Source organism: Lissotriton helveticus, chromosome 5_1 (genome assembly GCF_964261635.1).
Source record: "Lissotriton helveticus chromosome 5_1, aLisHel1.1, whole genome shotgun sequence".
Lineage (NCBI taxonomy): Eukaryota > Metazoa > Chordata > Amphibia > Caudata > Salamandridae > Lissotriton > Lissotriton helveticus.
The window spans coordinates 100901244-101189601 of record NC_136065.1 but is presented as its reverse complement, the minus strand read 5'-3'; the positions used below and the strand labels follow the sequence as shown (position 1 = coordinate 101189601).

The window sequence follows — 288358 nt, the reverse complement described above, 5'->3', positions numbered from 1 at the left end:
TCCTGTAATAGATAAAATGATTGAGCAAGGTATCTTGAGAGAGATAGAGAGTAGTCCTTGTAACTCTCCGATTATGGGATTGAAAAAGCCAAATGGAACCTTTAGAATTGTGCAAGACCTTAGAAAAGTTAACAAAATTGTTGTCCCATGTTGTCCAATTGTACCAAATCCAGCAGTGATTCTGTACCAGATTCCTCATGACGCGGAATGGTATACTGTAATTGATCTGTGTAATGCGTTCTTTACTGTTCCATTACACCCAGAAAGTCAACCAATTTTTGCTTTCCGATTCCAAAATCGTATTTTAGCATGGTGTCGTATTCCTCAAGGGTATACTGAAAGTCCATCGATCTTTAATCAGCTGCTAAAGAAATCATTGGAAAGTTTGAGCATGCCTGGGGAATCTGTGTTGGTGCAATACATTGATGATCTTTTGGTTGCGTCAAAAACAAAGGATGCATGTGTAAAAGACACTGTTGCATTACTGAATCATTTGGCAGAAGAGGGACATAAAGTGTCTCCATCAAAATTGCAATTTTGTCAGAAAGAAGTACAATATTTAGGTCACAAGATTGCCAAAGGAATCAGACAAGTCACTGCAGAAATAATTAAAATGATACAGGGAATGCAGCCACCCAAGACTCAAAGACAGGTGAGAATGTTTCTGGGAATGGTAGGTTACTGTAGACAATGGATTAGCGGATTTTCATTGATAGCGAAACTATTGCAGAGATTGACAAAAGCAGACATCAGAGACCCTATACTTTTGACTAAAACCGAGATGGAAGCGTTTGAACAGCTGAAAATGAGTCTGTGTGAAGCACCGGCATTGGGAATGCCTGATTATGAGAAAGAATCTGAACTGTATTGCAGTGAGCGAGAGGAATGTGCTATGTCAGTATTGATTCAGAGACATGGAAAACTGAAAAAAACAATTGCGTATTTCTCAGCTGTTTTGGACTCTGTTGCAAAAGCATTGCCAGGTTGTCTGAAAGCAGTAGCTGCTACAAGTGTAAGTCTGGAACAAAGTGAAGGAATAGTGATGGGATTTCCTGTGAGGGTGTATGTACCTCATTCTGTGGAGATTCTCCTCACTAGAGCCAAGACTCAGTATATGACTAATAATAGAATGACCCGATATGAGAAAGTGATTTTGGGAGCTGAAAATGTGACAGTTACCAGATGTGTAAATGTTAACCCTTCCACATTGTTGCCTGAGACCATAGAAGCAGAAGTAAAAGGGGAGCTTGATCACAAATTTTTAGATGTTCTTGAATACTGTACCAAGCCAAGACCAGACATCCGAGATGAACCTTTGCCTGAGTCAGATTTTATAATGTTCGTGGACGGATCATGCCTGAGAACAGAAGAGGGTGTCCTGAGTGCTGCTTATGCTGTTTGCATTGTGGCAGCTGTGTTGGAAGCATCTTGTCTGAAGGGTGTCCGTTCTGCTCAAGTAGCGGAGCTGATTGCTTTGATTCGAGCATGCGAACTGGGAAGAGAGGTGAAGGTAACCATAGTGACTGATAGTCAGTACGGTTTCGGAGTGGTTCATGATTATGGACAACTTTGGTCTCAAAGAGGTTATTTGACTTCTGCAGGATCACCTATCCGGAATGCAGAGTTTGTGAGAATGCTGATTGACACAATTCAGCTGCCTGATAAAATTGCTGTTGTAAAATGTGCTCCCATAAGAGGGGTGAGGATTACATCACCCGTGGAAATAATTATGCGGTTTCCATTGCAAAGTATTGTGCGAAAAATTTGGCTTCAATTAACAGAGATAAACATAAGGAGCATGTTTCGAGTTCTTTAATGCTAACAACAGTAGTCGAGACGTGGCAGGAAGTGAAATAAATGCAGGAAGAGGCAGATGTAGAGGAAAAGGATATTTGGATAAAAGCAGGATGCAGACAAAGAGAGGAAGATGAAATTTGGGTTTACAAAGATGATAGACCAGTAATGCCCGATAGTATGATTTCAAACATGGCCCGAATGTACCATGGTCAAGCTCATGTCGGAAGAGATGCCATGATTCGTCTTTTTAGACAGACATGGTACCATCCAAGGTTCAGGATGATAGCCGAGAGTTTGTGCCAAAGATGTTTAGTGTGTCAGCAATTCAATGCAAACAGGAGAACCATTGTGCATTTGGGAACCATAGGACGGGAGGGAGGTCCATTTACAAGAGTGCAGATGGATTTTATCGAATTGCCACCATGTAATAGGCTCAAATATGTGCTAGTGATTATCTGTTTGTTCTCTCGAGGGGTAGAGGCTTTCCCCACGAGAAAGAACGATGGGCTAACTGTTGCAAAATTGCTTATACGCGAGATCATACCAAGGTTTGGATTTCCAGTGATGATCGAGACAGATCATGGGCCTCATTTTCAAAATGAACTAATGCAGTTAATTTGTGAAGCACTGGACATTCGCCAAAAGTTACATTGTGCTTACAGACCAGAGGCTTCAGGAGTAGTTGAGCACGTAAAGGGAACAATTAAAAACAGAATTGCAAAAATGTGTTTGGCAACAGGACTCAAGTGGCCAGATGCTTTGCCACTGGTTCTAATGACATTGAGAAGTATTCCTGACAGAAAAACTGGACTGAGTCCACATGAGATTTTGATGGGCAGGGTGATGAGGCAGGCCTATGTACCTGTTGATAAGTTATTAAAAATTAATGATGACATCATACTGGATTTCTGCAAAAACCTGTCTGATGTGGTAACTTCTGTGCTCCAGTACATACACAAGGGGGGTGGAGAGCACAAAACAAAGAACAAAACGTATGCCAAAACAGACAAACTCATTAATTTGAGAAAACTGCCCTCACTCACATACCGAAGTATGTGACATGCTTCATCATAGGGCCTGCTTACACAATACGCCCTGGTGTAGCCACACACAGGGTGGAGCATAAGGGAGGGGAAAAAATAATAAATTCCACGCAACACAACGTACAACAGTGGAACTCAACAAATAAAACACGTAACATATAATGGGTAAAGACAGTGCCAATCGCCAAGTGGCTTCAAACAATAGTGCGACAGAAGGGTGCAGTTTGTTAAGAGTGGTTTAAAACTGGTTTGAGGGTACCAAACATACCATTTTTATTATTCTCAGGTTCCCCCCACCAGGATTAAAAGGAAAAAGGATGGGTAATGTCTTCGTGAGAAAATGAGGGTTCTCAAGACTTCCCTCCTGTTACTGCTGTGTTCAACATGTTTCAACCGACTTACTGTGCCTCAAAAGGTCACCCCAGTCTTCCTCAGGACTGTTGTCGCTTCCTGTACCACCTATGGCCCCACCGTATTTCGGTTATTGTGCCATGAAGTATGAGCCGGTCTGCCTAGATCCTAGCTCTTCTTGTCACGTGTAGAGAATGGTCCCAATAGTCAGGAAGAACATTCACTAATAAGGAAAAAGAGAAATGGTATAGACATGCTATACTCATAAATAGTCTCTTCTTAGCCCCTTATTACAAAAACATCACAAATCATTCGTTAAAGTTCCCTGTATTTCCAGGAGCGAGTACACCCCTTTTCATCCTTATCCTGGGTCTCTCAATAATCCCTCGGGTTTCAAAATGCCACGTACTCTATACGTAGTATTGTTGTTATTTCCATAAGAAACGCTATATGCATCCACATCCACCGTAGATCACCCTGTTTTTCCCAACACACATACATCTCCCACTCATATAGTTTCAAGAATAGAACGTGGCAGCCTGTCCCCGTCTCCGTACTCACCGAGTTTATGTTGTAGATAAACCTGAAATGGTGTCCGGCAGGAGGGTATCCCAGGAACACAACCTATATATATCACATTAATAGAAAAAGAAAAAAGAAGGATATGGCAATGAATCCCTGTTTCCAGAAAATCGGACTTGTCCTCTAGTCCGTAGTGATAGCCACACACCTGCATATTCCCATTGTTTGTGGCCCTTAAAGTTTTGTGTCGATGTCCATAGTCTCCCTTCCCCTCCCTCTTCTTTCTCTCTCTCACTTCCTCCCCCACCCTCTTTCCAGCCTCCTTACTGTTCCGTAGGTCTGCCCTGCCGAATCGGCCTGCTTTCCGAACCACCGTGAAGGTAGCGTTTGCGCGGTGTTCGAAAGCTTAAATGGCCTCATCACTTCCTCCATTGCGTTCCCTGACGTCCCACGTGAGCGCCAGCCCAACGTGTCATGACGTACTCGACGGAACGGAAATGGGAATGATGGTAAGTGTAGTTTTCCCGTGTGGCCACTCGAGGGAAAGTGAGTTTGTCAATAAAAATTATAGGTTTAATTAAAAAACAAAACAACAAAGGAACACTGTTCGCTCAATGGCCAAAGCTGTAAAACGATCTTAAGTGTTGTTATTTGATGCCACTTTAGAAAAATTATAATAAGATCACTAGATAGAAAATGAAGGGCTTTACATACCGCTGTTGCTGAATGCGGAAAGCGCTGAGAGTGAAATTGTATAAAGGAGAAGTATTGTAGGGCCAGTACCGCTTTTGGGAGGTGTAAGATGGTATGAAAGTGAGTTCTGGGAGAAGAGGACAGTGGGGGTCAAGTCGTGAGCGTGAACAAAGGAGGCAGCAAGGGTCACTCCTGTGGATATTCAGTAGGAATAATGGAAAAGTACCTAATTATGCTAGGTGGCGGAGGGTGGACATCCCCATCCACAGACATAAGAGGTAGAAGGGAATACTGGGCCAATAATGTATTCAGTTTAAGGCACAGTGTAGTTCTAGTGTATCAGACTTCAACATGGGTATATTTTAACTTCCTAATGACTGCCATGGGATGTCATCATTTAACCCCACTAGGTGGCTGCTAAGTCGATAGACCCACTTCTGCTCGCGAAGTAGTAGAGTTCTATGTTTATCTGCCTGATGTCCCCCTAGCGGGACTTTTTCAATGATAGTCCATTTAAGGTCCTCTATATTATGTCTCTGTTGTAGGAAGTGTGCGGTAAGTTTGGTATTACTTTTGCCGCATCTAATGGTGCTGCGATGTTCCGTAATCCTTGTCCGCACCTTCCTACTCGTCATCCCTACATACATTTTATTACAGGGACAGGAGATCAAGTAAATTACACCCTGGGAATTACAGTTGGTATGGGATCTTTGTTCCCAGGGTGTTTGGAGTCCAAGGTCAATAGATTGGGTGCTGCACGTTAGGTGGCAAATGCTGCATGAGCCACACCGCGTATGTCCCGTCAAACGAGCCAAGCCTGCCGCAGTCGTGATGTTCCTCATGACAGTCAGGTCCCTAGGTCTCGTGTGTATAAGGAGATCTTTCAGATTCTGACTACACTTGAAAGAAAAAAGTGGTTTCTCTATGTTCAGGCCCCCTGAATTCAATATTTTCCAATTTCTAAGTAACAGTCGTCTGACTTGTTGTAATGCTGTGTTAAAAGTAGACACAATCACTGGTTTATTAGATTGGGGTCTAATGGTCTTAGACAGTAGGCAGTCGCGGTTGGAATTAAAAGCCCTTTTCCTGGCTTTTTTAATGATCCTGGAGGGATACCCACTCTGTTGTAGTTTCTGCGTTAGGGTTTTGGATTCCACAATAAAATCAGTTCTATCCGAACTTCTGTGCTCCACTAGGTGGAGCACAGAAGTTCAAATTCCATAGAGAAAAATCCAGCTCATGATCTAGTTCCTGGAGACTAGGTTCGAATAAAGGTACATCGCAGAAGAAACTGTTTGGTGCCTCGGTGGCAGAGACCCATGCAAGTTATTCTAGTCAGCACTACTGCAGTCAAGTGTGTCGGACTGAAGAGGTGGGTGCACGCAAGCCAAACCATTCGTGTGCCTGCACCTGAAAATCCAGACGAAGGTTAAAGTAAAACTGACTCTGATTCTGAAGGTGAACCTGAAAGAAATCCAGATGTTGAAGATCGACAGGAGTGTCGACATCTGGAAGTGTCAGAAGCCAGTTCTGCGTCTGAAGGTGAAAGTGAAAGGGAGGTTGTCGAGATACCGAATTCTGAAGATCAATCTGAAGATCGAGAATTGGTAGAGACAGACACCAGTAAAGACGCTGAAGAAGGTGAAGATAAAGTTGGTGAAGAGAAGAAAATTGAAGAACAGTCTGAAAGCGCTGAAAGCAGGAACGGGAATCCTGAAACTGGGGAAGAGGAAATAACTCACAATAAGGATGAGATTCCAAGTACCAGTTATGAAAGTGTTCCTAACAGAGTGACTGAACTAACAGAAAAGAAAACTGATCTTGACTAAGGAAAAAATGTTGTGAAAATCATTATTAATGAAACTGGTGACGAAGCTGAAAGTGATTCTAATGACAGTACCGATGAAACTGCATTGAGAAGGAGTCCAAGAAAAAGGGCCTGGAGAGGGGAACATAACACTGTAGAGCCCAAGACAAAGAAATTCTGTAAAGGAGATAATTGGCCTAAAGAAACTGATGGACTGAAATTTAAACTGGTGAATAAAGCAAGAGAATTGGATGAACAAGTGAATGAGATCACCAGTCAAAAGGAATCTTTGGGAAAGAAGATAGAAGTTGTTCAAATGCCAAAGAGAGTCCAGGCCCTTTTTCTTGGACTCCTTCTCAATGCAGTTTCATCTGTACTGTCGTCAGAAGACTAAATCAGAAATATAAATCACAAGAGTGGACATATATTGTCCTGCCGCCCATTACTGAAGTAAATAGTAGTCAAGAGAATTTGTACTGCCCAAAGCTGATTGGGAAAAGTGAGTAAGAAAGTCAGCTTACGAAGAAAAAGTGATAGGTACTCGAAATATATGATAAAAAGTGAAAACCTGAAATCCTGAAAGGGAGAATATTGTAAATATAGGGGAGGTTGGAGTTGACATAAGGTCGAAGAAAATCTGTTAGAAAACTATTTACTGTTAGGTGACATAAGGTCGAAGAGATCTTGTTAGGTATTAATTTGTGTGAAATCTATAGGTGACACAAAAAAAATTAAAAAATAAAATGGCTAACAATAACCATAAGACCAAGTGTTCTATTTTTAGAAAATGGTGTAGATGTTGTTTAGTGTGTACTGGATTATTTATACTAATATGGATAATTTTAGCTATTGTTGTTCCTTTTCAAGACAATTTAAGAAAGTTAAAGCCAAATGTGAGTTTAAGTAAACAGAGTGAGGAGTTGGAGAATCATGATAAACATGTATATACGCCAGAGATGCATCAGGATAAGTCGTTTAGCGACTTTACTAAAAATACTTTTTCTAAGCTATTATTTGAATTTGTTAAAACCATGAATGTAGACGATTGCTATGTGTGTGTGAAACTACCTTCATCTGTGTCAGAGGGTGTAACATACCATCACCTTCCACTCACATATGGAGTGACATGTAGTGTAATTGCAAGTTTGTTTTATCGAACAGGGAAATTGGAATACCATTATTCCAATGTGAATTAAATATTTGCTAAGTTAAAGATGGATAGTGCATTGAACAAAATGAAACCTGCAAGAGTGATGAGAGAATATTTTTTAGAAATAGATGAGTTGACACATGATTACGCTTTTAATAACAATTTGACATGTAAGATGAGAATCGAGGAGAAAACCTTCTTGAATATGGTTGAAGAGAGAAGGGTCGCATAAAAACGTAGTGAGAAAGTTAAGCATGAGAAAACAAAATATTGGACATTTGAAGATGAAAATATTGATGACAGAAATGTGAATGTAGCCATAAATATAGATACTCCAATGCAAGAAAAATTGTGTATACGAAGAGACAATACTATGTATGATAATTATTTTGTGGGAGCGAGCCAATGCAAAGATACCTATAGAATTATAGGGGGTTGGGGATTTAAAGGCAGAAATGATCCTGTTTTTCCTGGAATATACTTCATATGTGGTAACAGAGCTTACTATAGGTTACCTAACCTCTGGTACGGGACCTGTTATGTGGGTTTGGTCTTTCCTAAAATTTTCCATGTAGATAGAGGTACTTATGGAAAGCATGAGATAGGTAAAACTTTAAGTCGCAGAAAAAGAGAGAGTGTGATGGAGATAATAGGTGATGTCTTCGGAGCACTAATACCAGCAGTGGGAATTTCGTTTAATGCTAATCGAATCCGAAAATTGTCCACAATAGTAGATCGTCTGTCAACTGACACAGCAGGTGGATTTTTAATGGTAGATACTGAAATGGATGCTATGAGAGCTATGGTAATGCAAAATTGACTTGCCCTTGATATAATTTTAGCAAAAGAGGGAGGAGTCTGTGGAATTTTGAGAGTGCAACATTGTTGTACTTACATTCCAGATAAAAACCAAAATCTGGAGAAGTATATTACAAACATTACAGAGTTACATAAAGTAATTGAACCACTGGAGGTTGAAGGTGTTCTTGAACGACTTGGTAAAAGTTTTTCAGCAGTTAAACATTGGTTTCAAGAAATAGGTAGTTCAATTATAGGTAAGATACTAATTCCAATAACAATCTTAGTGTTAGTGATTTTTATGATAAGATTATGTTGTATATGTAAAAGCAGAAGAGATTTTAGAAAGGCAATAAAGAAGACAATGCAAGAAAGACATGCAAGAGAAAGAGAAAAATGTGATATAGAAATGGAAGAATTTAGAGATAAGGTTTTCAAAGAGACAAAAGAAAAAGATACTAGAGTATAGATCGTACTAATATGAAGAAGTCGAAACATGTTTTAGAAATGTAAAAAAATTTTGGGAGATATTTGGTGATAGAATCACCAGATGAGGGAATTGATGGAGCAAGGTGGCAAAACAAAATTTTGTATACCCCTTGTGAAATCAATGTTCCATAACATCTAATGTTTACTAATTGAGTGCTGTGATGAATTAATCAACAGTAGCATAGAATGCACACACATATACACGTGGGAAAACTAATTCGCCTGCATGAAGCAATATAACCAACTAATTGGTGTTAGTATTGGGATGTGAATTAATGCACTGCTTAAATATAAACAAATGAAGCATGGATGTGTTTATTGTACACGTATTTGTGCAGAGAATCATCGTATATGTAAGTATAAAACGCATTTATGTGGCTCATCTGCTAGGTAATAACTAATGGGGAAACCGTAGCAAGGTGGGAGGTAAACAGAAGGGCTTTAGTTCTATATTTAACATGATTTTGTGTTTGTTTCTATGATAGTTCCCATTGAGGCCTCTGAGGCCTAGTGAAAAAATGGCTGCTCTGGTAAACTGCGAGCAAGTGCTGAAATGAGCATGCGCGTCAGTGGCTCGAAATGAATGTGAGCTGCCTGTGCTCGGATGGGAGTTCAAGGCCGCTGTGCCCTGGAAGTCATGATGACTGCCAAGAGAGGGACATTTGGGTTTCTGAACGTGAGAAAATCTACCGACGTATCAAATGAAGGATGTGCCTAGGCTAAAGACTGTTGGAACAATGGGTTACTTGAAAAACGCTGATTCACTCTGAATATGAATATTAAAATGATGAAAATGATGAGGTGATGTTCACCCATCCTAAATTGTCCAATCAGAACCCGAATTTGTGTTGTTAGATACTTTTTAGACAGATTAAGTCAGAGAATTAGTGTATAAAAACCCCGGATTTTATTTCAAATAGTCGCTTCTTTCGATTTCCTCTGGAGATGCTGCCAGATTGCTGATCGATTTTGGGATGTAAGACTCTTTGAATATTTTCTTATGTTTCTTTGCAGCACTTAAGGATTAGATGAGGGTGTTAGTTAGGGATGCTAGGAGAAAATGAATTTGGGACTATCTGTTCTTTGCTAAACTCTTGAACTGAACTTTAAATAAAATGTCTATCTTTCCGAGCTTTTAAATAAAATTATCATTTTGAAATACAGTTTTCCTTAAAAGGTTACTATGAATAGAGAAATTAATAAACGTATAAATGTCAGACATACTAAACGTTTGCTTTAAATAAAGTTAGAGATATGGAAAATTAAAGCTGGTCTTGTGTTTTCCTACGCCTATTTTCTTACTGGTAGATCCAATGCCACAATGGTGGTGTGTCTGAATAAAATGTTTTGTTAAGACTATTATGGTAAACTCGTTTAAACTGCAGGTGTAAATAAATAAATAATATAGTTAGTTTTGTTTTAGACACTCCGCCAAGCTACAGCAATGCTCCTTTGAATTTCACCGATCCATGGAGTAAAGTGTAAGTGAATTGTGAGGAACTCGCAGTGTTATGGGCCCCACTGATGAGTAAATGTAAGATTTGATACTCCAGGGAAAGGTGATAAGGTTTTAGGAAATATTTCTGGAGCTGCGCTGCAGCAGAAGCATGCACTGACGGCTGGTGGTGTGTGTGCTTGGTGGAAGCGCGCACCGACTGCTGGTGGTGTGTGTGCCCGGTGGAAGCGTGCACTGACGGCTGGTGGTGTGTAACTGGTGGAAGAGTGCACTGATGGCTGGTGGGTGATCCTCTCTAATAAAGACTTCAAAATGCCTCAACCTACCTTTGCTTTTAAACGCACCAGCAATCTAAAAGACAGATTGGTCCACACTCGTGTACAAACAACAAAAGCGAATAGCAAAACACATCTGACGGGGCATCATCCCTGTGGCACTTGCTCTGTTTGCCACCTGACTGAAAAAACAACGCAGGTCACCCTACAGTCAGGCAGAGAATGGGAGCTCAGGCAATTTAGTAATTGCAATACCACATGCGTGGTGTACAAACTAAGTTGCGAATGCGGCCTTCAATACATAGGCCTTACGACACGGAAAATAAAAACTCGCATTCAAGAACACCTAAGCACCATTAAATCTGGAAAGCTGACAACGAAACTTGTACAACACTGCCACACAAAGAAACATACATTCAAGTGGGTAGTTCTCGAGAAGGTGACAGGGGACACATACACAGTAGAACGTCTGTTAGCTAGAAAGGAAGCTAAATGGATTTTCCAGGAGAAATCAGAGAAGATGGGGTTGAATGATTTATTGGAGTGGAATAAGATACATTAAGTTTCGCTTTGGCATCTGTATGAGGTTGCTGATACACTCCTATTGCTGTAAGACAGGTCCCGGGTGCACTTATGCATACAAACTAGAGCACCCCCAATGTGCTCTCACTATGGACTTGAATATGCATTCTGTCTAAGATATGAAAGTACGTTTAATAGATTCACAAAAATATAAATTGGGTCTATGAGAAAATAACTGTAATTGTTCCCATTCAATGTCAACATTTGTGGCTGGTTCTTAAGGTCCTTTGACTTGAATGAGTGGTAAAAGATCCCAGTTTAATTTAATATATTTAAGCAATGCACATACTGCATATATGCATATATTTGCCAGTTGCATATAATATGTGATTGTTTTCAGACATTTGTATAAAGTTTTTAAAATGCTGTAAAAAGCGAGATCGAGATCACGCGCCGAAATCTCGCGTTAGTTTCCACCTTGACGCGTGTTTTTTGCTTTGTTGAGTATGAAAGTGCCCAATCTAAAATGGCCGACGCGGTTTCCCGCGAGATCACGGGCGGCATTACAAGTACTGCCCTAAGACTTAGGCAAACACGGCACGGGCTGAGATACAGCAGCCGCTTCTCCACTGATCGGTAAGGCAACTGGGGGTCCCAAACGGAGGGTGACAGGAAGCGATGTTATGTGCATAATGCGCAGAGGGTACAGGCGATGGCCGGTAGACATGCTGTGTCCACGGGTGAAACCGATCTCCGTGTATGCTGCAATGTGATGCAGGCATCAGAGGGGATCCGTTTTTCCTAACCCGTTTTTTAGCTAACGCGATGTGTGGAATGTGCAAGGCGTTTTCGGGGTAATTTGAGCATTGCACAGTTGTGCTTTTTGCCTATTGCTTGTGACTCAGTGTAGTTTTGGTAACTGGGAAGGAAAATAGAGTGGGTCATGTCATATTCCCTCTCTGCCTTTTATCCACACACCGTGTACAACGTAGTTACAAGTGAATAATGGCTTGAATGATTAACATATGTTTATATACGAACTAAGTAAGGTGCTTTGTCTCTCCCACCTCCATAGCATTCGTAAAGGGAGAAGTGAACAGTCGACTAGTCGCGATTTGTTCTATTATCGTGTTTTTAAAATACAACCTCATTCCGTCTGGCTGGTAGGAGCACCTATGGCCTGCTGAGGGTAATTATCAGAGAGTCAACTGTGTGTGAGAGTAAGACTCGGACTAGATGTTGTATGTTAACCACATTGGTGCGGATTTTATGTATTTACAGTTGCGAAGACATGTGGGTCCACCTGCAGTGGCTTTAATATATATGACGCCCTGATGAAATTGCCTACAAGTTCACTAGGCAATGAAACATGTCGGCAAGTACAAGTATGAATGGTTGAATAGGTGATAACCATCTCTACTTGTTTTCCTTTTATTATTCCATACACAACACAAGAAATTGAATAAAAGTAGTGTGTCTGTGTTGTGTCATGAGAGTTTTAAGGTGTTGATTGACACTATTTTGGTTCTTTTCTCTGTTCACTGCACTTTGTTTTGCACAAATCTTTGTGCAATTGGACACTATTTTCTGTTCTAGCTTGATGGTACCGATGATGACAACAGGGCAGTCCTGACGAGTACCAGTCAGGTCCCCGCTTGGTGGTGCGCCCGTGAGGTGCCATCTCGCTTTCACCCACTTTTTTCGGTTTATCACTATATTATTTTTTGACACGAGAGTAAGTGTGGTATGATTGGTCTCGCAACTGTATTTTACTACTATATGAGAATCAGGCAATTGTTTGAATTAAGCACAAACCCCAGATATTTTGGCTACCCCAATTAACGATGTAACAAGGGGAGTTATGTTTGCTAAGGAATAAGCAACAAACAAAATATTTCAAAAAGAAGGTTGAATTTTGTACATGTGCTTCCACAGTCTAGGTCTTTGTGTTTTTGCTGCATACTGAGTGGAGGGCGACCTATTGACTGGCTTTTCCCTCTAAAGCTCCTCCTTTTCTTGAACTGCATTGAACGGCGGCTCAGCCGTGAGAGTTATCTAGCCTTGTGATTCTCTTGTGGGTTCTTTTAAAAATGTTTAATCCGCACCTTTGTGCCGTCTAGCCCTTTTCCTGCGAGTCGTGAGCTTCAGGAATTGCCTTGTACACTTTGACTCTTCTGATTGACTAGAATATGGATAAAAACTGTTTGGCCTTTTCTGAGGATCAGATTGCCGCAATTTTAGCGGCCCCTTCACTTCTGTCAGACACACCATTACTTGGGAAATCATCTGTGAGAGAAGAGTGGGAGAAACTAAGTAATTTAAAGAAAAAACAGGTTCGAATAGCTTTACATGGGGCGTTGATGTCAGAATATTACACATCTGGAGCATCCCCTGCAAGCCTGTTGGTTAGAATAGAACCAAGGATATTCCTTGATGACAAAAAGTTCAGACTCGACTGGAGTTACATCGCTAATAAGTGCACCAGGGACTGGTTGATCCTTATAATCAGTACAGCCCAAAGACTAAGTGAGGATTTGCTAAAAGAGATCTTAGATCTCGAAGAGAGCATTAAGCGAGACGACACTCTTACAAATGCCAAAGACCATCTGAGCAAAATACAAGACGATATCTCAGAATATAAAACTTATATGATAAACCAGAAAATCAAGGGTTTACAAAGAAATCTACAGAGATATACGCACGAGTGGGCTTTCCCTTACGTAACTGATACTTATTACCAGTCGGACACTGAACAGATCCATCAAACAGGACCACGTAGAGGTGGCGGTGGGGCAGGCCAGCAACAACCGCGTCCCCAAAAACATAAACGGACTCCGGCCAACTGGTCCTTCGATAATACGTCAAGTGAGGACGAGCAAGATAGACCCCAGGGGAACCGAGTAAGGTTTAACGAACAACCACAAAACAACGCCGATTTGGGGGTCCTACTGCGATCTTTTTTAGAGCAAGGCCAGGGGACCAACAAGGGAACAGGTCAACCAGGAAGGGGAAGAGGACGAGGCAATCGACCACCCCAATGGCAGACATACTCCCCAAGATTAACTCGCAGCAGAGGCAGACAACCCCAATAAACAATATTGTGGTCAATCTTTCAGACTACCAGCTCACGGAAAGTGAAGAACGTGTCCTTAATAAAGGGCTGGGTTTTGTCCCGACCCCTACTCATGACCCCTTTCAGTGCAGGGTGGAGTTTTTTGAGACGATCCGAAAAATTAAACTCAAAAAGTTTTTTGCTACTCACCCCCAAGAAAAACAAGGGGGCTATAATACAGATCTTAAAAGACCATCGGGATTTACTCCCTCGAGTGCAGTAGTGGGACCAGAAATTGCTGTGTTTGAAGCAAAAGTCCTAGAGTATATTGAAAAGTTGGAATCCCTTAATCAGAATACTGGTTACAAAAACATGTCCAGATCTGATTGGGAAGCAGTTAAGACCCTGCAAAACAACACTAATATCACTATCAAGAGTGCGGACAAGGGGGGAGCGGTGGTGATTCTTAATACCCAAGACTATGAGGCAGAAGTCTTACGACTATTAAATGTCAGGGCCAATTACCAACCACTAATGCGTGACCCCACGCAAGACTTACAGAAACAGATCAAGAAACTGGTAGCAGATGCCAAAGAGAAAAAATGGATCACGAGCAGGGAAGCAGAATTCCTGGTGAATATGAATCCCAGGATGCCTGCATTCTATGTTCTACCGAAAATACATAAGCCTGCCCGGCCACCGCCTGGCAGGCCGATTGTATCCGGAATCCAGTCGATCCTTGGGCCTTTGTCGCAGTTTGCCGACTACTTTTTACGGGAATCTGTAATTACACAAAAATCTTTTGTAAAAGATACTATGGATATCCTGAATGTGATTGGGGAAATTTCTTTTGACCCCACATGTGAGATATTGGTTACCATCGATATTGAATCTCTCTACTCTTGTATCCCTCAGGACGCCACGCTGGTGGCAGCAGCAAGGGCCCTGAGGGACCAGGAGTGGTTTTATGATGCCCCACAGACATTTGTACTCCAATGCATCGAAATAGCACTCACTCGCAATTTCTTTTGCTATAAGGACAAGATGTATTTGCAAACCACGGGCACCTCGATGGGGGCCACAATGGCACCGAGCCTGGCATGTATATATGTAGGCCAATTCGAAGAGCACATCATCTACCCTACCAGCAATCCCTTCAGAGACCATGTGCGTCTCTGGAGGAGATATATAGATGATGTGCTCTGCATCTGGACCGGAGATGAGACTACCCTGTTGGAGTTTCTCAATTGGCTCAACTGTCAAGATCAAAGCCTGAGATTCACCTGGTCTTACAGCAGGGATTCCGCTGTGTATCTAGATCTGGACATCACTGTCAAAGATAAAACCCTGACCACAAGCGTGCACCAGAAACCCACAGATAAGAATTCCTTATTATCGTACCAATCTTACCACCCGCGGGCACTCAGGGACAACCTGCCGGTAGGCCAGTTCCTCCGGTACAGGAGGAATTGCTCTAGCACCGAGACCTTCGTGGAACAATCACGGGTGCTGGGGGAGAAACTTTTACAAAGAGAATACCCTGCAAGAACTATTAAAACTGCGAAGAAAAGAGCCCTCAATACACCACGCAGTGCTTTGTTAGAAGTACATAAAAAAGAGAAAAACGACTGCTTACCGGTAGTTATGACTTTTAACCCACTAGCCTCCAAAATCCGGCAGTCAATACGAAAACATTGGGTGATCCTCTCTAATAAAGACTTCAAAATGCCTCAACCTACCTTTGCTTTTAAACGCACCAGCAATCTAAAAGACAGATTGGTCCACACTCGTGTACAAACAACAAAAGCGAATAGCAAAACACATCTGACGGGACATCATCCCTGTGGCACTTGCTCTGTTTGCCACCTGACTGAAAAAACAACGCAGGTCACCCTACAGTCAGGCAGAGAATGGGAGCTCAGGCAATTTAGTAATTGCAATACCACATGCGTGGTGTACAAACTAAGTTGCGAATGCGGCCTTCAATACATAGGCCTTACGACACGGAAAATAAAAACTCGCATTCAAGAACACCTAAGCACCATTAAATCTGGAAAGCTGACAACGAAACTTGTACAACACTGCCACACAAAGAAACATACATTCAAGTGGGTAGTTCTCGAGAAGGTGACAGGGGACACATACACAGTAGAACGTCTGTTAGCTAGAAAGGAAGCTAAATGGATTTTCCAGGAGAAATCAGAGAAGATGGGGTTGAATGATTTATTGGAGTGGAATAAGATACATTAAGTTTCGCTTTGGCATCTGTATGAGGTTGCTGATACACTCCTATTGCTGTAAGACAGGTCCCGGGTGCACTTATGCATACAAACTAGAGCACCCCCAATGTGCTCTCACTATGGACTTGAATATGCATTCTGTCTAAGATATGAAAGTACGTTTAATAGATTCACAAAAATATAAATTGGGTCTATGAGAAAATAACTGTAATTGTTCCCATTCAATGTCAACATTTGTGGCTGGTTCTTAAGGTCCTTTGACTTGAATGAGTGGTAAAAGATCCCAGTTTAATTTAATATATTTAAGCAATGCACATACTGCATATATGCATATATTTGCCAGTTGCATATAATATGTGATTGTTTTCAGACATTTGTATAAAGTTTTTAAAATGCTGTAAAAAGCGAGATCGAGATCACGCGCCGAAATCTCGCGTTAGTTTCCACCTTGACGCGTGTTTTTTGCTTTGTTGAGTATGAAAGTGCCCAATCTAAAATGGCCGACGCGGTTTCCCGCGAGATCACGGGCGGCATTACAAGTACTGCCCTAAGACTTAGGCAAACACGGCACGGGCTGAGATACAGCAGCCGCTTCTCCACTGATCGGTAAGGCAACTGGGGGTCCCAAACGGAGGGTGACAGGAAGCGATGTTATGCGCATAATGCGCAGAGGGTACAGGCGATGGCCGGTAGACATGCTGTGTCCACGGGTGAAACCGATCTCCGTGTATGCTGCAATGTGATGCAGGCATCAGAGGGGATCCGTTTTTCCTAACCCGTTTTTTAGCTAACGCGATGTGTGGAATGTGCAAGGCGTTTTCGGGGTAATTTGAGCATTGCACAGTTGTGCTTTTTGCCTATTGCTTGTGACTCAGTGTAGTTTTGGTAACTGGGAAGGAAAATAGAGTGGGTCATGTCATATTCCCTCTCTGCCTTTTATCCACACACCGTGTACAACGTAGTTACAAGTGAATAATGGCTTGAATGATTAACATATGTTTATATACGAACTAAGTAAGGTGCTTTGTCTCTCCCACCTCCATAGCATTCGTAAAGGGAGAAGTGAACAGTCGACTAGTCGCGATTTGTTCTATTATCGTGTTTTTAAAATACAACCTCATTCCGTCTGGCTGGTAGGAGCACCTATGGCCTGCTGAGGGTAATTATCAGAGAGTCAACTGTGTGTGAGAGTAAGACTCGGACTAGATGTTGTATGTTAACCACATTGGTGCGGATTTTATGTATTTACAGTTGCGAAGACATGTGGGTCCACCTGCAGTGGCTTTAATATATATGACGCCCTGATGAAATTGCCTACAAGTTCACTAGGCAATGAAACATGTCGGCAAGTACAAGTATGAATGGTTGAATAGGTGATAACCATCTCTACTTGTTTTCCTTTTATTATTCCATACACAACACAAGAAATTGAATAAAAGTAGTGTGTCTGTGTTGTGTCATGAGAGTTTTAAGGTGTTGATTGACACTATTTTGGTTCTTTTCTCTGTTCACTGCACTTTGTTTTGCACAAATCTTTGTGCAATTGGACACTATTTTCTGTTCTAGCTTGATGGCACCGATGATGACAACAGGGCAGTCCTGACGAGTACCAGTCAGGTCCCCGCTTGGTGGTGCGCCCGTGAGGTGCCATCTCGCTTTCACCCACTTTTTTCGGTTTATCACTATATTATTTTTTGACACGAGAGTAAGTGTGGTATGATTGGTCTCGCAACTGTATTTTACTACTATATGAGAATCAGGCAATTGTTTGAATTAAGCACAAACCCCAGATATTTTGGCTACCCCAATTAACGATGTAACAAGGGGAGTTATGTTTGCTAAGGAATAAGCAACAAACGAAATATTTCAAAAAGAAGGTTGAATTTTGTACATGTGCTTCCACAGTCTAGGTCTTTGTGTTTTTGCTGGTGGTGTGTGTGCCTGGTAGAAGCGTGCACTGACGGCTGGTGGTGTGTGCCTGGTGGAAGCGTACACTGACGGCTGGTGGTGTGTGTGCCTGGTGGAAGCGTGCATTGACGGCTGGTGATGTGTGTGCCTGGTCGAAGCGTGCACTGACGGCTGGTGGTGTGTGTGCCTGGTGGAAGCGTGCACTGACTGCTGGTGGTGTGTGTGCATGGCAAAAGCGTGCACTGACGACTGATGGTGTGTGTGCCTGGTGGAAGCAGGAGCATTCACAGGGATAGAAGACACAAATGAAACTGACGAAGAGGAAGGGGGAGAAGGGAGGGGGGAGTGTGAGCAGATGAGCATTCACAGCTATAGAAGACACAAATGAAACTGACGAAGAGGGAGAGGGAGAAGGGAGGGGAGAGTGCAAGCAGAGGAGCATGATTCACAGCTGATAGAAGACACAAATGAAGCTGACCAGGAGGGAGGGGGAAAAGGGAGGGTTAAGTGCAAGCAGAGGAGCCTGATTACAGCAATAAAAACACAGATGGCAGCTGTGCACTTGCACAAGCTCGTGAACGCAAGCTGGAGGCCAGCAAAAGCCTCTGGTGGCACTTTTAAAAGCCACTTACTAAATGTCTCGAAGAGACAGCTGCGCTGTCTCAAGCGAGACCTGAAAAGTATCCTCAATTTGTTTTTTTAATAAAAAGTACCTGCAGGGGCTTACAGCTATGTCAGGACACTAGCTGCAGACAGGAAACTGAACTATGTCCCAGATCCATAGCAAGGACAAACATTGGATCCACCTGGAGGCACTGACCAGTCAGAAGAAAGGAAATGAATAGACGTGTAAGCCAACTAATGGAGATAGGTAGTGAACAAGTTACAGCCTGTTTTAAGCTATTTTTTATTTTCAAACAATAGATTTCACCAATAGTGCGTGTGCATGGTGGTTTCTGGGGAGGTCAATAAACAAAGTTAGTCAGTTAGTGGCAATACGCTGAATTAATCTCAAGTACCACATCAATAAGGTCGGCATTTATGCAACATGCAAAACAGCCTTCCTGGATGACGCTTAGCTACTATACTGAATTGAGCTTCATGCCTGCTGCCGCTGGATCCATTTGAGCTTTGAGTGGTTCACAATTCTGTGTTTTTTTTGTCAAGTTCTGATTGCCGTTGTGCCTGCTAACCAGGTGTCTCTGGTAAGAGTTAGTGATAGATTGTATTGAGTATAGCGCCATAGCCTTATCTATAGCTCCAAGCGACCTCCTTATACAGTTCAGGACAAGGCTCGTCAGAACGCAGATTATAAGTTTCTCTAAAAGGTGACGATAATCAACTGACATGGCGTTGACATTTGTCAGAACTAAAGAATCAGGTTCCCTGAAATGTGGAAAATATTTGACACATCGGGTCATGGCTGATGCAGCTAGGTTCTACAATTAAGTTGGGCCCAGGCTCTAAGTGCACCCTGTAAGGTGCAGAGGACATTCAGTTTCATTAGGACCACCAGTAATCCATCGAGTGTTCAAAAAAGAGTTTAGGTGAAAATGACTTGCACAAGTCATTCTGCTAATCTAGCATTATGTTGAATGGGATCGTGGACCATGGGACAAGTTTGGATTAAAGACTTTCCCAAAAATACAAGCTCTCTTTATCAGTTCTGGCTGCAGAAGATAAGCGATTTAGAGTGTTGGCATGTCTTCACAAATGGACACACTAGCACCCACCCACCCCAACATCAGGATTATCTAGAAATATGAACCGACTACTTCACTCACAGAAAATCAAGTTGCCACATTCTTGCAAACGGCCACCACTGGGAAGGAGCCAGTGGAGAGTGTGTGTGTCTTTTTGGAGTTGATGATAAACCAGGTAATTATCTTTTTTGGGGGGGTCATTTAATTTGGACCCCCCCAAAAAAGATATACATTTAAAAAATATATATTTAAAAACAGGAAAAGTTGCCCCTCGATGAGATGCACAGAGGTAGGTATATTGCAGAAAAAAAGCTGCTGCCATGGACATAAACCTTATTAAAATTCTCCCCTGCCGACGTGTTTCGGGCCTCGTGTCCTTCTTGAAAACAGAGTGTCACAGCCGAGGTGTGGGGTACTCCAACATCTCAGAACTATTAAAGTGCAAGAAAATCTTAAATAAGCGTTTTATTAAACGATCTTTGGGTATTTCAACGGTATCTGTTTTCAAACCTTTGGATGCTGTACATCTGTTTACTTACAAAGCCAAGATCACTCCTATACTGGATCAGATCTGGTGGAGACAGGAGGTACGCTTCTACGGGAAATTGATCATTTGGTTAGTTTATGCATGTCCAGTTCCTGAATATGAATTTACATCTGCCACCACGTCCCCACCAGCTTATTACCAGAGGCACAGCATATGAAGTTGAGTGGGCATACAAAGCAGGGCTCCAGGTGATGCTGCTCTGAGATGCAACCTAAGGGAGGTCTGACTAATGTTTTCCTAAGCCTTAAATGTTTATCTGAACAGGAGCCCTCCTTGGATGAGGTGGAGCCAGCGTTGGTAGGTCATGGTTAGGTGCGGTATTTTAGCACTGAAATATTTTACTTACTAATGTGCCAGAAAATGAATTGCTAGTTGTTTGAACTGGGTTGGAAGGTTAACAATTACCGTTTATTTGTCCGATGCATTAATTCTCAAGGGCAAAATTGCTTGAGCAACTGATGAGGGTTGGCCATTCCGACGGTGAAGTGTGCAAGGTATAGCACCGCACCCCCCCCCCCCCCCCAAAAAAATAAGCAAATACATGAACACAAAACTCAAAAAAGACTTCTACTACGTTAGAAATGCATCTAAAGTTAAGTGGCATCAACAGCTACACAAGTCATGCGTATAGCCGCGCTACCAAACGGAGTGCTTTAAAAACACGTTTTTCGATATACACCCAGTAGTAAACACTGTCTTGGTAAAAAAAAAGCTCCATCATCACATGGGCACATTTTACTGTACAGTTTGTTTCTGCTTTGGGCATTCTAAAACAGGAATCTGAAAACTAACAATTTCAAAATCTGCAGCGCCAGAAGATGACTGACCATTCCATTGTTGGCTTTGTTGCTCTAAATATACTTAGCTCTTTCTGTATGTGCATCTTTCAGGAACCAACAGTGGAGTGCCAGATAATAATGTTTCACAGGACATTTAACTAGTCAAAAACCTTCGATTGATAAAATCGTTCGGAGAAAGATGGATTGTCAAGCTGAGCAAAGTGTGCACCCGTTTGTTAAAAGAAAAATATATAAAATGGCCTTAGCATATTTAGGGGGATACTAATCCTTGTTGCACCTGCAATTTGCAGGCGCTAGCTGTCCTACTTTGTGCTTATCACACATTCACTTCGGACTTTGCACACTATACGAAAACTCACAAATCTTTCTGCTGGGAAATCCAATGCCTTGCTGGATTTGTTGCTAGCGAATAGCGCAATGCAATATATCGTTGTAAGGCTCATGTATAATGACTATTTTCCCGAAAGCGCACAGATAGGCAGCCTACAAAAAACGGCACCAGATTAATAGCAGATGCGGTCCGTTTAAAGTGGAGACAAAGATATACTTTTGTACCAATTAACACAAACTCAGTCAATACACTCCCCTCGAGAAGGCCCAATACCTTATTTACAATCACCAAAGAAATAAAGGCAGATGCCACCATCATATTAAACACTCCTGATGCATAAAACTGCCATCTTAACCAATCAGAGCATTTAATTACCCTGCACTACAACCCACATTACTAACATTGAGCATCAATTATAAGAATGCTGCTTCGGTGCATTTGTAGCAAACAAAACAAGCATTGGCCAACCAGACAAAAAAGTAAAGCCGCGTGGCCGCGAAAGTCATCGCGATCGCGATGAAAGCAAAAGTGATCGCGATGACGCGCTCTGTGCTCGCAAAAATGAAAAGAAAAAAAAACGCGAGTGGTGCGCTCGCGCGATGGGAGAAAGTACTGTGCACGTCGCATGCGCTTGTGCGCGTAATAGCAAGCTGGTGGCCGGCAAGGTAGCACTTTTGAAGCAGCTACTAAATGTCTCACCAGAACAGCGCAAGCGCTGGCTCAGGCAAGACCTAAGAAGGGAGAAGGTCCAGCTGGTACTGCCCCTTTGGCCTAAGCATTCAATGGGAGGCAGGATTATTTTCCTTTGTGGTGCAGCTGTTTTCTTGGACCCAGTTAGGCTCAACGGCGCACTTTTTTTCATTGCAGTACTCGGTTGCCTTGGTGTCTCAGTCTGACTCTGAGTATGACTCTTACTGCGGTGCCACTGAGATGTTGCTGAGGATGTGGGCGGTACCACTACACTGCTGGGGACAGGGCTAGAAATGTCTCCCTCTTGTTCACCTTCCACCGCAATCATATCTTCCCCTAATTCTTCATCCCCAACAACAGCAATGGGATCAGTTTTACTTTTTTCTAAGCGAAGTAGGTGAGCCTCCCACTGGATACTGTGGTGTATTTTGAGATGACTTGTTTGACCTCCGGTACCATAGTTTGTACCAAGCTTACCCCGCCTAACAACCTGTCGACAAATTGAGCATATAGCAATGTTCTCCTCCTTACTGCTAACCGAAAAGAAGTCCCAAACTGGGGAGGAGAACTTTCTGGCGCTGCTTGATGTGCCACTTTCTAGCGCTGCTTGATGTGCCACTTTCTATACCAGATGAACTGGAGGGTGAGCCTGGAATTTGAATCTGTGCAGTTACACTACCACTACCTACTGAGGTGGTGGTTGAGCTGGATGTAGGTTCCTACCGGGCCTTTGCAAATGCAAATATGGAAGCTGGAGGTCGTGTTGGTGTTACCTGTGTTGGTGGTATCTGTGCTACATTCCTCGCAGCGATTTTGGATAGGGTAATATTGTTGGTCTCCATCTCCTTTGGGCCGGGAGTGATGTTCGTGATGACTGGCTCGTCATCATACCCCTCTTGTACATCTACCTCCATAACTCTAAGGCTTTCTGGAACCTTCCTTTTCACTAGCCTTGTCTTGTGGCGTGCATCACTCAGACTGAGCTGGTGGCTTCCAAGTAGCATCTCGATCATCAGAAGCGGGGCTTGAAGAAGAAGATGATGGACTAACCCTCCTTTTCCTTGCTAGGGGTCTGGAAGACAATGGATCTTCTAAAACAATGGCTTGCTCCTCTTTGTCTGTAGGAAGCTCGATTTCCTGAAATGCCCCTACTTCAGGAGGAACAACTACTATTGTGGGCTGTTTATGTGGCTGTTGTTGTGGCTGCGGCTGGTCTTTCAGCTGCTGCTGTGGCTGCGCCTGCTGCTGCCCACTTATCTGCTGAGTTTCCGCCTGCGTTGATTGTGTACTACTTTGAGATAATGACATTTCAGCATCACTGCTCGTTAATAGACTGGCTATCTCTACGACACTCATGGGCTTGGGCCTAGGTTTGTGGAGCTGGCCCCCTGATGCAGAGGTGCTGCCTCCAGCTTGGTCCCCGGACAATGCTGCTGAAGGCGTAATTTTTTGTTTCCCCAAAATAACATCTGGGCACACCAGTCTTGGTATGTGCCACTTCCTTTTTCTGTTCCTTCTTCTCACTGACAACTTTCTTGGTACTGGAGGACCTGTTACCTTTCTTTGGGTCCATCTTCTTCAGATGTCAACAGGATACAGGTGGCAGGATGCAGGTGCACAAGTTGCAGAGATGTCTGTGGTCACACGTGGACGTGACGTGGTACGCAGAAGGACTTCTGTCTGGTAGTACAACGGGTGATGATGACACCTCCTCCTCTGTCTTTTTGTGCACCTAAAAGCAAAGAAGCCAGGAGAAGAACATCAGTGAAATGTTTCATTTGTTGTTGTGGTTCAATTACTACTAGTACAAACACACAAATAAAAGATATAACTTTGTGTAGCTATTTGTGAGACTTTGTCAACAAGGACTTTCATGGTATACTGTGGACACTCTCAGGAAGGATAAGAAAGAAGAAGAACAACAACAAAAATACAAATGTAATGGAAGTGGACCCTGTTTGGCATTAAATGATTTGCTCATCACATCATTCAGGGAGCTGCTGCTGGCAAAGTGGATGGATAGAAGCAGTAAACCAAGACGAAAATCATGCAGGCCTATATGGCAAAAGCAGCACACTTATATAACTCCCTCCAGAAGTGGCCACCAGCCACATGGACACACACAAATCACAAGCAACAAGCAGGAGGCCTGGAAAACAATGTACTGACAAAAGGCCTGTAATAGCCAGGCAAAGGATGCATGCTAAACCACACTGATTTGCCGTTAATGCAATAAAATGCAAAAGCACACCACACACAACAACAGCTTTTATTTAATACACACCCAAAAAAAGAACAGAAATACTCCCAAAAATACACATTTTGCAATTCAATCCAATGCCATCCATGCCATAAATGATGTTTAAATTCAACTGAACACACAGAAATAGTTGTTTCATGCACCCGTGACTACCTCTGAGCCTACTGGATGAAAGGCCTGTTGGCAGACTAGGCCACAAGCTTGCAGGCCTGTGGCAAAAGCACACTACTGGGCTTCAAAATGGCCACCAGCCACATGGCCAGGCCCACACAACTACAAGAAACTGAAGACAGACTACTATTGAGCTTGCTTATTGCAGTATATTGGAATGTTATTGGTTGGGGCAAACGAGGAAAACATAGAGGACACTCCTCATATTTTTCAGTTGTTATTAGGCTCTACGGCAGAGAACTTTCTTTAAGATCCTCGAGCCCAGTTACTATAAAAAAAAAACACTTTAAGTTGCTTCAGGCCGCCCATAAGGCCTGGCTTCAGATCAGGCGTCATCTGAAGATCGGCAGGATTAACTATTATACCCCTACGGATGTCATAGCTCTATTGCCAGTTATTTTCTTACTAAAGGCATTTTGACCGTAGAAAACCTAGTAGATAGTAGTGGTATTAGGACATATACTTCATTAAACGCTAATTATGATCTTCCCAAAACAGATTTTTTCAAATACCTTCAGATTCGGGACTATCTGAGTAAAAGAGGGGATCCCTCATGCTTAGCACAGAAAAATAATTTATTAGAAGTTGTGAAGGGCCGGGGAAAAATTGGTAATGTATATCAAACACTTACGGAAATACAAAAGGATAACGTGGAGGCACAACATGCTAAATGGAATGCCAGGCTGTTTGTAGAGGGTAATATTTTACAAGAATCTATCATATTAGCCGACACACTTCTAAAACCCTCCAATTTAAAAACACAGCAGTATAAAACCATGTTTATTTTATATAATTGACGGCAAAAATTGCATGCTGGGGTGGGATAAATGAGGATAAATGCACCCGGTGTGGGAAGGATCAGGCAGATATAGTTCACAGGTTCACCACATGCCCAGATCTAAAATCATTGATCAATAGGATGCAGCCCTTTTTAACACAAGCCACAGGGGTGCAGATTGAGATAACCCCAACAGTCATGCTGCTGGGGGTGTTAGAGGATGGTATGTCTGCACAGGGAATGTATATATTCTAATATTTAATATATATATTGCTGTCCCCGTGGCAAGATTATGTATAGCTTCACTGTGGCGCCAGAAAGAACCCCCTACTTTTGAGATGTGGAGAGAAAGGTTATTTGCCACATGCAAACTGGAAACTAACCTATATGTTATCAAAGGGCTACAGAAGCGAAGACTAGGCGCTAAAGTCTGGGGGGCTCTGACTGAATTTATGACAACTTCAATATAAGAAATTCATATTTAGACCCTGTTGTTTCGGAAGGATCAAAGTCTGCCTTGTTGTATAAATCTTATGCTTCCTCTGTAAATGTAGGTGCAGGCTCCTCGTAAACCACTATTTATTTTCCTTATTCTATCCCCTCGTTACATGTCGGTACCTAGTATTTAATTAATATGCTTGGGGCTCAAATTGCCAGGTGGGGTCTTATATATGTTTGTTATCTCAGATTGTACAAATGCTATTTTCCTAGCATATTCTCCCAGCCTTGCTTTCTTTTTTTTATCTCTCTTATGTTTGTTATATTTTGATGCTTTCTGTAATTGTCTACTGGCTTAATTAAAAAAAAAAAAAGAAACTGAAGACAGACAATGCAGGCCTATTGCAAAAAGCAGATGGCCTGGCTTCAAAATGGCCGCCAGCCTCATGGCCAGGCCTACAACAACAAGAAGCCTAGGCCACAAAGGAAACACATGCAGGCCTATATGTCAAAAGCAGCACACTTATAACTCCCACCGGAAATGGCTATCAGCAGGAGGCCTGTAAAACAATGTACTGACAAAAGGCCTATAATTGCCAGGCAAAGGATGCATGCTAAACCACAATGTTTTGCCTTTAATGCAATAAAATACAAAAACGAAAATACACAGGGTTAAACAAGGTCTGCAAGGTTCACAACACACCACACACAACAAAGGCATTTATTTAACACACACCCAAAAAGAACAGAAATACCCCCCAAAAATACACATTTTGCAATTCAATCCAATGCCATCCATGCCCTAAATGATGTTTGAAATACATTCAACACACACCAAAGGAACAGTTGCTTCATCATGCACCCACCCGTGACTAGCTCTGGGCCTACTGGCTACGCACAACAATTAAAAAAAATTATAAGTACTAACATTTTTGTTGCAGCAACTGCAATGCCCCCAGTCAAACAAACAATAACAGCAACTTACTTGTAAAATCTCAAATCCAAAAGTCCTCAAAGCCAATGATAATGATGCAGCAGACACAAAGAGTGAAATGGAGATGGACAAAGCACTGGGAGTAGCCTGCTGGACAGGAACAGAAAGTTGGAGACTCTGTGGCACTTCCTTCCTCTCCCCAAAAAGGTTTTTTTTTTTTTAAAGGGACTCCTTGCACAAACAAGCATTTTCAATGCAATAGGTCTCGCATTAGGAAAGTTTGAGCTATTGGTATTGTAAATGTCAATTTTTTTATTTATGTGTTGGTTTTGAAAATAGCTAAATTAATAGCTTTGTCATTTACAATGCCAATAGTTTTAACTTTCGCAAATGTGACACCTATAGCATTTGTAATGCAATATGTGTTGTATTTACGTGACTTAGATGTATTGATATTACAAATACCAATGGCTTTTATTTATTTTTTAAATAATTAATACTTAAAAGTTATTGTAATTTATAATGGCAATAGCTTAAACTTTTGTAAATAACTTTTGCGAAGATTATGTTCAGTGTATTTTATTGTGACGAAAATACAAGAACAGAAGTGAAATATTAACATCTTTTTGTGACATTTGTAATAAAGCTTGAAACATTGAGAGAACATATTTGAACCAGTTGTTGTTGAATGGTTGTACAGATAGATGCTGTGGTGGCACTGAGTGATGTTGTGGTGGCGACGAGAGATGCCGTGGCATTCAGTGATGCTGCAGTAGAGCATAGTGATGGTGTGGTGCCCCTGAGTGATGCTGTGGTGGTGCTGAGTGATGCTGTGGTGATGCGATAGATAGAGTGAGGGCGATAGATAGATAGAGAGAGGGCGATGGATAGATAGATGGAGGGCGATAGATAGATAGATAGATAGATAGATAGATAGATAGATAGATAGATAGATAGATAGATAGATAGATAGATAGATAGATAGATAGATAGATAGATACACAGAGTGAGGGCGAAAGTTAGACAGATAAATAGAGTGAGGGCGATAGATAGAGTGAGGGCGATAGATAGATAGATAGATAGATAGATAGATAGATAGATAGATAGATAGATAGATAGATAGATAGATAGATAGATAGATAGATAGATAGATAGATAGATAGATAGATAGATAGATAGATAGATAGATAGATAGATAGAGTGAGGGCAATAGATAGATAGATAGAGTGAGGGCGATAGTTAGATAGAGTGAGGGCGATAGATAGAGTGAGTGAGGGTGATAGAGTGAGTGCGATAGATAGAGTGAGGGCGATAGATAGATAGATGGATAGATAGATAGATAGATAGATAGATAGATAGATAGATAGATAGATAGATAGATAGATAGATAGATAGATAGATAGATAGATAGATAGATAGATAGATAGATAGATAGATAGATAGAGTGAGGGTGATAGAGTGAGGTCGATAGATAGAGTGAGGGCGACAGATAGATAGATAGATAGAGTGAGGGCGATAGATAGATAGATAGATAGATAGATAGATAGATAGATAGATAGATAGATAGATAGATAGATAGATAGATAGATAGATAGATTGAGTGAAGGAGATAGAGTGAGTGAGGGAGATAGATAGAGTGAGGGAGATAGATAGATAGAGTGAGGGCATGCACTGACAACTGGTGGTATGTGTCTGGTGAAAGTGTGTATTGATGGCTCATGGTGTGTGTACCTTTTGAAAGCGTGCACTGATGGCTGGTGGTTTTTGCCTGGTGAAAGCATGCACTGACGTTTGGTGGTGTGTTTGTGGCTGGTGAAAGTGTGCACTGACGTCTGGTGGTGTGTGTGTGAATGGTGAAATTGTGCACTGACGGCTGGTGGTGTGTGTATGCCTGGTGAAAGCGTGCAGTGACAGCTGGTGTTGTGTGCGTGCCTGGTGAAAGTGTGTACTATGTCTGTTGGTGTGTGCCTGGTGGAAGCGTGCACTGACGGCTGGTGGTGTCTGTGTCCGGTGAAAGCGTGCACTGATGGCTGGTGGTGTTTGTGTGTGGAGAAAGCGTGTACTGATGAGTGATGGTGTCTGTGCGTGGTGAAAGTGTGCACTGACGGTTTGGTTTTCAGTGTAGTTGTGTGTGTGTTGTTGTGTGCGTGTTTGTATGTGTGGTTGTGTGTGTGGTTATATGTGGTTGTGAGTGTGTGGTTGTGTATGTGTGTTGTATGTGTGGTTGTGTGCATGCTTGTGTTTGTGTGGTTGTGTGTGTGTGGTGTTGTGTGTGTATGGTGTTGTGTGTGTGGTTGCACTGTAAGGCATTCTCAAGCGTGGCATGGCAGTGCTAGAGTTCACACCTTTCAGTGAGAGGCTTTGGGGTAGAGGTGTGCCAGAAAAAAACTCATTAACGCCAGATTGCAGCATAATGTGTTCTAAAATAGATCAGCCTAACAAAAGTGTCTAAAAGACAATACATAAAAAAATAGTTGTCTAACAATTAGGCGGGGCGGATGGTCGTGTCTCTGCCTGCTAGAAGCGTGCACTGATGGCTGGTGGTGTGTATGTCTGGTGGAAGCGCGCACTGACAAACGGTGGTGTGCCTGGTGGAAGCATGCAAATATAGCTGGGGTTGTGTATGCCTGGTGAAAGTGTGCACTGACAGCTGGAGGAGTGTGCCTGTTAAAACGTGTACTGGCAGCTGGCGGTGTGTGTCTGCCTGGTGAAAGCGTGCACTGGCGGCTGGTGGTGTGTGTCTGATGGAAGCGTGCACAGACAGCTAGTAGTGTGTGTGCATGATGGAAGCATGCATTGACTGGTGATGAGGGCTGGTGGTGTGTGTGTCTAGAGGAAGCATGCACTAATGGCTAGTGGTGTGTGTGCCTGGTGGACACGTGCACTGATGGCTGGTGATGTGTGTGTGCCTATTGGAATCGTGCACTGATGGCTGGTGGTGTGTATGCCTGGTGGAAGCATGCACTGACGGTTGGTGGTGTGTGCCTGGTGAAAGTGTGCACTGATGGCTGGTGGTGTGTGTGAATGTTGGAAGTGTGCACTGATGGCTGTTGGTGGGTATGCCTGCGGTGGAAACGTGCACTAACAGTGCACACTTTCAACAGGCACACACCACCAACCAACGGCCGGTGGTGTGTGCCTGGTGAAAGTGTGCACTGACGGCTGGTGGTATGTGTACCTGGTGGAAGCGTGCACTGATGGCTGGTGGTGTCTGTGTCCGGTGAAAGCGTGCACTGATGGCTGGTGGTGTTTGTGTGTGGTGAAAGCGTGTACTGATGAGTGATGGTGTCTGTGCGTGGTGAAAGTGTGCACTGACGGTTTGGTTTTCAGTGTAGTTGTGTGTGTGTTTGTTGTGTGCGTGTTTGTATGTGTGGTTATGTGTGTGGTTGTATGTGGTTGTGAGTGTGTGTGTGGTTGTGTTTGTGTGTTGTATGTGTGGTTGTGTGCATGCTTGTGTTTGTGTGGTTGTGTGTGTGTGGTGTTGTGTGTGTATGGTGTTGTGTGTGTGGTTGCACTGTAAGGCATTCTCAAGCGTGGCATGGCAGTGCTAGAGTTCACACCTTTCAGTGAGAGGCTTTGGGGTAGAGGTGTGCCAGAAAAAAACTCATTAACGCCAGATTGCAGCATAATGTGTACTAAAATAGATCAGCCTAACAAAAGTGTGTAAAAGACAATACATAAAAAAATAGTTGTCTAACAATTAGGCGGGTCGGATGGTCGTGTCTCTGCCTGCTAGAAGCGTGCACTGATGGCTGGTGGTGTGTATGTCTGGTGGAAGCGCGCACTGACAAACGGTGGTGTGCCTGGTGGAAGCATGCAAATATAGCTGGGGTTGTGTATGCCTGGTGAAAGTGTGCACTGACAGCTGGAGGAGTGTGCCTGTTAAAACGTGTACTGGCAGCTGGCGGTGTGTGTCTGCCTGGTGAAAGCGTGCACTGGCGGCTGGTGGTGTGTGTCTGATGGAAGCGTGCACAGACAGCTAGTAGTGTGTGTGCATGATGGAAGCATGCACTGACTGGTGATGAGGGCTGGTAGTGTGTGTGTCTAGAGGAAGCATGCACTAATGGCTAGTGTTGTGTGTGCCTGGTGGAAACGTGCACTGATGGCTGGTGATGTGTGTGTGCCTATTGGAATCGTGCACTGATGGCTGGTGGTGTGTATGCCTGGTGGAAGCATGCACTGACGGTTGGTGGTGTGTGCCTGGTGAAAGTGTGCACTGATGGCTGGTGGTGTGTGTGTATGTTGGAAGTGTGCACTGATGGCTGTTGGTGGGTATGCCTGCGGTGGAAACGTGCACCAACAGTGCACACTTTCAACAGGCACACACCACCAACCAACGGCCGGTGGTGTGTGCCTGGTGAAAGTGTGCACTGACGGCTGGTGGTATGTGTACCTGGTGGAAGCGTGCACTGATGGCTGGTGGTGTGTGTTTGGTGAAAGTGTGCACTGATGGCTGGTAATGTGTGTGCCAAAGAGAAAGTTTGAAAGTGTGCAACGAAAAAAATAAAAGTGATTAATGATAGGGAAACTCTGGATGAGAATGCTATATTTCATCGAGGATCTATTAAAGAAGGCAGGACTGGGGTGAAGGAACCATGCCCCGAAAATACACTGCACATTCTGCTTCACGTTGTGCAAAAAGACCAAAACATTACATTTTCCGTAAAGAATAAAAATTATAAAAATCTACGCCCACTTTTACTTTTCATAACACAAAGAGTTTATTTCCATTCGTTTGTAATGTGTGATGTTTGTACGAAACGTCTTGTTTAAATACATGTCTCACCATGCGCAAGAGTGGGAGCTGGGTGCAAAAAGAAACCGAATACAAATAAAAAATAACGGAGGGAGAAATGAAGGGAAAAGGTATAAAAGGCCATTGGAAATTAAGGCTATACATTAAAAAGCGTGGTATCCATTTGAAATCGGAAGAAAGGTTTAGTGTCGGATAAATATTGGTCTTCCGGCGGACAGAGAAAGACCAAACGAATATTAATATAAATGCCACATACATTGAATCTGTGGAGATAAACAAACTGGTTGTCAGCATTGAGCGTGCCCGACAGCGCCTTAAGACCCTTTAAAATATATCTGGGCGCAGTGCATCGATCCATTAATCTGCTCAACCCCGGCACGTGCTGAAAGGGGCTGTCCAGTCTATGAAGCGTTTCCAGGAACCACGTCATGATCACATAGGTGACGCGATTGGCCAATAGACATAGTTTATAATGTGCCCATAGCATGCTAGGAGCATCCATGCTAAAAATGTAAACCTGTAGTCTATGGAAACGTGAAGTGAATGTACACATATGTGTGGGAATTTTGGGATGGTAGGTTTAGGGGGAGAGTGAGAAATAGCGCTCGAGGGAGGTGGGAGAGGGACAGAAGGGTAGAAACGAGGTGGGAACACAAGACGCAGAGAGAGAGAGGGAATGGGCTTGCCAGGAAACCAGGGCTAATGGCGGGAACAAGAGAATGGGCACTCTCTGAAATCAGTCTCTTATGGTCCAGGATTCACGTCAGGTGTGTCATAGTTGCAGGAGCGTGTACACCCTGCCCAACAGAAACAGATGCATGGCCTGGCCACCCAGCTTTTAACAAACAGCTATTAACAAAACAAAGCAGCGCTGGGAGGGGGGGCTGGGCAGAAATGCGAAGAAGTGGGCGGGGAGGCAGGAGCAAATGGTAAGGGGAGCCTTTGAAGAGCAAGGCAGGGTGCTTTTGACGCAACATGCATACATTTTGATTAATCAGAGAGAACGCCTCTAAAGTTCAGGGACATGGGGGTGCCCATAGTGTGTCGTTATGTTCTAAATGTGTGCAGATATCATTAAGCCATATACAAGTCGTACCACTAGTATATGTAGTAGAACTTTGTACTTACTACCATTCTTATGGGATTTTAGAGTGTATCTGTTTGTATCTCTTCCTTGAGTGACTTTACAACTTGTACATTTGCAAATTTCCCCTCCTTTCACTCCACTTGTATATTTGCATTTTTTTTCTGTTTCCATCTCATATGTAACTCATGTAATCCAAAGTCCTTATGTAACGCAACTGGTTCTTTTGTAAAGCGCTCTGACGCCTTCGGGTAATGTTCGCGCTATATAAAATCACAATAAATAACTAAATAAAATCAAAGAAGCGCGTGCCTTCAATGCATTTCCGGTATAGTGGACAAACCTTATTAATCAATGTCACCGCATTGCCGATCGCATGAAAGACATCTCTGTTGCCTCGTTCGGGGAGGTAAACCTGGGTAGAGAGTTCTGGTGCCTTTAAAGGCATGGGTCGCAGTTCAACAAAACACCGCATGTTAGAAATATGGGGGTGTGATCCCTTCATGTCTGGTCTTCAAGAGAGGGGAGAGAATGCCTCTGTGCAGAGAATGGAGCATGAACTGCAGGTTACACGTTCCAGTGCTGGCGGGGCTGATTATGCTTTCATCCTGCTGAAGTCGCTGCAGTGAGCTCCAGTGTGTGGATAATATCGACACCCTTTATTTCAGATGCGAACTCATTTAGTTTGAGCTGTGTGCCACATTAATAACCAGTATATCAATTTATTAATTAATATACAAGCAATAACATTTGCCCTTCTATGATATTATTCAAAATTCGAACTATAAAATACTGAAAAAAGTGAGCAGGTGTTCAGACCACAGAAGGATATTGGGGGCGCCTTTAATCAGGCAGCCGTTCGAACAAGCAAAGATCCTATAACCGCGCTCAACCCAGACGGGATTCGTCGCTTTCAGTATCCGGGTGGGAAAGGCTCAGAAATAGTCGAAGCTAGAAGAAAGGACATGTGGTAAATCAAGTGTGCCCGCTCATGTCCTTGATATTATTTGCACAGTTAAGCTCATGATTTATAATTCAATGAGAACATGCTGCACTTTAAAATGCATTTTAATTTTGTAATCTAAATGAACGAGAATTTATAATGCATTTGATTTTAGTAACTCAGTATATTTGTACATTTATCACTGTACTTCCACAATGTTGTTATTGTCCCGATGTATTGATGGTGCCGTGTAACGTTTTTTAATTAACTTTGCACATTAGAAATAGAGTGCATTGGGTGGAGGGGGAGAAAATACTGGGTAAGTTGAGAGCGAGAGAGGAAGAGCGAGTCACGGCCGCCAGGCCGTGAAGTGTGAAGCAGTGGGCGGGGAAGCAGATCCCTTTGAAGCTGCTGGGCAGAAATGCGAGTCACGGCCTGGCGGCCGTGAAGTGTGAACCAGTGGAGCAAATGGTAAGGGGAGCCTTTGAAGAGCAAGGCAGGGGGATAGAAGCGCGGTCACGAGCACGTGCACTTCTACAAATCCGCATCGTGAAGTCAGCTTTGTGGTTTGACTGTAATAGGTCTCTCTGCGAGACCTAAAAAGGACAGCCACATGTCAATCTGAGGAGTTTTTTTCATCCAAATCATCATTTACAGAAGGTTTTATGCTGCTTGAGATATTATCCTTCTCCAGATTGAAACTTTTGCGTGTTCGGGATCGTGAGCTTCACCAAACTTCCACCGGATGTCCGATGGTGCATCCAAATAACATGTTCGCGATCGCAGGCTCTCTCTCACGGTCTCGATGGTGCTGCAAATGACTTGTTTGTGATCGCACACTCTCGCGGGATAGCGTGACCATCTACCAACATCTGGAGGTGCATGCAAGCGGATAGGAAAACTCGCTGGCGAACGCAGGGATCCCGGTAAGTCACTACCCCGTGCGCAAGTACACATTTTTAAAGCAGGAACATGAAAATAATTCCGTTACGCAGCGGATCGCGGAAGTTTTGACTGTTCTGCGTTCTCTGAGGAACGCAAAAATGTCAAAATTTCACAAATTCCGCGAGCGGAAGAAAATGTACTGCCCACGCTTACAGATAACCCCAACCGAGTTATCACGATGTCGAAGTAAAAAAAATCCCAAAGTACGGCGCCGACCGCAAGGTGCGCGGCGTCGGGCCAAGAATCAATACAGACCCACAAAGACCAGTACCTTGGAAAAGTGAAAACAAAGGCAGCTCACGGCCTCGGGGAGAAGCGGCATTGTTGGCGCTGTGCGGCGTCGGTTCCTTGCTTCGGGGGAGGCAATACGCCTGGTCCTCGATGCTTGCGCAAAGCAGAGGATGTGTCTGTTCCTTACCGGAGAGGAGGTGATATCACGATGGCGCTGAAATCCCGGTTCCGTACGATGTCACGATGTCAATGAATTCTTGACCACCCACGTCGAGAATCGGCTCCGCGATGATGTCGGCTACAGAGTCGATGCGGCACAGCAGCAGGCGTCGGGCCTACGTCGCAAGTCGGAGCAGCGCTCACGACTTCTGGCAGGTTACGATGTCGCTCGCTGGCATCGATGTGACACAGTGGCCGGCGTCGGGTCTACGTTGTAAGTCGGAGCAGCGCTCACGGCTTCGATGCAGATTACGGCATCGCTCGCCGTATTCGGTGCTGCAAATTTCATCTGTAGTAGCTACAACAGCAAGTTCCAGATGCAGGCAAACAGAAGGGGTGAAGCCTTTTGTATCCCTGAGACTTCAGACATAGGCAAGCTCAAATTCAAGCCCTTGGAGAAATATTCTGCAAGATGATGAAAGTTCCTTAAAAGCTCCTTCTTTCCTTGGCAATGAAGCAACCACTGCAGGACAACCCGGCAAACAGCACACTGGCAGAGGGGCAGTCCAAACTCCTGCAGCTTCCTTGGTTCTTCTCCTTGGCAAAGGTTTGTCTTGATTTCCCAGAGGTGATCTGAAGTCTTGGGGTCTGGGTCCCCACATTTATAATATTATTCTCTTTGTTCTCTGAGGGCAGAGGGTCCTGTACCTAGTCCAAACCAGTTCTGGGTGCATTCTGCCAGTGCACACCTTCTTCCTTTGTCAGTGAGGACCAGGGTCATCAGACGCACCCCAGGCGGTGGAACCAGCATTCTGGAAGGCACAGCCCTATTCAGGCCCAGGTGATATTCCTCCCACCATTCCTCGTGCAGATAGGCCTATTCAGCCTAGTGCTGACTCAACCTGTCTCCTGGAGCCCCCCAGCCCCTGTCAGTCACAAAACCAGACATACAATACACAAGCTAGCAGAGGCAGGCTGGATGGTTAGGCAAGAAAATACCTACTTTCTAAAAGTGTTTTTTTCAAACACAATGTTAAAACCAACTTCACTAAAAGATGTATTTGATCATTCTGAGTTCTACCAAGTTCCCTGTGTCCGTTAGGATTATAAGATATTATAATCAAACTGCCCATTCTGGCCTATGGGGACAGGTAGCCGTGCAAGAGTGAAAAACGAAATAGGCTGTAATTCACTATAAGGTCATGCCACACACATCAGGGCATGACCTACCTTTTACATACAATGCACCCTGCCCTAGGGCCTACCTTAGGGGTGTATGATATGTAGAAAAGGGAAGGTTTAGGGACCTGCAAGTGGGTGCACTTGCCAAGTCGACATGGCAGTCCCAGACTGCACACAGGCTCTGCAATGGCAGGCCTGAGTTACTTCTGTGCGTGGCACAATCAGTGCTGCAAGCCCTCCAGCAGCATTTGATTTACAGTCCCTGGGCACCCATTGTGAGAACTAATTAAAGTGGGCACCTTGCACCAGTCCAAACAACCCTTATTGATGATTAGGTTAAAGACAACTTATTGAAAGCTATCCTATTTATTTATTTATTTTATTTATTTAAAAGGTTTTATATAGCGCTACTGGACCCAAGTGTATCACATCGAGACAAAATTACATAGTGAATTAAACTAACATAGGATAAGGCATTTCAGTTAGAGGGAAATGAGGAAAGAAAGCAACTCAGAGATAAATAAGGGAGACGGGGAAGGTTGAAAAATAGGAGAGAGAAGGTAAGAAGGAGAGGGGGAGCGAAAATAGGAAATGGAAGAAAGAGGGGGTGTGTTGAGGAGAGTACAAAATAAGGAAAGTGTCATTACAGCGACGTTAGGTACCCCTATATTTGTTGAGAAGAAGCACCTTGAGTCTTTTTTTGAAGAGAGGGTAGGAGGGGTTGCAGCGAAGATCTTTGGGGAGAGAGTTCCAAATCGTAGGGGCATTACCAGAGAATGCACGAGATTGGGTCTTTTTACATTTGAGTCTCGGGGGGATGAGGACAAGGGCGTTAGTGCTTCTCAAGGACCTGGAGCAACCAGCTTTTTGTAAATTGTCAGAGAGGTAGGAGGGGGTGTTTTGGTGAAGGGCTTTGTGAGTGATACATGCCATCTTGAAGGTGGATCTATGTTCAATTGGGAGCCAGTTGAAGTTTTTGAGGGCAGGAGAGATGTGATCGAATCGCTTACAGTCAGAGATAAGCCTGGCAGCCAGGTTGAGAACAGATTTAATCGAGGCAAGGTGGACTTTAGGGGTGCCTACAAGGGTGGCGTTACCATAGTCAATTCTGGAAAGTACAAGAGATTGGACAACGATTTTGAAGTCATCAGCAAGAATGAAAGGTTTGATTTCTTTAAGGTGGAGAAGGGTGAAGAGAGCACCTTTGGCCGCATTTTTAATGTGAGGGATGAGAGTAAGATTCTGATCAATGCTGATGCCTAGGGATTTGACAGAGTTAGAGGTGGAGAGGGAACAGTTGAGTGCTTTGATATCATTGATCCAGAGTTGAATAGGCAAAGAACTTTTTTTGGGAGTGAAAAGGATGATTTCAGTTTTTTGGGGATTCAGTTTGCGATGATTAAGATGGAACCAGGCTTGGACTTTATTCAAGGTGTCATTGAGGTGAAGGATGTCATGGTGGGACTTGATCTTGTAATATAGTTGCATGTCGTCGGCGTAGATGTGATAACTGATATTAGCTTGTTTGAGAATGAGGGTGAGTGGTTCCATGAATAGATTGAATACGGTTGGGAAAGGATAGAACCTTGTGGGACACCCAGTGAGACAGGTTGGGGTTTGGAGAGGCAGTGACTGAGTTTAATTTGTTAGGATCTATTTTGAAGATATGAGGTGAACCATTGGTGGACAATGCCCTCAACCCCAAAGCGGTCTTTGAGAGTATTAAGAAGGGTGCGATGGTGGACAGTATCAAAGGCAGCAGAGAGGTCAAGGAGGATAAGGAGGGAGGATTCGCCTTTGTCAAGAGAGCGATGAATATCATCAGTAATACTGAGCATAGCAGATTCAGTGCTGCATCCTTTTCTAAAACCAGATTGGAACACGTCAAGGAGATTGAAAGAGATGATATGGTTGTCTAATTGGGACAGGACACATTTTTCAAGGGCTTTGGAGAGGAAGGGAAGGTTAGAGATAGGGCGTAGATTGTTAAAGTCATTAGGGTCAGCGGTGGGGTTTTTGAGGATGGGGGAGATTTGACCTAGTTGAAGGGATGCTAGGACATAACTAGTGGTAGCAATGGAGAGCAGCCATCAGGCTATGTTTCGAAGGAATGTAAAGCAGCTTGTTTTACCAGTATATAACCTCCTGAATGACCAAATGAAAGGAGAACGTTATGTTCAAGTAAGGTGCTGGTGCAAGAGTCTTATATTTGTTAATCACCATCCAGGCATGCGACCTTGACCTGAAGATATTTTTGTCAAACAGTAATGAATGGATTTTTGATGATTTGTTTATTGCTTGTTTGAAGGTCTGATATGGCAAGTTTTTATTCCATAACTTGGTCGTGCAGGTTGTTAAGAAGGATTTATATAGATATTGGTTGTATGGTGATTTTTTATCCTCACCCACTTCTGTCCAAAGGGCTTTATTAATTGGTGAGGTAGCCGCGTTCTGTTTCAACCGATACCAAAACTTCATTGTGGTATACATTCTCCCTATGGTTTCGTTTAGGAGACCGAATTCAAGTCGAACCTGGGCCAGTGAAGTCGACCGATGTAAATGGAAAACATTTTTATAAGTAGAAGCTATTAGTCAGTTTAAAAGGTCTGAGTCTTTGTCATGAAGTGCGGTACTGGCATACGTTATCGTTGGCAGCATTTTGGCTGCCATCACCGCGAGCAAAGGTTTGTATGATGGTCCATCCAATTTTTTTGCCAGTATTCTGAAGGCAAATGTTAGTGCATTGGTTCTGTGTGATATGTACGTTGTTTGCTCTAGATGGTTTTGTCTATTGTCTATGTAGAACCCCAGATATTTGTAGCTTTTTACTACCTCTATCTGGTTACCATTGAGCCAGATGTTCTGCTTGCTTCTCCGGTGATTGCCAATCAACATTGTTTTGGTTTTTGATGTATTTATTTCTAGTTTGTTAAATGAAATATATTCTGACATTTCATTTAAAGCTCTTTGAAGATCGATCTTAGTTAAACTCATTAACACCACATCATCGGCGTACGAGATGTGTGTAAGTAATAGTTTACCTATTTGCAGAGGATGGGAATTAATGCTATCAAGCCTTTGTGCAAGATCAGACATAAACAAATTGAAAAGGTGTGGCGCCAATACGCAACCTTGTTTAAGGCCTTTAATTGTAGGCAGCTTTCTGGATAGTCTAGAGCCATCTCCTATCTTGATTCTTATCCATGTTTTGGAATAGAATTGCAGTATTCCTTGTAACAACCTCTCTGGGATATTCCAGGCTCGCAGTTTTTTCCATAGGCGGTGACGGTCTCCACTATCAAATGCAGCCTTTAGATCTATAAAACAGAGGTGAAGTAGCTGTTTCCTCCGCTTGCATTTGTTTGCTATTAGTGATAGAGCTAAGATGTTCGTGATCGTCCCTATGCCTTGCCTGAAACCTGTTTGATTGACTGGAATTAGATTAAGGTTCTTTGACCATTCCTTCAGGTCTTTCAAAATAAGTGAGGCATGATATTTGGCTTCGACATCTAAAAGGGTGATTGACCTGTAGTTCAATGGATTTGTTCAATCTCCTCCTTTAAAAATAGGTGTCATTGTCGAGCCTTGCCAATTAGGTGGAATACAATTTAGTCACTCTACTTCTTAAAACAACATGAAAAGATGCTCTCCCCAGCAGGATGGATCATTCTTAAAGATGGCTTGAGTAATGCCATTAGGACCTGGAGCACCGTCTCCTCTGCCTTTCTGTATTGTGCGTATTATACCATCAGTCGATATGAAGGACCGATCTGTCTCTGCCTTGAGGCCACTGGTACCGTATTTGCCATGCAGTTCAGTATTTTCCACCATTGGGTTAGCACCAGAATCCTTCTTTGCTGTTAGATTGCTCATGCTGCCCACACCTAGCTTGCTTGTGTCACCGACTCCTTGGATAATGTTTTCCAAAATATTGTTTACCTCCATTAATTCTTGGTTCTTCAATGCTGGCTTATCAGGAGTTGTGGTTTCTGTAAACTTTGTAGTTAGGAAATGAGCCCACTCGTGTTCTTGTATGTTTGACGATAGTATGTTCACCAGCCTGTGTAATTTATTTATTATTTCCCAGAATGTTTTAGAGTTGGTTTTCTTTGCACTACAGAGTAGTTCAGCCCAAAATGTGTCATTGTTATTTTTCTTCTCTTCCCATAACTTTTTGTTGTACATTTTCAGCTGTCGTACATTGTCTCAAGCTGCTTCATCGAGGTTTGTTATTTTTAGCCTCCTGATAGCTTTTTTGGGTTTGCGTTTCAAGTCACGCACCCCTTCTGTTCAGTTTTGTGCTGGTTTTGTTTCCTGGGAATTAATGTTGTAAGATCTGAAGTGAATTTTGCCCATGCTTGAATTTTATTTGGGGCCTCGATTTCACAATCCATTATCAGCCTCTTTAGTTTAATTTAAAGTGCTTCTATCGTTTCATTGGACCATTTTAAACGTTTTAGATCAATTGTGTAGATGCTTCTATCTATTGTTGAATTAGCCTGGTGTTTGGCTAATTTTAAGCTGAAATGTATATACTGATAGGAATGATCACTCCTAGTTGTATACTCTATGGTAAAATGAGAGAGTAATGGCATCAAAGATAATGAGATGGCTGTATAATCTAGTCTAGATCATGTCTTTCCTCCATGGAATGTATATTTTGGTGGAAAGTCGTCCGTTGTTTTACCATTTATTACTCTCAATCCAAGAAACTCTAAAGCTTTTACCAGGTGTTGGCCTAGGGGGTCCGGAGGTATTCTCTTTAGTTGACATTGTAGTGGGACGTTCCAGTATATGTTGTCAGCTACTAGCTTCTCATCTTCATCCAAGGTATATATTAAATTGGAGTTATAGTCCCCTGTTAGGATCATATCCCATAAAGGATATGTGCTCCTTATATCTGTAATTGTGGCAATTAACTGGGCGTTATGGGCGTTTTTTCCCCTTAATATCGGATGTGCGTACGTATTGATCAGCAGGACAGTTTTTGTGCTGCCGACGATGCATGAGGTGAGTTTAATCAGTTGTCTATTTGGTCCCGGAGAGACTATCTGTTCCGATTTGAGGTTTAATGCTGTAGATATGTAGACTATCAGCCCCCCTTTCGGTCGTCCATGGGTCTTTATTTTTACTGTAGGCAGGGTATAATGTATGTACCCTGCCAGGGGTAAATCATCAAGTGCCTATGCCGCCTGAAGCGCTATAATGTCGCATGTTTCCCAGTTTTGAGGGTGGCAGCCCTTTTCAAGCCATTTTTTTGCTCCAGTGATGTTCCATGAGAGCAGATGTATATTTCCCGTGTCAAGCTTGTCGGCTAGATTTTCCGTTGGTCAGTAGCCCTTGTCTACTCTTAGCGCTCCTGGCACCCAGCTCCATCTGTCTTGATCTGGTTCCATCACTGCCACCTGTTCTTTCTGCACTTCTCTCCTCTGTACCATCGTTAGGCTGCTGCCTTTTGCGCCCTTCAGAACTTTAAGCACCTGTTGGTTGTTTTTTCTTTGTCCTGATCCGTGACACACATTATAGTTCGAGTTCACAGTCAGAGGGCCAGGATAACGTGGTATAATCGGTCTTGACAGCTTAATTCCCCAAGCTTCTAATTGCAGAATAGAGTTCATAATGAGCTGGACTTCTTCTGACTGCCATGTAATCAATGTTTGTTCAATTTTATTTTTATTTTTTCTTTCAGATTAAGCACACTCACAACCATCTTTATTTTCCTGAGGCACACATTTCAGTGTCATTTAAGACCAAAGTCTTGTGCACAGACTTGGGTACTTAGTATGATCTGTTTCCGGCTATTCCCTTCACACGTTCACCCCTCTGTTCTCTGATTTAGGCAGCCCTTATTAATTCTTTATGACTCTTGGTCCTTTAGTCAAGTCCACTCCTCAGACATGAAGTACTATCTCTCCAAGGTCCTTTTTCGTCTTTTCCATGAAGCAGCCTTTTGAACACATTCACTTCCTCATATATATAAATCATCCATGCCATTGATCTGTGATTCTTGAATATGTATTTGCTGTTGAATAAACCCAGTTTAAAATGATTTGCCATAGTATATTTACGATTGCACATTATGGGTAATGAGTTAATCGTGGTGTTCAGTTGCCTCCTCAAATTCATTTAAATATTCATGAAAAATGACCTACACAACCACAAATTAGTAACAGAATGCCCACACAAGGTATCCAAGGTATTAACATATTCATATCCTTGAATGGGGAGTTCCATGCAGAGATTGTGTTTCTCCAAGTTTCTCAGACATTTAAAAGTGTTTAATTTCGGGCTCACCCTGAAAGGCACATCCACTAAAGAGCACTCGCTCTTCTTATTCCTGCCTACAGTGTGTTACCACAGAACTCATTTTGGAGAGGATAATTCCTTCTAGCAGAATTCAGTCATTGTCCTGCGAAACTGCAGCCTAGTCGGGTGTGTTCCACTGTGGAGGTCGTCCGCTGACCTGCCTCAATCACCTACCTGGCGCTAGGCGAAGGGGACTGAATACCACCCTCTGCAGGGTGCTGGAAGGTGGTGTGTAGGCATGCCTAGACAGCTGCAAACCAGAGCTGTGTGCTGTGGAGTGTGGCTGGGGCAGGCCCACGACAACCGTTTGGGGCACCGGAGCGCCTGCAGGCTACAAGCCTACTTCCTGGGACTGATTAGGCCTAGCAGCAGTGAGATCTTGGGCGTCTGTCATGGGGGGTGGAGTGGCACAGCAAGGTGAGAGGCTACCCATCCTGGTTTTGGTACTGCTGTGGCTACCGCAGTCTTGTGGCCACAGCTGGGGTACATAGGGGCTGCTGAGGCATGCTGACTAGCTGCAACGTGTGGGGACCACTGTGTGATTAGGGACAGACACCTACCTCAACACAGGGGACTTGGATCGAGTCAACTGTCCCGCGGCACTACGGACTGTACCCGCGCTTACAGGCGAGTCATCCCTGTGCCACTACAGTAACACTAGCACTGTGGAACGTACTGTGACCCAGAGTTTATACCTTAATATCACTCTATAGATTGCTTGGATTATCCATCATCATTTTCAACTGTGATTTAATGCAGTATGCCCCTTGGGGTCTGGGTTTGCTCCCCCCATTATTCTTCTGGCAAATCTTGGACAGCAGGACTTGCTCCGGCACTCTGACTTCTGGCACATCCGCATATTCATTTTCTTACCAGCCCGCAGCAAACCAAATGGATACAACTGATTATCAGCAGTCCATGACCAGTTTTTGAAGAGAAAAACAAAACAGCAGCAAACAGTGATGATAAGGATGGCACCTTGCTCCCTAAGGGAGAGGGGGACACCAACATAGGCTCCCAGGATATCTGTACATTGCTCCTAAATATGCAAAATAGCCTACAGGCAACAGATACATAATCTATACACTTATATTGTGAGCTGTCTTCATGCAGCACCACATGGACAGAGTTAGTGAACATATAAATGGTGCAGAACTTGACATATCTGAATTGGGGGATGGCCCTGCTGCATACTCCAAAATGTACCAATACCTTGAAAAATGTCTTGATGGAAGTACTAATCATTAAACATAACACGCACCAAACATAAAGATCTCGAGCCTTGTTTGCTCCACAATGAGTTGCACATTCTTGGGGTCCCGGATTCCATGACTTTTGGACTGATGAAACTGTTCTTAGGGAAGATGCTCCTCATTCTTGTTTGGCACAGGCAGCCTATTATCTATGTCCTATCATAGCACATGTGCTAAATTCTAGGGTCCTGCATGCTCTTTTTCAGCTGTCAATTGCTGTTCAAAAGTCACAGCAGGCCTTCCTTACATCCTTATATGCCAACGACATAATCCTGTAAAAGGTATATCCTGTGGTTAACCAAAACCCTGAACTAAGAGAGATAATTTTATTTTTACTTTTTTAAAAGCTGCTCCCTGCTCATGACTTTAGCGGCATCCGTCACCAGGGCCCTATAATCGAGTTGTTTGAGGCTGAGGGCATGAAGCTTATCCCAAGTCACACCTAGTTCCAGACCCCTTTCTAGCTCAGTTATTTCGGTCTCTAAACGAAGCACCTCCTCATTTTTACTTTTCTTGCGATTAATGATAATGCCTGTCCACGGATAACCGTCTTAAACGCCTCCCACAGTGATACAGAAGAGGACACGGACCACTCATTTTCAGCAAAGTACTGATCCAGGGACTTAATCAACTCAGCACGGGTTTTGGGGTTGCGAAGATACCAGGGATTGATCGGGGCAACCCGTCCCTCGACACCCATACTAGTGTCCACCTGGAGCCATATTGGGGAGTGATCTGATATACCCCGGGCCAGATGTCTAATCTCCCTGACAGAGGGGACCTGTGCTGCCGGCATCAAAACATAGTCAAGTCTAGAGAGACTGCCGTAGGCCCCAGAGTGGAAAGTGTATTGTACCTGTCCCGGATGCATCAACCTCCAACAATCTACCAAACCCAGTGTCTCTAAAAACCCACTCAACCAAGACTGAGACCTAGTGAGATCTCTGGGGGGGGTAGCGATCTATACTACCGGAGACAACCGAGTTGAAGTCTCCGCCCATCACCAGGATACCATGTGGAAGCCCCAGTACCACACGCCAAAGATCAGCAAAAGTCGAGGTCTGTAGACCAGGCGGGACATATACAGAAATCAGCGAGACAGCCCTCATTTCCCACCTCCCAGTGAGAGCAGCGTAGCGCCCCCTGTCATCAAGGATCATATCATCTATTTCCAAGGGGAGAGAGTTCTTGACCAGGATGCCCACGCCCCTAGAACCAGTAGTGAACCCAGAGTGTACAGCAAGACGATATCCTCGCTGGTTCATGGCGTGACAAGTGTTTCCAATAAAGTACGTCTCCTGTAACAACACAACATCAGGGGAAAGGCGTCTCAACAGTTGCAACACAACTCCCCGCTTTATCCTATCTCCCAATCCATTGACATTCCAACACAGTAGTTTCAACCCACTACCCCCCATCCCAGAAATGAGTGCAGAATCCACCCCATAGCGAACACAGTACCCAGATCCAAGAATAAAATAATACGTTGCCTTGAGGAAAAACAAAACACACCCAAACTCCCCCCTCCACCCCCCAACATGGACCCGTTACAATGCCCCCCACCCTGCACCCCTGCGTTAGACTCAAAAGCCACCCCAACTTGCAGTGTGCCTGTCGCCCTAACATTAAACTAGTCTACAAAAAGAAACCCGGAGGAGGAAAGAGTCCCACTCCCCCCGCTACCCTCGGGTATGCCACCTTAAATCACGTGTATGAAGTCCTCAAACCGAGCTGAGTGGTAAGTTAATTGTTCGGAAATCGGGAACCCCATTGTCATTCTTGCTCCGGCACGCCACCCGTTGCTCCACTCGAGTTGGTAATGTATCTAGCCAGTCACTCACTCTCTCGGGACGATCAAAGAAAAACGTGCGGTCCTCATATTCGACGCGGAGCCTGGTTGGAAATAACATTGCATATTTCAAGTCCATGTCTCTCAACCGTCGCTTCACCCCCTGAAACCCCATCCTTTGCCTCTGAACGAACTGGGTGAAGTCCGGGTAAAAGCTCACCTTTGTGTTTTCAAACTTCACAGGGCCGTCCACCAGCGACGCCTGCAGGATAGCGTCTCTGTCTCTAAAGTTGAAAATTCTGGCGATGATCGGCCTCGGAGGGGCACCCGGCTTCGGCTTCCCACCCGGTACTCGGTGCGCACGCTCCACAGCAAAGAATTTACTTAGGCCTTTGGGGGCGAGGTGATTTAGGATGAGGTCCTCCACAAGGAGATCTGCAGCGGGATTTTCCGATTTTTCCGGGACCCCGATAATACGTACATTATTGCGTCTGGCCCTATTTTCAAAATCCTCCAGTCGACGAGCCATGAGATCATTGGAGGATCGTAGGTTGCCGACCTCCGTCTGTAAGTCGGACACATCGGTCGTGAGGCTGGAGGTCTTCAGATCTAGGGATTTGACCTTCTCATTAGTCTTCGATAAGTCCGCTCTAATCAAAGTGACGTCAATGGCTACGGTGTCAAGCTTAAGGGCGAGAGCCTCATATTGCTGGCCAATGGAAGTCTTCATACTAGCAATGGCGCCCATGACATCCTGTAGAGTCAATTCGGCTGACGCGGCCGAGCCTTCCTTTGCCTCTTCCAGAGTACTATTCGTGCCACCGGGGGACACCTTGGGAGGAGTATAGCGATCCATGACATTCGTTTGAATAGTTCCCCCCCGAAGAGGCGTCTTGGTTTTTCGCTTCTCATTGTTGGGCCTGCCCACCATGTTGGGCAATGTGCCCCCGAGGGGCCTGTGAGACCTGGTGAAGATGGCCCTTTGTGGTCAACCCACCAGAGTCTTAAAAAACGGGCCCCATCAGCTGTAGCTCTGCACACAGACACTCGCGACTGTTGGCACACAGTGGATTCACAGAGTTCGGCGAGACCTCGGGCAACCAGATCGATCTTGAGATAGGAGAAGGCCGAAGACCCAAAAACGAAACCGAAAGTTAACTCCAAGGCTGTGAGCAGAGCCCCGTGGGCCGTTGTTGTTCAACTACTTCCTGGGCGTCTCAACGACTCGAGTCCCAGGCGTCGCCAGGGGACGGGCCGCAAAAGTTCAGATGTCGTAGTAGCGGTTCCCGAAGTCCAAATCAATTTTTGAAAGCAGCTAAGATATCAGCTGAGTGTCATCTCCAATAACCAGTCTTCGTAATCAGAATATCTTTCAGGATATATGCGGAGGGCGGCGAGGGTCTCGGGAGCCCTGTGCTCACACGGCCATCACGGATGTGCGCGAAGCTCCTCCGTTTGTTCAATTTTTGTATGATTTTCTTTTGAAATAAATTCTACGGACAATAAGTTCAAATGATTTCAAGTGTTTTAAGGCAGGAATTTCAGCCGTTAATTTCAGTATATTTCCTCTGTTTAATATGTCATGCCGCCCTTTCGACTCGTATTCCGGTGTTAAAAGTATTTTCTGCTTCGGTAGTTGATGCCCTTGCTCTATCAGCGATGTAGAATCTTCGTTCTTATCATCAGCTATAATTTGCTTCTTTTCGTTGTTTATTTGGACTCTTAGGTTTCCGGATTGAGTCATGCTTCCATGTCTGATATTATGAGCTGGGATTTCTGTTAATGTCAAATTCTCCAGGTTAGCCTCCTTTTTGTTTTTAGATGTTGTTTCCTGCCCAGGGTGACCTTGATTGCTCTCTCGTCTGTATACCCATAAAGGTTTCAATTGCATGCCCTCATTTAGGCTTGCTCCTTTTTCACTTAGAACTTGGGGTATAAGATTCTCCTGTGGCGGACCTACCCTAGTACTTTTACCAGGTTTATGAGACTGTGCCTTTATGTTCTCATTTGTTTTGCGTATTATATTAGGATCTCGATTTCCAGGCTAATAGGCTTCTGTAGTACCATAAACTTTTTTGGGCCTCCTTGTCTTGTTGAGTCCTTATTATCCGCGCCCTTTGGAGCTAGGGCGACGAAGCCTTGTGATTTCCTCACTTTTTTTTGGGCTGATCGTTGTTCTTCCAGTCTTCTTCGGCGGTGCCAGTGCCTTGCGTAATTGTATTCAGTGGCTGTGACCTACTTAGGTCAATTTACTGTGTCAGTTGCTTGATTCCCATTTTATGCCTTGCTCAGTATGTTTTTCCTCAGGATCATATGATTTTTCTCCATTTCTATTAGTTGTCACCTGGGTTCCCACACGTTCTACGCCCGTTACTGGGATTGTGTCCACTCCTCTATCTTTGATCCGATTAACTTCAGCTAGGTTTTCATAATCCGTCTCTTCAACCTTATGATGGCTACTCGAGTCGTTATCTGTACTTGCTGTACAACTAGTCAGGTCCGTGGCTGCCTTATTCTCCCTGGTTGAGGTAAATATTGGAAATACCTTGGTAGTCTGCTGTTTTATTTGTAATGCCAATTTGTTTCTTGCTTTCCTTTCACGCTTTTTTTGTTTTCGGGTCCGCTTCAATGCTTTGTTTCCCTCCAAGTTTGTTTGACCTACATATACTAATTTCGGCTCTTGAATTTTGGCCTTTAGGTGAACCGGGCTTATTTGAACTAGCTTGTCTTGTGGTTTAGATGGTATTTTGGTTGGCTTATGTTCCACTTTTGGTAGAGACTTGCAAGGTTGCAAAGTGTCAGCTATATGCTTATCTTGCTCTTCTGCATTATGTTCTGTGGCTACCAAATTTAGTTTATTTAACGTTATTATCAGTTCTAATAACGTTAGTAGGAGGCTCAGTTTTTCGATAATCGGGCTACAAGTGCACTGGACTGAATATATGGATTGTACTCTTGTGATTAGATTGTTCATATTGTCCAGTTTTCTATTTATTCCTGCAATTTGAAGTGCTATAATATTCATTAATTCTATTTGAATGTCCATTTTGTCTGATTGCATATTGAGAGCCTTTGTTGTGTCTGTAATGTTTGTAGTAAAGATTTTAAAAGCTCCAAAAAGCTACTTTGGTCACTCTGTATCTCCCCTTGTATTAACTGTGATTTTGAATCTTGTTTGATGAATTGACTTTGGTTAAATAAATAGCTAGTGTCATGAGAGGACCGGGAGGAATTATTGTTATTTTGTGAAATGTTTGAGCCTTGTATGGCCGTATTATTTTGTGTATGAACATTGTGCATTGCTCCAGTCGGCGTTCTTGGTTTGGTGACAGACATTTGTAAGGAGTCTTTGTTTGATAAAAGCCTGGAAATGTTCTGCCATGAATCATTCAGTCCCTCTGGGTCGTCTTGATCGTGCTGGTGGACCTGTGCTCCTATTTTTAACCTTGATGTTGTCTCGTTGTTTGTTACGAATTTAGGGGTGGAAGACTTCGGGATTACTTGAAGCATTTTAAACGTTATTGTCTGTGAACCTGTTTTTTTTTTCCTCTTTTAGCCCATACTGTAATGGACCAACCGATTTGGTTTTGTTGTCTGGTATTATTCCTTCCCTTTCTTCTGTTATGTTATCTGCGTTGTTTATCTTTGCATCTAAGAACTGCTCCTTAATTAAGCACGTTTTCCCATTGTTTCTCCTGTCAATGCTGTCTTCCTTAAACGCCTCCTCTAGGACAGCTGAATTTGTTCCTGCCTGGTCCGGGTCCTGATGCAGGTTTAGTGGACTCTTTAGGCTGTTTGAATCCATTAAGGCTTGTGTTGGGTCCTTTTGTATATCTTTTTTGGTAATAAATGAAGCTGACTTCTGAGGAGCTAAACATTGTTAATATTGAAGAAATTATTGGTCTCTTTTGAGTAAAATCCGGGCATTCTGATTTAGTTGTTTGTTTTATATTCTTTTTTTTATGGTTTGCTTGGCGCTTTTTCTGGGCAGGAGTCTGCCTAGTTCTGCCTGATCTCATTTTTCTCCGCTCAGTCTTCTCCTCTCTGTTGAACCTGCTAGTTTTATGTTGAATATTAGCTGTCTGAAGGCTCTTGGCTGCTCACGAAGGCTGACTTCCAGTATATTTCTATTGTTTCCTCGGTGAGCATATATATGTATATGAGCTAGGCTATTCTGTTATCGTGGAACCTGTTAACCAGTTCTCAGACTCCGCTTAAATGAGTTAATTGTTGTTTAGCTGGAAGCTGGTTGAACTACCTGTGGCAAGGTCAGGGTAATATGGCCAATACCGCCAGCCCAAATGGAACTAGGCTCTAAGACAGTGCCCAGCGAGGCTGCCTGGGTAGTGTGCAGCTAGAGATGCCCGGGCCACACTCCAACTGCCCCACGCTTTAATGCTCTCAGCCTCAGCTCTAGTCAGCTTTAGTAAGGTTTATCAGTCTGCTACTGCTACTACTCCAGGCCCCCGGCCTCTCCTCTCAGTATTGGCTGCGTTGGACGATGGTCGATGGCGATGGACGGCGATTAACGGCGTGCTTCACTGTTCAGCCCTTCAGTCTTCTTCTCCCTGCTGCACTGCGTTACGCCGCGGTGCCACCTTTCTCCTTTTCTAAGCTGTTTCTAGCACCCCCCCATGGGCACTCAATTCTTTCTCATCACTTGCCGGTGAGGACAGCAGTCAGCAATAGTCGCTCAGAGGCGCCAATGCATCTGAATCATGGGGCTGACTGGCAAATGCTCTCTGTTGGCAATTCGCAGCTGTTCACGAAGGCTCCATCCGCCCTGTCAGCGTCCTGTCAGCGTCCTTTCCCACCTCCAGCTTCTGATCCAGTCCGGCGACCACACCGGAAAGCAACCAAGGGAAGTCGCGGCACCTTCCTTGCTGGCAAGGAAACCTCGAGGCCAGTGGACACGAGCACCAGGAGGGGGGTAAATCCTGCGCATTCTGTGCACTGGGCGCGGTATGCCGAACCCCTCACAAAGAAACTAAAGCTGGCCGGGTGGCGGGTGCCGAAGGCTGGGTGCTGGGTGCCGGGGTCCGTGAAACGGTGTCCTCCTGCTCTCCTGCTTACACGCTATACACCCGCCACTCAGTGAACAGAGCGAGAGTGAAAATCAGCACTGGAATTCACCCAAGGTAGTGACACAGGGGACCCACAGAGGACGTGTGCAGTGTGAGAACACAGATGCAAGGTCTGTACAATTCTATGGGAAAGTCGTGGTTGGAATTTTAAAGATTTTGGACACTAAGGAGAGGACTTCAAGCAAACCATTTGGAACATAGAAGGTTCTAATGCCAGCACCCTTGAGAGTACCGAGGTACCCGTGTTACCTATTCCAGAGGAACCGGGTGCATAGTGGTCAAGTGGTGTCGGAAACGCTTGTTGATTTCAATGGCGTGATGCGAAGAAGTGCTGCTGCCGGGAAGATTAAAAGTGTCCGGTGTGATCCAAGCCTGGATCGGAGCTGAGAAGAACCTGAAAGCAGAGGGGACAGAGTCTGGGTCACTTGCCAGTGACCCGGGGCACGATAAATGAATGCCCACTGATGTCGGTGCTTCAGGTGAGAATAGGTTGGGCTTGACTCTGCAGCCACAAGGAGGAGGAGACGTTAACAATGACCAGGATCCAGATTCGAGCTATCCCACAAAGGATGTCGAGTGCTGGGGGGTCAGTGTCTGAATTGAACACCAGCAAGTCTTGGCAACTGCAACCCACGCAGTCAGAGGAAAGATGCTTCGGTGAGGACTAGCAAGGTCCTGGGAACTCTCCAAGCTATGGAGAGTCAGGGCACGTCTGGAGCAACCAGGGAAGCCCAGTGAAAGTTAAAGTTGCATTCACAGGGACCCACAGGTCAATGGACCAGGGATCGCGAAGGTACCTGGAGAGGAATCACACAAAGGGCCAGCTCACGGAACACTCGTGGAGTGTAGGCCGGCAATCTTCGGTGGAATTACTGCTCGGGGTCAGGGCTACAAGTATCCCAAACCTCAGCCTCAGAGGTCGCCTCAAAGATGATGCTTCTGCAAATGTACACGGTGTCCAGGGGTTCAGGTGCACAGTCTTCACGAGAGATACAGGCCTTAGAATTGCTGAGTGCACAGATCAACCTAGAGACCTCAGGAACCCACCTCCTGTGTTGCAATATTCTTCGGAGTCCTCAGGAGCTTCGGAGATGCAAACCAGTCAGATGCGTCTTAGGTGCCTGGCTTGCAGGTGAGTAACTCATTTACTCCAAGGGGGATTCTTCAGTCATCCAGCGTTGTGCAGATAGGCAAAGTACTTGGTTTCTGTAGCAGAGTTTCGTCCAGGTAAATCCAAAGTCCTGTAGTCAGGGGTTATTACTTTATACCCAAAGAAAGTCTGGGACAAACTCTGGGGACTCGCCTATGGGAGGGTTTGGACAGAGGGGTAGCTACACCAATGCCCTTTGTCCAGTTTCGCACCAGAGCAGGGGCTGATAGCCTCTGCAACCGGTTTGAGCTGGACTATGCACAGGGACAACAAATGTGCCCCCATTGCAGACATCAAAGCACTCTCAGAGTGCACCCACACAGCCCCAATACACTAAAGCCTGTCTGGGAGGTGGTCACACCTCCCTGTGACAGGAAACGTATTGTCAGGCCTTCCCCTGCCGGAGTTTCATCCAGCAGCAGGAGGGCAGACTCATGTCTGTGGCTGGCAGCATTCATTTAATGATGCCCAGTTTCAGAAAAGATGGTACCGGTGTTGCCAGGTTTCTCCCTCTAGTAGGGTGGGATCATACCTCCCATGCCAGTTACTGGCGGGGAGGTATGATTCCAAGGTGTTTGACACCAAACACGACATGTTTCTGTGCAGCCGTTTTAAAGTTAGCATTTACCCCGAGGTTATAATGCACTTAAGAGTATATGGTATGGCTGCATCACAGACAACCCCGGAGAATAGATTCCGAAGGCTGCAGGGGGGCTCTGCTCATGCATGGGCACCCTCTCACATAAAGCCCAGCACCTTGCCTTCAGAATTGTTAACGTTCAACACTCAGTCCATCTTCCCCTTTGGTTTTCTTTGTTCGCCCTAAGTTGACAGGGTATGCCCAGCCGTGGGCCCCTTGCTCACTTTGCCACTGGATTCAAGCTAGCCTGGCTGATGACGGCTGATTAGCCAGAAACTGGTCCCAGAATGCTTGTTTCCAGTCCAGGGAAGACATGGCTTGGCAGTTCGGGCTGGACTGTTCTCATGAGGCACAAGGTCAGACTGATTTGCATATGGCCATGTCTGAACTAGGGTGGTGGAGTGAGCTAAAGAATGATGATGGATTAAACCCAGATCAATTGATTGGGGGTGAGTGCTTGCAATGTTCAAGACTCCATCCAGCATCCCCTATGGTTTTGCTTTGTTCGCCCTAAGTTGGCAGGGTATGCCCAGACGTGGGTCCCTTGCTCACTTTGCCACTGGATTCAAGGTAGCCTGTCTGATGACAGCTGATTAGCCAGAAACCGGTTACATTGGATGTGGGTGTGCCCATGGAGTCTTGTGCACGGCAGTGCTCTTGCGGGTGTGTGAACGGCACAAGTGAGATAAAGAGAGATAGCTTAACTTGGCCCACGATCATTTGCTTCAACTCATTGTTCCTACAACCAATGTCTTCTCATGTGATGCTGCCCTTCTTTACCGCATTGTGTGTCCCCTTTCGTAGCCCATTATATTCATGCCTATCGAATTACTCTCCTTGACTCTCTGGTTTGGGAAACAAACGAGTATTCCTACTTAGGGGTCGATTCCGATTCGGGAAAAACCGCTCCGAATAGCCGTTCGGAGCGTTTTTCCCGTACGAATCGTATCCTGCAATGTCCCCCGTACGTACGACGAAGTACGATTCGTACCAGGAGCCGTACTCCATACGAGTCGTACAAGACACCGTACGACTCTAATCTCCGTACGATTCTCCCTCGGAACCCGCTGTACGCGACATCTGTATGGTTCGCGGCTGGTTTTTACGACCCAGCAAGTACGATACGTGTCGGGTACGCACCGTATGACCCTTTTTCTACGGGAGCTGAAAACAGCCGTAAAAGCAGAGTTCGCGCCGAAACAGGTATGGAACGCCCCCCCCTGGGTACGTACGACTCGTACATATACGGTACGACTCGTACACATGCTGTATGACCCGACGAGTACGATCCGGACTGAGGTATGAGGACGCGATTCGTACGGTCCACGTCAGGTAAGGGCGAGTCGTACGGAAAAGCACACAAACACATACACACCGTACGGTCCGTACACCCCATGATCGCAGGGGTACGCACCGTACCCCTGCGATCATGGGGTGTACGAGCCGTACCCCCCTTGTACGATCGGTGTACGAGCCATACCTCCATTGTACGACCGGTGTACGAGCTGTACCCCATGTCCGATGGGGGTACGGCTCGTACACTGATCGTACAATGGGGGTACGGCTCGGGGTACGGCTCGTACACCGATCGTACATGGGGTACAGCTCATACACCGATCGTACATGGGGGTATGGCTTGTACACCCCATGATCGCAGGGGTACGGTGCGTACCCCTGCGATCATGGGGTGTACGGACGGTACGGTGTGTATGTGTTTGTGTGCTTTTCCGTACGACTCGCTCTTACCTGACGTGGACCGTACGAATCGCGTCCTCATACCCCAGTCCGGATCGTACTCGTCGGGTCATACGGCATGTGTACGAGTCGTACGGTATATGTACGAGTCGTACGGTTCACGGTTTCAGCCTTGCAATACGTATGGATCGCGACGATTCGGACGGATTCACGGAATACGGATCGTACTTCGCGACTCGGACGGACGGGTACGATTCGTACGGAGAGGGCTCCGGATACAAATCGTACGGACAGTTTTTTTCCCGAATCGGAATCGACCCCATAATGTCAATATTGGATCTATGCTCTTCTTTTCCGCAGTGTGTACCCCATCCGTAGTCTGTTACATTCCCCTTTAGATTCATCTGTTTGGGATTTTTTGATTATTTGTCTGTACTTATGCATGTATTCCTGTTGTGTAATCTTTTCCAGTTGGTGATATTGGATTAATGTCCTTCCTTTCTTTGTAAAGTGCTCTGATATCCTTCGGGATCATGTTCGTGCTATATAAAACTTTATAAAGAAAAAAGAAAGAAAGAAAGCAGATAGACTGGGTCATGAATAGCAGGATCCAAGTCAAACTAAGTCGAAAACCATCAAAACACCAGGAAAAAAACAGGGGTAACCATGCAGTCAGATTCCACCTTCCTACACCCATGGTGCAATATACTAAGGTCTGATAAGTAAATCAAATAATCCAATCATGGGGTCACTAAATAATACATGAATTTACAATAGGGAGCACTTGCACTGTGGCACTGAATAGCAGTGGCACAGTGCCCAAAGCATCTAAACCAGCAAAACATATCAAAAACAGAATAGGCAATGAGTACAAAATGGAAGAAAGACACGCCAATGGTACCAGGTCTAACAGAGCGCTTGGGCAAGGGTCGCTGCCCTTTAGGGGGTGAGTATTGTGGCAGTTTCTGTCAACCTTGTGCTTTTAGGCCCACCTGCCCCAAGGGGGGCAGAAGCCACTAGGCACCATGAATGTAAAGTTGCATATATTATTGTTGTTGTTGGGGAGCGCCCCATTGGGCAAGGGTCGCCTCCCTAAAGGGGCTGAATATTATGGGTATGTCAGCCCACCTTGGGGGCAGATCGCCCTTACGCTTTTTGGCCCTTCTGCTCCCAAGGGGGGCAGAAGCCACTGGACACCAGGGATTCTTTTTGGGCACTAATTTTGTTGTTGGGGTGTGGCCCCTTGGGCAAGGGTCGCTGCCCTTTAGGGGGTGAATATTGTGGCCATTTCTGCCCCCTTTGGGGCAGTTCGGCCTTGTGCTTTAAGGCCCATCTGCTCCCAAGGGGGGGCAGAATCCACTGGACACCAGGAATTTTATTTTTGGGCAATATTTTTGTAGTGGGGGGCGGACCCTTGGGCAAGGGTTGCTCCTCTTTAGGGGGTGAATATTTTTGTAATTCCTGACCCCCTTGGGGGCAGATCAGCCTTATGCTTTTAGGCCCATGTGACCCCAAGGGGGGCAGAAGCCACTAGACACCAGGGATGTAAGGTTGCAATAATATTGTTGTTCTTGGGGAGCAGAACTTCTATAATAATGCTACCACAAACATGATTAGAGATGTATTGAAATCCATGGGACACCATTTACATAAACTGCATACGCGTTTAAAGAAGGAAATATCCGTGGTAATGGGTGGGGACTTTAATTCATTTTTATGTAAAATAAATGATAATGATGTATGTGGTCTGACACTTGAAAAAGATGAAAATCTTGCACATTTTCCACGCACAATGTACGGCGACGCACTAAATGAAATTATGTTCATGTTTGATTTGGGGTTTGCTAATAACCAGTGCTCACCGACGGTGCCGTTTAGTCCTACCTTTAATGGCCAAGGCATTTTTTCTACTATTGACTATATACTATTTTCTAATAGATATTCGTCTTGTGTTAGTAATTTCAAGACACATGGAATTGCTCTAAGTGACCACTTCCCCCTAAGTATGAATGTAAAGATGCATAGCCGGTGCATTAATGCTAGAACGGATTCCGTTGAGATTGTAGAGACTATTGCTTTGACCAGGCAAAATGGATTTGTACTTAAATGGGCCATGGTGGACCCTGAGGAATTTATTACTAAAGTTGTGTCAAACTGTAAAAGCATGTTCTTAAAGTGTCTAGACGATAAGTCCCCCAGAGATGAAATTATTGAAAACTTTGTGGCTATCTCTAATTATGTGAAAAAAGCACTCACTGTCGAAATAAAAAGGAGGCATGTCAAGAAACAAGGATGGTTCGACACAGTGTGCACAAAGGCTTACACTAAACTAAAACATTCCCTCCACATAAAAGTGAAAAATAGGGAAGATATAAGAGAGGCAAGAAGAAACTATAGAAAAGTTTTAAAACTCAGAAATACCGCATTACAGGAGGAGGCATGGCGGCTTTGCGCTATGCCTCTGAGTTACGGGATTCATCTGCCTTCTGGAAGGCGGTGAACACTCCTTTCTTAGCTGAGCAAGATAGGGCCTCCATAGAAATTGCTATTTCTGAGCCTGAGTGGATACAGCATTTTATGACCCTGTAGAGTAATTCTGTAACAGACCAATATGAGATTGTATCTAATATAGAGACCTGGGAACAAGTACCCCCAATGGTCTTCACACTAAATAAAGTTACAACGGCAATTAACTCAAGCCTGGGTGGTAAGGCTCCAGGGCCTGATGGCATACCTGTAGACCTTTTCTAATCAAATGCAGTTTTATGGGGACCAATATTAACACAGGTTTTAAATGCTTGTAGTGCATGTGGCTTTTTACCTACATGGTACGAATCCATTATTGTGTCAATTTTTAAAAAGGGAGATAGGACAAATCCAGCCTGCTATCGCCCGATCTCACTGTTGGATTCAACAGTTAAGATCATTGGGCGGATTTTACTAGATAGAATGCAGATCTGGGCAGAGGAAAAGAAAGTGATAAGTGACCTTCAATACGGGTTCAGAAAGGGCTCGGGCACTGTTTAACAGGGTCTCAACTTACATATTATAATGGACAAATATACTAGGGTTAAAAAGGAAAGCTTATTTATGATTTTTGTTGACCTGACGGCAGCTTTTGACTGCGTCATACATGATAAACTGTGGTCGATTCTAGAAAGCTTGGGGGTTGATGTTCTAATAATAACTTTTTTAAAGCAGCTCTATGTAGGGGCAAAGGCTAAAATCCGCTATGGGCTTGGCGGAGAATTCACTAGTCACTTTAATGTAAGGAAAGGTGTGAAGCAAGGCTGTGTCCTTGCCCCTTTCCTTTTTACACTGGATATAAATAGCCTGGAAACTATTTTAGTTAAAGAGTGCAGGGATTTACCGATGATAGCGAATCGTCCAATCCCTGCACTCTTATATGCAGACGACGCAGTTTTAATAGCCCGTACTCCTCTTGCACTCCAAAGGGTTGTGAACTCGTTTTATAATCTTATGACGCAACTTGGGCTCTCGAATAACTGCTCTAAAACATTTACTATGAATTGCGGGGCAGGGGCAAATTAGAGGTTAAAACCTATCACTATTGACTCAAGACCTATTGAATGTATAAAAACATTTTCTTATCTGGGTATTGTTTTCGAGGTAGTGAGTATTAGACACCTACTGTTTGTTAAGTCACTAACGGCATTATCAAACTTTAGCCGTAAATTAGGCAGACGCCCTACGGGGGAATTATTACATATCTATAGGGCCAAATGTGTCAATAGCCACTTATGGAGCGGCTATATGGGGCTACGCAGAGGTACATACTCTGCAAATCGTGGAAAACACATTCTTTAAATTTCTTCTCTCCCTTCCCGAAAGTACCTCTAATGACATCTGCCAGCAGGAATTGGGAATGCCATATTTGGAGGACACGATTAAAATCCAACCGGTCCTCCTTAGGCATAAAATTTGGACATCGGTTGAAACAGGTTTTAATCTAGACATATTAACAAATGAGTTGGGGGTGGATGGCGCCAAGCAAATGAGATGGCTAGAATATGTGAAAACATTCCTCTCAAAGCTAGGACATCCGGAATATTTCACTAAGCCACATTCAATGTGCAGTGTTTCAAGAAAATCTCTGAAGGAGAGTAGTATGAGTTTTCTGGGCGAACGTAGTGCAACTATTGAATTGAGGAAATCTACGGTACAAGCCCACCAGCTAACTCTGCTGTCCCCAATGACTAAGCCATATTTCTTATTAATAGGTGGTGACTTTGATCGTCTATTGCTGACACGTTTTAGGGTGAATATTTTATATAGATTCTTAAGTCTCCCTAAGGTAAATGACTGGGCAAGAGCTTTGTGCAAGTGTCCATGTGATGACATTTCTGTACAATCTACCATTCACATTTTGTTATACTGTAGGTATTATGATATACCAAGAAGGAGATGGATGTCTTAAAAAAATTAGGGCTGACACAGTGTCGCCCTGCATTTTTAGCTATACAATACCTAGAGAATGAATATGTCATTGCATCAGTTATTGCATTTAAAAAAAATGTTTTTACTTTACGGAAAATAATATTATTGTAAATTGTGTATATGAACTCATATGGCATTGAGATATTCTCATTTTATGGATCATACTGTGTTTTTCTTATTTGTAACTACTATGTACTTAAGTAGCAAAGAAATGATCTAATTTTAATTTTTGTGCTTTTATGGTTATTTGGATTATAACCGAATAAAAACATTTGAATCACTGGACACCAGGAATTTTATTTTTAGGCATTATTTGTGTAGTGGGGAGCGTCCCTTTTGGCAAGGGTTTCTCCTCTTTAGGGGTGAATATTTTTGTAATTCCTGCCTCCCTTGGGGGCAGTTCAGCCTTATGCTTTTAGGCCCATGTGACCCCATGGGGGGCATAAGCCACTAGACACCAGGGATGTAACGTTGCAATAATATTGTTGTTCTTGGGGAGCAGCCCCTTGGGCAAGGGTTGCTCCCCTTTAAGGAGTGAATATTTTGGCTGTTTCTGCCACACTTGGGGGCAGATTGGCCGTATGCTTTTGGAGCAGAAGCAACTGGACACCAGGGATTTTATTTTCGGGCAATATTGTTGTTGTAGTTACCAGCTCCTTGGGCTAATGTCACTCCACTTTAGGGGGTGAATATTTTGGCCATTTCTGCCTCCCTTTGGGACAGATCGGCCTTATGCTTTTAGGCCCACCTGGGGGCAGATCAGCCTTATGCTCTTTAGCCCTTCTGCTCCCAAGAAGAGCAGAAGCCACTGGACACCAGGTATTCTATTTTTGGGGAAATAATTTTGTTGTGGGGAGAGGTCCCTTGGGCAAGGGTCGCTCCCCTTTTGGGTGAATGTTTTGCCCATATTTTAGGGCCATCGGCCACCTAGCTTGGATAGTGGTGTGTTTGTGTGTCGACTGGTGCATTATTTGCATATGTGCTTGTAATTCTCTTTTTTGTTCTAGTTCAAAGCTTTTGATTCCTGTTTGCGGTTTCGGCAGTGGTTGATCTGCAATTTGTGTAGTTGCATGTGTTTGGTGAGAAAGCTTTTTTGTTGTGTTTACTCCAAATGAGTATTATTGTCATGCATGAATGAATTTTTTGTAAGTGGTGTCATAATAACAGTATATTTAGCTTATGTTTTGAGTGTGAAATTCTTTTTGGATTTGTGGACTTAGAGCCAGAAGTACGACCCACAAAATTTGCGACTTGCAAATTGCGTTGCATTTGCAACTCGCAAATTGGGATGCACAACAGTGTCTGAGACACTGTTTGCGATTCCCAATGGGGTCGCAAATTGCATGCCTCATGCATATTAATGAGGGTGTTGCAATTTCCGACCCTATTGGGAATGACTGGCACTTCCAGGGATGGTGGCCTGCAGGTGTCAGCAGACCACCATGTCTGGGACTGATTTTAATTAAAGCAGTTTTTTTTAATGCTGTCTTTTTTCATTAAAGGAAAATGAATGCATTTAAAAATTTTACTTTTCTGTTTCATTTTTTAAGGCCAGGCAGTGGTCCCTGGGAGAGCCACTCACAAAGGGGAAGGGGTCCCCTGGGGATCCCTTCACGTTTGTGAGTGGTTTACCACCCTTCTGTGAAGGGTGGTAAACTGAGACAGTTTTGCGACCGCAATTGCGGTCGCAAAACCGTTATAGCTAGCTTCAGGAGTCAATAAGGAAGCGACGCCCTTGGAAAGCCCCTTCCTAATGGCGAGTCTCTAATCCTATTTTGCGAGTCGCAACTTGATTTGCAACTCACAACATAGGATTAGTACATGGTCCACACGTTTTTTGCGGTCGCAAATGGGTCTAAAACACATTTGCGCCCGCAAAAAAGGTTAGTAAATCTGGCCCAATGTGTATTGTGTTGTCATGTGTAATTTTTTCTTTTTTAGGTCTTGCCTAGCGTTGCAGCGCAAATGTGCAGCCATCGCTTAGCAAGGCATGCAGTATACACTATAGTGTGGAAGCTCTGCCCACTCTCCGGCCCATCTTCTTCATTGGCTTAGGTTATAAATGCTGCCTTCCGATTGGTTTTAAGCTTTTTAGTCCCTACCCATGACAGACATGTCAGTCATTTGTATCCTTCCACGGTTACTGGCTCCTTTACAGCACAGACGACTTTCTTCCTGTGACCCCACCCCCGCAGTCCGATGCCTTCTCGCCCGCCACCGTGCCTCGTCGCCCGCACCCATTGCCATTTGCAATGCAATAGGTCTCGGGTAAATGCGAGTCCAATTGCATTCCCAATGCTTGTTTAGCACCCTGCTGCCTCTTCCCCTCTGTGTCTTCACAGCACAGCAGTTCTCGGATTCAGGTGCCCGCAGGCACAGCCACATATAGTTCGAAGGCCGGAGGCCCCCTGCGCTATGTTTGTTTCCTCTCCCAGTCCTCAGATCGCCCTTCCCCTGACAGCCCCATCGTGCCTCAGATGACACCGCGGCCACGAGAACAGCTGGGCTGAATGTTAGGTCTGCGCGTGCGTGCGCACCTGCCACCAGGGGCGTAACACAGGCCCCTGCAGCCCCCGTGGTACAGGGGGGCCCTCACCCTCCAGGGGGCCCCGTCAGCACCGCACTTCTGCTGGGGAGCTCTAAATTGAGTCCAGAGGGGGCCCCTTCACTTACCCTGCAGGGGGGCCCCCTCAAGGTTCGTTATGCCACTGCCTGCCACCTGACGTGTGGTCGTTCTCTGGCTTTGGAACGCAAGCTTCCCATTGCAAGCATGGATCGGGCTCCATGTTGCCGTTCTCAGGTAGTGATGGCTGCCGCCCTGCTCCTGCTGGACAGTTCTTGGAGAGCGGCGGTGTGCAACGCCTCAGGTGAGACCTGTAGAGCTCTTGCCCGCTCTGTGGCAAGCTGCCACTCACTTCCTGGACTGTACTCAGATCCATCGTGGTAGTGTTGTTGCGCTTAGGTCTCTTCGAGCAGCATGGGTTTTGGAACCCAAGGATTGACTTTTATAGAGGCTGACAGAGTTGAGTTTTGGTGCAGAGTTTTAACTGTATGTGGTGCCTTGTCATATTATGCTGCATTTCATTTATTTATGCCTGGTGTTTTCGCACCTTTAGACCAAAAAGACTTTCACTTTCTCTTTCTGTATGGCGAGGTTCTTCGTGCTCCCTGGGTCTTCCCAGTGTTATTTCACCTTATGCTTTGGGAGGAGGCTATATTCATCCTGCATCTTTTAGCCTTTCCTTTACCCCTCTCTGCTTGCCAATGTTTAACAATGTATGGCTCGTGCTCACCATGCGTTGTTTTACTTTGTATATTTGATTTTGCTCCGGCAAGTATGTTTCCTTTTATAATAAGCGGTTTTATGGATGCAATGCCATTACGTATTTGTATTATCTTTGGGTATTTACGTTGATAACTGACATATTATTGCAACATTTATGTTTTAGATTTTGTTTACATTATACAGCATTTATGAATTCAGTGCTTCTGTGGAATGTGGTGCCAGAGAGGGGTGGACTTCGACCCGGGTGGGAGTCTCGTCTATAGGGAGATGCTATCTGAGGGGAAGAACGTGTGCTGGAATATTCTCGAACTAAAAGTTTAGTCTTCAGACAGTGGCGGGGGGGGGGGGGGCAGGCAATTGTGGTATCCCGCTGCTTCAGGCAGGAGAGCTATTGCTCCAGTTACGCAGATGTTCCAAGTGCCATCTTTACAAGGCAATACCTTTTTTTTAGGTTACACGACTGCCTTTTATTTACTGTTTAAACAATGCTGTGCTCCCGCACAGTGCTTTAAATGGGCCGGTACTGTCCAGTATTGAGTGCCAGCTCTTTTTTTATTTTGCGAGGGAGAGTACCGGCACTTTTTATGGGACTTATTCAAATTATTGATTCCTTCTGCAGGCAGCTGTGCTTAATTTGTGCCAACCGTGAGTTCTGGCACTTACATGCAACAGTGGGTGGTGCAGTCCTATTATGCAAGCGTTGATAAGTTTTCATTAACTGTATGCACAATTGATTATTACTTAAAACAGGCCTGCTAAAAAAGGTTTTCTTTTGACTCCACGTGCACCGATCGATTTACAGCCTGTATTATGTTAAGAAACCCTCACTTCACAACCTGTGTTTATTTAGCGGATTCTTACTCTTACAAAAAATGTAAACAGGCCAATAAGCCCTCAAATATGCATTACAAAATGGTGCCGAATCCAGGCGCAGGACACTGTTACATGTATACAAGTAAACTCGTTTCTCCTCCATCTGAAAAACAAGCATTTGCAATGCAATAGGTCTAAAGTTTGAGCTATTGGCATTGCTAAATAATGCAACACCAATAGCTCAAACTTTAATAATGCGAGACCTATTGGGCGTCAGAAAGTAGAGACTTTGAAAGATTGCAGTGGGCTTAATAGATCACCTTTCGCCGCCGCAGTCTCAAAGCAGTGGCACAGCCATCAGTTGTGTAAACTGGTGCAGTGACACCCTTCTGCAGTTTACAGGCCCTGGCTTGACTAACTACACAACAAGGACTGCAATTATATTTAAAAATAGCTTATCCCTTTTTACAATCAAACATTGGAACGAAGGTGAAAAACTGAGGGGGGGGGGTGTACCTTAGTCAATGGCAGCCCAAGAGATCTGTGGAATGGATTCCCTGTAAAAGAAGCAGTTTAAATCTCAACCCATCTACTGCTGTAACATGGTTCTCTGCTCACGTCCTTGCAGCCTGCCCTGCATGGCTCTACAAGGCTACCATACTTCAAGAAGCAGGGTATATCCACAGTATCACTCCTCTGTGACCACTCCTGCCCTCATCAGGGGCCTGTGTGCCTCCAGGGGGGTGGGGGGGGGGAAGGGGTATCAACCAATGACCACTGCTCTGCACTGGCTTCCCATCCGGAAACGGATTGCCTTCAAGGCTTTGACTCTGGCCTACAAAGCTCTCCACTTGGTGGGAGCTAAATACCTTCAAAAGAGACTGGTCTTTTATCAACCGACTAGGTCCTTGAGGTCAGAATCTCTGTTTTTGGCGGTCGTCCCGCGTGTGCAGAGAGCGCGCCTGGGAGGTCGCTCCTTTGGTCTGCTGGCACCACAGTTGTGGAATTCTTTGCCGCTCGCCCTCCGGGGAGCTTCTAGTCTCTTTGCTTTTAGAAAAGGTTTGAAAACCTGGTTGTTCACTCAGTAGCCGGTTTTCTGTTTGCACTTGTTCTGTATTTCTGTTTTTTTCTTTTATTCAGTGTTATGTTATTATGTGGCAGCCTTCCTTCTCCAATAAAAGCGCCGGGACACTCTTTTTGAGTAGCCGTGCGCTATATAAAAGAATAAATAACATAACATAACATAAATAACATAACATAACTGCTCATACCCAGGCACGCTCCAAACACACGGCTCCAGACCCAAACTCAAGTCCACCTGGCACCACCTTGTTTTCTTGAGTAGTCTAGAGTGATTCCTCTCTCCAGTTGGTTTGTCCCCTGGTGCCCGGTTCTTGATGCACCCAACTAGAGTGTGGCACCCAGTTGTGCAAGTCTCATCCACGAGAAACCCAGACACCCACCCCGAACTGATTGAAAAAACATAGACAATATAAAAAGATATACAATGTAAAGCCACCTCTACCAACTGCAAAAACGCGGCCACAAAATACCAGTAACTGCTTGCAAAATGCGCTCATGAAAATTTGTAATGCTGCGATATGAACTGGTTTAAAAAGCTAGTCCTATATAATGTCTTATGCTACTACTTTCTACATGGTACTGTTATGCATCAAAACTAAGCACAGGTTAAACAGAAACACGTGCTTTGAAGAGAGGCACTGCAAAACATAGATGTATAGTTTCTTTAAAAAAAAAAAAACTCACACGTTTAATGGCCACAACATTTCTGATGAGGCGAGTGCAAGATCAAAACTGTGCGGTGCCACCGTTCGGACTCAGATGAGGCTTGCCCTTTCGTTTTAGCGCATAGACATCTATCATTGGCATAGGCGGTGGCCAACTGGGGAGCATCCTTCAGACACCGGACTCGAGCAGGTGCTGCATGGAGGAGGACACATCCAAGTAGAGAACCCTGGCCTAATGGATCCTGAAGCTAGAGCAGTGGGGACTTCTGTTGTAATGTGGGGGTATTCTTGGCAGCGCGGCTTGTAGCTCAACCCGGATGGCCATGAGATGAAGCTGCAAGTGTCCTTTCAAGGCAAGAATTTCCCAGAGACCAATTTAATCACACCATAGAAAAAACACACTATTTTGAAACAGCACTGTTCTTGGATTTTAGCAAACCCCAAACCATTTTTTAATGGTAAAACAGCAAAGACGCTTCCAACCCTCCCTCAACAGAAGGTGTTTGGTGCCGCCGCTTGAACTGCAGTTCAGGAAACCATTTAGGGTGAGCCACCAGAAAAACAAAACACAGATTGCCAGAATATGTGGTGGGCCCCCTCCCTCCTGGCAACTCGGGGCCTCTGACATCACGTGAGTCACCTGGGCCAACAGGGAACAGGGAAGGACCGATGTCAGAGAGGGCCCAACAACATTAACAGTTATCATTTATAGTCACACACGTCATGCGGTCGATCGGATCAATCCACCTATGTCACTCTAGAGAGTAACAACTTTAAACTAACACCAGCAGGAATGACTGCAGCTACCTGATGTGATTGCACGCCGCATTTATGTGTTCCACCTGGTACTTTGTGAGGGGCGTGCTGTCTGCGTGTACAAAAAGGTAACCGTCTGCTGCCGGGCGCAGGGCGAGATAGGTGGCGACAAGACTGACTGGGCAATACCTGCCGACTCCCAGGCTGTGCAGCCAAAACACCCTCCCTTCCCCACACTGATCCGTCTTTGACCTTCTTAACGTTATTTTGAGGGAATCGCCTGAGTGCGACACATCTTGTATTTTTAAAGCCACCCCAGACATGTCATTCTTGTCTCTGGCCACCAACTCACTAATCCCAAGTGCCACAAAGAAAGCCATGCTGAACTGGCTGCAAACAATGCCGCCTCAAAAGCCGAGTGAGTAGCCTTGTGCATCCAATCTAGGATCCCCTGAAGCGTCTCAAAGTCTATGGGGGAACTATTGTCCGGTGCCTTTGGTTTGCTCCTGGCTCACCCTTTTATTGCTGCTCTGATCACAAAGGATTTGGTGGGATCTGACTGGCCCCTTAGTCTAGCGTGGTGGCTGATTGCTGCCAGATGGCCTGAGATCTAAGAGTGACTCTTTCCGTTGTCTTTTGACCACAATATGAATGACTGTACTCTTATTTCTAAGGAGGACCCGCCTTCTTCCCATGCTCCCACCACTGAACAAAATTTTTGAACGCAGGCCCTATATCTCTTGTTTATCCTTGGTGCTAGGGATAGCTCACCCAGCCACCTCATTCGATTTTCCACTTCAACAGGTACCAAAGATGTGGCGGGAAAGGGGTCCCCTCCTCTCTCGCTCTAGGCCACGCCTCCCGGAGTCAGCGCCACTGAAAACGAGAGAGAGCATCAGCCGCTATGTTCTGCACGCCCTGAATATGTCGCGCCCTGCATTCAAAATAACTGTACAGACACGCCCACACCAACTCGCTCAAGAGGCACAAAACCAGCGGGCAACTCGCAGATTGAGAGTTAATGGCCTGAACTACCGCCAGGTTGTCAGACCAAAAGAGGACCCTCTTAGCTGCTCGCACTGCAGGCCACAAGTGGAATGCCACCACAATCGGGAACAACTCTAACACTATGATCTTTGCCGTGATCTTTTTCTTGTGCCAGGAGCTGGACCATTTCTCTGCACACCATTCCCTGTCTAAAATGGCCCCAAATCCTTCCCTACCTGTGTATAAAGCTAGGTCAGGGATGCCTGCCCAGGTAGCCCTCCAAATTACTGAGCTGTTAAAGTTGGCCAGGAACTCTGCCCGCATGGCCAGGTCTTGTTGCATGCCTTTACTAAGTTTCACCATGAGGTGTTTCTTAGTGACCTTGGCAGTGGCCCTGGCCAACCTTCTGGCAAACACCCTGCCCGCTGGGATGACCCTGGCTGCAAAATTAAATTTCCACAGTAGGCTTTGGATGCATTCCAAGGTGGCCCTGTCCTGCCCAGCCATGGACTGTATGTGTTGTGCTAGGTCACAAACTTTTTCTGTCTGCAATCTGCACTCCCCTGCAATGTTATCAAGCTCGATCCCCAGGAACGTTAAGACCTGCACTGGACCCACCGTTTTACATGGCACGAGAGGGACCCCTAAATGACAAGCTAATTGTTCAAAATCCGCAAGTGCCTGCTTACAGTCCTGCGTGCTGTCGCTCCCTATGAACAAGAAGTCATCTAGGTAATGTGTCACCCCCTCCACCCCGTAGGTGTCATGGAGGGTCCATTGTAGGAAGCAACTGAACGCCTCGAAATATGCACATGACACAGCGCGACCTATGGGCATGCATTTGTCATAAAAGTACCTGCCCTCCAGCTTGAAACCCAGCAGGTGATGGCTGCTTGGGTGGACTGGTAGCAACTGAAAAGCAGATCCGATGTCCGCCTTGGCTAACCGGGCCCCTTTGCCCGCCCTCCTGACTAGTTCCAATGCCACGCCCAGAGTACAATAAGACACAGAGCAGGTGCCCTCTTCCAGGCCATGGTTAACAGAAGCCCCTTCTGGATATGAGAGATGGTGAATTAATCTAAACGCACCCGGTTCTTTCTTGGGTACCACCCCCAGGGGTGAGATCACAAAGTTTTCTAGCGGTGGTTGCAAGAATGGACCCGTTACCCGGCCCAATGACCTCTCCTTCTCTACCTTTGCCCGGACTACCTCTGGTTGTTCTCTCGCGGATCGGAGGTTGCGGCCTCTCTGCTGCCCAGGGCACCCACATAGGGTATCTTAAAGCCTTTGTGAAATCCAAACAGCAGCATGCGGCTGTCTGTTTCGTTGGGATACCGTCAAAGGAGAGGCGTGATGTTGGCCTGGCTGACAGGGGAATAGCCTATGGTGGTGTGCCCGGGTGTAGGTGGACTATCTGCGGAGAAAAGGCTCTCTGATCGGACTGAGGCGCTATGAGGGACAAGATGTAGTGCAGGAGCGGGAGATGGTTGGGGAGGGGGGGGGTTGCTCGAGATACTGGTAATCTTGCAGCCTCAACATTGTTGCCCACCTTTGCCGTCTGGCTGTGTGCCCTGCTTAGTGTGGCAGGAAGTCGCTGGGTGAGGCCCACCACATTTGTGATATGCGTGCTGGAACTTGTACGTCCTACCCCAGGAGCATGAACCGTTGTTAAAAAGGCGGCATGTCCCTGGGGGACACCTCCTGAAACCTCCTCTTTTTCTCCCCCCCCGCATGCTCCGCAAAATGCTTGTTTGCCCCTTGCACCTGTTTGAAAGGATTCCCTGTGTAGAGCCTGTCCCGCCTGTGAAATTAACTGGGGGCCTGCGCTCTGCGGTGCCAGGGCACCCATATGGTCCATCCAGAGCTGGACCTCTTTTTGGTCTCAACCCATTTCCGGGCACTGGGACATCTTCCTCCTGAACTCCCTATTATAGTTCAGCCAGCCATCCCCCCCACTTCATAGCTTCCTTGTGTATTGTCCTAGAATACTGCACTAGCCCAGGGCCCTGTTACTGGAAATTTCTCCATAGTGACAGATGCTAGGATGGAAAAAGCCTCAAGTCAGTTAGCAATGTTCTTCTCTAGCCAAGGCTGGCATTTTACTTTTTTATTGTCATCCTTCACCCCTATCTTCCTGGCGTCCAGGCCCTCTTGTCCGAACATGAGCAGGGTAAAAATCTCTATAAAATCCCGCCTCCAAATCCCCTCTTTGGCTGCCTGGGGCATCTGCAAGGCCAGTGAGCGTTGCCCAGACAGGAGCAGGCGGTGGTGACTTGTTGGACCATGGGGGGTGTGGGAGCGGGTGTGATGGTGGACATTACTGAAGTGACCCCCGCACTGATGTTCACAAGGGGCGGAACCAGGCTGGATGTTTGAGGGAGGAGCAAGACAGGTGCTGTCACCGTGATTTGCCCCTGGAGGTAGTAGTTGCCAGAATACCCACAGCCGCCATGACCCCCAACTGTACCCCTGGCTCGCCTGCTGACCATACACTTGCTGCTGCAAACGTGGCCCCTTCTTTTACCCCTACGTTGTCGCCCAAATGCGCAGTGCTGGTGCCAACAGTGCCTGCTTGTAACCGTGACATGAAATTGTTCATAGTGTCCATGAGTTTAGCCAGATCATCCCTAGTGGCGTAGTTACCTTGGGCAGCGGGACTGTCCATCTGGGCGAGCGGCTCCTGAGGCGGGGGAACGACCGACAGTGCTGTGACCTCCTTGGGGGTCATCACTTTTCTGCTTCTAGGTGGTGGCAGCGGGTCTTGCGGGAAATCCCTGATCGTGGGCTTGCAGACCCGCTTGGGTCTAGAGGGGCCAGCCTCTGCGCTGGGCTCCTGTTCTGGTGGGGGTGAATCGCCGACAATCCCAGAATCTTCCTGCTCAGGGGCGTTCATAATGTTGCTCGCCCACGCCAGGCCTTTAACCTTGCCCATCTCAAAAAAACTCACCCATTGAGCATTTTGTGAAGTGCCCGGCATCGAGTCCTCCACCTGGGAGGTCTCCAGGAAAAGGGGGGGGAGATGAGGTTCCGTGACGATTTTAACCCGTGTTTGTAACATTATCGCAAATGCATAATTTTGGTATCAGTGAACCGCAAATGATCCATTTAGTATATCCTGGTGTTTTCGCTATGCTACGAGCAAGAGCACTCCTGTTACAAACACATTTCTGTTCTACCCGTGGCATCCATCTTAGAACAAGGAAGCCATTTTGTATTCCTTGCCCTCACATAGTCAATGGACACGCAATGACCTCTTTTCATTTAAGGACACGTAGGCTTTAGCCGGCAATTCACCTTGCTAGTGACACGTGCACCTTAGGCCAGCAACGCTGTGGCAGCATGACTCGGCAAGAGCTGCCTCCCCAGCCTGAGGCCAGTCCTGCTATACTGGTTCTCGTGTTCGTTGGTCTGATCATGATTAGGCGGCCGAAGCTGGTAACCGTGCCCATTTACGACCCACAAACATCTCTTATCCTACTTTTCTATCTTCTGCACCTGGCTCTGCTCCTTTCCTTCTGGGCCTTTATTAGGGGGAGGTAACGAAATTTACGATGAGGCGGTCCGGGTCTTGAATGGAAAGTTGACATGGGATTATGATGGAATAGTGGGAACCCCTCGTTCGTAATGTTTTGACATCAGATATTGTTGACGATTCCTGTGCAACGCCAAATATTTATTGTTTAAGATACAAAGGTTTTGGAATGTGCTAACATGTAAAGAAATTTGCCTGAAGCCCAATATTCAGTATATAAGGAGCAACCCTCTTTGTACAAATTGAACAGGCTCCTAGATACTGCCCATGTGTAGTTTCTGTGACTTCTGTGTCCCTGCAGTAATAAACCTTTGGTCTTTGACGCCACCATCGAGAAGCCCGTGTTTCTGTTTGTTTATGCACCGAGGCAGGTTGAACTCCGGGGTCTTCGGGTGTTATCCCTGACACCTCTGGACGGAACCAAAAAGTCCAGAACTCCAATTGGCGCCCAACGTGGGGCGACGTCATTCGGTACCGGTCCAAAAGCCTGAAGAGTTCGAGAAGCTTCGTGTGAAGATTTCAGAGGGAGGCGCCCCACTTCATCGATCCCGGCATATCGCAAAAGTGGCCCGACGTTCTCTTCCACGAGGGTTCCCGTTCAGACGGCTGCAGTGGTTCGTTGCCTTGACCGTCGCCCTGTCTTGGACCCGAGGTGCAGTCCTTAGTACGGCGAGACGTGACGGGTTTCTCCTTGGTGACGTCTTCAGTGCCTCAGTTAAGTATTAAGTGGTTGATAGTTGGTTACTTCGTAAGGGTTGCTCCTGTTTGGATAATCCTTTTAGTTTTTGGTTTGGTTCGGTTTCATAAGATTATCGCTGGTTATTCTGGTTACGATAATCATTCAGTTCAGTTCGGGTATCGATACGTTTGTCTGTTCTGGTAGGCCTAAGTTCTTGGTTCAAGTGCGCACCTTTCTTTTAATTTGTGTTTCGTTTTTTTTGTGTTCCGGGTTATAAAATGGTAAGTCGGAAAAATTGTATGTTGTCTTGTTTTAGTTGCAACAGGGATTCCCAGTTGGAGGACTCGTGTTCGGTTCCTCCGATTGGAACTCCCCTTTATGATCTATATTGCAAATTTGGTGTGGGCCCTATCTCTTATAACGAGGTATGGATCCACTACACAGAGAAAGATGGTGTCCTTAGTTGGCCACTGCATGGTAGTTTCGAACCTCAAGTTCTTGATAATTTAGAAACGAAATTATTCAAGAAGAAAGCCCGGCCGGCAATGTTTGATTCTTTCCGTTATTGGCGAAAAGAATCTAAACAGAGAGAAATTAAAAAGTTGAAGAAAGAACAGAAAGAGCAAGAGTTGACTTTAGAACAGTCTGCTAAGCAGCTACAACTCAACGAGTCTGAGAAAGCGATGGAGGTGGCCAATAGAGAGCATAATTTAGCAATAGACAAGTGCTATCCTGCTTTGCCATCAAGTACAGCTAAGATAGTAGAGGACCCTGAAAAGGATCCCCTGTTGTCTTACTTGTTACGATCACCCCCACCGTATGCACAGGGTGCTACGGCTCCACCTATACCGAATGTTCAATTACCGGTTACTGGACAACCTGGTGTTCCCGCTCCTCTGAATCAAGTTCCTGTACCTCCTGTGGTCACTATTAATGTTCCTTCGGCACCCCCTCTTTCAGGGTTGCCGGCTTCTTTACCTATACCTGTATCGCTCACACCTGCTAGTTCACAAGCTGTTTTGCCCGCTACTCCTACTGTTCCTGATCTATCTGTCCCAACTGCTACTCTATTTACTGCTTCTGCTAATATTATGACTCCACTTTCTGTTCGTCGAAGAATCACTGATTCTGTCTCTAACATTCTATCTCCCTTCTATAAAACTCTGATTAAGACTCCTACCTCTGACTCTGTGCAGAGACGTAGTCAGCTTCCCAGTACTGAAGAAAGAGGGATATTAGATTCCACTGCTCTTAGATGGATTTCGAAAGTTGGAAGATATAATGTACAAGATGTATTAGATACATTTATGCAATGGAACGAACCGACACAACGATATGTGTTTGATGAAATGTGCTTCCTTCTACGTGAGGAATTGGAAGAGGATGACCCTGAATCAAATCTAGAAGAATTAATTAATGTTCAGAAAGAGTTTGCTGCAGGTATGATAGTTGGACAAAATATAAAAGAAGCGATGGAACTGGTTTTAAGTTATAGGAATGACCCATCCCTTCGTTCTCCGAGGGAGTCAGAGAAACGTAGTACGAAACAAAATCGTCAATATCCAATGAGAGAGGTTCCACCAATTTGGCGTGAAGCTGTGCAAGCTAATGTAAACCTTGGTATTGCAGCCGCTCCGGCCCAATTCCAGAGAGCATGGATACATATTCCATGGAAACGAGCTGAAGTATTAGCAGTGAAACAGGCCTTGCCAGATCCGCGTAAAAATCCTGCAGGGTACTACAAAGAGTTGGCTCAGACAGTTGACGCTTGTGTATTAAATCTAGCTGACATAGATCTGCTATTTGGTAATGTAGTACCGCAACCAATTTGGGCTAAAATTCGTAAAGAGAATCATCCAGTTGCCCTAGGTGGTGATTGGGCAGCTATAATTGCAGCGGATGGTCAACAAATAGGTGGTTCTAAACCTGAACCCTTAATTGCTAATTTGCCTGGTAGAATAATCGATTTAATGAAAACCCTAATGCCAGCATTACGCGTTAACTGGGACAAATTGTCCGCGTGCAAACAGAAGAGAGACGAAAGCGTCTCCGACTTTTTCACAAGATTCGAAGAGACTTTTGTGGATCATAGTGGTCAGGATATGAGCACAGAAGGAGGCCAGAGATTATTTGTCGATAAATTTGTGCACAATCTGTTGCCAGAACTTAGTGGTAAATTAAAAAATTCTGAAAGTGCGTGGGCTGTCTCTACGACTGCGCAAATACTTGCTACTGCCCAGTACTATGAAAATAGGGACAAAGAGGAGAAAGAAAAATCAGATAAAAAGACGAAAGAGTTAAAAACTAAAGTTCTTTTACAGCAAGCATATCCGCCTCGCACCAATCAGACCAATACACAGCAAGGGTCATATCAAAGAACGGAGTATAATTCTCAGAGGCCACAGTACCAATGGAATCAGTGTGCTTATTGCAAAATGGAAGGCCATTATAAGACTGAGTGTCCGGTACGGGCACAAAATAATACTGCGGCAGCTCAGAGAGGTCGTGGTGGTTATATGCAGAATTCTAGAGGTCGAGGAAGAGGTGCTATGCCTCCACAGACAAGTGATCGCCCTTCTAATTATTTCGACCAACGAAATGGACAATCTGCCCAACAGAATAGGTCTCAACAATATCATGTTGAAGATTACTATGAAGCTAGTGAGGAAGTTCAGCCAAGGGAGTACTAGGACAGCCATGGACAAAGAGAGGGAGTAGTATCAGTTCCAGTAGATCAGAGTGGGCCTTATGTCGCAGTAGCAACATCAGGTATAGTCGAACCGTTTCTGTTGGATACTGGTGCAGCAAAAAGTTCTATCATACATGCGAAACTCCCTGGCGCACCTTTGTCTGGCTCAACAAACGTTTCAGTAGGTTTTTCAGGCGCCCCTGTTCACAACCCTGTTTCTGGTCCTTTGTCTATTTCTGTTGGACCCCGACAATTGAAAGCACCCCTGATTTTGACGACAGGTTGTAATGAAAATCTGCTTGGTTTAGACTTATTAAAACGCCTATATGCGACATTGTACTGTTCTCCAGAAGGAGTACAGCTTACGTTGGGTAAAAGAATCATCTCTCCAATGTACTTGTCGATGGATGCACTCCCACCAGAGCTGCGTTCACTCCCTGATACTCTTTGGGCGACTGGTCCTAATGATGTAGGTCTTTTAGAAATTCCATCATATGTAGTAACTTTGAAAGCGAATGTAAAATTTCCACGAATTCCACAATACAGAATTTCTACTGAAGGTGAGCGTGCGCTCCTACTGATAGTACAAGATCTGATCAAGAAAGGCGTTATAGAAGAAACTAGAGGTAATGTCTGTAATAGTCCTGTACTGCCCATTCTGAAACGAACTGACCCAACAAAACCTCCAGTATATAGATTTGTAATTGATCTTAGAGAGGTTAATAAAATTGTGATTCCACAGTTTCCTGTGGTTCCAGACATTACTGCATTGTTAACGTTAATTCCTGCTACAGCGGCATGGTTTTCAGTTATCGACTTGAAAAATGCCTTTTTCAGCATTCCGATAGCCGAGGAAAGCAGAGATATCTTCGGTTTCTCTCTAGGAGGACGAAGCTTCAGGTTTAAACGCGCTCCACAAGGTTATTGTGAAAGCCCATCCATTTACAGTCAAGCATTAAAAAGCCAGTTAGACTCATTTGTACTTCCTCCTGGTTCTGCTTTAATACAATATGTCGATGATCTTCTAGTGGCTGCCGATGACAAGGAAACTTGCAAAACAGCTACAATTTCTTTATTGCATCATTTGTCAAATTTGAATCACAAGGTGTCACCTTCAAAAATGCAATACTGTTGCCAAGAAGTGACCTACCTAGGTCATCTCTTGTCAAAGGAGGGAAGGAAGTTGACCCCAGAGAGAATAAAAGCAATTACACAGATGAATGTTCCTAGCACGCAGAGAGAAGTACGTGCCTTTTTAGGTATTACCTCATATTGTAGGCAATGGATCCCAAATTTTTCTCTTTTGGCAAAACCGTTGGTAGCTTTGACTGGGAAAAATGTTCCGAGTCCAGTGCCATGGTCTGCCGAATGTCAGGAGAGTTTTTCTGAGTTACGAAATGCACTGTGTTCAGCTCCTGTATTGGGTACACCCGATTACAGTAAACCATTCACGCTCTATGTCCATGAGAGAGAAGGTTGTGCGTTGAGTGTTTTGACACAGAAATTTGGTGATAAACAACGCCCTTGTGCGTATTTTTCATCAACATTAGATCCAGTAGCTAGAGCGTTGCCTAGTTGCTTGAGAGCTACAGCCGCAGCTGCAGCCTCCATTCGACAATCTGCTGGTTTGGTAATGAACAACATGCTAGTAGTTATGGTTCCTCATGCTGTGGATACACTCATGAACCGAACCAAGACGCAGCACCTTACCAGTGCTAGATTATCAGGTTACAAACTGACATTGCTAGCAAGTCATATTCAGATCAAAAGATGCAATGTATTGAATCCAGCAACATTGTTGCCGACTAGCCAAGAGTCGAGTGATTCCGAACCACACGACTGTTGTTTCAGAACTGAGGAAGAAACAAAAGGACGAATTGATTTAAAAGATACTCCATTATCAGATCCAGATGGCACGTTGTATGTTGACGGGTCTTGCTTCAAATTGGAGAATGGTGATGTAACTGCTGCCTATGCAGTAACGACTTTGAGTACGATTGTGGAGACTGCGAGAGTGAGTCAGAATTCTGCCCAGGCTGCAGAATTGATCGCGCTGACAAGAGCGTGCGTTTTAGCTAAGGGAAAGAGAGTGAATGTGTTCACAGATAGTCAGTACGCGTTCGGCGTGGCCCATAGTTTTGGCCGTTTGTGGAAAGAGAGAGGTTTCATTACGTCCCATGGGACTAAGATTCAACATGGCCAGCTAGTTAATGACTTGTTGGAATCCCTAACCTTGCCGACTGAAGTTGCGATTGTGAAATGCAGTGCTCATAAAGCAATCACGGATGATGTTGGTCGTGGGAATGCTTTTGCTGATGAGACTGCAAAACAGACAGCTAGAAATATGATGAGTAGAATGTATGTTGCAACGTCTGCAAGATGGATTTCTGAGTCTGGAATGTGTGAGGACACAGTGGAAAGCGTGAAAGAAATTCAGAAAGAGGCGACTGAGGAGGAAAAGCGTGCATGGAAAGAGAGCACGGGTAAATTGGACTCGAGTGGGTGTTGGATTGACTTGTCGGAACAACAGCGTTGGATGTTGCCTGATGCGTATGTGCTTGCAGTAGTAACGATGGCACATGGAGCAGCGCACATCAGTTCTAAAGGGATTTGTAAGATGTTGGCTCCAGTTTGGAAGAATGATGGGATTAGTAGGTGTGCAGAGAGAGTGGTGAGAAATTGTATGGTATGCTTGATGCATAATCCTGGCAAGGGAATCCCCACACCTGCAGGTCACTTCGCTCCTCCTTCCTGCCCCTTTGAAGTGATCCAGCTAGACTTCATTCACATGGATCGTTGTAATAATCTAAAGTACGTCCTAGTGGTAGTTTGTGCGTTCTCCAGATGGATCGAAGCATACCCACTGAAGGACAATACTGCTTTGTCCACTGCCAAGATCCTTCTTAAAGAATACTTCCCCAGATTCGGAATGCCACGGATTGTATGGTCAGATAACGGAAGTGAGTTCGTAGGGAAAGTTATGCAGAGTGTGTGTGCCGGCCTAGGGATTAGACAAAAGTTTCACAGTGCGAATCATCCCCAGTCCGCGGGTTTAGTTGAGGGTTACAATGGCACCCTTAAACTGAAACTTGCTAAGATACAAGCATCCACGGGTTTGCCCTGGCCAGATGCACTGCCTTTGGCTTTGTTATCAACAAGAGCAACTGTACATTCTAGAGTAGGGCTTAGTCCATATGAAATAATTTTTGGTCGTCCTGCAAATGTTTGGGGGGTACCTAGACCGAAAGAATTTAAGCAGCTGGAATACCCAATGTTAATTGATTATCTTTTCGACTTGACTGCTAAATTGAGCCTTATTCACCAACAGGTTTTCGATGCATTACCAAAGCCACCGGAGAGTCCAGGTCATCAGCTGAAACCTGGGGATCAAGTAGTCATTAGAAATTTTGCAAGAACGAAAAATCTTCAGCCCAGATTCGTTGGCCCTTTCCAAGTCCTATTGGCGACGAGAACTGCTATTCGAGTGGCCGGACGGAAGAATTGGATCCACACGACACATGTCAAACGTGTGCCTCTGCCACTCCCTTACAACAACTGGGTAAAGAAAGGAATCAGTGCCTCTGAAGCTGAACAAATACCCAGGTTCATCCCTTTCAGTGATGCAGAACTGATCACTGATACATCAAACTCTGACTCTCCTCCTGAAACTGCTCTTTTGAACCCTGAACATTTGCCATCTGCACCAAAAGAACATTTGTCATCTGCAAACGCGAACATTGCAGCGTCGGCTGAAAATATATTGTTTCCAGATCAGACAGCTCCTGCAAAACTGAGATACAACTTGCGACCTCGCAATATGGACAAATAAAGCAGGAAACTGCCTATTTTCAGATTTGAATTTTCTATACATTGCCTCCAGCCAGGAAGTTTGCTATTATTTTGTTGTTTTAAATTTTGCCTTGCCGTCTGGGTAGCCGTAGGGTCGTGGCTGTGTGCCTAGTTGAATCTGCGGGGGTCAGACATAAGGTCGATCTTTCTGTTAGTTCTGGGAACTCCCAGGGCTGATAGAGGCATTTTCATCTACGTACACATCATCAGTGGTCACGAGCGGATTGTAGAAGATGGAGCTTCCTGAGCTGCAACGAAAGAATGTAATTTATGTTCGCAGAAATAGACTGTACCGAATACTTCACAGCAAATGCTTTCTAATGCAATGTGCAGTTACATTTTTAATTGTTTTGATAACGTTGGTGGGTGGAATCATCTTTGGTGTGCATTTGATTTTTATGCCGGTAACTACAGTACCTCCCCTTGATCCTACTACTTCTACGGTTTCTTCTATGCATTCTTTCCACTCGTTTCCTGAACACGAACAAGCTCGACGCTCTGAATTTATTAACAATACATTTGTACAGCTCTTGCATCAACACCAACTGGTAGTTAATACTACAGACTGCTGGGTGTGTGGCTTGATACCTCACACTATGGATAAAGGCATTCCCTATCTAGTCTTGCCTTTTAGCTATAATGGATCATTTCAGGCCTTTCAGACCATTTTTTCCTATGCCCTTGAGACCTATCCTCCGCGTCCACCACGGTCCACTAAATACAACTCAGCCAACAAAGCTTTAGTCCAGGGAATAATTGACATGATTAAAGACGTCAATAATACTCCATCTTACCCTAGAGATGAATTACGGGTGTATTTGAGTTGGAACTCTACCGAGTATCGCCTTAGTTTGGGAGAAAGCAAGCGTAAAAGCTCCACTTCAGTCTGGGTCGTGCCTCACCGAGGTCAGGTCTGTTTGCAAGGAAATGGGAGAAATCTGAGAGCTCAGCTAGGGAGGAGTGAGTGCGTTGAGACTTACGTATTTCCGTCTAACTCCTCCCCTGCCTTCCTTACTGCTAGGGGTACTTACTTCATCTGTCAAGACAGAGCGTATACATGGCTGCCTGCTGACTTCTCAGGTTCATGTTATATTGCTCGATTGTTACCTCCGACATACACTGCTTCTTCAGATTATCACAAGACCAGAGTAGCAAGAGGTGTCTTCAGCAAGGAAGATACCGCTGGTCAGGAAGCTGGAGACTTCTTCAAAGGTTTCCTTCCGTTTTGGGGGCCTATGGCCAATAGTAGAAATATACGTCAACTAACACGGGTAGTTGAATCTACTATTACAGAAACTGCTGGTGCCCTTAGTAACTTAACAGCTGAGCTTCAGGCGGATCGTCTCATGACGTTGCAGAACCGTATGGTTCTAGACGTAATACTTGCAGATCGAGGTGGGGTATGCAGAATGATCCAATCGAGCTGCTGTGTTTTTATTCCCAATAATGCTCCAACTGTCTATGAAGCGATCTCTAAGCTACACAAGATTTCCGACTCTATACACGTAGACAAGGGAAACTGGTCCTTCATGGAGTGGTTTTGGACACTGGTATCAGCGTGGGGATGGAAGGTTCTGATGGTCATTGGTGTCATCCTAGTATTTCTGTTCTCATGCTGCCTTATTATCCAATGTGGTCCTGCTTTGTGTAGCCTCTGTGCTGCAACCTGTTTCAGAAAACCACCTGCATTAGGAGAAAAGACACGAGACAGGATGATGATGCAACAACATGTCACTGACCTAATGAGCATAGAGTTAGATTCTGACATAGACTGAGTAATTGCCTATGTAAGGGCAAAAGGAGGGTCTGAGGTTCCGTGACGATTTTAACCCGTGTTTGTAACATTATCGCAAATGCATAATTTTGGTATCAGTGAACCGCAAATGATCCATTTAGTATATCCTGGTGTTTTCGCTATGCTACGAGCAAGAGCACTCCTGTTACAAACACATTTCTGTTCTACCCGTGGCATCCATCTTAGAACAAGGAAGCCATTTTGTATTCCTTGCCCTCACATAGTCAATGGACACGCAATGACCTCTTTTCATTTAAGGACACGTAGGCTTTAGCCGGCAATTCACCTTGCTAGTGACACGTGCACCTTAGGCCAGCAACGCTGTGGCAGCATGACTCGGCAAGAGCTGCCTCCCCAGCCTGAGGCCAGTCCTGCTATACTGGTTCTCGTGTTCGTTGGTCTGATCATGATTAGGCGGCCGAAGCTGGTAACCGTGCCCATTTACGACCCACAAACATCTCTTATCCTACTTTTCTATCTTCTGCACCTGGCTCTGCTCCTTTCCTTCTGGGCCTTTATTAGGGGGAGGTAACGAAATTTACGATGAGGTGGTCCGGGTCTTGAATGGAAAGTTGACATGGGATTATGATGGAATAGTGGGAACCCCTCGTTCGTAATGTTTTGACATCAGATATTGTTGACGATTCCTGTGCAACGCCAAATATTTATTGTTTAAGATACAAAGGTTTTGGAATGTGCTAACATGTAAAGAAATTTGCCTGAAGCCCAATATTCAGTATATAAGGAGCAACCCTCTTTGTACAAATTGAACAGGCTCCTAGATACTGCCCATGTGTAGTTTCTGTGACTTCTGTGTCCCTGCAGTAATAAACCTTTGGTCTTTGACGCCACCATCGAGAAGCCCGTGTTTCTGTTTGTTTATGCACCGAGGCAGGTTGAACTCCGGGGTCTTCGGGTGTTATCCCTGACACCTCTGGACGGAACCAAAAAGTCCAGAACTCCAGAGAACTGGTTGTCCATGCTGACTTCCGCCATCACACAGAACACCAATCTGATGAGAAAATATTTGGATCAGAAAAAGGATTCACTGTGTTGTTCACCTAGGGAGGACCTCTAAGTCCTCTATTGTTGCAGACGTTCCGTGACCCCACCTTCCCTTATACTTACTTATTGCGTGGTAGCGTAAGTGGACATGGGGTGCAACATGCGCAAGAATCGGTGCGGTTAGTCCTCTGCGTGCGAGGATGGAGAGGGGCTAGGATGAGAAAACAAACATTAGCTGAAGCCATGGCGTGTGGTCCTGAACCATCAGAGTACTTCCTCATTATGCTTCTGGTATCCCAACTGTGGGCCAGATGCCATCTCCCTTGCTCCCCCCGTCTGCCGCCCCCATGACCCATACCTGCTATTAATCCCCGCTATTCATCCCTTTATTTGCAAGACCGCCTGTGTCCTTGCCTCAATAGCAATTGACTCTTCGTCTTGTAAATAGAAAGACAAGTTTTAAAGCGCTCCGGGCCGAGCCCGGTGTTACTGACCCTTTGACCACTGCTGCGTTGTCGTCATTGGCCACCGGTCCCGTTCCAGCGTGTGCGTCGCCCAATCCTTATGAGAAGTTAGCCTGGCATATGATGTCCACTAGTTCGAGTGGGCACCTTACACCAGTCTAATCGACCTTTATTGATGGTGGTTGTAAAGTCAATCTTATAGAAAGCTATCCTAGTGGTAGCATGGACCAGCAGTCAACAGGCTAATACTTCAGAGAGCATGTGAAGCAAGTTGTTTTACCATGTCTAATCCCTTGAATACCAAATGAAAGGACACCACACAAGGTATATATCAAATATATATGTATTTATTCTAAACACAACCCCTCTGCACTCTTTATGAGGTCAGAGGTAAAAGTACAATACAAGATTCTCAATTCGCATTAGATAAGTTGCACAATATACAGTAATGCCCTAGGGGCCTCACGAAGCATATACTAAAATAGTGGTATAAGAACCACGTCTGGAATGGAAAGGAGGCCTAGGTCCCGTGGAATCACTGGGGCTACGCTAAACAACCAAAGGTTAAGAAGTAGGAGGCCCACGGGAGACGCGTGCAGTGTCTAAACACAGCCGCGGGTTACCATTGACTTATAATGGGAAACAAAGAAGTCACAAAGTTACTGTTTAAGGACACTTCTGGATGGACTACAACAAAACCCCTTTAGACTAGGACACTTCGAGAGTCAAGACCCACGGGTGCACCGGAGTACTCATGTTACCTCACCCAGGGAAGCCGGGTGCATAGGTGCCTTTCGATGTCGGGTTTTGTCGTCGTTTTCAATGGGAAGCTGCAAAGAAGTGCTGCAGGCGACCAGAGGAAAAGTGTCCGGGTGGATCCAAGGATGGATCGGAGATCTGTAGAACCTGAAAGCACAGGGGACAGAGTCTGGGTCACTAGCCAGTGACCAGGAAGGTACCAGGAAGGAACCAGGCGGTGTTGGGTGCTTGAAGTTGAAGAAGGTGAGTTTGTCTAATCAGCCACGAGGTCCAGGAGGCATCGACGATGACCAGGTGCTGGATTCGAGCTGTCCCACGACGGATCTAGCCGACTGCAGTGTCGGTATCCGTATTGGACCCAACAAACCTTGGCAACCGCAACCCACGCAGGATGTCGAGATTCACTCTGTTGCAGACCAGCAAGGTCTGTGGCGCTTCTCTTTTTCAGGGAAGCTGGAGCAAACCTGGAGCAACCAGGCCAACAAGTTAAAGATGTAAGAAAGTCTTCGGGGGACTCACTAGCCAACGGGCAAGGAGCCGGGAAGACGTGTCGAGCACAAATGCAAAAGCGGGGGCCCACGGGACACTCGTGGAGTGTGGGGGGCTGTGCTTCGGTTCAAAAGGTACTCGGGCTGTGGCTTCTCTTACCCCAGTGCACAACTGTGAGGATGCCTCAGGAGTCGAGCAGGTAGCAAAATGCAGGATGTCCAAGATGTCCGGTCTCTCGTGACCACCACGTGTCTCAGCTTTACTGTGGATGTGGGTCGGGGTCAGAGAAGTCTGGAAGTCCAATTCTTGAGTCGCAGAGTCTTCGGGTTCCGACGGGAGCCTTGAAACTGCAGACCGGTGAAGTTGCTGATGGTGCCTGTTTGAACAGGGTGGTCACTCCTTGACCACAAGGGAGATGTCTTCCATCTTCCAGTTAAAATGGAACGTCGAAGGTCCTGGATATGTTTTTCAAAGATTCGTCCAGGGAAATCTAAAGTCCTCGGGACACAGCTCCTATACTTATACTAAGGTTAGGGGCTGGACTACCTGGCTAGGTCCCTCCTATGGGTGGACCTGAGAAGGGGGTGGTTACACCCCTTTCCCTTTGTCCAGTTTCGTGCCAGGGCGGGGCTGGAGTGCCCCAACAACTGGTTTGAACCGGGCTATACATGGAGCACCTTGTATGCCCCAGGCAGTGTCTGGAATTGCACTTCTTAATGCAGCCTTCCCTGCCCCAATACACTAAAGCCTGTTTGAGGAGGTGCTGGCACCTCCCTCGACAGAAAAACCCATTGTCCAAGCCTCCCCTGCCGGAGTTTGTGATGCTGGGGCTCTGGTTAACTTTAACCGGGTTTCACAGTGACAACATGTCTTCTCCCTCTAGAAGGGTGGAATGCTACCCCGCCGCCAGAACCGGCTGGTGGTGGGGGGTAGTATTCCAAAGTGTTTGACACCTTACACAACATGTTTTGACAAAGCCAAACCAAAGTTAGCATTAACCGCAAGGATTATAATTAGGACTCCCGGTTTTATGGTATTTATTTTTTGACATTTCCGTCTGTATTTATCCATATTTATTTTTGTCATTTTATCTGTATTTATCCACATTTATTTTTGTCACAAGCAAAAGAAGGCGCTGCAGCCAGTATTTTTCCACATTTATTTAAATATGCACTGCACACTTGCACTCAGTGGTAATAGGTTTAGATATATGTATATATACATCAAATTAAGTAAACACAATATATTCATCTGAAAACTTTGCCGAAATAATGTAAAGAGAACATAGGCCTAAACAGACCTTGTGTAACTTGCATGAGGAAACCTTTACTGCAGGGTTGTACAACCTAGGGAGCTTTAACTCCTGTTCTTCGATTGTCACATTTGATGTGCCTTCAAAGACAGAGGTCCAATATCAAGCTGTGTCTTTGAGGGATCAACCCATTCTTTTTTCTCATTGCAGAACAATTTCCCTGGGATTATTTAGGCCTACATAGGAATTATTTTGACAGATTTTTCTTCCATCTTTTTTAAACGGAGATAATTTTCCAGCGTACACTATGATAAATATCTATTTATAACTTGCTAAAACGCAGGGTGACTGCTTATATTTTTGAGGGGAGGAGGGTGCAAAATGCTTTGTGTCCGTATCGGAAACAGTCTTCCACCGGAGCCAACACAAAGTATAATGGAACTGGGCCCCAGTGCCAGATGTTCACACTGCCCACCCCAGTTCTTCACATTACCCTACAGTGCCACATTGTAACACTGTTCACCGGTGTAACTTTACTATTCTGAACCCCACAGCCTCTTCCTCAAAATTTTCGTTGCGGCAGCTTCTTAAGCTGACCATCACTTGCAACTACACATTTTGCCCCCACTGCCCGTTCTTCATACTGCCCACTTGGGGAGATCCTCACATGCCAATTGCCAGTCCCTCATGCTGTCTATCCGTGGCAGCATCTCACACTGCCCGACAGGGTAGGTTCGTCACATTGTTTACGTATGCCAATAGCTGACACTGCCTATCAGACTCAATGCCCATTTAGTCCTAGGGCTCTTTGCTGTAACTAGAAGCTGTAAGACCATGTTTGTGCCACCTGTGCATGAGTGAAGTGAGGGAGCGCAAGGAGAAGTGGAGTGTAAGGCTGAGAGTGGATGAAAGCCTCTGGAAGTCGGGGGGGGGGCTCTAGGGGCCCAAACATGCTCCAAATGACCAAGAGACAAGCATTCCCCCATCTGTGCGCCAGGATGTCGAAAAGGCCCCTCTCCAGAGAGGCTCTTCGACCCCTAAAAGCCGAGGGGGCGCCACATCACTGAGTATCTAATGTGCTATTGACACAAGTTCTCTGCCCCTCACCCCTCCCCGGAGCTCCGAGTCCACAGCTTGTACTGGCCTAGCAAAGGTAGCATACAGTGCTGAGTAGGGTACAGCTGAGGCACTGTAGCAAGCGGGCGGGCCATGGATTCTGCTGACTGTGCCCTCTTCATTGCCTCTGCTGGAACCAGCGCCTCCCATTTACTATCTACCCTTCCTATTACACCCTCTCTCATTTCTTCCCAGTACTCTCACCCTGTGTCTTTACCCTCAGCCGTTGTATTTTTTTTAATATTTAATACTTAAATAAAAGTTATTGTAATTTATAATGGCAATAGCTTAAACTTTTGCAAATAACTTTTTGGAAGATTATGTTTAGTGTATTTTATTGTGATGAAAATACAAGAACAGATGTGAAATATTAACTTTTTTTGTGACATTTGTAATAAAGTTTGAAACACTGAGAGAACATATTTGAATCAGTTGTTGTTGAATGGTTGCACAGATTGATGCTGTGGTGGCTCTGAATTCAAAATTACAATATATTGTGAACATAAACATAAAAAAGGACAGAAAGATACTGGTAGTGATATGCAGAATACCACCAACGTGTTTCGGCAAATGCCTTCTTCAGGATTGTTCTCTTTACCAGTGAGTACTGTATTTAATTTTCCAAACTTTTTATGTGAATGCTTCTTTCTTTTATGCAGGAGACAATATGAACTCCTACATTGCTGACTGAACTGTGCAGGCACTCATCCAAAGATACTTCCTTGAAATTGATTATAGTGTAAAAATGTATATAATTATTTGTATGGATTTTTGTGCACATCAGAAAAGTGAATATTATATATCTTGTAAAAACAAAATGTATACAGCAAAAAAACAAATATCAATAAAAATGAAATGTATTTTCTTAATCGGACAGTCACAGTGTTTATTAAGTTAGCAGGTGTATATGGTTAGCGCACATATTGTTTGTATCAATAGCACAGAGCCCGGTGCTACTTCGTCTTTCTAAGAATAACCAATCGGGGGCCACTCCTGGAGGGGTGTGGTGCCGGCAGCCAATCCCAGCGTGGCCGGCAAAGAGGTGCGGCAGAGCCAACAATGGCGGGACCACAAGGGCGGGGGCGCGGCCGATGACGCGGCTGGGCGCCCCCATCATGTGAGGGTAGTGGCAGCTTCGGGCCTGGCGCGGTCTAGTTCTTCACTAAGGCGGCCCTCTCTCAGCTCTGGCGGCCGCCGCAACGATACACCTCCCAGCGGGGACCTCCACAGCCGAGCGCCGGGCCGCAGTGGTGTCCGCGATGCCCAGACAGCGTTCGAATACCAAGGGGGCAGCACCAGCAATCCCCGGGCCGCGGCGGTGATAGCGGCAACTTCTTGGCTTGGCACCCGGGCGGCGGCTGTGTTCCCTGGCCCCAGAGGACTCCCAGACAGATCAGGTAGCCCCGGGACGCAGCAGTGAGAAAAATAGTGCTCTATGGGGCACGGCGCTCAGGGTTCACAGCAGCACTCACAGAGCTTAGGCCAGCAGCAGTTCTGGGGGATATAGCGCTTCTCAGGGGGCACGGCAGGAGAGCGCTTGGAAGGCAGTTTAGGCAGTTCAGGCAGTACAAGCAGTTGAGGATCACAACTGTGACAGGACAGCCTAGGGGGGGCACAGGCTGAGCAGGGGAGCGCGTGGTTGGTACAGCGCTAATACCTGGTTGATCCCCCAGCAGTCCTCCTTGTAAATAGGGGTTTCTCTTGGCGCTTGATGGCTTCTGCGCCCTTCTCAGGTGGTTCCTTCCGGGAATAGGGAATTAGGGGGGTTGAGTTGGTGGCTTCAGGTCAGGCTGGTTCCTGTAGGTCACTGCAGGTGGTTCCCCTGGGTCCCCCCCACGCTGGGCCAGATCAGTGGGTTTGGTAGAGTCCCTTACTCAACTTAGAAGGCAGCGCCTAGGCCCAGTCACTTCCAGTGGTATAGGTTCCTCCCCTAGGCCCTACCGCCTAAGACTCCTGCGTAGGTTCCCCCAGGTCAGTGATGCCCCAACTGACAAAAAGGTTTCCCTCCTTTCCTTAAATATCCCTAGGTCAGGTGACCACTCTCTAAGGCCGCAAAGGGAGACCCTTCCCCTATTCCGGAAGGTTCCAGGAGCTTCCACAGTCTAAGCTATGGGCAGAAAAGGTGGGAAGATGTTGCTACAGTATCTCACTGTCCCAGCCAGCTCATGGCTACTAGGGTGCTACTAAAAAGACCACTCCGCAGTAGGAGGGGCCTGTGGCAGCCATGTTGGTAGGAGAGATCACCTGCACCTTAGCACTGATTAGCAATGATAAGGCGCCCGGAGACCTAGGTTCAACGAAAAAGAGTGTGGAAAAAAACAGGGCACGGGTGAAAAAACGGGGAAAGACCACCCTAGGGCTGACAGGTCTAACAGTCGGGTTCATTGGTTATTGTGAGGTCAGCTATATCAAGGCATGATGTGCGGCCGATCTAAAATTTAGTAGGATACATTTTAGCTGGGTCTTGCTAGGAGTGGGTCTTGCTAGGAGTGGTGTTGTGGTCGTAAAAGATGGGTACTCTCTTGAGGTTATTTTCGACAATATCTCTGGGAGTGTGTCTTGTAACTATAGAGGCATTGGACTGGATGGGTTGGATTAAGGACAGTTTCTGTGTGTTATCTATGTGAGCAGGTTTAGGGGGTGGGGAAGGGAGCTCGTCGGAATGGAGTAGGGAAGTAAGATATTTCGATGATAGGGTTTTTTTTCTGATCGGATGAGATGAAGCATTGGGGTTAGGTACTGTTTTCCATCTGGGGAGCATCTGAGACGGGGAGCTAGTGCATGACCGAAGAGTGAGTCTCGCATGTGTATTTAAGTGTGTTTTAGGAGGATCTGATTTGTTGTATGGCATTATTTCAAAGTGGTAGTCACTGGAAAGGGAGGAGTAGAGAGGGGACGTGAGGGGGTATTGATGTGAGGGGGTATTGATGTGGAGATTAGTAGTGCCGGGAGAAGGAGAGGGTTGGACCACGGACTGATCGGGAGTAGGTGTGTAAGGTGAGATTGGAGCAGAATCTGCAATAGAGTTACTGGAGATGGAGAGGGAGGTGGGGAGGGGTGTGCTATATAAAGGGTGGGTGGAGGTGTGGTTGTAGAGATGGGAAATGGTGGTGGAGGGCGAGGGGGCGTATGAGAGGGCTGGGGTGAGGAGATGTGAGTGTGAGGCGAGGTAGGGTATAGTAGTAATTATGGTGGTACTGGGGGCGGAGTAGGGATTATGGAGATGTATGCCATTTAATGGGGTGTCGATTAGGCCTGGGGTGGGTGTATTTGCACTATGGGATACCAAGGAAGAATGTCTAGATGGGAGTTAGGTAGGTAGTCAGTCAGCGCTGGGAGAGTGGTTTGATGGGGAGGTGGGATAGGGTCTTGCAACCTTCGCTTTGATGATCGAGAAGATGTTATCCAGTATCTTGAGGTTATGGGCTAATGCCTGCATGATGATGATCCCATTATGATAGATATAAATTGTAGCAGTCGCTTTGTAGAACGGGGAGGGAATGATGGATAATGTAAGACTGTGTGCAGTTTTCTTAGTGGATGCAATCGAAAATAGGGTGAGAAAGGCTTTCTGCTGATTGTGCTCTTCTTTTGGTGTAGAGGATGATTTCGTTCGATATGTTCCCTTTGTTATTAGAGAAGTAGGGGGTCAGAGATTGGGGTTTCTGGGTGGGATTTTAATAGACTATGTTTGAAGCCTTTGGACGCTTTTTTGAGAGGCTAGGAGGTTATTTGATGGAATTGGTGTGCAGGCTCCATAGTGTAGGTGTAGTTTGTTAGGGTGGGGGAATAAAGGGATCAGAGAGTGAGAGAAGTAATGTGGGAGGGAATATATTTGGAGACTTTTGGGGGGGATTGGGTGTAAAGGTCAGAGAGTATGAGAAATAGTAGGCCTCCCTGTTTGTTATAGATGAAGGCTCCTTGGGGTAAGTCCTCTCACCATTACCCTTAGTGGGTCCCCTAGTGGTAGGAGGTCCTTGCTATTTTATTGTGGATGAATTAAACTTGCATCCTGTGTCTCATTCTAAATAATGTCCTGGGATCCTTTTTGTCATAAATCATAGTGGGTACTATTATTTATAATAAATAACATCAAAAAATTTGTGGGTTAGCATGTCTAGGGATGAAACCAATGGGCATGCTCTTGTATGATTGCCTAATATATCCGTCATTCCAAGATGGTTCCTTGCTTATCCAGTGGTGGAATAGATCTGGGGATTAGTTCTATCACTCCTTTCATGCATCAAACGTTCCTGGGTTCATTTCTATGGGAGCAGCTAACCCTGCTTGGTCCTTTGTTTCTGTTTGGTAGAGTGCTGTATCTATTAGTCCTTTGTCTTTGTCCACGTGGTGGTGTGAGGTGACTGGTCCTTTCTTTATTTAACCCATAATGCCTGCCATTTTGAAGGGAAATTGCTGGAAGTTAATCAGTTCAAACACAAAATGGTGAGCCTTGTACTGCTCAACCGGTCCTGCAAGGTAACAAAGTGTGAGTGTGACCACCCAAATCCCCGATGAATTAGGGAAAAATATGAGGGTCTGTTTCCCATGACTCAAACAATGTGAGATCTAAAGCTTATCTGCGTGAGAGCCTAGCACAGAGCTTGTTTGCTCAAAATTGGCAGCTCCTTCACATCTCTCTCCACGCGCAATCCTCCGTGCCCCTCAGTGTGAAAGAGCGGGGGCCAACGAGGACACATCCAGAGCATGAGCATTAAGCCCCTATCGCAGGGGGTGCCAGGGGCCCCACTGGCCACAGGCTTGGACCACTTTGAATCTCTTGTGTTAGGCGCATTGCCAGGAAGTGGGAGGGAGGGTCAGTACCTGTGTCGCCAGAATGCTATAGCGGTGATCGCACAGTGGCCTAAAAGACTGCCTTCGGCTGTGTGGGGGATTCTAGGCGGAGGATGGGTCATCGATCTCAGAGATCAGATCCCTGCCGGTGCCGCATTTCCGTGCTTCATCTGTTGCAGCGGAATTCAACTTGGGATCCTCAGCCCACCACCGGGGAAGTGGAAGAGCTTGGGTGTAGGGCGGTTCATCCCAGGAGTCTTGGTGTTAATAGTGATGACTCTGTTGAGGGGGAACAATCCTGTACTTGGGCACAGGGTGGGTCCATTTCAGGAGTACTGATATCTGCTAGCGCTGTATTTCTGCGGCTCGACCGGCTGCAACGGGGCTCACCTCGGGACCCTCAGCCCACCTCCGGGTGTGTGGCTCAGCACGGGACCCTCAGCCCACCTCCGGGGATGTGATGATCTTGGGTAGAGGGCGGGACACCTCAGACGTCCCGGTCACTGAGTTGATGCCTGAAGGGATGGGGTCGTCCTTCTCTGCTCCGGGAATATATTATACATATTTTAGTCAAATCAAAAGATTTTGGCTAAAGCCAGACCTAAAAATAGAATGCAATTCAAACCTCACATCATGATATTTTTAATGAATGACTGAAATGTCTAGATAGAAATCTTCATGCATATTTTTGCATAATTAAATAATGTATATATGTGTCAGTAAATGTACACACAGCCCTTCTTGATGCAGCTTATGTGGACAAAGTTTAGAAGGGCATAAAAAGAACAGCAGAATATGTATGTACTCTCTGGGATATCGCACACACGTCTATGGTTACTGCATAATATAGTAAATAATTACAGATTCTCTGGGGAGCCCTGTTACATGGTAGACTGTGAATAGTTCTAATCACACACAGGAGTGGTGCAAGCTGCAGATATGCTGTGGAGAAATGTCCTTTGCACACACCAAGTACAAAACTGCACTTGCCATTAGGAAAAGGGAAGTATACACCCAAGACAGGGGACTTCTGGAACTCGCGTCCAAGGGAAATGATAGTAAATCCTTCTGGGATGCGGTAAAACTGATACGGTTCAGGAATTCTCCCACCAATCCCCTTCTGCAAAATAATATCTCTGGTGCGGACTGGGTTACCCACTTTGCCTTTATCTACTGCACTGAGGAAGAGACAATTCTGTCCACTGCTCTTCATTCCACACTGCAGATTTCTCTCCCACTTTTGCTAACTTTGGAGGAAGTTGAGCTGGCCATCCAGCACAGTAAGAGAGGGAAAGCCCCAGGCCCAGATAGGGTATGGATGGTCCTGGTGAAATCCATGCCCGAAATTTGGGGCCCACTTATCGGGGCGGGGGAGTGAGAAGGCACGGACTCTCGAAGTAAAGGGGCCAGTAGCCATGGAAGGATACAAATGACGATATGGCCGTCAAAAGGTGGGACTAACAAGACTACAACAAATTGGAGGGCAGCATTTAGGAACGACAAAGACACACGCCAATGAAAAAGATGGGTGGAGAGTGGGCAGAGCTTTCACGGAGCTCCTACTCCATACTGAATACTGCACGCCTCGCAAAGCAAGCAGTGCAGGCGCGCTGCGGCTATAGGCTTGACCTAAAAAGGGAGATCGATTGTCACCCAAGTGCTACCAAACAATTTCTCACAGACAGCACGATTAAAATCATTGGCAGTCATTTATGACCACCTGGTCGAATGGGCAGCTGATAAGGACATACTCTCCCCTTTTCAATTTGGGTTCTGACCTAAACTAGGCACCAATTAACAATGCCTGAATTTGGCCCTGACAATCTCTAAATACACTAAGGCCAAGCGCTACCCTATATACTTAGCTATTACTAACTTATCCACTGCCTTTGATGCAGTGAACAGAACCAAACTTTGGTTAATGTTGCTGGATCATGGCGTGGATACCCCTGGTGAACTTTTTATATTGTCTGTATTCGGATCTCACCTCACAGATCTGTTTAACTCCACGCGGGAAGCTTTCTCCTAAATTCTCTTTAAAGACTCGGGTGAGTCAAGGTTGCATATTGGCGCCGCTATTATTTATTTTATACATCAACGGCTTAACAGCTCACCTGCCCTCTTCACACACTGATATACCCAGAATCGCAGGCTCCCCAGTTCCCGCTCTTCTATATGCGGATGATGCCATATTGTTGGCCCTTAACCCAAAAGCCTTGAGACATTTGGTGGACTGTATTGCTTCCTTCATGCATAATCTGAACCTTAACACCAATTATTCCAAGTCACACATTATGTCATGCAGCCCTGGTAAACTAAGGTTAAATAAAATCAGTATAAACAGGCATGTCTTGATGACTGTCGATACATTTTGTTACCTGGGACTAAATTTTTGTTCCTCAGGAACCTGGAATTCCCATTGCGCTAAGGCGGGTACTAAGTTAAGCAAAACCTTGGGCACAGTTATTAACTTCATCAGACCGCAAATCAGGGGGACATTGTCTCTACCTCTGAAAGTGTTTAACTCTCAATATATTAGTGTGGCTACTTATCGAGCAAGAGTTTGGGGTTTTATTAAGTGCAGCTCCATTTAGGCAGAGGAACTCCGATTTCTGCGAAGGATTTTAAGTGCACCGTCATCCACTCCTACCCTCATTACCCACTTTGAGTTAAACCAGGGTTTTATCGAGGATCTGATCCAGATGGTGCTGCATTAACTATGGGTTGGCATCTGGTTGAACCTAGCTGCCAAGCTCTGTAAGGATATCATATCCGACTGCATGACGCAGGATAAGGCTTCCTCCATACCATGGAGTTATTTATGAGATACTTTTGGCTCCCTTGTGGTGTTTTGAACCTAGCCACATCACCAACAACGCCAAATTGGAGGTGAAAACATTATTTAAGGCCCACGGAGCAAACATTAGGTTGAAATCCAAGTTATCAAAACCCTTGGTGTTGCAATATTATAGCCTTCTTTACACTGATGATTCCCCTCTGTGTCTAGCTTTGGAGTTGACCAGATGGGAGCGGTCCCTACTTTTTCGCTTTAGAGCTGAGACAATCTACTGGTCTCTCTTTTTTAAAAAATTTTTAGACTCAGAAGGGAAAACGGTCTTGTGTTGCCTATGTCATAATCACTCTGCTCAATCATTACTGCATTCTATGTTCTTTTTCAGTTTGCACAGTTTAGCACGACTGCACTTTCTGATACCTTTATGAAGGAGGCTAGACCTTCATCACTGCAGACCTGCTCTCCTCCATTTACAATCTTTGTGCTCCCTTGAAATTGTCTTTTTGGTCTGTGCCTTCCTGAAAGCAGCACTCAGGACTACACGCACTATGTCAAGCTAGTACGATAGAATATTACGCGCAGCATGGCATAATATACTGAACATGGTAGATGCATCGGGTCCATTAGCGGGGGACAGTAGGAGTACATGACGGACCCTATTGGAGGTTTTTGTTCTCCCGCTATCTCCCCTTCCTCCTTTTTAATTGTAGCTTTTAACTCCCATTCAGTAACAACGCGCTACAATGTGATCCCATTTCGCATTTTAGGTTACGCTTTTAATTCCGAATGTTTGATGCATTTCCTGACATATCTTGCCAAACAGTTATTGTGGTATATTTCTATGTAATCTTATAGTCATGTTGCTCATTTAAGCATGGATAGCTGATGTATTATCTGACGTGTTTGTTTCGTACCTCAAAAGTCCTATCAGCTTTTTTAAATATTCTCATTTTTATGACTATTTTTAAATTCTCATGTGTGTTTACATTCTTTTGCATTATTCTTGTATGTACTTTTATGGTCTATTGTTTTTAAGAATGAATAAAGTCTTTGAATTGAATTAAATATTCCATTCTAATGCCTTACACTGACCCTGACGGACTTTCTATCCTTACACTATTCAACGAATCCTGGGGAAGCCCATCTCTCTTCTTTCAGCATCAGCCCGAAACGTCAAAAGCGGTAATAAACCACAAACAGCTGAGGAGAGACCAGAAGCAAAGAAATTAGTAAACAACACACTTACAGCACAAGGACGTCTTCTGAATAAACACATACAAACAATTAAAGGAGCAAGCCTAATATTTGCAAAAGTGAATATATTTCATATGTTTAAATTTGATTTGGAAATAGTTAATAGTGACCACTAACTATGCAAGACGAGGAGCATAAAAGTGTCTTATGTTTTATTCACTTTTTTAGTAGGTCTACCACGTGAAAGCAAACTCAGCTTTTTATTGCAATCACAGGTAGGTTCTACACGTGAAATTCTATGGTGTTCAAAGTAAAATAATATGTGTAGTTACAACCAGTAAAATATTTACAAATAATTTCTCGAGCGAAATAGAAAGGTTGTTTTTGCACAAATGTTTTGTGATCGGAGTCAATGGAATTAATGGATGTTGCACGGGTTGAATTGTGCATGTAATTATGGCTATGCCACATGTACCGCATAAAAGTGTGTCTGCCTCAAGCAGATGACAAGCATTGGCATAGCCAATAGGTCTCGCCTTTGGGACCCTATAAGTGTTTAGTTATCCAGCACAATACCATTGGTGCAACAACATCAACTGTTTCATGGCTAAACACTTATAAGGTCCCAAAGGCGAGACCTATTGGCTAAGCCAATGCTTGTTCTTTTTTCATAGGATGGTGAGTGGACACTGCGACTCAAACCTAGTTCCAAAATGGGCCCCTCTTGCACATGTGTCCCATCACCTGCCTTCACGCAGTTACTCCATTTGTAGCCAGGGTCTCGTATATAAAAGTCCCCGCGCAAACTGAGTCCTGCTGTGTGATCCTCGTTTCGAAATAGACACAAACTCTATGCGTGATGGGAAGAGACGTGTGTTATAAATTGTCCTTTATGCTTTATCACAAAGACAACAGGAGTCTCCACCCTATTCCACACAACACTACTGTGTGAGGGGCTGGAGGAGGCAGTGTTTCGCGGACCTGTTGCCGTTTTAAGAGTCTGCAAAACTCCCTAACAAGATAAACCAAATAGGACTTTAAACAAAATCGAATGAGTTGATTTGTAACATGACTTTTCTGCCGCTGTTTACTATAACCATTTCGGCGCTACGCAAATTCTATAGCAGGACCGGAAGCTTCTGATTATGCTTTCTCATTTCTTTACTGCAAAACACAGCAGCCAATGAAAGTGAAACTACAACAGTAAAAAACATCAATACCCATGAGGCTTTGAACCACGCCTCCTTATCACAGCCAATCACTGCATTATCAAATATACAAAGTATTGAGACACTAATCTGAACGCCTCTTTCTTTGCTGCTCCGCAGCCCAGATAAGTACCTCTCTACTCTGTATACTGGTTTTAAACTGATATGTGCATTGCTTGAATTTGCCTTAAAATCGTTGATTTTAATTGTTATTTGTGGCATATTATTGTGTTTTACCTGTGTTGTATTGCGGGGTTGGTGCTGACTTCTACCGCGCTACGCGATCTCTGCACGTCGGGACCGGAGCTAGGCCTTCTGAGCCCGCACCGCTCTCCGCTGGTTTCCCCGTATCAGCACGTGTTGCGTTGTAGGCGTCCCGTGTGTCTCCTCCGGCTCCCGGCACCGCCGCTCAGCTGTGATCGCGGTCCGCGAGCCAGAGGATATTGGCCGCCAGCTCTGGGAGAGGAGCACACGTCGGGGTCTTCGCGGGCACCCAGCGTGCGTCTCCAGGGCTCGCGCGCGTCTCTACGTGCGAGCAGTACACTCCACCCCGGGCTGAATAGGGGTTACCGCAGCAGGCCAGGAGCCAAATTGGGCCTTTTCTCACTGTCTGAGGCAGCGTTTTCGATCGGACGATCAGCAGGCATTTGAAAGACATTAACCCTTGACTGAACAAGGCCTCTGTGAGCCATACTTTTTGGTGATCCGTCTGCTGGCTGCAGACAGGGTCTCTTCCGTCGATTAGTCCTAGAGTGGGACTTACTGACTGTGAGTGACTTTAGAACTGTATTGTGATTTTGTTGGCCCCTGCGCCCTGCACTACTCCCAACCGACGCCCTTTTCTGGGGCTGATAATTGAGCTTCCCTCTGGGAATTGGATTAGAATTTATTCTATTTTGAGGATGGCAGAATTTGATTGCTGTCAGGAGGAGGTTGATGCATGCGGTGAGCAGGGTGACGAGAAATACTACAAGGAAGAATCCATGGAAGACATTATTGATAAAAAGCTTGACGCTAAATTAGATAAGGCCTTGTCTTCCGCCCTGTTACCCTTAGCTAAGAAATTGGAAATGCTTGTCCCTGCTGCTCCCAAAGCCCCCCCTCCTTCAGGTTCGGGTCAGATCCCTGCTTCCCTGCCCCGTGAGTCTCCTGGGTCCGACTGACCACATGTCCACTCCTATGCTAAACTTTATAAGTCCAAAGAAGGCGCCAAGGACGCCGTTCCTTCCCTTCCCCTTCCACAGTCTTCGCCTATCCCTGTGGTGGATACCACTACTGATACGGACACAGACTCCTCCCAAGTGTCTAAACCGCGCAAGTGCCCAAAGAAGCGTAAACATGCTTCCTCCCCTGTTACCCCATCCCCTTTCATGTTTGACCCTTCGGACATAGTCCACCCTAGATCCCCCGACTGGGTTCCTCCCCCCGCGGTGGCGGAATACTTACAGACCCACCTGCACAAGGGGTTTGACAAAGAAGTCAGGGCTCGCCTGAAGTCTGAATGCCCCCGTCCGGACTTAGCCCACAAGCTGGCTCTCACCCCGACATTGATACATCAATGACCACCTTTCTTAAGAAATATAAGAAGGACCCCAAGAAGGGGATTGACCGCGCGCTCAGAGCGTGCCAAGACAAGGTACTCGACCTTTCGGGTCCTTTGACAAAGATCCTTGAATTGGCCCTCCAAGTTCAAGAGACAGGTGACGCCATCCATCCTGAGGTCCTGGCTGGTTGGGCACAAAGAGCTATTTGCATGTTAGGGAACGCTAACTGCGCCCTGGCTTCAGAACGGAGAAAATCAGTCCTGCTTAGGATTGATCCACAGTTGGTGGAGCTGGCCTCATCAAAACCGGGGCCTTTGGCTTAATGCCAATTGTTTGGAGACAAATTTGTTAAAGATATCGCCAAATTTGTAAGCACGTTCGCTTCCCTGGCCTCCTTGAAGAGAGTTCTACACCAGGTCTCTGGTAGGGCCGGGCTTGGCAGAGGACGCTCGACCGGCCGCTACTCTAATACAAGTCCTCAGAGAGAATATGCCCCCTGGCGTGGCAGAGGTTACACCCAAGAACCCGAGCAGGCTGGATTCTATCCGTCCAGATCGCGCGGCTACAGAGGCCGTTTCAACCGGGGTGTCAACTGAGGATACAAGAATTTCGACAATCAGTCCTCTGGTAAATCCTGTGTGTCCTGTCATTCCCCTAGGGGGCAGATTGTTGCATTTTGTGGTAAATTGGACGAATCTCACTTCAGATGTTTGGGTCCTTCAGACCGTGCAAGGTTCCCAGATATAACTGTTAGAGTGTCCCTGTCAGGTGTTTCCCCCTCGCCCTCTCCTTTTTTCCCATCTCGAACAGAGTTTTATAGACTCAGAACTGGAAGAGCTTTTGGCCAAGCAGGCTATTGCCGTGGGAGCCTTCATCCCCGAAGGGTTTTGCAACAACGTCTTTTTGGTTCAGAAGAAAGGCGGCGGTCAGCACCTAGTATTGAACTTAAGAGATTTCTTTTTTTTTTTTTTTTTTAAACCTTTATTGCGCATTATCATAAACAGATACGGGCCTACAACCATCCGGCCGGCCGAGACAGATGTACGAGCATTGAGACAAAATTATCGCAACTCAGTAGCACGGAATACAATAATAAACAAACGATCCAAATTACTTCAAACAAGCAGGCGTTACCGAGATACAGGAGAAGTTAAGGTTCACTTTTAAAGGTTACATAATTGACTTGATAGAAAAGCATACGAATCGAGAAGGATCTGAGAACATATAGGTCACCAAAGACAAGGGTGGGCAACGCGTATCCGAAGAATTCAGAGCAAGCAGTGAAAAATAATCAAAATGGCGGCAAAAGAACAACACTAAAGGATAAATAGGCACAAGAAACACATAGCACGCCTAGCGTCACCCATCTAATCCCGAACGATCCCACCGACCCAGAAAAAGCAAAAAGAAAAGGGTAAGAACATAAAGAAAAAGAAGGTACCATAGAAACAAAAGCGGACAAAAGAAAACCCGTCCCCCAACCCCCCACCCTACACACATGCAGAGGCTATGGCCTACCCCCCCCCCTAACAGTGTGCCTGTCGCCCCATAAGAGCACCCGAAATATAGAAGAAAAAATAAGAGAGAAGAAAAGGTAAAACAGTAACGTATCAGAGGAGGGCCTAACGAACAAACGCAAAACAACCAACATACGTAAACGCGGCCGCCATCCCCGGACTCCCAACCCGACATAGAATCAAAACATAGGATCCCCGCGTGTACAGTAAAGTCCAGCAACACAAGCATCAGGAATCACAGGGAGAAAACTTTGTCAACCTTGCCCCTTACGGTCCGACGTGCAAACAAGGTCCAGCTGGATAGTGGCCATCATTAACAGAGCGAAAAGACGGGATGACCATAACAGGATAGAAGACCGTCCATCAAAGTCTGAAGAACTCGGAACCGTGTGTGTCACAACATCACAGAAGGGTCCCACACTCAGCAACAATCCACCGGGAGAGGCCGGACAAAGAAGTGAATACAGTCCCAGGAGAAGGCGGCGAGACACACCATCAGACCACTGAGGCGCCGCCGGATACAGCGCCCGGATACGAACACCCAGCCAACTCGCACGTCCAGGAACATCAAGGCTCTCCCCAAACATAGTATCCAATTCCACAACAGGAGCAGGGTCCGGTAGCTTCCGTACCTCCGTAGACGTCCGGTCAGTCACTTCACGGCAATCAGTAGCAGGATGTGGCATAGTGCTCCGCACACTAGAGCAGACGTGGTCAGCCGAGGGCACAGCAGACAAAAGAGCATCCAATCGGTTCCCCAGCTCTCGCGCATTACAGCGGAAAATGTCTCGCAATTCACCCAGCGCCCCAAAAATATCGCCAATCCGCAGCAGTTCCCCGGGAAAGGAGGAAGCAGCCGCACCCCGCGTGCCAGGATCACAGATATGGAGGAGACCATAAGACCGGCCGCCGACCCCCCCTGCGGACAGCCGGTCATCAAGCCGCAACTCCGTACAAAAAAGACGAGACAGAGGCACAGGGGCAGCACACTCCATTCCGACACCCAAACAAGTCCAGGCAGTGACTGGGCACGCTCGTATACTCAGGAGCAACCCGGAGTCGGCAAAGGCTGGAGTCGGGGAATAGATACAAAATGGCACCCACCAAGGCGCTGGGCAACGAGAAAGCTGGAAAACTCACGTACGAGCTGGGGAGAAGATACTGTGTAACACTCACAGCCGTCTCGCCCCTGAAGTATAAAGCGTTGCGGAGCAGGCGGGATATTCGCGGTGGAAAGTACAGAGAAACAGCCACCCCCGCCGGACGGCTCCGATGTAGTAATGATGGCCGCTGGCGATGCAATCAGGGCCGGCCGTCTCCGAGGAAGAAAGACCCGGCCGCCGCCATAGGGCCAAAGGAGGGAACAGGGGCGCTGCTTCGCTTCCCCCACCGGGAACACATCGAAAGTACAGCGCCGGGAGCAGAAACACCTCCCGGATCCGAAAATGCGAGTATGGAGCAGGATAACTTGCAGGATGAGCCGCAACACGGGGAGAAAACGAGAGGGTCGGCGGAGCCGAGGATTCAGGCGGCCATCATGGTTGCGGGCTAGGCTCCTCCTCCGAACTTAAGAGATTTCAATCCCTATGTCATGTATCGTCACTTCAAGATGAAGGGTATCCATCTCTTAAGGGATCTCCTACTAGAAAAAGACTGGATGGTCCGGCTGGACTTGAAGGATGCTTACCTTACTGTCCTGATTTACCCTTCACATCAGAAATTCTAGCAATTTCAATGGAAAGGGCAGTGGTACCGTTATCGCACTCTTCCGTTTGGCCTCTCCTCAGCCCCTTGGGTGTTCACCAAGCTCCTCAAACCAGTGGTCTCCCGCCTCCGGGAGATGGGGGTGCGTCTCATTGTGTATTTAGACGACATGCTAATTCTGACGCAGGATAGGGATCTTCTCCTCACTCATCTGGAGTGGACGAGGTCCCTGTTACAGAATCTAGGGTTTGTCATCAACGTCAAGAGATCAGTGATGATACCGAGTCAGCAAATGGAATTTCTGGGATTCCTGATAGACTCAGTTTCTGCGCAGCTCCTCCTTCCAGCGAGCAAAATCAGGTCCATAAAGAGAGAGATCAGATCCATGTTGTCCAATGAAAGGATTTCCTTGAGAGTTCTAGCAAGAATTGTGGGGCTTCTTGCATCCTCGATCCAAGCCATTTTCCCGGGACCCTTGCACTACAGGGCCCTTCAGAGACTCAAAATATTTTATTTCCAAAAGAGGTTCCACTACAACCATCTCATTCCCTTATCCCCGGAAGCTCGAGAGGAGCTTCAGTGGTGGCTGGAACAAATGACAGCCTGGAATGGGCGACCAATTTTCGGCGCCTCCCCGGATGTGGTAGTCGAATCCAACGCCAGCCAATGGGGTTGGGGCGCTCATTGTGGGGAATTTACCACAGGAGGACGGTGGTCAACAGAAGAACTAAAGTTACACATAAGCTGCCTAGAGTTGTTGGCAGGGTCCTCTGCCATCAGATCTATTTCACCCCTGAAGAGCAATTGTTGCATCCTGCTTCGAACGGACAATGTCTCAGCGGTGAGATACATCAATCTCCTAGGGGGGACGAAGTCCCGCATGTTAGTCCACATTGTGAAGGAGTTCTGGCATTTCTGCCTGGATCGCAAGATCTCTGTGGTGGCAGAATATCTCCCGGGGAAGCTCAATCACGTAGTGGATTGGAACTCCCGGTTCCACCGAGACTAAAGCGATCGGAGGCTTCATCCCTCGCTTTTTTCTCAGATTTTGGATATGCGAGGCCCATGCCACATAGACCTGTTTGCCTCTCGCCTCAATGCCCAACTTCGAGACCGGATCCGATGGCAATGGGAACGGATGCGTTCCTTCACCATTGGGGGCATCAGAGGAATTATGCATTTCCTCCGTTTGCTCTGATCCCGAGAGTGGCGGCCTTTGTCCGTCGTCAGAGGGCTTCAGTAGTTTTGGTGACACCGTTTTGGTCGACTCAGTCGTGGTTTCCCACACTGTTAGAGTTATCTGTGGATCTGCCGTTCCGACTTCCTGTGTTCCCGACTCTCCTCCAGGACCCAGTGGGGTCAGGCCATCCGCTGGTTCTGCAGAATCAGTTAACACTGATGGTGTGGACACTCTCAGGAGACATGAGAGCATGGCAGTGCTTTTACAGGCGGCTGCCAGCTTTATGCAACAAGCGTGGGCTCCTTCCACCCAAAAACGATATTCAGCTTCATGGAAGAGATGGGTGGGTTGGTGCCTTCAAAAGCAGGTGGATCCCGTGGGATCAAATGTAACTGAGATTTTGAATTTCTTGTCTGAATGTGCAGAATCAGGCCTTGCTTACAGCTCAGTTAATAATTTCAGGTATGCTATTTCTGCTGGGCATGATCAGGTTGATGGTAAGCCTGTGGGGATGCATCCCCTGGTTTGTAAGTTACTTAAGGGTGTCCGCGTGGCAATCCCTCCTTGGCCCAGGTCTTCCACTTTATGGGATGTTTCTAAAGTTCTCTCCCTTATGGAATCCTGGCCGGATAATGTTGATTTGTCTTTGAAACAGCTTTCTGCCAAGCTTACAATGTTGCTATGCCTCATTTTATGTCGAAGAGTGTCTGATGTTCAAGCCCTAGACCTGGATGGTAGGATGTTTTCTCCACAGGGTGTTTCTTTTATGATCACAAGACGGACTAAGACCATGTCTTGTTCAGTGGAGTATCATTCTTTTCCTCATAATAACAAATTATGTGTATACAGTATTTGAAGTGTTATGAAGAGCGTACTATTGCACACAGATCTGATTCTTTGGGTCAATTGTTAATTTCTGTCCAGAAGCCATTCAAACCAGTCTCTGCTGCTACCTTAGCTAGGTGGGTTCGATGGGTGATCTCGGAGGCAGGTTTTGACATTTCTGTTTATGGTGCCCACTCTGCCAGAGGAGCTATGGCCTCCAAAGCCTACTTGTTAGGATCCCGTTTGGAAGACATCCTCAAAGCAGCTGACTGGTCTTCTGATTCTATGTTTAAAGTTTTTTATTATAAACCTATTCCTCATGTTTCTGATGCTGTGATTGATGAGCTTTGAACCAGTATAATCAGAAGCCTCCGGTCCTGCTATAGAATACAAAATTTTCTAAATTCTAGTAAGGACATGGAGGTGAGGATTATCCCACCCGTTGGGACAGTTATGCAACTGTAAGTTGTATGAAGTTATATTGTTCTAACAACGTTTATACCCACCCGATGAAAAATGAAGTTGTGGGTTCCTTTTCTCAACCTTGTTTTTCTGTTTTAGGAAATTATTCCAACAAGAGCTGATTGGATACTCCGGATGGAGCTATTGTGCCTTCCTGACAAAAGCGGAGGTCTTCGTTTGATGTGGATTATTCTCCGTTGAGAATTCTTACAGGAACTGTTCATCTCTCCGTTGAGAGTTTAAGACTTTGATTGTTCTTATTGGACTGAGCTCGCGCAAAGAAAGAGGAGGCCAGATAAGTGTCTCTCTACTTTGTATACTTGATAATGCAGTGATTGGCTGTGATAAGGAGGCATGGTTCAAAGCCTCATGGGTATTGATGTTTTTTACTGTTGTAGTTTTACTTTCATTGGCTGCTGTGTTTTGCAGTAAAGAAATGAGAAAGCATAATCCTTGCCTCCGTGTCTTTAATAGAATATAAAATTATTGTCGCGACAGCTAGAAAATTTTGTATTCTCCCGCTGTGCAGAAGAATTAATAAGTGGGCGGGATTCGGACAGCCCCGGCCGTCCTTAGTGTGGGGCTCCTGTAAAGCTCGGGTACTGCAGGGATAGATGCACGTGGGATAGGAGATTAACAGGGCCAAGATTAGAGGTCGTACACAGAAGGACACACACACAATGGATTGCTAGTGTGGACCGGAAGTTTCGAGCGACCCCGGCCCGTTTATTTAAGCCCTCTGGTCACGCCTGGCCAGAGGGAGATACAATGTTGGGGGTTACTTCCTGCTGTCTGTCCGGAGGCAGAAACACTAGAGCACTACATCCCATCCCAAATCAGACCTTTATCTACATTTTGAACTTTAACTAGTTAGCACATGAAATCTGCAAGTCTCTGGCTGGGCCGAGGGTTCGGCCTGAGATGGTACGGTCGTTGACGGTCTTCGCGATGCTGCCCAGAGCTCGTTTCCCTGCTCGAAGGCTCCGACCGCTCGGGACTGGCTATCGGTGATTCGCTACAGCCAGCGTCCGAGACGTTTGGGTCAGGTTCTGCACTTGTTGGCGGGTCCACTGGTTGAGGTACTCCTGCCATTGGTGGTACTCGCTTGAACCAGGACACATTACGCGTTACCACCTCTCCATTCTTTTCCGCGGTGACGGCTGTGCCTTTTGTTGATCTCACAGTCCATGGTCCTGCCTCATAAGGGGTGCGAAACTTCCCACCAGGTCGCCGGGTACGTATCAGTACTGAGTCCCCTTGAGTCAGCAACCGGGAGCGAGCCTTCCGCCGCTGACTGGCTTTGTCATTGGTGTTGCGCCTCCACTCTTGGGTTGCCTGGGGGTCGTACGGCTCTGCAACCCAGGTGTCCGCCATGGGTAACATGTCCCGCCGGGGACTGGCTTACATGAGTGACCAAGGAGATCGTTGTGTGGTGCAGTGTGGGGTGCTCCTGTATTCCCGTAGGAAATGTTGGATAGCTGTCTCTGGGTCTTTCTCTTCCGCAGTTACGATGCGTAGCACTTTATTGATGGTCCACATGAACCGCTCGACCTCCCCGTTTGCTTGTGGCCACTGGGGCATGATCTGGCGGTGCCTGATTCCGAGGTTTTCCAGAAAATCTCTGAACTTGCTGCCCTGGAACGGGGGCCTGTTAACCGTTTTGATCACCTGTGGATGCCAAACAGCGCAAACGATTTGTCCAAAATGGGTTTCACTTTGGTGAAGCTTGTGGATGGGGCTACCTGCACTATGGGATACTTGGTGTAGCTGTCGACCAAAACAACGGTGACCCTCCCATCAGGGAAGCTTCCGAAATCATGGCTAACCCACGACCACTGTGATGGAGCTGGATCTTCCGTGATGATAGGGGCTGGGTTTTATGAGTTGCTGGTGAGCTGGCAGGACCTGCAGTTGCGAACCACGGTGTCGACTCTCTCTTCGAGATTGGGGAACTACACCTTTTCCCTCATTCTTGACTTCATCTGTCTCGTTCCTTGTAGCCCTTCATGTGCAAGGGTCGTGGCCTGTTCTTGTAGATCCGTTGGAATCACAATCTGTGACCCTCTCAGTATGACGCCATTGTCAGCAACACTGAGTTCGTCGTGCACTCTCCAGAATTGTGCCAACCGGGTCCGCTCCGCTTCGCTCCAGTCTTGGACGTTCTTGAGGAAACCTTCCCATGAGCCGCTAGTCAGTGCTTGAGTAACTCGTGTGAGTATTGGGTCGGTGTCGAGGTGTGCTTTGATCATGTCAATCGACATTGCCCGGGGGCACGACCATTGGGATACCATGTTGACGAACTCCTCAGTCTTCGACTCTTGATCAGCGTCAGACTCACTTATCTGGGCAGGGTGACGCGATAAGAAATCAGCTGGGTTTTTGGCTCCCGGGCGGTACACTAAGTCCATTTGGTATTGTTGCACCTGTATCGCCCATCACTCTATTCTGGGAGGTGGGTGTGGGGCCGTCCCTTTGAACAATGGAAGGAGCGGTTGATGGTCGGTCACTACCCGGAATGGGTGTCCGCTTACATAGAGGTAAGCCCACTTCACGGCAAGCGCTTCTCTCTCAATTTGTGAGTATCGTGACTCCGTCGCGGTGAGAGCCTTGCTAACAAACGCCAAGGGGGCCCAGGTTCCTGGCTCTGTTTCTTGGGTGAGCAGCGCTCCTAAGCCAACTGGGCTGGCGTCGACTAGTATTTCCGTAGGCCTGGTGGTGTCAAAGTAGGCCATCGTGGTACTATCTAGCAGCGCTGATTTCACCTGCTCAAATGCCTTGCTTTCGGTGGATGTCCACTTCCAGGGAGTTTCTTTCTTCGTGAGGTTGCGTAGTGGCTCGGCAATAGTTGCCAGATTTGGGATGAATCTTGCGCAATACGTTGCCTTCCCCAGGAAACTTCTGACTTCGGATGCGCTGGTCGGGGCCGGGGCGCCTTGAATCGTTTTCGATTTCCTGCGATCCACTTTGACTCCTTCGGAGCTGAACACGTAGCAAAAGAAGTCAATGGTTTTCTGGAAAAATTGACACTTCTCCTTGTGGAGAGTCACCCCATGTTCCGCTAACCGCTGCAGCGTGGCTCTGAGCCGTCGATGATGCTCTACGACCGTCCTCGAATGAATCAAAATGTCGTCGCTTACATTGACTACACCTTGGAGGCCTGACAGGATTTCCTTCACGGTGTTTTGGAATATTTCGTCAGCCGATAATATACCAAAATTAAGCCTTTTGTAGTGGCGTAGTCCGAGATGGGTTGAGAATGTCGTGATGTATCTACTCTCTTCCACTAGTCCCAGTTGGTGATAACCGGCATTAAGATCCAGCTTGGAGAACCATTGCGAGCCGTTAAGGTCGGCAAGGATATCATCTACTGTTGGTGTGAGGTGCCTCTCCCGTTTGATTGCTCTATTTGGCATTCTCATCTCAATGCAGATCCTAATTTTGCCCGGCTGCTTTGGCTTTTCTGCGATGGCCATGGGCGACACCCATGGAGTGGGGCCTGACACCTTTTCAATCACGCCTTGCTGTTCTAGTTTCAGTAACTCCTGCTCGACCAATGGTCTCAGATGAAAGGGGACTCGCCGGTGTCGTAGCGCCACTGGCTGCACTGCTTTGTCGATGTGGAGCTTCACCGGTTGTTTCTTGATGGTTCCTAGCCCTTCGAAAAGTTTCAGGAAGAGCTCTAGGATATCTTCCGTCTGGAGCATCTTTACGGCATTGGCGAATGCTATCAGTTGGAGATCTTCCGCGGTGTGGCTTCCTACCAGCAAGTCCGCCTCCCTGTCTACAACGTGGAACGTAGTTGTGACTTCCTTGTCCTCCGCTTTCACTTGGACCACCATCTTTCCTCGGAGAGGAAGTGGTTTCTGGCTTCCATATGTTAGGATTTGGATTTTGGACGGTGTGAGCTGTGGCCTCGGGTTTAAACTTTTGTAGTGCTCTAGGCCCATCACGTTGACGGTGGCTCCCGTGTCAATCAGGCCCATTACTGCTGATCCATCTATTTCAATGTAACATTTTGGCTGCGGCCTCCGTCTCCTCTTAAGATCACTTGCGAACTATACGAAGTAACACTCCTCTTCCTCATCCGTTGAGGAGTCATCCAGGCGCTGGTAGTTGCGAGATGGTGTCTTCGTTGAACGTGACGTCGTCGGTTCTTCTAGCGACAGGTGCCTCACTGCGCCTGCTACTGACCTCTTCCCCACGGCGCTCCTGCCTCGGAGTCCTCCCCGACACACACTTGCGAAGTGATTCCGGATTCCGCACTTGGAACACGTCTTGCCTCGCGCTGGGCAGCCGTCTGGGTTGTGTTCCTCCTTACCGCAGTATCCACACTGGGTACGCCGCGCCGCTCTGGTGGGCCACCTTCCTCGTCCACTCCGAGTTGGTGTGTGCGGATGGCGTCTACCCGCTCCGTTTTCACGTGGGTGTTCACATCTGTCTGCCGTCGCCCGAATATCGGATAACTCATGTGATCCTGCAAGAAGCAGGATCTCATCTAGGGTGATGCGCGGTTGCCGGAGTATCAGTGTTCTCAGAGTTTTATTGCGGCAGCCCTGGATCAGTTGTGCCGTGACTTCCTTGGCTTGATCATCTTCAGTGCACGTGCTCACTAGTTCCCTGAGCCAGGCGTGAAAAGCGTCCATCGTCTCCCCTTCTCTTTGCCTGGACTGTCTAAATTTGAAACGTTCTTAGTGGGGGTTGAGCTGCGGGTCGAAATGAGCATTCAGGGCTCTGACTGCTGCATCATAATCATTTGGTGCCCCGGTATTTGGGAGGTGTGCAAACAGCTTATAAATTTTGTCTCCTCCAAAATGTAGAAGTAGCGACCTTTTTACTGCTTCGTCCGTTTCTCTGGTGGCGATGAAATAATTATTCAGGCTTCCAATCCAGACTGTCCACCTTGGGGCTGCGGTCGACGGGTCAATTAGTTCACTGAAGGGCGGCAACACTTGAATCTGCGAGTGCGCTGGAGGTGGTTGCACAGGTGCTGCAGCTGGCTGCTGTGCGGCATTTGGGGCTGGCTGATTTGACATGATGTGTTTCTGTGTAATCAGCACCTTCCTAGGAGGTCGACTGTCTTGTTTTGTGCCACCAGCCTGTTGTTGGCGCTCCCTTTTGTGTGATTGGCTGCCTTGCTTTTGCCACTGCTTGTTGTGCCTTAGCGTGGGCTTGTGATTTTACTTCTTGTCTTTGCCACTGCTTGTTGCGTGTTATCCTGTTGATTGGCTGTGCTTGTTGTGTCTTGGTGTGTGCTTGTTAGTCTGCCTCTTGTCTTTGCCACTGCTTGTTGGGCGCTGGCCTATTGCTCTTTCCAGACTCTCCCCTCTATTGGATGCCGATTTTGCTTAGCTGGAGTCTGGGGGCTTCTCTCACGTGCCAGACTGATTTGCGTCTCTGTGGCGTTGGGCGGCCTGAGCTCACGGCTTCTCTCGCTCCCTTCGCGCCTCTTCTGATCGCGCAGGCCTCGGTTTCTCACTGCGCATGCGCGCACTCTTCAGTTTGGCCGCAGCGCGTCTCGGCCTGATCACGGGCTCTTTCACACGGTGCACATGTCTTCTACATGCCGCCCCAGGTGAGTCTCTGCAGCCACTCTGCTTCGCGCGCGGCTCACTGTTCTCGCTGCCCCCGACGCGGGGTTCTTGCTCACACCTCCTGGGGCTGCCGGTCAAGTCGGGCATGTCCCGCTCTTCCGCCGCACCGTCACTCGGTCTTCCTGATTAGCGGGGCTGCTGCGGATGACGTGTGTTGCCCGATCCCACCTTCGTCGCCAGTGTGGGGCTCCTTTATAGCTCAGGTACTTCAGGGATAGATGCACGTGGGATAGGAGATTAACAGTGCCAAGATTAGAGGTCGTACACAGAAGGACACACATACAATGGATTGCTAGTGTGGACCGGAAGTCTCCAGCGACCCCGGCTCGTTTATTTAAGCCCTCTGGCCACGCCTGGCCAGAGGGTGATACAATGTTGGGGGTAACTTCCTGCTGTCTGCCCGGAGGCAGAAACACTAGAGCGCTACACTTAGCACACGCCCACCATAACGTCGGATGGCCGGACTGTTCTGAGCACCAAAGAGGTTAATTATTAGTCAGGGCATCTCTCTACCCATTTTAGTTCTTTCTATCTACATTTGCTGTTTGGCTATGAACAGATTAATGGATAAATGGCTTTAGTTGAATTTGCTTATCATCGGAGGGTGACCCCGGGGGTTCGTGAATTCGAGTGTGGCTGGAGGAAATGGCAGAGTGTCACTGGAGACTACAGCGGCGGGACTGGGTGAGTGTGGATTTACCAGATAAGATAACTCCGAGTTTGGAGAGGGCCCCCAATTTCCAAAACAGCGGACTAGATATGATTGCAGTGAACTAAGACACCCGACCCCCCAGAATGCTTTTGTTTAAAGTAAATGCGGGCTTCAAATGTAGTTCTTGACGACGTGGGATATCTGGTGACTCCCTCCCGTTTGCCATGCGCATGGATTCTGATTGCCGTACCCAAGTGTGGTTTGTCCGGGACATATGTGCTCGACACGCCCACCTTCATATCGGCGAGGGTGTCCGATTTCGCCCTCCTAATACCATCCCCTAGATTGCACTCTCACCTTTACAGGGTTAAACTGCTGATAAGTAATATTTGACGTAGACACTTTTAACAGCCACCGGTCGCTTCATAGCTAGACAGTTCGCGGAATTACACGCTCGCTGCTAACACGTGCTATTGTGTGCAGACAAGTGTTCGCCGCAGACTCACGTCTTTCGATGATCTTAAACCGCGTGCCCTTAAAACAAGACGGAAGATGGTTTAACTATATGCAGGGCTTTAAGTGGGATGAAAAAACTGGGGGGTCTCTCAAAGGGGTGTGGCCTATGTAACTAAAGACGAGCTTAAAAACACGGAAGCTAAAAGTGTGCCGCCCGACCTGTATTTCGTGGTTTCTGTCATTGCATCCATATATTTGATACAACAAGTAACATCATACCTACAAGAAGTCAGGACTTTTGGTTTTGCCAATGGTTGTTAGTTGCATACAGTAAATAAGGGATGTATGACATCACAACGCATGCTTTTACATCGCAACTTTTACAACGCATGCCTTTACAACGCATAGTGTTGAGGGGTGCTGGATGGTGAATAGTTTAATTTACTATTGCAACTCCAGTCCCCGTGGATAGTAGGGAAGGTGTTGGATAGTAAATTAAATCTATTCCCTATCCTAGAGCTCCCCCCAGCGCAATGCGTTGTAATGGTTTGCGTTGTAAAAGTTGCGATGTAAAAGCACTGCGTAGTAAAAGTTGCGTTGTAAACGATGTTTCCCATAAATAAGCAGCAACTATGGCTTGTTGTATAAAATATTGCAAAAGCACTGGTGACACAACAACGATGTTGCTCCTGAGTTTCAAAAAGAGAAGGGTAATCCAGAGAGAGAATGATTAGCTTTAAAGGATTTCCAGTGTGAGCATTGCAGAGTCTAGAAAAAAACAGACCGCCTGTGCCAGGTCACAAAACAGAGCCCGATAGAGACCCGTTTCGAGGCCCCCTTTAAAAAACTGCCGTTGCTCAGACCCCTTGAGACCCGGCCCACTTAAATCCCTGACTATATCCATCCATACTAATATAATAAAGAGAGAGCCCAAATCTTTGATGCGGGTAATCTCAGGAACCACAGCATCAATCACAACACCCAATACAGCATTGAAAATGGCAGTAGCAATAGAAGGACATAGGATATGCAGACGCCCACCATATACATTTAAAAGGTAGAAGAACCGTGCCAGCAAAGTAGTCCCTTGTGGGTGTGTCTGCGTTGTGCTGTGGGCGTGTGCTGGGGGCGTGACAAACGCTGGGGGCGTGTGGTATGTTCCACCCTTCATGCCATGTCTCATATTGTGTGCTAATCCCACCCTGCTCCCTTTAAATACCCCTGCACCCCATAATCATAACCCACCCTTACTCCTTAAAATACCCCAACACCCTTAAACACTAGCCCATCTTAACCCTATAAATATACCCTGTACCCCAAAACCCAAACCTATCCCTAAACCCTAAAAATACCCCTGTACCCCAAAACCCAAACCTAGCCCTGAACCCTATAAATACCCCTGTACCTCAAAACCCAAACCTAACCCTGAACCCTAAAAATACCCCTGTACCCCAAAACCCAATGCTAGCCCTGAACCCTAAAAATACCACTGTACCCCAAAACCCAAACCTACCCCTGAACCCTAAAATACCCCTGTACCCCAAAACCAAACCTAGCCCTGAACCCTTAAAATACCCCTGTACCCCAAAACCCAAACCTAGCCCTGAACCCTAAAAAGAACCCTGTACCCCAAAACCCAAACCTAGCCCTGAACCCTAAAATACCCCTGTACCCCAAAACCCAAACCTAGCCCTGAACCCTAAAAATACCCCTGTACCCCAAAACCCAAACCTAGCCCTGAACCCTTAAAATACCCCTGTACCCCAAAACCCAAACCTACCCCTGAACCCTCAAAATACCCCTATACCCCAAAACCCAAACCTAGCCCTGAACCCTAAAAATACCCCTGTACCCCAAAACCCATACCTATCCCTAAACCCTAAAACCACCCCTGTACCCCATAACCCAAAACTATATCTGAACCCTTAAAATACCCAAACACCCCAAAACATATACCTCAGTACCCCAAAACATATACCCCCATACCCATACTTATCTTATCCAAACATTTTAAAAAAACATGCTTTTACAATTCATGCATTTACAACGAATTAAATGTATGCGTGGTAAAAGCATATAAAATGTAATGCCATGCGTTATAATGGCATTGCGGAGTCATGGTACTTTCATAATGAAAGTGTGCGGAGTGATGGCATGCGGAAAGAAAGCTGCGGAATAATGGGTGTTTACCCTCCCCCGGTAAGTACATTGGTGGCACGGCGGCCCACATCTCCAGCAACATACTCATATTTTTTCACCACCCATTTGAAAAATGCACAGGTCTCTCTCATTGATGGCCAGCACCGACATACACTTTTGGACACACCTCCCGCCACAAGTTCTAGAATTGCGAACTTTAGAGCTGGGGAGCTACTTTCGAATCTCGGCATCAGCTCCACATCCTGTGATTCCAGGCAAATCGCTTTGTCTCCCCGTGCCTACCACAAATGAATATGTTCTTCTGTAATATAAATTGTGCTCATGCCATGTTGTCGAGTTCGCGCTATATAATATTGCAAGGAAAAATAAAGTAGGGAAACTGGAGTTCACACACTACTGAACGCGCACTCTTAAGTGCATCAGCAGTGCACTGTGAATCCGAGCGTTTCACAGGCCTGTCACAGATAAGAAATGTTATCAAAACGAAATCCTACAAAACAATATACTACTGGCCGGCAGCAATTCATACCCGGACAATGTTGGGACGGGCTGCTAGTGTATGTATAAATGACCTCTATCTACGATGCATTTTAAAGAGCCCTGTTCGAGGCGGGTGCAGACATGCAAGAGAGGCTTGCCGTTGTTTTGTTTTTATAAATTGTTGCAGTCATGACTACTAAGTGTAGTGTTCCAGAGTTGTAGAGGCATATATTGCTTTGTGCGTGGTCTAACAGGGGGGGTGGGCGGCATTTGTGTTGGAGAATTAATTAGTGGGCGGAGTTCGGACGGCCTCCAGCCGTCCTCCGCACACGCCTACCGTGAGGACGCACAGGGTTACGCCCCCTAATTAAATCCCCGCACCACTGCGGAATTCGCCCGCAGGTAAGGGGTTAAAAACCCACATGTGCTCCACAGTGGCAGCCCCTTTCCAAGGCTCCACTGGTCACCATTTATCTGATGAAGTTTGTAGTGAGGTGTTTAACTGCACTAATGACATGAAACCTTTTCTCAGACATAAATTGGTCCCCGATTGTGTGTAATGCGACTGTGTGTAATGCCGCCAGTGACCTGTTGGGTATGAACTATTTCATGTGAAGTTAGAAAAACTGTTATTTTTCAGCCTTCCAAACATTAAGTAAAACAGTAAATGCAGGAAGAAATTGTTTCATAACTATTTTCGCGCTGTCCACACAGTTATAAAATAAAAAATATATATTATAGCAAACAGACACATAATTATCACGTTAAAAATAAAACGGATACTTTTATGGAAATCCACATTTAGGTGACTGCTCCTGGCACTTACAAAATATTACAGCAAAACCAAATTGCTGGTATTTTAGCTGAGAAAGGAAGAAAACCTCGAGTCAGAGCACAGGCAGCAGAGGAGTCGGTTCTCTGCTCTGACTGTAACATGAACCCGGAAGTCCCAGCGCAGCCAAAGAGGGGCAGACGAGGGGCAGACGCACAGACACACCCACTGCACACAGACAGGGGCAGACGCACAGACACACCCACTGCACACAGAGAGGGAAATTGAAACGTAACCCTTACTTCCTGCATTTCTGCATCATGGCGGCAGCAGCTCAGCTCGGAAACCTCAAGGAAGAGGCCACTTGTTCCATCTGTTTGGAATATTTTTCTGATCCGGTGTCAATAGAGTGTGGACACAACTTCTGCCGCTCCTGTATCACCCAGAGCTGGGAGGGAAGAGATGGAAACTTTCCCTGTCCACAGTGCAGGGAAATATTAACCGGAAAAATCCCCAGACCCAACAGACAACTGGGGAACATGGTGGAAATGTTAAAACAGCTTCATCTGCCCCCCATGCGGCCCACAGAGGATAATATGTGCGAGAAACATGAAGAGAAACTGAGGCTGTTCTGTGCAGAGGATCAGAGCATGATATGCTGGGTCTGCCGGGAGTCCAAGGAGCATAAAACTCACTCGGCAAGTCCTATAGAGGAGGCTGCAGAGGAGCACAAGGTATGTGTGTGGACATCCAGGGATCACTAAGTCACTTAGTGAGGGGCAGTCAAAGAGCACACGCTATGAGTGTGAGTGTTCAGAGATCACATATCACCCTTTTTATACGGTGGCCAGATGGCTCTATGTCACTGGGATACCACTTGTCCATTCCTGGGTTTTGCTTTTTATATATCATTTTTATCTGGTGTGTTGAAGCAATAAGGGTCAAGTAAAATGAACCAAAACTACAACTCCCATAATGCACTGATATGTTAAGTCATAAGCCCAGAAACGGAAATGTTGTTTCCGGGTGGCATGGAGTTAGGCGTGCAACACCCATAGAGCTGAAAGGGCTTTACATACCTTTGTAAACTGTATTCCAAGGCTTAGTTTGTGTTTCTGGTTCCAGTCGCTCCTGGTCTCCCATCTCTGCCTATGCCTTACATTTGAATTTTACATTTACTGCCCTATTGTGTAAGAATGCATTTAATGAAAGGGATTATAAAGTAGGGTTGCCAAAAGAAAAATGCCAGCCATGTATTATTTAAAGAGCCTACAAAGACCTCGTCTTGACACTAAATAGAGTTATAAATAAAAAAGTATGTATTCATTTGTAATATGACTTTTCTGTCTTTGTTCACTATAATTATCAGTCATGGATCATTTAGGCAGCCCTACAACAGTTAAAAGTGCTTTCTATTTCCTGTTCGAAGTATGCACAGATAAGTGCTTAAAATACGGCTTTAGGTGACTGTTAATTTTCTTACCGTCTGGGAAATCAATATGATGAGCGGGCAACCCTAATCATAAGACTGGAAGTTTATTGCAGGAGCAGCACATTATTTATTTCTTCCACCTTTGATCCCTGATTAATGCCATAACAGCAATTACATGGTGAGTTACTTCAAGTGTCTGGGAACCCTACATTCAGACAACTCACTCCTCATTCTCGCCCTTCACTATCACGCTCACCCTGCACTCACAGCGATCACAATGCACTTGCGCTGTTCACCCTGTACCTCACCCTGCAGTCACACAAGCACACTACTCACCCTGGACTCATGTCACACTTCACTCACCTGTCCCCCTCACTGCTCAATCTGTAATCTCACTCGAAAAAGCCCATTACTAACCATGCAGTAATTCGTCTCACTCTGCACTTACATCCGCACCCAAATTCATATGGTCACCCCCCCCTCTGCAGTCACTCCTCTTACCCGACTCTTACTGTTGCATCGTGCACTGTGCACTCACATTGGCACTCTTGCCACCCACACATCGCAGAGGGTTAATGTGCCTGCTACAAAGAACGTGTACCATGCAGATCATAGAACTGAGTGTGAGTAAACTGAGTAGCGCTATAAAAAAATGAAATGTTTGTCAGAAAGGTGGTATAGAGAGATGAGGTGCATTGTTGGTGAGTGGTAGTGAGGGAATTCATGGAGAAGGAGGAAATCGGGGAGAGGGGACCACAAAAGTCTGTTGCAATGTGTGCGGCCAGTGCTAGGGCCAGCCTGAAGTTCGGGTCTAGTTAGGTCTCGGCCTAGAGTACACTGCGCAGCAGTGTCGCGCAGCCGAGAATTTATGTCTCTTAGTATGGGGGCTTGAACCCGCCCCTCTTCTCCATTGGCTGGCTTCCTAAACGGAGGCCAGCCATTGGGGGAGAGGGGCGTCACTCCGTTCAAGCCCCGTCTTTTTCGGATTCGGGGGCGTGTTTTTTGCAGTTTTCTCGCCGTAACGTCATCCGTCATTCAACAGCAAAAACCACGCCCCGAATGCGAAAATGGCGGCGCTTTTCTGACCCCATTTCTGCCCGATCGATGCCGAGTCTTGCCGTTTTCTTGACTCTTCTTGCCTCTGTTCCGTGATTGCTTTTCTGCCCCCTTCCCTCGTTGTGCGTGCTTTTCTGCCCCCTTCCCTCGTTGTGCGTGCTTTTCTGCCCCCCTTCCCTCGTTGTGCGTGCTTTTCTGCCCCCCTTCCCTCGTTGTGCGTGCTTTTCTGCCCCCTTCCCTCGTTGTGCGTGCTTTTCTGCCCCCTTCCCTCGTTGTGCGTGCTTTTCCGCCCCCCTTCCCTCGTTGTGCGTGCTTTTCCGCCCCCCTTCCCTCGTTGTGCGTGCTTTTCCGCCCCCCTTCCCTCGTTGTGCGTGCTTTTCTGCCCCCTCTTCCCGCGTTGTGCTTGCTTTTCTGCCCCCCCCTGTTCACAGTGCTGCAACGACGATTGGCTGCTGCACAAAGCGCTATCTAAGAAATGCACTGCCATTTTAGAGTCTTTTTGAAGGTCTTGGACACTGCTTCCCTGGTTTTCCGAAACGACCCCAAACCCAATACGGCATTTCACATCAATATGTACATTGCTGAGGAGTGGGGCATCGTGGTCATAAAAAATAGAGCGTCCTTGAAATAAGTGTGGCCCTCTGAGCCTTTTATCTGCGGCCTACACTCACTTCTAACCATGCCGTAAATTAAATGTTATCCGCCCCAGACTCGTCGTTCCTCGCCCGGGGAACGAAGTGCAACACCCCAGGTGTCTTCAGCAGTGCGAGGGCGCTACAGGCGCTATAATATGTGAGAAGAGTTTATTTACAAAGAGCGTTTCCTTCATTCTGACAACACGCGGGCGCGCTGATCTGGGAAATTAGACGCAGATTTCGGATTGCGAACAGGCGTTCAAATATTGTGTGTATTCTTTCTTTTTAACAGTGCATGGTGTTCGTGTGCACATGCCCCGGTGCTTGCTGCTCCTGGCGCACCCATGTCCCGATGCACAGTCCTCGTGTGCGCAGGCAGCCGTGGTGTCCGCTGCGTGCACTTCACACGTGCACCTGTCTGCCCTGGCGTTTTGAGGGGTGGGTGGAGACCGAGAGAGGGGATAGGGTTGGCATCACTGGATGGCAACATGCAAACCGCTAACATGACAGTGCCCCCGGTCGTAAAAACACAAACAGACCACTGAGAGGCCAAGGAGTGCGAAGGGGCAGCTGCTGCCACGAGGAGTAGAGGCCTGGCGGTAGGATCTGGGGGCAGGTGCCCCCCTCCCCCACGTGTGCCCGCGGGGTCTGAGGAGTTGAAGGCACTTTATGCGCCGCCGAGTCTTGCCGTTTTCTTGACTCTTCTTGCCTCTGTTCCATGATTGCTTTTCTGCCCCCTTCCCTCGTTGTGCGGGCTTTTCTGCCCCCCCTTCCTTCGTTGTGCGTGCTTCTCGTTGTGCGTGCTTTTCTACCCCCTCCCTCGTTGTGCGTGCTTTTCTGCCCCCCTGTTGTTCACAGCGCTGCAACGACTCTCCTAACTATCCAATCCTTATAGTATTTAAGGACTAATTTGAAAACTGAAGCATTGAAATGTTGAAATACACACACCAGTGGTTGAATGTGGGGTAGCTTTTAATCCATTATCAGACACCAAAACCCATGGCTGACTGTGTGTGTGTGGCTCTGTGTGTGTGGCTCTGTGTGTGGGGCTCTGTGTGTGTGTCGGGGGGGGCTCTCTGTGTGTGTTTGTTGGGCGGGGGGCTCTGTGTGTGTGGGGGGAGGCTCTGTGTGTGTGTGTGTGGGGGGCTCTCTGTGTGTGTGTGTGGGGGGCTCTGTGTGTGGGGCTCTCTGTGTGTGTGTGTGTGGGGGGGGCTCTGTGTGTGTGGGGGGGGCTCTGTGTGTGTGTGTGGAGGGGCTCTGTGTGTGTGTGTGGGGGGAGGGGCTCTCTGTGTGTGGCTGTGTGTGTGGCTCTCTGTGTGTGTGGCTCTCTGTGTGTGTGTGTGTGGCTCTGTGTGTGTGGGGGGGCTCTCTGTGTGTGTGTGTGTGTGTGTGTGGGGCTCTGTGTGTGGGGCTCTGTGTGTGGGGCTCTGTGTGTGGGGCTCTGTGTGTGGGGCTCTGTGTGTGGGGCTCTGTGTGTGGGGCTCTGTGTGTGTGGCTCTGTTTGTGTGTGGGGGGCTCTGTGTGTGTGGGGCTCTGTGTGTGTGTGGGGGGCTCTGTGTGTGGGCTCTCTGTGTGTGGGCTCTCTGTGTGTGGGCTCTCTGTGTGTGGGGCTCTGTGTGTGTGTGGCTCTGTGTGTGTGTGTGTGTGTGTGTGTGTGTGTGTGTGTGTGTGGCTCTGTGTGTGTGTGTGGCTCTGTGTGTGTGTGGCTCTCTGTGTGTGGCTTTCTGTGTCCGCTAATACTCTCTACTACTCGCTAATGCTCACATATTGCCATTGTAAATGACAATACCATTTATTTATGTTTTTAAAAAAAACAAAAAATGAAAAAAATGCCATTTGCAATGCCAATAGCTCTAACTTTAACAAAGCCAAGGCCATTGCATTGTAAATGCTTGTTGTGCCCTTGCATCAAGTCATCTGACCCCCCCTACATGTGTATGCCATTGAGGAGGCTGCTGAAGAGAACCGGGTTTGTCTGTGTTTTTTCAGGAAGTCAACAAGCACCCGAGAGTCCATAGAGGAGGCTGCTGAAGAGCTCTAGGTATGTGTGTGGATGTTTATGGCTCATAATGCACCACTTGCAGGTCATTCTCCGAAAGACGTTGAAAATGTAGAAAGGAAGCCACGGGCGGAGCAGGGGGCCCAGGACGCCGCATAATCACCGGGCGGACTCTGCTGCTCACTGCAGCTGGATCATCGGGGGCTGGGAGGCCAGCCCGGAGCGGCGCATCATGTGCGGGGCAGCGCGGGGCTCCCCGCGGCGGAGGACACGCTCATCCCCCGGGCTCTGCGGCTCTTGGCGGCCGCCCTCCTTTTGCAGCAGGCTCCAGCCGAGGCCTCTGATGGGACAACGCTATGCACAACAGGGTTCCTAAAGGATGTTTACCACACCACCGTCTACAGGAACGTGCACGAAGGACAACCTCTCCTAAACGAACGCATACCGTGCTGCAGAGCCGGCTGCCCCACGAGCGCGTGACTTCTAGAGAAGCCGCTGCCTTCCCCGACATCATGAATGCCCCATACACCGCGCAGAAGGCCTTTCTATACATCCGCAACTGCGCGCTGCAGCTGTGGCTGGAGAACCCCGCATTAAGCTGACCTTCGAGGCCACCCTACAGCAGATGGAGGCGCCCTACAACAGCGACACCGTACTGGCCTACCGTATACACAATTACCTGGAGAGACACGGTATCATTAACTTTGGTGTCTACAAGAGGGTAAAGCCATTGCCAACCCAAAAGACCGGGAAGGTGATCATCATAGTACTCGAACTTCAGTCTGTGACTTTTATTTTTCTTTCCTTTTTTTACTTTCACTTTATTTATATTACTGGCCCTGTACATATTTAAATGCTATGAACTCCTCAACATAGTTGTTTAATTTAAAATGGCTGCTTGCTGGTGTGTTCCCACTAGCCTAGGACAACTGAAAGAGGACCATAGTCCCTACAATCACTAAACAGAGTAATAGGACTCACCAATGCTGGACACTAACAAAGGACTATATATCCGGGCAACAAGTCATACTAAGGATTCGGCCATCTTGGAATGTCCTCATTACATTGCTTTAGACTGATCTCTCACATAGATACCCCAAAGACTAGACTTTTTGACCACCTCCTGATCCTCACTCTATTCTGGCGGAGTCCGAAACGCATACATAACCGACTCCCGGTGGAGCTGCTACTTACAGCTATAGGGGAGACTGGCTCTGGCACACCGCTATGGCCGTCACCTACCCAGTCAGACTTTGGACTTTTGTCTCGTTTTCTTCCCCGCTGCTGTCTCCTCCTGTGGTTTACCAGCTTCCCCGTTCTTTCTGATCTTGATTTTCATGTTCATCTGTTTTTTTTTTGTTTTTTTTTTTGGAACCTTATGTAAAGCCGTTGAGACGACATGACCATTGCCCGGTGGAGCCGTTTGGTTCGGCTATAGAGGAGTCTGGCGCCCGCGGCCGTCACCTACCCAGCCGGACATTGGTGCATGTCACTCCTCGTCCTTTCACTGCTGTCTCTTTATATCTTCCTCCAAGGACCTCCTCTCCCTCTCTCAGAATCCCTTTTCTTGTCCCCATCTTCCTTCTCACCCTCTCCTCTGATCCTGACCTGCCATCTTGTTCCGTCCTTTGTCCGTTTCTTTCTCCCTGCTCCCACTCATTCCCACTTTTCCCTTCCCCCCCTCTTTTCCCTTACCCCTATTTTTCCCTCGCTCCCATTGCACCCTAATATCTTTTGTTTTTGTAATTGTAGGAAGGTAGATCCCTGACTATGGTTGCCCCCAACTTTTTGCCTGGTGTTTTGCTGGTTTTCTGACTTAGTTGACCTGGGACCCTGCTATTCAGGGCCCCAGGCCTACTGCTCTCTCTGTAAAATGGATTCCATGTACCTTAGGTACATATCTAAATTGGATACTGAGTCACCTTATCAGTCCCTGTACAGTGTACCTTAGGTACCCAGGGCATAGGTGTACCCAGGGCCTACCAGGGGCTGCAGCATGTATTATGCCACCCCTGGCTGGCCATCCAAATCTGACACAACTGGCTGCTTGACAGCTGGGGCAAGGTGGTGTAATCACCCTTTGCTTTAGATATAGTATACCTATATCTAACCCTAAAATGGACACACAGATCTCCTATCAGTCACTCCTATGGCAGGCCTTAACAATCCTGAAGGCAGAGTGCTTGGAATCGTGTGAGATGGTGCTCTGGCATGAGCTGAGCCTGTCTGCGGCTTTCGGGATCCATCCCTTAGCCGTTTCCATGATATCGCATACCATATACTCTTAAGTGCATTATAATCCTCGCGGTTATATGCCAACTCTGGTATCGCTTTATCAAAACATGTCGAGTAAGGTGTCATACGAATTGGAATACTAACCCCTCGCCAATTCTGGCGACGGGGTTAGCATTCCACCCTTCTAGAGGGACACGACATGTATGTAACCCCTAACCCCGGTTAAAGTCAAACAGAGCCTCAGCTCCACAAAATGGATGCTGCCACCGAGACACAAGTCTGCCCTCCTGCTGCTGGGAGTCCTCCCAGAGCAGGAGATAAGGACAAAGGGTTTCCTGCCAGGGGCGGTGCCAGCACCGTCCCAGACAGGGTTTTGTGTATTGTAGGTAGGCAGGGCTTTAGAGGAAGGTGACTGCACGTGGCACCCCGGTGCTCACTGTGCATAGGCCGGCTGGAACCAGTTCCAGGGTCACTCCAGACCCTGTGCTGGGGAAAAGCCTGCCAAGGAAGTGGGTGTAACCACCCCCCTCCTAGTCCCACCCCTAGGGCAGGACTTAGTCGCGTGCCAGCCCCTTTTTACAGGATAAAGGTAGGAACTGGCCCCCTTCCAAAACAGATCATCTTTGAATCCTGAAACTACTTTCCACGAAAGGAACTCAAGACTTCTTCCTAAGATTTCTCCCTTGTGACTAAGGAGTAGTCACCCTGCATCCGCAGGCACCATCTACAGAACACTGCGGTCTGCTGCAAGTCCTTCCTCCGGAATCCGACTGCCCAGCTCGACGAGAACCGGCTTCCCTGGCACCTCTGACCTCTACCTACATCATCAGTCACGCTGAGATTCGTGGGTGTGACGAGACCTCGAGGGACCGGCCATCTTCAAGACTGCACGACTTCTGAACAACAAGCCCGCCGAGTGAATTCCTGGTGAGTGCTTTGGGGTCCGAGAAGCCCCCACCCTGAGCAGCTCCAGCACCGAAGAGCAGCCCCCCAGCATCTCCACGATCTGCGTGGGGCCCTTCTGCTTTTTACTGCTCACCGCGTTGTTTGGCTACTAGCCCGCTGGCTTGTGGCCTTCCTGACGACGCCCGACGACATTTCTGCTGCTGGTCTGGTTGCTCCAGACTGGCCCTTGCTTCCCTCCATCGGAGAAGTACCCTGGACCCTCCTGGTCCGCCCAAGACGCCATTTTAGGTCCACCGCGTGGGCCTTGCATTTGCCAAGACTTGTTGCCCAATCCTGGGTCCAGCGACGTCGACAGCAAGAACCTTCGTGGGACAGCTCGCACCTCCATCCTGGTCGCCGACAACGCCTCCTGGTCCGAGAGACTGCAGAGCCCAGCAGCGCCCACTCACCTGACTGCGGTGACTTCGCCCGGTGCCATCCTGGTGCCCACTTAATCACTGGCTAGTGATTCAAGAACTTGGTCCCCTCTGCTTTCAGGTTTTCTTCTTCCTTGATCCAGGCTTGGATCCATCGAACTTTTCTTCACTGGTCGCCTGCCAGCAACTTCTTCCTTCCAGGCTCCTGGTCCGGCAACGAGATCCCCGACGTCTTTTCAGACCTATGCAGCTGCAGCCCCTGGGCTAGGTAACTTCGGCACTTCGGTGTCCCAGCATAGCCTCACTATCCAAGGGTCAGGATCCACTGTCGTTTTCTCCCTACCAGGTCGGGTTCGCCCGTGAACACTAACTTTGCCTTTACTAGCCTCCATAGACTTTGTCCCGCATCCCGCGTGAGAGTGCACACTCTGCACCCGAGTCCCCTAGGTCTCCTAGAAGTAATTTAACGATTCCCTAGTCAAGTCCTAGCGATTCCAAAGCCTATTAGTACTGTACTTACCTGCTAGTAATTTCGCATTCCACTTTTAGAGTATATGGTTTTTCGTGCCCCTCGGGCATTTGTGTATAACGTGCTAACTTAAGTATTTTCGTAAGAGTTTTGTTGTGTGCCTAGCACCCTGTCCTCATAAAGAGTACAGGGTTGTTGTGATTCTAATAAATACACTGTTTATTTTCATAACACTTGTGTGGTGTCCTTTCACTGGGTGTTCAAGGGGTAATGTGATGGTAAAACAGCTGGCTTAACACGCCCTCTAGAGTCTTAGCCTTAGACTGCTCGTATCCACGCTACTAGGATAGCTGGTCTATAAGGTTGACTTACAACCAATCATCAATAAGGGTTGTTTGGACTGATATATAGTGATCACTAGAATAGTGAACACTGCACATCAGGCCAACTTCTCACATTGGTGAGCAGCGGTTGGGATTTGAGCTTGCTGTTGTTTTACCACACATGCCCTAAGAATATCTTGTGAAAGATCACATAAGTACTAAAGGTACATATAACTTAGCTTAGAATACTCTGAGTTCTACTGAACCAGCTGTTGTAGCTCCTAGGGCCTAGCACACCCTAAACTACAACTCTAGCAAGGGATCAGTAGGCAAACATATAGTGTAGGTAAGTGCACCACTTACACCTCACTAGAAAAGCATGTCTACCCAGGGATATTCTACTGAGACTCCCCTGGTCAGTGTTGACCCTCCACAGGTCACTTCAAGATATGCAGCTCTCAGTTTCCAGGAGATGAGACAGATCTGTGTCTCCAGAAAACTGAAGCAGGGGTCTAACCCCACCATTCCCTTTCTGATAGGTCTCTTAGAGACATATGATGCCAGAAAGCTTTCTCAGTTACATGAGAACATGCCAGCCTTAGAGGGAACCTCTGGGGATCCAGACCTCCCCAACACTGCTACAGCAGTTGAGGAGGAGGAGGATCAGGAGGAACTCTCTGGGGATGAGGTAGACAAAGGTCTTGAGGTAGTCAGAAGGCTAACCAGGGCCAACTTAGACTTACTTGGGCTAGGATCTGGGGGACCCCCAGTACTAACCCGAAGTGGGCCTAACCTTGGAGTTAGGAGAGATAGATCTCTTTCTAGGGACTCCAATAGATCTCTGCACTCTAATGCCTCTTCTCAGGGGAGAAGGAATCCTCCACAGAGGAGATTTACTTCCCCTCAGAGAAAAGAGCATGAAGCTAGAATGAGACAAGCTGAACTGAGGATTGAAAGGGAAGAACTTGCCCTGGCCAAAGAGAAGCTTGCCTTTGCTAGAGAGCAGCAGATGAGTGGGCTAGCTCCCACTGGTGGCAGCAATCTCCCAAGAGATAGAGAGAAGGGTTTAGATACTAAACACCTGACTAAAATAGTGCCCCCCTTTAAGCAAGGGGATGATATCCAGAAATGGATGGCTGCTCTGGAGAGGGCCTGCACTGTGCAGTGCATTCCCCAGAGTCAGTGGGCAGCTATACTGTGGCTCTCCTTTGATGGTAAAGGTAGAGATAAGCTCCTCACTACAAGAGTAGAGGATGCTAACAATTACCAGGTCCTGAAGAATACACTGGTTGATGGGTTTGGTTTAACCACTGAGCAGTACAGGTTGCTGTTCAGAGACACCCAGAAAACTCAGTCTCAGGACTGGTCTGACTTTGTTGATTGTGCCACTAAGGCTTTGGAAGGCTGGCTACTGGGTAGTAAGGTTACTGATTTCAAAGGATTGTATAATCTAATTATGAGAGAGCAAGTCTTAAATAATTGTCAGAACCAGTTATTACACCAGCACCTGGTAGACTCTGATCTGACCTCTCCACAAGAATTGGGTAAGAGGGCAGACAAATGGGTCAGAACCAGGATTAGACCCAAGAACCAAGGTGGTGACCAGAAAAAGGAATCAACCAAGCCTCAAGAGAAGGGTGGGAATAAATCTACAGATCAAACCACATCAGGGCCCCAAAAATCCTCTGAGGGGGGTGGGTCCCAGAATCCTTCCAACAACCAGAAGAAACCTTATTGTTATCCCTGTAAACAGGTGGGTCATTTAAAAACTGACAGCAGTTGCCCCAAGAATAACAATAAGGAAAACATACCCCCAAGTAACATTCCCAAACCTCCTGTTACTACTAGTAGTAATCCCCCAGGTGGTGGGAGTGCCCCCAAGAATTTGGGTGCATTTACTTTGGGAGTTCCTGGGGACTCTGGCCTAACCAGATCCCCTGACTTAGATACTCTTGTCTGTGAGACTGGCATGGGGTTTGCCAACTTCACAACTTGTCCCAACACTTTGGGCAAGTACAGACAGGAGCCCCTCATCAATGGCATAAAAGTTGAGGCCTATAGAGATACAGGGGCTAGCATCACTATGGTGACTGAGAGCCTAGTCCCCTCAAGGCAACTTTTACCTGGTGCCACATACCAGGTGACCAATATTGATGGAGTACAGAGAGATCATCCCATGGCAGTGGTCAATCTCAGCTGGGGAGGTGTCACTGGCCACAAGAGAGTGGCAGTGTCACCAAACTTGCCTGTAGATTGCCTACTGGGGAATGATTTAGAGCTCTCAGCCTGGGCTGAAGTTGAGCAAGAAACCCATTCTAAAATGGTAAACACCCATGGTAAGGTTAGTGGGGCAGTGATAGCCACAGCCCCAGTCCAAGATGTCCTCCCTGAACAGGTCAGGAGGGTTGTGCCAGTCACAACCCAATCTCAGACAACTTCCTTCCCAGAACAGGTTGTCAAGGCTGTAATGGTAACAGCCCACACCCAAACTGAGCCCCCTCCTGAAAAGGTTGGGAGAGTTGTGATGGCCACAGCTCAAACTCAGACAGAGGATAGTGTTGTGAAGCCTGAAACTATGGATCACTCCACTCAGACAGAGAGCATTGAGGAGGAAGAGAAATCTCCCTCCCACCAGACTTTAGGAAAGGATCAGCCTCCTCAGGGAGCTGATCTGACCCCTTGTGAAGGAACTGCCCCAGAGGTAGTCAGGCCTAGCCTGGCAGAGCCTCTGATGTCAGTGGACCCTTCCAAGGTGGGACCCAGTCTGGAGCAGGTAACCTGCCCCTCTCTACCCTGCCTCAGTCAGCCCAGGGCTGTAGAGGTCAGGGAGGCCAGTGGTGGACCCCAAAGGGCCCCCTGTCCTAAAGAATTCCCCAATCAGCAGATTAAGGGCACTGAAGCTAGTAATCCTAGCCAAGTGAAAATAAAACAGACTCCTGAGGGATCCCCCTTAAATTTAGTTAGGGACCTCCCACAGATGGACACTGTTGGGCACAGCCAAACCTGGGACCTGAGGGCCCCAAACCTGACCTGTCCCTCCAGTAAGCCAAACAGAAGGACCCAACCTCCAGCTGTAGGTAGCCAGAGGTTGACCCTGAGAGCCCAAAACAACTCAGTCTTGGAAAGAAAGGCCTCTATGGTGGAAAATGATTGGAGGAAGCTGAGCCCAAAATTAGTGGGGCCTCACTTCAGTACTCCATTTCAGCACCAGCCTTTGACTTTGCCAAAACACACCACAGGTAGAGATTCCCTATGGTGGAGACCCTCAGACACCCTTAGGGTGAGGGATTGCTTAGTGGACCATGAGATAGGGGGTAACCATGCCAGTGCTGGTACTTCCTTATATGGCCACTCAGGCAATATAGGCTTACCTGGCAAGGCTAGCCTTATCTCCTTTCGTTTGGGGGGGGGGGGTTATGTAGGAAGGTAGATCCCTGACTATGGTTGCCCCCAACTTTTTGCCTGGTGTTTTGCTGGTTTTCTGACTTAGTTGACCTGGGACCCTGCTATTCAGGGCCCCAGGCCTACTGCTCTCTCTGTAAAATGGATTCCATGTACCTTAGGTACATATCTAAATTGGATACTGAGTCACCTTATCAGTCCCTGTACAGTGTACCTTAGGTACCCAGGGCATAGGTGTACCCAGGGCCTACCAGGGGCTGCAGCATGTATTATGCCACCCCTGGCTGGCCATCCAAATCTGACACAACTGGCTGCTTGACAGCTGGGGCAAGGTGGTGTAATCACCCTTTGCTTTAGATATAGTATACCTATATCTAACCCTAAAATGGACACACAGATCTCCTATCAGTCACTCCTATGGCAGGCCTTAACAATCCTGAAGGCAGAGTGCTTGGAATCGTGTGAGATGGTGCTCTGGCATGAGCTGAGCCTGTCTGCGGCTTTCGGGATCCATCCCTTAGCCGTTTCCATGATATCGCATACCATATACTCTTAAGTGCATTATAATCCTCGCGGTTATATGCCAACTCTGGTATCGCTTTATCAAAACATGTCGAGTAAGGTGTCATACGAATTGGAATACTAACCCCTCGCCAATTCTGGCGACGGGGTTAGCATTCCACCCTTCTAGAGGGACACGACATGTATGTAACCCCTAACCCCGGTTAAAGTCAAACAGAGCCTCAGCTCCACAAAATGGATGCTGCCACCGAGACACAAGTCTGCCCTCCTGCTGCTGGGAGTCCTCCCAGAGCAGGAGATAAGGACAAAGGGTTTCCTGCCAGGGGCGGTGCCAGCACCGTCCCAGACAGGGTTTTGTGTATTGTAGGTAGGCAGGGCTTTAGAGGAAGGTGACTGCACGTGGCACCCCGGTGCTCACTGTGCATAGGCCGGCTGGAACCAGTTCCAGGGTCACTCCAGACCCTGTGCTGGGGAAAAGCCCGCCAAGGAAGTGGGTGTAACCACCCCCCTCCTAGTCCCACCCCTAGGGCAGGACTTAGTCGCGTGCCAGCCCCTTTTTACAGGATAAAGGTAGGAACTGGCCCCCTTCCAAAACAGATCATCTTTGAATCCTGAAACTACTTTCCACGAAAGGAACTCAAGACTTCTTCCTAAGATTTCTCCCTTGTGACTAAGGAGTAGTCACCCTGCATCCGCAGGCACCATCTACAGAACACTGCGGTCTGCTGCAAGTCCTTCCTCCGGAATCCGACTGCCCAGCTCGACGAGAACCGGCTTCCCTGGCACCTCTGACCTCTACCTACATCATCAGTCACGCTGAGATTCGTGGGTGTGACGAGACCTCGAGGGACCGGCCATCTTCAAGACTGCACGACTTCTGAACAACAAGCCCGCCGAGTGAATTCCTGGTGAGTGCTTTGGGGTCCGAGAAGCCCCCACCCTGAGCAGCTCCAGCACCGAAGAGCAGCCCCCCAGCATCTCCACGATCTGCGTGGGGCCCTTCTGCTTTTTACTGCTCACCGCGTTGTTTGGCTACTAGCCCGCTGGCTTGTGGCCTTCCTGACGACGCCCGACGACATTTCTGCTGCTGGTCTGGTTGCTCCAGACTGGCCCTTGCTTCCCTCCATCGGAGAAGTACCCTGGACCCTCCTGGTCCGCCCAAGACGCCATTTTAGGTCCACCGCGTGGGCCTTGCATTTGCCAAGACTTGTTGCCCAATCCTGGGTCCAGCGACGTCGACAGCAAGAACCTTCGTGGGACAGCTCGCACCTCCATCCTGGTCGCCGACAACGCCTCCTGGTCCGAGAGACTGCAGAGCCCAGCAGCGCCCACTCACCTGACTGCGGTGACTTCGCCCGGTGCCATCCTGGTGCCCACTTAATCACTGGCTAGTGATTCAAGAACTTGGTCCCCTCTGCTTTCAGGTTTTCTTCTTCCTTGATCCAGGCTTGGATCCATCGAACTTTTCTTCACTGGTCGCCTGCCAGCAACTTCTTCCTTCCAGGCTCCTGGTCCGGCAACGAGATCCCCGACGTCTTTTCAGACCTATGCAGCTGCAGCCCCTGGGCTAGGTAACTTCGGCACTTCGGTGTCCCAGCATAGCCTCACTATCCAAGGGTCAGGATCCACTGTCGTTTTCTCCCTACCAGGTCGGGTTCGCCCGTGAACACTAACTTTGCCTTTACTAGCCTTCATAGACTTTGTCCCGCATCCCGCGTGAGAGTGCACACTCTGCACCCGAGTCCCCTAGGTCTCCTAGAAGTAATTTAACGATTCCCTAGTCAAGTCCTAGCGATTCCAAAGCCTATTAGTACTGTACTTACCTGCTAGTAATTTCGCATTCCACTTTTAGAGTATATGGTTTTTCGTGCCCCTCGGGCATTTGTGTATAACGTGCTAACTTAAGTATTTTCGTAAGAGTTTTGTTGTGTGCCTAGCACCCTGTCCTCATAATGTGTACAGGGTTGTTGTGATTCTAATAAATACACTGTTTATTTTCATAACACTTGTGTGGTGTCCTTTCACTGGGTGTTCAAGGGGTAATGTGATGGTAAAACAGCTGGCTTAACACGCCCTCTAGAGTCTTAGCCTTAGACTGCTCGTATCCACGCTACTAGGATAGCTGGTCTATAAGGTTGACTTACAACCAATCATCAATAAGGGTTGTTTGGACTGATATATAGTGATCACTAGAATAGTGAACACTGCACATCAGGCCAACTTCTCACAGTAATGATCTAATCATTAGCTGTATCTGTATAACCTTGTTTTTCCTCTTCCTCGCAACAATCTTTCATGTAAATTTTGTAACGTTTGTAATATGCTAAATTCCTCATGTAACTTGTAACTGGTGTAATTCTATAATTGTGTGGAAACTTATGTAAAGACGTTGAGACAACATGGCCGATGCCCGGTGGAGCCGCTTGGTTCGGCTATAGAGGAGTCTGGCGCCCGCGGCCGTCACCTACCCAGCCGGACATTGGTGCATGGCACTCCTCGTCCTTTCGCTGCTGTCTCTTTATATCTTCCTCCGATGACCCTCTCTCAGAACCCCTTTTCTTGTCCCCATCTTCCTTCTCACCCTCTCCTCTGATCCTGACCTGCCGTCTTGTTCCGTCCTTTGTCAGTTCCTTTCTCCCTGCTCCCACTCATTCCCACGTTTCCCTTCTCCCTCTTTTCCCTTACCCCTATTTTTCCCTCGCTCCCATTGCTCCTTAATATCTTCTGTTTTTGTAATGATCTAATCATTAGATGTATTTGTATAACCTTGTTTTTCCTCTTCCTCGCAACGATCTTTCATGTAAATTTTGTAACGTTTGTAATATGCTGAATGCTAAATTCCTCATGTAAAGCTCTCAGATACCTCCGGGTCTAGCAGCGCTATATAAAACTCTTAAAATAAATAAATAAGAAGATAAGTGTCTGCACAGAGCGTACGTGGGTGTTCGTGATTCACAAGTGAAGACACTCTGTAGCTTCTCACTCTGTGGAACTTACAGAGGAGCACAAGGAATATGTGTGGATGTTCAGGATTCACAATGAAGCCCTTCTGCAAGTTCTGCAAAGGAAGAAGCTGCAGAGGAGCACAACACATGTCTGTGGACATTCACGATTCTGAAGTGAATGCACACGTTGAGTCTTTAAGAGGATACAATGTATATTTTGGTTTGTTATGTGTCCTTAATGAGGGGTGTTGAACATTACGAGGTATGTTTGTTGGAGTATAGGGATTGTAAGTGAATACACTCTGTGAGTCCTATATAGGAAACTGCAAAAGAGCCCAACGTGTGTCTGTCAGGGCGCAGGGATCATAGGCTGTATACCTTGAGCCACAGAGGCAGCTGCAGAAGGTCACATGTGTGGGTGTTTTGGGACCTTGCACTATACTCAGAGGATTACGTGTGGCCATGTAGTGTGAGTTGTCCGTGTCAGAAGACTTGATGCAACAATTCAGGGTGTAGCACACAGGCTCACATGGGCATCAAACACAGCAGAAGAGGTGCAGTAATGCGGGTGTGGCACACACACTCACATGGTTATGGTACACAGCAGAAGAGGTGCAGCAACGCAGGGTGTAGCACACGGGCTCACATGGGTATCAAACACAGAATAAGAGGTGCAGTAATGCGGGTGTGGCACACACACTCACATGGTTATGGTACACAGCAGAAGAGGTGCAGCAAGGCAGGGTGTGGCACACAGGCTCACATGGAAATCAAACCCAGCAGAAGAGGTGCAGCAATGCAGGGTGTGGCACATGGGCAAACGGGGTCATCAAACCCAGCAGAAGAGGTGCAGCAATGCAGGGCACTCGGGCTGACAAGGTCGTCGGTCTGTTGCATGAAGTATGCAGGCTTAGGTTCATCAGACACAGAGGGACGTGCAGGGTCCAGGCGCTAGACTTACATCGTCATTGGGCACAGAGTGAAGGTCTCCAGCAGCTTTACATGAAGCTCGCTGGCTTTGGGGACCCCTCACAAGATGGATGACCGTCGGGCCGGGCTGCGATCACAGGCTCCTGGTCTTAGGAAGTTCAGAGTCTTCGACCTCCTCACTTTAAGATGCTGAACACCTCCGGAGTCCTTTTCAGCAGCAGAGTTTCTTCCTCAATCCTGGGGGGTCCAGCGCCTCCTGTAGAAGGGAGACGGCCATCATTCCCACCTCTGGTCTTCAGCGTTCTCTTCAGTGCTGTGCAGAGCTCTATAAAGTTAAAAGGGGGCAGTTTATATCCTGTCCTAGGACAGTTCGCTCCAATCCAACTGTCCAATAAGATTCATAATTTTCCCCAGACCTTTGGAGGGAACCAGTGAACTTGAGAGTGAACCACACACAATCCCCCCCTTCCATCAGGATAGGTATTCAAGGCAAACGTTGTAATTGGCCCTAAACCGATTCAAATGGAGAGTGGGGGCAGTGGGGTGTGAGGAGCAGGGAATGGTGGGTCGGCTACAAAGAGAAGGGGGACTGTAGGCACTGACTACAACGAAGACTCTGATTCACCCTACAACAGAAAGCATTTCACACACACCGAGGCCCCCATCACAGCACATGGAAACCTCACCTCACATAGTCCCAAGCACTGCATCCTATAGACCTGGGCCTGAAGGTACCTGAGCCTGACAGCACTGTGAGGCCCTGCACATGGTAATACCACGCTATACAGATCTGTGACACATGTATGCCAAACATACATACAGACTGAGCCCAGATATGACATACTACACAGAGTCGGAAGGTAGTGTCAGTCACTCTCCTCTGTGAGTTTGAAGCAACATCTACTCTACTCCACTGCCACAAACTTTTATTAATGTCATGGGCTGGTCATGTGAGGGGGATCCACTTGGGTTAAAAGCAGGACCACTCTGGGTGGCCCTCAGTCTCATACTCTGCTGGAGACGAAAGAACACACCGGATGTCAAGCACTTGTCCGGGGACTTGTGGTCCGGGTCTCCTGTACAACAATATATTCTGTGCCAGGATAGTAAAAAGGAAGCAGTTTGCTTGTGATCTGTACCTGCCCTCCTGGCTGCCTGTTCCTTGTTGTAGACTCTGCATCAGCATGTTGCCTGCTCTCTCACCAATCCTGCCTGTTCCCAGCTGTAGCCCTGTATGTGGTTGGTGCCTGATCCCTTTGCAGATCATGTAAAGGGCTGTAGTCTTCTCCGTCATTTTAGCAGGTTTCTTCTCTCAGCCCTCTTTATGAGTGTGTTTACTGTTGCAGATCCCGTAAGGCTGCTGTCTGATTCCTGCTTCAGACCTTGAAAGGGACTGGAAGCTTCACTGTTACAGGCAACTGCCTGACTTTTGTCACACACCATGAAAGGGCTTGATGTCTGAGCTCACTCTCTCTCGCCGCCTGTTTTATGTCTTCTACTCTGTATGGCTGCCTGCTGTCTGTTCCCTCTCACAGACCCTGTATGAGGCTGAAACCTGTTTTCTTGGTGTGACACTGTTCTCTGTGGCAAACCCTGTATGGGGCTTATGTCGGCTCTCTCTCACTTTCACTGTCTGTTCTCTGTCACTGACCCTGTAGGAGGCTGATACCTGCTCCCTTCCTATGACTGTTCTCTGTCGTGTTGTTGAATGCTTTATAAGTGATGCAAAAATGATCTGGGCTGGAAGGGGGAGCCTGTGTAGGTCTTTTAATCTGGTGGTGATTTCTTCAAGCCCTTGATGAGCTCCGCCGCTTCATGTATGCTGCCTTTCTGGGGTGCTAGGGTGGTGTTGGGGAGACCGTTGACCAGGGCCTTGTCTCTCCCCCTTGGGAGAGGCCTTGTACATTTGTTCTGAAGTCATCTTCCAGGAGAAAGAACTTCTTCAAGAGACGACATTGGAATCAAGCTTTCTTGGCATTTTATGTCAATTATTCAGTGTGTTGCTTCAATGAGAGATCTGTGTCGAGGGTGGGGGTAAAAACCGATAAGGTTTAAGGTGGAGAGCCAGGCATAAATCTGTGGCTGTTTAACTTTAATACATTAGTTGACGTCCAACACTGGATCAGAACAAGCAGGATTTGCGGATGTCATTGGGTGAGGGTATTTAAGGTACAGTTGAGCATCATCTGCACATTGATGGATCTTGATGCTGTTGTTTGTAAGGATGGATCGGAGAGATCCCTTGTAGAGGTTAAGATGATGGGTGAAGGATGGAGGCCGGAGGTACTCTGTAAGAGACAAGGATTTTCTGTGATCTTGTAGAACCTATTTGCATCAACTGGTGCCAGTTGGTGAGGTAGGATGTGAACCATTTCAAGACAGTGTCTCAAAATCCCATTGTGTTTTTCTGGGTGTTGATCAAGGACAGCTGGTCGCCTGTGTCGAAGGCTACAGAGAGGTCCAGGCGGTCAGGGGTCATTCTTGTCATGGAGGAGGAGGGTGTTGTCGACTACTTGGAGTGTGGCTGTGTCCGGGCTGCATACAGTTATTGCACTAATAAAACTTGTTTGCTTAGATATTTTCCCTTGATTCTGTGTTGTTATGGAATGTTAGATAATGTCTCTAGGACAAAGTTTCTTCTTTAGTGCCAATTTTAACAGTTTCCATGCTTGAGGCATAAAGGTGCACAATGTCAAGTAGCAGTAAGTTCCAGTGATGAAGCTAGTTTCCTTGGAGTAGGGATTCTTCTGCTAGGTCCTTCTAGGCAAGAACAGGACTAGTAAAGGAACATCTATGGCTGTGTCCTTGTCTGTGATACTTGGGGCTGGTGCTTACAATCCAGATATGTGTGCCTGGTACTTGCAATCTGGATATGTGTGGCTGGTACTTACAATATTAAAGTATGACTGGTACGTCCTGTTTGGGTATGTGTGGCAGGTAGTGTAGTGACTCTTTTTTTGTAAGTAAGACCGCACTCTACCGCTCTACGCTTATTTCTTGTACCCTTCCCTCTAGATCAATATGACAACACAATGAGATACACACTACCTAAGATATTAGATACACACTACCTAAGATATTCTGGCCATATGCCCTCAATTATGTGGGATAAGTTTTATGAGCGTATATCTTCATATGCTGCTGACCCACGCTGCTGTGCTTAACATGGATACTCTCCCATTTCTTTTATTTAACCCCTTCCATGCTGATGACGAGCTCAGCTCGTCATCAGCGTTACCTGCCGTGTGCTGATGACGAGCTGAGCTAGTCATGTATCGCGGTAATTTAAAAAATGCCGCACACAGCGGGAAAAGCCGCCGCACGCATGCGGTTAACAAGGGAAAGGAGTAAAGATTGACCTCTCCCGGATATATTTCTTGTCTGTGTCTTAATACTTCCATTTTCCATCTTTTTCCTAATATTCGTGAATATGGGACTTAATGAAGGAATGATCACCTTGTATTTCTGTTGAATGCAAAGTGATGAGTAGGAGACTAACAACAACTCAAATAACACACATGCTGCTGCTGAATTTTTATATCAACATATGCAATGTAAAATGCATTCAGAACTTTTATTTTCGGTCGTTTACCCCAGACCTGAATAATATGCTTCATGTTGCCAACCCTTCTACTACTAAAAATAGGAAATAGATAACATTCTGGACATGGGCAATATGGCCGCCACGGTTATACACCAACAGGACTATTTTCAATATTGGTGCTTTCTCAGTGTCTTGTACACTAAGTGGCATGCATACAATTTAATGGCTCGGTTTCCAGACGTGGACAGGAGCGCATCACGGACAAACGCTTTCGGGACCGCGGAAAACACTCGGTAAGCTCTACATGTTCAAAAGGCAGATCTTCTCATGAGCGGTTGATCTGTTCTAAATGACTACGTCCCAGCGGGACGACAAATTAAGATAACATTTATTTTAAAATACATTGCCTGCTCCTGGATACCTGCTAAGAGTCGGTTTTGTTTCCTGTGTCTCTTTTTGATATAGAAAGGACTTAACATGGTTAGATGTTTTAGGTCTCGCCTATGCAGCGCGCAAGCGCTGCTTTGGTGTGACCTCTTGGAATCACTCCGGACGTTTGTGGAAACTCGTGCATGTTATGCACTGTTTCCAATCAGCCCTTGTGCATGTACGGCGTTTACCTTGCGGGAGCGAGCAGCGGCAGCATCTGTTTGTAATTATCGCGCCTGCCACTGCTCGCTCCTGTAAGGTAAACGCTTTAACTTTCGCGGCCCTGGGGCCGCGCTTTTCTTTCATCGCTTGTTTCCTCTTGCACTTGGGAATGTCTTTTCAGCATGTCATTGCTTTACGTCTCCATCATTCTTCAACGTCTTTTCAAACCCCACTTACACAAAGTACAAGAATGACTTCTCTGGTGCCATTATGGGTTGTCTAGGCTTACTTTGGTTTAGAAGCCTCGTACAGTTGGAGCGGCCTGCAGTGTCAGCATAAAGGGGCGACTAAACTCAGGAACAAAAACACACACTTATTCAAGCTGAGCAGGAAAATGAGCACAAACGCGAGAACTCCCCGAAGGACAAAGCCAATTACCGACTGACCTGACATTAGCCACAAGACACAGAATGAAAAGCGTATAAAAACAGGGGCGGATCTATCACTCGAGCGAGACCCAGGGTTGTGAGGGGCCGCCATATCCACATTAGTGGCTGTATTTTACTACCAAACCAGGCAACAGGGCCAAATCGCCATGCTTGCATTAGCCCCAGTGGCGCCATTGCTACGTCACTGCATGTGAGAATGAGCCAACACAGGAAGACCTGGGAACTAAAGAAAATAAGGACTGTGTGATATCCAGCTGCACACGGCAGGGCCAGCTCGAATACACACGTTCACTTTACAAAACCCCCAGATGCAGACATGCACGGGAGACTCCCGAGGCTGCGCTAACAGAGTTCCAGGCTTCCCAGGTCTGTGTGCGAGCCCGCTCATCACACCAATGTTTTCATTTGCATTGTGGTACTTGCAATCACTTTACTTCAATAGTAACTACAGGACTACAATGATAAGATTGTAAAGAAAACACTATCCTGGGTGAGCTTAGCAGCCTGTGTTGACACTCAGGAGGGCCGGAAGGGAGACCGGCGCCAAAAGAAGAGAGAATGCTGTTCTAAGACGCTATGAAAGTGAATCTAAAAGATAATCTACTAGCCCTAAAAAACTATCTGTGGTAGCAGCAAACTCTGTGGTAGGCTGGCAGAAAAGTCTGTGCTGCACTGCTGATCAAAATACGTTACACAGACCTCAGCGTACAGGCAGGTATAATCAAAGATGCAGTGGAGGCTCCTAGAGGAGACCCCCAACTAGAGCAGTGAGCCTGTGTGTGAGACGCTGCGTTAAACTAGTCTGGGGTGCCAGGTTCAGGTGTTGCCTGACCTGGCGGGTGGGACATCTGTAATCAGGGTCCCCCTGGAATTGACATCCAGGGGTACTACTCCGGTTAGGAGGGTGCGAAACTCTGGGAGGGGGTGCAGGGGGAGGGAGGACTCTCCCCTGTCACCGGTTCAACCTGAGGGTTTCGACTCCAGGTTGGGGAGAGAGTGGTGTTCTGAGGGTGCTCCGCGTAGGAGGAGAGGGCGGAACCCCAGAAGGAGAGGTAGGGGGAGGAGAGCCTCGCCCCTGGTGGCTGGTCAGCCTGAGGGTTCGGACCCCAGGTGGGAGGACCAGTGGCAGTTTGGTAGGAGGAGAGTGGTCAAAGGGTACTACGGGCCTGAGGCTAAAGCCTCTCACTCTGTTAGAGAACGAGGGACAGAGACTTCTGGATGGCCTAGAGGCCAGTCCCGGCCACATCCCACTAGAGAACACCAGTGGGGTGGTTTGGTTGGTGAAGGGAGGGTTTCGAGAGTGAACCATCGGGTTCCAGAGTGGAGAAGAAACTGCAGATGCTCCTGTAGTTGCGGGCCTGCGTCCACCTTTTTCCGCCCCAAGCAGGGAAGCCCATCAAGGCAATGATTGGCCTACCCTGGCTTTTGGCTGGGGTGGAGTTGTGTTGGACTTGGCCCTTTCCCCCAAACATTTGTTGCTTTTACCCCCTATTGTAGGATGTCCCCCCCCATGGTGAAGGTTACTTTATAGGCCATGTGTGGTGTGAGACGCCATATTAATGTGTAACGTCATGCAATGGTGTACACTTATTTTCCCCCATTGTAAAAATGTACCCTGTTGAAATGCTGTATCTGTTATGGCTGCCATGGCTGTGTGTTGTGCCACCTGACTGCAGGAGGTTAGTAGTCTAGTCGTTAGGTACCCAGCCACCCCAGCATTTGGAGGGAAAGCCTGGCACCCAGGGTGCTCTAAACCTCCCCCTGAGCCAGTTTAGACCAGTTTGCCACAGAATTCCAGAAGGCTCTGGCACTGTCTGGGAGGAGGGTATAAATAAGGGGGATGTGCCACCATGTGCAGAGACAGAGCTGGGACAGGAATGTTAGGGGACCTGCTGTCATGGGATACAGCCACTTGGGCCTGTGTGCTGGACCCTGCACCCATCTAGGACCCCCCTACTGTCCCCAGGGCTTGTGGAGCCCCACTTCAGGAGTTTAGGCTGCTGTGTAGGAGAATGGCCACGCTGCAGTGGGGATGGTGAAAGCCTATCACCCTGTTTTGATGATGCCCCCACTACCTGCTGACCTGGCCCAGTAGTGCCTACTGCTCTGTACCCAGGGCCCCTGAGGAAGGAGGGCCCCCCTAGGTCCCTGAAGCTGCTGGGACCTTGCGCCATGCAAGCGCAGCGCAAAGAATCGCCTAGAAGGGAAGGAGCATCGTGGACTGGACCCCCCAGGAGGTGAGAAGAGTTACCCTGGGACCCCTGGGCCTGCTGTTGGGACTGTCCGCCACCCCCTGCGCTGTGCTGCAGAAGCGCTGCCTGGCCTGAAGGAGCTGTTTTACTGCGAAGCGCCGCTTCACCTGTGGCCCAAAGGAACTGATTGCCTGGCCCTGGATGAGTGCTGCCTGATGTGTACCTGCCTAAGCGCTGTGATCCCTGAAGCGCTGGGCCAAGAAGAAGCGATGTGTGTCTAGAAGCGCTGTGCTGCCTCTCCAGTGATCCCTGCTATGGCCCCTTTGCTGTGCCTGCTAAGCGCTATACTGCTTGTGTTCCCAGAGTGCTGTGGCCCTAGGAAAAGCGCTGGATTCCTGCACACTGTTGCCTGTTGAAGCGCTGTGCCCCGTGACTGTTGTGGCCCCCGAGGTGCTATATTTGACCAGTGCCGGTCTGCCCGCGTTTTGGCGCGCCTTTGGCCCCTGGTGCTAATTGAAAAACATTGGGAGCCTACCCCGCGTTATTGCCGCCTCGCAGCCTTTTAAATAAGGCTGGAGCCTACCCCGCACTGTGCCCGCAATCACCTCCACAGCCCGGTACCTGTAAAGCGCTGTGGGGAAGAGAGCGCTAGCTGGGCAATTCACCGCCGCGGCCCTGGTTCCTCTTGTTGTGTGGGGCCCGAAAGACTGTTGCCACCTCAACGTGCTGCTGTGTCTTCGCAGCGCTAGCTGAATCCACTGCTGCGGCCCGGAGAATCACTGGCGCTGCTCCTGACCCGCCGTCACCAACGCGGCGCTAGTCTGGAGGAAGGCCGTACCAGGAGAGGGCCCCCGGACTTAAGAGTGGGCCGCGCTAGGCCCTGAAGCCTCCGTCCGCCTCACGTGACGGGGGCGTCACCTTGGACTTCGCCCCTGCCGCGCTCTCATTTGGCCCAGGCAGCCGCGCCCACCTGAACTGCCTTCCAATTGGCCGCTGTGGCCGAGCCCCCTTCGCGCCTTACTCTCGATTGGTTCCCGGGCCTCCCACGTCGCCGAAGGCCCGGGGACAGGAAACCACACCGCCGGAGGGCTCGGAAGAGACCGAGAGCCCTCCACCCACGAGACACCATCGCAGGGGGCCCAGAGTGGCCCGAACAAGAAGGCAACCCCGCGGTGGAGGGGGGCGGCCCGCTTGAGCAAACGCGGGCTGTGAGAACTTGACCTGGTGTATGATGATCACTATTCTACTGAGCACCTTGTACCAGTCCAAACAACCCTTATGGTGATTGGTTGTAAGTCAACCTTATAGACAAGCTATCCTAGGGGTAGCATGGACATAAGCAGTCTTAGGCTTAACTCAAGAGGGCATGTGAAGCCAGCTGTTTTACCATATGCAATCCTTTTAATACCAAATAAAAGGACACCACACAAGTTATATATTATAAAATATATGTATTTATTAATAGAATAATCCCATGTACTCTTTATGAGCCCAGAAGCACAAGCGTTAAACAAAGAACTTCATACAGCGTACAAAAGTTGCACAATTATGGATAGGCCCTGGTGGCCCCTAAAACCATATACTAAAATAGTGGTATAAGAGCCACGTCACGAACAATGGTAAGGCCTAGGGCCTTGAGAATCGCTGGGGCTACACTGGACTAACAGAAGTTAGGACGGGAGCAGCCCACAGGTTGCGGGTGCAGTGTCTAAATGCACACGCGTGCACCAATGCAAGTCAATGGCGCGTAAAAGTTACAAAGTTGCAGATTTGAACGTCTTCTGACTGGACTAGAACTTAGCCACTTAAAACTAGGACACTAGAGGTGTAATCCACTACAGGAGCACCGGAGTACTCACGTTACCTCACCCACAGGAAGCAGGTGCATAGGTGTCAAAGTGCGTCGGGTTTCTTCGTGCAGTTCTATGGAGCCTGGAGGTAAAGATGCTGCAGGCGGCCAGGAGAGAAGAGTCCGGTTGGATCCAAGGGTGGATCGAAGATGTAGAGTACCTGAAAGCAGAGGGACAGAGTCTGGGTCACTAGCCAGTGACCAGGATGGAACCAGGAAGGAACCAGGCGATGTCTGGCGCAATCAGGTGGTTGTCGTGAAGCCTGTCTCCGTTGCCACGTGGACCCGGGGGCATCGACGATGACCAGGAGCCGGACACGGACTGTCCCACGAAGGGTCGCTGTCGGCGGTGTCGGCTTCCGGATTGGAGTCAACAGGCCATGGCAAATGCAACCCACGGAAGAATCGAAGATTGCTTCTGGATCAGACCAGCAAGGTCTGATGGGCTGCTCCTTTTCAGGAGAGAAAGGGCCAGTCTGGAGCAACCAGACCACCGGTGTAAATTCGAAGGTTCGTCAGCACAGAGGCCCCTAGCCAACGGGCAAGTGACCGGACAGACGCGTCGAGCAGGAAAATGCAAAAGGGCCCCACGCAGCACTCAGTGAGTGTGGAGAGGTGATCTTCGGTGCAAAAGCTGCTCGGGGCTGGGGCTTCTCAGTCCCCAATGCACAGCTTCGAGGGTGCCTCGGGAGCTGCACGGGAAGCACTTCGCAGGCTTTCCAAGATGGCCGGTCCCACGTCTTATGTCGCCTCCACGGGTCTCAGCTTTGCTGTGGCTGTGGATCGGGCTGTTGGATGTCTGGGAATCCAGTTCTTGTTGATCTCTGTAGCTCGAGCACCGGCGGGAGCTGCAACAAAGCAAACCGTTGAGCGCTTGATGGTGCCTGCTTGCACAGGGTGGTCACTCCTTGACCACAAGGGAGATTCTTCAGTCTTCTACGTCGAGTAGGATGTCGAAGGGTCCAGAGTTATGTATCAAAGTTTCAGTCAGGATTATCTAAAGTCTATGGACACAGCTCCTACCTTCCAAATCATGGGGCTGGATTACCTGTTAGGTCCCTCCTATGGGTGGGACCCAGGAAGGGGGTGGTTACACCCCTTTCCCTTTGTCCAGTTTCGTGCCAGAGCTGGGGCTGGAGTGCCCCAGCACCGGTTTGAACTGGGCTATGCATGGGACACCTCATGTGCCCCAGGCAGTGTCTAGTTTCACTCAGCCCTCCCTGCTTCAATCCACTATCTCCTGTCTGGGGTGGTGTTAGCACCTCCCTGTGACAGGAAACCTTTTGTCCAGGCTTTCCCTGCCAGAGTTTCGGTTACCAGCAGGAGGTCAGACTGGTGTCTGTGGCAGCAGCATCCGTTTTGTGATGCTGAGGCTCTGGTTAGTTTTAACCGCGTTTAAGTAAAGTAACATGTCTTCTCCCTCTAGAAGGGTGGAATGCTACCCCCTCGCCAGAACTGGCGAGGGGGTAGTATTCCAAAGTGTATGACACCTTACACAACATGTTTTGATAAAGCCAAACCAAAGTTAGCAATAACCGCGAGGATTATAATGCACTTAAGAGTATATGGTATGGCAATACCCTGGAACAGCTATAAGGCCATGGTTCCGAAAGCTGCAGACAGGCTCAGCTCATGCTAGAGCACCATCTCACATAAAACCAAGCTCTCTGCCTCCAGGATTGTTAAGGCCTGCTATAGGAGTAACTTATAGGTGTATATGTGTCCAGATATACGTTTAGACATAGGTATACTATATCTAAGCAAGGGGTGATTACATGACCTTGCCCCAGCTGATTGATCAGCCAGTTGTGTCAGTTTGGATGGCCAGCCAGGGGTGGCAAAAGATATGCTGCAGCCCCTGGTAGGCCTTGGATGCACCTATGCCCTGGGTACCTATAGTACACTGTACAGGGGTGATCCAATCCCAATTGGTGATTTACCTAAAGTACATGGTTGTGAATTTAGATAGAGAACAGCAGGGCTGTTGATCTGATTAGCAGGCCCACTCTCCTACACGGGGTCTCTGGAGAGCCGGAAGGAGGCCCCGAGATCGCCCCTCCCCGAAGGGAAACTGTTGTTGGGCCCCGTTGGCCCCAAGTTACCCTGAAGTGGGCCGAGCTACTGAGATAGTGGCCTGAGATAAGAGCAACAGGAACTGAGGGCCCCCCTTCAATCGGGCAGTAGGTCTTGGATGACTGCGTAGTAACAAACGTTAACCCCTAGCTGGGGGATACTTCTTTCCATGCTACTGTCTGGCCCTGCTGAATGAAATGTTAATACTTACCTGATGAGATGGTTATCTCTCTGGCCTAATGTGATGTTGCCTGATCTCTAATGATATGTGTATTCCTGAGTGATGAAATGTGTATGCCTATGCCAGATGTTGAGGCTAGGTCTCGCAGGTTTCTTTTGCAGGAGGTGCTAATGCAGGCCAGGGTGTGTTCGTGCCTAATGTTTTATGTTACGCTTACAGCCCACTACTAAGGTGATGCCAAGGAGTAATGCCTGTGTTTGTCCTGCACTTCTGACCCTGACGTTCATGTCAGTTTGGTAACATTCTTTTTATTTCAGCTGGACACTAATGGACTTCCTTAACCCTTTTTCTTACGTCTCCCATTTTTCCTTGTAAATAATCCCCCTGCTATACTTTGCTTTGGCGCCCCATTGTGATTACTGCTATTATTATGTTTTGCCTTTGCAGGTTGGAGATAATACAAAACGTATTCTTTTTCCAAACAGAAGCGGTGTTGTGTCTCTTTTGTAGTGTGCCTGGTGTGTCATCTGTGGGTACTGCGTGGATGCTTCACACATGTCCTCTGAAGTTTGGCCTGCCCGCTCTGCATCATGCTACCCCCTGTAGAATTGGCAACCCCATTTCTAACACTATGCCAATGCTTGTTTTATGTTTGTTTATGTTTTTCACTTGGGACTGGCTTGTACACATATGGTGCAATGTCAAGTAGGACAATGATTTTACTGTTGTATTGTGTTTTAATTATATTAAAATGCACTGTTACAATTACAACTGCTACAAAACATGGTTACCATCTGCTCCAAACAGCTTTTATAAATGTGGTACAAGCAGTGTATGTTGCTTTGCTTTGAACAGAAAGGTGACTTTTAAATACAATACAGAGCGGTTGTACACAGTAAATAAGTTCATCAACTGCAATACCAAATTTGTAATCTAATGCATAAAATGCATCTGTGGAACAATATATATTGGAAGTACTGTAAGACCTCTCAAGGAGATGATACAAGAACTTATAAACGGATATAACATTTTCCATAAACCAAGAACCGTTGGGAGAGGAGGGGGAGTCGGGGTGATTTTTAAGGAGAAATGGAATTTTTCACCCCTACAAGTAGACCACATCAGTGGGATTGAACTATTAGGTTTTTCCCTTCAAGATGCCAAGGGCAGGCTACTTACAGGGGTGGCCTGCTATAGACCCCCAAGTGCAGACACCCAGTTTCATGCACTATTTAACTCCATCATAGATCTGAGCCTAACTCACTCGAGAATGATTTTATTAGGGGATTTCAATCTATGGGATAACGGTAGTCTAGACTGCCATCTGAGAGATTTAAGGCACACCTGTGAGAACCTTAACTTACATCAAATGGTACAACAACCAACTTATTCAGGAGGTCATGTCTTGGATCTTCTGTTTGCGAAACAGGCAGAAACTGAAGTTGTCGATATATTGCCCCAAAATTGGACCGACCACTCTTTAATTCAATTCTGCATTACGTTACCTAATCTAGAGGTCCATAATAATCAGTCAATGACCTATCGTAAGGGAAGAGAATGGGCTAAAGTGGTAAAAAATAGGGCACTGCCGACCTTCCCTGATCAGAATCTCTTTACTACTCTTGTCTCTGTAGGGGAAAATGATCAAACCTACTGCAAATATATAGTAGGAACCCTTGACTTATTAGCTCCGGTAAAATGCCTTAAAAATAGAAAAAAAATCTCTGCCCCCTGGTATAATGATGAGTTAAAAAAGCTACGGATAGCATGTAAAAAGGCCGAGAGAAAATGGAGGAGGGCCTACTCAGAATTAGACACAAAAGATTTGAAATTAGCTCAGGGTCAATACAAGGAGTCTATTGCTAAGGCCAAAGCAGATTATTATGCTAGATCTATTCCGCAAGCTCCAAATAGCACCAAAGTGCTTTTTTATATCTTTAGGGATCTTTCTAATCCTGCCTGCATGAGCAACAAGGTGGCCGCGTCACAGGAACTTTGTGATGAGATTGCCGTTTTTTTCAAAGAAAAAATTAATAAAATTGTTGGAGAACTACATCCGAGCGGCATGGAGGTTTCAGCTCGGAATTTAAATGCAGGATCTCAGGTAGATACCTTTCTGGAAATTTTTCCAGCTCCAACGGAGGATTCCTTTAATCAGCTTGCCCAAAGTGTCTCCTCGGGCTCCCTGTTAGATCCCCTTCCACATAAAATCTGGAAAACATTTGGTCAAGAAATCTTTCCCTGGCTATGGAAGATCTGTTGTCAGTCGTTGGAGGAAGGAGAGGTACCTGAGGTGTGGAAGCAAGGAGTGGTTAAAAAAAAAAAAAAAAATTCTCTGGATCCTACCAATCCAGCAAATTGTAGACCAATCTACCTCCTGCCATTCCCGATTAAAAGCTTAGAGAAGGCAGTTAGCAAAATTCTATCATGCTATTTTGAGGAAAATTCTTTGCTGGATAGGGACCAATTTAGCTTCCGCCCGGGACACGGTACTGAGACTGCTTTGGCAACCGTAATGAATAATCTACAAATGCATTCTGACAATGGGAATTCCTCTGTTCTGGTGTTATTGGACATGTCAGCCGCATTCGATACGGTGAGCCACACAGTGCTAGTGGAGAGACTGGAAAGGGGACTTGCCTTTCAATGGTTAATATCTAACTTGTCAGGAAGACAACAGGTTGTTTCTCTGACTCCATTCACTTCGGGCAAGTCCCCAGTACTCCATGGGGTACCACAGGGTTCGGCGATTAGCCCAATTCTTTTTAATATCCATCTGCGCCCTCTATTCCCCATTATTAAATCCTATGGGTTAGACCTGATCGACTATGCAGATGACACCCAACTGGTGTTCTCCTTGGAAGGAAAACATGCAGTATCTATGGATACCTTCCAGGAGTGTATGCACCAGACTGCTGGTTAGCTCAGGGAGAATTCTCTACAGTTTAATGGGAGGAAAACAGAGGTGGTGTATTGCCCTGCCTCCAGAATATCTCGACACTTACCGGTGGAGTTCAAACTTACTCCCGAGGATGAACCCTTGACTCCGGCCGAAGTGGTGCGTAATTTGGGTGTTATGGTGGACAAGAACTTCCACATGGAATCACAGGCAAATAAATCTGCCAGTGTCTGCCTATCCCTATTACGCATGCTGCGGAAGGTTCTTCCACTACTCCCAAAAGATACTCGATCTCTTGTAGTGAGAAGTATAATTCTGAGTAGACTAGACTACTGCAACTCCCTGTATTTGGGAGCACCACAATATATTGTGCAGGGGTTGCAGAGAGTCCAGTCCATGGCAGCAAAATTAGTGCTGAACAGACAGCGTGGGTCCTCGATGACGCTGGCCGTGAGAGATCTCCATTGGCTACCTATTAAGGAGAGCGTTTGTTTTAAATCTCTCTGTATTGTTTATAGAGCAGCACACAGCCAGGGCCCAGTCCCCCTGCAGGAGCTGTTTACCTGGTATAATCCTGGGAGGCAGCTCCGCTCCTCGACTGCAAATCTGATTACAACTTCTAGATTTAAGAGATCTCGTATGGGGGACAGAGCCTTTGGCGTGGCCACCTCACGCTTATGGAACGAGCTGCCTCAGAACCTTAGACAGGCCAACTCTTTGACCTGTTTTAGGAGAAACCTGAAAACTTGGCTATTTCCAAGGGAGGATCTGTAGATTCCTCTACTGACAATTGACTCTGCTCTGTGGTGGCTGTTCATATTTCTAAGCGCCAGGATACCCATAGAGAGACAGTTTTGCGCTATATAAGCTTCAAATTCAATTCAATTCAATATAAGGGCGATATGCAATAACAACGTGCAATATCCCTTGGCCTGCCATTTCAACACAGTACATGAGACAGCAAAAATTCCAAACACAGGCTTTCATGGTATTGATATGGTATGCCCAGGCTTAAGAGGTGGCAATAGAATAACAAAATTGTGTCAGACAGAAAGCAAATGGATCATTATCCTGAGGGCAGTATTACAAGGCATTAACGTTGACTAAGAAATGTTTGAATTTCTGTGATATGATGTAACCACATAGGCAATGTAAAAAAATTCTATTGCGTATGATTGGTGGTGTTGTGTTTTTACATCTACATTTTTTTCTGTACATTACAATCTAACACATCTTTCGCTTCTGATTAAATTGGTGTCTTCTGGGTAGTGCTACTTTGGAACAGGTCATGCTAATGTGTATTATAGGATGTATAACATCCTTCTCTATGGAGCAATATGACAACACAATGAGATACTACCTGAGATATTCTGACCAAATGTCCTCAATTATGGGGGATAAGTTTTATGAGCGTATATCTTCATATGCTGCTGACCCACGCTGTTGTACTTAACATGTATACTCTCCCATTTCTTTTATTTAACTTGGGATAGGAGTAAATATTGATCTCTCACGGATATATTTCTTGTCTGTGTCATAATACTTACATTTTCCATATTTTTCCTAATATTCTTGAATATGGGACTTGATCAAGGAATGATCTCCTTCATCACCTTGTATTTCTGTTGACTGCAAAGTGATGAGTAGGAGACTAACAACAACTCAAATAACACACATGCTGCTGCTGAATTTTTATAACAACATATGCAATGTAAAATGCATGATGACTTTTATTTTAGGTCGTTTACCCCAGACCTGAATAATATGCTTCATGTTGCCAACTCTTCTGATACTAAAAATAGGAAATAGATAACATTCTGGACATGGGCAATATGGCGGCCAAGGGTATACACCAACAGGACTATTTTCAAAATTGGTGCTTTCACAGTGTCTAGTACACGCCGTGGCATGCATACAATGTAGATTTTCCTGGTTATTATGACGCAAAGTCTTAATTTTATTAAAGACACGGAGGCGAGTATTATGCTTTCTTATCTTGCATTTATTATCATAGCAGCCAAGATAAGTGTAAAACTACAGTTCCCTCGGGTCCAGGGAAATCACACTGGCCAATGGGAATACAATAAAACGAAACCTAACAACCAATCATGACATAGTATCCTATAAAACATCATATCTGACTGCGCAACTTCCTCTTTTTGCTGACGAGCAGCTCAGCTAAAGTCAGAAAACAGTGGAACAATTGCCAAAACGATAGAAACAGCCAAAGTCCAGGAGCAAAGATCTTGAGCCACGTTCATTCAGGAGAAGGGAGCAACAGGATTTGTCGCATAGGCGTCCAATACGGACGGAGAGATGAACTGTCGCGGAGGAGACCAAATCCGATGAGCAACAGGATCCTTACGACGATGCAGGTGGCAGAGCCGGATTCGCTGAAGGGAGGGAGAAAACACAGGTTAGCAGTGTAGCGGTGGGATAATACTCGCCTCTGTGTCTTTAATAAAATTAAGACTTTCCGTCCTAATAACTAGGAAAATCTACATTTTATGGCAACACCGGAGGCTCCTATTATGCTTGTTTAAAGCATATTGACTTCCAAAGAAGCCACAGTATCAACAGGTTTGCAGTAATACATTTGAAAAACACTGTCATTAGTCCAGTCTGCAGATCTCAGAATGTCCTCGAGACGGGAGCCAGCCCAAAAGGCTTTAGAAGCCATGGCTCCCCTAGTGGAGTGAGCTACGAAAACGGAGACATTGATGCCCGCAAGAGACGTAATCCAACGCACCCACCTGGTGAAAGTAGCAGAAGAGACAGGAAGATGGGGTTTACAGAAAGAAATTAGAAGTTGGGAATGTGAGGCGCGATCTGAGATCGGAAGTCCGTTCTTCATACACTTTTAGACATTGACCTATGCATAACTTGGAATCAGAGGGAAAATTGGGATAAAACACAGTATTTAGATTAGTCTTAGTTCTTCTGTGAACCTGGAACACAACACCTGTAGGAGAAAATTGACGTGAAGAAATATCCAAAGCTCTAACATCCGAAACACGTTTAATGGCAACCAAACATAATAGCATGGTAAGCTTGACTGACAACATTTTTAAAGAAAGAGCAGCATTATCTGGCCAATCAGTGAACAATTTGAGAACAACAGAAACATCCCATGAATTAGAATACTTAGCCAACGGAGGTTTAGAAAAACGAACTCCTTTGAGTAGTTGACAGATTAAAGGGTGGACACCCACTCTCTTACCATCGATAGGGGAGTGATTTAGAGAAATGGCAGATCTGTACAAATTGACCGTCCTATAGGACTTACCTGCACTAGCCTCAGAGGCTAAGAAGTTAACCACAAAAGTTAAAGGGGCTGAAAGGGGATCGGCATGCCTTTCCATACACCAGCTTGCCCAAAGAGACCAGGCAGACTTATGAGCTTTAGAGGTCCCGGGGGCCCAGGCTTTGCAGATAAAGAGAGAAGCCTCTTGTGAAAGGAGAAAGTCAGAAGACGGAGGCCGGAAACTTTCCAAGCTGAAAGCACCAGAGACTCGTCCAGAATCAGGCTGTGAGGACATCCCAAGGGATTCAGAAATAAGTCCTTGCGAACCGGCAAAAGCACCGGGAAATCCACAGCCATTTCCAACAGGGAAGGAAACCAAACTTGGGACTGCCAAAATGGGGTCACTATGACCAGGGTGGTCGCCTACCGACGAACTTGGGAAAGAACTCTGCGGATCATGAGAAAAGGAGGGAACGCATAGTTGAGGTGGAGGGACCAATCCTGGAGGAAAGCATCCGTTGCTAAAGCTGGACGCCAACTGAAGAAACGGGGTAATTGGGTGTTGAGGTGGGAAGCAAAGAGATCGATATAAAAGGGACCCCATTTTAGAGAGAGAGAATGGAAGACGGATGGCAACAGCTTCCAATCGCTGGAGTCGCAGAGATAACGAGAGTGCCAATCCGCCACTGCATTGAGATCCCCCGGGAGGTATTCCACTGTCAAGGAAAGTTGGTTCGAAAGACAATACTCCCAAAGACTCTTCGCCAACTCCGCCAGGGGTTTGGACTTGGTACCGCTGAGGTGATTGATATAACAGACCGCAGAAACATTGTCCATTCGCAGGAGAATAGAACATCGCACTCTGTTTTTTGACAGGCTTTGGATTGTTTTTTGACAGGCTTTGGATTGCAAAGGAACCTGCCAGCATCTCTAAACAGTTGATGTGCAATTTGGACTCCTCGCGAGACCATGTACCGCCAGTCGATATTGGTCCACAGCGGGCGCCCCAACCCAACAGGCTTGCATCTGATTCTAACACAATATCTGGGGCAGAAGCGAAGATGGTACGGCCGTTCCACGCATTTAAATATTTGATCCACTATTGAAGGTCGACGCGAGATTCATGATCCAAGGCGATAAGATCAGCGTAGGCCAAGCCCTGACGCAAGTGTCTGATCTTTAGGCGTTGAAGGACCCGATAATGAACGGGGGCCCAGAAAAATGGCTTGAATAGACGCAGAGAGCAATCCGACAATCCGTGCCAGATATCTGAGGGAGATCTGGTCGGACCGAAGAACTTGGGAAATCTCCGACTTAATGGTCGAGACCTTTGATTGAGGAAGAAGAAGGTAGGACGTGGACGCGTCCACTAGAAATCCCAAGAACTCGATGGTCTGAGAAGGAGTAAGTATAGACATTTTGTGATTGAGAATGAAACCTAGATCCAAAGCAAGGATTGTGTGGTGTGGAGATCGGACAGAAGACGTTGATTGTTCGAGCTCATGACTAGGATGTCGTCCAGGTATATAATAAGCCTGATCCCGAGCGATCGAAGGAAAGCCACCACTGGTTTTAGGAGTTTTGTAAAGCACCAAGGTGCCGAAGAAAGACCGAACGGGAGGGAGGTGAAGCGATAGGTCACGCCCAACCACTGGGACTGAAGAAATTTGGAATGGGAAGGATGAATGGGTATGGTGAGATACGCGTCCTGCAGCTCCAGTCTGACCATCTGTTGGAACCTAATGTTGTCAGGTCAACTAGGGTAGCCTGGCCTAGGGTAAGACAATCTCTAATTGAGGCACATGTGTAAAGATTGCATACAACCCAGCAGTAACATCAAGCAACTCCACTAAAAAATGACGCTACACTAAACTTTGTGTAACAATAAGAGCTGTTTTATAAAAATATTCTTTGTTGACTTCTCTCCCTCAGCAATTTACAATTAAATACAATGTCCAATTTCTATTAATTCTTTCCATAAATCCAATAGTATTAGGAGATCCCAATTCAGCAGTGTTTACTCCTCCAACATTGAGTTATCCTTAGGCAACACTTTCTTAAACAAGCATTGAAAATGCAATAGGTCTCGCAATAGAAGAGTTTAACTTTTTTCGTTTTGCAAATGGATGAGTGGCGTTGCGTGGATGAGTGGCGTTGCGTGGATGAGTGGCGTTGCGTGGATGAGTGGCGTGTGAGAACACTAAGGCTATTGGCATTGTAAATGACAATGCCTTTTAATTTAATTTAACTATTAGTGAATAATATATTTTATTTATTCACTATTAGTGTAACAAAAAATTGACAGAAAATCAAGTGAGTGGAGCACCAGCTGACCCTGTGTTTCTGGCACTGAATTTGCCACCTCTTATGCCAGGAGACACAAAGGCAGTGCTAGGGTAGCAGCAAAGGTAAGCCACAGCACCCCTAAATGACGTCCAAGGTCTGCATAGTTGGTAGTTTGAGCAAGCAGATCTGTTCTGGGAACTCCCAAGTTGTATCAGTATAATCATTAGCAACAAGCCCACAGCTGCACAATGTGCTCACAGAGTAGACATCAGTGTAGACGTGTGTGTTTCCTTGCTAGTTGAACTAGTTAGCTCTCAACCAAAATGGTTGTAATGGTTTAGGTTTGGGGGTTTCACATTCTCACAGGCCATCTAACTTTGACACTCTTATTTTCTCACTGGGTGTTTTGTTCACATTTCATATTGTGTTGCAGGTCCCTCAGTCTGTGCACACAATTGCAACTAATGCCCCTGCTTGTGCATAGATGCGGGGGTGCAAAGAGACAGGCTTGGGACGGTCACGATACAAATTAGAAAGTGTTCCTTTCAACTTTATAGGCATCATTGATGTTTACCATAACTCCAATACTAAAGGCCACACTCCATCGTTCTAATACGGTTGCAATGGAAATAAAAAGGGGGGACCCATGGGGAGCAGGGCACAAGCCGGTCTCCCCCAGGCTGTTTTGCGCGGAGGGAGCAGCGCACAGGTGGGGGCAGGGGTCAATTAGGGCAGCTGGCGTGCGGCGGCTAAATTTATTTAGCAGGGCGGGCGGGGCGGGAAAACTACTGTGCCCTCGGGAGGCGGGAGGAGCGGAGGAGTTTATGTTCGGCGTCGGGATAATTTTACGACGTCACTCACCCTGCTCGGAGTTCCTTTCACATGGCGGGGCTTAAGGACATCAGGGAGGCCGTCTGGATTCTGCAGGAGGCCGGGAGGAGTGACGTTCTAATACGGTTGCAATGGAAATAAAAAGGGGGGACCCATGGGGAGCAGGGCACAAGCCGGTCTCCCCCAGGCTGTTTTGCGCGGAGGGAGCAGCGCACAGGTGGGGGCAGGGGTCAATTAGGGCAGCTGGCGTGCGGCGGCTAAATTTATTTAGCAGGGCGGGCGGGGCGGGAAAACTACTGTGCCCTCGGGAGGCGGGAGGAGCGGAGGAGTTTATGTTCGGCGTCGGGATAATTTTACGACGTCACTCACCCTGCTCGGAGTTCCTTTCACATGGCGGGGCTTAAGGACATCAGGGAGGCCGTCTGGATTCTGCAGGAGGCCGGGAGGAGTGATTTATTGGTGCCTGGGGTCCCAGGTGCGGCATGGCTGGGAGCAGCTCGCCGGAAACAAGACGGAGGGAAGAGAGGGGAGGGGGGAGGAGAAGTGCGACAGGGGAAATGCGAGCCGGCGGGAAGGGGAGGGGGCGGAGCGGGTAAACAAAGACGGACATGCACGCGCCCGTGACTTTTAAGGTCAATGCGCATGCGCATAAGCTTAATGCGCATGCGCATTGACCTTAAAAGTCACGGGCACTGCAAGGAATCGCCACGATTCCTTGCAGTGTGGATAAAGAGTGGATAACTCGCAATACTCTCGCCTTGCTCGATGCGCATGCGCATCGACAGGCGAGACCTAAAAACCACTTGGATGCTAAGGCATGTCCAGCGATATGCATGTAATTTCCATTGAAATGAATGGCAACTCCATGACGAGTTACCCTTGTCATTAGCACCGAAGGGGTTAACAGACAATAATAGCACTTTATACAGTGACAGATTAACCACCCAAGCTGAGGTCTCCTGATTACCAAAAGAACATTTACGCTTTTATATATTACCAACTTCAACCTACTTCTTTGGGAGTTTCAAACTCAAAGGTCTCAGGGAAACTTCCTTTTCACCCACTGTGTGTCCCCTTTTTCACAATCAGTTAATAACCCCAGAATTTCAATTCTCAATTACAATATCAACAGCTCTGTTAACATCTCTTCTCAATTAGCACAGGATAAGGTCCCAATGTCTTTCTCCCTTCCTCCCCTGTAAGAAAAACCCAATAGGTGCACCTCCCTCAGTTCGATACCCACAGTGTCTCAGGCTTCTTTCCCAGCCTGGAGGTGTTTTCCTGCTTCACTCACTCCACTGAGCCTTTTAACGGCTCTCTCTCACTAATCAGGGCAGTCAGAAAGTAAATCAGCTTCAGAAGGAAGAAGGAGAGGGGGCCTCGGCAGTTACTCCCGAAGTTGGGGTCGGGACGAACTCCTCCCCAGACACTATACACTCCTCCCCCTGGTTCTCCACCTTACTTGGGGCCCAAACGAGGGATAACGCTGTGTCCAGACTTCGACACTCTCTCCTCCTGTAGGCTCCTGCACACTCTCCGGCGCTCCCCTCACTCGCCAGTAACGGTGGGGGCAGGACTGAGGAGGCCGGTCTAGCAATCTGGCGCGAACCTCGCCGAACACTCTCTGGGGTTGCTGTAGCGCCTGCGTGGGTGATCAGTGTTCCCGCTCGGCGCCGCCTCCCTCACACGGAGGACCGATGACTGCTACTGAGCCTGCGCCGGGTATTAGCAGACCGCCGGCTCCCTTACTTCCTTCAGCCGCTCCACTGGGCCTGCGCAAGGTTAAGCGCTTCCACAGCTCGAGCGCTGCAGCTCAGCAACACCAACGCCACCACTTGCCACTGCCTCAGGGGATACTTAGCAGCGTCGGGTACAGAAACTCACTCCATCCTTCTCCTCTGGATACCGGTGAGGAATTCCCACGAAATGGAAGGGAAGGGGAAAGTAGGCTTTCCCTGACTAGCGCAGGGAAAGTGTGAGTCAAAGGGGCTCAGGGGCCCACAGCCACGGCCGTACCGATTCCCTCAGGAAGTAAGGACCAATGAGAGGGTTCGGTCAGGGGCAAGAGGGGGAACGTCTTCTGGAAGAGATTGTCAATCCCACAGACCAACTAACTCCTTCTAGTGCGTCCTCCTCCTCACACCACTGCCTCTCTCCTCTACTTAACTGGGCTGCACAAAATGGCTTCCTGACCTCTGCCCTTATATAGCCTGTCCACACAGGCTCCAGTAGGGTCCAGAAAGTTCTGGAAGGCCTAATGTTAACCTATGGGGCATTCTAGGATATGGCAGTTGGGACAGTTGGTAGCCACCATTTTGTGACTCTAAGTGAATTCCTGTCAGGAAAGGCACCTAGGTCTAAGGTGAAAAACTATGAGGGTAAAAGAACACCTATCCCCCAGGCCACCACCATAAAAACCTAGTGGACTCAAAAAGATACAAAGGTATGAGGGGCAAAAAGGGGACAAAATAAATAAATAATTGGAGGAGCTACGCAAAAGGCCAGACAGGTCTAACACGCGTCCCCCCCCAGCTGAAAGTGGGGAGAGCTACCCAACCCCTTGGGAGTCCTCATCACTAAGGCGGAAATACCTAGAGAGACCGTCTGCATTGGCGTGGTCTACTCCAGGCCGATGTTCCACCCGGAAGTCCATTCCCTGTAGGGAGATAGACCATCTCAGGAACTTGGGATTCTCCCCCTTCATCTGCATCAGCCAACGAAGGGGTCGGTGGTCAGTCTGATCCAGGAAGTGCGAGCCAAACACGTATGGCCGCAGCTTCTTCAGAGCCCACACCACCGCGAAAGCTTCCCTCTCAATTGCACTCCACTTCTGTTCCCGGGGAAGCAGTCTCCTGGATAGGAAAACCACAGGCTGATCCAGGCCCTCTTCATTTAGTTGCGATAACACTGCTCCAATGCCATGTTCTGATGCATCTGTCTGGACAATGAACTCCTTGGAGAAGTCTGGGGCCCTCAGGACCGGTGCTGCACACATTGCCTGCTTCAACTTTTCAAAGGCTTGCTGACAAGCCTCTGTCCAAACTACCCGTCGAGGTTGTTTCTTTGAGGTAAGCTCTGTGAGGGGTGCTACAATAGTGCCATACCCCTTCACAAAGCGACGGTAGTAGCCTGTGAGGCCCAGGAAAGCTCGGACCTCAGTCTGGGTCTTGGGGGGTTCCCAGGCCATGATTGCCTCAATCTTCGCCTGAAGGGGCTGCACTGTTCCCCTACCCACCAAGTGTCCAAGGTACACAACCGACCCCTGCCCTATCTGACATTTGCTGGCCTTGATGGTCAATCCAGCTTGTTTCAGGGCCTGGAGAACTGCTTGCAAATGTTGCAAATGGTCCTCCCAACTGCTACTGAAGACAGCAATGTCATTCAGATAAGCAGCGGAGAAACCCTCCATTCCGGAGAGGACCTGATTCACCAGCCGCTGAAAAGTGGCAGGGGCATTTTTGAGCCGAAAGGGCATCACACAAAATTGGAAGTGTCCCTCAGGCGTGGAGAAGGCTAACCTTTCCTTTGCTCCATCTGTCAGGGAGATCTGCCAGTACCCTGAAGTGAGGTCAAAGGTACTTAGATATTGGGCAGCTCCCAGCCGGTCAATTAATTCATCCGCCCTAGGGATCGGATGAGCGTCAGTTTTTGTAACTGAGTTCATCCCCGGTAATCCACACAGAACCTCAGTTCTGGAGTGGTGCCCGGTGGAGTGGCTTTTGGCACTAGAACCACCGGGCTGGACCAGGGGCTGTTGGAAGGTTCGATAACTCCTAGTTCCAGCATCTTGGCGACCTCACCATGGATGCTAGCCTTCACCTTGTCGGACAGCCGGTAGGTCTTTAACTTCACTGGTGGGCTGTCTCCTGTGTCCACATCATGGGTACACAGGTGGGTCCTTCCCGGGACAAGGGAGAACAACGTAGAGTACTGCTCCAGTATCTGGCGGCAGTCCTCCCGCTGTTCAGGAGTTAGGGATGGGGAGAGAATCACTCCCTCCACTGACCCATCCTTTTCTTGAGACGAGAACAAGTCTGGGAGAGGTTCGCTTTCTGCTTCCTCTCCTCCATCAGTCACCATCATTAAGATGACCTCGGGCCTCTCATGGTGGGGTTTGAGTCGGTTAGCATGTAGCACCCGTAGGGGCTGTCGAGGGGTCTTAAGGTCCACCAGGTATGTGGCCTTACCCTTCTTTTCTAACACCTCAAAGGGGCCTGTCCAGCGATCCTGGAGGGCACTTAGCTCTCCAGGCTCCATCACCCACACTTTCTGGCCAGGCTCCAATTCCACCTGGTGAGCGTTGTGGTCATACCACTCCTTCATCACTGCCTGGCTGGCCTCCAAGTTGTCAGAAGCTTGCTTCCACAACTTCACCATTTGGCTCCTGAAGGCCAGCATGTAGCTCACCACATCCTGGGGGGGTTTCCTGGGAGCCTTTTCCCATCCATCCTTCACCAGGCTGAGAGGACCGCGTACAGGGTGCCCATACAGAAGCTCAAAGGGGCTGAAGCCCACTCCCTTCTGTGGCACTTCCCTGTAGGAGAATAGAAAACAGGGTAGGAGGACGTCCCATTTCCTCCGCAGGCTTTCAGGCAGACTTCTGATCATGCCCTTCAAGGTCTTGTTGAACCTTTCTACCAGACCATTGGACTGGGGGTGATAGGGAGTGGTGAACCGGTAGGTCACTCCACACTCCTTCCACATTGCCCGCATGTATGCTGACATAAAGTTGGTCCCCCTGTCGGACACAACTTCCTTGGGGAATCCCACTCGGGTAAAGATCCCCATCAGGGCCCTAGCCATCACAGGTGCAGTGACAGTCCTCAGAGGTATTGCCTCTGGGTACCGTGTGGCATGATCCACCAGAACCAGGATAAACCTGTGACCAGCGGTTGTTGGTGGATCCAATGGCCCTACAATGTCGATGCCCACCCTTTCAAAGGGGGTGCTAACGACAGGAAGTGGTTCCAGGGGAGCTTTCAGCTTCACCCCTGTTTTCCCTCTGGCTTGGCAGGTTACACACGTCCGACAGTAGGTGTTAGACGCCACTTTCATCTGAGGCCAGTAAAAGTGGGGGACAAGCCGAGCAAAGGTCTTGTCCTGACCTAAGTGTCCTGCCAAGGGAATTTCATGAGCCAATTCCAGCAGAAAGGCTCGGTACCGTTGCGGGACTACCAAGGCCCTTGATGAACCAGGTAAGGGTACCTTGGGTTCACTGTAGAGGAGTCCATCCTCCCAGTAAATGTGGTAGTGTCCCGCAGCGTCCCATGCTGCCTGGGCTTCAGCCTGACGCCTCAGTCCCTCAAGGGTAGGGCACTCCTTCTGGCCCTTACAGAACTCCTCTCTGGTAGGCCCTCCCTCCACATGCCACTCAGCAGGGATGGGCAGGTCCTCCAGAGAAACTACTTCCCCCTCCATGGACTCCTGGTCCACCACCGCAGGTGGCCGATCTGTCACATGAGGTGTGGAAGCCGAAGCAGGCTTCTCCTGTCTTCGGGTCTGTCCCTTTTTGGCAGCGGGTTGGGCCATTGTTCCAGGCTCCAACCCAGGCGAACTCCCTCTCCGGGCAGTCGCAGACCTTGTGCTTACACAGGCCCAGTCAGGTGTACCTAGCATCGCTGAATGCGTCCGGTATTCCACCTTTCTCCAAGCATTGTGCTCCATGTCATTCCCCAGACAGACAGACAATCAACTGGCACGGCAGGGCTTACGGCAACTCAAGTGAACCTGCAACCCCTTCCCACTCAAAGGGAACCTCGGCCACGGGGTAGTGGCCCATTCTGCCGTCAGCCATCGCGGCGGGGTGGAGTACATTGGGAATCACCTGCTCTGGAGACACCAGATGACTTCTCACCATAGTCATACTGGCTCCTGTATCTCTCAGAGCCTCCCCTCTCTGGCCATTGATGGTGATCCACTGCCCATACTTGGTAGTATTTGGGGGCACCTGGATCTTAGGAACCATCTCCCGTTCTCCCAGGGACACTAAGGTGACACCCGCCCACTCACCCCCCTTATCTAAGGGCAACTCCTCCCCGAGCGCTACACAAGCTACTCCCGGGGCTTTTCCTCCGGTGGGAGGGGGTGGTCTCTTTGGGCATCTGACATCTCCCTTATAATGTCCAACACCACCACACTCAAAGCAGTGGACAACCCTTGGCTGCTGGCTTTGGCCAGGATGAGGGTTTCTGGGCGGGTTAGCCTTAGGGGTGAAACCTGTTCCCTTTCCCTGGAAACTATTTTGGGGACCTTTAGAGAACTCCCGCTTTTTATCTCCCCCCTCCTTCTTCTGAGGGGCGCCCTGTCCGGCCTTTTGGGAATCCCCTCCAGTCCCCTTTGGGGACACCCGGGTACTTGCCCAGATGTCCGCCTCCTCTGCAAGCTTCCGGGGGTTGGTCAACTTGCTGTCCACCAGGTGCTGGCGCAGCTCGGGAAAACATTTCTCGAGTAGATGCTCTTTCAAAAAAAGATCATACAACCCCTCATAATCCTTCACCTCACTGCCCTGTACCCAGCCCTCCAATGCCTTCCTTGCATAATCCAGGAAATCCACCCAGTTCTGGGTGCTTAACTTGTGGCTCCCCCTGAACTTTTGGCAATAATTTTCCGGGGTTAGCCCAAACTTTCTAATCAACGCTAACTTCATAGTAGGGTAGTTGGTCTGCTCCTTTGGTTCTAAGGCTAACAAGGTGTCCCGACCAGTAGGAGGCATGTACTTGTACAACCCACCCCCCCCCAGTGTTTCTCCTGGATCCCATGGGCTCTTAAGGAGACCTCGTAGGCAGCCAGCCACTTGGCTATGTCATCCCCCTGACTATAGCTGGCAACTATATCCTTAGGCAGGTAGGGTCTGGACTCCCTGGTTGGTTCTCTGGTTTCGCTGCCACCATTTGGAGAGTTGGCGAGTCCTAACTGTAGAGCCTTGAGTTCTAGCTCTTTTAGTCTAAGCTCATGAGTCATCCTCTGTTCCTCCTTCTCCTGTTCTAACCTGGCTAACTCCCATTTCAGCTTCCTCTTTTCCCTCCTGTCTGTGAGTTCCGCTTCGGTCAAGCTTCCCCCGGAGACACTACTGCCCCCCCCTAGAGAAGGTCATTGGTCCTGGGAGTAGGTTTCCCACCTCAGGGTGGAATAATCCCTCTACCTCTATGACCGTGTCCCGGTCTGTCCCATCATCCTCCTCCTTCCCTTCTCTGCGTGCTTCCACCCAAGCCCTTAAACTGGTCTGGAGTTCCCCCTTCTTAGCACCACGTTTAAAGAACACCCCCATTTGTTGGCAGAAATCCTTTAGCTGGGCCACAGAATAAGTGTCCAGTTCTTCCAGTGCAAATTCCATTTTGCAAAAGGCAACACAAGGTTAAACACACAAAAAGAATAGAGTTACAAGGGCAACCTGAAGCTACCTCCACCCCACCACCAGGAATAAATTTGGAAAAAACAAAAGTAAAAATTAGGAAGGCCGCTAGGAGAAAACTCCAGGTGTAGGTTAGTGGATTACACTCAGTTACTGCAGAGTAGTCGCAACCACAGTCAAGATCCCACCGCTAGACACCAATATGTTGGAACCTAATGTTGTCAGGTCACCTAGGGTAGCCTGGCCTAGGGTAAGACAATCTCTAATTGAGGCACATGTGTAAAGATTGCATACAACCCAGCAGTAACATCAAGCAACTCCACTCAAAAATGACGCTACACCAAACTTTGTGTAACAATAAGAGCTGTTTTATAAAAATATTCTTTGTTGACTTCTCTCCCTCAGCAATTTACAATTAAATACAATGTCCAATTTCTATTAATTCTTTCCATAAATCCAATAGTATTAGGAGATCCCAATTCAGCAGTGTTTACTCCTCCAACATTGAGTTATTCTTAGGCAACACTTTCTTAACAGACAATAATAGCACTTTATACAGTGACAGATTAACCACCCAAGCTGAGGTCTCCTGATTACCAAAAGAACATTTACGCTTTTATATATTACCAACTTCAGCCTACTTCTTTGGGAGTTTCAAACCCAAAGGTCTCGGGGAAACTTCCTTTTCACCCACTGTGTGTCCCCTTTTTCACAATCAGTGAATAACCCCAGAATTTCAATTCTCAATTACAATATCAACAGCTCTGTTAACATCTCTTCTCAATTAGCACAGGATAAGGTCCCAATGTCTTTCTCCCTTCCTCCCCTGTAAGAAAAACCCAATAGGTGCACCTCCCTCAGTTCGATACCCACAGTGTCTCAGGTTTTTTTCCCAGCCTGGAGGTGTTTTCCTGCTACACTCACTCCACTGAGCCTTTTAACGGCTCTCTCTCACTAATCAGGGCAGTCAGAAAGTAAATCAGCTTCAGAAGGAAGAAGGAGAGGGGGCCTCGGCAGTTACTCCCCAAGTTGGGGTCGGGACGAACTCCTCCCCAGACACTATACACTCCTCCCCCTGGTTCTCCACTGTACTTGGGGCCCAAACGAGGGATAACGCTGTGTCCAGACTTCGACACTCTCTCCTCCTGTAGGCTCCTGCACACTCTCCGGCGCTCCCCTCACTCGCCAGTAACGGTGGGGGCAGGACTGAGGAGGCCGGTCTAGCAATCTGGCGCGAACCTCGCCGAACACTCTCTGGGGTTGCTGTAGCGCCTGCGTGGGAGATCAGTGTTCCCGCTCGGCGCCGCCTCCCTCACACGGAGGACCGATGACTGCTACTGAGCCTGCGCCGGGTATTAGCAGACCGCCGGCTCCCTTACTTCCTTCAGCCGCTCCACTGGGCCTGCGCACGGTTAAGCGCTTCCACAGCTCGAGCACTGCAGCTCAGCAACACCAACGCCACCACTTGCCACTGCCTCAGGGGATACTTAGCAGCGCCGGGTACAGAAACTCACTCCATCCTTCTCCTCTGGATACCGGTGAGGAATTCCCACGAAAAGGAAGGGAAGGGGAAAGTAGGCTTTCCCTGACTAGTGCAGGGAAAGTGTGAGTCAAAGGGGCTCAGGGGCCCACAGCCACGGCCGTACCGATTCCCTCAGGAAGTAAGGACCAATGAGAGGGTTTGGTCAGGGGCAAGAGGGGGAACGTCTTCTGGAAGAGATTGTCAATCCCACAGACCAACTAACTCCTTCTAGTGCGTCTTCCTCCTCACACCACTGCCTCTCCCCTCTACTTAACTGGGCTGCACAAAATGGCTTCCTGACCTCTGCCCTTATATAGCCTGTCCACACAGGCTCCAGTACGGTCCAGAAAGTTCTGGAAGGCCTAATGTTAACCTATGGGGCATTCTAGGATATGGCAGTTGGGACAGTTGGTAGCCACCATTTTGTGACTCTAAGTGAATTCCTGTCAGGAAAGGCACCTAGGTCTAAGGTGAAAAAACTAGGAGGGTAAAAGAAGACCTATCCCCCAGGCCAACACCATAAAAACCTAGTGGACTCAAAAAGATACAAAGGTATGAGGGGCAAAAAGGGGACAAAATAAATAAATAATTGGAGGAGCTACGCAAAAGGCCAGACAGGTCTAACACCATCCAATCGTTTGGCCGAAAGGTATCTCTTAAATGGATGATCTTCTCCATCTTGAAGTGGCGATACACCACAAATTGGTTGAACCATTTTAGATTTATGACTGGGAGTAGTTTTTTGTTCTTTTTCTGAACTAGAAAAATGGAACTGAAGAAGCCTGAAGGATCGAAGGAAGCGACAAGAATAGCTCGATTTTGAAGCAGGGCGAGAATCTCAGCCGAGATCAATTGGGACATCTCGTTTGAAAAAAACAGTGGAGGGGGGAACGCAGTTTGGGAAGGCGCGCATAAAGCTCTATAAGATAACCTTGAACGGTATTTAGCACCCATGGATCTGTACTGATAGTCTGCCACTTTGGAAGAAATAACTTTAAACGCCCTCCCACCGGGGGGGGGGGGGGGGGGGGGGGGTGAGGAGAAAGACGTACCTTGCTGATTGTTGTAGTTGAAGCGGTAGTTCTTTTGCCCACGACCTCTGTATCCTCTGCCCCGTTGCGGATAGAACTGCGGCTTGAAATCCTGTGAATTGGTATGGGAGAAACCTCTGGAGCCTTGATTGTTGTAGGGACGGCTGGAAGAGCGACCCCTGCCGGCCCGTCCAGAAACCCAGGGCGAGAAATCATTCTTTATAGATTGCTAAGCCTTGTCTAATGAGGCGAAGGTGGGAACAAACCTGCTAAGGTCTTTGACCAGGGAGTCTCCAAAAAGAAGACCATTAGCCTTATTGTCCGGATGTTGAGGAGCTAGGTTGGCCAATTTGGGGTCTAATTTAATAAGCAGCCCTTTATGGCGTTTGTGCATGATGGCAGCATTGGCATTACCCAACAGACAAAAAGCACGCTGTACCCACATGGAAACATCTTCTGTCGAAAGGTCAGAACCATCCAGATGAGCAGATTCTACCATATCAAAAATACGTGCCAGAGGGCCTACCACGTCAAGTAGTTTATCTTGACAAGTGGACCAAGCCTTGTCCACACCCTTACAAGGGTCCTTTCCAAATTGGAGAAAAAAGTAAGCAGAGTCTGGTCTATAGACGGAACCATGGCAATCTTCTCTGCCAGAGAGGGTATAGGACAATCCGACCGTAGCCATGATCTGACCGTGGACTCTAAAGGAAGGCGGAGTGTGGCTGATATGTACTCGCCCACAAGAGGGGCAAGAAACGATTCACTAGAATTAGGGTGGCATATGGAGGAAGTATAAAACATTGGAACGCCTTCCGAATCCATAACAGGTTCAAAAACAAAAGAATCAGACTTGGATTTTTTAGAAGGGGAGGAAGGAGGGTCAGAAATATTGAAAAGATAAAAAGGTAATTTGCGCATTCCATGTCATCATCCGTGTCCATTAAGGTGGAAATAACCAATTTCTTTGGCAGCTCTGCATGTTTGGATTTACATTTGCACTTGCCCCTGGAGCTTAACAACCCCTCCTTAGGGCCGCCTCCAGCCCCAGTGCCAGCAGTCAAAAGTCTCGGCATCAAAATTGATGCCCGACTATCTATGACTCAGCAGGTATCATCAGTGGTTGGCATCTGTGTGAGTCTGATCCGCCAGCTGAGGAAACTCTCCTCATTTCTATCCTCTTCCACTTTGAGGCTGGCTGTCTCCGCCTTAGTTCTAGCTCGGCTGGACTATGGTAATTCCCTCTACTATGGGCTCCCTAACTACCTTCTGGCCCGCTTACAGGTCGTGATGAATGACGCGGCAAGGCTTATTTTAAAAAAACCCAGGCACACTCATGCTACGTCCCTCCTTCGCAGCTTACATTGGTTACCCATTGCCCAAAGAACTACATTTAAAAGCCTTTGTATCGCACACAAAACGGTTTACGGCTCAGCCCCCAAATACATTAAAGATCGGCTCCCTAGGTACCTACCTACTAGGTCCCTCCGATCGGCGGAGGCATGTAATCTTCTCTGTCCTCGGTACAATCTCACATCTAAGGGTGGCCGAGCCTTTTCTAGCACTGTCCCTCCTGCATGGAACCTTCTTCCGATTGAACTTAGGAAGGAAACAAACCTATTTTTGTTCAGGAAAAAGCTGAAGACAGTGCTTTTTGTGGAGGCGTGGGGACCTCTGTGATCTGTTTTTTTTACCTACTGATGTTGTGTATCCGCTGATAGCGCTTAGATACCCCAGGGTGATACAGCGCTCTACAAGCTTATAAGAAATTTTAAAGAAATTTTAGCAGGAGGCCTGGGAGGCACTTTGTCCTCAATCAAACGCGAGGAAACCTCGCTTGTCACCAAAGACGTAGTTTTTGACACATGAAAAGGAGCAGAGGAAACCACCTTTTTCTGTCTGCTATCCCCCGCAGACTGGGCCAATGCTTTGAACAGGAGACTCAACATGGAGTTTTCCATGCCCTTCGACATTCGTTTCATTGACACTTCTACAGCATTTTCAACAGAAGTGTTGATAAATTTACTCAAGTCGTGTCTGAAGGCTTCACCCTCATCAGTCATTTCAATGCGCTCTGGAGAGCTGTCCATTTCCATGAGTACAAGCTAGAAACAAGCGTGGTAGGAAGTGGTTAATAGTCTCACAGAGGGAGGGAACAACCGAGGGAAAAACACTACCAGAAGGGGCGTGTCCTGGAACAAAGCCGAGGAAACGCTCAAAGGAATGAGCGAGAGGACCGGAGAAGAAGTGCTGCTAACTGAGGTGAAAGCGCGAGGGACGCGCTGAAACAGGGAAGCCTAGGGCAAACGGGGCAAAAACTAGGAGACCGGCAACGTAGACGCTCAAAGAGTGTGAGCGGGGAACTGCGCCACAGGGGAGAACCACTGACACCGCAACCGCAGGGGGGGGGGTAAGCGGAGCAGGTAGCGCGAACGCAGTAAAAACTGCTTGCCAGCAACAACAAAATACTCGCAGTAAGCAATTCAGGCATAGAGAAAATAAATATACAGTAAAGAAATAATTCAATCAATTATTCAATTAACCCAATAAGCAAGCAATGGGAGCATAGCGATAAAACACTTATCTGACTGCGAGCATCAAGAAAAAAGGAAAACTTCGCAGTCAGATATGATGTTTTATAAGATACTATGTCATGATTGGTTGTTAGGTTTTGTTTTATTGTATTCCCATTGGCCAGTGTGGTTTCCCTGGGCCCCTGGGAACTGTAGTTTTACACTTATCTTGGCTGCTATGATAATAAATGCAAGATAAAGCATAATAGGAGCCTCCGGTCTTGCCATCAAATTTAATGGCTTTCGGGACCGCGGAAACCACTATGTAAGCTCTACATGCTCAAAAGGCAGATCGCCTCATGTGCGGTTGATCTGTTCTAAATGACTACTTCCCAGCAGGACGACAAATAAAGATAACATTTATTTTAAAACACATTGCTTGCTCCTGGTTACCTGCTAAGAGTCGGTTTTGTTTCCTGTCTCATTTTGATATAGAAAGGACTTAACATGGTCCCTTTTCATATGGACTGACCTTGTGTTACAGTATTTTGAACAAACAAGCCTGATTTCTCAACCCCAATAGACATCACTAAGACTGTGATCTATTAGGTAAGATGCAAATGCCTATGCATCCCACGATCTTTTATAATCAGACCAGCAATATAATGGATGGTTACCCGTTACGTTTTTACCTAACAAACTTTTCCTTCCCTTTTATGCTCTTATATTGCAGACCAAAAGGGAAGATTTCAGAGACAAATTTTATTTTAAGAAATTGACTGACTGATTTTATACATATATAAAGTAAAAATAAGGTGAGAATAATGTATCTTTTTCTTAGATACCCCTCCTTCTGCTTGTCACGATAGAAATTGCGACATCTTTAATATGTCACAGAACTAAACACAGTTTAAATCGGATCATCTTGGAGTATTAGAAATACACTCAATAAATTGTATTGATTGTCACATCAACAAAAAGTGACAATAGGTTGTATAATTTTTAAGAACAGAAAATCAATATTACGGCAGGTGGTGACTTAGAATTAGTTTCTCTTCCTCTTGCGTGCACGGGAGATAACATCTCTAGGATGTAGCTTAGATTTTTTTATGTTTGTTTATGTTTTTCACTTGGGACTGACTTGTACACGTATGGTGACAATGTCCTATAGGACAATGATTTTAAAGTCGTATTGTGTTTTAATTATATTAAAATGGACTGTAACAATTAGGCTCTTGATATGTGATTTTGCAGCCTTGAGTATTCAATCTATGTATGGAATAAAAAAGTGATAACTGAACATTTTCTCCGGATGCAGACTTATTTTGTGGACTGTATACTCAGATAGCACATATGAGATTGGACTAAACAATTTGGACCTTTTGCAGACAATGTTGTATTGATCAAGGAACTCTATAATTACTTTTATTTGGTGTGCTGTGGTGTTTAAGAGAGTAAATTGGATTTAGACTACTTTTGTAGATCTAAAAGGGCAATACTCTAGGTGGGTGTGTAGTGTAGTTCCTATCTTCCCAATAGGCTCTGCGCATTGGAATAATACCTACAGCAGTAAAGGCCTAGGCCAGACGTTAACTAGGTCTACTACTGTCGATACTAGACTTAAAGTTTTGGGTTTGCCAGCGTAGCTCAGAGTTCACTAGAAACTTTCTCGAATGTTCAAGGAGGAATTAACTTCCCTGATTAGACAAGAAGGGATTTAGTTTCTGACAACCATAGAACATGACAACTTTGCTCTCCCCTAATCAAGAGTCAATCTCGAGAGTCGTGTGAACAAAAGGCAAATTATTTTACTCAGTCAGTACGTGCATTCTTAGTCTCATCAGAATGTAGAGAAAAGGAAGAGACGGGCGTGTTCAATAGAAAGGTGTTATTTATTGATCAGTCTCTTTTCTCATACAAGAGAAATGGATCGATATTATTGCAATACTTATAGTTAAGTAAAGTGCATACATTAAAAGCAATAGTATAAAATAATACTGTAAAAACATTGATATGGTTTCTAAGCCATAAGATGTTTTAAAATGAATAAAATATATTATATACACATATACATTTGACTAAACGTACTCAACTGGTGTTTCTAGATACGCCTACCCCGTGTACCTGACCTAAGTCTAATACGTGGGCGGGAATAGAAAGTTACAGTTTAAGTTAAGTTTGTTTTTGCCAAGTGAATAACTAAAGAATTCTCTGTGAGGGGTTATTCAGTTCTGTACCTGGAATTTAGGATGAATGAGGAATGGCATCTCTCTCTCTGGTCTCGATATTCCAGGCTGCCTGCGAGGGCTACCCGGAAACGCCGGTGCTGGATTCTCGGCAGGAGAAAGCAGCGCGTCTCTCAGCGCGTCAGGAAGGCGGGGCTGCTGCCAGCGGGGTCTGCTCTGCTCTTGGCTTCGGCAAGTATGGCTGCTCCGTCTCGTCACCACGCGTGTGCTTGCATATGGCAAGATCGGTAATATTTATACCTTTAAGGTGCCGAGATTGACGTAAGGATGGACATAGATACGTCAATAAAGATGTCATACGACTTGCTCGTTAGCACATTCTTTTACTAAAGTTCTCGGTGAAATCAAAACAATGGCCGCAGGGTTTTGCCCAGGTTGTCATAGGTTTGATTTGTTATGAGAACTCCGTATGCCTTATCAGGGGCTGGAGGAATATCGCTTGTCTAATTAGATCGCAAGTGTTATGACCTAATCAGATAACACGTTCCTGTGCCGTAGTGTGACTGCGTCAGATAACGGTATCTGCATCATGGGGGTTTTCTGCCTCATGGGCTGACTGCTAGTTAACTTGTTGGTTTGTTTAACTAGAATAGGGTCAGGAATAGGGGGATCGATTCAGGACCTATAGGAATACATGACACCCACTCCACGCTAACTATGGACATATTTACTAATCTAGGCATAGTATAACATAGTACAACCTACTATAGAGTAGTGTGTATACCTTACCACCCCAAAATACATAAATGCATTTTGAAATTTTCAAATATACTGAAAAAAATTGCAGACATATATATATGGTATGCACTCAAGCTGTAGAAAAATGCCAAAGTAATCGCATTTGTATACATTATTGCTTATTTGGTATATGAGAATTACACATGAAATGGTTTCTTACAGAAAAAAGTTTCGAGACCATTCCATCACAGAATAAAATATCTTTATGAACATGCCAGCGGGCAGCTAATGTCTATAAGCTATCTAAAATTTAGAAACCTTAGTTCTCTAAGAATAGTTCTTACTTCAAGCAGAAGATAGTGTCCCGAAAAATATGCAAAAATATTTGGGGCTGCTGGAAAAACTGCTGTCCGTGAACTGGAGCGAAAATGTTCATGTGACTTTATTTTTAAAGTTGAAGGCCGAATTCAGGGAACGCCGTGTGCGAGCTTGCTCAAAAGTCTCTATTTCTGTTCGGGTGAGAACATCATATCATTTAGGCTTTCGAAAAAACTGTCAACAGCTTCCTGGGAAAGTTCCACTAACTCGGAAATAGGTGTAATCATGCATTCTTGTGCATGATTGTCTCCATTGACATTCTGATTCGCATTGCTGACAGAAGGTCGTACCTGTTCGATGCTGCTTTCATCTTGAACTTCACTACCCATCAATCGTAGTGGTGAAGCTGCCACGAATGCCGTCATCAGGATTGGTAGCCTTTGAGGGCAGCACAAAGCATGAACCTTGATCGGGCTCAACAATGTTTCTGCATCCATCGGCGCATCCGATTGTAGCGTCAGACAGGTGTCTAACACGCATTCTTCTCCGCATAGCAGACACCTCAATACAGGTAAAACACATCTTTGCCACATTGGTCGAAATGATAGAAACCAAGTCATGTTCAGGTCTCTAAGCCGGGAGAGTCCCAGGATTTTTGATATCCGGTCCCGGTATCCAATGGCTAGGATTGTTTCTTCCCTTGTCGCTAGAGTTTTGTCTGTGACATGGGTTGCCATAACGAAAAATAAGGACTAAGAATAGGATTCCTGCAATTAGTCCCAGGATCAGGGGAAGTCCGCCAAAAATCGAATGGACGAAATCTGGAAAAATACCCAGTATGGCTTTGAATGGTGTTAATGCCATCGAAAATACTGTCTTAAATACCTTTGAGACCCCATTGGTATCAGAAATATTTAAGATTTCATTCAGGATTTCCGCGAAATGTACGGGGGAATTAGTTGATAATAATGTATGTATCTCTGCAGTCGTCCTTGCGACTTGTAGATCATACGTTTCTTTTGATGACGAGAGCCTGGTAGGCGTCTGAAGAAGGACTGTTTTCATTCTGCTTAAAGTATCTATTCGAATAGAAGTAATTTTCAAATCGGGCCATGCCCTTGCCTCCCTGTCTGGGAAGGAGCTGGGGAACAATGAGCGTCCACAGCACTTGACCTTCGCAGTCGTAGTTACTAGATAAGGAGTCCCGGGCATAAGACTACAACATCTGCGGTCTACAATAAGAATGTAACTCCCATTATAGAGTCTTTGAAAGAATGGTTCTATTTCTGTTGCAGGTGCGCCTTGCTGGTGACATGAAAGGTTGTATGAATTCCCTTCACAGGCTCCATGCAAACTAATTCCGTTACACAGAAGTGTGCCACTCAGTGACATCGCACAATTGTTGCCACTAAGAAACACTTTCTGTCCTTTATTACTGACACATGCATGTGAATAGGGCAGGTTCCATGTTTTTTCAAGGTACCCCTTTCCCAATTTCTCGTACATGCCAGCCTGTATATATTTTTGGCAGTATTGAAACCTGAAGGTTGAGATTGGAATATTTATTCTCCCATGTATTATCCATTCACTGACCGGTCGTTCTGACATTGTCATTGGTAATCTTTCTAGTTTTTCAATGCTCAAGATTGTATAATCAGCACCCTTTTGCGCCATACTGATTTGTCTATCAGTAAGGTTAAAGATTTGGAATAGTGACGTTGTGTTGATTAAACGCCAAGGCACATAGCCTGAATGCAGATTTTGTAACGTCCAGCTAAGCTGTACAATAGAACGCAATTGTGACTGACCGTGTTGTAATAACAGTAAGTCTTGCGATAATATATCGATTGCTGACGACACAATGCTGTCCAAAGAAAAAATTCTGGAGGACAGAGTCATTAACCCATTGTCCACTACAGAAAGTGATTTTTCCAAATTAATACGGTCAATTTCCCGTATTCTCTCTGCTGTTTCAATTTGAGTAACCTTCCAGGCCTCATTGTATGCTGCATATACAGAGGCTGCTATGAAACGCTTTTGACGCTGTTTGCGTGGTCCCATTATGAAATCACGCAAGTCAGCACCATCAGTAAGTAAAGTTAGGTGTTGCTTAATTTCTGCCAGTGTGGAAGTTTGTAGCCATTGAAGGCATAATTTGCCCACACTGTAGGTGGTTATTATCCCTGGGTGATGTCTTTGAGGATATCTAGGGTCTGGCCTGGTCATTTTGAACCCCTGTGTTTTGTTCAGGAATCTGTCTTGACAGTTATTAGTATCTGTGGGCCAGATCAACCACTGTTTCCAATCAGGATGTGTTCTGTTTTGGTTTAATATATGGTTTACGTCTATCTCTTCATCTGTATCAGAGTTATTGCTAAACATTATTGGCTTTGGAATAGACGGTTTATTTAAATCTTTGATTTTGGCTAAGCCAAGACAGGTGGTCTGTTGAACAGTGTCATTTAAGAATATCATTTGTTCTGGGATCATGCAGGCTCTAAACAAAGCTTCTATACCCTGTACTTGCCATTCTTTTGTACCCCAAACACTTTTCAATTCAACATTTTTGTCCCAATAATCAAATCCAAAAGTATTCATTTGTTCAAAAAATGAGTCTGAATATAACAATTTTGTGTTGGTTATCATGGTTTTGGTTCCTGTCTTGTTCGACAATTTAAAATAAAATGTTTCAGCATTACTTGTGTTAAAACCTGAAAAATATGAATATTTGTCGTAAACGGTTCTTGAGCTCCCTTTTGGAGGTGTTGCACAATGTTCCCATTGATTATAATTTAAAACATTTCTAGGTTGTGCAGATCTATGTAAAAAGTGGTTACCATAGTGGTTATAGCAATACATACTATCATAATTTGTAGAACCCTGCAAATAATCATGTTTGGTAAATTTAGCAGACATTACTAAGTCAGACATCATATTATTAATGCTTTCGAAGTCCCAATCATCAGCAAATGAGTTTGGTTTTGCAAAGTCACTCAATGAGATCTTAATTTGGTGTGGATATTTCAGGATCTCGACCGGACCATAAATTTCATAGTCAGTGTTGTCCCAGGCTACCCCACCAGGTATCGGATTGGCTGTGAAGTTGGCTGAAGAAAGTTCTCTTTTCTCGACGTGTGAAGATGTGTGTGGTTTGAGGATCAAGTTGATTTTCTGACTTGCTGTGTCCATTTTAGCATATTTTCCCTCAATGAAGCGTCCCAAAGTAAGTACCACGATGAGCCAAAGTATGAGGATAAATGCACCAAAACCCACCCAAAATTCAATCCATGGAGAAATCAGATATGTTTCTTTCAGTTGTCTCAAAAGTTCCTTAGCTTTGTCTTTAAAGGTTTTTGATGATGGCTGTGTCTTTGATTCTCTGAAGCCCTCAGAGGAATCATCGAAGTTAATAAAGTAGCCGGATGCAGTTCTGTCAATTGTTCCAATTGGTTCATTGGTTGCATTTTCACTTGGTACTTCATTATAGATTGGTGTGTCTCTGCTAAATGTTTTTATTTGGGTTTTCAGAGGTCTGAGTTCTATTGCATTGCTGCATAGTCCTTGTTGTTCTTCTGTAGGCGTTTCGAATGTGATGAGCCTCTTCGTTAGGACCTCTGTACTGGTAGCAAACCTTGGTGTTCTGCTACTTATTGGGAGTCCACTTGGCCTACTGTTTGTTATCGGCCACATGTTGTGGTTTTACCAGGTCGATGGATACAACTCGGTTCTCCTTTTTACCAGCAAGTGGCGGTAGTACAACTGATCTTGTCCCGTTGACAGATAAGACAGGAACTGCTTTTCTGTAAGAAGGCCCAAATTCCTTCTTTACCGCGATCTTTTCCCTGACTAGATCCCCGACTTTTGGAATCCAGACAGGTCTTGCTGGGACAGGTGGTGGTTCTTCAGTGGTTGTTGGCTGTTGTTTCAACTTTATGTTGCTCAGGTCTTTTCTTGTTTTGTTTAAGTCCTGCAAAATAGCCAAACGGTCTTTGATATCAAAGGTTTTTTCTTTCACCACTGAAGTCTGACTATCAATGTCAGAGATCATCATCCTAGTTCCAAATAATAATTCGTACGCACTGAATCCCTTCAGAGAATTTCTTGGCAAGTTATTGAGACTACGTTGGACACTTATTAGATGTTTGACCCACCCAGCTCCCGAACCTAATACCTTTGCCGTTATAGATTGCTTTATGTCACGGTTTTTTCTTTCAACAATTCCGTTCCCCTCAGGGTGAAATGGACAAGAGTACCGCAATTGCACGCCCATGCTGACCATGGCCTCCTTATAAGCCCGGGAGCTAAAAGCAGGACCATTGTCCGAATGCAGCATGCCAATTGTGTATGTGCCGATAAAGACTCGCAAATCTTTTATAACAGTTCTGGCGTCAGCCGTTCGCTGGGGCCACATCCATATGAATCTCGTGCATGAATCCACTGAGACCAAGATATATTTATAGTTACCATCCCTTTGTAAGGGACCGCAGTGGTCTAGATAAACACAGGCTAATGGTTTATCCGAGATTAGAAGGGGCGTCTGCGCTGGACGTCTCACCGTTGATACTTTCATTTTTTGACATATTTCACATTCTAGAACATAGTTCCTTGTTTGTCTTCTCATTTGTGGCCACCAGTATCTCTGTTTTAATAATGATACTGTGGCTGAGACGCCAGCATGAATAGAAGCAAGCCCTTCATGTGCCGCTATTATTAGTCCTAACCTATGTTCCATGTTTGGAATTGCCCTATCCCCCACTCCAGGGATTCGAGCAAAAGGAACATTGTTTGTATCAGTTATGTATGAGTATTTTACTGGAAAGCCTTTAGGGAGTGGTTCTATGGAATCCTTTTCTGAAGCGCTGACAGCTTGTAATATTTCGCTGTCTATTTTTGTTTTTGACCGGGTGACGGCAGCTACGGAAGCCGTTTGCACAGCTGCCTTCGCGGCCTCATCAGCCAATGAATTCCCTGCAACGTGAACGCCATCACGTTGATGACTCAGTGTGTGTATCACGTGAGTCTTTGGTAGTTCTTTTTGTAAAAGAACTACTTGTTCCCAGAGCATTTTATGCTTGATTGTGCCACCTTTCGCATCCTTGAAACCATTCTGAAGCCAGATCTGCAAGTATTCATTGTAAGACTGAACGCAATAATACGAATCGCACACTATGAGTGTGGGGAATTCTCGATCGGTATTTTCAAGCGCCATCTTGAACGCCAGTAGTTCAGCTCGCTGAGCTGTACAATCTCCTAAAGATTGTGTTTTAGTGATTGCTGGTTTAAATTTTCCTTCGTGCCAGCGACCTTTAACGATCGCACACGCAGCACTGTAAGCTTGCTTACCCCCCACTGCGGGTTGTGCTGATCCGTCTGTATATATTATACAGCCGTAGTGGTCTAGAGGCAGAATTTCGGTTGGCGGAGGACATTCAAATTCATATTGGAGAAATTCTTGTGTTTTTAAGTAAGGATCAAATTCGTACACCACGTCTGTTGCAGCAAGAGAATTAGCCCATTGTATCCATCTCGGATGGAGTGCTTTAGCATTTGGAATGCTTGCCTTTGTTACCGCCTCTAGGGCTGGTATTGGTGTCACGATTATTATTCGTTTACCTTGTGCCAGGGCTCGTTCTTTTGCTATAGCTGTCTGTGTTGCTGTAAGAATTTTTTCCGTTGGGCTAAATTTCATTTCAGCCTTAGTGTACAAGTGTGATTTGAATGCAATTGGTACCTTTTCCCCTTCATTAGAGGTCAGGTATGTGAATCCGCATCTCCCTGGGATGACTCGAATCACAAGATTGCGTGTGTTATCACGTGTTTCTAATTTTGTTTTAATTAGCATGTCTGTTTGTAAGGATCTCAGAATTTCTGTGTGTATTTGAGTCCAATTGGATTTTTTTAAATCTGGTTTAATTAGATCATAAAGGGGTTTGACCCTTTCTGCGTAATTTGCAATGTATGTTCTTCCGAAATTTAGGAAGCCTAGAATCAACTGTAAGTTTTTTAGTGTTCTAGGTGCTTGGAGTACGGCACATTTCTCTAGGAAATTGTCAGCCAGGCTTTTGCCTTCGCTTGATAATTCATATCCTAAGAACAGGACTGTCAGATGGGCAATTCTGGATTTTTTAAAGTTGAATTTGTAACCCTCTGCAGCGAACCCAAGTATTATGGTGTTCACTCTTTTCAAGTGAGTCTCCAAGTCATCATCTGTTAAGTAAATGTCATCGACATAAGATAATGCTTCATCATCATATAGTTGTACTAATTCTGTTACTCTCGCTGAGAATACTCCCGGGCTGTTCTTGTACCCCTGGGCTAACCGACAGAATTGTTTTTGAGTGCCATTTATTGAGAACGCAGTTAAATATCTGCTCTCTGGTGCTATGTTTTGACAAAAGAATCCATTAGAGATGTCTAATGTTGTTTTGTATTTTTTGCGCACTATGTTATTCATTAGTGCAGCACTGTGTGAGTTTTGCACTGCAAAAGTTTTGCAACATGTGTTAAGGTGTCGGTAATCCAAAACTAGACGATATGAATTGTTTGGTTTGGAGACCGGAAACAAAGGGTTGTTCATTTGTGAGGTGCAAGTTTCAATCACCCCCTGGTATTCTAGCTGATCTAGTATTTCATTTACCTGTTTTTTAGCTTCTTGCTTAATTGGGTACTGCCTTTGTGCAGTAGGTTGTGATTTTAACTGGATTTTGTGAGGAGGGGAGTCCTCATCCCATCCTACATGATTTTTATATAAAGCAGGTGCTAGAGCCACTGCCCACTTTCTAGCAAGTGTGTATTTTATATGAATTGGAATTTGATTTGAGAAGGCAGGCATAATTACTTCTTCGCCATGAGGGCACTCCCTGACAAACTCTGGTGGCCAGTCTTTTTCAGCTAGAAGGATGTCATAACCCTTGGAGAGGTTATCCCAAAATAGTCCCCTTATTTTCCTAGTCTTATCTCCCTCTATACGTAATGTTATCTCGTATATCTTGTGAGGTTTGCTAACCCTGGTGTCTGCAGTTTCCACTTGAAGATATTCATTCGTGTCCACTGTCTCCAGATGATTCATAAGGACTTTGCGAGCTATGCTCACTTCTGCTGCGCTGTCTAGCATTGTCTGAGCCCACTCTCCGTTTTTCAGTTGTGTCCTCAGTATTCTCGGCATTGTTAACTACCTTGATACTGGCTACCTTCTTTTTTGGAAATTGTAATTTCTTTTTTAGTTGAGCAGGTTCCTTGTCTTTGGACTTGGCGTGCTCTTCTCTTTGTTCTGATCGTCCTCTTCTTTCCGATTTCTGCGAGGAAGTCTGAAAAGATTGAGAGGGACGCGTATCAATGTCTTGATATCTATCAGGTTTTTTTATATTATCCCTATTTCTAAGGTTATATCTTTTCCCAGAGGGGTCACTCTGGGGTGACCTGTGTCTTTGGTTCGGAGATTTCTCTCTTCGCCTAGGAGACCTTCCTCTGGACTGGAATTTCTTTTCTTTAGGATTGGATTGTTTGTTTCCATCCCAGTTCTTTTTTGGTGAATTATTATTAAAAAATATTTTTTCTGGACTTTCAGTCAGTTGCGGTTTTACTGGTATTCCACCTAAACTATCTCTACCTAGTTCCTCATAGGATTTTTCTATGATTCTGGCAATTTCAGCTGGTTGGTCTGCTATATCTGTCTCTTTTAACCTCTGGCGGATCGCCACGTTGGCTGCTTCACCTTTTATGTTGGCTAATAATATAGCCGAGACCTGCTTGAAGTCTTTCAGTAATTTCATACCAAGAGTTAAAGCGGGTTCTGGACCGTATTCGTCTTGAATTTGTTTTAGCACATCTGGTATCACCGAAATGGATGGAACACCGTGCGTTTTTGTGTAGATGGAAGCAAAGACTGTACCCCAAGTGTCACAGTCCTCTATGTGTGGTGCGATTCCCATTGGAAGACAGATAGTCAGAATCCTGTGTTTTTCTAGCGGGGTGGTGTCAGGAAACACCGCCTCTATTTGGGTAATTTTCTGTGCCAACCAGAATGGTATTTGTTCCCGTTTAGCCGGTACTTTACCTAGGCAGGATTGTATGTTCTGTGGTGTAATTTTATTTGTGTTCCCCTGGTGAGGGGTCAGCTGTGGAAGTTTAATCGCTGGCTGAATTGTTGAAGTCCGCATCACATACTGAACTAATTGTCTATGAATTTTTATTAATTGTTTTAGCTGTGTTAACAGCTCTGCTGCAGACATCCCATTGATGTCTGGATGTGGTGTGTATCCGGCTAGGACCGGCCACGTTGCTCCTGGTCTACCTAAAGGACCGAGCCTGGTAATGTGATTATTATGTTTTAGGGCGCCATCAAATAAGAGCAAATGCTCTTGGAGTTTGAGTGGTACTTCCACCTCCTCGAAAGGAGTGTACTCATTAGGAGGTTCCTCTATTTTGTAATAGTGGAAGTACTTTGTTACAGCATTTGCTGCTGGAAAATGTATCCATGAATAATATACCTCTGTCTGCCGATATTCGTGTGCCTCAATTACGAATATGACTGTGCCACCTCTAGGTGTCAGTCCATTTTCTATAAGTTTCAAGGTCATAGATTTTCTTTTAATGACCGGGATGAGTATTCTATCCGGGTCTGCATTTTGTAGTGCAGTATCAGCTTCTGCTATGTCAGCTGCTAATCTAACTGCCTCTCTTTCTTCATCACTGTCTGTCATTTTACTGACAGGATGGTTATTTTGTTTGTTTGCAGATCAGGTTTCTTATGGAAACTAAGATTAGATGCACAATATTTTGGAACTGTTTATCCTTCAACGTTGACTATACCAAGAACCATACATAGGAGTTCCCTCCTGCGAGGTCTGGCGGATATAACCTTTCACCCACTCCAGACGTCTTTGGAGTATTTGGGAAAAGGGGTCTGAGTGAGAAAGCACGACTGAGTTACTCTAAATGTCTTACGTTAGTTTTATCGCCCTTTCCAAACGCGTTGGGCGCCATGTAGTGTAGTTCCTATCTTCCCAATAGGCTCTGCGCATTGGAATAATACCTACAGCAGTAAAGGCCTAGGCCAGACGTTAACTAGGTCTACTACTGTCGATACTAGACTTAAAGTTTTGGGTTTGCCAGCGTAGCTCAGAGTTCACTAGAAACTTTCTCGAATGTTCAAGGAGGAATTAACTTCCCTGATTAGACAAGAAGGGATTTAGTTTCTGACAACCATAGAACATGACAACTTTGCTCTCCCCTAATCAAGAGTCAATCTCGAGAGTCGTGTGAACAAAAGGCAAATTATTTTACTCAGTCAGTACGTGCATTCTTAGTCTCATCAGAATGTAGAGAAAAGGAAGAGACGGGCGTGTTCAATAAAAAGGTGTTATTTATTGATCAGTCTCTTTTCTCATACAAGAGAAATGGATCGATATTATTGCAATACTTATAGTTAAGTAAAGTGCATACATTAAAAGCAATAGTATAAAATAATACTGTAAAACATTGATATGGTTTCTAAGCCATAAGATGTTTTAAAATGAATACAATATATTATATACACATATACATTTGACTAAACGTACTCAACTGGTGTTTCTAGATACGCCTACCCCGTGTACCTGACCTAAGTCTAATACGTGGGCGGGAATAGAAAGTTACAGTTTAAGTTAAGTTTGTTTTTGCCAAGTGAATAACTAAAGAATTCTCTGTGAGGGGTTATTCAGTTCTGTACCTGGAATTTAGGATGAATGAGGAATGGTATCTCTCTCTCTGGTTTCGATATTCCAGGCTGCCTGCGAGGGCTACCCGGAAACGCCGGTGCTGGATTCTCGGCAGGAGAAAGCAGCGCGTCTCTCAGCGCGTCAGGAAGGCGGGGCTGCTGCCAGCGGGGTCTGCTCTGCTCTTGGCTTCGGCAAGTATGGCTGCTCCGTCTCGTCACCACGCGTGTGCTTGCATATGGCAAGATCGGTAATATTTATACCTTTAAGGTGCCGAGATTGACGTAAGGATGGACATAGATACGTCAATAAAGATGTCATACGACTTGCTCGTTAGCACATTCTTTTACTAAAGTTCTCGGTGAAATCAAAACAATGGCCGCAGGGTTTTGCCCAGGTTGTCATAGGTTTGATTTGTTATGAGAACTCCGTATGCCTTATCAGGGGCTGGAGGAATATCGCTTGTCTAATTAGATCGCAAGTGTTATGACCTAATCAGATAGCACGTTCCTGTGCCGTAGTGTGACTGCGTCAGATAACGGTATCTGCATCATGGGGGTTTTCTGCCTCATGGGCTGACTGCTAGTTAACTTGTTGGTTTGTTTAACTAGAATAGGGTCAGGAATAGGGGGATCGATTCAGGACCTATAGGAATACATGACAGGTGAGTATTTGGCACCATGTGAGCACCCAACACAAAACGGAATGAGATTGATTTTCTGTGATATCCACTACCAATGAACTTATGTTGATGTGCAGGTCGAAGTAGCATATCCACCAATTGTTTTTGATATACATTGGCTGTGCCCTTGTCTGTGATACTCGAGGCTGGTGCTTACAATCCTGAGAAGTGTGACTGGTAATTGCAATCTGGATATGTGTGGCTGGACCTTACAATATTAATGTATGACTGGTACATCCAGTTTGCACACATGTTGCAGGTACTGTAGTGACTCTTTTTTGTAAGTAAGACCGCACTCTACAGATCTATGCTTATTTCTTGAACCCTCATCTCTGCAGGTAAAACTTCAAGAGTGGCTGTGTCTTCTGAAGAAAAAGGAGGAATGTATTCTGAATTCTAAAGTCAAGCAACCGGAACAATATAAACCCATGAGGGTGAGTGGCTGCAGTGAGTGTTTGTATCTGTGTGCCTGTGTATGTCTGTGCACATGTCTTTCTTTGGTCTCCTAACCCCTTCACTGCAGGGCTAATTCCCCCACGGTGCGGGGGTTGGGCGCGGCGCCGCAGTGCTTACAACGAGACCAGGCCGTCATTAGTCACGGTGGAGCTGTGCTGATGACGGCCTTGTATCGTCACAACCCCACCCACTGATTAATTCTTCCGCACAGGCGGGGAATTAACCACGCGTGGGTGGTGCCATTATGACAAGACCATGCCGTCATGAGCACAGCTCAACTGTGAATCATGACGGCCTGGTTTTGTCATAAGCACACAAGTGGTTAAAGTTCAAGACACTCAGAGGCTGATGAGTCACCCTACAGATTGGGTCATCCTCCCCACCAAATAAACATACTGACCGAAGCCACTGTGCCTGGATACTGGGGCTGATATCGGGCAAGAAGTCATCCTAAAAAAGCATAAAATCAAGAATTACTCTTCTGACCTGAACGGAGTACTTACATACTCATACTGTGTGTGTTAAAGTATGTGTGCAATGTTGTGGCATTATCTGGCTGTGAGTATGTACCAGCGTGTGTGTGCATATGTATGTATTCATGTATGGATGGTCCTGGAGTTATCTTTGGAAGTGCATGCATGCCTGCGCATCTCTATATTGTCTGTTTTTATGGTATTGGACTGCTGCTGGTGTGTGTCTGCATATATAGATTTCGAGCCACAGAGTATACAAATACATGTCCGTATCTATGTTCATGCGTGTGCTAGGGTTGTGTTTGCTTTATTCTGGATTTATTGCCTGTGGGCTTGTACCAACATTTGTGAATGCCTTCCTATGGGTTTTTATATCACAAGGTCGGGTGGCAATTGTGAATGTGCAGATACATGTGTGCATCTGTGAGTTTGTGTATGCATAATTCTGGAGTTAAAAATCAGTGAGATTTTATATGCCTTTTTGTGAGTGTATATATGTATGGATGAGTGACACTGAGTCTGTGCATGGTTTGTGTGTGAGTCTGCAAATTAATGTGTTCATCTTTGAGTGTGTACCTCTGTGGGTTTTTGTATGTATGGATCTGGAGTTATCTTTCCAACCATCAGACTAAGCAAGCCTGGTGTAGACCCCTTCCTAAACAAAGGTTTTATTAATGTAATCATGCTAAAGTACTGTATATACATCATCAAACCACAGAACATCAAACAGAGTTCATCGAAGTGATAAAGCGAGCATGGAAGCTCCAACATTGTGTAGATGAGTTTTAACCCACAAATAGTACATCTAATCAAATGCCCTCTAATCTAAGCACGTTTCGGTACATGTACATTCCCTTCTTCAGGACATAATAATTCTAGAAATAATATGGGCAGAGCTCAGCTTCAGCCTCTGACCTTGGGCATTGTCTGTTCTGCTCAGTCCCCATTGCAAGGTTTTCCTGCAACAATCTCATTAATGGGCCATAGTTTGACGTGTTGCATTTTATGCCTTCTTTAGACCTCTCTTACAGGATAGGCCACAGCTGACTGGAATGTCCCAGAATTACTAGTGCACTTAACCGTGCCTCAAGATGTAAGAAAGGGCAGGCCTGTAATGTGGAAGCACCATTAGCAATAGTGCACATTCATCACGACTCTGACACTGCCATTGGTTGCAATATTTAAGTGTTCAGCAGGGGTATCTATAGTGATAAAGTTAACAAGGGTGTCTTTGCCATGAACATTTCATGGTATCTGATAAACTCTTCCCCAATTTCTATGAAGTGTTTTTCCTAATGAACACTGTTCATGGTTTAGTGGTTGTTACGTCACTCGCGATGCCCCTGATAATATTGATAGCTGAGTGACACATTCCTTGCTGTAAAACACTGTGCACCAGATCATAGCTCTGTTCACCAGGTTCCGGGTTTGAGCAGGGCCAGACCACGATCGGGGAAGTGGGACACAGGCCAGAGAGGGGCTGATGATCAGGCTCCTTGAGGTTGTTTGCCTCTAGTGCCCTAAGGTCTGTACTACTATAGCTCCGAAACGGGCCAACGACATCCCTTTCTGCACTTGTCTCCCAGGATAGCGAGGTCGAGCAGTTAAAGGCTTCTGACGGAGGTAGAGGGCGGGGCAAGCACTCAGGGCTCAATAGTCAAACAACAGACACAATAATGTTATGTCTAGCGTAGTACTTATTTTTAGTAAGAAAGAAAATCTTTTAAACTCACAACAAAAAGTACCACCCAGTTCCATAAAGGTACAATTACAGGGTTGTACTGTACAATCCCCACAGCAGACCTCTGGTGGCATATACCCTCAGTAGGTTTTCCAAGGACTATCGTCCCCGGTATGTCTTGTCAGCATAGGTATTAATCAAGTACAGACTTTAGGTTACCCCACTGGCTACTCTGTAGATCGGTTCAGTGGCTTTTGCATCAAAGATGTTCAGACTGCGGATTTCCCTGCCCTGCTATACCTACTCGGTGGTGGCCGTCTCAGAGTACCGTTCCTCTAGCAGAGGCTTCAGTTGTGCGGAGGTGCAGGACAGTCTCATTCAAGCCAAGGACTGATAGCTCTAAGCAGTTTGTCAGGTCTTCACGGCGCCACTTGTCTTTGACAGATGTGGGCTTCCAGGACAGTTGCTCACAGATGATCCGTGATTAAAGCTGCAACCACAGGGTTGAGACTTCAGCAAATGATCGTCATTGACAGTTGTGACTCCCAACCCTGATCAGTGGGTGTTGAAGGTGGGTCTTCTAAGGGCAGGTCTGATCTCAGGCACCAATGACACAATGTTGGTTCTCCCTTGAATGGATTGGCTCAGTTTACTATGAGAACTGCTCAGGGAGACTGGGAGAACCCCCACAACACCGATCACTCCTGCCTCTCTCTGACCATCACTCAACTTTCTCTGGGTGTTTCCCATGCCGAGAATATGCTGTACTCTTTCATCATATTAATCTCCCTTCCTTCTCTTACCAGGCAGGCTTCTAGGATTTAGGCAGACCCTTGGCTCTTCCATCAAGCACTGCCGACCTCAGGTGGTGATGTTCCTTCTCCTCTGGGGGACTGATGGTATGCAGGCACCAGCCCTGGTCACACAGCAGTCCGAATACCATACGAAGCTCTCCCGTCCTGTGTCAAGAAGAACTTGGAATTCAAACAAAGTGGGGTGATTTGAGTCCTACTTCATTGTAGTCATTTTGCAGACAGGGGAACCAGATCCACTCTCTAAAGCATTGACACTGGTTTCGTTAGATTCCCTTTCAAATTTATTTTTTGGGGATGTCTCTCAGACACAGCCTTTGTGCAAGGTGATGACAATCACAGTAGGCAGCAGTGATGCTCGTTTCAGCAGGAGTATCCAAACAGGGGCACAATGAAGTGTGAGATCTCTTCACCTGACTGTCATCAGCCTTCCTGGAGCCGTAATGAGGGACAGATGAAAGGACCGGTTCTGCCTAGAAAGATCCTGTCCTAATAACAAACTGCTTATCCATCCATCACCATTACCATCTACTAAATGGCAGTGTGCAGTAAGAACTAATCATCAGCCGTTTGCTGACAAGGACTTTAACTTAATTTCCAGAAGGAGTGCTTTCTTATCCTCACTCACTTTAGTGTCTGGATCTCCACCCTCAAGCCACAGGAATGCAGATAACAAGCTCCCATTGTCTTTGGAAGCTGTATCCATCGTCTACCTTGTGCCGTGCTAAACCAGAGGGTCAGACAAAATGTATGCCACTGGCTTCAATACTCAGACTCTCACCATACACAGATTCCTATTACCACACATGTGCTGCACATCCACTGTACCTACATGCACGTGACATGCACACAGAAGGTCAGCGTAATGGTTGGGGGCTCTCACCAAAGCAGTACAGTAGACTGTACTCTCATCTGACACAAGAAAAAGGTCTGGTCATAACTAATGTAGCCACCACAATTTTAGATGGCTAAGTCAGTACATGGAAAGTAGTGTCACCTTGGATATGAGGGCATGCTTGGCACACCTCTACAGGACACCGAACAGGTTCTGTTCTGGGCTTCAGGGAGCTATAACATTACAGTTTCACACAACACGGGAACACATTCCTTATTAGCACTGGTGATACAAGGACACAACCCTCTACCAAGTAGAGAGCTAAGACGTGCAGCCCTCTTCCAGGAATAGTGACACAGTACAAGAGCACAACACTACCATGACTGGTGTCAAATCACAGGAGCACAGCCCTCTACCTGTGATACATGAAGGATACAACCCTCTACCAAGCTGCAGTGTGATCTACCTCACCTGACCAGCAGACCTCCAGAAATAATTTCTAAAACCATGTCACCTTTCCCTGAAATACAAATTCATACATATACTCGACAGTGGGGCCCATAACACTGCGAGTTACTCACAAATCACTTACACCCTACTCCATGGATCAGTGAAATTGAAAGGAGAGCCGCTGTATCATAGTGGAGTGTCTAAAACTAAACCAGATATTTATACTATTTACACCTGCAGTTTGAATGAGTTTTTATTAGCAAAACATTTATTTAGACACGCCCCCTTTAAGGTTGACGGATCTGCTAGTATAAAATTAGGCGTAGGAAAACTCAAGACCAGCTTAATTCTTCATTTATCTAATTTTTATTAAAAGCAAATTTAGCATGTCTAAAGTTTATTCACTTTATTTCTTTTTTTATTCAAAATGACATTTTTAAGAGGAAAATAAAGATTTTATTTCAAACATTTAATTCTATTTAGGAAAATACAGCAAAAGACCGATAGTTCCCAAAAATTAATTCTCCTAACTCCCTCACCTAAAGTACATTTTCTGTTAAAAGAGAAAATTATAAATCAATCAGAATCTTACATCACAGGAAAATCAGCATTCCAGCAGCATCTCTGGTAGAAATCGAGAAGAAGTTTTTTTCCTCACTAAAATCAGCACTTTATATACCTTTTTCACTAGCTATATCTATCTAAAAGTGTAACTTTCAACATAAATTTGAGTTCTGATTGGACAATCTTGAGGTGGATGAGCATCACCTCATCATTTCAATATTCATTTCTCTTCCATCAGCTAAATTTCAAATGAGTCATTGTTTTGGGCCTCGTCCGGCCTAGACCTGTTCTCATTTTGCAACCTTGCCGGACTTTCTCACGTTCAGAACCTTTGTGCCATCTTTTGGCAGTCATCTATACTTCCAGGCCATGCTGACCTTGAACTTCATTCAATCCAAGCACAAGCAGCTCGCATTCGAACTCGGAGTCAGGCTAGCGCATGCTCAGTTCATTTTCTATTCGCAGTTCAGCCAGTCAGCCATTTTCCAGTAGGTCTCACAGGCCAGAATGGGAACTATCATAGAAACAAACACAAACAAACATTAATTAAAGAAATTTAGCCTTTCCGTTTACCTCCCCCCTTTCTAAAGTTTTCCCTTTTAGTAGTTACCTAGCGAACAAGCAACATTTAAGCGTAATATACTCACCTATCCTCACGTTTGCTACAAAATACATAAACAAAAGCACAATTATGTTGCATTCCGTTATTTCAAAAACTGCTTTTATTTACAACATGACAGAATCACACGATTAGTTAATTATGATTGCACATAAGCAAGATTAATTCCCACGTGTATCTGTGTAATTTTTATTCTAAATTGATTAGTTCTACACACCATTCCATTAGTTCATATTATGGTTATGGAAGTGTGACTTCACAAGGGGTACACAACATTTTGTTTCTCCACCTTGCTCCATCAATAACACACAGGCTCCTGCTCTAAGCTACAGTGCGACATACCTCAGCTGTCAACACACAGGCTCCTCCTGTAAGCTACAGTGCGACATACCTCACCTGATAACACACAGGCTCCCGTTCTAAGCTACAGTGTGGCATGCATCACGTGTCAACACACAGGCTGGTCCTGTAAGCTACAGTGTGACATACCTCACCTGATAACACACAGGCTCCTTGTTTAAGCTAATCAATCAATCAATCTTCGGTTTATTGAGCATGACTACTTACCCGTAAGGGTCTCAAGGCGCTGAGGGGGAGGGGAGGTGCAGGATCCAGTTCATCAAGGAGGAGGTCTATCGAAGAGCCATGTTTTGAGGTTTCTCGTGAAGATGGGGAGTGATGTCGTCTGTCTGAGGTGGAGCGATTGGGTGTATCCAGGCTCTGGCTGTGAGGAAGGAGAAGGAGCAGCCTCCTGATCTGGACTTCCTGGTACGGGGGAACATGGCGTGGGAGAGCTGGGCTGATCGTAGGGTCCTTTTTGGTATGTGGAATTCGACTCTGCTGTTTAGGTTTGCTGGTCCAGTGTTGTGGAGGGCTTTGTGTGCCTGGGAGAAAATCATGAAGGTGATTCTAGCCTCAATGGGGAGCCAGTGGAGTGTACGCAGGTGCTGGGAGATGTGGCATTGTCTTGGCAGGTTGAGGACCAATCTTGTGGTGGTGTTCTGGATGTTTTGTAGCTTGCGGTGAGGTCTTTGTTGATTCCGGCATAAAGTGCTTTGCTGTAGTCAAGTCTGCTGGTGACGAGGGCGTGAGTGTTGTTCTTTCTGTGTTCGAGGGGGATACATTTGAAGGTCTTGCGTAGGAGGCGGAGGATGTGGAAAAAGGAGGATGTGACAGAGTTGATCTGGCGGTCCATTTTGAGTTCGGAGTCTGGGATGATTCCGAGGTTATGTGTGTGGTCCAGTGTGGACGGGCTTCTGAGGGCGGTGGGCCTCCAGGCGTCAGGGTGTGAGCCAATGATGCCCACTTCTGTTTTGTCAGTGTTGACTTGTAGGCAGCTGCTTCTCATCCATTTGACGACTGCTTCCATGCCTTCTTGAAAGTTCTTTTTGGCAGCGTTGAGTTTGTTGGAAAAGGATAGGATGAGTTGGGTGTCGTCTGCGTATGATACAATGTTGAATCCGTGGTTTCTGACGATAGGGGCAAGCCGAGCCATGTAGACGTTGAATAGCATGGGGCTGGGGGAGGATCCCTGTGGGACTCTGCAGGTGATTGGTGTAGGGTCAGAGAGGAAGGGAGGGAGTGTGACCCGCTGCGTTCTGCCGGAGAAAAGAGTGGATCCAGTCGAGGACCTTGTCCCGGATCACTGCTTCGTGAAGTCTGCATGTTAGGGTGCGGTGAGAGACTGTCGAAGGCCGCTGAGAGGTCGAGGGGGATGAGGACTACTACCTCTCCTCTGTCCAGGAGGGTGCGGATTTTGTCTTTAGTGGCGAGGAGGGTGGCTTCTGTGCTGTGGTTTTTTCTAAAGCCGGATTGGGAGGAGTTGAGGATGTTGTACTCTTCGATGAAGTTGACGAGTTGGCTGTTGATGGCTTTCTCAATGACTTTCGCTTGGAAGGGAGCAGGGAGATGGGTCGGTAGTTACAGTAGCTATAGTGTGACATATGTCGCATGATAACACACAGGCTCCTTCTCTAAGGTACAGTGTGACATATCTCACAAGATAAAACACAGGCTCCTGCTTTAGGCTACAGTGTAACATGCCTCACCTGATAACTCAGCAGCTCCTGGTCTAAGGTACATTGTGACATACCTCACCTGATAACACACAGGCTCCTGCTCTAAGTTACAGTGTGACACCCCTCACTTGTTAACTCACAGCCTCTTAAGCTACAGTGTGATGTACCTCACCCATCTTCAATAGGGATCAATGAATTACCTGCATAAACCGGTGCAGTAACATTGATTTATCGGGTAATTCTCCATTTTGTAACAGAAAACACATACTTTCTCTATGATTTTGAGTGTAAAAGTACCTTATTAGTGATTCCCCATAATTCTGGAGGAAGGCCAATGCTGGATACCCCCTCAGCCTCGTCTTCTGTGCAAACACATCCAGTGTCCTGGCAGGGCAGGGCCAGCCCCCACTCCCAAAATCTCGTGTCTTTCATCTTAAGGGCTTCTTTCACATTCTCTCCTGCCAGTTACATCGACTCACACTTGACTTCAGCCAGTCTCACCACTTAGCTTGTATCTGAGTCTTTGACTGTCTCTGCCTGCTGTGGGTTCTCTTCTGTGCACTCTCTACATGGATCAGGCTTCTCTGCAGCTTCACAAATTCTGACCTCTCTACAGTTCGTAAGTTGTCTGAGGGAAGAGGGACGGCGGGAGTTTGAGAAGGATGTAAGTCGGTAGGAGGGAAGGTAGCAAGAGGCAGCAGTTCTGATTTTTGAAAGAATTTATTAACCCCTCACCCTCCTCCATGACTTTCACTCTAAAGATGGCTTGTAGGAAGCTTTTTAATATCTAACAAGCTTTTCTTTGGTTCTCACAGACCAAGTTAAGAACTGAGCAGAATAAAATTGAATCTGAGTTTGAAAAACTGCGGCAAGTCCTGAAAGAAAATGAGCAAATACTGCTCAGAAGACTGGAGGAGAAGGAGAAGAAAATTACCCTAGTAGAAAATGCAAATATAACCAAACTGTCCAATGAAAGCACCTCTCTCAAGGCCCTGATAACCGAGATAGAAAAGAAGTGTGAGACACCAGCGTGGGAACTCCTGAAGGTGAGATACTGTTTGGGAAATAAAACAAAAGAAGAAAGTGAAATATTCATATTTTGTGTGCATTATTAAATGTATGAGCGGAACACATATGGTCTCCTGGCTGGGTCATTGCACAGTGACCCCATGCACTCTGACATCCGCACACAATATACGGATAGGTAATTTACATTGTCCTACTTGATACTGAAAACCCAATTCAATATGCAAGCAGTGGGATGTACAGTGACCTCTTACGGTGTTATATACAAGTTAATGCAACACACCAAGCAATTCTAATGACTGTATTTAACATATGGAAAGCAAGGAGCAAAATGTGAAAAAGCAGGTAAAAATGGAAGGCATAATGTGAGCCAACATCTTAGAGAATTGGAAAGAAACCAAATTCTTCCTTCTCTAAGAAGTTGGAAAATATTTCTGTTCTAAAGTGAATACTTTTCTCCTGATGCAAGGGGACACTTACTTTCGCTTGCACCGATCTCTTGTTACGCACTGATCAGAGCCACCCTACCCACAGCTGGCTGTCCGCACTCAACCTGTATACACATTGGGGAATGATCAGAGATGCCTCTGCCAAGATACCGCGCCTCTCTAATTGTTGCGGCCATAGCCGCCGGTACCAATATGTTGTCCAGCCTGGACATACTTTTATGTGCGGCTGACACATGAGTAAAATGCTTCTGCGTCGGATTACGTAACCTCCAGCAATCAACCAGACCTAACGTTTCGAGGAAATCTGGAATCCACCTCTGCGATGGAGTGTGCATTCGCGCCGGATACCTATCCATTTCCCCGTCAAGCACTGCATTGAAATCGCCCCCAGTACCAGGAGGCCCAAAGGTAGCGTCAAAAACACCGCACCTAAGTCTCTGTATGTGTCTGACTGAAGGCCCGGTGGCACATAAATTGACAAAAAAGTAACTTTCTTTCCCCCCATCTGCCCCGAGATACCGACATATCTACCCCTCTGATCTGACCATGTAGCCTGAATCTCCAATGGGAAGGAATTCTTAATAAGAATACCGACCCCCCCCTAGACCCCGATGTAAACCCAGCGTTTACATGGGCATAGTGTACCGATCAAGCCTATCAGACTGCACCTCTTTTGACCCTTTGATGAGCTGGGCATGGTCTTATCAGAGTCCAGCTTTGTCGCCATCACTGTAATTGACACACCTCCGTAACGTGCTGCTGCCGTGATCGTGTGGCTCCTCTTGGGGAGCAATTGTCCCCTGTCATAGGCACATTTTCACCGGTGACACCCACCTCCCACGCCCCCTCAGTCAGCAAGCCCAGCCACCGCCGGCCAGTCAGCGTGCGGAGCCACCTCTGAAATGTTGCAACTGAATGCTTCGGCACCTCCTGTCTTAACCGCCATGTATCTCACGGCGAGGGACGCGGGTCACCACATCTCGGACCCTCACTCACGGCCAAGACTCCAAGGCGGGACATCCATCGCAGAAATGAGAACTGGTTTCTGATTCTGCCCACAATCCTTCAGCAGTCCCGGGCTGCCGCCCTGATACACGTACAGTCCCAGTCCTGGCTATTTCCTGGCAATTGTTCAGTGGTGCCATGCCGCCCCACCCAGCAATACGTCCGTCAAATATCTCATAGAGGGGGGTCTCACACCAGCACCAGGCCTGCCCTTCCACACAGGATCGCCGTATGGGCCCGGCGTCACTGCAGCGGCCCGAGGTACCCTGTCTGTCCACCCCTGGCAGCGTGGGGCGCCACTCGCCCAAGAAATCCAAGCCGCGCACCTCCGGTCCGACAGCAGACAGCTGGTGACCCGACCGGCAGCTCCTCTGCCTATGTATGCCGCTCAGAATGTTGCAGTGCACCAGCCAAGGCCCGCCGCCAAGCCGGGCACTACATATACCAAAATCGGGGCCGGAACCGGCAACCCCCGGCCACCGGCACCCAACAGTACTCCATGACGCACCAGGGATCGCGTCTGCCTCAGGTATCGTCCCAGGGGGCAGCAGGCACCACCACAACCCCAAGCCGGCACCTCCTGATGAAATCGCGGTGTCCCAGCGTCTCCGCGGCGACTCGAGGCAGCCCGCCTGGCCGCCTCCCCCAGTGCCGGATCCCACAGTCTTCAAAGGGACTCCTGCCGCGCTCCTCCGATCCCACGGCAGGCCACTGAAATCCCAACCGGCGGCGCCTCCGCCTCTTCACTGCCCCGGGCAGTCGCCGCAGTCCACCCACACCGCGGGCGTGCTGGCTGGCGTCCGTTAATGAGCCTGGTAAACATTGTGCCCAAATGGACGCCGGACCTGAGACTTCCAGTACTCTGCAGCAGATGTTGTTCGCTTGCGGCCGGAGGGGCGAGCCCACTCCAGGTCCCGGCTCACGCGGGCGTCGGGTCCCGTCCCCACGGGCGGCACAACTCAAAGATCCGAGGTCGGATCATGCCGGGGGTTGTTGTGCCGGGTGCCGCTTCTCCCCCGCCACAGATTTTTCTGCTCAGGGCTCAGGATAAAAGGCAGGATGATGTCAACGGAGGCTGGGGTCTCAGGAGCCCCGAGCTCAGGTGGCCATTTTGGGTCCACGCGTAGCTCCTCCCCCTACCAGGACTTCTTAATGTTGGTACAAACATGTAATTTACCAGTTAATCTAAACACATGTTCAAATGCCATTTCTGCATTTAGGAAAATTTTACATAATAAACCTGTTTCCCTGGGTGACCAATTTGGAAATCGTGCCCACCACCACCAATATAGCTGAAATTTGGCGTATAGTTTTATATCGGTGTTGAGAAATGAAATGGGACCATTAAGACCCACAGTCCAAGGGAGACTCATCCTTCTTACAAGAGACGACCACTCTTGCTGGAATGATGGACCCTGACCCGTTGATATGACCTTGTGACTCATTCTAGGATGCTCTCCCTTGACCTTTTGGAGTAGCCTCTCTTGTAATTGGAGGAAGATGACTCCTGCAATGTTGATGAACCTCTTGTGTCAGTCTAGGACATGGGTACTCCTAGTACGGCCCGGCAAGACTTCTGCTGCGGCCCACGGACCATGATTTAAAAGAACAATTTTAGAGTGTCTGCAAACACTGCCGGTTGCAGAGTTACTCGGAGCGACTCTGCTGCTCTGTGGGGCCGGGCGATTCATTCCGGCGAGGCCAGAGTGGATCTGCAGGGGCGCTAAGATGAGGAGAAATACAGCAAAGCCCCATTCGCATGCAAATGGTCTTTTTAGGGGAGTGAGGAAAGGGGAGGGAGGCAGGGAGTGAGGGAAGGGGAGGGAGTGAGGGAAGGGGAGGGAGTGAGGGAAGGGGGGGAGTGAGGGAAGGGGAGTGAGGGAAGGGGAGTGAGGGAAAGAGGGAAGGGGAGTGAGGGAGGGAGGGAGGGGGAGAGATGGAAGGGGGGTGAGGGAAGGGGGGTGAGGGAAGGGGAGTGAGGGAAGGGGGTGAGGGAAGGAGTTAAGGAGGGAGGGAGGGAGTGAGGGAGGGGGAGAGATGGAAGGGGTGTGAGGGAAGGGGGTGTGAGGAAGGGGGTGTGAGGAAGGGGTGTGAGGGAAGGGGGTGTGAGGAAGGGGAGTGAGGGAAGGGGGAGTGAGGGAAGGGGGAGTGAGGGAAGGGGGAGTGAGGGAAGGGGGAGTGAGGGAAGGGGGAGTGAGGGAAGGGGAGTGAGGGAAGGGGAGTGAGGGAGGGAGTGAGGGTGAGGGAAGGGGAATGAGGGAGGTAGAGGGGGAAGGGGAGTGAGAGAGAGGGAAGGAGAGTGAGGGTGAGGGAGGGAAGGAGAGGAAAGGAGAGGGAAGGAGAGGCAAGGAGAGGAAAGGAGAGGGAAGGTGTGGGAGGGAGAAGGAATGGGGAGAGGGAGTGAGAGGGAAGGAGAGAGGGAGTGAGACAGAGGGAGACAGGGAGGGAGAGAGGGAGATAGAGGGATGGAGAGAGGGAGGCAGATATAGATATATATATATATATATCGCCCACTGCAGGGACCTGTGTTCAACCTCATGGTCACCGTTTTTTTTGTTGCTCTAGCCCTGCCCCCGACCCCACCCCCACCGGTGCGGCCCTCGGACACAAACCACACTGTAAATTTGTCCCCTGAGAGAAAGTTTGTGAGTACCCATGGTGTAGGACGATGGCCTATGTGTTTGGTCTATCTGATGACAGTGGTCCCCTGCTTGCTACCACCCACTAAGTCATTAACTCTACTGACTTGTAGCTCACATGTGTTTAGCCAGCCTACTAAATTAGACGTTTGTGCTTGATTGAATTAATTTATGTTCACTAAAATTCTGAAGCGTGTATTTGAGATAAATATGTATTTAGTTTCAGAACCCATGAACTGATGTTTTGAGGAAAAATGGATTTCCAAAATATATTTAAAGCTGTTATTTGAGCGATAAATCATGCAGGTTTGGAGTGACGTTTTATTAATATTATTACCATGGGCCGGGGGCATTGCTCCTATGGCTGTCATATTATTATTCATGCAGCTTTGGAGAGACTTATTAATATTATTACCATGGGCTGGGGGCATTGCACCTATAGCTGTCATGTATTACTCATGCAGAGGCATTCAGTTAGATAAACTTTATCCGTTTTATTAAGTCAAAAACCATCAAAGTTATACATATCACAGTGTATTGAAACATAAAACAGATACATAAAACAGTAATTCATTAAAACATATTGAGGTCAAACCTCTTTTACAGGTTATAAATAAGGCCCAAAGTCCACCCTGATTTGTTCGGGCCCTTTGTATGTAAAATACCGCAAGAGCATAACCTCCAGTTAAAACAATGCACAAAATCCTCTAAACCAATAAGACCTTAAACATGCCCTATCTACACATCCATACAGGCCCTCGATTTCACAGAACCTTTTAAAAATCCTACTACAAAGATAATTCAGTCCTCTTTTAGCAATTCAGGGCAGGACGGGCTTGACTAAAATTCAATCTTTTTAAAATACGAACCAGGAAGTTCCTTCGGGAATTTCATATAACTTACATAAAAACATAAAGTGTAGCAGATCCTGCGGAGGCTGTTCGTTGCAGCTGCAGGAAGCTAACACTTGGCCTCTATTGTATCCCTTGGGCCTAGCTAGCAAAAAGTGAAAAAGGTTCATGGGGAACCTGGTTAATACAAATTTCTCATGTGTTGATAAAAACCCCATAAGGTAAGGCTCCGTAGTTGGAGTTGTTTTGAGTAGTAAAAATGTGCTGACACTAGGCTTCAGTAACTCCCTCACTTTCCTGTCCACTTTCCTTAGGGTCAGGAAGGCTGCCCTGATAAGTTCCACGTCCTTCTTGACGATCGATTCTGGCTTACAGAATAGATCACCGTGCCCTACCTTTTAAAGGCTACTTTTAATGTACTTAAGCCACGAGATTCGGGTTGCATTGTCAAGGGACATGCACTCTCTTAAGATTATGTGATTGAGGGTTAAGTCTTTATTTAACCAACACTTCAACCAGAAAATCAGAGGGCGCAGTGCAAGAACATCACTCCGGTAAGAGACCCCCAATTCCTCATGTGCCACTAAGTTGGGGCTTCCGCACGGGACACACAGGAGGTGTTTCAAAAAGTTGTTCAACCAACACCTGAAGTGAGTCCACAACAGTGTATCCCCATATTTCACTACCGTAGGTAGCTATAGCCAAACGTTTGGCTTAGTAAACCTTTAACATAGCTCCTGTTGGTTTCCTCCCTGTTTTAGAGGCAAAATTAAAAATTGACTCATTAACCCGGACCACTCCCCCTCCCCCCCTTTTCCTCAAGATTAAAGGACCCATTTTAATTTATCGTCAAAAATAACTCCTAAATAGGAAAACACATTAGCACGGGGATCTTAGCAAGGACAACACTGAATTGAAAACTCTTTGTGGATCGTTGCCCCACCTCCATTACATAAGATTTGGAATTATTAATTGTTAGGTCCCGGTCAGCCATGAAACTAGAAAAGGCTGTTAAATGGGATTGCAGACCTATTGCCTACCTAGATATAAGGACGGCATCGTCCGCAAATAACAGGACGGGAATGCCAGGCCGCCCTACATATGGGTAATCCACTTCAGTTGCTCTTAATTCAGTTTCCAGATTGTTGATATAAAAATTAACATTTTCCGTGCTCATGACGAGCTCAGCTCGTCATGAGGCACGGTGCTTGGGTGCTCATGACGAGCTGAGCTCATCATGAGCCGTGGAACGCTCACACACGGGGATAATTCCCCTGCTGTGCTGAGCGTTCCGCGGAAACGGGTGTGGTCATGATGAGCTCAGCTCGTCATGAGCACACGAGCACAGTGCCTCATGACGAGCTGAGCTCGTCATGAGCACCGGGGCGCTGTGCGCGCCCCAGCACAGCAGGGGAATTACCCCTGCACGGAAGGGGTTAAACAAAAATGGGGCCAAAATGCAGCCTTCGCGTATGTCTCTCTTAATCTCAAGGTCCCTAGTAACCTGAAGGTCCTGGGAGAACCTGACGTTAGCCTTAGTTGATTTGTGCAGGTCCTCTAAAAAGTTAACAATATTATTATCCACCCTCTTTGCCCTCATGGACTGCCACAATTTAGCTCTATTAACACAATCAAATGCGGAGGACGAATCCATGAAGGCAAGATAGATAGTACCAGAACTTGCAACAGTATATTTGCTCAGTATCATATATAAGTTGAGACACTGAGCAATGGTAGAGCGGCCCGACCGGAATCCGTACTGGACTTCCGACAGTATCTCTTCCTCCTCTGCCCAGGTTGACAATCTCTGCAGGAGGATGCACCCTACCACTTTCACCACTGAGTCAATAAGAGATATGGGCCTGTAACAGTGGGTGCTAATTCTATCACCTTTCTTAAAAACAGGGACTATGGTGGAGGAAGCCCAGGATTGAGGGCACCTGATTTTTGCCGCTGCGTTAAACACCGCCTCTAGAATTGGTGCCCAGAAAGGGGGGTTGGACTTGTATCGGTCCGGGGGAATCTCATCTGGGCCCGGTGCTTTGTTAATGGTTAGCCCTTCAAACCCAGCTATAACCTCATCCTTTTCGAAGATTATTGGCGGGTCATTAGCAACTCGTCTCCCTTGGCAGCTGTGCTCCGTCGGGCAGTCAAACATGGATTAAAAATTAAACACCCACTCCTCAGTGATGTGTGAATCTAGGGTCCCCCCCACTTCCTGACAGAGGAATGGCTGATTCACAGTGTTCCAAAACCTGGAGCTATTCCTAAGAGTACTAATAGCAACCAATTCCCTCCATGCCTCTTCCTTCAGGTCAACCTTTCGTTTAACCAGAGATAACTTGTATTCTTTACAGCAAGCGCATACATCAACTTGGCTCCTTTGGTTTGGCTGAGAGAGCGTCCCTCAGCTTCTTAGCTGCCTTAGAACAGTGAATGTCGAACCATCTAGGGCCATAGGTGACAGTTCGACTAGCGGGAGCACTTAAGATATCACCAGCCTTATGCGCTGTTAGTTCATATGCTCCCATAATCCCTTTGGGAGAGGAGCCAACAGCTGTACAGCATGATAGCAGAGTGGTGCAAGAAACTTTGACTTTATTGTCAAATTTATCTGGGGAAATCTGGGACCATTTGAGTCTTCGCTTGCCATCAGTCGTTCTTAATATACCCCTCGGTGAAATGTCACTAATTTTTAAGGATAATGGGCCCAACATATGGACACAGAGTGGGTTGTGGTCACTAAATTCACTCTCCATAATAGTGCCCCTTCTGCTTGTACCTCCTCCTCTTGCAGGGCACTTCTCTAGTAATCCTTCTGTTCGTACCTCCTTCTTCTGAAGAACACTCTATTATCCTGTCTGCTCGTACCTCCTCCACCTGCGCACGCTTCTAGTACCTCTTCAGCTTGTACCTCCTCCTGCGCACGCTTTCCAGTACCTCTTCGGCTTGTACCTCCTCCTGCGCACGCTTCCAGTACCTCTTCTGCTCTTACCTCCTCCTCCTGGGCATACTTCCAGTACCTCTTCTGCTCTTACCTCCTCCTCCTGGGCATACTTCCAGTACCTCTTCTGCTCAGTGATTTGGCCTCTTCCAACAAGGTAGATCGCGCTCCTTCAGCAGGATTATGGCCCAAGTCCCTGGCACCGCTCCTTACTTACCAGTCACCAGGGCTGATGACTTTACAAGGCGGGCTTCTCACTTGGGAGTTGTAATTCAACAGCTCCTCTATTCTCTAGGTAGCCATAGTTCTCCCTGCATGGGTCCTTTCCAGGTTGCCCCCACCTGTAAGGAAGCTGACAAACAGGGATCCTACCTCCGAACATAAATATTTTTCTCCTGCAGTGCTTCATGGTCTGACCTTGGTCAAAGAGAATCCTGGTACAGTGGTCAGGGTCTCTAACTAATATTTGTCCAAGATTTGCATCTGTGGATGCCCATTCCAGGATTCCATCTCTGGGGCTGGTTTCAGGCAGTTCTGACATTTTATTTATTAGCTTGGACTGGTCAGGTTGAAGTCTTTGTCACTCAATCTTGGTATGAAGAGAAAGTGGATCTGTGTGTGCCTTGACGGAGGAAACTGATGCAAAGGCTCAGTAGAGAGGCCTTCACACTCAACTGCTACACAGAACTATATTAACTCTTCTGGGGATGAAGGATGCAGGAAGTGTGCAGCAGACGTCCTTCAGAGCATCATTTGTCTCCCTCATTTCTTTCCTTTCACAGACGTCTGGGGAAACCTTCCAGAGGTCTTTGAAGTGGACCAATCTACCTCCCTATCTGACAGCCTCCCTCCATCCTCCATCATATGTACTATTCACACACAGGATCCAAAATGGAGTCCTGTCCCCATACATTATATCACAATAGACACACTCCTTGCTCACTCTAACTCCCACCGCCGCTCGGCCACGCCCCCTTCCACTACAAAAAGCGCGCCAGACCCCCAGCGCGACTCAGATGGAAATTGACTCTTGAGGCGGAAGCCGAGATTACTGCAAATTTTTTTAAATACTATTGTGTGTTTTGCTTTTAAACCTGCACTTGTAACCCACCTCTGCCTGGAATTCACTCACTGCTTCGTGCAGCTGATTAAACGCTGCTACGAGATTGCCGCCATTACGAGAGAACCCCTCGACCCAGGCCACGCCCACCGCCGCTCGGTCACGCCCCCGCCTGCTCCCCCTTAAACGATGTGCTTGTCCCGGACGCACAGCGGACGCACGCAGCGGGCGCGCCGCATGCGCGCCGAAGGCGCGCCAAAGGCAAGCCCGTCTGCGCCCGTCCGCGCCCGACCGGGGCAAGGGGCCACAACCTCTGGCCCTTCATCAAGGACATCAAGGAAGGCATACAGCTTAGGCTCCCTTTGCAACCTAAGGCCCCCTCTAGAAAAAAGCTGCTGCCGCTCATATCACCCCCTTGATTTACCTACCCTCTGCTCACACTGCAAGACGAGGCTCAACACTGTCCAGGAAAGAACTGATCTGCAGGTTTTTGCAATGTATCTTTTAAACTGTAGATCTCTGCCAAAGCACAGTACGGAAATCTCACTATTAGAGGAACTCGCGCCAGACGCACTCTTTCTAACCGAAACTTGATTAACACCCGACTCTGATCCTGACCTGATACAAGCACTCCCCCCGGGCTATCAGATTATACGCAGAGACCGGGCACAGGGGAAAGGCGGGGGACTTGCAATTATCTATAAAGATCTATACCAGTGCTATTGCACCCCGGCTTCTGTCCCCGACTGCGAAAGCCTGTCCTTCTCTCTAAAATTCACCCCTAATGAGAGCTTTACAGGAATCCTCCTGTATCGCCCCCCAGGTCCCCTGAACTAATTCCATACCACACTACCATCTATAGCAGAGGAACTTGTTACCGCCCCCTCCAACTTTACGCTGCTGGGTGACTTTAACATCCACTTTGACGACAGCTCAGATAGTACAGCAAATGAGATAACCGCGAGCCCGGCTGCAGTTCAGCTAGAGCAACTTGTCCAAACCCCCACGCACATCAAAGGGCACTTGCTCGATCCTGTGTTCAGCAACTCCGCTGAGCTCAAGGTAGCCCCCACTACTCGTCTTGTGTGGACCGACCACTTTTTAATTCCTCTCACCTGGTCCACCTACAAACCCGTTAAGTGTACTCCGTCTCTGCGAAAAATGAGGAATTGGTCCAAGCTCCCATTAGAACAATGGGCTACCTCCCTGGCAGACTCTAGACCCTCTTTCACTCAGGACCCCCCCTCAGATAACATACATTTCGACAATTGGATTCAGAAATCTCTTGATTCCATACTCCCCATTCGGCAAGTCAGCTTAAAAAGGCCACGGGTCACTGCCCCATGGTATTCAGAGGAGCTCAGAATAAAAAAGCGCCATTGCAAGAGGCTTGAAAAGAGGTGGCGTCTGGAATATGCCATCACAGACAAAGCTATCTATAGGGAGGCCATCAAAGCCTATAAACTTGAAATAAAAAAGTCACAATCCATTTATTATAATGAACAAATAACGAGGGCTAGGTCAAAACCGAGCGAGATCTACCAAATAGTCAAGCGCCTAACTAAGCTTCCCCCACCCATAGATTCCAACGACAACCCCACCGTGCGCTGCAACGACCTAGCTGAATTCTTTTATCAGAAAATAAATAAAATCTATGTCACATTCGTAAACCCAATTCCAGACTCCCCCACTGTTGCTCCCCATCCCCTAAGGGAGGTAGAGGTCTCTCCTCGAAAAACCTTGAATCACTTCCCTCTGCTAGACCTAGAGGCTCTGGAAATCCTGTCACTACAAGTAAAGTCAGGATCCCCCAGTGACCCAGCCCCACCCCGCACTATGGTTGCTGCCAGCCAAATCATTCGCCCCCCTCTTATGGAGTTACTCAATAACTCCCTAATAAAGAGCGATGTTCCACTCAGCTGGAAGAAAGCAATGGTGAGAGCATTACTGAAAAAGCCCAACTTGGACCCTAATAACCTGAACAACTACCGCCCCAGCTCCCTGCTGCCTTGGGCGAGTAAGATCTTGGAGAAGCATGTCAACCTCCACCTGACCAGATTTCTCGAGTCTAACCACCTACTCGATGTCTCGCAGACAGGGTTCCGTCCCAAACATGGGACGGAAACGGCCTTGCTAGCAGTAACGGAAGAAGCCAGGCGGATTCTGGATCAAGGAGGATCAGTGGCAGTGTTCCTCCTCGATCTGAGTGCCGCTTTCGACACGGTATGTCATAAAACTCTGCTGTGTCGACTTTCCAACTTGGGAGTGTCCGGGGAAGCTCTGGCCTGGCTGAGATCCTTTCTGAGTGGAAGGACCTTCCAAGTCTTTGAGGGAAACTCCTCCTCCACTAGCAGGCCTCTGGGCTGTGGGGTACCACAGGGCTCGTCACTGAGCCCCACGCTGTTCAATGTGTATATGGAACCGCTGGCTAAGTTCGTCCGCCCATATGATATTAAGATCATCACGTACGCGGACGATACTCAGTTAGTGGTGTCCCTTGCACAGAAGAACAGCGAGCTAACACAGACCAATCTGACGGTATGCATGGAGGAGGTAAGGAAATGGATAACGATATCTTCCCTTAAGCTCAACGGGGACAAAACCGAGCTAATGTTACTCGGCCCCCCAATGCTGCTGACCATCGACCACCTTTGGCCCACCAGCTTGGGCATACCACCTACCCCGAAAGACAATATCAAAAGTCTAGGGGTTTGGCTGGACAAATCTCTAACTCTCAACACCCAAGCATCCAAAACATCTGCAACCTGCTTTGGGCTTATCAGGATGCTCAAAATAATCCTCCCAGTCCTTCCTTTTGAAGCCAAGCAGATCGTGATACAGGGCCTAATACAATCCCGACTCGACTTCAGCAACGCCTTGTATGTGGGGGCACCAGAATATGTGTTGTAAAAACTCCAGCGAGTCCAGAACTGTGCTGCACGCACGCTGCTTCAGATTCCATGCAGAGCATCAATAGAATCTGGACTGAGAACCCTACATTGGCTCCCTTTTAGGGAAAGCATAAAATTTAAAGCCCTGTGCGTGGCCCATCAAGCATTTTGGAGAACCGGTCCCAAGATTAATCATCCTCGCCTGTCCCCTCACTGCCCCAGCAGGCAACTCCGCTCTACTCATGCTTTTTTGGCGGTAGTCCCCCGGATCAAAAGGTCAAGAGCAGGAGGAAGATCTTCCGCATTCAACGCTGCTAAGTTGTGGAACTCTCTCCCTATACACCTAAGATCAAACTCCAACCTGTCATCCTTCCGCAAACAGCTTAAAACCTTCCTCTTCACTAACTGAACCCTTCTCCAAGCTGTTGCTTCATGAGGCATTATCCTTCTACTTAGCGCTTGGACGCCTTAGGGCAGCAGCCGCGCTCAACAAAACCCCTTTTCATTTCATTTCATTTCACATGTAGCACACATGTAACATGCACTCTCTCTGTAGGTGTCTAGGCGCTATATGTTACAGCTAGTAGCTCAATTGTAACAAAGATTATTGAGGATGAGACGCCATTAGGAAGGCTCAGATCACTGCAGAGGTGCAAAACAAATACCTGTATTCAAAGCGTGAAATACAGAGTTTCCTGGGTAGAAACCAGTTTCCATTTGTCACTCTAGTTGTGCTCTCAGTGTGTGTGATATCACCTGTAGATCTTGTCAAATGTTTTCTCTACGATGGAACTCATTCATGATTTGGTATATAATGTGACTCAGATCAGAATATAACAGACAATGCGCCATTCAGAATATTGCAGATTGTGACATGTGATCTCATTCATATTACCCACTGCTGTGTCATGTGTCTAAGGATGTCGATTCAACGAAATGCCATCTATAGTGGAAGTGACATCACACACACTCTGACGGTAATGATATCACAGGAAGTGACATCGTATGACCTGTGACTCTAAATGTCCTCGGGGATATGTCACATGACCTTAACCCTGAAGACATTACAATAACTGACATCGCAGAAGTTCTGTAATAACTGCATGGTTAGTATTACACAACACAGACAAATGGCAATTTTAGAGACCACCTAGATTAGGGTGGTGACTTGATCTTTGAAAGTGGTGGGATATAATACTTACCATAAATTGTAGTTATAAGATTTCTTATTGTAGGCTTGGGGGGAGTGGGAGGGATTGGTGAGCGTTCTCCCACCGACAAATGCTTTAAAAAAAATGGAAGCCAAAAGTGTATTAAAACGCACAATTTTCAAATTAATTTGTTAAAAAGCCATTGATTCTGAAAGGGCACTCCTGTATATTCAAGTACTTTCAAGGTGACAAGCCAATGAAAACCGACCTTTTCACCTCCATTGTGCCAGGGCCTGCATTTTGTCAAGGGTGCTTCTCGTATGCAATGCGTGCTCTTTTATGCAACATATTACCAAAGTATTCCCAGTGTCAGAATTTTGCACTTAATGCTATCACATGCCTTACGTTACCCTTCTGTCAAAATACAATAGGACATCATGGTTAGAACTTTGTCATGGTTGCCGCCCTATATGCCATGGCTTTCCTCCCCTGATGAAGGGCAATTAAAAGGCCCGAAATGCATTGGGATGAAGATTTTAGTTGTAATTCATGAAGTAAATGTCCTGAAATGATGTAGTAAGAGGCCTGGATTGGCACAACTACTTTATGTGAAGCAAATGGATGTTTGGATGGTTTTCATCGTGAATAAAGTCACGCTGGATGAAATGTGACAAGCACAGAATAATACGAACTTGTACAAGAAAAGTTTGCATCGTATTTTGTCGCAGATGTGCAATTGGGTATGCAGCATAGCATTGCTGCACTCATTAATCCCTAAATTATGCCCATGCATGTGACCCTGTTGAGAACATCATACAATATGTCAAGTGACCCCATTCAGAATATCAGAATGTGCTGTGTTTTGTGGCTCCATTCAGAATGACCCCGTGCTATGTCATTACCAATCAGAATGTCAGTTTCTGCTATGTCATGTGACTTCATTCAGAATGTCTTATTCTGTGCTTAGTCATGCGATGCCACAGAATGCGTTGTGTCATGTGACCCCAGTCACTGTTTTCTAACCATAGAAAGATGGAAGTGTTTCCCTCCTAAAAATACAGCTATACCGTTAACATCTTCTCTGGAAACTGATTTTTCTGTGTTTGTTTCTCTGTTTTGCAGGATGTCAGAAGCACCCTGTCCAGGTAAGGCTGGTTTATTATCCTCCTCTCGGTGTGTAAGGAGCAGGTCTCACTGCTGCGGTGTGTAAATGCCACTACTGAGGTCACACAAAGTGCTAGGAAGCTTTCAGATTCTCATAAAATCACATTGCGTCCTCAAACACCATTAAGTCCTCAGAAAATATGTTTGAGCCCCCTGAAAACTTAAGTGTTCAGAAAACTCCTCTGCGTCATCAGGAAACTCTCTTAAATTTTCATAAATCCCTGCGAGTCATCAGAAAACTACTTTGAATCTTGAAATTATTGCTACAGAAATGAGCTGCTGTCCTCACAAAACATATTTGTATCTTTAAAACTCGCCTGAAGCCGTAAGAAACGCACCCTGAACACACAGAAAACACAGCACATTCTGGAATCTTCTCCTCAGTTTTTCCTCAATTAGGAGTTGTGCACAAACTCATTCAAAATTTCCTAATTACAATACCAGTCTTCAAACCATCCCTTCAGTGCCTCCAAACTTCTTTGAAATTTCATGAAAGCCATGTTCAGGCCTCATTCTTTAATAAATTCCATCCAATCAGAAGAGGTCTCGTCCAGTTCTCATAAACCTCATTGTAATCCTCAGATCTGCTCCTAGTCCTAATAAATCTCTCTCCAGTCTGCAGTGACCTTTCTCCAGTCCGTAGCATCCTCTTGAGGCCTCAGAAGCCTCATTTCAATCCTCAAACCTCTTCCCGGGTCACTGACCACTCATTCCGGGCAGCAAATCCTTCTTCAAGTTCTCATAAACCTCATTGTAATCCTCAGATCTGCTCCTAGTCCTAATAAATCTCTCTCTGGTCTGTAGTGTCCTCCCTCCAGTCAGTGGCATCCTCTTGAGGCCTCAGAAGCCTCATTTCAATCCTCAAACCTCTTCCCGGGTCACTGACCACTCATTCCGGGCAGCAAATCCTTCACATCCTCAGTGACTTCCTTGTGTTTCTTCCGAAGTCTAATTTCAATCTATTTTTTCATGGTCTTTATTTATAATTTTTTGGTAACAATACAGATTCAAACAATAAACATCAATGGCTCAACGTCATCAGTCACACGTCGTATGTCATGAAAACATGGGGTATGGCCCAGGGACATCGGATAATTGTCATTTTTCATTTCTGAAATAAGATGGAGACATTTCTTTACAACTATTGCATCCTGGTCACACAATTGGTCAGGGTGTCTGCCAAACACATCTCCGTTCCTGTGTGCCATGGGGGGAGGGGCTGCCTCCGGCTGTCTTATCCTACCTTCCCATCTTAGCCCATCTCAGTTTCCTGTGGAGTGTCTCCATTCCAGAGGGATCCTTCCACAGCCCTGATTTCAATCCTCAAACCTGTAAATAGGTTTTCAAACCTTCATCATGAGGTGACCTACAGATATGCGCTGCTTGTTTACTGGCTGGTCTTGCTAACACATTATTAATGGAGCTTAATCATACACCGTACTTCTCAATGACGGTTTCTGTTATTTAGCTAAAAAGCTCAAAGCCTTAACAGGTACACGCCCTCTGGATCACTCAATGAAATAATCCAAGATGGCGGGGGACCACACAAAAAGATTACACATGGTTTCAACACTGATTGAAGAACTGAGGTTCCAGTCAGTTTCACAAGGAATGTGCGCCCTGGCTGTTTTTCTGTTGTGGCCCAGAAAGGTGCAATGTAAAGAAGATCAAGCGGCGTGTGAGGGAGAAATGGTTTACTGCTGACCAAGATTTATATGTGAACAAGATTTAAAATACAGAGTGCGTGTGTCTCCTTGAGATTTTAGTAGGGAAGCGAAATTCCAAGTCTTGCTGCTCCTGATGCGGTTTTCTTCCCCTATGAGAGGCGGCGCTCAGCAAATTTGAATCTGGCCTCCATACCTTCCCACAGAAGAACCGGAATGAATGGACGTTCTGTTTATGTCCTTGCTCCAAACCTATGGAACTCTTTGCCATCTTCGCTAAGAAAGACTCAAAATCAATTATATTTTCAGAAGCAACTAAAGACCTGGTTGTTCGCCTCCTTAGCCTAGCCTGCATTCCTCTTCATGTGCTTAAGAAATGTTTTTAACATCACATAACATTCCTGAGCACAAGTATAACTGCACGGCTACATGGCCCACTTTTCTCCGGTGGAACTCAACAGCTTGGGGATGCTGCAGTGAGCCTGTACTACTTGCAACCAGGGAGGGGATTGGCGCACACCTCATGCAACATTTCCGAGAGACACACCGCTTGCTCGGAGCTCTGGAGATAAGTCTAGTGGATGTTCTTGTGTTGCATTGTGGCACGGAAATAAAAAGTATACAAGAACCAATTTTGCAGGCATAAGCAATTTTCAGGTCGAGCCTGGGCAACGCATGTGCTGTTCTGTGAGGCAAGCTGTATTTATGTATAGGCTTGAAGCCCCGCCCATATTTTTCATTGGCTTCTGTCGTTGTCCTTTGTGAATGCTGGCTTCTGATTTGTTAATAGGCTTGTTAGTCCCTCCTTAGTACTGCTTGTCTTTATTTGAACCTTCCATGAGGACTGGCCCTTTTACTTCTGTTGTTACACTGTATGTTTTATTACCAGTCTGTGAGCACTATTTTCTTTGAAGAGTTTTTCCTACTGCAGGCACGACATGCTTTCCTGCAACGGCGCGCGCTATATTTGCTGACTTGCTAACCTTATCAGAATTAGGGCGGGTCGATTCGCTGGAAAGGCAGAATCCATACTAAAAAAGCCTAGACCATTATGAAATGAAAAACGTTTCTAGTTCTCAGTTTTGTAGACTTATTCAAATATTACATTTATCAATTCAGAATGAAAAAAGACTAGTTAGAATGAGAGCAATCAGTATAAGCCATTTCATCAAAGTTTTATGGCATCACACTACACAAAGAAGTGGAAATAAAATGCTACTTGTATAGCGAGCCAATCAAACTACTAGTTTCCAAACCACCCCAAACAACACCTACTTCCAAATAATTCTCATTGGTCATTAAACACATGATTAGTTGCACAAAGGAAATCTTTCAAGAGAATAAACTTGCAATGGACTGTTCCACAGCTATAGCAACAGGGGTGGAAATATAGGCTTAGCTCAATAACCTTGTTTCAATGCACGTTCCCTCGGCCAAGGGAGCTTGGGGAGAGATACTTTGCACACACTGAGGAATACAGTGACTGAAGATTAATTTTGAAGATTTTCTGGAAGAGAATGGAAAACAATGCACAAGCACAACATTTAAACAAGCACTTTAAGTAATGCAGCAAGGTGCAGTCTAGTTATGACACCTGAACCATACCTATATTAAGCATTATTATTATAATACAATTATAATTTTCCACAATATGACACTTTCCCAACATGGCTTACCCTATAAATCATCTTTGATTGCCACTTATATACTTTTTATTTATTTAAAAAAAAATATTTTCACAATAGCCATAGTAATAAATATACGGTACAGCTTAATATTGACTGTGGTTGAGTTGATATCTGATCCATTTACAGGCAGCTAAAAGGAAATCCTTTCTGGGGGACAAAAATAAAATATCCAAACGTTGTCATGGGTGGACCATCATCACCTCCTATAAAGTACTTAAACCGCAAGCATACTTATCATCTCACTTTAGCGGTTACTTAAAAAGATCCTACATAGACTACCGGATGGGTCAACACGTTTCAAAAGACCTATTACCCTCCTGGAAACATAACCGTCAAACGGAGCATTGCCGTCTTTGCGGATATAAATCCTTATCCCACTTTTTTTGTGGATGTCCAGCAGTCATGGTCCAGAGGAGACGGTTTTTTAAGCCTATCTTCAAAGAACTGAAAATTCGAACATGCAGACAGGCAGTGATAAGATGGCTGGGAGGTTCCTCCATAATTCTGGCCTGCTGGGGAGTAAAATTCCTGGCAGAGGTAAGAAAATGCTTAGGGCAAGTTGAGCAGAAGGAATATTGAGGAGGAAGGCCACCCATGGCCAGCCTACCTTGGGACTCTTCTGCTATATACGAACTGAATCGAAAGACGATTAAGACTCCCATAGAGATGCCAGGAGCCAGCCTTGATCCAAATTTTAACCATTGTATTTATAATATTTTTGGACGCTGAGCAGTAAAATGAATGGGTAATTTTTATTGTTGCTTGACATTAATTGTTTCTATACAGTTATTTTTATCACAGGAAGATTGTAATGATTTTAATTAATTATACAATAAACTTTTTTGACTTGACATACCTATATTAAGCATTATTATTATAATACAATTATAATTTTCCACAATATGACACTTTCCCAACATGGCTTACCCTATAAATCATCTTTGATTGCCACTTATTTACTTTTTATTTATTTTTAAAAAACGATTTTCACAATAGCCATAGTAACAAAGATACGGTACAGAGGCGATGTGTTAAGTATTTATGCAGCACACAAACGGTAATAAAGTGAGAACACAACACCAATAAAATACCAAAACAATTTTGAAAAATAGAGTACATTTTAATAAATAAAATTGTACCAAAACAACATACATCCAATAATTCGAACCAAAGTTATGAATTGTTAAAGCTGTTAGTAGAAATAGCACCAAGAAACACAAAGCAATAATTGTGGTTATCTGGTCACGAGGGACTGGGGTAAAGTTACTATTTGAGGCCAACAGCATTGAAGTGACGATTGGACACAGGGACCAAGGTAATCCAACTAGAAAGTTACTTTCTCAAGTCCTCACAAAGAACAGTGTTTGTGTTGGCAGGGGTGTAGTGTAGTTCCTATTTCCCTAATAGGCTCTGCGCATTGGACTAATATACACTATAGGTTTGGCATAGGACTAAGGTCAGTATGTCCCTATCGAGTATATTAAACTTAATGTTCGAGGCATGTGCGCTGCTGAATTCATATCTTAGCATAGATCGCTGCCTAGTGTTGGGTCCGGATGTTTGCACCTTGTTGTCTTGGAAGTCTTCGAAGTATCACGAGATAGGTGACTCCTCCCCTGGACTACAGTGCGCATCTTCTCATTCTTTAGATTGTTTTTCTCCGCCATTGGGTTTGGATGCACTTCGACAACTCCAATTTCGGGACCGAAGTTTTCCTAATTTCTAAGGCCAAAAACCTCATAATTTCAACGGTATTGTTTCCGCTCGGTATCCCTCGACTCGACAACTCTTTCCATCCATCTCTGGTAGTCGACACGGGCCGTTGGGCATTTTCAACGCCACGTGGGCCTCCCGCCGATGGAAAGGACCCCGTTCAAAAGATGCCCACAATGTTGATCAAAGTTTCCACATAGCAATAAGCATACAGTATGCAACACGTCCCTTTCTCCGGAGCACAAAGAGGAAGACTGTCCAGCTTGTGCACAGTTCCGGTCGAAGAAAACTATCCGGAACCGAAGAGCTGCTCGACAAGAGATGCAGCGACAGGCACCTGAACCGGGAAACATTTTCGACGACCAACATGAACTTCCAGAGGCAGCGGACTCTGACCTAGAGCTAGTCACAGTAGAAGACCAGTCGGACTCCGATGACGACATCCCACCGGGGCAAACCGTGAGTACTAAAGCCCCTACCCTGCCTCCACCTCCAGACAAGGCTCTGGTCAAAGCATCGCCAAGAGGCCTTAGCCACGACCAAAAACACCGCTTCAGAAGCCCCGCCTTTCGGCTCGGCTCCGAAGACCATTACCAAGCCTTCCGGTACCCCGGGACCGAGCACAACTCTTCCCAAAAAGGGCGTAGATTTAACGACTGCCGCACAGCCGAAAACGGGCCCCGACACTAAAAAAGTCGGCGATCCGAAAAACACCGGCCAACCAAAAAAGGTTGTCGATCCGAAAAAGACTGTTGACCAGAAAAAGGGCGTTCATCCAAAGAAAACTATCGACCCGAAGAAGGGCGTCGATCAAAAAAAGACAGTCGACCCAAAAAAGGTCATCGACCCGAAAAAAGGAATCGACCCAAACAAAGTCGCCGATCCGAACACTGCCTCCGACCCGAAAAAGGCCATTGAACCGAAAAGGGCAGTCGAACCGAAGAAAGCAGTCGACTCGAAGAAACACATCGACCCGAAAAAGACCGTTGAACATAAGAAGGTCGTCGAGTCGAACAAGGCAGTCGAGCCGAAAACAGCCGTCGAGCTGACAAAAGACGTTGAGCCGAAAAAAGCTCAAGAAAAAAATAAAAGCAAGCAAGCAAACGACCGATCCAAAAACATCGGCGTCGAAGCCACGGACAGTGGAAGAAGAACTTTTTCATCCTGATCCAGTGAGCCCAGACCAAAATAGACTGTATATAGAACCTGATACAAGACATATAACAGTTTACAATAAGAACAAGAGAAGACTGGACACTGACGCTCCTTCTCCTGTTCCTCCTAAGAAAAAGGACTTTGGGACATCCCCTTTTAGACCTTTTACACCTCCTCCTTTCACTCCTGACCTGCCTTGTGTTCCATATTCTCCTACACCTCCACATTATGATGAGGGAGAGGACATGGGTGAAGACCCTCATCAGGATTTTATAGATCCTGATGATCCAGGAAACCAAGATCACACATGGGACGATCAGAATGACCCTAATGACCCATATGATACACAACCCATACCAGATCCCTCCACATATCCCACAAAACCATCCCCTACTGACGACACGGTCGCTTTTAACCAGCTAGTTGACAGAGCAGCTCAGTATCATGGTGTAAGCATGCACACTGACCCTGTAGAGGAGGATTTCCTATTTAATACCTTCCCAACATCAGAGAAGAGTATACGTACATTCCCTATGCTAAAGGGAGTACTTAAGCATGCACCAGACATCTTTAAAGACCCAGCCAGAGCGCGTGTCCTCAATCCAAGAATTGAAAAGAAATATAAACCAGCCCCTACAGACCCCTCTTATATCAAGTCTCAGTTACCACTAGACTCTCTAGTTGTTTCTAATGCCAGAAAGAGGGCAAATTCTCAAACAACAGGTGATGCCCCCCTTCTGACAAGGAGTCAAACATCTTAGAAGCCGCAGGAAAGAGAGTGGCCTCTCAGGCAGCAAATACCAGGAGAATTGCCAATACACAAGCTCTCCTAGCACGCTATGACAGAGCACACTATGATGAACTGGATGGATTATTACAACACCTACCAGAACCCTATAAGGCAAAAGCTATTGACCTAATTCAAGAAGGGAAATTAATCACTAACGCATCTATAAAATGCGCCCTTGATGCAGCCGATACAGCCACTAGGTCTGTCAACACTAGTGTGTTGCTACGCCGGCATACCTGGCTACGCATCTCAGGTTTTAAAAATGAAGTACAGTCTACCATACTTAATTAACCCATTAACCAGGATTTCTTGTTTGGCCAGCAGTTGATAAACAAAGCAACTTTTTGTTGCCTTTTCTCCACTACATAAGGGTAATCCCATTTCAAAGACAGGAATAGCCAGATGGATAGTTAAATGCATTCAAATATGCTATCAAAAGGCAAAGCGCACTTTAACACCTTGGCTGCTAAGGCTTTTCCCGTCCTGTGCTGACTGATTGATAATCCCATTATACATGACGAGTTCACCTTGTCATGAGCACAGCTCCAGTGTGCCTCATGACGAGCTGACCTTGTCATTAGCATAGAAGAGGTTAACAGTTCCCCCAAAAGCCCACTCAACGCGCAAAATGGGGGCATCCATGGCTTTCCTAGTAAATATTCCCCTAGAAGACATATGTAGGGCGGCTACATGGTCTACCATACACACTTTCACTAAACACTACTGTGTTGACGTGCAAGCTAAGCAACAAGCTGCTGTAGGCCAGGCTGTCCTTAAAACTCTTTTTCAAACCACTGCAGCTGGTACTGGTGACCACCGCTAGAGGAGAAACTGCTATACAGTCTATGCTAAGATATGAATTCAGCAACCCACATGCCTCGAACGTAAAATGCTACTGACCAGTATGCATCTGTTCTTGGCATGTAGGGCTGGTGACATTCATATCGCCCACCCTCCTCCCCGGTGCCTGCCACAGCTGCAGAGTTATCCTTTACATACATTTACATGATCATCTCTTACTTTCCTATACTCCATCTTTGCCACAATGGCGAAAAACAATCTAAAGATGGAGAAGATGCCCATGCGCACTGTAGTCCAGGGGAGGAGTCACCTATCTCGTGATACTTCGAAGACTCTTCCAAGACAACAAGGTGCAAACATCCGGACCCAACACTAGGCGGCGATCTATGCTAAGATATGAATGTCAGCAGCCCTAAGTGACAGATGCATACTGGTAAGTAGCATTTTCCTTACTTTGTACCAGCTAACTCAGAGGCCACTAGAAACTCCTTGTAAACAAGAAGGGAGTAGTTTCTGGCAACCGCATAAACATGACCACTTTGTTTCCCTTTAGAATCGGAACATGTCTCAGAATTGTGGAAACAATAGATAACAGTTTCACTCAGCTAATCGTGCCTGCTTAGTTTCTTCAGAGTTACACAGAAATAGTAGACTGGCGTTTCAATAAAAGGATTTATTGAACAGTTTTGTTTCTCTTGTAAGAGATATGAACTGTTACAATCGTAAGACAGTATGTGAGCTATATTATGTACAGTGTAAGCAGTAGAAAGAAATAATACTGCAATAGCATTGTCTTTTAGCTTTAACACATATTCATATACATAAATAACACAGCCAAAAAAGCGGATACTCGTATGATGCTTCTCTAACTAGTTCTACCCCAGTGTACCTAACCTAAGTGTAGTACAAGGTAAGAAGTAGGTGCTGTATTCTGTAGTATGATAGGCTATAGTTTGGAATGCCAAAAGTCCCTCTAAGTTCTTGTCCGCTCCATACCTTAGAATGATAGTGGTGGGAATCTCTTTCCGGGTCTCAAACTCCAACACCCAGCAAAGGGAGTCAGAACACTGGAAACTGGATTCTCTGTGTGCCGGGATGACAGCGTCTCTTGTCAGTGCGTCAGGCTGGGACATGAATTCCTCTAAGTCGTGATCTCTTCCAAACTTGCCGCGGCAAGCCGTATCGAGCTGTGCAGCCGTGTTTTTTCATGGCAAGGGAAGGTATATTTATACCTGGAAGATGCTTAGGAATGTTTGCATTGACATGAAGTTGGGCAGAGGAAGACGTCATGAATAAACCCTTAAGGAATAGCGGTTCATGCATAATAAATGAGTTCTGGGAGAAATCAATAATCCTAGGCTAGGGAAACTCCCAATGGCTTAAGGATCTGGTTTCTAAGAACTTGTTGTGAAGTTGGGGTGGACGCTGTAGATGACCATGTCTGTATTTGGATAGCATGGCAAGTACCTAAATAAGAACTGGGATCTCATGCCTCAATAAGGGCAATGCGAATTGTGCCTATATAAGGACATGATTTAGGAAATCCTATATACGGACACCTAAAGCGGAATACAACAGGGGTCTTTTATTGGCGGTCGTTGTGGTAGTGAAGATCACGTCCTGCTGAACCTTTGGATTGGCGGTCCATTCTCGGCAGAAAGAAATCACTTCACCACCAAGAAGCACCCAAAACATCTGTTTCTTTACCTTTACTGCAGGAGGTGCTTCCACAGATGTCAGCCAATGTTGTGAATCAGACAGAGGCCAACCGCAGGCTCAGGCAGGACAATTCGGTATTTGTCAGCAGGGCAATTGTAGGGGGAGGTCTCTGGAAGCTTGTGGTGTCAGTGTCGCTCACACAGGCGGTCAGCTAACTAAGCCTTGGAATCACTCTGGGTAGCCTGTGATCCAGGCAAGCAGGTCCAGTCCTTCTTCTTCAGACAGCAAGGCAGTCCTTCCAGTAGCAGGGCAGTCCTTCCAGCAGCAGGGCAGTCCTTCCAGCAGCAGGGCAGTCCTTCCAGCAGCAGGGCAGTCCTTCCAGCAGCAGAGCAGTCCTTTCTGACAGCAGGGCAGTCCTTCCAGCAGCAGGGCAGTCCTTCCAGCAGCAGGGCAGTCCTTTCTGACAGCAGGGCAGTCCTTCCAGTAGCAGGGCAGTCCTTTCAGCAGCAGGGCAGTCCTTCTTCTGAATCTTCCACACGACCAGGAGTGTTCTGATGATATGTTCCGAAGGTCCCCATTTCATACTGGTGTCAGCTTTTTGTGGGGAAATTCCCCAACCAACCCCAAAACTGGTTATGGTCCGTTCTTCCCCATCCTCTGGTCTTGTCCTTAAACTGTCCAGGGTGACAAAGACAAGGCCTGATGTCAGGTTCCTTTGTGTGAATCTTTAGAAATGTAATTTGGGTAGAGTCCACCAGTTCTCCCCAGCCATTCTGTCAGGAAGGCCTTTTCCCCTCACATCCTTTCCTCAGTGTCTGAAAGGAATACACAACCCACAATAGGTGAGCCAATCACAGTCATGTGGCTCATGACAATTGTCAAATGGCCCAAATGGGTTGAGCAGAAAAATGCCAACTTTCTATAAAAGTGCAAGAATAACTTCCTAAAAGTGCTGCTTTCAAAATTTTAACTTTAAATGCAACTTCAACATTAAAGAGGAGTTTAAATTAAAATCCATTCGAGTGTAAACAGTATTTTTCTATTTGTTCACAAACTGAAGTTATCACATATTAAGTTTAATAAGGTAGCCCAGTGTTAGACTACTGGAAAGATAGACCTACTCAGTGAAAAATGAATTTAGGAGTTTTTCACTTCAAGGATATGTAAAGCATAAACACCCATGTCCTACTTTTTAAATTCAATGCACCCTGCGCTTGTAAGTATTAAAAAGGAAGATTTAGGCCTGGGGTAAGGTTTATTTTTGCAGGTCGAAATGTTTGTTTAAAACACATTGGTAGGCCTGAGACATGTTTTAAAAGGCTCCTTTAGTGAACGCCATAATGAGTGCTGCTTCCCACTAGTAGCATTTAACTTACAGGCCCTGGCTAGAGGTAGTACCATTTACTAGGGACTTACAAGTAAATTGAATGTACCAATCAGGTGTAAACCAATGTTACCATGTTTTCAAGGGAGAGTCATTGGGAGCTGGGGGGCTCTAACTGCATAATCCAGGGAGATAAAGCTCAATGGATTGCATCCCACTTTTCACCCATTAATGTTAATCTGATGGATTGGTTTTAGATGTAACATAACCGCAGCCTGGGATTGAATAAATGGTTTGGATGCACTTCCTTGTGCACGTGGTGACTTCCAGTGCACAGTGGGTTCTTATTTAACACAACTCGTTCCACACAACTATATACAACAAGCATTAAAAATGCAATAGGTCTCGCCTTTCATTAAGTTAAAGCCATTTGCTTTGCTAATGGTATTGTATAGCAAAGCAAATGGCGTTAACTTAATGAAAGGTGAGACCTATTGCATTTTCAATGCTTGTTGGAATAAGACCCACAGTCCCATTGGCAGACACAAGGCAGCCACAATGTTTGTTTGCCGTAAAGTTAATTCATCATGCAGTGAACACTACATCGCTTTATGCGTTTAGGTTTGCATAGGGAATCACCGGTATTAATCCACAGTAAGGTGATGCTGCACACCAAGGATACACTGGCACAAAGGGATTGGTACTCTGGAGGTTTAAGGCAACAGGCTCTTTTGGGGGTAATTTAGAGCTCTGGCCTACAGTAGCTGGATTACCCAACTGGATTTGTATTTGTATTCAGACCTTCACCCTGGAGGGACAGGGTCGGCATGTGAGCCCATTCAACCCTAGGCCTCTCAGAAGGTGGGATTGAACTCGAAACACATTTTCGAATCTCTTCCTGGACTGTCGCGGGGAAGGGGGCAACATTCTGGTTACATTCCAGGTAAAAGGATGCACACCTCCCCCACCACCACAGAGGAGGCCGCAGGGAGCAGTGGACGTTGGCAAACGTGGGTTGGCTCAGGTCCTACTCTCTTGCTTTATCACTCGACCTCCTTATTTGGTTTTAATCAGGGAATTCAGCACATCACCTATTTACATTGCAAAACAGGCAGGCGGGACGCCAGGTACCAGAATACTCACATGGACAGATTGGGATTATCTAGAGCCACAAGGTGCAGAACAGGACAAAACTTTCACTTTGATACGAAGTGCAAAAATGGAGAGTGTGATAGGGACCCGTCTCAGCACCTGCTTTTTAGAACTGCCGGTGCTGAGCACAGACAGGACCCAGCCCACTTAAAGCTCTGGATGTGAACATTGATACAACAATACACTAGAAGCTGCTTCGAACTGCAAGCTGAAAGGGATAAGGGGACTGCTAAAGGTCGGGTTGCAAGGACTTGGAGGAACACTTAAAATGAGCGGGATACCAGGGTAAAGGGGAGGCCGTGATCTAAGCGGCTGGGGGCAGGGATGGGGACCGCAGTGTGCGGCCCAGGTGGCGCCTGTGCTGCACCACGGAGCTGCGCAGTGGCTGGGACTAGCCGGCCGAGCCTACCGTGTTAACCGATCTACTCACCAATAAGGATCCGCCATAAACACCCAAGTTTACGCAGAGAACAAGGGAGAAGTGTAATGGTGAGGGCTGGTGGGAAATCGAGAGGTTGCTACATTTGTTTTTCGCAGGGCGCTATTTGAGCACAGGCCGGCCCTGGTGCACTGGTAAAGCTGGACACCAGGCACGCACAGCGCTCGGAGCAGCAGGCATGTGGTTCTGCGCCACAGACTTCGCTGTCGCAAGGCCTGCGAGGTGCCCGGTGCTACAGACGCCTTTCCGGTTGTCAGGGGCTGACCGGACTTGACGTCAGGGGGAGGGCCCCTTCTTGCAGGCATCTGCTTGGTCGGGTTGGTTCTATTGGGAAGTAAACAAGGAGGAGAAGAGCACACAACAGTTGGGGAAGGAAGGGCAGCGGGAGCCCTATTATGAATGCGAGAGGAGGGAGGAGAGAAGGGACGGGTGAGAGCTCGGGGCACCGGTACCAGCACGAGGGCTGGTGAGAACTCAGGGAGGGTGAGGGCATAAGGCAGTAGTTCCCAAACTTTTATAACCCGTGGCTCCCTTGACCTAATTGGCAGTTGGCCGTGGCTCCCCACCATGTTTTTTACCGGTGGGCGGGTGGGGGGGATGTAAGCATGTAGTGTAGAGGTGGTTAAGTAGAAATGAGAATAAACAGGTCCGGGTAAAATCCAAATGAACATTTATTTCAGCATCAACACGGGAGTGCAACCGGCTCTTCAAAATACCAACAGCCCAATGAATCAAATAACAGCTGTAGCCTAAACTGCAAGAACATCCTCGAGAGACGCATCTTCAAACATAAACATGTTTGAAGATACATTCTCCTCGAGGAAGCAAGAAGTAGAACGTGTTAACATATAGAATGTCATTACATCAGAATAAGATCATGACACTATGAAATAGAAGAACGACTATACCTTACATCATCTCTCTTCCTATAGTAACAACATTTGTTAAATAAAAAGCAAAATAAATTAAGATATATAAAAGTCCTAATCTTTATGAGCATATAACTTTTCAATGGGACTTAAAAGATTCATACATTTCATTTTATAATAACATGGTAGAGGAGACTATACCTAACACCATCTCCCTTCCTAAAATAATAACAAAATTGAAAAGAGTGAGGTTAGCTTGTCTCTAAACCTTAAGGAAGTTGGACAATTGAAATGAGACCTTGGATTAAACAGGAAATATAGTAAGGAAAATTGTCAGAAAGAGTTCCTAAAGAAAGTGAAATGTATTTGTTCCTATAGAAGGTGAAATGCATTTATAATCACACAATAGTATGTTATTTATAAAGAAAAGTCCTTGTAAAACTTGGGCATTCAATTTAAAGGAAATAGAAACAAGTAATAACGTTAACTTGGCCATCCAATAAGACAAAGTGTGCTCCAATTAAAGCTCATAGGTTTCTTAACTGCCACCAATTAAACTAATGTTTCTATAGTTGAACTTTTCCTTCCTGCAGAGATTCATTAGCAACTGAATGTAAATCTAAGGTGTTAATGTTAACATGTTGCATGTCAGATTCTAAAGAAACTACATCAAACCCTGAACAAACATCATGTTGATCGGGATGATCAGCATTCTCATAAGTTGACACAGACCTAACATGTAAAGTAGGCCTAGCCCTGCACACATTATTAAAATGACCAAATTTCTGACAGTTTGTACACTTCTTCCCTAGAGCATTACACATGGGATTGTTACTGAGATGAGTTCTTGATCCGCACCTGAAACAAAATGTGTTATTACCTCTCTGCTGAGGTTTACTAATATTATTCTTAAATGACACTGCATTAACAGAAACATCATTCTGCATAAAGTTAAAAGGAGAAACATTTTCAACCATAATACGTTTTGAAGAAACAATGCTCCTTTCGATACTTTTAGCCATATCAACCACTTCAGCCAATGTTGGGTCCCTGCAACTTAATATTCTTTCTTGAATTTTTTTTATGGCAGCAACCATAAACGAACTGATCCCTAATGTAGATGTCTAAATTAGCCCCAAAGTTACAATCGGCTGACATGTTCCTCAAAACTGAAATGAAGTCTTCCACGCTTTCCTCCAGGTTTTGCTTTCTCTTTCTAAAATTAAAGCGCTCCAGAATGACGTTCGGAAGTTCCAAAAATGTCCTATTAAGTCTTTGAATTGCATCTCTGTAAATATTCCAGCCTTCGCCTCTTCCTGAAGGTGGAATTGCAACGGGTAAGTTATCGTAGACTTCTCTACCAGCTCTCCCCAAGTGACTATAAAGAATAGCAAGTTTCCTTTTAGGAGCATATTCCTCTGCATCAATTGCTACTAAATAATTCTCGAAACTTCTAAACCAAGTTTTCCACGGTTCCACAGGTTTTCCATTAACAGGTAAGAATTTGTTCAGAATAATCAACTGTTGATTATTAGCCATATTTCTAAAATAAATAAATAAATTATTCTGAAAATAATGTGGTTTGTAGATATGCTTCAATATACTATTTAGAAAATTTAAATAATTATTATTATTATTTTTTTCTTTAATTGGAGGGGAAACATGGCGGCAGTCGGCTGACTGCTGCAGTGCTCCGCTCCGTTCCCGTTTTCGAGTGCCCGAGATTCTTTCAAGTGGCTCGCGGCTCGCTGATCATGTTTTCTTAGAGCCTGAACAAATCTACAAAACATTCTCCAATTTAGCCAGAGATAATCTGCGATAATTCCTGCACACAGTTTACCGTGTTACTTACGGACTGTAGGCAGCGTCCCGATGTGTTTGGACGAAGGCGTGTACTACGGCACCGAGGTGGGGAGATTCGAAACCGGCTGTGGTCAACGCCCAACGAGCGGACGGCGCGCACCTGAGCTGCTGCACTGGAGGCAGGCCGCCCTGGAGCTCCGAAGGAGTAGGCGCATACGGAGCCTCCGTGGAGACTCCCACGCAAGTCAACCGAGCCGAGGCAGCAAGAGTGCGTTTGTATCCAGCGTCGCATCTCGCTTCTCTACAGTAGATTCTTCCACCAGGTTCCAAGCAAGTGCAGCGCTCGTGGAGGAGGATGAGGCAGACAGCGACAGCACATATGAGGTAAAAGGGAAGAGAGGAGGGGGTGTGCCGAGAGTCTTGAACTTGCCCCCCGTTTGCATGAATGCTGCGGAGCCTGATAAGATTCATAAAGGTAACAAAGGTAAAAATTCGGCAAAAAGCCTGGAGAAGATTAACGTTTCCTGCAAAAGGAGGGGTAAAGGCGGGGTGTTAGCTTCAGGGGAGAAGCTAGTAAGGGAGGTACCTGAAGTCTCAGGGAGCTCAGAGAGCCACCAATACTCCTCTAAAGTATCCTCTGACTTGAAGCCCTCGAAACCATCTTCATATTTATCTACCGAAGTAAAAGCGAAGAGGGGAAGAAAGCGGAGTAAGGCAAAGCTCCTTCCTGCCCCTAACCCCAAGATCACTCCATCGCTGCGCTCATACTTTAAGGCTATCCCACAGGTGCTGGAAATTAGACAAGAACACCAAAGGAGGGATACCACTTCTATTGAATTCAACCCAGGGGCTAGTGATATGGCGTCACTTGAACATGATCTAGCTTTGGCCACAGCGCCTGTCAATCCTATAGTTGGTAATGCCCAGCATGTGGAGTTAGTCTCTGATGTCTTATTACATCCTGGCTCGGGGGAGTGTGGAGATCAATACAGCAATCAGACTGGGCCAGCAGGCTCAGGTTCAGTTGTCGAAGACACTCCTTCAGGTTTAGGGGAAGCTTGTGATATGACACCGCTCCTAGCGCTCCTAGCGCCCTCACTCTCACTCTCAGATAGTAGCAGCGAAGATCTTCTCAGCAAGACTGCTTTGGAGAATACTGTGATTAGCTTGGATGCCGAAGTACCTTTAGAGCCTCCTTTTGCTTCCAATCCTGTTTCTAACTCCACCGACAGTGACCTTCCATCATGCATGGAGTTTTGGATACTAACTTAGCACCTATCTCAGCCGCCTCGTTGCAACAGATGTTTGCAGCACTATCTGCCGAGATTAAGCACGGTTTTGCAGAGTCAGCCTCAAATCAAAGAGAAATAAGGAAATTTTGTGAGTCCCTAGATGAAAGGATAGACAGTCTGTCGGCAAGAACGCAAGCCTTGGAAGAAACAGTAGGTCAAATCTCTATGCGAGTTGAGGGCTCTCAGGAAGACATCCAAAAGTTAAAAAGGGAAGATCAGGCCCTATTGGAGAGAATGGAGGTTTTGGAAAACAATGCCAGGCGTAGCAATATACGAATCCTGAATGTTCCTGAAGGTAGCGAAGGTACAGACATCAAGAGCTTCATTATCTCGTTAATAAAAGAATCTCTTAACCTCCCGCACTCTAATGAGGATCTAGCAACTGACATACAACGAATTCATAGAGACCCATTTAGACGCAATCCCCAGAGGTCTAAGCCGAGAAAAATCCTTGTAAACTTCCACACCTACTCCTTGAAAGAACAAATTTTAAACCTTGCCTTAAAGCAAAAATCACTAACAGGCAAAGGATTTAATTTCCAGATACGTTCAGACCTGTCCAGGTTTACTCTTGACAAACAATGGGAGCTAGGCAAAAGAATGGAAGCTTTCCGCAAATTGGATGCAACGGTGCAGATGGGTTTCCCCGCGTCTCTCAAGATTATGTTGGATAATAAAATGTACAATATCCGATCATTGCAGGCTGCAGACGAGCTACTAATGTCTTTAGGTAGTAGGAAAGAGAAGGAGTAGGGGGGGCCAGCTAAGTGGTAAAGAGGCTTTATTATTCTACGGAAGTTATTTCTCTCCCAAACGTAACTACCTAGCTAAAAAAAAAAAATAATAATTTAAGGAAAAAAAAAGGGGAATAAATACATACAAACACAAACACAAATATTCACAATTGGGGAAAAAAATATAGAAAGAAAGAATAATACAGATGTTGGCCTTTCTCTTAGTTGGACGATAAAAATAACAATTTGAAAAAAAAAGATACAAAATATGTAACAATATTTGTAAGGCGAGCAAGTAGGATATAAGAAGAGGCACACGAGGTGGGGAAGGGGAAGAGCAGGGGCACTTACTTCCGGGAACCTCCGGATAGTGAGTTCAAGGGTTTCCCATGGGAGGGGGGGGTTTGGGGGGGTCACTGGGGGGGGAAGCGGGTGAAGGGGCACAATAAAAATAGAAAAAATTATCCACTATTGATAAAGCTCCAATCATTGTACTTTCGTGAGTTCTTTTTCCTAATTTTTTACATTTCTAACTGGCAGATAAACATGAAACTGTATAAACCGACAGTCTCTCTAGTCAGCCATTATTCCCAGAGCTATGAGTAGGCTCAGGATCTTATCCTGGAATGTTAATGGTCTTCGCACCAAACCTCGTGCTAATAAAATCTTGCAGTATCTACGGGACGCTGATGCGGGGATCATTATACTCCAGGAGACACACTTAACTGAAAGCGAAATGCTTGAGCTAACGAAGAAGAATAGGTGGATAGAATTTTCAGTTTCAACATCTCAAACACTAAACATACGGGGTGTTTCTATTCTTTTCAAAAAACCTATGAATTTGAAAATTTTACAGCAGAAAGTAGATACCGGAGGGAGATGGGCCATAACAGCAGTAGAAATAGGAGGTTCGGTAATAACACTAGCAGGCTATTATGGGCCTAATTGCCACGATCCTTCTGTACTGGAATCTCTATTTCAACACCTCTTAAGGTTTCCAGAGCCAGTTATCATAACCGGTGACTTTAACATCACCTTGAACCCTCTATTGGATAAATCTCCTAATAGTAGACAGCAGGCTTCCTCCAAATCTAGAAACTGCCTATTAGGTTGCATGAATCAATACGGATACGTAGATATTTGGAGGCTTAGAGAGGGCCAGAGGCAGGGCTTCTCGTTTAGAAATCTCAAGTACAGACACCGATCAAGAATTGATTTTATACTAACTAGCAGAGTCTTGGTCGATTCCATCACCTACGTAGACTATATTCCATCGCACCTTTCTGACCACTCCGCTATGAAGCTGGAACTGGAGTGGGGCGGTCAGCCTCCCACCAGATTGTGGTCCTTTGATAGATCATTTCTTACATCAATGGTCGACATAGAGTTTCTTCAATCAGAAGCACGTGAGTTTTTTTATTACCAACATGGACACGGCCCCAGCGGTCATAGTTTGGGACGCTTTCAAATGTACACTAAGAGGTATTGTTAAGAACAGGGCCGCTTATAGAAGAAGGCAGTACATGGAAGAAGTATCTTCTATTGAGGATAGTATGGCTGTAGTGCAGTTGGATATCGATACCTGTAGAGCTGAAGATAATCAGGATTTATCTCTGAAACTCGAAGAGTTAGACGGACTAAAGAACAGATTGTCGTCGGTCTTAGATAAGCGCGTCTTACAGAGATGGGAGGCAAGCAAACTTTCCCATTTTCAATATGGGGAAGGGGCAGGCAGACTATTGGCCTGGAAAGTTAAATCAGACCGGGTTCGCAATAACATCGCCTCCCTTACATCAGATAAGGGCACCTTTTCAAGTGATGCAGAAATTAGGGAAACCTTTAAAATCTTTTTTCAATCTATCTATCATGAAGATCTTAATGTTACACCTAGTGCTATCACGAGGTGGTTAGAGGATATCTCCCTACCATCCTTGTCAATTGAACAGAGCAGGTTTCTGGAAGAGGAAATAACCAATGCTGAAGTAGAGCAGGCAAAAAGGGGAGCCAAAGGGAGCAAGGCGGCAGGAACTGATGGTTTACCGAGCGAGATATATAAAAACTTGATATCAGAGGTGTCTCCAGTCCTGGCGGCCTTATTTAACAAAATTTTGAGGGAGGGAGAAGTACCACCTGCCTCCTGGGACAACGCCTCAATAACCCTCATTTTGAAGCCAGGGAAGCCCCCCTCTGATTGCGGCTCATATCGGCCAATTTCAATCTTAAATGCCGATTACAAAATTTTTGCCACTATACTGGCCAAACGGCTTGGCCAGGTTGCACCTGACATACTGCACCCCAACCAAAAAGGCTTTATAAGAGGGCGACAGTTAAATGAGCTTACTTATGAACTAGTAGGAGCCATAGATGTGGCCATAAAAGAAGTTCTTCCCCTATCTATTCTTACGTTGGACGCTACCAAGGCCTTCGACAGGGTGAACTGGCTGTACCTGTCGGAGGCCTTGAAAAAATTAAACGTCGGAGATAAATTTCGTAGAGCCATTGACTTACTATATTGCAGTCCTTCAGCCTCAATTTTGATCAATGGAGGCCTTACCGCGCCATTTAGGGTAACCAGGGGAACTCGGCAGGGCTATCCCCTGTCTCCCCTCCTTTTCGATCTATATATAGAGCCTTTTGCGCAAATACTAAGGGATAGCGCACTCATTAAGCCTTTTGTTTACGGAGACTGGGAAAAAAAAGTGGCACTTTATGCTGACGATATAATGATCTTTACGACAGATATTAATACAGCATATCCAGAGGTCAGTGACTTAGCTCTCAAATTTGGTAAAATTTCAGGATATGAGGTGAATGCCTCCAAAACAGAGTCAATGTCTTGGAATATCAACTTAACTACGCATAATGAAACATCTAGACCTCAATTACGATACCTGGGGATAAATATAATTAAAGACATTAATTTGATAGCCTCTTTAAATTTTTCTAAAACAGCTGCGCAGTGCCGAAAACACATGAGACTGGTCACACCTTCCGCTCACTATCTTAGGTAAGGTTAATCTTGTAAAGATGTGTATTCTGCCAAAGATTTCGTTCTTATTTAATTCAATTCCACTCTTTTTTGATCCTAAGTTAATCTCAAAGTTGCAGAGCGCGATTTCTACTTTTATTTGGAATAGTAAGGACCCAAGAATCTCTTGGAAGAAAATAAGACGTCGCAGAGAGAAGGGCGGGCTGGCGGGGCCTGATATCCAGGTATATGCATGGGCATTTCAGCTTTCGCATACACGCATGTTGCTAAAAACACCAGCAGTAACAGGGGTAGGACAAATATTTTCTACTTTGCTGAATTGTGAGGAAGTAGGACAGGGTAGTTTTTTGTTCAAATTCGGAGACCCCAAATTTAAAAATAAAATAAAACTGAAGGTGCTGCAGGGGATAGCGATCACGTGGCATAAAGTGAGGCAAGCGATCAAATTAGGGTATTATTCAGAGAGAGCTCCTATATGGGACTTACCCACACCCCCAGCTTGGGCAGAAGACGCATTAACACAACCACTGAGAGAGGCCGAAATCATCTCATGGGGAGATCTGTTCATGGATGGCTCCCTACTTCCTTGGGAATATTTAACAAACAAAGTCGGGCCAAATCTATCGAGATTCAAATACATACAAATATCAAGCTGGTCTCACAGATATAGTGTGCAGCCAACCCGGAACAGCAGCTTACCTATAGGTGGCAACAGCGAATTAGTGACTTGCCTGCTGGACAATCCCCCTGTAAAGAAAGAAATATCGCTCTGGTACAATAAGATCATAGAGGAAGCAGACGGTAATTTTTCCCTTCCATTATTATTATGGGCTGATTTAATGCCAGGCATAGAAGTGGAGGAGCTTTGGTCTGCTTCTTGCGAGGTACTGTGGGACTTGGTCAAACCAGCCTGGCTCCGTAGGAACCATCTTTTCACAATACACAGGGCCTACTATTCCCCGCAGAGGCTTTCAAAGTTTTCTTCGACAGGCCCGGTCTCGTGCCCAAGGTGTGGTCTAGTAGCTGCATCTGACATTCACATGTTTTATGAATGCCCAAAAATAACCTCATTTTGGGACTCCATAGGGAGCAAATTATCTTCGTCATTGGGCTCCCACATCTCCATTGACCTTGCCCTTGTTATTTTTGGCCTGAGAGGTAACGCCCGCAATGCTGCTTCTAACTTGCTGTTTTATTCTATTTTGGCGGCACGTAGGGAAATCTGGAGACATTGGAAGGACGTCCTGCCGCCCACTTTACATGAGTGGCGTTCTTCAGTCCTTCAGATTTCAAAACTTGACCTAGCTAGGGGTGGAAATCCGAGCAGAAGAGCTTACTGGACACAATTAGAGCAATCAAACTGAGCCCGGGGTTTTTTTTTTTTTTTTTCCCAGGTCCTATGATTATTGCGGGCATTGCTCACCCTTGTTTCTATGGCCAGGAGCCATGGAGCCTATGGGGCTTCTGTATCTCGGGCACTATCTACCAACAAATTGCCCTGTGCTTGAAGTTTCAAGGCTTACGTGTATGTGTTGCTGGGATCTGGCCACCTCCCTCTCCTACGACATCCCTGCCAGCTAACGCTGAGACAGCACAAAAGCATTGTCTGATTTCCTGCTCTGCGGCAAATTTTTTGTTTTGATAGATTGGAGCTTCGCACGCAAATGAGGATAAAAAAAAAAATAATAATAATTTTTCTTTTGCTCTTCCTTTCTTTTAGCTTTAAATTAAATTTTGCAGTCTTTAAAATGTTAAACGTCTTCAAACTGATGAATGTCTTTAAAATGTTAATTGTCTGTAAAATGGTAAATGTCTTTAAAATTGCTGAATGTCTTTAAAATGGTAACCACCTTCAATAATGTTTAAAAATTAAATGTTTCCAATCTTCTTATCAGCAATGTGCTTCACAACATTTTTGAAAACTTTAAAATGTCAAATGACTTGTAACACAAAGGAGCTATTTACAACCTCCTTCCCATAAATGTACTTGACAAAAGTGCGGTGGGCTCTCAGGTAATGCAAAAGCTTACAACTTCCTTTTTAAATTTTAAATATTTATTTCCACAGTCTTTAAAAATGCCCAAAGTAAAATTTCAAGTCGGCTTAAAATGAATGTATACTAGATGCAATGCCAAAATGTCTTTAAAATTCAAAAATGTGCTGAAGAGAACTGTAAAACATTCGTGAAATATTAATTAAAATTTTGCACATACCATTGTCAAGTTCCTTCAAAGAAATTAAGCTCTCAAAAGATTTTCGTTTAACTCTTTCAAATTTCCACAGTCTTTAAAATGTGCCAAGAAATATTGTCAAACAGCTTACCATGAATGAACATCACTCGATAAATGTAAATGAAAACTTGCACATGGAATTCAGTTTCTTTTGAAATCTTTAAACGACCCCAATATTAATTCAGCGCAAACACAACGACTTTCAACTGAAATATTTACTTCTCTTTAAATAAGTTGTGCGTATCGCGTTAAACTCATGAAATTTGTATTAGAAAATGACTTCCTCCGTTTTATGATGACGTCACCACGTACTCCCCTTGCGTTATTTGAAGGCTGCTTGGTTCCGTCTGAAATCACAGATTAACTTTTAAATGTGTATCCTGCTGAAAATTCCTCGTATGAGATTCGAAGTAGCAGGAAGGTGAAAAGCTCACGTTTCACTTCAAAATCAGCACAGTGCAACAAATATATTCCCAGAAGACGGTGGTTACGAAGCAGCGTAGCCTTCTGAGAAATTAGTGAAGATGCCAGAAATTATTGATTTTTTACCAAAATCCCGTCGCCAAATGTAGTGTAGAGGTGGTTAAGTAGAAATGAGAATAAACAGGTCCGGGTAAAATCCAAATGAAGATTTATTTCAGCATCAACACGGGAGTGCAACCGGCTCTTCAAAATACCAACAGCCCAATGAATCAAATAACAGCTGTAGCCTAAACTGCTAGAACATCCTCGAGAGACGCATCTTCAAACATAAACATGTTTGAAGATACATTCTCCTCGAGGATGCAAGAAGTAGAACGTGTTAACATATAGAATGTCATTACATCAGAATAAGATCATGACACTATGAAATAGAAGAAAGACTATACCTTACAAAGCAAGACCAGCCTCCAATATTTCTTGCACTTTGTCTAACGTTTCCCAATCATCTCAATCTCCCCCTTTCACTCTCCTGTGTCCTCTGTCTTTCCTCCACTCTTTCTTGCACTTTTTCTGTTGTTTCTCCCTCATTTCAAGCTTCCCTTAACTCTCCTTTTGTGTCTTCCCTCCGTTTTTTACCCTCCTCTCATTCTCCCCCTTTCACTCTCCTGTGTCCTCTGTGTCATTCCTCCAATCTTTCCTGCACTTTTTCTGTTTCCCAATCATTTCAAGCTCCCCCTTCACTCTCCTTCTGTGTCTTTCCTCCGTTTTTCACTCGTTTTTTACCCTCCTCCCAATCCCCCCTTTCACTCTCCTGTGTCCTCTGCGTCATTCCTCCAATCTTTCCTGCACTTTTTCTGTTTCCCAATCATTTCAAGCTCCCCCTTCACTCTCCTTCTGTGTCTTTCCTCCGTTTTTCACTCGTTTTTTACCCTCATCTCAATCTCCCCCTTTCACTTTCCTGTGTCCTCTGTGTCTTTCCTCCACCCTTTCTTGCACTTTTTCTGTTGTTTCCCCCTCATTTTCAGCTCCCCCTTCACTCTCCCATAAATATAAGAGTAAACAAACCACTGAGAACCAAAATTCAAAGTTATGATGGCTAAAAAGCTAAGATTGACTAAAGGTTCCAAATTACATGAGGCGCTTGGAGTTGTTGCATGGTTACATGCAACAGCTCTATACAAAGTGTCAGCCTCCCGCTCTTAAATATGATGATTAAAATGCAAATACCGAACATAGAAACTCTCAGGCTGACTTCATGTGCTGGGCAGTTCGATTATAATGAAAATTCCTGTTTTTACCTGAACAATATAGTTGTATCAGCTTAGACGTACAGCTATTAGTAATCTGCAGGATTCTATTGGTTCATTTAAAAAAAAAAAAAAAAAAAAAATTCTGTGGATCATTTAACTGAAGTAAAAACGAATTATAATTAGCAGGGGGCACCATGGGAAAAAGGCCATTGGTGCGCTATTAAAGGAGAAGAAAGACAGGGGTAGAGAAACACGAGGGCAAAGAAAAGTGTATAGAGAGAGAAAGAGAAACAAAAGAGATAAAGTGAGTGAAGGGGCGAGAGTAAAAGACAGCAAGGGGAGAAAAACAGTGGGAGGGGGAAGTGAAGCGAGAAGGAAAAGATAAGGGGAAAGAAAAAAAGAGAAAGGTGGAGACCAAAGGTTCAGAGCCCGTCCTCTGTGCTAAGGCCAGGAGGTTGCACTACAGTTACTAGGGCAGATTAATTATCTTCATGCAGCAGAAACGAAGCATCTTTCTCTTGCACGTGGCCCGCACTACAGCCTCCTCTTTTGTTCTTTTAATCCTCTCAGAAAAGGAAGGAGAAGACTGCGCCCCTGCAAATGGGCTGACACATGACAGATTTATTCCCAAAGCAGTGGCGCCCCTGGCTACTGATAACGGCGCACCAGGGCGCCGCGGCGCACAGTTTGGGAACCACTGGCATAAGGGCAAGAAAACAATAGCGCAGGAGTAGGCGAGAGCACAAGAGCGTAGAGGATAGCAGCGGGGTGGGAGGAGGAAACCAGGGCAGGCGAAGAGCGCAAGTGCGTTTCACTGCCTCCAGTCCAATCTAAATGTAAACGTCACCAAAAGACCCTATAAGTCTGTAAGCGACACCAGCAAACTGAACGCTTTACAAGTCAGTCTCCGCTTTACTTTGAGTCTCATTAAATCGCTTGTTGTAATTAAGATGAGGACCACAGAGTGGGGATAAGTATTTATTAGGTAGAAAGGCTCACGGGGACACAGCTGGGGCAGGGGTAGTGACAAGGACTAGGTACGGGGACAATGACATGGACGCCGGTGTGACGTCATATAAATACAGTTCCTAACATTCCAGAATGGAATGTGAGTAATAACATAACATGGACGACGCACTGGAAACGGCAGTACGGTCGCCGATAGTGACCAACATTATAAAGTCACAACATCTCCCTCCTTCACATTTCAACCAAAATTCAGTCAATCCTGAACAAAGTCTTCATAACGCTTAGGCATCCTAATTTGCCTTCCACATCTGGTCTGAGTACTTTTTCCACCCAGTCCTGGATCGGTCACAGGGACTCTGTCCATCTCCATCCTGACTTGACTTTTGTCCCCAATGCCACTTTCGTCCATTCCCCCTGTGGCAGTCGCATTACAGCTGTCTTCTGCTTCTCTAGAATAATTGCAATCCGATACCTCATCCCATTCAAGGATACTATCGTTGGCACTTTCTTCCTCTACTCCTCTTCCATTCATTATGATCTTTTCTTGTCCTTTTTTTAGTTTGACCACGTCGTCTTTACTTCGCCAACTCTTTTCTCCTAGATACACTGCTCCTCTGGATGCTTCCTGTACTTGCAGGGGTTTACCATAGGTTGTCTCTCCCTTGGCCACCATGCCTGGCTTCTTCGTTATCACCCAATCACCTTGTTCTATGTCCTTCACCTTCGCTTTGTTGACCCAAACAGAATATCTCTTGACTTTTTCTTGTTTGCGCATAATGTTCTCTCTGACACAAAGCTCACTATCCTTAATTTGTTCCACACCTTCTTTGCTGCTGTACCAATTGTTTAGTTTTGGTGTGAGTACATCATTGCACTCTTGTCCTCGCATTAAGAAAAACGGAGTGTACTTGGTTGTTTCGTTCGGTGTACTGTTATATGTGTTCACCTTCTCCCGGATACTGTCCTTCACATTCAATTGCGATGCGATGGCTAGTTGAATTCCCTCTTTTATGAATTTATTCATTCTTTCCACCTGACCGTTGCTCTTCGGGCTGTATAGCGGTGTCTTTTCTTGTTTGATACCCCGCATTAAATATTCTGTCATCTGTTTTGACACCAGTTGCGTGCCGTTGTCGGAGACAATAATCTTGGGTTGCCCTTCCATTGCAAACACTTTTTTGAAGAACTTTATTGCCTGTTCTGTCGTAATTGTGCGCACAAATTTGTAATGTACCCATTTGGAGTAGTAGTCCGTTAGCACAATTATATACTTGCATTCTTCATTCAATCCTTGGAACAGACCCGCAAAATCAACGGCAACCTTTTGCCACGGTCTGCTGGGTATATCCACTAGCTGTAGCTACCCTTTGCTCTTCTTCCAGTGTTTGTCGGACTTGGGACAGGGTTCACACCTGTCAATGAAATCATTCACCTTGTGATGTATTCCCGGCCACAATAGTGTTTTTTGATAATGTTTTTCGTTGCACTACTGCCGGGGTGTCCTTTGTGTGCCAACTTTATTATTTTTCCTCTCAGAACTGCTGGTGGAATGAACTGGTCGCACCTTTTCAGGAATCCATTCTCTATTGTTAGTTCTCCACTTATCTGTTGATAACTTTTATACTCATTTTGTAGGTTCCTAATAGGGGGCCACTTTGACTTCATGTAGTCCATTACCCTACTTATTGTTCTGTCTTTTTCCATGCCATCTTTCCATTCTGCTTCTGTTATTGACCCGCTGTTGGTTTCCGCTGCATCTATCAAAGCTACAACGCATTCCACATCGTCTAATGCTTCGCCATCCTGGTTGTCTATAGGTAGCCTTGACAAGCAATCGGCCCTGCAGTTTAAACCTCCTTTGATGTGCCTGATACTGAAAGTGTACTCTTGGAGCTTAGACAGCAGTCTAATCAGTCTGGAGCTGGCTCTTCCGCTTCCTCAACCTTCTCCATCCATCATATACACTAGTGGCTTGTGATCTGTAACTATTTCAAACTGTTTTCCCCATAGGTAGTTTTTCAATTTTTGCACAGCCCAAACACACGCGATTGCCTCACGCTCGATTGCGCTGTAGTGCTTTTCTGTGTCGTTTAGTCTTCTTGATATGAACGCTATTGTGTTCTCTCGACCACCTTTCATCTGGCAAAATATAGCTCCTACGCCTTTGGCACTGGCATCTACAGTGATTACATTTCCAAGCATTGGGTCGTAGGCTTTTAGAGCAGGTGCCTCCGCGATGTCTTGCTTGATTCTGTTAAATGCAAATTCTTGCTCGATTGACCACTTGTAGGTCACGTTTTTCCTTAATATCTTCCTAAGCAGTTCCACCTTGTCTGCATATCCCTTTATGAACTTGGAGTAGTACTCGCTAAATCCTAAGAAGGACTTCAGGGTTTCTTTATCCTTTGGTTCTGGTGCCTCTCTTATTGCTTGGACCAGGTCGTTTTTTGGTGTTATTCCCTCTGATGACAGCTTGTGTCCCAGGTACTCAATTCTCTCCTCCATGAATTTACATTTTTCTTTTGACACCGTCATTCCTTTGTTCTTTAGTACGCCTAACACCTTGCTGAGCACACTTAAGTGTTCCTGCTCCGTTTCTGTGTGTATAAGGATATCGTCCTGGAACGCCTTGACTCCTTTAATCTCACCAAACAGAATTTCCATTAGCTTTTGGAACACGCCTGAGGATGATGCCAGGCCAAACGGCCGTCTTATGTATTTGAAAGCACCGAAAGGTGTGATGAATGTTGTGAGATTTTTTGACTCTTCTGACAACATGACCTGGTGGTAGGCGGCTTTTAGGTCGATCAGAGTAAAGTACTTTGATCCAGCTACTGATTGTAAGATTTCCTGAATCATTGGGAGTGGGTGGCAGTTCACCAGAATATTTTTGTTTAAGGGCCTGAGGTCCACACAAAGCCTTATTTCACCTGTCTTCCTTTTCTTCGAGACCACTATTGCGGACACCCATTCGGATGCATCGGTCTCCTCTATCACGTCTTCTTTACACAATTTCCCGAGCACTCCTTTTAATTCTTCTCTTATTGATAATGGAATCGCTCTCACTTTGTGCTTGATCGGTACTGCATTTTCTTTCAGCTTGATTTCTTGCGTAAAGCCTTTGACACATCCTATTGCATTCCTGAAAACTGCTTTGTACTTTTCCATTATTTCTTCAATTCCTTCTTTTTTCTCCGTTAGACATATATTATTTATAAAACCTATCAAAATTCTGCCTTTTATTGCTACATATATTTTTGTGTTTATCACTCTGCCCTTAAATGTCACTGTGTCACAGAAATACCCTAACATTTTGATATTCTGCTCCCCAAAAGCCTTGGGGTTTACATCCGTGTCATGTAGCGTTACATCTTTCCATTTTTCCTCGAATATCTTGTCCGATATGATCGTTATAGGTGACCCTGAATCCGCCGTGAACTTCAACTCAATGTCTCCGATTTTCATATCACCGATGGGCCCCTTTATCTTCCCATCTTCCATCTCCACATAGAGTACGATTTTCTCGCACATTTCCTCATCGAAATCTCCAACAGTATTCACCTTTATATTTTCATTTGACCTCATTTTTGTTTTACACAGTACCGTGTAGTGACCAACCCTTTTACATTTCGCGCATCTCCTTCCCATGGCTGGGCATGTGCGGCAATCTGCAAGGTGGTCTTGCGCTCCACACCTGTAACAACTCATTATTTTTGTCGCCACTTTCTTGTCTCCCCAATTTCTCTCAGAGCTTTTGTGGTCATTTATCTTTTTTCTTGTAGGTAGAACACATTATCATTGCTAGTGCTGCTTGATAACGCTTTCGTGGTAATCAATGATCTTTCAATGGCCTTTGTGATGTCTGTCACTTCCTGCAATGTTGGGTTTCTGCATGTCAACAACCTTTCTTGCACCTTCTTCGAGTGACAACAAAACACCACTTGGTCTCTAATATAGATATCAGTCATCTCGTTGAATTCACAATCTTTCGCTAGCACTCTCAAGCACGCTATATACTGTTCGATTGTCTCTCCTTCTTCCTGCTTTCTCAGCGCAAATTTATGTTTACCAACCATTATATTGCTTTCCTCGTCATACTGTTTCTCGAGCCTTTTGACTGCCTCCTGGTACTCATTGAGAGGTATGAACACCCCAGGTGGACTTTCGTATTCGGGTAGGCTATCGAATACTTCATGACCTGTTTTCCCCAATAATCCGAACAGAAGCGATTTTTTTTCTCTCTGCGTCATATTTCTTACCATCTATAGACACTATATAGTTCTCAAAGGCTCTTAACCAATTCTTCCATTTCATTATGGGTTTCCCAGGTTCCTCAAGGAAGAGTGGTGGGATACAAATATTGTTGCTTTGGGCCATTTTATTATTATTTTCTTTTTTAATATCCTTAAATGACACTTGGTCTTCTTTTATTCCTAAATCTTGCTCCCACTACTTATTTCCTTTTTTTTTTCTCAATGTTATAGAACTTCCTTTCCTTTCTGCATAGTCTGTTTACACAGTTATTATTCCTTTACTTTCCTTTGTTTTCCTTTTTAATGTACAGCCCCGTACTCTTACTATATTTTATTTTATATGGCACTCATATAAATCATTGGCTCGCTCCCTTTCCGATTGTTGTGCTAACGTTTTCATGCGCTGTGCATTCACTTTCACGCACTGTTTATTTTCTCCGGCATTCTCATGTGAAACTGACAGGATTTTCCTTCGTTCGATTACCAAAATGGCCGCACGTCGGTGACGTTGCACCAATCAGCATCCAGATCAAGCCTGACGCTCAGAGCAATCCCATGATGCTTCACGCGCGTCAATTTCGCCGTGCCTCACACTCAGTCTTCCCAGCGGCGCCTTAACAGCGGTTAGTCACTTACTTCTTTCTTCCGCTTATTCGATTCAGCTTTTACTGTTTTACCCCTTGCTCGATTTCAAAGCTGAGGTGCTTGCCGATGTCTTCAACGATGTCCGTGAGCCTCTCCTCAATTAACCCTCGTCGCCATTGTTGTAATTAAGATGAGGACCACAGAGTGGGGATAAGTATTTATTAGGTAGAAAGGCTCACGGGGACACAGCTGGGGCAGGGTTAGTGACAAGGACTAGGTACGGGGACAATGACATGGACGCCGGTGTGACGTCATATAAATACAGTTCCTAACATTCCAGAATGGAATGTGAGTAATAACATAACATGGACGACGCACTGGAAACGGCAGTACGGTCGCCGATAGTGACCAACATTATAAAGTCACAACATCTCCCTCCTTCACATTTCAACCAAAATTCAGTCAATCCTGAACAAAGTCTTCATAACGCTTAGGCATCCTAATTTGCCTTCCACATCTGGTCTGAGTACTTTTTCCACCCAGTCCTGGATCGGTCACAGGGACTCTGTCCATCTCCATCCTGACTTGACTTTTGTCCCCAATGCCACTTTCGTCCATTCCCCCTGTGGCAGTCGCATTACAGCTGTCTTCTGCTTCTCTAGAATAATTGCAATCCGATACCTCATCCCATTCAAGGATACTATCGTTGGCACTTTCTTCCTCTACTCCTCTTCCATTCATTATGATCTTTTCTTGTCCTTTTTTTAGTTTGACCACGTCGTCTTTACTTCGCCAACTCTTTTCTCCTAGATACACTGCTCCTCTGGATGCTTCCTGTACTTGCAGGGGTTTACCATAGGTTGTCTCTCCCTTGGCCACCATGCCTGGCTTCTTCGTTATCACCCAATCACCTTGTTCTATGTCCTTCACCTTCGCTTTGTTGACCCAAACAGAATATCTCTTGACTTTTTCTTGTTTGCGCATAATGTTCTCTCTGACACAAAGCTCACTATCCTTAATTTGTTCCACACCTTCTTTGCTGCTGTACCGATTGTTTAGTTTTGGTGTGAGTACATCATTGCACTCTTGTCCTCGCATTAAGAAAAACGGAGTGTACTTGGTTGTTTCGTTCGGTGTACTGTTATATGTGTTCACCTTCTCCCGGATACTGTCCTTCACATTCAATTGCGATGCGATGGCTAGTTGAATTCCCTCTTTTATGAATTTATTCATTCTTTCCACCTGACCGTTGCTCTTCGGGCTGTATAGCGGTGTCTTTTCTTGTTTGATACCCCGCATTAAATATTCTGTCATCTGTTTTGACACCAGTTGCGTGCCGTTGTCGGAGACAATAATCTTGGGTTGCCCTTCCATTGCAAACACTTTTTTGAAGAACTTTATTGCCTGTTCTGTCGTAATTGTGCGCACAAATTTGTAATGTACCCATTTGGAGTAGTAGTCCGTTAGCACAATTATATACTTGCATTCTTCATTCAATCCTTGGAACAGACCCGCAAAATCAACGGCAACCTTTTGCCACGGTCTGCTGGGTATATCCACTAGCTGTAGCTCCCCTTTGCTCTTCTTCCAGTGTTTGTCGGACTTGGGACAGGGTTCACACCTGTCAATGAAATCATTCACCTTGTGATGTATTCCCGGCCACAATAGTGTTTTTTGATAATGTTTTTCGTTGCACTACTGCCGGGGTGTCCTTTGTGTGCCAACTTTATTATTTTTCCTCTCAGAACTGCTGGTGGAATGAACTGGTCGCACCTTTTCAGGAATCCATTCTCTATTGTTAGTTCTCCACTTATCTGTTGATAACTTTTATACTCATTTTGTAGGTTCCTAATAGGGGGCCACTTTGACTTCATGTAGTCCATTACCCTACTTATTGTTCTGTCTTTTTCCATGCCATCTTTCCATTCTGCTTCTGTTATTGACCCGCTGTTGGTTTCCGCTGCATCTATCAAAGCTACAACGCATTCCACATCGTCTAATGCTTCGCCATCCTGGTTGTCTATAGGTAGCCTTGACAAGCAATCGGCCCTGCAGTTTAAACCTCCTTTGATGTGCCTGATACTGAAAGTGTACTCTTGGAGCTTAGACAGCAGTCTAATCAGTCTGGAGCTGGCTCTTCCGCTTCCTCAACCTTCTCCATCCATCATATACACTAGTGGCTTGTGATCTGTAACTATTTCAAACTGTTTTCCCCATAGGTAGTTTTTCAATTTTTGCACAGCCCAAACACACGCGATTGCCTCACGCTCGATTGCGCTGTAGTGCTTTTCTGTGTCGTTTAGTCTTCTTGATATGAACGCTATTGTGTTCTCTCGACCACCTTTCATCTGGCAAAATATAGCTCCTACGCCTTTGGCACTGGCATCTACAGTGATTACATTTCCAAGCATTGGGTCGTAGGCTTTTAGAGCAGGTGCCTCCGCGATGTCTTGCTTGATTCTGTTAAATGCAAATTCTTGCTCGATTGACCACTTGTAGGTCACGTTTTTCCTTAATATCTTCCTAAGCAGTTCCACCTTGTCTGCATATCCCTTTATGAACTTGGAGTAGTACTCGCTAAATCCTAAGAAGGACTTCAGGGTTTCTTTATCCTTTGGTTCTGGTGCCTCTCTTATTGCTTGGACCAGGTCGTTTTTTGGTGTTATTCCCTCTGATGACAGCTTGTGTCCCAGGTACTCAATTCTCTCCTCCATGAATTTACATTTTTCTTTTGACACCGTCATTCCTTTGTTCTTTAGTACGCCTAACACCTTGCTGAGCACACTTAAGTGTTCCTGCTCCGTTTCTGTGTGTATAAGGATATCGTCCTGGAACGCCTTGACTCCTTTAATCTCACCAAACAGAATTTCCATTAGCTTTTGGAACACGCCTGAGGATGATGCCAGGCCAAACGGCCGTCTTATGTATTTGAAAGCACCGAAAGGTGTGATGAATGTTGTGAGATTTTTTGACTCTTCTGACAACATGACCTGGTGGTAGGCGGCTTTTAGGTCGATCAGAGTAAAGTACTTTGATCCAGCTACTGATTGTAAGATTTCCTGAATCATTGGGAGTGGGTGGCAGTTCACCAGAATATTTTTGTTTAAGGGCCTGAGGTCCACACAAAGCCTTATTTCACCTGTCTTCCTTTTCTTCGAGACCACTATTGCGGACACCCATTCGGATGCATCGGTCTCCTCTATCACGTCTTCTTTACACAATTTCCCGAGCACTCCTTTTAATTCTTCTCTTATTGATAATGGAATCGCTCTCACTTTGTGCTTGATCGGTACTGCATTTTCTTTCAGCTTGATTTCTTGCGTAAAGCCTTTGACACATCCTATTGCATTCCTGAAAACTGCTTTGTACTTTTCCATTATTTCTTCAATTCCTTCTTTTTTCTCCGTTAGACATATATTATTTATAAAACCTATCAAAATTCTGCCTTTTATTGCTACATATATTTTTGTGTTTATCACTCTGCCCTTAAATGTCACTGTGTCACAGAAATACCCTAACATTTCGATATTCTGCTCCCCAAAAGCCTTGGGGTTTACATCCGTGTCATGTAGCGTTACATCTTTCCATTTTTCCTCGAATATCTTGTCCGATATGATCGTTATAGGTGACCCTGAATCCGCCGTGAACTTCAACTCAATGTCTCCGATTTTCATATCACCGATGGGCCCCTTTATCTTCCCATCTTCCATCTCCACATAGAGTACGATTTTCTCGCACATTTCCTCATCGAAATCTCCAACAGTATTCACCTTTATATTTTCATTTGACCTCATTTTTGTTTTACACAGTACCGTGTAGTGACCAACCCTTTTACATTTCGCGCATCTCCTTCCCATGGCTGGGCATGTGCGGCAATCTGCAAGGTGGTCTTGCGCTCCACACCTGTAACAACTCATTATTTTTGTCGCCACTTTCTTGTCTCCCCAATTTCTCTCAGAGCTTTTGTGGTCATTTATCTTTTTTCTTGTAGGTAGAACACATTATCATTGCTAGTGCTGCTTGATAACGCTTTCGTGGTAATCAATGATCTTTCAATGGCCTTTGTGATGTCTGTCACTTCCTGCAATGTTGGGTTTCTGCATGTCAACAACCTTTCTTGCACCTTCTTCGAGTGACAACAAAACACCACTTGGTCTCTAATATAGATATCAGTCATCTCGTTGAATTCACAATCTTTCGCTAGCACTCTCAAGCACGCTATATACTGTTCGATTGTCTCTCCTTCTTCCTGCTTTCTCAGCGCAAATTTATGTTTACCAACCATTATATTGCTTTCCTCGTCATACTGTTTCTCGAGCCTTTTGACTGCCTCCTGGTACTCATTGAGAGGTATGAACACCCCAGGTGGACTTTCGTATTCGGGTAGGCTATCGAATACTTCATGACCTGTTTTCCCCAATAATCCGAACAGAAGCGATTTTTTTTCTCTCTGCGTCATATTTCTTACCATCTATAGACACTATATAGTTCTCAAAGGCTCTTAACCAATTCTTCCATTTCATTATGGGTTTCCCAGGTTCCTCAAGGAAGAGTGGTGGGATACAAATATTGTTGCTTTGGGCCATTTTATTATTATTTTCTTTTTTAATATCCTTAAATGACACTTGGTCTTCTTTTATTCCTAAATCTTGCTCCCACTACTTATTTCCTTTTTTTTTTCTCAATGTTATAGAACTTCCTTTCCTTTCTGCATAGTCTGTTTACACAGTTATTATTCCTTTACTTTCCTTTGTTTTCCTTTTTAATGTACAGCCCCGTACTCTTACTATATTTTATTTTATATGGCACTCATATAAATCATTGGCTCGCTCCCTTTCCGATTGTTGTGCTAACGTTTTCATGCGCTGTGCATTCACTTTCACGCACTGTTTATTTTCTCCGGCATTCTCATGTGAAACTGACAGGATTTTCCTTCGTTCGATTACCAAAATGGCCGCACGTCGGTGACGTTGCACCAATCAGCATCCAGATCAAGCCTGACGCTCAGAGCAATCCCATGATGCTTCACGCGCGTCAATTTCGCCGTGCCTCACACTCAGTCTTCCCAGCGGCGCCTTAACAGCGGTTAGTCACTTACTTCTTTCTTCCGCTTATTCGATTCAGCTTTTACTGTTTTACCCCTTGCTCGATTTCAAAGCTGAGGTGCTTGCCGATGTCTTCAACGATGTCCGTGAGCCTCTCCTCAATTAACCCTCGTCGCCATTGTTGTAATTAAGATGAGGACCACAGAGTGGGGATAAGTATTTATTAGGTAGAAAGGCTCACGGGGACACAGCTGGGGCAGGGTTAGTGACAAGGACTAGGTACGGGGACAATGACATGGACGCCGGTGTGACGTCATATAAATACAGTTCCTAACATTCCAGAATGGAATGTGAGTAATAACATAACATGGACGACGCACTGGAAACGGCAGTACGGTCGCCGATAGTGACCAACATTATAAAGTCACAACATCTCCCTCCTTCACATTTCAACCAAAATTCAGTCAATCCTGAACAAAGTCTTCATAACGCTTAGGCATCCTAATTTGCCTTCCACATCTGGTCTGAGTACTTTTTCCACCCAGTCCTGGATCGGTCACAGGGACTCTGTCCATCTCCATCCTGACTTGACTTTTGTCCCCAATGCCACTTTCGTCCATTCCCCCTGTGGCAGTCGCATTACAGCTGTCTTCTGCTTCTCTAGAATAATTGCAATCCGATACCTCATCCCATTCAAGGATACTATCGTTGGCACTTTCTTCCTCTACTCCTCTTCCATTCATTATGATCTTTTCTTGTCCTTTTTTTAGTTTGACCACGTCGTCTTTACTTCGCCAACTCTTTTCTCCTAGTGTGACGTCATAAAAATACAGTTCCTAACATTCCAGAATGGAATGTGAGTAATAACATAACATGGACGACGCACTGGAAACGGCAGTACGGTCGCCGATAGTGACCAACATTATAAAGTCACAACATCGCTCATGACTTTGTACTCTTTCACGCTTTGGTTTGCCCCACTTTGATCAGCGTAGGGTCCAGCACACCAAACTCTCGAACAAACACAGTGGCCGGATGTAAAATAAATCCAAGATGTTGTAGAAGGGACCAGGACTTCTAAAACAACGGAAGGGTTTCCGTGAACGGCACAATAATGCAAAACAGATGTTGGCTGTGCGGGTAACAGACACCAATAGGCAATGGGCGGGGCAAATGCAGGAAAAGCACCCGCGTTTGCCCAATTGCGTGCTGTCCCCTGGATGCCCATGTAAAGCTGCTGATCCTCCCTTGTTTCAGTCTCCTCCGGAGCTTCTTTTATGAGATCCTGGCTCCCCTGGATTCCCATATAAAGCTGCCGACCCTCCCTTGCTTTAGTCTCATCAGGAGCTTCTTTCAGGAGATCCTGGCTCCCCTCGATGCCCATATCAAACTGTTGAACCTCCCTTGCAATTTCTGCAAACGCTTTTAGGGAAAGGAGGTGGCATAGTGTGAAACAAGAAGATCACCGTAGGAATAACCAGCATCTTAATGATGTTCACCCTCTCAGAGATACTGAGAGGTTGATTTTCCCCACCATCTTCTAAGGGGAGTATCTATATCATGGTGTTGCTTGAACATGAAATACCTTTGAAAAACAAGAGACAAGAGGCGTTTGGCAGAACAGGAACAGTTCATTTAATGAATTATAGCAGCTGGGCACAGTTACAGGTACAGGGTCTGAAGACTGTCTCAATTTACAATCGATCTGTAGCATTCTTATGTACAGTTCATTATAGACAATAAAATGTTTCTGGCAGTTCTTGTATGGGGAGTAATGTAAGTTGCTGCCTCTAGAGACATAAATGAATTTTAATGGATAATCCTGGTGGGCCTCGACCTTGCGTGGACACAATGCCGCCATGGGTAAAGTGTCTAGATGTCTGGCATGGGTAGCGCATGATTACTGTGTGTGCTGTGTTCTGATTGGCTATATATTCTTAACTTAAGTGATATCTGGCGTTATGGTGTTTTAGGAGCGCGCGTGCCCTCTCCGGCCATGTGTACTTTGAGGTCAATCTCCCTCGACCATTGTAGTGTGGCTACGCCTATCTGTGGGATTGAGCTAAGGTTTCCTGTCCGTTCATTTGTCTGCCAGCTACGTGCCACCCCACCTGTGACCTGTCAATCAATAACCTTGGTCCTAGGTCTAGGTGCTTGTCTCACTATGTATATGCAAGTCAGGGTTGATGTGGAATTCAAAACGAGTAACTTCGTTAATAAGGATGCAATTTCATTTACATTAATGAATGTATCATTTCTCATATCAGCATCGATTTTTTTCCATGATAGCAATGGCATACCTTAGTTAGGTTTACAGCCGGTATTTCCTTCAAACTCTGAGATACCATAATCCCTAGATACCTAATCCGGTTCCTGGTTTGAAGCCGCACCTTCTCTTTAGCCCATGCCATAATCTCTATCTTCCCCATGTAGATTAAATACCCTGAAAGACTCCTAAAATCTCCGGCATGCATCTCAGAGAGCTCTCAGTTCGATGTATACAGAACTATGTCATCAGCACACAGTGCTATTCTGGTTGGTAACCCTGCAGCTTCAAAGGGAACAATGGTATAATCCTGCCGAATCATCTGGGAAAAGGGCTCAATATGTAGATGAAACAGAATTGGCGACAAAGGACACCCCTGCCTAGTTCCCCTAGATGTCTGAAACTAAACTATAAGTTCACACTTAATCAAAATCTTGGTTGCCAGCACCTTATATAACATTTGCCCAATTCTAGTAACATTGCTGCTGAAACCATAATTCTGCAATAGCTCCCAAAGATAGACCCAAATAACCCTGTCAAATGCTTTAGCAGCATCAATTTTTGATTAAAGGCCTCGACCATATCATTCGCACTGATAAGTCGAATTCATACAGCGGTCTGTTAGGCACAAACCCCTTTTGATCGAAATGGATCAACGTTTGAAGGACATCTGATAAACTCTTTGACAAGATTCCTTTGATCATTTTCTAATCAGAGTTCAACAACAATATTGATCTATGGGAATCCGCTAACCTAGCATCTTCACCCGGCTTAAGGATCATAGCCACAGTTGCCTCATACCAGGAAGGTGGAATTTAACAGCTCTCCAGATAGATCTCATTAAAATAAGATACCCAGAAAGGGATCAAAGAGTTTAACAATATTTATAGCATTCAGATGGGATCCCCTCTGGGCCTGCTGCTTTCCCTTTACTGAGCCTCCTAACCTGTTCCTTTATCCCTCCCTCTGTGATCCTTCCCCTAAGGCCTAAAATCTGCTGTGCCCTAAGATGTGGGAGATTTTTGTCTTGTAACCAATATTTCATTACTTAGGGGTCTGGTTTCAAATCTTTCTTTTATATCCCACTAAAGCTACCCAACATCCTGGTTGTAGAGGAATGGTGACAAGGCTTGCACTGTCAGGGATTGGACGTGTCAGTGTTGTGTTGTGGGCGCTGGCAGGAATATTCGTGGACCTCAGTTAAGAAGGTATTTATTAAGTATATACACAAGACTCCACCAGGAGCAGATGTAACCTGCAAGAAAGCGTCACTCATACTGAGCTAATACCGCTGCTCCTAGAAGACCCACACTGTGGCACTCCATGGCATCACATGAAACACACTGGTCTCACTGAGCTGACCACCGCTCCTAGAAGACTGTGGCACTTCATGGCATCACGTGAAGCACGCTAGTCTCACTGAGCTATCTGCCTTAGAACACCCACATCCTGTCATAAGATATTAAAGGTACTTTTGGATATCGTTAGAGCTTTGACTGTTGTGTATGAACAGTAACTCAAACTGAGCACTAGTCTGCAGGGGCTGCTCTTAATACTGAATATTATTGCAAATACAGATCTTATGTGATGTTTATTCTTTGTTCCTGTAAGATGTCATTGGTCTTTCATGCAAAGGTGATATTTGTGTTATTACAGGTGTAAAAATGTGATGATTCAGTGCCCAGAGGTGGTGAAGAGTTATAAAGGTAATTATCATTGTGATGATTAGCTTTGTATGTTACTGGTAATGAAAATGGTATGGTGTGGAATGGAATGGAATGGTATGGTATGTATGTTATGAAATGTTATGGTGTATGGTACGTTAGGGTGTACCATGGTATAGTATGGAACGTTATGATGGGATGGTGTGGCACCATGGATTGGAATCATGGTATAATATGGTGGCAATGGATGGGATGGCGATAAGGTATAGGATAACACACAAGATGATGGACGGAATGTTGCACATTGGCAAAACATTCACCCCCAGTCACAGATCTGGGTTTAATCCATTGTTCTTTTGCTCACCACGCCACCCCAGTTCAGACATGGCCATATGCAAATCAGTCTTGACCCTGTGCCTCATGGGAACAGTCCAGCCCGAACTGCCAAGCCATGTCTATCCTGGACCGGAATCAAGCATTCTCGGACCGGTTTCTGGCTATCGGCCATCATCGGCCAGGATAGCTTGACTCCAGTTGCGTAGTGAGCACGGGACCCCGGGGCAACATTCCATCCATCATCTAGTGTGTTTTGCGGATAAGGTATAGGATGGCATGGTAAGGTCTGGGATGCAATGGGATGGCAAGATAGAGGTGTAATCATAGGATGGTATGATTTATTTTGCCATATCACAAAGGGAAGCCATCTTTTCTCTACTGAGGCTGACTTACGGTCCAAGTCCAGACTACTGACATCTCTTACAGAGCTCAGCCATTCTGATACCTTTTGGCAGTTTGGGAGAAATCCATCTCTGACAGATTTCCTTTCTTGCTAGAAATATCAGAAAAAATATCAGTGAGGCCTGATCCGAGTTTAACTCGTCCCAGTAAGGGCACAAGTCCATCCAAAACAGGATCAGGCAGGGGTTTACCTTAATTTCGCAGGCAATAATTTCTTGAAACACCTGACATGCATTAACCCCAGAAGAAGGCTAATTACGGGAAATCCACGAAAATGTGTATATCGTCCTCCTCTGTGCCACCGCACTGCTTATATTTTGATGGTTCTGATATGATCCTAGCCAACTTTGCTGGTGACCAATAAGCTCTATGCAAAGTAAACAAATGATTATTTTTAAGTAATGATTGTTTGACCAGAGTATATAACAGATTTAAAGATACTCGCCATAATTGCTCTTTAGCCAGCTCCGGAAGATCCTGTTCGAGGCATATGAGCTGCAGATCTCACACTGAGCATTAGATCGCCACCTGGTGTTGGACTCGGATGCTTGCACCTTGTTGTTGTCTTGGAAGAAGTCTTTGCAGTCACGATATAGGGGACTCCTCTCTTGGACGATAGTGCTCATGGGCATCGACTCAATCCTTATATTGTTTTTTTCCGCCATTTGGTTTGGATGAAACTTTTCCGCTCTAGTTCAAACTGCTAGTTCGATGCGAAAAAAAACTTCAAAAAACTTCCAAATTTACTTCCACAACAAAGCCTTCGACTCAACTTCATCGCTTCCATTCCGATCGTCGACGTCGCCGTTGGGGCCTATCCACGCCGTGAGGCCTACAGCCCATGGAAAGGACGCCATTCAAAAAATGCCCCCAGTGTGGAGCAAAGTTCCCACTCAGTGACCATCACAAGGTTTGTAACCTGTGCCTATCACCGGAACACGACGAGTCCAGCTTGCACTTCATTTCGATCCAAGAAGACCATCCTAGATCGAAGGGCCCATCGACACATCATGCAGAGATCAGTCCTGGAACCGGTAGACATCTTCGATGAAGGCCCTGATGTTCCCAAAGAAGATTCCGAAGATCTGGAAATCGTTCCTAGGGCAGATGACTCAGATGACTCCATTACTCCGGGTCAACGTTTGAGTACTACTGCCCCTACCCCAACCCCTCCACCAAAGAAGGCAATGGTCAACACTCCGCCTGCTGGGCCCAGTCGAGACCGAAAACAACCTCCAGCTCTGCTCCGAAGAAAACCCAAACGCCTTCCCGTAGCTCGGGACCGAGCAAACCGCACGTTCCAGTCCCTCCTGCGCCTTCGGCACCGAAACCGAAAGAAGTCTCGGCTCAGAAACAGATTCCGACGCCGTTAACTTCGAAATACAAACTGGGCTCGAAACCTTCTAAGCCCGTAGACAAAATGGCTTCCGTACCGAAAAAAAACAGCTTTGGCACAGAAACCGAAACCCTCAGAGCCAAAAGCTACGCCAAAGGACTCTATTACAACTCCTAAGGCTAAAGACAAGAATCGGCACCAATAGCGGAGCATGAGGAAGAGGAACTCTTTCAGCCAGATCCTATTGATCCAAAGCATTAAGAGATCTACATTGATCCAAAAACAGGACATGTTACCACAGAACCACAGAGAAAGAGGAAATTGGACACAGCACCCGTTCCTCCAGTGCCTGTTAAAAAGAAGGTCTCTGCAACATCTCCTATACATCCTTCTTCTCCTTTAATTCCTCCTAACCCTCTTCCTCTACCTAAGCCTAAGCCTATTACTCCTCCACCTCACACGCCTCCGCCTCATGTTTCTCCACATACACCCCCACCTAATGAGGATGATAAGGACATGGGACATGGGGGGGTGGGGGCCCAGGTGACCCAGAGGGCCCTTTTACATATCCAAGTGACCCACTTGATTGGGAGTACCCAATACCCACACATATCCCTCAAAACCATCTCCTCCTGAGGACAACATTGATTTTGGACAGTTAATTAATAGAGCTGCCATCTATCATGGTGTTACAATGCACTCAGATGAAGCAGAAGAGGACTTTTTATTAGACACTTTTGAGCACTCCCAAAAGTCAGTACAAATATTACCTATGATCAAAGGAGTCATTAGGCATGCCCCTGATGTATTTAAAGATCCTGTACGACCTAGGATCCTATACCTAAGAATAGAGAAAAAATATAGGCTTGCACCTTCAGACCCTGCCTATATAAAAGGTCAAATGCCACTTGATTCTTTAGTAGCTTCCAATGCAAGAAAGTGGGCTAACTCCCAGACATCAGGAGAAGCTCCACCTCCAGATAAAGAATCAAAAATGATAGATGCTTCAGGCAAAAGAATAGCTGCTCATGCATCCAACACCTGGTGCATAGCTAATACCCAAGCACTGCTTACAAGATATGACAGGGCACATTATGACCAGTTAGAAACACTTATTCAGCATTTGCCTGAGCAATACAAGACACAAGCAAATGACCTAATCCAAGAAGGTAAACTAATTACAAATGCATCAATAAAATGTGCACTTGATGTAGCAAATACAGCTTCTAGAGCTAGAAATACTAGTGTGCTCCTTAGACATCACGCCTGGCTACACATCTTAGGTTTCAAGCAGGAAGTCTAAACTACTATTCTAATCAGCCGTTTACCCAACAACAACTTTTTGGCCCTGCTGTGGACACTGCGCTAGAAAAAATGAAAAAGGACACAAGCATGTGGCTCCTTTCTTCGTTCCTTCTACAGAGGAGCCTCCAAACAAATTGGAGCAGACAATTCCTCTTCCTTAAAATCCAACACACAAACATACCCCCGTAGAGGATATTTCAGAGGAGGATATAGGGGAAACAACAACAAAGAAAGAGGTCGGGGTAATAACAACAACCGTACCTCTTCCAACACTAAACAGTGACTTCCTTCCGCTCCCCCCGCAACATCCAACTCCAGTCGGGGGGAGATTAACCCCTTCGATGTGGCGGCAATTCCGCCGCAGCGCTAGGTGGTAAGGGGGGCCGCGCGGTGCTCCCATGCTCGTGACGGAACCGCTCCGTCACGAGCCTCGGGCGTGCTGTGCTTGTGACGGAGCGGTTCTGTCACGGCCCCGCCCGCTCAATGGAATGTCCAGCGCAGGCGCGAAATCAGCGCCGCGCAGGCGCGCCGAGCGCGGCGTGACGGAACTGGTCCGTCACCAGCCCAGCGCGACCGAGGCTGGTGACGGAGCGGTTCCGTCACCAGCATGGGAGGGGTTAACACAGTTCCTACCTGTCTGGAATTCCATCACAACAGACAAGTGGGTTAGACAAATTATCCAACATGGTTACTTCCGAGAACTCACAGCTACCCCTCCACACATACCACCCAAGCAGCGTCCTATGTCCACAGAACATCTTACGCTACTAAAACAAGAAGTTCTCTCATTGCTTCAAAAGGATGCAACAGAGATGGGTCCCTTAGAGCATCAAGGAACAGGGGTTTACTCGCTGTACTTCCTAATACCCAAAAAGGACGGGACACTAAGACCAATTCTCGATTTCAGGCCCTTCAACCTATACACACAGTCAGATCATTTTCACATGGTCACTGCAACAAGTGCCACCACTGTTAAAACAAGGCGACTTCCTTGCCACACTAGATCTCAAGGACGCATACTTCCACATTCCTATACTTCCTTCTCACAGGAAGTATCTAAGGTTTGTACTAAACGGACAGCACTACCAGTTTAAAGTCCTCCAATTCGGAGTGACAACTACACCAAGAGTGTTTACAAAATGCCTCGCAGTAGTAGCAACACATCTCAGAAGACAACACATTCATGTCTTCCCATATCTCGACGACTGGCTAATAAAAGTCAGGTCACTCAATCAGTGTGTTCATCACACTCATCAAACCATTCAAACATTACATGACTTAGGGTTCACAATAAATTACACCAAGTCGCATCTCCAGCCCTCCCATATACACCAGTATCTGGGAGCCATAATAAACACCTCTACAGCTCTAGCATATCCCAGTCCAGCCAGGATAGTAAGCATTCAATAAAAAACAACGGATAACTGTGGGTCTACCAACAAAATCAAGACTATGTGTGTGTAGGGCTGGCTATGTGCCTGCTACCAAAGTTGAATAGAAGACAAACTATTGGACAATTAACCATTGTGAAAAAATGTCCATCAGTTACTCGTTCTGTGCCACCCAGTACATCATTTGGTCTACTTCACAGTTGGTAGTCCATTGTTTATCTCCGTGAATATGGAAGGGAGATAATTAATGAAGGATGGATGTCTGGTAGATGTTATTCACTTGTAACTGAGAGCAGTGCATTGGTGAAAAAAGTGAGTGTGTTAAACATAAGATTGGATGATGCATGCAATATAACTTTATTCTGGAGTCATGCACCTCCAACGCTAAAAACAATAGAGTGCAAAAAAGTTAGATGGTTCAAACAAATAACTTCTGACTGGGTAATCTGGTCGACATGTTTCTGCGGACTATTAAAGGTCAAGCACTGTACCTGCCGCTTCCTCAGGACCCATAAACTTGATTGCTACTGCTTATGTGAACAAAATAATAAGTAAATACAAAAGGACATACGTGAACAGAAATGCTAAATGTCACCTGTTCACTTCCACTTTCCCTCCTTAATTTGTAAGGGGAAAATGCCTCGCCTCACCTGGCAAACAGCTCAGGAAATTGAAGCACCGCTCTCTCCGTCGGTACTCCTAACAGCCTGCCCGGCAGTTACAAGTGAATAACATCTACCAGACATCCATCCTTCATTAATTATCTCCCTTCCATATTCACAGAGATAAACAATGGACTACCTACTGTGAAGTAGACCAAATGGTGTACTGGGTGGCACAGAACGAGTAACTGATGGACATTTTTTCACAATGGTTAATTGTCCAATAGTTTGTCTTCTATTCAACTTTGGTAGCAGACACATAGCCAGCCCTACACACACATAGTCTTGATTTTGTTGGTAGACCCACAGTTATCCGTTGTTTTTCATAGTCTTCCCAGGGGGGTTATAACTGTGCTCAGGTCTTTAAACTGTCCCTCGAACCCTTAACTAATTGTATGTATGTTGTAGTAAGCATTCAAGCCATAGTTGCAAAATTTCAAAACAACCACTTTCTTCCAGCAAAAGTGTTCATGCAACTCATTGGCATGATGGCATCTTGCATCTTCATTGTACCATATGCAAGACTTCAAAGTAGAATGTCTAGCACTACAGTGGAATCAGGCTCAAGGACATCTTACAGATCTGGTGTTGGTGAACAGCCGCACACATTGCTCTCTGCAGTGGTGGAACACCAAAAACCTGTCCAAGGGGCAGCTGTTTCTAGAACCTGTTCCACAGATAGTACTTACAACAGACGCATCACTCACAGGTTGGGGAGCTCATCTCCTCCAACATACCACTCAAGGTAAATGGACCACTCAACAAAAAGTGCTCCCCATAAATCATCTAGAGCTACAAGCAATATTCCTAGCTCTAAAATCATTTCAAGTACATGTACAAAACAAAGGTGTCTTAATCCGGACGGACAATATGACAGCCATGTACTATATACAAAACAAGCATTTGCAATGCAATAGGTCTCGCATTAGGAAAGTTTGAAGTATTGGTATTGTAAATGACAATTTTTTTATTTATGTGTTGGTTTTGAAAATAGCGAAATTAATAGCTTTGTCATTTACAATGCCAATAGTTTTAACTTTCGCAAACGTGGCACCTATAGCATTTGTAATGCAATATGTGTTGTATTTACATGACTTGGATGTATTAATATTACAAATAACAATGGCTTTTATGTTTTTTAATAATTAATACTTAAATAAAAGTTATTGTAATTTATAATGGCAATAGCTTAAACTTTTGTAAATAACGTTTGGGAAGATTATGTTCAGTGTATTTTATTGTGATGAAAATCCAAGAACAGAAGTGAAATATTAACATCTTTTTGTGACATTTGTAATAAAGCTTGAAACATTGAGAGAACATATTAGAACCAGTTGTTGTTGAATGGTTGCACAGAATGATGCTGTGGCGTTCAGTGGTGCTGAGTGATGCTGTGGCGTTCAGTGGTGCTGAGTGATGCTGTGGCCTTCAGTGGTGCTGAGTGATGCTGTGGCCTTCAGTGGTGCTGAGTGATGCTGTGGCATTCAGTGGTGCTGAGCGATGCCGTGGCATTCAGTGGTGCTGAGCGATGCCATGGCATTCAGTGGTGCTGAGCGATGCTGTGGCATTCAGTGGTGCTGAGTGATGCTGTGGCCTTCAGTGGTGCTGAGCGATGCTGTGGCATTCAGTGGTGCTGAGCGATGCTGTGGCATTCAGTGGTGCTGTGGCGTTGAGGGATGCTGTTGCGCTGAGTGGTGCTGTTGCGCTGAGTGGTGCTGTTGCGCTGAGTATTGCTGTGGCGCTGAGTGGCGCTGCGGCGCTGAGAGGCGCTGAGTGGTGCTGTGGCGCTGAGTGGTGCTGTGGCGCTGAGTGGTGCTGTGGCGCTGAGTGGTGCTGTGGCGCTGAGTGGTGCTGTGGCGCTGAGTGGTGCTGAGTGATGCTGTGGCGCTGAGTAATGCTGTGGCGCGGAGGGGTTGTGTTGGAGGGATGATTTGGAGGGTGGAGTTTGAGTTGGAGGGTAGAGTTTGAGTTGGAGGGTGGAGTTTGAGTTGGAGGGTGGAGTTGGAGGGTAGTTATGATTTGAGTTGGAGGGGTGGAGTTGGAGGGGTGGAGTTGGAGGGGTGGAGTTGGAGGGGTGGAGTTGGAGGGGTGGAGTTGGACCGTGCAGGGTGGAGTTGGACCGTGCAGGGTGGAGTTGGAGGGTGCAGGGTGGAGTTGGAGGGTGGAGTTGGAGGGTGGAGTTGGAGGGTGGAGTGTGGATTTGGAGGCTGGAGTTGTAGTTGGAGGGTGAATTTGTAGGGTGTATTTGGATGTTGGAGTTGGAGGGTGGAGTTGGATGGTGTTTTTGGAGGGTGGATTTGTAGTTGGAGGAAGGAGTTGGAGTGTGGCATTGGCAGTAGTCGAGACCTAAACATATATACATAACTCTATTTTGTGCATAGGCTTGGATTGCCCTGATGGTGGTGGGGGAACGAGGCACTCACCGTGCCCATTTTCTGACATCATAAGTCACTGACAACATGAGCAGAACTCGTATGTACTTGCACTTGATGCTGCCACAAACATAAATTATTTAAGAAAATGAAACAAACAAAGAAATGGTGACAAGTTCTTTGTTCCCTCTGTGTTTTTAATGCGTGACCCCTAATTTGGGTGGAAAGGTTGGTGGCTGGGGTTTCCTCCTTTTGAAGCTTTTATTCAGTTTGGGGCTGGGTTCATATAGGTTTGTGAGGATTTTCTTTCAAAATATGTGCTTTCCGCTACATTACTAAGAGTCTCCTACTCTCCTTAAATTGAAGCGAGCAAGTCCAAAGCGATCCTTTCATAATAGTATACTAGTTTATATAAACACAACACGTGTAAGCCAGGGCGGAAAGCCTCGAATAGATGACAATAATGTCAAAGCCTGGAATTTATCACGATAAGCTGACGATGGTCTCAGAAGAGAACCCCGCCCAACGCAGTCTTACTATGCAGACCCCCCAGGATATAGCGGCATGAATTAGCAAATTTAGCGGCACAAATATGGAACTTTAGCGGCAATTTTGCGGCATTTTATGTGGGCATTTTTCCTACAACAAACACAAATATCTTACATTTTTTTTGTTATTTAACAACATGATGCACACGCACACACCCCCACACACATCTTCTACCATCTCTCTCCTTTCTACCCGCTCTCGTGCCCTCTTCTCTCTTCCCCTTCTGTTTCCTCACTCACTCATCTTCGACCGCTCTCCTCCTCTCTTTCTCCCTGTCCTCTCTCTCCATTCTCTCTCCCACATTTCTGTCTGTCTCCCTCTTTCGCTTTTCTCTATCTCTTTCTTATCACCCCCTTTCTCCCCTCCCTCCACACTCTCCTCCTCTCTCGCCCGCCTCTCTTTCCTTCATGTCCCCTTCCTATCACCCACACCTTCTCTTTGCTTCTTCGCTCTCCCCATTTTCCAACTCCTCTCTCCTCCTTATCCTCTTTCCTTCCCCTGCCTTACCTTCACCTCGGTTGTGCTTATCTCCTGCTTCTCTCTCGCTGCTCTCCCACCTCTCTTTCCCAATTATCTCTCTCGCTTTCTCTCCCACTCCTTTTTTCTCTCTCTCCTTACCCTGTCCCTCACTGACCTCTCTCCTTCTCACTCTCACTGATCTTTCTCACTGCCCTTTCTTTCCCTCTCTCCCTCATTCACCTCTATCCCTCCCTCTCTTTCTCACATCACTCTCTCGCTCTCTGATTCTCTTTCCTCTCTTCCCTTCTTTCTCCTCACCCCGTCCTCCATATGTCGCACCCCATCTCCTTCTGTTTCTTTTTCCTTTCTCTCTCTCCCTCTCTCCCATTCCGTTTCCTCTTTCTCTCCCTCCACTCTCCTTTTCCTCACTACCCCTAGCTCTGTATCTCTTACCCCCTCTCTCTCTTTCTCCTCAATTCCCCTTGTTCCCCTCACCCATCCTCTCCCTCCTCTCATTCTCACCCCCTCTCCCGCTCTCTCTGTTTCCCTTTCCTCTCTCCCTCCACTCTTTCCCCTCACTTCGCCCTCTCCCATTTTGTAGCTCATACCCTCTCTCTTTATCCTCACTTCCTTCTCTTCCCCTCTCCCCTCCCCACCCGCTCTGTAACTCACCCCCTCTTCTTGTTTCTCTTTCCTGTGTCTCTCCCTCAATTCTCTCTCCTCACCTCTCCCTGTTTTGTATCTCGTAACCACCCCCCCTTTCCATATGACAACTACTGCCTATCTCTCCCCCGGGTGCTACAAACTGCTTGCCAATGCTTAATGTTTCCAGCCTCATTTGCCACCCCTTACCAATGAGCTCCCAATATCACTCCTCCGATTGCCTCGCTTCTGAAATGGAAAAAAAAAACAAAAGCAGCTGTTCTGCCGTTCGAAGCCATCCTGGGTTTATTTAGGCGCTTCCATTACAACCTGGACGTGGACGCGCTGCTCGGAGCCGGAAGCTCGCCTGTTGGGCCAACAAAGGCTTTGTCTGCTCCCAGCAGGCGAGACGAGCAGCCGCGTTCATTATCACCCGCAGCATTATTAAGAATCCTCCATCAGGCCCCCTAATATCCGGCTGCAGAAGAGGGTGCAGTTAAAACCCTTGCTCACAGTTAAATCACTACCGTACCTCATGCCTGCCTGAGAGCCTGCCGTGGTGCACCACGCGATCATGTGATGCATCTTTGCGACCTAGTCAGACCCCCCTCGACCTCCTCGCTCCTTCTCGCTGCGAAATCTAAGGCGGAAACGGCGGAAACGGCAAATTTCGCGGGCTTTTGCCCAAATATCGCGGCACTTCCACAGATCGCCCGATTTCGCGATTTTTTTGCAAATCGCGAAATCGCGATAAGCTGGAGGGTCTGACTATGGCATACACTGTGCACACCTTTAACACACACTCATGCACCAAGGGGTATTCGTCAGCTATTGACAATAAATAGTCATGTTCGTTTATTCATCGGTTCTCTTAGCCCTGTGACTTCCAGCGCCCGCTGTCCAAGGGAGAAGCGCCGTTTTAAAAATCAGAGGCACTCGGTTTTATCGACCTCAGAAGCATGAAGGCTTGGGTCTTCAAACAGAATTCTGCAGCAGGTACACTATTCTCCTGAGCTGCCTACACAGTTCTGAATGCATGGTTCTATTAGTTCCAACTAGCAAATTTTCCAAGGAAACGAGCATCCTTTTCGAAATGTATCAGAGATATAAACTGCGTAACAGGAAACGTAGGTCTGACTGAGCGTACCTATTGTAGCATGGCGCCTTGTCAGCTAGGAGTGTTTTAAGGCGTAATGCAATTTGAATCAGCTTGAACAAGAGTTTAAAAATACTGTCAAATAGGAAGCACTGTATAAATGCAATTTAATATATCAGAGCAAACGGGCTCCAATATTGTGCATATATTTCTGTGTCGAGTGTGTTTTCGTTTCTAAATTACAGAAACACATGGATTCAACTCTTACTCCCTCACTTGAGAACTCCGTGTGATCCTGAGCAAATGACTTCTGTTTTTTTATCCAAATGTGCAATCATTGGGGCGTCTAGATGAGGGTTAGCTAGCTCTATGCGCTGCAAAGGGACATGCCGTTTTTATGAAGCATTTCAAACAGAGTAGTTTGTAAATGTTGGCAGCTTTACATAAAGCTCCGTTAGAACTTGTGTTTGGTTTGCTGTGGTTGAATTGACCGCAACCCCAATGGAAGGGGTTCAAAGTTTAAATGTCGGGTTTACTAGCATGTTAGTTAGCCCTGAGATTCGTTGTTTGTGTGCATGGACTGTCTTGGACGTTTCGTGACCAAATCAAGCCCCCTGTACGTTCACCCTGCATTGGGAGGAAACCTGTATCTCAAATTTTTTTAAAAGACATGTTTATGAGCGTAGGGTCACCTCCTGATTTAGCGATTCTGGTTTACTGCAGATTTCTGCTTTTCCAGCGGAGAAATGCAGCGTGCTCAACCCTGTGGGTCTGTCGTGTTCAGACGTGAAATGTTTACCCTGCCTCTGATTTACACCTTCCAGGTGCTTCGAGCCTGCCATACCTGGCCCAGACTCCAAAAACACGAACCATCTCTACAGCCTCCGTTAGATAACAAGCAGAGTGTAACGATTTTTGCACATTTGCAACAATATTTATTAATGCGTTTTTATAAAGCGCGGACTTTACCTGAAGTTGTCAGAGCGCTTTACAATCGTACCAGATACATTACATAAGGACTCAGTTTATTTGTACATTATGTAATGGTGCATTTTTATTGTAAAGCACACTAACACGTTTGGATGAGGTCTGCACTACATTCAAATACATAAATGAACAAGAGGACATTACAAGCGAACACATTTCAAAAGCAAACGTTACATTACATGAGCCAAAAGTGACAATCGTGAGCAAACAAAATACAAGAGGAGCAAACGGTGCATTACAGCAGGAAAAAGACTACGCACGCACATGTACACGCACTACAGCACCCCAGTACCTCTAACTTCCCCTCCCAAGGTTCCGAAGGAGCCAGTCATCCCACTACGCTCTTGGCCTGGGTGGGATAATGCCTCCTCTCTCCCAGCCAGTACTCGGTGTCGGGGACGGGGGAGTGAGGGAAAGGAGCCGCTCTCAGTGAGGTGGGGGAAGAGAAGTCTCCATGCCGGGCAGTGGTCACAGCGCCGCCCGGGCTTCGCCGTCCAACTACCGTCCTACGAGAACAGGGCTAAGGGGCTAAGGATAGGTCTTGAACAAGGTCACGTGACAGAAAGGACGCCCAATGGGAGAGCGAGTACGTTCTATGACGTAAGGCGGACTTCCAGGAAATCCTTGTGCTAGAGAGACGTTGAATGTGGCGTAGTGCGTCAGCTCTACATCCTGTAATTCTGGGCAAGTCGTTTAATCACCCGGTGCCTACCAAAAATTAATGTGTCCGTGTGTAATGCCGCCACCACCGCGGGACGAGAGCAGCCTGAGACACCCAGTGAGTGGGGTAGAGGGGGGCTGTGTGTGTGCGCGTGAGCCTGTGAGTGGTGGTGGGGGGAGGTGCGTGGCTGTGTGTGCGCGTGAGCAGGGGGGATGTGCGTGTGCGTGTGTGCTTTGTGTGTGTGTGTGTGTGTTCTCGGCTTCCTGGCAATCTGAGGCATGTGCACGGCGCCGGCGTGGGCATGCGGGCCCACGAGGTGCAATTGGCGCTCGTGTCCGAACCCTGTCTCAGATTCCCAGGTGACTCATAACAATAGTTGTTGAGCTAGATGCATGCTACGCATGCGCACTCTAGCTCGACCTAAACAGGGGGGGGACCCACTCTTTGCAACTGTCCCAGCTTGCACAGAACATTTGGAGATGGGCAATCCCTCAGAAAATGTATCTACTAGCCTTAAACCTTCCAGGCGTTCACAATCAGATTGCAGATCTGTTAAGTCGACAGACACAACAGATTCATGAATGGAAACTACATCCACAAGTTCTTCTACCATTCTTTCTCAAGTGGGGTCAACCAGACATAGATCTGTTTGCCACATACAACAACGCAAAATGCCCAACCTTCGCCGCAAGGTTGCCACACCCGTTGTCCAAGGGCAATGCAATATGGATGAACTGGTCAGGGAGATTTGCGTACGCTTTTCCGCCACTCCCACTAATTCCACTAGTAGTACGCAAGCTCCGACAACAGTCTCTCAAACTAATTCTAGGAGCTCCCACGTGGGCTCGCCAGCCATGGTTCACAACTCTACTATAACTCTCACTAGTTCCACATCAAAGACTGTGCCTGTCCCCAGCCCTGCTAACGCAGAACCATGGAGAGATCAGGCATCCAGATCCTAATCAGATGAATCTAGCGATCTGGCTCCTGAAGTCTTTTGGTTACCTTAACCTACCACCAGACTGTATGAACATTATTAAAGAAGCCAGAAGACCTACTACTAGAGCTTGCTATGCTGCAAAATGGAAAAGATTTGCCATTTGCTGCAACAATAATCAAATTGATCCACTGGATGCTTCCATCCAAAATATCATTTGCTACCTACTGTATTTTCAAAGATGTAATCTAGCATATTTATCTATACGTTTACATCTAGCAGCACTCGCTGCCTATTTACAAAACAGACAACACCTGTCATTATTTACAATACCTGCAATTAAAGCCTTTATGGAAGGCTTAAAAGGGATAATTCCTCCAAGGTTACCACCCTCTCCAGTATGGAACCAAAATATTGTTCTTATTAGACTCCTGGGTCCCCCATCTGTGCCTTTACACAAATGTGAACTACAATTCCTCACATAGAAAACAGCTTTTCTAATTACCATAACTTCTCTTAGAAGAGTAAGTGACATTCAAGCGTTCACTATACAAGAACCATTCTTACAGCTACATCGTAACAAAGTGGTCCTTAGAACAAATCCAAGATTCCTTCCTAAAGTCATCACTCCTTTTCATCTTAATCAATCAGTAGAGTTACCAGTCTTTTTTCAAAACCCAGACTCTGTAGCAGAGAGAGCTCTACACACTCTAGATGTTAAAAGAGCACTTCTTTATTACATTGGCAGGACAAAATCCTTTCGTAAAACAAAACAATTGTTTGTAGCTTTTTCTCCACCGCATAAAGGAAATCCCATTTCAAAAGCTGGGATTGCAAGGTTGATCGTTAAATGCATCCAAATATGCTATCAAAAGGCAAAGCGTACATTAACAGTCCCTCCTAGAGCACATTCCACACGCAAACTAGGAGTCTCTATGGCTTTCTTAGGGAACATTCCCTTAGAAGACATCTGTAAACATTCTAGTTGCTCTCTTCCTCTGTACCATCTAATACAGTGTACTGACTAGTACAGTATGCTTTGGATTAACTCTGTACTCTCTGATGCAGTGTACTGACTAGCACAGTATTTCTTTGAATAGCTCCATCACTCTGCACCATCTACTACAGTTTACTAGCTAGTTCAGTGCCCTGTCTGCTGCAGTGTTCGGTGTAGTATAGTGTTGCACTGTGCGGTGTAATGTAGTATTCTGTGTGGTGCAGTGTAGTGTGCTTCATGTGCGGTAGTGTGCTGTAGTGTGTCAAGCTGTGTGGTGCAATGTAGTGTGTAGTAGAATGTCCTCTCAATGTAGAACTGTTTGGTGTAGCGTATGCTCTGAATCCGTGGTACTCATAGTACGGCCAGTGGGCCGCCAGCGGCCCCGCAGTCCTTCCTTGGCAGGCCGCGGACCTTGCAGGTAATGTACACATGGCCCCCCAGAGTGAGAGAAAGAGAGAAAGTGGAGAGAGCGAGAGAGAGTGGAGAGGTAGAGAGAGAGCAAGAAAGTGGAGAGAGAGAGAAAGTGGGGAGAGAGAGAGAGAGAGAGTGGAGAGAGACAGACATTGGAGAGAGAGTGGAGAGAGTGGAAAGAGAGTAGGGAGAGACTGACTGAGAGACTGACTGAGAGACTGACTGAGAGACTGACTGAGAGACTGACTGAGAGACTGACAGAGAAACTGACAGAGAGACTGACAGAGAAACTGACAGAGAGACTGACTGAGAGACTGACAGAGAGAGACTGACTGACAGAGAGAGACTGACTGACAGAGAGAGACTGACTGACAGAGAGAGACTGACTGACAGAGAGAGACTGACTGACAGAGAGAGACTGACTGACAGAGAGAGACTGACTGACAGAGAGAGACTGACTGACAGAGAGAGACTGACTGACAGAGAGAGACTGGCTGACAGAGAGACTGACAGAGAGAGACTGACAGAGAGAGACTGACAGAGAGAGACTGACAGAGAGAGACTGACAGAGAGAGACCGACTGACGGAGAGAGAGACTGACAGACTGACAGACTGACTGAGAGGGAGAGGCTGACAGACTGACTGAGAGGGAGAGGCTGACAGACTGACTGAGAGGGAGAGGCTGACAGACTGACTGAGAGGGAGAGGCTGACTGAGAGAGAGAGACTGACTGACTGAGAGAGAGAATGACTGACTGACTGAGGGACTGACTGACTGAATGGCTGACAGGTGAGGAGCTCCGGCCGGGAGCTCCTGGCTAGGTATTGACTTTCTGGCTCAAATCCCCTGATATCTACCTCCTTCTTGGATCCTTTTACTCACCTGGGGTCACGTTTGACTGCGGTCCTCGTCTCTCTAATCTTCCGCATTTGGGCTCGAGTTGTTCGGAGGAAAACGTGAGCAATCTTCTGACCACAGAACCTAAGCAATCATGGCCGATGCCCGGTGGAGCTGCCTAGACCGCTTGCTTTCCTTTTTTCTGAGTTGCTCGCCCTCCTGACTCCGCAGCTGCCTTCCTCTTCAGGGACTGATGCCTGGGCGCCGCACTGACTTCTATGACCCTTGAGAGATCAGTGACCTTTAACCCTTCCTCCCACTGGAACCGACTGCTGCCTTCCCCGTTCAGGTCTGCTTTTGTGGTAGGTTGTAAATGTTGGCTTTTTTTATCTGATTTTTGTTCTACCCGCAATCCCGTCATCTTGTTTACGTAACTTTTGGGGTCCTTGTCCTGGTTCCTCCAGCATGCGGTTTCGACTTCCCCCTGATTGATCCTTGCCACTGGTCAGCACCATCTGCCACCGGAATGACTGTTGCCCTTTGTGGACCTCCTCAGAGTCAACTAATCCCTTCTCTTCTTGTTTGGCCACTGAGAGACACCTTTTCGCTCCCTCTTTCACACCTCTTCCATTTCTTATTTTCTACCCAACACAATCAAGCAGTCCGGTACTGGTTGTTGTTGATCCCCGGAACCTCTCCGGTTTTGTTAGACTTGCTTACTCTTTTTTTGATATCCATTGAAATACTCTTTCTCCATGACTGGTCTTCCTGATTTGATATGTATTCCAACCCTTTTGCTTTTCACCCTCTACCATCTATGCTCCTTAGGACTTATTTTTCTGTGTTATCTTATGCTGTAGCAATGGATGTATTAATGTAATCACTGTCTTTCTCTATGGAGTAGTTTCTGTCCTGTAACTCCAGTTCTGTAGTAGGGGTATCTCTGTTATAGTCATAATCTAGTGAATAGTACCGCTCATGTGCCTGGACCCCGGCAATCAAAAATAATCTCTTAAGCTGTCAGAAAACTGCAGAACTGCAAAGACACTTAAGAGATAATTTAAAGACAAATAATGCAGCCTATATCCACATGCTACACTGTCCAGTACTTCAACTAGAAATTCCACCCAAAAAAAAATCACACACACAACAGCAGTCTGCCCAGTTTCTTCCATAGAGAAACTTGCCTCTACCAGTAAAAGCCTCTGGAATGATAGAGAGGAAGGTATGGACAGACAAGCCCCATAGGCTGCCATTATGTGGCTTTAATAGGATACTGTGCCTTTAAGAGAACCTTCCAGAACCTTCTCCCAGTATCCCAGAATGCATAGCAGGTCCCACTTAGTTTCAGTTCTTTTTGAAGGCGTAAAACGCCAGACCTGTAGCATTTCTTAAATGAAGATCTCTCTCCACCGGGGAGGAGGGTGGGCGCTTATGACTATAACAGAGATACCCCTACTACAGAACTGGAGTTACAGGACAGAAACTACTCCTTCTGTAGTAGGGGATCTCTGTGTATAGTCATAATCTAGTGAATAGAATGGCAAGCCCATCCCCACACCAAAGCGGAGGTGGAGAAAAGAGAAATAACACCACTATTGTGCGAACAGATTTCGCAGCGAAGCCTGCTCAACCTGAGCATCTGCCCTGGCATCAGTGTCCAGGCAGTAATGCTTAGCAAATGTGTGAACCGACTTCCAAGTGGCCGCCTTGCAGATTTCTGCAATCGGAACATTACGGAGCAAGGCTGTCGTGGCAGCTTTGCCCCTGGTGGAATGAGCCTTAGGCTTACCTACTAAGGTCTTATTAGCTTTTTGGTAACATAGCTGTATGCAGGACACAATCCACCTAGAGATAAATTGCTGACATCCAGGGAATGCAGAGACCTTTATGCTGGAGATGAAGGATTTTGAAAAAACGTAGGCAAAGTTATGGTCTGGTTGACATGAAAATCAGAAATAACCTTGGGAAGAAATTTAGGGTGAGTACGCATAACAACCTTAGCAGCATGAAATACAGTATAAGGTTTTGGCAACACAATGCCTGAATTTCACTCACCCTGCGGGCCGATGTAATGGCCACGAGGAACGCCGCCTTCCAGGACAGGTGCTGCAACGAAGCCTTATGAATAGGTTCAAAGGGCTCCTTCATCAATCTGGACAGCACCACGTTCCATTCCCATGAAGGCGAAGGAAGCCTGACGGGAGGGAATACTTTCTTCAAGCCTTCCAGAAAATCTTTGATCACAGGGGCATTTCCTGTAGGCAGTCAATGCAGGGAGATGAACCTTAATGGAATGGACATTAAGGCCAGACTGCGCCAAATGTAGAAGGTAAGGAAGGATGACATCTTCCTTGCACGTCGTCGGGTCAAAGTTCTTGGACTTGCACCAGATACAGAACCTCTTCCACTTGTAAGCATAGGAAGTCCGAGTGGAAGGTCGCTTAGACTCCTTATTTATTTTTTATTTTGAAAGTTTTATATATCGCGAACAAGATCTTTGCAGATATCAGAGCGCTTTACAAGGGCATGGGGATAAAAAATACAAAGTATTCAGAATATCCATGCAATCTTCAGGCAGATTCAAATGGCCATATTGCACTATCTCAGGAGCCATGCCGCCAAACTCAAAGACGAGAGGTTGGGGTGTAACATCTGTCCCCCGAACTTCGTGAGAAGGTCCGGCCTGCACGGCAGCCGTATGTGCGGAAGGAGAGATCGGTGAAGCAGGTCCATGAACCACCACTGCCTGGGCCATTCCGGAGCAATAAGTATCATCCGCGCCCTGGACCGGGCCAGCTTGATGAGTACTGCTGGAATCAGGGGAATGGGTGGAAAAGCGTACAGAAAGCTGTTCGACCAGTCGATCCATAGCGCATTCCCCAGCGTCCCCCGCTGGTAGTACCTGGAGGCGAAGCCTCGGCATTTGCTGTTTTCGGCGGTGGCGAACAGATCTACATCTGGAGTTCCCCACCTTGCGAAGACTTCTCCTAGTACTTCGTCGTTTATGACCCATATGTGGTTTTCCTGAATCAGTCTGCTCAGTGCGTCTGCCTGAACATTCTGCACACCTGGCAGATGGGTGGCAGTTATCGACAGTCCTCTGGCCAGAAGCCAGCGCCAGATCGCTTGCGCCTCCTGCGACAGAGTGCGCGATCTCGAACCCCCCTGCTTGTTGAGGTAATACATCGTGGTCGTATTGTCCGTTTGCACAAGCAGAGAGTTGTTCTGGAAGGACGGAAGAAAGGCCTTCAGCGCCAAGTGAACAGCTCTGAGTTCCAGGAAATTGATGTGGTACATGGACTCCGTCGGGGACCATGTCCCTTGAATCTATAGGTCTCCGGAGTGCGCCCCCCAACCCTGGAGGGAAGCATCCGTCATGATCATCTGTGTGGGAATGTCCTTGTGGAAGGGAACCCCTCTCAGGAGATTCTCCGCTGAACACCACCACTTCAGAGACTGAAGAGCATGCAGAGACAGCCGTATCCTGTCTTCCCAGGATCCTCTCCTCTGATCCCACTGATCCTCCAAGCACTCCTGCAACGGTCTCATGTGCAGTCATGCGTGTGGCGTGAGGAAGATACAGGAGGCCATCGATCCCAGTAGAGAAGACACCGTCCTCACTGTTGTAGACGGAGTGGTCATAAGAGCCTGAGCCTTCCGAAGGAGTGATAATCGTCGCTCCTCCGAAGGAGACACGCTTGCTGACAGCGTATTGATGGAGGCTCCCAAGTACTGTATGCACTGGACTGGAATCGGGACAGACTTGGACATGTTGATGTGCAACCCCAGCTTGTTCAAGAGAACGCACGTCTTCTGGAAGTCCGCTTGAGCATCCGAGAAGGAGGAGGCCTTGATCAACCAATCGTCCAGGTACGGGTAGACGAACACCTTGTTCTTTCTCAGGTGTGCTGCAACCACCGCCATGCACTTCGAGAATGTTCTCTGCGCAGACTTCAGTCCGAATGGGAGTACTGTGTATTGGTAGTGATTGTCGCCGACCTGGAACCGCAGGAACTTCCTATGTTTGCGTGCAATGGGCACATGGAAGTACGCATCCTGTAGGTCTATAGCACACAGCCAGTCCCCTTGTTGCAACTGAGGATATATCTGATGCAACGACAGCATGCAAAACTTTTCTCTGCGAATCCACTTGTTTGCCTGTCGCAAGTCCAGAATGGGCCTGAACTCGTTCTTGTCCTTCTTGCGGACCAGGAAGAACCTGGAGTACAGACCTCTTCCTCTTTGAGACAGAGGTACGTCTTCTATCGCCCTTTTCCTTAACAGGATATCTGCCTCCACTTGGAGCTCGCGCAGTTGATACTGCGAGCCGACCGGAGGAATTGATGGAGGAGGGCTGGTGAACCGAAGACTGTATCCATTGCAAACAATATTCAGCACCCACTTGTCCTGAGTAATTTCTCTCCACTCTGCCAGAAAATATTGAACGCTTCCCCCCACCGGAGTGGGTAACGGATGAAGGGGAAGTAACCGCTCAGGGCCTAGACCCAGCCGGGCCTTTAGTCGCTGGTGCCGACTGGTGGCCTCCTCTGCCCCTCTGGCGCTTTTGGAATGGTCTTCTGAACTGCTGCTGTTGTTGTTGCTGCTGCTGTTGTTGACCCGAAGACTGGCCACGCCCTCTGCCTTGTCCACCAAACCGTCTCTGGAACGGGCGGTACGACTTCTTACTCTCCTTGGGTTTTTACAAACCCACAGCCGTGAGCGTCTCAGCCTCCGCCTTCATGCGGGCCATTTCGTCATCCGCATGTTTCCCAAACAGGGTTTCGCCAGAGAATGGGAGGTTGGCAACCCTTTGTTGTGCGTCAGGTTTTAATGACGTAAGGCGGAGCCAGGCGTGTCTTCGCTGGTTAATTCCATGGCAGAAACCGCCAGCAGGGAGGAATCGGCAGCGGCGCTGATGACCTGATTCGCCACCAACATCCCCTCGCTCAAAACTTCCTGAAAATCCTCCCTCTTGTCACGCGGCAGATGTTCCACAAACAGGTGGAGGGATTCCCAGAGGGCCCGATCATATCGTCCCAACAGGGCGGTGGCACTCGCCGCCTTCATAGACGTCGCCGAAGTCCCACAAACCTTCCTTCCAGAAGAATCCAGCCACCTGGATTCTTTATCAGACGGAACTGTGGAGGACGGGGTGGTGGCATGCTGTTTGCGCGCAGCCGTCACAATCACAGAATCCGGAGGAGGTTCCGTCCTCAGGAAGGCCGGATCCGAGTTGGGAGCCCGGTATTTCTTCTGAAGCCTCGAGGGCACCGCCTTGGTCACCACTGGGGTGAGGAAAAGGTCCATGGCCGGTTCTTCCAGACCCGGCACCAGTGGTAGCAATGGTCGGGATAGATGTTTTTGGTGCAGCGTCTCAAAGATCACCGACGTCTTGGGCGTGGGCACAGTCAACGAGATGCCGAGCTTCGCTGCACCTCTCAAAAGGACTTCCTGAAAGGACACCAGATCATCAATCGGTGAAACCCTTGTCTCCGGTGATTCCGACAACGTCGGAGAATAGTCCCTGGTCCTCGAGGATCTTGTATGGGAACGAGACCTGTGCCTCCTGTGGCTTCGTCTCGACCGTGTGGAAGATCGGTGGCGCGATCTTTCTCTCCTCCTGGAACGGGATCGCGACCTCCCAGAACGTGGACGCTCCGTAGCTTTCCGAGGAGGCGTCTTCCGTGGTTTCTCCTGGGTTCTAGGTCTTGGTGTCCCCTTCGGAGGTGTAGGTAACCTGGGTAGGGACGCCGACCTTGGCGGAGGGACTGGAGGAGTCTCCGACCGAGGCATTGGCCCACGCGGTGGAAGCGGTGGCGGTGGAAGCCCCGGCGGTGGCAGAGGTGGTAGTGGGGGCTTAACAGGCGGATCCTCTTTAGGTAGAGGAGGAGGAGATTTAGGCCGAGGTGGTGTATAAACCACCGAGTACACCGAGCCCGGTGACTTCTTCGGAGGAGGGGACTGCGACCCAGCCCCTCCAGAACGTGAGCGCCGCCTCTGGCGTCCTTCACCAGACCCCGCCTGACTTCTGGCGCCAGAACTCCTTCTGCGCCGTTTTGGGGAGGCAGAACGGCTCCCAGACGCCGATCTCTTCCTCCTAGACGTCGAGCTGTGTTTATCCGGCGTCGAACGTCGACCCCGTGACTCAGGCGTCGAACGCCGTCTCCTCGACGTCGAGTGTTTCTTCTTCGACGCCGAGCGCCGCCACCTCGACGACGAGCGGTCAGCTCTCGACGACGAGCGTCGATCCTTCGCAGACCGTTTCCTCGCAGTCCTCGACGATGAGGATCCCCTCGACGCCGAAGGTCCACTCGACGGCAAACGGCAGTGTCGCCTCAGCGGCGAGCGCCGGTGCCTACTGGTCCTCCTTCGACGTCGATGGCTCGATGACGACGGCGACGAAGACGCCGTCGACGGTGACCTCGACGACTGCCTGCCCAGGCCTTTCGACGTCGACTTCCCACGCTGTCTCGACCCGGAGCCCCGGGGAGATGGGGAACACACCGTCGTCATCCCTCTCGACATCGTCGTCGATGCAGTCGACGGAGACCGGGATCGTTTGCTGGTCTTCCAGCCTCTAGGGAGCCCCCCAGAGGCCTCAGCAGGGGCAGAGGGAGCCTTCCCAGCCTGCCCAGACCCACCTGCAGCCTGCAGACGTCTCTCCTCGAGGCCTTGGAGCCTAATCTTCAACCTTTCCCCTCAGGGTCCTGGTTGAAAAGGTCTGACAAATGTCACAGCCTTCAGGAACATGTTCTTCAGGGAGGCAGAGAATGCAGACGTCGTGTGAGTCCGACTTGGCCTTCTTCCTTCCACATGCAGGGCACTTGTCAAACAGAGCAGGCATTTTAGATCCCTAAAAGCCTGAACAAACACCCAGGGATGAAGAAAAACACCAAGTATTAACACAGAAAACACTTTAAAGTCAAAAAAAGTGCACAAATCCAATAAACCCTTGAAAAAGGGAGAGCTCAATGCACCAGGGTCCTGTTAGCAGGAGCCGGAAAAAAGAACTGAAACTAAGTGGGACCTGCTATGCATTCTGGGATACTGGGAGAAGGTTCTGGAAGGTTCTGGAAGGTTCTCTTAAAGGCACAGTATCATATTTAAGCCACATAATGGCAGCCTATGGGGCTTGTCTGTCCATACCTTCCTCTCTAACATTCCAGAGGCTTTTACTGGTAGAGGCAAGTTTCTCTATGGAAGAAACTGGGCAGACTGTGCTGTTGTGTGTGTGATTTTTTTTTTGGGTGGAATTTCTAGTTGAAGTACTGGACAGTGTAGCCTGTGGATATAGGCTGCATTATTTGTCTTTAAATTATCTCTCAAGTGTCTTTGCAGTTCTGCAGTTTTCTGACAGCTTAAGAGATTATTTTTGATTGCCGGGGTCCACGCACATGAGCGGGACTATTCACTAGATTATGACTATACACAGAGATCCCCTACTACAGAAGCTATGTTATGCTCTACAAACTAATGTAACTTTGTAACACTGTTCTTTTGTAACCATATACTCATGTAAAGCACTCTGATACCTCCGGGTCCAGCCAGCGCTATATAGAACTCTTCAAATAAATAAATAAGCATGAGTGGCTGACACAGAGAGAGAGAGACTGACTGACTTAGAGAGAGAGACTGTGATGGAATTGGGGTCAAAGAGTGTATGAAGCTATGCAATGCCTCTTAAGATTGCTATTGTCTGCTAATAAAATGAATTATCAAGATGTGCTCTTTGTAGTTACATCTGCTTTGGAAATACAGCATTGTTGCATTGTCTAATGTTTTGAGTTTATTTTTACTCTAACCCCGCCCCCCACTGACCCCCACCCCTACCACTGCAGCCCTCTGCCACAAACACACTGTAATTTTGGCCCCCGACAGAAAATCTGTGAGTACCCATACTCTAGATGAATGTGCACGTTAGTGTAGTGAGCAGTCTAGTGCTGCGCGCTCTAGCACAGCGTGATCCTTCCAGGTGTGGTGTACATTAATCATATGTAGAACAGAAAGCAGTAATCTCAGCTTTTATTTGTGTCATTAAATCTCTAATTCTGAATCTCTTCTCTGCAGTGATGGTGACTCTGGATCCTGACACAGCTCATTCCCGGCTCCTCTTGTCTGAGGGGCAGAGACGTGTGAGATGGACAAACACAACACAGACCCTGCCGGACACCACCAAGAGATTCACCTATGAGTACTGTGTGCTGGGGAGGGAGGGCTTCACCTCTGGCAGACATTACTGGGAGGTGCAGCTGCTGCAGAAGGGGTACGGGTGGGAGGTGGGGGTCGCAGCAGAGTCTGTGAACAGGAAGGGAAACTTCACATGGTCACCTGAGGGGGGAGTCTGGGCTTTGCAGGGGTGTGATGGTCAGTACTGGGCTCTCACCTCCCCTCCAACCCTTCTGTCCTCTTGTAAGAAGCCCCTGAAGCTGGGGGTGTATCTGGACTACGAGTGGGGAGGGCTTTCCCTGTACAATGCTGACTCCATGGAGCTTCTTTACTCCTTCCCACAGGCTCCCTTCACAGAGAGGCTCTTCCCCATCTTCTTTCTCTTTAGAGCGGAGCTGAGGATGGTGTGAGAGCTGCAGGGTGCTTCAACCCCTCATCCTTCCTTCCCACCCTCTTCTGTAGTGTTAAAAATGTGACCAGAAGCACAAGCAGAGACGCTTTTAAATAATAAAATGATCGCTTTGGAGATAAGTCTCTTGGGAGAGGGGAGTAATTCCAGTGTCTGGAAAATAAGTTTTCTTTCATGTAGATTTATTAATGTATAGATGTCAGCGAACCTGCCCCTCACCTGTCGATCTCCAGTTTAAACACCAACATTCCAAAGTATCTTCCTCACAATGACCCTCCCACATGTTGCCATGACAGCCAGAATCTGACACGGGCAACCAGGGAGACCGGGCACGCGGAGCGCTTTGTTCTCAACGAGAGACGCTGTAGATCCCCTCAAATAATAAAGAGGTAGGATTACTGTGTGAACCCATGAGGAATAAAGGAATCCGATTGGCAAAAACAGAAACAACAAACTTTTAAAGTCTGTGGAAGCGCAGCCCTTGCTAGGGAGCGTAGTGTCCCTACGCAAATAACAAATCCTCTGATGATACACAGAGTGGAAATGGAGGTTCTATATTCACTATAACCCCTGGGATAAATCTGGTACCTCAAAGAAAAATTGTCACAAATAAAGAAGATGTTTTTAAAACTGTCCCGAGGAAGGTGTTCTAAAAAAACGAAGCACCGAAACGCGTCGACACTTGGATTTTTAACTTCACAAATTGATTGTTTTTATGATATACTAAGTGATATGTATTGATTTATGGTAAAATTTAGGAAATATGTCTAATATGTTTTGAAAAAAACTATGATTTTGTTTTTAATAAATTGCTCATACTAAGTATATGAAAATCTTTTTATAAATAAAAAAACTATTTAGTTACATACAATTCTATGTTTTTGATTCAAAGATACTGTATGGGGATATGAGGACGAAATTGGTCTACACAAATGTTGTTGTATATGATATATACTAGTACCTAAATTGAAATACACAGAAAGGAATTCTTTTTTGGTTGTGATATTTCCCGGTCCTTTCTGGGTTTATTTGGGAAAACTCTCTCTTTATAGCCATGACAGCCAGAAGCCATACGTGAAACTGAACACTACATATATCTTCTTCGTAGAATTTCAAAACTGAAAAGTTTGGGGTAAACTGCTGGGCATAGGATGGACCATGAGTTCCTCTGGTACCTTCTCTGAGTGAGTTGACGTGGAAGACCCGTTCCCTCTGTAATATGGCCGTGGACCTGGGGCTCACCAGGGATGCATTTTATGTCCTCCTACATTTTGTTGTCACCAAAGTTAGCAATATGTGTGCTTGCTGCTTTATAAGAAGAGCCCCTCTTTAAAGTGCCCAGCACCTGCTGCTGTCCCTTGACCCTTCCATACAACTGCTGCTGTTCCTTAAAATAAAAAGTCATTTGAGTAGCAAAGTCTGAAGTGTTGTAGCCCAAGCTGTCAAGAGTCCATTTAACAGGAACTCACAAGCCCCAGAGTTCACCGCGCCATTGGCTTAAAATGCTACCACTGACTAAACATGTTACAAAAGTATCAGCATATGTTGTGCTTGTACCATCCACAGCCACTGGTGGCTATTACCCATTATAAAGAAGAATAGGGGGTGCGCAGCCGAGCAGAAGACCGCTATGGCCGATCGGCGCTGAAGCTCCGGCGCCTGAAGCCCCCAAAAACTGCACCTGCCATATGTTAAAACGCCGCGGGAGCCATCTGGAGCGTGTTGTGGCCTCATCTACCGCCGGACGAGGAATGTGGGGACCGTGCTGCCCCAGGAGATGACGAGAAACCGACGGAGCTGAGCGGTGGAGGCCCACCCCGCCTCGAAGGCCCCGTGGAGACAGTGTCCTCGGGTGAGGCTGAGGCTGGAGATGCAGAACTCCGCCCGGCCCCACTGTCTTGCCTGAACTCCGGAGAGCCGACTCTGCAGAGACTAGAAAGATCTGTCCCCGGGACGGTGTGGAGCTCGAGATCGGGTGAGTGAGGGGGCCTCTCCTGGCGCAAATGCCATTGGCTGAGCGAGCGTGTGCTGGTCCCTCAGGCCTCCTGGCTGCTGATAGACGCCAAGGTTTGCGGCCAGTGGGAAGAAACCGGTGACGTCCATTTTTGAAGCCCTGATACTGCGTGGGAGCTCTGGATCCTCCGTTGGGGAAACACTTCGGGACACAAGCTTACCCCCCTCCACCCTCCTATTAACTCCAGGGTGGTGCCTGGAGACATCGCTCACACCTCCCTCTCCATCACCCCCTCACCTGCCTAGAGGGGGTCGGAGTGGACACTAGTGGCACCGAAGACGGGCCACCACCATTTTGGACTCCCTGAGGGCCTGGTGCGGCCTGAACGCTGGGGTGGGTGCCCCCCCCCCCCCCGCAAATAAGCCAGTCTCACCCCGGTTGCCTGAATTAAGACACTGAAGTCGTAGTCCACGGAGAACAAGCGCTTCACTGGGGTTAATGCACTGAGAGAGGGGTGGCTGAAGACCTGGAACGTGGACCTGCCTAACTTGTTGTGCCCCGGGGACACCAGAGTACATTGAATAAGGGGAATATGCTGCATTATCGTTGGGCTCATTGTAGCACATTCCTGCATTTCAATAGGATCTCTCTCCGGGTTGCGAATCTTGAAATTACAACCCTGCAAAGATGGGCCAAGGGGACCCGAAACAGCGCAAGATCACCTTCGACGAGATAGACAGCTTGGAGCATCTGGACCGTAACTCCGAGGGGGAAGGAGGTCCGGAGCATATAGGCTCATTACAATCCATAGAAGGGGCCGCCGCCTTAATGGCAGAACTGCGCGCAGGGTTTTGTAGCATTGACGCACGTCTAGACATGCTGTCTTCTAGGCTCGATAGAATGGGAGAGAGGCTAGAGGTGCATACCACTCGGCTAAAGGAGACTGAACAAAGAATATCTACTCAAGAAGACCGATCTGTAGATACAACAAGCAGACTCGAAAGGGTGGAAAGACTGCTGAAAACAGTAGTGATTAAGAACGAGGACCTTGAGGCCAGGTCCCACAGAAATAATATTCGCATAATGGTCCTGTCGGAAACTACAAACATGGGTCGCCTGGAACATTTCCTTGAAACCCTGTTGACTGAACTTTTCGGCGCGGAGAACCTCTCTAAAACTTTGTGGTGGAATGAGCACATCGATCCCTAGGGCCGCGGCCTTCCCCTGGTGGCCCTTCTCACTCTATTATAGCTCGCCTGCTTAATTATAGAGATTGGGAAATGGTCCTCCAGCAGGCCTGGGAGAAATCCCCCGTGCAATATCAGGGCACCGTGCTCTCCTTTTACCCTGATCATACCATCGCAGTGCAGGAGGCCCGCCGAAAATTCCTAGAAGCCAAACGACCACTGCGTGCCCTGGGTCTCCAATACGCTATGCTATATCCAGTGAATTTAAGAGTGATGGTGGAGGGTAAGCCCTGCTTCTTTGAAAATGCTACTGACACTCTCACCTTCTGCAAACAACGACAGGGAGCGGTGCATAGAAACCCGACGCAGTCCTCTGGACACTCTTCCCCAGTTAACCGAATGGCTGCCAGCGCGGAGCTTTTGTGATGCAAGCTGAAGACCCAGAACTCTATCATCAGTGATAATCTCTTGCCCTAGTTGTTTATATTTTTTCTATATCGGTGCAACTTCTTCCCCCATAGCGGAATTCTATTTTTTTCAGGGGATGAAATCGTATGCTGTTTCAAAAGTTTTTACAATGCTAAAATTACATAGTGTCTGTTGCGGCCATCGTATATCCGAGGCATTGCCCGCTCCCTTAGGATGAATCCAATTTGAATTCTGTTGGGGTTTTTTCTTTTCCCTTTTTTTCAGGTTCTTACTGGAGGGATCCAGTTCTTGGGGCTTTCGGGCCCAGGTGTGGGAGGTGGGTGGCTTTTGCAATATGTGTACTGTGTTGTTTTGTGAGTTATTAGGTAGACAATATGTGTATTTCCCCTCATGTATCCCTTCGTAGGTTCCTTTCATCAAATACTCCCGTTTGGAGTTATGCAATTTGGCTAAGCAGATATATGATTCCTTTCCCTTGCCTATGGCTGTGGCTCCGCTGGTAGATGTTAATCTTATTACATGGAATGTCAGGGGGCTTAATATTCTGAGAAAAATTAAATTGGTATTAGCATATCTCAGAAGACACGAGGTCCAAATAGCCTTTCTGTAGGAAACCCACCTTCCCATTTAGGGGACCCCTCCCTTTGCATCCACCTGGGTACCCCACCGTTTCTTCGCAAGCTATATCAACTCCTCTCGGGAGTACCTCTCCTTATTCACCGCTCCCTCCCGATTACGCATGAAGAGACCATGTCTGATGCACAGGGACGCTATTTATTGGTGACAGGTACACTCCTAGGTCAGTCGGTCCTTTTCCTAAATATATATGCGCCTAATGTGGACGACCCCAGTTTTTTTTTTTAGGAACTACACACCCTGCTACACCGTTATGACTATGATACAATTTTCTTAGGGGATGACTTGAACCTGTGGCTTGACTAAACACTTGACTCCTCTAATCCACTCGCCACCTCCAAGTCACGTTCATGTGGCGTGAAGAAGGAGCTCATACACTCTTTGGACCTACGAGACCTATGGCGCAGGCATCATCCCATAGCCCCTGGATATACCTTTCACTCTGCACCCCACTCCACACAAACTCTTATAGATGATCTCCTAACTGATGCAAATGGGCTGTTGTTGCTTCAAGAGGGTGGACACACTGCCACGTACTCTATCGTACCCTTCACTGGTGCTTCTTCACCTGGGCATTCCACACTCAGCCGGGTGGGAACAAGGATGGTAGTTTCCCGCTTCTGCATTACTTGACGAGGTTTACGATCAGAGGTACAAGAGGCCATTACTGAACATTTCCGCCTCAATACGGGTACGGTAGATCGCTACTCCACGCTATGGGATGCCTTTAATGCATATATTCAGGGTGTAGTTACATCCAAACAGGCTGGGGTGCTGCGGGCGATTCGGAGAAGCCTCGCCAGAGTGGAAACTGAGCTCACACTGTTAGACACATCATCACCAGACCCACAAACGCAGAACAAGTGCAGTGCACTCATCTTCGAATTTAATGAACATGCTGACAGGGAGGCATCCCTGCTAGGGAAGTACCAAGTGGCCTGTAGATACAGGAGGGGAGAGGGCCCTAGCAGGACACTTGCACGCCTGGTGCGCCCTCCTAGGGTGGCTGGACACAGCGACAATCATACGCGACGACGGTACGGTAGCAACAGACGACACCAACATATTGGCAGAGCTGGTGGCATATTACTGCTCCCTCAACTCTACCACACTCCCCAAGGATTTCTCCCAACACCTAACGTACTTGGAAGAAGTTGCCATTGTCTGGCTTACCAAGGGTCAGGTGAACTTCCTGGCAGACTCTTTCACAGTGAAGGAAATCACACTTGCTAAGGATGCCCTTACGGACTCTAAAGCGCTGGGACTCAATGGCCTAACGGGGGTCTTTTATAAAGCATTCAAGGACAGTTTAGCACCACAACTCCTAGAAGTATACCCTGAGGCCCTGGAAGCCGGCGCCCTCCCCCACCCCCCAGTATGAGAGAGGCAGCCATCTCTCTGTTACTCAAGCCGGGTAAAGAACCCACAAGCTGCTTCTCTTATCGCACCATTTCCCTCTTAAAATTTGAAAATAAAACCCAAAGCCAAAGTGTTAACCACCAGATTATCACTATTGCTAGAACAATTACTTTCCCCTGTCCAGTCTGGTTTTATTCCGCACCGCCCCACAGACCACAGCCCTTAATCTGAGAACAGTCTTTTCTGTTATCAACTGCGTAGAACCCACTAACCCTGCGGTTGTGGGGCTATTAGATGACGCGGAAAAGGCCTTCGACTCGCTCGAGTGACCTTTTCTCATGGCCACTCTGCCCAAATTAGGCCTCCCCTTTAATTTTATAGCACTGATTACACTACTCCACTCATCTCCAACAGCCCAAATATGGAAAAATGGTTCTGTCACCTCCCATTCCAATCACGCGTGGAACGCGTCAGGGATGTCCGCAATCCCCCTTATTATTTACAATAGCACTGGACCCTCTGGTTCGCCATATGCAGGAAAAGCATATGTTCTGTGTCTTGCAGTTTAATGTCTCTGTATGCGGACGATATCCTGCTTTTCGTTAGACATCCCAAAGAAAATTTACAACCTCTTGTGGAGGAGATTGGACGATATGGGACCATGCCAGGCCTAAAGATAAAACTGGCGTAAGTTGGTTCGGTTTCCCATTACGGACGCAGCCTTAGCAGACGAGACCGAATATTCATTGCCAGTGGCTGAAGACACTACTAGATATAACTTGTGAACTTGCAGATTTATAGAGCGCGAATTGTTGCCCGGAGGCGTCCAAGCGCTAAGATAGCCACGAACCCACTGAAGCAAAGGAGGGGGACAAGCAATTAGTAAGGGGATGTGAACAGAAAAGTCTTTAATTGCTTGCGAAACACCGTGAGGTTAGGGTTAGCTCTGAGATGGAGTGGAAGAGTGTTCCAAGTCTTGGACGCGTTATATGCGAACGTCCTTCCACCAGATCTGGATCTTTTTATTCTTGGCACCACTGCCGAGAAGGTCTGGCTGGAACGAAGACTTCGGTTTGGGGTGTAATGGGTGACCAGATCACGGGTGATACTGGGGCCCATGTTCCAGAAGGCTTGATGGGCTATACATAATGCCTTGAACAAAACTCTCTGCCGAATTGGTAGCCAATGAAGGCTAGTCAGTCCGGTCCTCACTGAGTGTCTACGGGGGATTTTGAGCAGTAGACGCGCTGCGCAGTTCTGTACAATCTACAGCCTGCGTAGGGTGTATTCTGGGGCGCCGAGGTAGAGTACATTATTAAAATCAAGGAGGACTCTCTTTGTGCGTACCTGCTGCCTGTTTGCTGGTGGAACAGCTTCCTTCTTGTGGACCCAGGCTACTTCTCGCCGGACCCGCTCCGCGTCTGGGAGCAGAGGAGCTTCGGGAGTGCGTGCAGACGTCAAGGGTGCCGGTAAGCCTTGCAGGGCTGCGAGCAGCGTGGTCAGGGACTCCATATCCCAGGAGTCCCTGATAGCCCGCCTGCAATCACCTGGGCCGCTCTCCCTGCAAGCCCCGCCCCTTCACCTACGGAGCTAAAAGTCACCGCTCCCACTACCTCTTTGGGACTCTCTTTGTGCGTACCTGCTGCCTGTTTGCTGGTGGAACAGCTTCCTTCTTGTGGACCCAGGCTACTTCTCGCCGGACCCGCTCCGCGGGTCCCGCTTCGTGTCTGGGAGCAGAGGAGCTTCGGGAGTGCGTGCAGACGTCAAGGGTGCCGGTAAGCCTTGCAGGGCTGCGAGCAGCGTGGTCAGGGACTCCATATCCCAGGAGTCCCTGATAGCCCGCCTGCAATCACCTGGGCCGCTCTCCCTGCAAGCCCCACCCCTTCACCAATCACACCATCTATATACAACGCTTGCTCCACCGCTACGCGGGAGCGAGCGGGAGCGCGCCGGGAGAAGCCCGGGACAAGGGCGGGACCGTCTGTGGCCGTCCGGGGCCGGAGGAGGCCGGGCTGGGCCACATCCCTTGGCCCCTTAAAGCGGACATTCAGCCACCAGGACTATGGCTTCAGGAACCCGGTCTTGCAAGACAAAGAAATCTGCTGGAGACGTTGTTTTAGGCACTATGGACCAGTTCATAACCCGTGCTGTCTCCATAGTTGAGAAGGAGATAATCTTGGCTGAGTGAAGGTTGTCCCGGGACTCCTTTAGCACGTCTAATAAGCGCTCTTCTTTGGGCGCCATTGCCCTAGCTGATAGCCCTGGTTATATCCCACCAACTCCTTTAGTAATAGTTGATTCCCCCACCATTGACGAGAGAGTGAGTCGGATTAGGGCTAGCCTTGAAAGGGTAACCACCACAGCTCCAAGTATTGTGCTCGACCCGACACACTCCACTTCCTCTCTTTTCAGTATTCCATCACCAGAGAGGCAGATTCCAGATCGTACTCCCAATACCCCTAATGATTCGAGCCCCCTTGTGCTTGTAAATATAGCTGTGAATTCCCCATCCACTGCAGGCCACTCTGATATTAACACTCCTAGAGTGGTAGTCCCTGAAACTGTACCTGTAGGGAATCTAATCCTAGGCTCCGTCCCTCAAAAGAAGAGAAAGCGTCCCATTAGTCCCCGTAGGGGAGGCTCTCTAAAACCTCACAGTAAGGTTAGTAGGAACATCATACCAAAAGGGGGTATTACCCCGAATCAGGTTTCTCACTCAAAACCCCAAGCGTCCCATATTGGAGACGCTGCTGTCGAGGGCACTCCTGGGCAATTGGCCCCTATAGATGCTAGCATTTTCCCCCAAGTCGAGAGCATTATTAAGTCTGTGGTGATGCCACTTGTAGATAAGATCGATGGCCTCACACGCAAACTAGCCTCGCTTGAGCAGTCAATGCTGGATAACTTTTATGCTGTGAAATCGTTAGTTAAATTTCACGCTAAAACCCAGGCTGAAGAAAATGGTGGGCTAAGGAGTGGTCCTGCCCCAACAGTTCCGTTTATTCCGACAGCCCTCCCTGATCCCTCACCTAGTTTAAAAACGCCTGCCTTGGCTAAGGCTCCCAAACCTATCACTGGAACCATACCCCTCCCATCGACCCCAACCCCTGAGTCTAGTTTGGCACGCCCAATGAATAGCACCCATGTACCAAAGGCACCCAAGGTCAAATTTGCTGCAAATCCCAAGCCTACCACTTCCAAAACTAAGGCAACTGGAGATACAGTGACCGTAAGCAAGGGCGCGGCAATCATAATCACATCCCCTCCTACTTCTGCTTCGCATGTAGCGCCCAAACCCCCAGTAAAAACCACAACAAAATTCCTAGCCAAAGACAGGATAAAACGGCGTATGCCAAATGCTAGTCTTCCGCCTGGCTGTAAGCCCTATGTGGTTATCTTAACAGGGGTACCCGAGCTTGAAGAGGGCTCTCGTGAGTCCTATTCTGAACTCAAACACAAGACGCTCTCTTGGCTAAAAGCTAATAGACCCCTCCCAGGGCACATTGATGGCAGAGTAGCCTTTGTCCGACGGGTGGGTTGGATCGGTAACAGGCGCAAGGCTATTACCGGGGATTGTGTGTTGATTAATTTTAATGATCCCAGAGCTGCTGGCATGATTTGTAGCCAACAGTCGCAGCACAACTTTTGCGACATACAAACTAGGGATTTGGGGTACTTTTATCACCCCCCCCCCTTAATGGGGCTCAATAATAATAACAATAATAATAATAATAATTTTTTTCAAGATGGGGGTAGAGGTGTATGGTTCCCTCATTACCCAACCTTGGATCCTAGAGCAAGTGTATGGACCCCTTCCCAACCAACCACTCCACAGGGTTGGGGCTGGTGACTTAACACCTTAGAGGTAATAAATGTCTCCCCCCAAAGGGCTAACACAACTTCTCTGGTAGGGGAGGTTCCGCTGACCAATATTGTTGTGCCCCATCCCTTGCCTATCCCAATCTTACCCATTCCTTCAGGTGATGGGACAGATAATCTTGAACTAGTGGCTGGACCTCAAATTTCGGGTCCTCAGGGTGGGAATAGTGGTTATAATGAGCCCCAGCATCATGCCCCTTTGAAAATCATTAGTTGGAATGTGGCAGGCTTAAGCAGTAAGCTAGATGTCCCAGACTGGGTGGCGCTCATTGAACCCCACTCAGTTTGTGCATTTCAAGAGACATGGTGCGTAGAACCAAGGCACCGAGTAGGAAATGCCACCTTTTTTGTCCCGGCGGAAATTCCAGCTTCGGGAAGAGGTCGCCCCTTCGGAGGTCTCTTGGTTTGGATAGACATTACTTTGGGATGGAGGGTACACCATCACCCCCAAAAAACTCCAGATTTGATGCACCTCACTGTAACTTGCCCGAGGAGAGCAGATAAACTGGAGATTATTAATATTTATACACGAGGGGCCTCCGGGAGAGCTTTGTCACCAACGCTCTTGGACCTGGAGGCAGCCCTGGGTGAGTGCTGTAGCGATTCCCTAATTTTGGTCATGGGGGACTTCAATTGTACATTTGAGCCTTTGTTACCCGATGAATCCTTGGATCTAAATGATGAAGATTCTAGGAGAGGTGTCCCGTCACTTGACTTGCCCATCATAAATAGCTGGACTCCCAGAATCATCCAACTAAATTCCCTCACTTTAGAGCATGGCCTAAGGGCAGCCAATGGGAGGACACCATCAGACCTAGTGGGGGCTCATACATATAACAGGGTCGGCCATTCTTCCCGGATCGATTATATCCTTCTAAATTTTTCTTTGTGGGCTCATATGAAGGATATGGTAGTTCTACCCTCCCTGGACAGTGATCATAACGCCCTTTCTTTGACCCTATCAATCTGGTGGAAAGAGATCTTCCCTGGAAGTGGAAACCATGATGCTGTTGCAACAGGGCCACTGGGAGGAGTGGTCCCAACAAACTGCTTAAGACGCTTGAAATGGGACAAAGTGGCAATAGATGAGGAGAAAATGGCATGTATCAGAACTGTTACTTCCACAGCCAGTGCCATTTTAAAAAGTCAGCCTATTTGCCCTAATCAGATTACAGCATTGTTCTGTGAGGTCGCACTCTCAATTGGGGACCTTTTCAAGGCCAAAGTAAAAAATGGGAACCCTAATCGTAAAAACCAAAAAGGCAAGTCAGGATGGTACACGAAGGAGTGTCGTGCCAAGAAGAGAGCCCTGATATTGGCGGTGAAAAGTGGAAATGCTATCCTAATATCCACTGAACGGAAGGGCTATAAATCGGAGCTTAAAACAGCAAGGAGAGACTGGGAAGACAAGTTCTGGCAGGATCTCCGAACTGCCAGCGGCGGAAAAAACGCAAAAGCTTTCTGGGACTTAGTTCACAAGAAGAACAGACCCCTTGATACAGTTATCACCTGTAATATAACCGAGGACTTATGGTTTACACATTTTTCGAAATTGTATACGGCAACCGCAGTTGAAGCGTTGGATTTCGTTTTACCTCAGCCCCTCAGAGTGATGGAAAGATTCGAGGAAAGTCTGTTCACTAAGATAGAAGCGGAAAGTGCAATAAAATCTCTGGTTCCACGCAAGGCGGCTGGCCCCGATGGTCTTCCGGGTGACTTGCTCCGAGCGGATATAGATGATTGGAGCACACTGATCTCCTCGGTTTTGAATGCTGCTTTGGAAAGCGCACCTCTGCCTGCCTCTTGGATGGCCGCTGAGGTGGTTCCCCTTCACAAAAAAGGTTCGAGAGATGACCCAGGGAACTACAGGCCAATCAGCCTGATCGACTGCTCACAAAAAGTCGCAGGCAAGGTTCTTTTAACAAGAATACAACAATGGGCAGATGAGAACAGGATCCTCTAGGATTTTCAGGCAGGGTTCCGTGCTGGCACTGGAACAATTGAACAATCGCTAAGGCTTCTTATGATCCACTGGAAGGTCGTCACAATTGGGAAGGGTACATTATATTTGGCCTTCATCGACCTCCGGACGGCCTTCGATTTGGTCCCCAGAAATAATCTATGGAAGGTTCTTAATGATCTTGGCCTGCCACCTTACCTGCTCCACCTGGTCATGAAGTTTCATGAAAACAACTACGCCCAAATTCGCTGGGGTCCCAATGGCCAAAAAACCCGAAGAATAGATGTGAACAGAGGAGTGCGGCAAGGGTGTGTCCTCGCCCCAACACTCTTTTCGCTCTATGTTAATGGGGTGGTGGACCACTTGTTAAGGATTCCAGCAGATGCCCCTCGTCTGGCAGGTCGTTCCATTCCCACCCTGCTTTTTGCGGACGATACTTTGCTCCTGTCAAAATCGCCAATGGGCCTACAACAGCTTCTCTCAGGCTTTGACGATTTTTGTAAACAAAGAGGACTCTGTATAAATACAGACAAAACAAAGTACCTTATTTTGAACCCTCCGCAAAAACTGGGCCCTCCGCCAACATTGGGCTCTGTGGCATTGGACAGGACTAAAACCTTCGATTATCTGGGCATCAGGTTGGTGGATTCTATGAAATGGGACCAGCATCTGCTCAAAATGTTGTTAAACCTAAAAAGAATAACCGGGATCCTGCTAAAAGAGCAGAGAGCAGCCTCAACTAAACCCATAGCTGCAGTATTGGACATCTACGCGGCCAGAGGAGTAAGTGCTGCCTTGTATGGGGCGGAATTATGGGGAATGTCGAACTTGAAAGACCTTACTCGAGCTGAGAATTCCTTCTTGAGAAGCCTGATGTCCCTTGGCCCGTCTGTCCCCATCTTGCCTCTGCAATTGGACATGGGCTGTCGGGCCATAGAAGACCTAGCGAAGTTACGCCCTTTGCTTCTGTGGGCTCGCATCTGGAGAGTTCCTGAACTCTCAAGTTATGCGGACGGTCTACGGGAGATACTAAGATCGACAGGGTGGGCGAAAATAAAGTGGCTAACGGATATTAAAGCCTTACTTACCAATTTGGGGCTGGAAGAAGCATGGCATCAACAGTCAGCCCCTCCCAAATCCTTAATTAAACAACTTTATTGGAATTGGGTAACAAACAGAAGGAATTCCTCCACCTCGATATGCAAGTCGACTAGAAACTTCATGGAGTCCAAAGATACCCCCTATAGAGAACTGTATCTGGACACCATTTCAGCCCCGTGGGAAAGGTCCTTGTACTTTAAATTCAGAACTGGTCTTCTCCCGGTAATGGAATTTACTTGTCACTGGAAAATCCCATACCAGACTGCTCCGTGGTGTCCCTTCTGCCCACAGCGCAGAGAATCTGTCCCCCATTTTTTATTTGAGTGTCCTGCATACATAGTTCCACGGTCAAAATGGCTTAAGCCTATGTGTCGTACTCTGGGCACTAGGCATTGCAACGTGGCTTTAAGGATTCTCTATTCGGACACCCGTACTTTTTACGCATGTGCCACCTCGAAGTACCTTGGGTGGGCATGGCGAATCCGGTCAAAAAGACTTAGGCAAATTGTTTAATTACACTTTTTACCATGGTCTGTTTTAAACTAAATGCTTATTTTAAAACCTATAGATCTATTTTCTGATAGCAGAAAGTTACGGTTTATTTTAAATGTACTGAAAAGTATTTTTTCTTATTGTATGTATGCTTTTTAAGATATTGTTATATGTCGAAATAAAGCCTTTTTGACTTTGACTTTGAAAATCAAGGCGTGATTGTATGAGACCTTGAATGGCTACCTGTTTGGCTTCCATGGGAAGGAGGGGAAATATTTTATTTAGCACCCTCATGATACCAAAACAGGTAGCTGAAAGTTTTGTGGCTTGCACATTGAAGGATAGCGATCTATCCAGCCACACTCCAAGGCTCTTGATGTTATCTTTGGGGTGTGGGGGGGGGGGGGGGGGGCTAGACAGGTAGGCCACAGAGAGGGAGGGAGGGCCAGATCTGAAGGGCCTAAGAGCATCAGCTCTGTTTTGTCCCCGTTCAACTTCAGGGATGATGACGACATCCAGGTCCTCACTTCCTCCAGGCATTCTCTAAGCCCGCCTGGCGCAGTACGGTTTGCCTCCTGCGCCAGTGAGACCACTAGCTGCGTGTCGTCCGCATAGGAGATGATCTTAACTCCAAATGGGCGGACGACGTCGGCTAGTGGTCTCATGTACAGATTGAAAAGTGCAGGGCTCAGAGAAGAGCCCTGAGGAACACCGCACTTTAGAGGTCTGCTGGAGGACACGGACTCGCCATCAAAAACCTTAAAGGATCTGTTCTCCAAAAAAGATTTAAACCATGCCCAGGCTTTATCCTTAATCCCCGCACAGGCCAGGCGGTTCAGTAGGGTGTCGTGACTGACCGTGTCAAACGCCGCACTTAGATCAAGAAGGATCACTGCCACTGATCCTCCTTGATCCAGGATTTTTCTAGCTTCCTCAGTAACCATGAGGAGAGCGGTCTCAGTCCCGTGTTGTGGTCTGAAGCCCGTCTGAGTGGGATCTAGTATGTGATAGTCTTCCAGATAATTCACTAGCTGTTGATTAATGTATTTCTCTAGGACCTTGCTCACCCATGGGAGCAAAGAGATGGGGCGATAGTTGGCCAGGTCAGACGGGTCCAGATTGGGTTTCTTAATTAGTGACCTGACCAAGGCTTGTTTCCAGACAGTTGGTACAGTGCAGGATGAGATGGATGCGTTTAGTACCTCCCTGACGACGGGCAAGGTGATCCGGGATGCTGCCATTAAGATGTCAGGTGGGGCAGGGTTGTCCGGAGAGCCTGATTTGACACTGAGAGCTAGTGATTCAAGGGTGGAGAGATTCAGTGGGGGAAAATGGGTTAAGCTGTGTTGAGAGGGGGGAGGGGAGAGGATAGGGGAGATGTTAAGTTGGTTTGATGAGTTAATTTTTGAGGGGGGAAATGCTGAATAGATCTTGTTTACTTTCTGATAGAAAAATTCGGCAATATTATTGCAATGAGTGACAGATTTCTCGACCTGCAACGCAGGGGGTGGGTTTGTTAATTTTTTAATGATCTGGAAGATCTCTCAAGGTTTAGATTTGGCCTGCAGGATTTTATCGGCGAAGTAAGTGGACTGGGCTGCTTTTATTTGGGTTTTATATTCGCTAAGAGTTTCACGATAGCGGGTTTTGTTATCTGCTGAGTTGTCTAAACGCCAGCGTCTTTCCGCCCTTCTACAGAGGCGTTTCTTGTCCCTAAGAGACTGTGTATACCACGGGGCAGTTTTCTGTGGACGCTTCAGTACAGTCTTGCTCATAGGGAGAGTGGTGTCAAGGGTGTGAGTAATCCAGTTGACATAGGCCTGATTAGCTAGGGCAGGGTCCTCCTGATTCTCGGGTTGTGAGCTGGCAAGTTTGATGGACCAGTTATCAACCTCGAGGCGCGACCAGGCTCGCCTGAGCCTTGTAGTGGGGGCTGGTGGTGGAGTTTTGAGTGCGGTCCACCTGAAGGGGATCAGAAGGTGGTCTGTCCAGGGCAGGGGAATGCCTGGTCCACTGTGATGTAAGGACAGTTGGTGAAAATTGGATCCAGTAAGTGGCCTTTGGCATGAGTGGGGGTAGTGACACGTTGAGTGAGTTGTAGGGCTGCGAGATCCTCTAGTAAGATGGCGGCTGTGTGGTCAGAAGGGGAGTCAAAATGAAAGTTTAGGTCACCTAGCACGGTGAAGTTAGAGGAGGTACTAACTCTATCGGCCACACTAGATGGCAGTGATTCATAGAATTGCTTCGGGGGGCCGGGCGGGCGGTAGATAAGGGTGCCCGAGAAACAGCTATTGGGTGAGAGTTCGATGTTAAAACCAATACTTTCACAATCTGAGATAGTCTCAGAGGTGACTCGGCAGTGGTATTGTTCCTTGTGAATAATAGCCAGGCCTCCTCCTCTCCCTTTGGGTCGATCTTGCCGTGTGATTTGGAAGCCGGCAGAGAGGGAGTCTACTATCGCGGGATCGGACTCAGAAGTGAGCCAGGTTTCCGTCAGGAACAATATATCTGGGGTGTGTTCCTCTAACAGCAGGGCTATTTCTGCGCTATGCTTGGGCAGGGAGCGGCAGTTTAGTAGGAGCATGTGAAATTCATGCGTGGGCGCAGGACAAGGTTTAGGTTTGAGCGGTACGGAGCAAGTGGGGCAGGTTACCGGTAGGTCCTCGGCTTGAAGAATATGTCGAGTACAGGTATTAGCGGAGGGCCTTAGTGCATAGAGGGTTGCCGGGGTGTAGCATCTGCGCTGTGATGGCTGGGGTGCAAGGGGGGGTGGCCCATGGCCCGGCACAGACGAGCTTGCCTTATGCGCGCCTTCGGCACGCAATCGTCGCGCCCGCTGCGCTCGTCCGCTGCGCCTCCGGCATATACACATGTTTATAGCAGGGGGGCAGTGCAGGGGCGTGGCCTCAAGTGGGCGTGTCCCAGTTAGCTTGTGAGAAATACAGCTGGTGGTAAAACGGCGATTTCGCCCTACCCAGCGCTCGTTTTTGAAGGAAAAAGGGTGCCTGCACACAGTAATCGTGCAACAGGGAGGTGAGTGGGTTTTTTAAAATAAGTACAAAATTTCAGTTTTTGTCATTTAAAATACACAATTTTTGCTTCTGCTCCCGGCTGTGCCTCAGGAGATATCTGGCTGTCTCAGCGCTCGTGGTTCAGCGCGGTATTTGTAGGTTTTAGTACAAGGGGGCGTGGCCTCGAGTGGGCGTGTCCCAGTTAGCTTGTGAGGAATACAGCTGGTGGTAAAACGGCGATTTCGCCCTACCCAGCGCTCGTTTTTGAAGGAAAAAGGGTGCCTGCACACAGTAATCGTGCAACAGGGAGGTGAGTGGGTTTTTTAAAATAAGTACAAAATTTCAGTTTTTGTCATTTAAAATACACAATTTTTGCTTCTGCTCCCGGCTGTGCCTCAGGAGATATCTGGCTGTCTCAGCGCTCGTGGTTCAGCGCGGTATTTGTAGGTTTTAGTACAAGGGGGCGTGGCCTCGAGTGGGCATGTCCCAGTTAGCTTGTGAGGAATACAGCTGGTGGTAAAACGGCGATTTCGCCCTACCCAGCGCTCGTTTTTGAAGGAAAAAAGGTGCCTGCACACAGTAATCGTGCAACAGGGAGGTGCGTGGGTTTTTAAAAATAAGTACAAAATTTCAGTTTTTGTCATTTAAAATACACAATTTTTGCTTCTGCTCCCGGCTGTGCCTCAGGAGATATCTGGCTGTCTCCAGGGTATATATCAGGGTACACCTCCACGGAGATAAAGGACAGGTCATACGATTGAACGACGGGCCGCAGTTGAGCAGTTTACATCACAGGTAGAGAGGTGAATACAGCTACCTCTATCAATGGCAGGCCGCATAGCGCTAATTAAAATGAAAGTACTGCCTCATTTCCTCTACTTGTTCCGCACTATACCCATTCCACTTACAAACACATTTTTTAGTCAACTGCAGGGAATGCTTATCAGACTAATATGGTCCGCCATAGGCCAAGAGTCTCCGAATACTCTGACGCTCCCATATAACCGGGGCGGGTTCGCTGTCCCGGATCTTCAACTTTATTTCTTGGTAGTGCAGGCCCAATATGCACATCACTGGTTCCATCCAGACGCCAGAATACCCTACACGAAACCCAACCGGAAACTAGCGACCCCAACGCCATTGGAAACATTACTTCGAAAGGGCGTGCCACTTGACCCGCAGGATATTCAACGCCTGTCTACCACCTGCTGGGCCTGGCGCCATCTCAATATCATGGTGCGTGATGGTCCTCTATTCTCTCCAGCTATTCCCCTACCAAATAATCCGTTCCTCCCACTCGCCTCCAAAAAGGTGGTACAAAATACCCTCACTAAGCTAGGTTTGGATACTTTTGGCTCTCGCTTTCCGAAGGCCAGGCACACACGCTCTCGGATTTAGCTGAACTCCCAGGAATTACCTACATGGATAATTTTATAGTCGCTAGACTACTGGGGACACTTCACACTAACATCACTACTTTTCCCTCCCCTTATGCAGACTTTACCCAACTCACTTTGTTATTACAGATAAAGAAGGAACACACATGGTCACTAAACTATACAAAGCCTGTACGACACTGGACAGAGGGGTCTGACAGTGCTGGGATGAGGATCTGGGGCATTCCCTGAAAGACAAGGAATGGACATTCTGTCTTGACCAAATCCAGAAAATATCCTCGAATCATAAGCATAAGCTCCTTCACTTTAAATGTATCCATAGGATCTGCATCACTCCCCGCCAGCTAGCCAGGTTTGACCCTTCCAAGTCATCTAACTGCCCCAAATGCAAAATGCAAGACGCCAGCTTTGCCCATATGACCTGGTCTTGTCCACAAATACAACTGTATTGGATAGAAATTTTCCAAACAATAGCAAAAATTATCGATGCCCCTCTTATGTCATTTCCGCGGTTGGGACTGCTGGGATTGGTAAACGGTATTAAGCTCTGTTACCAGAGGTTCATTGCTATTGCCCTAATGCTTGCAAAGAGAGACAGAGCTGCAGGGCCGGTCCTAGGACTTTTGGGGCCCCGGGCAGGAAGGAAATGTATGGGGCCCCCTAATTTGCATACAGTGTGCAATCACAGAAAATGACATCATAGGAAGTGCAGTAGCTGTTGCCTCGGAACAGGGGAGGGGGGGTGAAAAAATAAGTAAAATAAACTTACCTTCCCCGATGCCGCCGCATGTGTATCCTCCATCCTCTTCTCTCAGCAACGGAAGCACTCAGGCTCCCGGACTCTCCCAGCCAATCACGACTATGCATGAGCAGATTTGTGATTGGTAAGAGCGGCCTGTTTGGCCGCTCAAGCAGTGCCACCCGCTGTATTACGACTGTGGTGGTTGGACTGCCACAGGACAGCTTCAACTACTGGGGATGTGTGATCCCGCAGCAGTTGTGCAGCATTTAGAGGCTGCAATATGCTGGCGGTGCCGCTGCGGCACCACCAAAACCAAAGGGGATGATGAACGGAGCGTTGAACATTGCAAGCACTCACTCCCAGTCAAGTGATATGGGTTTAATCCATCATCATTCTTTAGCTCACTCCTCCACCCCAGTTCAGACATGGCCATATGCAAATCAGTCTGACCCTGTGCCTCATGGGAACAGTCCAGCACCGCCAGCATATTAAGAGTAGCCTCACCACAATCCTTTACATGGCGGTGAGACTGCCATGAAGAGAGGGGTGGTGGTGAGACAGCAGAGGGGGCCCTAACAGGGTGCCTTGTGGCTCTGTGCATGGGGGTGCATGCAGGGGGCACATGATGTACCCCCCTGTATGTTTGCACCCCCAGTTCCTGAACAGGCAGGAATGCCTAACATGGTGCATTCCTTCCCGTGCAGGAACGTATTGCGGTGTTCCCACAGCGGTGCCTTTCTAAGGCTCTCCAATGAACCTTAGAAAGGCACTGCAGTGGGGCTGCTGCAGCACATTCACCTGCCAAGGATTACAGTTGTAATATGGCAGGCGATGAGAGGACGGCTTTGGCAGTCCGGCGGAGCGCTGGTGTGGCCCTCCAAGGGAGTACCGCCAAAGTCATGATCAGGCCCTTAATATTATCTGGGAGAGAAGTGCCCAATCAGATGGTATATTCACCTAAATGCAATACAGTGGTAAATGTATAGCCAGAGCCACTGAAACTAAGCAATTGTGTTGCCATGGTGGTTTTCCCATAATTATGGATTTGCCGCATTTCCCACATAATCCAACATCTGCTACATAATCTACAGATTTTAACCCACAAAATGTTTCTTGCTCAACCGCTTCAAAAGTTACTAAGACCCAGGTACACGTGTTGCCATGCACTTAAAGGCCCATTTCAAAGGGTCTCTGGTTACCTATTTGTTGCTTATTACTATATTTGGGTGTTAAACTGATGAGGGGCAGCCTATGCACTGACAGTGTTACCAAGTGTAACCTATGTACCTCCCCAGAGTCTGTAGTTCAGGTCTTCGCAACATTTTATGCCTCGCAGTACCAACAACAGGAGCTCATATCGGAAGCCGTCATTGACGAGTTCCTGCCCCCAGAAGATCCTGCATCATATCGCCCTATCTCATCGCTCAATTTCGAGCCCAAACTCCTTGGCAAAGTCCTCGCTGATCACTTTCGATCATGCATTCAAGATCTTATTCACCCAGATCAGTCTGGTTCTATGCCACAGCAATCGACCAGGCACAACATCAGACAGGCTTATAACGCCATTGTTAGGGCCCTTGAGCTTGGCCGGCGGTTATTCTGTTGGCCAACATGGATAAGGCATTTGGGGCCAGATGTAGGTAATTCTATTTTACCGATTCATAAATACCGAATTTTACCGATTCGGTATTTATGAATCGGTAAAATAGAAGTAGTGAGATGTAGGTAAATTTCTTTTTAAATTTACCGAATCGGTAAGAATCGGTATTTACCGATTCGGTAAATACCAAATCGGTATTGCCCATTGATTCCTATGGGCCTTGAAGCCCATAAGAATCAATGGGCAATACCGATTCGGTATTTAGCGAATCGGTAAATACCGAATCCTGCAAGGGTGCAGGGGGTGTCACTTTGACACCCTCTAGCACCCCAAATACAGGCATGTGTGACATGTGGCACAGATACATGCCCTAAGGGCATGTCTGTGTGTCACATGGCACAAGTGTGCATGCACACATGTGCATGCACACCTGAATTCGGTATTTTACCACCCAATAGGATTGGGTGGTAAAATACCGATTCTTAAGGGCCTGTGACACTCTTAGGAGTGTCACCTACATGTGGATTTACCAAATCGGTAAAATTACCGATTCGGTATTTTACAGAATCGGTAAATTTACCGAATCGGTAAATTTACGGATTCTGTGAAATGATGGCCCCTACATGCCAAATCCTAAATACCGGTCAGTAACGGCCGAAATCGGCCGTTACCGACCGGTATTTTCTCTCCTACATCTGGCCCCTGACTCCTTAAGTTGGACATATCTCTTCAAACTCGTTCGTGCCATAAATTTTGGACCTCAATTTTTAGCACACATACAGTTGCTGTACACAGACCTCTTGGCCTTGGTCTGGGTGGTGGGAAATCGGTCAACCCCCTTTTCCATACACCGGGGCACGCGACAGGGCTGCCCCTTATCTCTGTTGCTCTTCACCCTGGCCATAGAACTCTTGGCCGTATGGGTTTGACAAGACCTGCTGATTCGTGGGTTTGAGTGGTCACGAGAATACTCTGACAGATTTGCAGTCTACATGGATAATGCCCTTTTCTTTCTGATAGGTCTGTGGTCCTTTGGACCCCGTATCCTCCAGATCCTTAGAGTATTCGGGGAGACTCCTCCAAATCTACACTTTTCCCTGTGTGCGGTGACAAGAAGTGTCAGACCTGGGCCGCGGAATTATCCCATGCTGCAGATGGATTTAAATACTTGGGAGTATTCATATCGCCGTGTCCCACAGCTTCGTGGATGCATACCATCATTCCATTGCTCCCTGCGGTCCATAGCAAAACTACAGTATGGTCCCAACTGCCTCTATCATTATACGGACGTTCAGCCATTTTTAAAATGTAAACATTCTGACATGAGTGACTTGCCACGTGTTCTAAAGTAATAAATCTATATATATAAAAACGAAAGTATGTCTGTTTGTCCTTTATGCATTACTACACCATTCATCCGATCGTCATGAAACTTTGGGAAGTTGAGTACACTCCCGCAAAGGTTTCTGGCATACATTTTTTAAAAATATCCGCCCCCCCAGGGCCCTCATTATCTTTTGAATACTGAAATTGTCAGCGAATTTGCAAGCATCGTCGACAGTTATGCCCCCCAAACGGAAATCGATTGGTTGATCTACATCTGAAGCACGAAAGAAAAAGGCATTACGAGCTTCAGAAACAGACGAGCAACGGGAAGCAAGATTAGAAGCTGTTCGAATACAAACTGCTCAAGCCCGTTCTTCTCAGACGAACGAGCAATGAGAATCAAGATTGGAAAACGATCAATTACACACTGCTCAAGCCCGCTCGAATGAAACAGGAGAGCAACGAAAATCAAGATTGGAAACCGATCAATTACGCACTGCTCAAGCCCGCTCGAATGAAACAGGAGAGCAACCAGAATCAAGATTAGAAGCCGATCGAGTACGCACTGCTCAAGCCACACTTTGAAATGTTTTCCATATTAAAATGAATATGTTTCAATAAAAATGACAATGTAAATTGAATGTTATCATAACGAGTTTCCTTGAATTTCCTTTCTTCTGAGATCGCAGCACCGCGCGACGGGTAAGCTAGTATATAATAAAAATATCCTATTTTTTTGATCCAAGTAAGTAACTGTGGAGTGGACAGCTACTGCAGCCAAGACCTGGCTGAGCGGACTACACACTGGTGCTTTTCTATGCACAGTTGCAAAGTTAATTCATTGCCAATCTGTTTTGTAACTGATCTTTCTTTCTCTCCTATCACTGACTCTTGAACACTCTCCTATCTCTTTACTGTCACTTTCCTGTTCTCTTCTGCCTTTTCTCTCTCTCTCTGATTGTAGCCCTTTGCCCTCTCTGGTCGTTCCCTCTGACCTCACCTACATGCAACAGCCAAACTCCCTGCATGAATTAGCTGCTTCAAAATGATAACATTGATGGGGCCAGTCCAGGTTTCAGAATAATACTGCAGCCTCCCGATAGATTGTGGTGAGATTCTGGACTATTTATTAAGTGTCTGTAGGGGGAGTAAGCGGGTCACTGACAGGTCATTTTACTAAGGCAAGTTTTCAGAACACTTTGTTTTTACCCAGACATATTTAAATATTGTTTTTCCACTGTGTTTTTCTTGTGACAAGATCTATCCTAGTTATACCACGGAAGCACCCCGTGCTATCACAGCAGTCCATAGGTGTTACATGGAGCACCCAGACACATTCAGATAGCTTCTAGGTCAGGTTTTTCTTTTTATGAACATTTCAAAATTTATTATATTCAGCCTGTGGCCGGCTGCTCCAACGTTGGAAGAAGTATAATTTGCACAAACACACACATAACAGACAGCCACTGGCATTGCCTCAAAAGTAATAACACATTTGAACACAGCCACACATGACACACCACAAACCCAGAAACATACGACTACACAAAATTAAGATTGGCAGCTCCAAAAGCTCGGAACTCAGCTATTGCCGAGACCTATTGACTTTGCCAATGCTTGTTACAAAAGTGTAAGTAACTACAGGTGTGCACGTTGCTACAAATGTGAAGTTTGAGAACATTGAAATTAGTAAACTTACTGAAAGTGAAAACTTACTCTAAAGTGCAGTTTGTGACAGAGGCCCAGAGTGCTGCATGCTGACTGCAAAGGGCTTTGGGTCAGACTCCTTCCGCCACTGGCTTCTTCTGGTACAGATACTTCATGTGTTGGCTTGAGCCATTGGTAATCAAATCTTGGATCAGTCCTCAGGAGAAACTTAGTTACAGTGTGTTTTTGTTGGCGCTTTGGGTGTGTCCGCTTGCCTCTAATGTAAAGCATGAGGAATGTTTTATATCAGAAATCATTCGGCAAGTGGCAGAGTAGCAGTGGAGAGTGATAGCTATTTCTGTTGATAATTTTCCCAACAGAACAACTTACATTGACTCTAGAAACATTCCACTGTTCAAAGACACCTTTCTGTCCATGTGTGAACAGTTTCATGAGAAGGCCTACTAAGACATTTCAGGCCTAACTTTTCTGATACCTGTTTTATTCAATGCCCATTAGATTCCCCATGTTAGACTAATGTTCTGATTTGTTACCTTTGCCTCAAATTGTAAAGCGCTCTGATATCCTTCGGGATCAACTTCGCGCTATATAAAAATGTATGAATAAATAAATACCACTTGGATAAAGATCCCATGTCTTCTCCACTCTAGCTCCAGCAGTGCTTTCTTCTAGCACTGAGTGACCAGCAGTGCTTTCTCCAGCACGGAGTGACCAGCAGTGCTTTCTCTAGCACTGAGTGACCAGCAGTGCTTTCTTCTAGCACTGAGTGACCAGCAGTGCTTTCTCCAGCACGGAGTGACCAGCAGTGCTTTCTTCTAGCACTGAGTGACCAGCAGTGCTTTCTCCAGCACGGAGTGACCAGCAGTGCTTTCTTATAGCACTGAGTGACCAGCAATGCTTTCTCCAGCACTGAGTGACCAGCAATGCTTTCTTCTAGCGCTGAGTGACCAGCAGTGCTTTTTTCTAGCACTGAGTGACCAGCAATGCTTTCTCCAGCACTGAGTGACCAGCAGTGCTTTGTTCCAATTGTGAGTGACCAGCAATGTTTTCTTCCAGTACTGAATGACCAACCGAGCTTTCTTCTAGTATTGAGCGACCAACAGATCAAACCAAAACTGACTATAGACTAGCTATCCAAACATCAAAAAAAGTATCCTGAAGGCAATGTAAGCTTACTATAAGGAAAAAATAGAAGCAGCCAATGGCTGTTCTAAAATACCATTTTCTACTATTAAAAAACAGAATCCCAAGATCATAAAAGAAGCCAACAATCTTGCAATAACCCAGCAGACTCTTTCCAACAAAAGGTTAAACAGGTCTTCGATGGATTTTTGCCCCAATCAAACCAATCCTCGTTTCCCCACAAAAACTCAGGTGATAGTTTCGGATCTCACTCAAACCGGGTTAGCTCCTCAATACCTACTTTCTCATCTTTTCTGCCGATCACTCACTCTTGACCAGATTACCAAACTAATTATCTTAGTAAAATTCGGAATTCTTCATTCAGTCCCTGAGTTCATAGCCTCTTCACTCTGGCCTATCTTTAATCTTATGGTCTCCTCAGGGCACTTCCCCACTGAATGAAAGAAAGCTCCCATTCTGACACTTTTGAAGAAATCCAATCTGTATCCTAAGGACCCCTCAAATTATAGACCCATCTCTAGGTTGCCTTTCCCAGCAAAGATAATAGAAAGGTTCCTAAATGAAGAATTATCCACTTTTCTTTTGAATGGTGACATCTTGGGCCCTTCACAATATGGATTCCGGGCCCATCACAGCACCGAACTAGCACAAATAATTATCAAGAGCTTAGGCAAACTCTTGATAAGGGGGGCGGGGAATCGCCGCACTTATCCTGTTAGATCTCTCTACGTCTTTTGACACAGTCAACCACGATGTGTTGGTTGACCACCTCGCTTCGCTGGGAATCAGGGATAAAGTGCTCCTCCTGCTCAGTTCCTTCCTGTCTAATACATTTCAAATGGTGGCTCACAATGCATTTGTTTCTCCTGCTTTTTCACTCCCATGTGGAGTCCCGCAGGGTTCATCGTTAAGCCTGACGCTTTTTAACCTGTATGTCACTCCCCTGGCTAAGCTAATAAGAAACTACGGTTTCACTCTGATGTCCTATGAAGATGACACGCAGATCATTGTATCATTTTCATTTCTTGAAGCTTCATTCGGTACATATCAAAAATGACCATAAAAGCACAGGGTGACAAACACGTATAGACAACATTGCAGGAATAATCAATAAAACACACTTGAGTTAAAACATCATACTTTTCCTGACATGAATAGATTTATATAGGAAGGTGGCAGTAAAAAAACAGATATCAGAATTATGCATGTTAAAAATCAGTTTCATTGGTTCGTTTACAGAAAGGACTCCATATTTTAAAAACATTGGTTTTAAATAAACAGTACGGACATTCTTATAAAAATTGTATATTAGAAGAAAGTGCAGCGTGCTTTGTTTGGATTGACCATCGCACAGGCAAGTGCCAACCGGGTGTTTGTTTGGGTGTGGAAAAGCTACCAAATGGTGTACAATCCCAAGCCTAAGCCTGGTCAAGACAAATCTGTGCAAAGCTCTTGTCACCTGGCTAAGCTACAATTGAAACCCCTCACTTTCTACAAATTTATTATAGAACATACAGGTAGACAGTGAACCATTGCCCATAGCCCGTCTTTTAACTCTGTAGGACATAAACGTGGTCTTCATCTCAGATTTTGGAATTGCTACAGCAGCATACGGGTCGGCCAGAATATTTATATCAAAGATTTCCCAAAAACTGTGTACTATATATCTTAACCAAGGAATCCTAATATAATTATCCAATGTGAGACAGTCGTTTATTATAAGTCTATTAAAGGCTGTCTCATCGTTTTGCCAGATAGAACGCCAGATCATTAGCGGCCTTAGGGATATCAAATCTGACAGATAATTTAATCCTAGTTCTCTGTGGGTTAGATCAGTTGGAGCTGAGGATGGTAGACACAATAATTTTTTGAGGAAAATGTTTTCCTCAATTTGTAGGCGGCCATCCGAACAGTGTCCCCACACCCCGGCCCCATATAAGGCGATAGACCCACGTCTGGATTGGTAGACCTGCATCATGTCCTTAATGCGTCTGTCGCCTATCTTTGTCACAAATCTAAACGCCCCATGGTTACTTTTGGCCATTTTTGCACGAACATTGTTAATTTTGTGCGACCATGTTCGATCTCTAGCGAAGGTGATTCCTAAATAGCAAAATTAGTCAACTTGCAGCACTCTCTCCCCATCAATAAAAAAGCTATGGGATTTCTTAAAACTGACCCCACAGGTCATAGTAAAGGTGTTTGTCTTATAAGTAATTTCCTATCCCTGATAAAAACAGAGAACCGATCTATTAAACGTTGCAGGCCGATGGGGGTCCTAGGCAGTAACACGGCATCGTCCGCATATAACAATACCGGCACGTCGAGCCCATTAGCTTGGGGAGCATCGGCACTTATCATTTTTAAAACTCCCCTTTTGCCCCATAGCGGACACTGGTTTGGAGTTTTGCATATAACCGTGCAAGAAAGAAAATTATACCTTCCGGCGCCCCGAGCTCTAACAGCAGAGGATAGAATGATCCACCAGGTCGAAGGCACTACTCAAGTCTGCGAAGCAGAGATAGAGAGAGCCCTTTTTAACCTGTGTATATTTCCCGATAAGTAGATCTAAATTTAAACACTGGTCTAGTGTTCCACGCCCTTTTCTAAAGCCATACTGGGTGCTTGCCAGGATCCCGTTGTCCTCTGCCCATTCTTCCAGCCTTACCAGTAGAACCCTGCTCATAATTTTGACCGAGGAATCCAATAGGGAAATGGGGCGGTAGTTTTTAACGTCCGCCCTATCTCCCTTCTTATGAATCGGGATAATTATGGATTCCCCCCAGGTCGGTGGAACTCCGCTGCTCACTGCTGCGTTAAAAACCATGGTTAATATCGGGCTCCACAGCTTCAGGGCAGCTTTATAAACATCGATGGGAACCCCTTCCGGCCCCTGGGCCTTCCCTCCCTTACTGGCACTAATACCTTGCTCGACCTCAGCTACTGAAAAATCCAGAGGCACTATAGGCCAAGATCTATAATTAGCGCCGTAAAGGTAATCAGATTTAAACATGATGGAAACATGGGTAACCCAGGCCTCACTGGTAACATTGCAAGTAAGCTCTGGAATCGAATCATCTTTTAAAAAAAGGGGAGTTTACCGTTGCCCAAAAAAGTGCACTATTAGACATTTCCTCTGCCTCTGTCAGCTTTTCCCATGCCTCTTGTTGCAGCTCTACCTTTCTATGATTAACGGCTGTCTTGTAGTCTACTCGTAATTGGACTACCACTTTATTGTCCCATGGCCTGGCTGCTAGCGCCTGCTTTAGTCCGGTAAGCAGTGCAGTGCAGGTGTGGTCAAACCAACCCTTTTTATGAGCGGTTTTCCCGTTGCCAAACGTGGTAAACATTGTATCTATAACATTATGTATACACGTAAAAAAAATTAAAATACCTTCTGGGTCATTATCGAAACTCAAGATGTCATTGATTTCCACAAAACATCCTTTGACAATAGATTTTAATACCACCTCAGATTGTTCTCCCTTCCATCTTAATCTCACCCCATTGGGCCTATGGGGTTCAATATTCTCCACAGTACGCATATTGGGCACAGATCTGACATCCCAAATTATAGTTTCTAAGATAATACAGTTATGATCACTCAATGAGGTTACTTCAATCCTTGGGGCCGTGCAGAGTGAAGTAATATTTGATGATACGACTATATGGTCAATAACAGAATTGGCGTTCCTTCCTGTGTATGTGGGAATAATATGTCCATGTTCATCTTTAGCATAACTCAAAATTTCCAGGTCATAATCTGCCATTACTTTGTTTAAAGATTCACCATAAACATTATGCGGGAAGTGCAGATCATCTTCCTCAAAATTATTTTTAACCCCACAAACCACTAATGTAGACATAAAACAAGTAGAAATGTTAAAATCACCCACCCAGATAAAATCAAAAATTACATTTTCCACTGCATCAATTTTTCAACGGCGACCACTAGATCTTTCACAACTAGGTTCCGCTTGTTGTCAAAAATATTGTTATAATAATTAATCAAGAGAACATTACAACCTTGCTTCTCATTTAACCAAAGGATCTGTGAGTGGGCCCCAACAGTCAAATACCTTTTCACAATAATAGAGAGATTAATGGAGACCAATATCAATAGGCCTCCCTTAGCTCTTCCAGACACCGAGCCCTGCGTTGGTAAGTTATAAGGGACAAATCCATCGTAGCTGACCAAGTTTCAAGCAAATGATGTCATGTGAGTTGATAAACTCCAGCCAAA

The 288358-nt window shown here is 46.4% G+C and overlaps 1 protein-coding gene across 1 annotated transcript; it reads left to right on the top strand.

Moving 5' to 3' along the window:
• Positions 1–111209: 111209 nt before the first annotated feature.
• On the top strand, positions 111210–261095 carry LOC144754223 (E3 ubiquitin-protein ligase TRIM39-like). Its single transcript, XM_078641811.1, has 6 exons — positions 111210–111716; positions 174766–174861; positions 183151–183381; positions 197474–197496; positions 236266–236315; positions 259724–261095. Exons 1-6 carry the CDS (start codon positions 111303–111305, stop codon positions 260230–260232), a joined length of 1323 nt encoding a protein of 440 aa, XP_078497937.1. The 5' UTR covers positions 111210–111302; the 3' UTR covers positions 260233–261095.
• Positions 261096–288358: the final 27263 nt, after the last annotated feature.

Coding starts and splice junctions, on each gene's coding strand:
- LOC144754223 (XM_078641811.1), top strand. CDS start 111,303: ATGGCGGCAGCAGCTCAGCTCGGAAACCTCAAGGAAGAGGCCACTTGT. Junction 174,862..183,150: donor AACAATATAAACCCATGAGG/GTGAGTGGCTGC, acceptor TGGTTCTCACAG/ACCAAGTTAAGAACTGAGCA. Junction 197,497..236,265: donor GTCAGAAGCACCCTGTCCAG/GTAAGGCTGGTT, acceptor GTGTTATTACAG/GTGTAAAAATGTGATGATTC.